The sequence below is a fragment of the Aulonocara sp. 'chitande type north' Nkhata Bay genome, linkage group LG18 (genome assembly GCF_057382095.1).
Source record: "Aulonocara sp. 'chitande type north' Nkhata Bay isolate Kocher_YH1m ecotype deep benthic linkage group LG18, A_spYH_male_GT1.1, whole genome shotgun sequence".
In the NCBI taxonomy this organism is placed as follows: Eukaryota; Metazoa; Chordata; class Actinopteri; order Cichliformes; family Cichlidae; genus Aulonocara; species Aulonocara sp. 'chitande type north' Nkhata Bay.
In genome coordinates, this window is record NC_141361.1 from 38,657,157 (window position 1) to 38,928,521 (window position 271,365).

A 271,365-nucleotide genomic window follows, 5' to 3' on the forward strand; every position below is an offset into this window, starting at 1 on the left:
AAAGGACTTTTCTTCATACACTTTTCTGAGAACATTCACACCACTGTTTCACAGGATTCCCAGGACAGGATTAGTTGAACATCAGTGTGCTAGGACTACAATGTGGAATGAAAGATGTTAAACAATTAAATTACTAAGACAACATGGAATAATCTCACTGCAGTGTATGTGTGTGTGTGAGAGAGAGAAAGAAAGATAAATGCCGAAAGCAGTAAAATTGCTAAAATAACTATTTCACTGGGAGTGAAATAGTTATTTTAGCCTTTAGCTAGCTGGTGATCTTGAATTTACTTTAGCAGGCCAAAGTTTCCCTTTATCTGTCACTAAATACATGTTGCACTGTGTTTCAGTGTTGCTGCACTGATTTCTACTTTGTGGAAAATAACTATATCTATATATACACTCAACAAAAATATAAACGCAACACCTTTGTTACTGCTCCCATTCCCCATGGGATGGACGTAGAGACCTAAAATTCATTCCAGATACACAATATAACCATCCCTCCCAAACAGTGGTCACAAATCAGTCCAAATGTGTGGTAGTGGGCACATCTGCTATATTGAGATAATCCATCCCACCTCACAGGTGTGCCACATCAGGATGCTGATCTGACATCATGAGTAGTGCACAGGTGTACCTCAGACTGCCCACAACAAAAGGCCACCCTGGAATGTGCAGTTTTGTCTCACAGCAAAATGCCACAGATGCCACAAGCAATGAGGGAGCGTGCAATTGGCATGCTGACAGCAGGAATGTCAACCAGATCTGTCGCCCGTGCATTGAATGTTCATTTCTCAAATGGTAAATGGCCTGCATTTGTATAGCGCTTTTCTAGTCCCTAAGGACCCCAAAGCGCTTCACACTACATTCAGTCATTCACCCATTCACACACACATTCACACACTGGCGATGGCAAGCTACATTGTAGCCACAGCTGCCCTGGGGCGCACTGACAGAGGCGAGGCTGCCGGACACTGGCGCCACCGGGCCCTCTGACCACCACCAGTAGGTAACATGGGGTTAGTATCTTGCCCAAGGATATTTGGCATGCAGCCAGGAGGCAGCCTGGGATCGAACCACCGACCTTCTGATTAGTGGCTGACCTGCTCTCAACCATAAGCCGTCTCCACAGGCGTTTCAGAGAATGTGGCAGCACATCCAACCGGCCTCACAACCGCAGACCTCGTGTAACCACACCAGCCCAGGACTTCCACATCCAGCAGGTTCACCTCCAAGATCGTCTGAGACCAGCCACCCAGACAGCTGCTGGAACAATTGGTTTGCACAACCAAACAATTTCTGCACAAACTGTCAGAAACCGTCTCAGGGACGCTCAACTGCATGCCCGTCGTCCTCATCGGGGTCTTGACCTGACTCCAGCTCGTTGCCGTAACAGACTTGTGTGGGCAAATGCTCACATTCCATGGCGTCTGGCACGTTGGAGAGGTGTGCGCTTCACGGATGAATCATGGTTCACATTGTTCAGGGCAGATGGCAGCTGAGAATGTCCCAGTTCTTGCATGGCCAGCATACTCACCGGACATGTCACCCATTGAGCAGGTTCGGGATGTGCTTGACCGGCGTATACGACAGCGTGCACCAGTTCCCACGAATATCCAACAACCTCGCACAGCCATTGAAGTGGAGTGGACCAACATTCCACAGGCCACAATTGACAATCTGATAGACTCCATGCGACGATGTGTTGCACTGCATGAGGCAAATGGTGGTCACACCAGATACTGACCGGTTCTGGGTCCCCAGACCCCCAATAGCGCAAAAAACTGCACATTCCAGGGTGGCCTTTTGTTGTGGGCAGTCTGAGGTACACTTGTGCACTACTCATGATGTCAGATCAGCATCCTGATGTGGCACACCTGTGAGGTGGGATGGATTATCTCAATATGGCAGATGTGCCCACTACCACACATTTGGACTGATTTGTGACCACTGTTTGGGAGGGATGGTTATATTGTGTATCTGGAATGAATTTTAGGTCTCTACGTCCATCCCATGGGGAATGGGAGCAGTAACAAAGGTGTTGCGTTTATATTTTTGTTGAGTGTATGTGTGTCTTATAAATGTATGAGCACATTTAATGTTAGTGGAGAACGCTTATTGCCACCTCTGTGTGAGTTTTGTGTCACACGAGGGTTACATTCATGAGTGCAAACTGCGCCCTGGAGATACAGGCAGTCAGTGTAATCTAAGTGAAACACCAGTTACTTAAGGTTTAGACCCACCCTACTAAGTCTGATATGGCTTCTGTAACTACACTCTTGACAGTGATAATGTTTGGATCAACATTCTGGCCCCCCAAACCATGCACAACCACTAAATGAAATGTATAGTCATACAAACGTGTGTACAATTATACTGTAAAAAACAGAGTAACGGGTAAACAGCCTGTTCTCTTTAATCAACAACAATGAAATTGTGTTGATTTCATGAGTCTATGAAGCTTAATACTTTCCTTTCACTTTCCTATTTGATGTGAAAATCTTTCAGCATTCTCAGCTGACAAAATGACTAAAAAGCATGTACACATTTGTGCACATGTACTAAAGTGTATATTTTCTTTGGACTAATACACTCACACTCTGACATTCTACCTAAACCCTTATAACACTGTCGCCAAGGGCTTGCTCGTTGAGGTTATATTATTGTTGGGATTTTCTTGGTATTATTGTAGGGTTATTGTAGGGTCTTACAATATAAAGAACCTTGGGTGACTGTTGTTGTGATATAGTGCTATATAAATAAAATTGAATTGAATCAAATAGTTATAACTACACATTGCCTATGTGTGTGAAAGGGATGGGGTTGGGGGCCAAGATAAGTACTTGTGCAGGGCTGACGCTGATTGGCTCCTTAAGTACAATCCAGGTGACACTCTCCAGGAGGGGAGGAGTCGTCAAAGAGCCCTCATAGGTCCAATAATCCGGGGAACCAGGAAGAAGAGTCCTTGGATCAAAGTTAGCAAAGGTTGTCTGCTTTCCCTGTAGGCATGAGGGAAGAGAAAATGGAAGAAAGGAAATACCAAAAGAAAAACCATGATAGTGGCATCATTAGTTTCCAACGCCTTTAAACTGCTCTGCACAAACAGTACGAGCACATTTGTTTTCAGCAAACCTGTATTTTACCAATTCTGAGACAGCTGATTTTACCTTGTTCTTGATGGCATCCAAAGCATCCAGAACTTTCTGAAGGCGGGGGTTGGCAGCACCAATCTGGAACACAATGTGAAGATAACAAACTTTTATATTTAACATTTTTTGTTTTTACATTATTCATTTTGAACTTTTTAGCCTCTGACGGTTCACCTTTAGAAATACCCCCACTACAGCAAGTCCATCAGGCTTTTCAGCTGCCTCTCCAAAACTGGGGTACTTAGTGTTCCAGTGCACCAAGTGAAGCTAACAGGAAAATCAAACAAAGTTGAAATATTAAAGCACAAAGCTGAAGAAAGTAAAGTAACAACTAAATAGTTGTTTACACAACAGACCCACAAGTTGCATATTGTGTGCAACTGTTTTTAATCCTATGCAGTGTCAAGATCTTTTTACCTCACAGGGGAACTTGATGCCATTGAGAGTGTGCTCAGAGCCTCTGTTGTCACTTCCTCCCCAGTGGAAATGAAACTGCCTCAGGCGGTAGACTCCAGAAATAGGACCCCCAGTCAAGGCTAGTAATAACAGAACATCATAATCATTGGGGCCACAGTCAGGAAAGGACAGATGTTGCATGTGTTGATCTTTGTATTCAGCATTGAAAAAGCAAAAGACCCAGGATTTTCAGAGTCTGACCTGTATGAGGATAACACAGGATTTTAAGTCTTTTCTGGTTCTCAATTTTTTTGAACTTTTTGAACTGAGTAGAATGACTTAATTCTGTGTTTACTTTTACTTTTGTAATGACATGCAGTACACTGGATAAAAGGTGAACAGTAAAAGTACTAGTATAGTATAGTATAACAGGGTGGGGTACTGTAGATGTCTGTTGACCTGCAGATAATGAAATAGAGCTGATTATGATTAACTGCATGCTGACATCATCATGCTTATCTACTACAGTACATACAGCAGGGGTGGCTGCATAAACAAGACAGATAAAGCTAACTAATGCTAGGATCAACTGTAAATGTACACAATGTAGTGATGGGTCGTTCGCGAACGAAATGGCTCTTAGAGCCGACTCTTTGACGTGAACGACGCGAGCCGGCTCCTTATCGCGAGCCGTCACGTGGGTTTTTTTTTTTTTTCTTTCTCTCAGCCTCTCTCTCGCACTTTTTTTCCGCTTCACTCTGCACGCGAGCCTTGTGCTTTACGCTGGGCAGAGGGGGGAGGGGCGGTAGTTACACTCAGTAGCACAGGAACAGAGCCAGAGAGAGAGAAAGAGAGGCAGGGACAACAACATTAGAAAGGTATAGTAATCATCCACAACTATTTTCAGTTGCAGATGATAAAGGATTGAGAAAGTTTATTCATGCAGGTCCATATGACAGAGAATATGCATGTTCTTTTAGTTTTCATATTATAATTTATATTTAATTGTGTTGTGGTTTGCAGTGTTTTGTGTTCTTTTCACTTTAAATTTGTGAAAGGAAAAAGCTGAAAATTTAAATAGTTAAAACTTGAAATGTGAATAGTTGATTTTTGTATTAGATGATTTATTTATTACATTTTATGTGGAGTGAATAAATAAAAGTATATTTACGGTGGCCCCTAGAGACAAAGCACATACAAACTTCAAATCACGTACGAACTCTGAAGCATGTACAAACTCCAAAACACGTAAAAACACGTACAAACTCCAAAACACGTAAAAACACGTACAAACTCCGAAGCACATAAAAACTCAGAAGCATATAAAAACTCAAAACACGTACAAAAGACAACAGAAGTGCTCCAGGATGCTGGGCGCAGTGTTGAGCCTTTGTTATCTTGTGGCTACACAAGCCAGCAAGTACCAACGACCGGATTTGGTGTGTGGTAATAACAGGTAAATGAACTTTTTTTTAAATTATTTGAATATATATATGAGTGCCTGTGTATAAATACACAAACAATACACACATGCTTTCAATTGTGTAATTTAAGTGATCTAGTAGCTCTGCTTTGGAAGTTCAGTTAATGCTAGAAATGTGTTTTGGAGTTTGTACGTGTTTTGTCTCTAGGGGCCACCGCATATATTTATATATAAACATATATAAATAAAACCACTTGTTTTTATGTTAGTAATTCCTTTTGTGCATAATTTTATATTATTGTTAATAATAAATTAATTAAAGCAACAAAACAACCTGAAGAGCCGGTTCGGAGCCGAAAGAGCCGGCTCTTTTTAGTGAGCCGAACCGAAAGAGCCGGATCTCTAAAAAGAGCCGGAAATCCCATCACTAACACAATGACATACACTTTAGAATTTTTTAATCAAAGAGTCACATTTTCTGACCCTCTTCTACACAACTGCAATATAATGAATATTATATACTCATTACACTTTTGTCCATAAGGCTTTATAACTGTACAAAACATTAAGAAGATTGCATTGGACATCTAGACATTTATTTGATGATTTAGCCACACCTTACAAGACATAAATAACTAGATGAATATCTTTTTTGTGGCTCTGTACTTACTGGAGCTGTCTGTGTCATCCACAAAGTCCACCTGGAAGGAGTGCCCATTGTTCAGAATGCCCTTGGTGTTTGAGGGGTCGTAGCTGATTTTCAGAGCCTTCAGAGATGGGTCATAATGAGCTTCTTTAGGGATTATGTTAATGGGAGACTGCCTGTTCCCATCAGCTATGGGGAAATCTGCAGCCCATGTGTCAGGTCCTGCAAATACATGCATGTGTTAACATCACACATACGTTCCACATATGACTCTCCATGCTATACATAAGTATACTGAGAATTTTAAAATGCACCATTTCTATTGGTTTTTCTAACTGAAGTTAAATGTAAATATACGATGTTTACGACTAAGAAATGTAGAACTTATATTTAATTTCTCATTTCTGTTTATCAAGTACAAGGTCTCAAGGTTAAGGTGCTCACATCCTTTATGAGAGAGTTGAAAAATTAACACGTTTAAACGATCATACTGCTACTGACCTAAATGAGAACCTTGATGTTGAAGTTGTTTAGTTAATAAAAGCAGCAGTACCACAATACATACGATACAAATGACTTTCAAAGTATCTGAGTTCTTTCCAAGGTAAATGCTAACAGTATGAACACAGTAAGTACTGGAAATCTATTACACTTGGCACATAAATTGCTAGATAATACCTCACATGTAGGTTAGATACAGAAACTTTCATACAATTTCTAATGAAAGGTTGTAATAGTCAAGTCTATTTATAATCCATAAATTGTAGTTTTAAAAGCCATTCTATCGAAATAAGTCTCTTCCAAAATGTCCTCAGCTCTAAATCTCAACTGTACAAAATATGTATATATACATATATATATATACATATGTGTATATATATATATATATACACACACATACACAACATTTTCCCATTTTATTCCTGTCTATAACATCCAGGTATTATAGGCAGTGAAAATATATTCTATAAATATATAATTAAATAAATATATTACTAAATAAAACATAACAGCCCGTTTTTATTTGAACATAAAATTACAGAAAATGTGTCCCAGAGAAACAGTTATCTTAACTAATAAAACTAACAACTAACTTATCAAAACAAACCAAATTACATATTTATTTTTATTTAAAAAAACTGTAATAAAATCCATTCATTAAAATACAATTATGGTTTTAATGTTTAATCATAAAGGAATAAATAAATAAGAACGCTTAGCTTCTGTAAACGATCAGGGTCTCTGTAGGTCTGCTCCTACCCCAGGCTTAGCCGCAGTGGTGTATTGTTTAAGCAATGAAATTATTATAGAAAATGGACAAATTGTTGTTTGTAATATATGCCACTGTCTACACAACTATATAGAAAACGGAGTTGAGTGGGGCAACATCCTCTCCTACAGCAAACCCGGTAGGATGCTCTAAGATCCTCACCGTTGGTCGGTTCGTATCCCCATCCATGAGACATGGCTGCTCCAACTGTAAGCTACCCTGGTACTGATTAATCCACGTCAGTCTGCCGGACGACAAAAAGGCGAAGGGTGATCTGTAATTACCACTCGCTGCGTTGCTTTATATACGCCGTGTCAGTCCTCACCCCGGTGGGTTTGGCTTGCCGCTTCTTAAGAGAGAACAGGGCAGCCATTCAGAGATGTGATGGTGGCGTCCTTTACTAGCCCAGTCCTCCTGCTCGCCTCTCCTCCCCCCTGCTTTCCTCACGATATGCGGGGTCTCACTTTTGAAACGACGTGATGGCGATTTTTCAGCCCGCTCTCTCTTCCCCTGGCAGAGAAGGATTAGTACCTGATGCGCGCACATCCTCCACACATGTATCTCTTCTAGCACCCGGCAGCGTGCCGATGCTGTCTTTCGGTGCTTCCAGCGGATCTGATATTGTGAAGCCTCTTGCCAGCTCTTGTTGGTGTAGCTTTGTGCACGGGATGTTCATGCCTTTGCACGCTCAGAGGAGCTTAGTTGTGGAGTGGAGGCTTCAGCCCCGCAGTTAAACCGTTAAACACAAGCACACTTTCCTACCAAAATAGCCCTAGTTTTCAATATCCTAAGCGAAACAGGTCAAAACGCAAATAAATAATATAATACACTTTAAACCCTAATACTCAAAGTAGTTAAATACATTGTGTAAACGTAATTTCCCCTAAAAATCTATAACTTCAATATTTTGAGTTTCTCTTTTTTCAGTGTGAGTTAATTGAAGCAATTGAAGTTATTTTGCTGAATAAGTACCAGTTAAAAATATTTCTGGTTTAGATATCTGACAGCAAACATAAAATATTTTTTAATTTTTAACATAAAGATCGAGTTCATTTTGATTTTGACATTGGACAATACAACAGAACTGCTTTGATTGGTAACTTGAAGGGTCTTAGATTTTTATTATTCTTTATATATTATAGATAGTGCTTGCCTTGCTTTCTTGTTGCCTGTATGGTGGGTGAAACTGACCCAATTTCAAATGGCAGCACACCTGAGCAGGCAGGGCTCTGGTGTATAAAACGCCCATAAACTAGCTCTGCCAGAACCTCTTGGGTTTCTTCTCTGCTTATTTTTCATGGACGCTGCTTAGCTGATAAAGCATTTCAGTTTTGTTTTTAGCACATGCTCTCTCAAATACCCTCTGTGAATTCAGACATCATGTGTTGATATGCTGACAGTCGTTCAAGCTAGGTGTCTTTATTTTATTTAACTGAAATATTGTAAAATATCAGGGGTGGCTGGAGCTCAGGTGGTAGAGCAGGTCGCCTACTAACCGGAAGGTTGGTGGTTCGATTCTAGTCTGCTCCAGTGTGCATGCCAAGTATCCTTGGACAAGATACTAATCCCAGGTTGCCCTTTGATGCATCCATTGGAGTGTGAAAGAATGTATGGTTGTTAGTTAGCACTAAATGGGTGTGATTGGGTGAATGAACAAATTGTGTAGAGTGCTCAGGTAGAGTAGAAAAGTGCTATAAGAACCAGTCCAATGGCCTCCAAACTCTATATGTGTTCTTGTTCTTTTTTTATCACATACTTTGAGCCTGGTTGTGACAAATGGAGACTCGTCTGCACAATTATCTTGTTCTCAAGTTTTTTTATGCTTAATTAAAAGCTTGGTGTGCTATTTTGTAAGACTTCAGTGTTACATTTGTGTACACTAAATTGGCTAGTCGTATCTTTGGGTTTGCCTTTAGAGAAAGTCCGAGTTATTAGTCACAGTTTGGTCATTTGTGGTTGACTGATATTCTGGGGACTATATCTGCTGAGTATTAGCTTCAGGAGGCCTTTGGAGAAAAGCAAACTTTGCCACATTAACTTGTTAAAACCAAATCAATGAACTTCAGAATTTTGAGTTGTTTCTTGGGTTATTTGCCTATTGACAAACATATTGAGCTGATCTATAGAAGTTTTCCATCTTGCTTTGGGGACACACCTTCTAAAATGACTTGGATTGAACATATTTTGATGCGAGTAATGCAAAACTGATCCGGCAAAGATTTTAGTCTCTGAGGAAAAGAAAAAAATTAATCTTAAAGTTCAGTATATGGTAGGAAAATAACATTGCAGTGATGTCTTCATCAAGCTGGACTTCCCCTTGTCTATTGATCAAAAAATCAAAGTTGCCACAGTGTTTTACAGATTGGAGAAAGCACAGTGACTATATGGAACTAACTATATGTGGGGTAAAGGATACTAATCCTTTACCCCACATTGGAGACTGTATTGGCCAAGCTGGTGCAGTGTGAGCAAGTTTAAATGAATCTTTCACCTCAAAATATTACACACAATAGCCTACCCTATGGTAACAACAGTTTAAAATGAATCCAATTGAATTAAAAATGAAAAACAAAAGTATAACGTGTATATACATATTCACAGTTTTTGCTTAATACTTTGTTGAAGCACCTTTGACACTAATTACTACGGTGGCCCCTAGAGACAAAGCACGTACAAACTCCAAAACACTTGCAAACTCCAAAACACATGCAAACTAAAAAACACATGCAAATTCCAAAACACGTACAAACTCAAAAACACTTGCAAACTCAAAAACACATGCAAATTCCAAAACACAACGGAAGTCCTAGGGGCTAGGGGCAGTGTTGAGCCTTTGTTACCTAGTAACTACACAAGCCAGGAAGTACCAATGACCGGATTAGGAGTTTGCAGCCTTTTTTTTTTTTTTTTTTTTTTTTTTAACTTCATTTATCACATTTTAGACATACAGTCAAGTAAGGGGGTTTGCAGCCTTAAAGGCCGCATTTTAAGGCTGATTACGTCACAGCGACAAGAGAAGGCTTTCCCAATTCAAAGGCTGCTCTACATGCGGCCCTCAAATACGTCCTTAATTTCCCTGAATTTTAAGGATGGGTCGGTGTAGCCTTCATGGCCCAACATATCCCAGACTTCATAGTGCGGTGGTGGTGTGGATAATTTTGCCGAAAAAAAACGGTGGAAGCGGAGCGGAGGAAGAGTAAACTTTCAGAAGTAAGTACTGAATATTATGTCACTTATTTATGCGCAAATATTTTTTAATGAAGAACATTAAACCATTATTGTTGGCCACATGTCAGGAAAGTTATGTGACATTAGCGATGTCTATACTTTCAGAATTAACTTGGTTTTAAAGCCTTTACTTTAAAAATATATATATATAGTAGGGGTGCAACGATATTCGTATCGATATTGAACCGTTCGATACAGTGCTTTCGGTTCGGTACGCATATGTATCGAACAATACATTTGTAATTTATTTTATCAACTTTCCTTCTGACGATGCTGTCTGTGTTGAGCGCTCAGTGAATCTGCGTTCGACTACTCCGCCTAGGCTGCACTGTCGAGCGCAGATCCACTGAGCGCTCAACACAGACAGCATAGTCAGAAGGAAGAGCGCAGGGCAAGCTAGCAAGACAGAAGTTAAGCTCTCCTTGCAACATGGACCTCCCCCACTCTCATTCAGATCTGGCGTTTGGAATTATTTTGGTTTTCATGTGACGTATGACCCTGAAGGTAAGCGAGTCATGGACTAAAGTAAAACAGTATGTTGGATGTGCCACGCAATGCTCAATTACATGGGTGGGAGCTAGTGTGTTAGCGCAGTTAGCTCGTTAACGTGTTGGCCGTCTAGCCCCATGCACGGGGCGATCGGCGGTAGCTCGTTAACGGAGATTTGCCGTGTTGTGGCGTTAAGGTCATTTCAACGAGATTAACCTGAAAGCACTAGTGGGAACACAACGAATATGACTGCACATTTACACCGACATCATCCTAGTGCAAAGACAAAAACAACAAGCATGCTACTAACTTTAGCCGAGTCATTTAGACAGCTGTTAGCACATGATTCTCCTTATATGTTTAATATGCTGCTGAGAATATAGCCCAGAAGAAGCGGATAGTATAGCTTTTATTTTGGAAAGAGACATTTCTCTGTAATAAACTCTCTTTTCCAAATATGAGTGATTCCTCAATCAGATACAGGGCTCGCAAAATCGCTAGCCCGACGTCCTGGGGCTAGCGATTTTTTTCAGACGGGCTACCAAAATCTATCTCTGCCCTGCCCGTCGGCCTATCGTAGGAAGGAAAAATATATGTCAATGCTTTTTTTCAGAATCAGAATCAGAAAGGGTTTTATTGCCAAATGTTGAGCAGGTTTACAACATTAGGAAATTGCTGCGGTGCTTCAGTGCAAACATGCTGTCATAAATTGCGCTTAAATAGACATGAAAAAATAAAACTAAGAATAAGAATTAAAAGTGCTACGTAGAAAGATATATGCATGAGATATACATGAGATATATACATGAGAATAAGAATTAAAAGTGCTACGTAGAAAGATATATACATGAGTGCAGGTGGTGATCAGTGCCAAAACATGGAATCATGCAGTGAACACAGCGTAGGGTCATGAGTTAGTGGCGGGGACAATCATGTGGTTATTGTTCATGTGTCCAACAGCAGAGGGGAAGAAACTGTTCTTATGGAGAGAGGTTCTGGTGCGAATGGACCGGAGCCTCCTGCCTGAGGGGAGCAGGTCAAACAGACTGTATCCAGGGTGAGAAGGGTCAGCTGAGATCCGAGCTGCACGCCGCAGTGTCCTGGAGGTGTACAGGTCCTGCAGAGATGGGAGTCTGCAGCCAATCACCTTCTCAGCAGAGCGCACAACACGCTGCAGTCTCTGTTTGTCCCTGATAGTGGCTCCAGCGTACCACACGGTGATGGAGGAGGTGAGGATGGACTCGATGATTGCAGTGTAGAATTGCATCATCGTCCGTGTTGGCAGGTTGAATTTCTTCAGCTGCCTCAGGAAGTACATCCTCTGCTGGGCTTTCTTGATGACGGAGGTGATGGTGGGCTCCCACTTCAGGTCTTGGGTGATGGTGGTACCCAGGAAGCGGAATGAGTCCACAGAGGTGATGGGGGTGTCAGTCAGGATGATGGGGGGGAGTGGGGCTGTGTGCTTCCTGAAGTCCACAATAATCTCCACTGTCTTCTGGGCATTCAGCACCAGGTTGTTGTGGCTGCACCAAGACACCAGACGTTCAACCTCCCTCCTGTAGGCAGACTCATCCCCGTCCGAGATGAGCCCAATAACGGTGGTGTCATCTGCAAACTTGATTAGCTTGACAGACTGGTGGGTGGAGGTGCAGCAGTTGGTGTACAGGGAGAAGAGCAGAGGAGAAAGAACACAGCCCTGAGGGGAGCCGGTGCTGATGGTCCGAGAGTCCGAGACATTCTTTCCCAGCCTCACGTGCTGCTTCCTGTCCGTCAGGAAGTCAGTGATCCACCGGCAGATGGGATCAGGCACATTCATCTGGGAAAGCTTGCCTCGGAGATGGTCTGGAAGGATGGTGTTGAAGGCAGAGCTGAAGTCCACAAACAGGATCCTGGCGTAGGTTCCTGGGGAGTCCAGATGCATTCTTTCAGAAATGTAGCTGGGTAATTATGTCATTGGCATCGGTGAGCCACTGTCAATATGTGACATATTGAAATCGCGTTTGAATTTGCGCTTGTTTTTTGCTTTCACTTTGCAAATGTCCAGGTGCCTTCTTTTGGCGCACCGGCCGGTCACGACCGGCGGGGGAAAAGTCACTTGGGTCAGAACATGGGGTGCCACCATCATCCCACTTCTGACACCAATGTGGCGAGCTCAGACAACGAGGAGACGGAGGTATCGTTTGGTCTTGCTTCCCGTGAGCTAGCCAGGGAGCACAGCCATTTATTGACATCTGCAGAAGAACACTGCCGCTAGCTACCTGCTCAGCGCGGCAACCGCACAGCAACAACAACAACACACAGGGCGCCCTCTGACCCCGGAAGGACACACCGTCGCAGCGAGAGGGCATCACTCGTCACTATGGCAACATAAACAAAACATAACTGTACAAACAGAACCCCGAACAGCCCTGACCCGCTACAATATGCTGCTGAGAATATAGCCCAGAAGAAGCGTATAGTATAGCTTTTATTTTGGAAAGAGCCATTTCTCTGTAATAAACTCTCTTTTCCAAAGATGAGTGATTCCTCAATCAGATTTATTTTTTTAATTACTTTCAGCAACATTAAATTTAAAAACTGTACTTTTGAGTTAAAATATATATTTATAATTTTAATAAATGACAAATTAAAAAGGCATGAACATTTTTTTTGTATCGAAAAAAATATCGAACCGTGACACCAAAGTATTGAACCGAACCGAACCGTGAATTTTGTGTATCGTTGCACCCCTAATATATAGGCGACCTTAATCTTACAGAGATTGTGATGATTTTGTGGATAATTCAATTCAATTCAATTTTATTTATATAGCGCCAAATCACAACAAAAGTCGCCTCAAGGCGCTTCATAGATACAGAGAAAAACCCAACAATCATATGACCCCCTATGAGCAAGCACTTTGGCGACAGTGGGAAGGAAAAACTCCCTTTTAACAGGAAGAAACCTCCGGCAGAACCAGGCTCAGGGAGGGGCGGGGCCATCTGCTGCGACCGGTTGGGGTGAGAGAAGGAAGACAGGCTAAAGACATGCTGTGGAATTAAAGTCAGTCATATATCCACAAACACAACAAGCTGAAAGTCAGTGATGCTGCTCGGTTTGCAGTCCTGAATATCACGGCACAAGCAGGATTCACTGCACTGTTAATGTGAGCTATGTTATATTGCTGCCTCTGTTCGGTGGTGTCGAGCCAAACGGACTTTAACGTGTGTTTGAACGAGCTGACGGTTCACTCGTTAAGCTGAAAGAAAGATGCTTTAATCACAGCAGTCACACATGTGTCCACTGTACCATCTGGGACTCTTCTTGTTTCGTAATAACACAAACACTAAATCCTGCTTCTTTTGTGCTGTTTTGTAGCAGTGTGTACACCTGAGACTGTCACCTGTCTGTCTGTCCTGCACTCTCTCTCTGTTTCTTTCTCTCTGATTGTGGAATAAAAGTATGAACATGTGTTTATAAGTTACACTTGTGTTTGAGTCCTGCAGCTTATCACACATTTGATTTCCATGTGTGACGACTGCAAGTGTCCAGAGTGAGGACAGACTGAGGGAGCCACTGCTGCACATCATCTGTGAGGCTTTGCAGCCCTGATGATCCACCAGGACAAACTCAGCAGTGTGTGAGGAAGAGGAGGAGGAAGAGCCAGCAGCAGCTGACAGATGGAGAGAATAGACAGACTGTTCCCTGTTTGTGAAGGACTGCTAGGAAAGTTTAACATAACTGTCTGTGCTGAATCAGTCTTATTAGGTAATGTTCAAATAATGTGATCATCCCAGTGTTTCCATTGTGGGAGAAAGTACTCAGGGCCTTCAAGTTACACACTATGAAAGGCAGCAACAAGGTTAATGTTGAGAAACCTAAAGTATGTATCAGCAGCAGAATGGAGCTAAAAATAAATGTTTGTTTCAGTTCTATGAAGCTTTGAGTATTTTGGATCAGTAGCACTGCTGTGTTTGTTGCATCATATTGCTGTAATTGTTTATATGCTTTATATATTCTGAGGTAAGTTGATCTATAGTGTTACATCATATTCTATAAGGATGTTATGTGTTTGTATACTTTCTGCCCAGTTTGACCCATTTAGCAGAAGCCAGCCTGTTTAAGGCTCTGATATCTATTCTGTAGAGCTGGGCGATAGAACGATAACGATATGTATCGCGATATAACTTTTACTCGATAGAGAAATTAAGCTATCGCGATAGACCTCGCCGCTCTTGTCCTCAAAAAAAAAGAAAAAAAAAAAAAGGTCAGCCAATCCAAATTAAGTAGCGCAGAGCCGAACCAATCACAGCCGCAGCGTCACGTCGCGTGACTTGTTACGTACAGCACAAGTGCCAAGCTGCACGTGTGTTTGTTTGGGAAGCAGCCAGCGGGTAATGGAGGAAATGAGTGTGCCGACTAGAAAAATCAACCGAGCGTGACCGAAGAGAAAACAGATGATGGTTCCAACGCCGGAGAGATTGTCGAACGGAAGAGCCATAGAAGTTCCGTAGTGTGAAGGTATTTCGGCTATTTCAAGTCTGACAAAAACAGAGTAGCGTGCACTGTAAATTGTGCCGAAAGCAAGTCTGGAAATACAATAAAGCGGTGCATGCGTCACACTGTGCGCCACGTTATTGTTTCGGTGAATGAATTTCTACAATACTGTTAATTCTACTCTCTGCAGTGTTTAAATACTTACATATACACACAGTTACTGTCCGTCCACACATACGACTCGGTTCTGCTTCTATGCCCCAGCTTTGTTTACTTTTTCCCACCGAGGCTTCTAGACTTCTGATTGGCCAACATTTCTGCACGGTTAGGAATCTAGCGCCACCTGCTGCTTTGGCATGTTCATAGCAGCGTTTTCCTTCATTTCTGCCTTTATGTGTGGACGGGATTATTTTTTAAAACGAAAACGGAAAATCTCCGTTTTCAAAAATACCCGTGTACGTGTGGACGTAGCCTCAGTCTCTGACTGGAAGCGCTAATTCGTCATTCGGCTTTTGTCAGACTAAAGTAACTGTTAAAACTGTTTGAAAAGCTAAGCTATACAACAAGGAGAGATTGAGAATTTCCTTTTAGTTCTCAGTTTATTTGATATTGACAAAAGTTAGTCAGTTTTGTCTGTTCTTCTGTAAAACAAACTAAGATTTATTTTTAGAATTAATATTTTGTTTCTAAGTGGAATTGACAATTTAGTCTGTTTTGTTTGTTCTATTTTGAAACTTAAACGCTTTAGTGGCTGCCTTTTGTGTAGTTTGCAATATTTGCCTTTATTTATCTGAAAAAGTCTCATGTTCCTTAAGTACATCTACCCTGTTGAACTTAATATGGGAAATAAATATTTAAATAAAAACAAGCTGCTGATTATTTCACATTTTACTTGTGAGCAACGGCACATTTAAATCTTACAAATATAGTTATTTGGCTTATATCATGATAGATATCGTTATCGCCTGAAATGAAAAAAACATATCGTGATATGAAAAAATCTCATATCACCCAGCTCTACTATTCTGTATGACTTAAAGCAGTTATGACATGGTCTGATTTTCTCACCCAATAAAGGAATATTTCATATATCAGTCTACTCTTCATTTTATCAGAAACAGTTATCACAGCTTGTACATTTTCTTTTAATAAATATATGTAAGCAATGAGCCAAATTTAGTAATGCCAACATACTGAAGGAACAACATTTGTCTCTTATATATGATACACCTATATATGCACTGTCAAAGATACTTGTCTTTGAGTGAAGATTTAAGGTGATAAGACATGTAAATAACTGCAACTTGAATCTGTACTGAAGCTCAGTATTTGACACAGAGTTCATGTTCACTGCTGTAATAGCTAACAATGACTAATATAATAACCATAATATTGGCCATATTATATTTACATTACCAAAGTGATATGACTTTAGTCTCATAAACAACATCAGCTAATTCTTCTTTACTAACTAATCTTGAAATAACTGTTCAGTACAGAAATGAAGCCCAAAAATCATGTTTTACTGTCCTGTGGTCTCAGCCTCAGATACTTATCAAGTCACACAAAGCTCTTGTAGAAACAAATAAACAAATGAACAAAATATGTTCTCCTTCATTTCTGTCAAACAAAGTTGTATGACACGTTTCCAGCGGTTAGTATCATGGTTGCTAGGCAACCTGGGAAGCGCGACGGAGACTAGACCGTCCCATACAGACAAACTTGCCGTTTATTTTGCAAATCGAGCTCAACACTGCCCCTAGCGTCCTGGAGCACTTCCGTTGTGTTTTGGAATTTGCATGTGTTTTTTAGTTTGCAAGTGTTTTGGAGTTTGTACGTGTTTTGGAGTTTGCATGTGTTTTGGAGTTTGCAAGTGTTTTGGAGTTTGTACGTGTTTTGGAGTTTGCAAGTGTTTTGGAGTTTGTACGTGTTTTGGAGTTTGCAAGTGTTTTGGAGTTTGTACGTGCTTTGTCTCTAGGGGCCACCGTAAATTACAGCCTTAAGTCTTTAAGTATAATGAAACAAAGCTTGGCACTCCTATTTTTGCACAGTTTCTCACATTGATGATCTTAGCTGTAGCATGGCCTCTGACTTTATATCTATTACACGCTCTTTTAATTTTATTCAGCATGTCTCTGAACCCACTCACTTTAAAAGCCACACCTTGGCCCTTGTGTTTTCTCTTGGCTCATGGATCTCATGATCCATGAGCAGTTCATAAATCAGGATTTTGCTCAGAGGTTTTTTGATTTGCTTGAGCCAAATTTGATGAGGGGTTACAATGATGCTGATGTTGCTACACAGTGTTTTAACAATCACTGTTTGGAGTTAATAAAAAAAAAAAAAAAAAGCTCATCCATGGATAAATGATGCCATACGGAAAGTTCGGTAGGAAAGTAGAACACCTTTGGCAATTCAATTCAATTGAGTTTTATTTGTACCAAATAAATAGCCGCCAATATATAAAATAGCCTCAATTTAGTTTATATTTTCTCCATTTTGGTAATGAAGCTGAGTTTGAGGTTTTTTTGCCTCCATGAGTCTGCGTTTTGGTCCTATCCTGCCTGCTTCACACAGCCATCCTCGACAGAAGATCACAAACATGATGGACCCAGCAGACATCCCAGAGGAGTTAAGTGAGGAGCTTGAGAGGCTCCCGAGAGTCGTCTCTTCGCATCATTGGGTCTATAGACTCAAAGACTGTGTCCGTTGGCTTGGCGGCTATGGACGCTATAATCTGGAGGGAACCTCCTGCAGTTTCTGCGACTCGTGAAGGCGTTGGACCTCCTTGTTCCCCTGAAACAGGGGCTCCATGCCCAGGGATTAGCTCAGGCCATAAGGACCTCCTCAGCCACGCAGTCTCCGATGCAGCAGCCACGTCAGCAGCAACCCGGTAAGCCAGCATCACATCCTCAGCGTTGGGGTCCAGAGCAGATTAAGATCGGCACCCTGAGGCTCCTCCCAGTGCGAGATTCACCAGCCTCACTTTTGCCTTCCAGCTCTCCAGTCATCATTGTGCCACAGCAGCGGGCCTGCTCTTCCTTGCCATGTTGAGATTATTATTCCCCATTGGGGAACGAATTATAGCTATGTCCAGTAGAGGTGGTTAACAATAGGAACGGGACTCCATGTAGTATGGCCAAATCTGCCGTATTTAAAGATTCTCTGGGGTCTGAGACAATTAAAAATAACATATTAATTTCTGTTAATGGGCGTAATAAGAAAATGTTAAATGTTTCTGAGCCAGTCACCGTTTCCTGTACCCTAAGATCAGCCATTTATAACACAGGGCTACAGTTGGCAGCAATAAGCAGTATTTAGTTTCTGACCAGTTATTGGAAAGATTCATGTACCTTGTTCATGAGCCAGCTTTTGAACCAACCGTCCTTTGTTTATTCTAGCTTCCCCAGTTTAGGTGTTCCACAGTCTGTTTTTCATTATTTTAGATTAGGTGTTTCAGTTCATGTTCCTGTTATCTGCCTTAATAATCAACATGCCCTCAGTTAAAGTGCAGTTTTGTCTCCTGTGGTCTGTGTTTGGGTCCTCTTAAAAGTGACAGCCAATTCGCAGCAATAGTGCCTCAAGGAGCAAATTGTTCTGTGCATATCACTCTGCAACACTGGGTAATGTTTGGATGCATAAACAAAGTATTCAGAACAGTTTGCCAGCAACAGGTTTCTAAATGAATGGACAATAAACCTAAAATAAATGTGTGGTGTTATGTATGGGCAGAACTTTGTGCCATCAGAAACTGAATTTGAATAAGTTAAATTCAAATTTGAATTGCTCAGATTGAATAAAAGCTTCTAAAGCTGAATTTGAATAGGCCTAATTTGCAATCAAATGTATTGGTTTGAAATTGATCATCACTAAATTTAAACTGAATTTTATATTTTGAAAATTAATTAATTCAATTTCAAATTGTATTCCATCATTATTTATATTTAGCTCTTGAATGCCTACAGTTTCATTTCACACCATTCAACTTCAGTTCTGACTTCAGTTTTTGGGGTTATACATCCGGGTCCATCTTGAAAGCCGCAGAGTAATCGAGTGCCGGTTAATAGTGCTATGTTGTACCTGCGCACCCAGTGTTAGTGAGCGGACCTACAGCATCTTGAAGTGCACAGATTAAGTATTCAGAAGTAGGGATGGGTATCGTTTAGGTTTTATCTGGTACCGGTGCCAAATCGGTACTTTTGAAACGGTGCCGGTGCTCAAACCGGTGCTTAAAGAATGGAGAACACAAAATTGGTCCAAAAACCTCTCATGTTCAGCTGGTTTTTGTAAAAAGATAACAATGTTAGCCTTTTCTGCAGCTATGGGGCATATATGGTATCACTCTTGGCTGGAAGCAGTGCTTAATCAATGGAAAAAACACAAACTTTATCCAAAAACCTCTCATGTTCAGCTGTTTCCCTCTTTTTCTTTGGTCATTTTAGCCTTTTTGGCCAGGGTGAAGGGAGTATCTGCCATCAAACAAGACAGCCGCATGTAGCTATGATGGTGTTTGCTAGTTCACCTTACATGCATTAATGTAATAACGTGGTTAGCCTACTCAACGTAAATTACACACGAACAACATTAAGCTACTCACGCAGAGAAGAACGGCTGCTGCTGCATCATCATCCGTCATCATTTCTGCTACACTGGCAGGGCTAGGGGCCAGGACTCTATTCTTCCTGTTTTTGGGGGATGTTCTAACTCCAGGTCCGATAACTGGCACCACACCCGCAGTAGATGTGCTCGGTGTGAGGTCTCGCAGCAAGATCTCAAATACAGCGCATTTCTTGGCTTTTAAAAAAAAACGGTATGCGTCACCAGGTGTTTCATCGGATTTAAGGTGTTACCTCCTTTGACAGTATCACAGTATCAGCTTAAAGCACTTGTTGCTGCTGAGTTTGCATTTTTGCTGTGAAGTACAGCCAGACTTTTGACCGCTTCGCCTTGGGCATTTTTAATCTGTAGCTCTGCTCTAAAAGAACGTACGTACCTGGGCCCGCCTACTATCCTCGGAAACGTAAAATGATTGGCTAGAAGTGTATCACAGCTCAGGAAAAAAAAGTACCGAAATAAAGCACCGAAATGTGCGCTGCTTTTCGGTCTGGTTACTACTGTTTATGTCAGAACCGGTGCCATGATGGCACCGGACACCGGTACCCATCCCTATTCAGAAGTCATTCGTCATGTCAAATGACCAGCAGATAAAGTCTTAGGTTGGTAAGGCAAGGCAAGTTTATTTATACAGGGAGTGCAGAATTATTAGGCAAGTTGTATTTTTGAGGAATAATTTTATTATTGAACAACAACCATGTTCTCAATGAACCCAAAAAACTCATTAATATCAAAGCTGAATGTTTTTGGAAGTAGTTTTTAGTTTGTTTTTAGTTTTAGCTATTTTAGGGGGATATCTGTGTGTGCAGGTGACTATTACTGTGCATAATTATTAGGCAACTTAACAAAAACAAATATATACCCATTTCAATTATTTATTTTTACCAGTGAAACCAATATAACATCTCCACATTCACAAATATACGTTTCTGACATTCAAAAACAAAACAAAAACAAATCAGCGACCAATATAGCCACCTTTCTTTGCAAGGACACTCAAAAGCCTGCCATCCATGGATCCTGTCAGTGTTTTGATCTGTTCACCATCAACATTGCGTGCAGCAGCAACCACAGCCTCCCAGACACTGTTCAGAGAGGTGTACTGTTTTCCCTCCTTGTAAATCTCACATTTGATGATGGACCACAGGTTCTCAATGGGGTTCAGATCAGGTGAACAAGGAGGCCATGTCATTAGTTTTTCTTCTTTTATACCCTTTCTTGCCAGCAACGCTGTGGAGTACTTGGATGCGTGTGATGGAGCATTGTCCTGCATGAAAATCATGTTTTTCTTGAAGGATGCAGACTTCTTCCTGTACCACTGCTTGAAGAAGGTGTCTTCCAGAAACTGGCAGTAGGACTGGGAGTTGAGCTTGACTCCATCCTCAACCCGAAAAGGCCCCACAAGCTCATCTTTGATGATACCAGCCCAAACCAGTACTCCACCTCCACCTTGCTGGCGTCTGAGTCGGACTGGAGCTCTCGGCCCTTTACCAATCCAGCCACGGGCCCATCCATCTGGCCCATCAAGACTCACTCTCATTTCATCAGTCCATAAAACCTTAGAAAAACCAGTCTTGACGTTTCAGCTTGTGTGTCTTGTTCAGTGGTGGTCGTCTTTCAGCCTTTCTTACCTTGGCCATGTCTCTGAGTATTGCACACCTTGTGCTTTTGGGCACTCCAGTGATGTTGCAGCTCTGAAATATGGCCAAACTGGTGGCAAGTGGCATCTTGGCAGCTGCACGCTTGACTTTTCTCAGTTCATGGGCAGTTATTTTGCGCCTTGGTTTTTCCACACGCTTCTTGCGACCCTGTTGACTATTTTGAATGAAACGCTTGATTGTTCGATGATCACGCTTCAGAAGCTTTGCAGTTTTGAGACTGCTGCATCCCTCTGCAAGATATCTCACTATTTTTGACTTTTCTGAGCCTGTCAAGTCCTTCTTTTGACCCATTTTGCCAAAGGAAAGGACGTTGCCTAATAATTATGCACACCTGATATAGGGTGTTGATGTCATTAGACCACACCCCTTCTCATTACAGAGATGCACATCACCTAATATGCTTAATTGGTAGTAGGCTTTTGGGCCTATACAGCTTGGAGTAAGACAACATGCATGAAGAGGATGATGTGGACAAAATACTCATTTGCCTAATAATTCTGCACTCCCTGTATAGCACAATTCAACAACAAGGTGATTCAAAGTGCTTTACAGAGACATTAAAAAACAAAAACAATAAAAAGCAAGATTTAAAATTGATTAAAAAAAACAGTAGATAAAATCAGTAGTTAAAATATAAGTTTTGAAATTTAAGCTTAAAAGTGTGGATTTGGTGCTTTATTCAAATGCAGCTGAGAACAGGTGAGTCTTCAACCTGGATGTAAATAAACTGAGTGTTTCAGCTGATCTGAGGCTTTCTGGGAGTTTGTTCCAGATATAAGGAGCATAAAAGCTGAATGCAGCTTCTCCGTGTCTGGTTCTGACTCTGGGAACTGATAAAAAACCGGGTTCAGATGACCTGAGGGATCTGGAAGGTTCATACTGGGTCAGGAGGTACATTTAGTATCATTATTACATCCATACAATATTGATTGTAAATAAGGTTAGCACGTTGTTAAAGCAGGCCATACAAAAGGCGTCATACGTTTTGGCTCGATGGCGAACCTTTGGCTGCTCTGGTGGGGGGTTTATGGGGGACAAAAAGGGACTGGGCCGGGGAGTAGATCTGAGGGAGAAAGGGAGGGGGAGGAGGGTGATGACCTGTCAGGGGTTTGGGGGACTGGGGAAGGTCGTGGTCCCTGGTCCTGGTCGTTGTTGTTGTTGAGAGAGGTGGAGACAAATAGGGACCCCTCTTCTTGCCTCAGATGTCTCACCTTTCTGAAGCTCATCCCAGGTGGGGGCAGATGAGGCTCCTCCTCAAGGTTTCTGCTGGGCTTTGTCTGTTCTTGGAGTACTGTTTGTTCCTCTTTATGAGATAACTCCTCATTTATCTCAGCCTTGGCACCAAGCACAGATGGATGACGTATGGAATAAAACAAGTTGGAGGAAAACAGTTTCACCCCTGACTTGTTAAAATTAAATCCATTTGCTTTAAACAGATGCCTGCATTCCCAAAAAATATTAAAATTGTTGATAAAATGCACTGAGTGGTCAGTACATGCTGATATAAGCCATTTATTCAGTGCAAACAACCTCGTCTCCTCCTCTGACGGGCGGTACAGGTCCACTGATGAATACAGCTGCATTCAGAGAGTTTACAGTATTTAATAATCCAGTAAAGTCCCGTTTCAGAACCTCCGTCTAATAAATGTATTATCTGTATAAGAAAAAGCATCATGTAAACAAATAACCTAACAGTAACTGCTATGCTTATTGTAGCTGTTAGCTAAAAATATGATCGATTGTTTCCAGTAGAATTCCAAAATTGTCATCCTGTACCCTCTCAGAGCCCCGTATGCTTGCAGAGACCCCTACAGTAGGGAAATATGCAAAAGAATGTCCAAAACCATTGTATTTCAGGTTTATTTATGTCTTACGCAGCATCCCAACTCTTTAGCTAACTTAATAACTTTAGCTAGCTAAGTGAATAGTTGGTGACTAGTTAGTCTTATTCATTAGTGCAGCATTACTGGCCAAATCTGGCAGGACCAGGCAGACCCAGGGTTCTCGGGGCTGGCGGAGTACTTCCGCCTGTTGGTGCCTGGGTTTGCAGACCTGACCAACCCCAAGGGCCGTCTCACTTCCTTTTTGGTCTTGGGGCGCAGGCAGGATGCGATCGCTGCTGTTTTCTCTGCCCACCCCACAAGTGGTACCCCAGATACTGTACCTCCCTCCATCCAACTGCACACTCACTGTGCATCATTGCTAACTAGCTAGCAACAAGCCTCTAATACAGTATAGTAACGACTAATAGCAAACAAATTAACAACAGAGTGATGTTAGATGTTGTAGAACTATAAGATGATTAGCAGTGTTTCTTTTTCATAATAGCATAATTTAACGAGTCGTCAGATGAAGTAAACCCATCTGCAGATAAAATGGAGTGTAAATAAAAGTGTAGGGGGGCATGTTCGTGGACATGTCCAGCAGGTTTGTGGGCAGGAGCGTGACACAGCCAGTCCACCTCAAGTCACTACTGCAGAAACTGCCTCTAAAATTATAACATGGCAGCTCCCACAAGCAAGAAATTTTAGGCTTCCTTTTTTGTACAATAGGAGCCAGGTGCAGCCAGGTCGTCCGTCTTTTCTACAGTCATTGGTCCTTGCTAAGAGCGAAAATTATGCATAATGCAGCTGTTTTCATCCAGGATGCAGTTTCCACTATACCACTGTGCTTTTGTCCTCTTGTGCAAAGAAGTAAAAAATAAAGCTATGTCCATATCCATGCTGTAGACTGTGCCACTATTATCCACACAAACTGAATTCAGCTAACTGTAGAGCAAGTGCGACTGGAAGCGATAAGCGGGTTCCAGACAAGCAGAGTAACAATTCCAAGGAATTTGATTATTGGGAACTGGTTCTCTACAAGAACGATTCCCATCCCTAACGATGTTAGAATTAACACGTTTTAGGAGAACCTGCCCTATTTAGCTTACCTCTTTCAGGTATATTTATTAATTGTTTTATTCTTTTGGTTTGTTTTTAGAAAAATAAATATGTTTTGTAAAATTCAGTCTATGACTCTTGTGATTTTTGTTCTATCCTTTATATGATGCAGGAAAGACACACAGATACTTTTCTGAGACAAGGCTTATGGAGCAAATACTGCAAATACCTCAGAAAGCCCCATCTGATTCTGCATAAGGACAGCAGACTCCAGAGCATGAAGTATAACTCTTTCACAAACATTAAACATCTCGAACAAATGAGTATCTGCATAGAAACCATTTACAAATCATAATCAAACATTCACATGTACACTGTTGTACACAAGCAGATGGAACAATTGAATTTAAGATGAGTTAGGAAATATAATATTGGACATTTTTATCCCATCTTACATATATAACATGACTGAACACAGACAACAGTGCTGCTGTAGGTAAATTAAACCGTTCTATTGCATGCCATAACATGTGATAAACTTGGTTAATAGTAAAAATTAATTAGATGTTGATTATGCAGTTACGCAATATTTCTTTAAAGTTTATTGACTATGAGTTTAATTCAAAACGCTTAAGGTTACTTGGCAAAGGTGTCTTTGTGTCATTAGCATTCATCACATAAGTTAGCACTGGTGGTGTTGATTTACATGTTAATATGTGTTTACTGTGCTAGTGTTACTTTTTTTCCTGTGTTTTTCCATTGCCAGTATAACCTGATGTTTTATATGGAAATGATGAAATAATTTGTGCCCACATCCATTTAAGGGCTAAAAATGAAGCCAAAACCAAGCTTGTCTGCGTTTAAGATTTCACCAACATGTGAATATCGCCAGCAGACTATAAACAATTATAGCTCACCATTAGCGGTTTTGGCAAAGAAAGACAGACAACCATTTAGTTTATCACTTAAAAGAGCAGGTGAACAACTTCATTTAAATTGGTTATATGTCTGTGTGTTTACAGTAATGAACAAGAGCTCCATTGCATTATACTCAATACATGAAAATGATATACCTCACGCATAATTTTTGTGTACCTCCAAATTTATACATAAAGACATTTCTATGATAAACTGATACAGCAAAATGAGAAATTGCTGCATATAGTTTAGTAGAAGGCTGGAAATGGAGTCTCTGCTCAAAATTACATTGAATAAAAACCTTATCAACACACTAAGATTCCTGTTTTCCTTTATCTTAACCCTCAATTCTCCAAGTCCCTTTTCCCCCGGAGTTAAGTTTGTTGCAGTAACAAAATTGCACTTCCTTTCTGTTTCAAAATAAAATACACTTGATTGTATTTACATAAATGTATGCTGTATCAGTATCAGAAAAAGACTCAAATATTTTGGACTGATTTTGAATTATTGATTGCAGTAGTCACTGTTGGTGTCACATGGTTGCCAAAGGCTAGATATGCTGTTTAGGGCATTTACACGTTAAAAAAAAAGCAGATCTGCATTAGGTATATATGAAACAGTTCGAACACATGTCTGCCTGGAGGCTCGTATATAACGACACCTCTGTCAAAGGATGACCTGAGGATAGTACAAATTCCAGAAAGACCCCAGTCTAATTTTGGTAGGTAAGCCATATTAATTCATTAAAACTTGCTGTAACCCGCCGGTCTTCCGGTGTTATTCTGGCTGCCTGTTGGTAATTTATCGTTTGCGGACGGCTGTCTTGCGCCACCCGTGCCCCCACATCCACGCTCACGCAAAAACGCACATCCAAGCGAGTCACACACATACACACACACACATTCCACCGGTGACTCTGTAGTCATCGCTTTGCTTCCAGATACCGACGTGCTTTTGGATTTAGCAGCCGGTGCGTCCTTTCAGCGATGGTGTAAGGAGCTGCCAGAGGTAAGATGTGCTTTAATTGATAGATTCAGGTTGGAGCGCGTGACAGGATACAACAGTTTATCAATACATCCGCTACCTGTTTTGGAATGAGTCACACCGGTAACAGAACGATACCCGGTGATACCTTTAGACGCGCTTCGTAATGTGACAGCTGTCATTAACAGCCGTATGCTTCACATTTATTTTGCCCTGAGCTGCAGCGGCGTTAATGGAAGATCCAGCGGCAGCCCTGAGAACGTGCCAGGCTCGCGCGTGGGAATGTATGCTGCTGTCGCCTTTCAAATTGTCGGCTGATTTGAGGTGGTATTGCTCTGTTCTTAAGCTGTCAAATCCTTAACATATTTTGACGAAAATCTTCGATGTGTTCAGCAGAAATCGGTTAAATGTCTCCACGCAACGCGTCATCAATATCAGTGCAAGTCAAAGTTTGTGGATGTGATCGGCGCCGAGCCGCTAGCAAAGAAAATAGTGCTGACAAGAAGCCAGTGGAGCTAAAGAGAAGGTGTGTCGAAATTTGAAGGATTTCCCCAAAGAGATTGTGAATAATAAGCTAGGGTATTGCGGGGGGGCTGTGGGCTTCAAAAGACACATAACGAATGACTGGACATGTAATGTGGCTTTCGCTCCGTGCCAGTCAGACATAACTGATGAAGGAATACCTCGATGCTGTTGGACTGGATGTGCCTGTGCAGACCGCACTGGCACAGCTGGATGGAGGTTTTTGTGGAGAAAAGCAGTCAAGGTTACGTTGGCCGAAAATGAGCTTATCTCGACATTAAATGCAAAGGTTGATGAGATGTCAGACGTGCTGTATGTTGCAGTCTCATGCGGGGATGTACGCACTGTATCTTCCGCTCCAGTGAGGAGTTGTGAGCTCAGAGGAGCTATGTCAGTTGTCGCCTGTGGCTGAGGATGAGAGGACATGCAGATCCAGCATGTTTCTAATTCAAGAAGACCAACTGGTAGGCTAATGATAACAGTGTGGGCAGTGTGAGTGTCAGCTCTGAAAGGATTATTTTATCGTGATTATTCTCCCACACAATGTGGAAATCTCAGTTATGCAGTACAGTCATTTCTTACAGAAGTGACTTAGACAAAACATCAGACACAAAATTTAGTTTACCCTCTCTCTATTTATACATTCAGCATAAGAAGAAAGCGTTGATATTCCACACAATAACACATTGTAAATGCATAATTATCTGATAGGGAGGGTGGAAGCAGCATTTGCTATTCATTGGCATTATTAACAAGAATCCTGTGACAGTGTTTGTAATTGTGTAATGATTTCAGTTCAAGGCGTTTTTGCAAAACTCAACACAGTATGAGGATGTGCTCCAGCTTTATGCCATTGTACATTAAACGTTAGGGTTTTATAGCGTCCAAGTCCATTAGAAAGGTTGATTTTGCACCAGAATAAAAAGCATTTCTTTTAAACATAGAGTAGCTGCAGTGGTTAGCAGTGTTGCCTCACAGGAAGATGGTTCCTGGTTCAAATCTCCTGGGGGGGGGGGGGTTGCTTTTCAGGTATTCCAGCTTCCTCCCACAGTTAAAAGATGTGTGTGCTTGGACAATATTTTCTTTATCAACTTCATTAGTTTAATCACATCTTGAGCCTTTAAAAATAATAATATACAAAGTGAAGACTGCTCTTTTTTAAGTTAAAACACATGTAAATGCATATTTATTGGCTGTCCCCGATCTTGTTCTCTTGACCGGTTGTCAACATATTGAAGCTAAAGAAACTGAACTTTAACACTAAAAGATGCCCTCTGCTACCCTTCGTGATTAACTATTACTCTGAGAGCCAGATGTCACCAGCACCAAGACAAATACAAGCAAGTCCTGTTACTAAGCAGCCATGTTGAAATACATCTTTGCTCATATTTGGAAGCAACATCTGAATTAACTTTTATTTCAGTGGTCAAGGAGACATAAAAACTGCATATACAGAACATCCAGCAAAATATGATCGATGCTTTCGTTTTAGAATTCTAATCTCAATTCAGATTTCTTTGAGTGACATGCCACTCTGATAACATCTCTGCTGCTACCCAGGACCTGCTCCTCTAGCAGTGGCTTGGATACACTTGGCCCTGTAACAGACATAACAGTCCACAGCATTCAATGGACACACATGCAGAAGTTGCAGTAAGCTGCAGGACCTGCAGAGAGATATTTTATTTCAAGTAAACATGAAAATAATCAGGCAGACATTACGAACACATTTACATATAAATACATATTAGCCACCTAGCTTAATCATTTCTGGCATAGAAGGACCCTGAAATGTACGTCATACCTTCCTTGCACAATAGTAACTTCTTAGCTTTAAATAAATGATCTCCCCTGTTGGTACTGCAACTTCTGTGTGTGAGTACATTTCACGCTTTGGAGAGGCAAAGTGTGAAATGGACACAGTGGACTGGCGCGTCTGACATGACATGCTTTGCTGTGATATTGTGTTGAAACTGTACCAATGTTGAATAACGTGGAATGTCATGCAGGCCATCTACTAATCAGAAGTTTAGTGTTTGGATCCCAGTCTGCATGCCGACATGCAAACCCCCCCACATAGTAAGGAGGTCTGGCCCGGATGTGGTATCAAGCCGGCACTGCTGGCTGACTTCTGACATGATAAGACGTATGCCATCCAGATATGGGCTAGGCCTGGCATAGATGGCACTGTTTATGTGATGGCATGCCACATCTGGCTTGATTGTGCTTTGGTTTATGTGGCCCAGGCTCATAGAAAACAGGTCTGGCCCGGATCCAGCATCAAGCTGGCACTTCTGATTGGCTGGTGTCATGGCAGGGTGTATGTCAACCAGATGTGGGCCAGGTCTGGCAATGATATTTATGTTCCTATTTTCCTATTTTAGGTAGAAGACCAAAATGCCATGTTGCAATACTATACTGCTATGGTAGCCAACGTTTCTAATGCAGGTTTGACAGGTTTGTGAGTGTACACTTTATCCAAAACCTAGTGAGGGTTTACTCATGTGTACCACTGGTTGGCTGTAGCTCAGGAGGTAGAGCAGGTCACCCACTGATCGAAAGGTTAGTGGTTTGATCCCTGGGTCCTCTAGTCTGCGTGAATGTGTGTGAATGTAGTTAGGAAGCACTCAGTTTAGAGAAAGTGTGTGAATGTGGCATGTTGAATAGAGCACTTGGAGTAATCTGGGAGACTAGAAAAGCGCTATATAAGAGTCAGTCAATTCACTGTCTGAACAGAGTTTTTTCACGTTACTTTTGCACTGTTTTGCATGTTCTGGCGCATGTTGTTATTACATGGCTTGATTAAGGTACACATTAGACTGACATCTGATGCCAGAGCTGAAACTGTTCTGGGCCAGCACAGGGCCAGCAGTGTGTCTGCAACTGGCCCGTGGGTGCACAAAACTTACATAGGCCCACATACCGCAAAGAATGACGGCCCTTTGGTGGCCCACATTTGGTTTGCCAGATGTGGCCCACACATGGACCAGCACAGGACCACCAGTGTGCCTGCAACTGGCCTTGTGCTGGCCCATGTGTGGGCCACATCTGGCAAACCAAATGTGGGCCACCAAAGGGCCGTCATTCTTTGCGATATGTGGGCCATGTGTAAGCACATTGTGTGGGCCAGATCCAGGCCATACCAATTTTGCTATGTGGGCCAGGTTTATCTCTGACGTGTCTGCTAGAGTATGAATTTGTATGAATGTGTTTAAATTGGTGAATGAGGCATACGAAGCATGTGTGCTCAGGTAGAGTAGAAAAGTGCTTTACAAGAACCAGTCCATTTACCATTTAATTTGATATTAAAGATATTTCTCTATATAAAATGGCAAGATAACTTGAGCAACCTATCATGTAGATTTACTGTCAAAATCTAACATACTTCACACAAATTCACATTTAAGCTTTACATTTCCAGTTTATCGGCAGGTCTTGCTTTAAAAATAACCTCTCATCTTCCTCTCCTGTCTTCTCTTACTCATTTTTTTCTCCATCTCTAAGAGTGAAGTTATCACACATGGCAAAACCCCCCTCAAAAAACAGAAAACCAAAAAACAAATGACTCAAATGATTCTTTTAAGTGCCATGATCACAGTTGAAATCTGCATGCATGACTGCATGACAGTCATGCAAGCCAACGGGGCCTTGTGCTGACTTAAGTGCCTCCATGATCGAAACTCAGGCTACATCTATGGGGTGGCTGTAACTCAGGAGGTAGAGCAGGTCATCTACTGATTGGAAGGTTGGGTGGTTCCCAGTATTCAAGTAGCCAAGTGTCCTTGGGCAAGATACTAACTCCATTGGAGTATGAATGTGTGTGAATATTAGCTTAAGAGAACAAAGTGCTTGGGTGAATGCAGCATGTATAGAGTGCTCCAGGAGAGTAGAAAAGCGCTATAAGAATCAGTCCATTGGCAGCTAGAGCTCGAACAATAAAGGAATTCTAAGACTGTTATCTATGCACAATATTTTGTGATTAAAAATTATATAAATTGGTCTAAATCTTTTCAGACAAATGGAAAACAAGCAAAGTGTGTTTTCAGGTAGTATGATTTAAACATTGTTTACTGTTAAAGGTCAAGGAATACCTGTTGCCAACAGGGCTGTTGAAGAATGCCTTCTGGTGCACATCATTAATCTCAAAACATCACACAGAAACAAAATTGTGTGATGAGTAGTTTGAAAGAAAAACCCCATATTCATTTGTGTTTTGGAGATGAACTAAAACTTTTGTTTTTGGACAGGGATGGTGACAGAAAATCTTTTTCCAGTTCCCGCTAACCTAACTCACTCAGCTGTGTTTGTGGATGCAGTCAACAAATCACAGTGACACATTACATTGCAGTGTCCTTAAGCTCTTACTGCTGCGTATTAAGAGCTTAAAAATAGCTAAAATTAACAGTCTTTCTTGTGTTGATCACCTGCGAGCATTGTGCATTGACCAGTCACACAAATGCAAGACAAGTTGCTGTGGGGAGAAATCAAATACATACTGCTGTCATAAACTATAATATGCTAGCTGAGATTGACGCTGTATTCTCTTAATCTATCCTTGCTCTGGACACATGATCTGTTTTGTAAAGAATGATTTACAGTGTGGATTCTTACTAATGCAGGTTTGATTTGGGTCTGGTGAACTCAAAGCTCACGGTCAGAATCTGTCACACAGGGTAAAGTGGAAGAAGCACAGCCTTGAAATTCTTTTTCTTATATAGTCATCATCCTTTTTTCCCCTCTTGCACTCTCTGCGCCTCTCTCTTTCCCACTAATGCACAAATGGACGTAAATGTCAGAATCATTTGGTCTAACCATGTTTTTGGTCATCATTTCAAAGTCCTAGCCTGTTCCCATGTTATTTGGTATGTCTCTCATATTTATCCTTGCAGTCAATGCAGCACTCATTCGACACAATGTGTTAGAGGCAGTAAAGTGTGTAGTAATGCAGAACTTTTTCTGAGCATTATAAAGCTTCTCTGTTTTTTCCAAGTACTTCCTGTGACTCACGTTCAGATTCATTTCTCTTTTCTGTGACTGTTAAAGAAACCTCAGATGAAGTTTGGATGTTCAGTGGCCAGTTTAATAAGTAAAAGAAAAGAAATGTGATACAACACTGTAGCAAAGCTGACAAAGAGTTAGAGATCAGTTGAGACTGCTCAAAGAAGTTTCACACTCAAAAATGACCCCATGTTATTTGACTGTTATTTAAAGCCTATAGTGTATATAGTTCTGTGTTACATCTTTAGTCTTAGTTCAGTTCATTACCACAAAATCTTCTCTTCATTTTGGAATTCAATTCAATTCAATTCAATTCAATTTTATTTATATAGCGCCAAATCACAACAAAAGTCGCCTCAAGGTGCTTCATAGATACAGAGAAAAACCCAACAATCATATGACCCCCTATGAGCAAGCACTTTGGCGACAGTGGGAAGGAAAAACTCCCTTTTAACAGGAAGAAACCTCCGGCAGAACCAGGCTCAGGGAGGGGCGGGTCCATCTGCTGCGACCGGTTGGGGTGAGAGAAGGAAGACAGGCTAAACACATGCTGTGGAAGAGAGACAGAGGTTAATAACAGATATGATTCAATGTAGAGAGGTCTATTAACACATAGTAAGTGAGAAAGGTGACTGGAAAGGAAAAACTCAATGCATCATGGGAATCCCCCGGCAGCCTACGTCTATTGCAGCATAACTAAGGGAGGATTCAGGGTCACCTGGTCCAGCCCTAACTATATGCTTTAGCAAAAAGGAAAGTTTGAAGCCTAATCTTGAAAGTAGAGATAGTGTCTGTCTCCCGAATCCAAACTGGAAGCTGGTTCCACAGAAGAGGGGCCTGAAAACTGAAGGCTCTGCCTCCCATTCTACTTTTAAATACTCTAGGAACAACAAGTAGGCCTGCAGAGCGAGAGCGAAGTGCTCTAATGGGGTGATATGGTACTACAAGGTCATTAAGATAAGATGGGGCCTGATTATTTAAGACTTTGTATGTGAGGAGCAGGATTTTGAATTCAATTCTGGATTTAACAGGAAGCCAATGAAGGGAAGACAAAACAGGAGAAATCTGCTCTCTCTTTCTAGTCCCTGTCAGGACTCTTGCTGCAGCATTTTGGATTAGCTGAAGGCTTTTCAGGGAGTTTTTTGGACATCCTGATAATAATGAATTACAGTAGTCCAGCCTGGAAGTAATAAATGCATGAACTAGTTTTTCAGCGTCACTCTGAGACAGGATATTTCTAACTTTAGAGATGTTGCGCAAATGGAAGAAAGCAGTCTTACATATTTGTTTAATATGTGCGTTGAAGGACATGTCCTGGTCAAAAATGACTCCAAGGTTCCTCACAGTGTTACTGGAGGCCAAGGTAATGCCATCCAGAGTAAGAATCTGCTTAGATACCATATTTCTAAGATTTTCAGGGCCGAGTACAATAACCTCAGTTTGATCTGAATTAAGAAGCAGAAAGTTAGCGGCCATCCAGGTCTTTATGTCTTTAAGACATTCCTGCAGTTTAACTCATTGGTGTGTGTTATCTGGCTTCATGGACAGATAGAGCTGGGTGTCATCTGCATAGCAGTGAAAATGTATGCTATGTCTTCTAATGATGCTGCCTAAGGGAAGCATGTATAATGTAAACAGAATCGGTCCTAGCACTGAACCCTGTGGAACTCCATAATTAACCTCAGTGTGTGAAGAGGACTCTCCATTTACATGCACAAACTGGAGTCTATTAGATAGATATGATACAAACCACTGCAGCACAGTACCTGTAATACCTACAGCATGTTCTAATCGCTCTAATAGGATATTATGGTCGACAGTATCGAACGCTGCACTGAGGTCTAGCAGGACAAGCACAGAGATGAGTCCACTGTCAGAGGCCATAAGAAGATCATTTGTAACCTTCACTAAAGCTGTTTCTGTGCTGTGATGAGCTCTGAAACCTGACTGAAACTCTTCAAATAAACCATTCCTCTGCAGATGATCTCTTAGCTGTTTGACAACTACTCTTTCAAGGATGTTTGATATAAAGGAAGGTTGGAGATTGGCCTATAATTAGCTAAGACTGCTGGGTCTAGAGATGCTTTTTGAGTAAAGGTTTAACTACAGCCAGCTTGAAGGCCTGTGGTACATAGCCGATCATTAGAGATAGGTTGATCATATTTAAGATCGAAGCATTAATTAATGGCAGGACTTCTTTGAGCAGTTTTGTAGGAATGGGGTCTAAAAGACACATTGATGGTTTGGAGGAAGTAATTATTGAAGTTAACTCAGAAAGATCAATTAGAGAAAAAGAGTCTAACTTAACATCAATGGTACTAAGAGTAGCTGTAGATAATATTACATCTGTGGGATGATTATTGGTAATTTATTCTCTAATGATAAAAATTTTATTTGTGAAGAAGTTCATGAAGTCATTACTAGTTAATGTTAAAGGGATGGTTGGCTCAAAAGAGCTCTGACTTTTTGTCAGCCTGGCTACAGTGCTGAAGAGAAACCTGGGGTTGTTCTTATTTTCTTCAATCAGTGAATTTAGGGCCAATAGAACTCGTTTCCATTAAAGTATATCACACCTCGTCCTCTAGGGTCAAAATTGGCCCCATGTGGTTTAATTGTTATTTAGAGAATAGAAAGGTGATACTTCACCCAATTCTGTTACACTTCCAATTACAGCTTGTTCAGACACATTAACACAATTTCTTTATGCCATCTGAAATTTGCCAATAAGACCTCATTCACATGACCTTTTTTGAGTAAAAATAAATAAAATCATCAAGTATTCTTATTATAGTTAACAATCAGAGTGACTTGTTTTGATAGATCATCACAGACTGATATAAGTAGATGTTGAGATAGGATGCTGGTTTTAAACCACTTCAATTTTTTTTAACGGCTGCACATTATCACACCTGTTGTCCTCCTGGGTTAAAAATGACCCCGTCTGGTTTCGCTTTGTATAAGGCATAAAGTATTATCACCCACCTCTGTGTTTCAATTTTTTGTTCAACTTTATTCCAGCTTGTTACCTGACTTATGAGATGTATGCATTGCATTTTTGGCACATTTTTGATGTTTTGAGATCACTCTGGCGAGGGCAGAATTTGCACCCTCTGCTTTTGGGTGATGAGCCAGGAGGGGCAGCTAGGCAAGGAAGGACTGGTTCTATATAACCAGTCTGGCTGCTGCTGGTGTGCGGGGAATAGCCTGTCAAGTCAAACTTTATTATAACAAATCACAGTGCAAATACAGTAGTTCAAATTCTGAGATCACTATAGAAGGAAGAGCAAAAGAAATGTAGCTTAATTGCTAACCTCCGTCGCTTGATGTGAGGTATCACCAGTTGTTGCCCAAGCTCCTCCATGAACAGTCTCCTTTGTATACCTGAATGTTATACAGAGGATTGTTGCAAATTATGCAACAATCCTCAGAACGGTGAAGAGCCAGTCCATTGTTCTGCGACCGGAACAAAAATTTTTTTTTTCTCCTGTACATCCCAAAAGGTTGATTCTGTTCATCTGGACGAAGCGTTTTCAGTGGGAAAAACCTTTCGTCAATCATCCAGGTGACTTCTTCAGTCTCAGCTGACTGCAGGTTTCCCCAATCTTATAAACAGTACATTTGCATAATGACTGAAACCAGCCCACTGAATGAACAATGGGCTGGGAGGTCAGTTCCTGGATCATTAATATGCAAACTGTCATGGCCACTGATCAATGGCCATGAGTAGGGATGGGTATTGATAAGATTTTAACGATTCGATTCCTTATCGATTCTTTTTTAAAAAAAAAGGAGAACACTAAAGTCGATTAGCTTAGAACTGTGTTTTATATCTTCTCTTTGAACAAGATAGAAATTTAGGAGTAACATGGCCTTACAAACCCAACAGTGAGATCTTAAGAGATCCAGCCTACGGCTCTTCAATGGGGTGTCACAGGGTCCCCAGGAAAAAAAAATGTATATGTAAAATAATAAAATAAATATTCTCCTGTAGCAATAATAAAGTTTAACATAAATTATTCTGTAGCAATTACACAAGAATATCCAGTAATGTCCTGCCTACAATTAAACACATTCACTTACCAAAGTGAAATCGGGGGCATCTGCTGTGGCAAATGGGTGCAAGCCTTTGACCACAAACTTAGACACTGCTGGGTGACATTCGTCTATCCTGGCCTGAAAGGAGACGCTACCGGTAGACTGCAGCGAGAACTGCCAGCATCTGAGCCAGACTCTGTCTCTCTCATCATGGTTATCTAAATGCAACGCACAGTAATAGCAGGTTTTGTAATAAGGTAAATCGCGCTAACATAATATGCAATGCTAATTGATTAGTTACCTGCAGTATTAACGGGAGAGGACGTGGAAACGCTACCGCTGCTGCTGGGTTGAGCTTCGCTAGTCCGGAGCGGATCAAAAACACGACATTCGTTGAAAGCAATCGCGTGTTTTTTGAGCAAATGCTTTTGCATATTCGTAGTGTTTCCTCCCTTTGATGAAATCTCTACTTTGAAAGTATTGCACGTTGCCCTGTTGTCATCCTTTCTCATAAAGTGTAACCAAACTTTTGAGCGTTTGTGCCGCTCAGGCGCCGTGTTTCCTACTGGGTAAAAGACGCTACTCAACGTGATGACGTCATTCGGGGCGACTGGAATTGATAAGGGAATCGTTTTTAAAAGTGGCAAACGATTCCAAGGAATTGAAACAGTGGGAACCGGTTCTCAACAAGAACCGGTTTTCGATACCCATCCCTACCCATGAGTACCATTTACAGAGAGTTGGGGAATGGCTGCAATCACAGCATTGTAAGATGGCGAAAGATGTACCCTTAGGCCCCCTCCTCGATTCAGAGATGGTCTTTCCCTTTTCACATAAATGGCCTCCTTGACTCCACCCTCAAACCAGCGTTCCTCCCTGTCTATCATTGAAAGAGTGTCCACTGGCCTGTAGGTGTGAATAGACTGTAGAGTCCTGGCCTGACGAGGTGGCTCTTCTGTGTTATGCCATCCTCTTCGCCAGAGGTTGTTTGGTTTCCACGATGTATAAATCATGGCAGTCCTCCTGGCACGTAACAGCGTACAGTATATTACTCTGTTTGTGTCGGGGGACCTGATCCTTGGGTGGACCAGTTTTTTGGCGCAGCGTGTTTTGGGGTTTGAAAGCCACAGAGATGCGATGTTTAGAAAAAATGTGTCTCAACTGTTCGGATACTCCTGACATTTATTGTAACCATCGAGTATAGGTTGCCATGGAAATATTAAGCTATCTGCATGTAATTCACTGTGAGTTTTTTTTTTTTCTCACACGGTGCGAATTCATAATAAATCCTCCCCCGCACCCGAAAAACTTTCTACCCGGCACACTGCGGCGAGCATGCTTGTTTAAATGCGACCAAATATGGCAACAGCCTGAAATTCCTGCTGTGAAATTATTCCACCAGATGAAAAGTCATCCATTGCAAAATGAAGAATGTTTTAAACTCTGCATGTCGGTGTCTCCCCACACACTAAAGAAAACGTTAAATAAACCAGCTGTGATACCTGTGACTGTTCTTGGTCAGTCGTATTTTTTGTCACTGTCTAGGCTTTTGTTTCTGCAATTTGAGTTCATCACATTTTTTATTTTATAATTTTATAAACAAGAAAATGTTGAATAGTTGATTTGAATGAGTATACCAGTGCTATTTTAGCCACTATATGTTTGAAAATAACATTTGTTTTTGGACATGATTTAACATCTGAAGCACCACTGGGCTTTCTGAGCTTCCTGCTCCAAAATGAATAAAGTATTCCTCTGCAATTACAAACTCTGTGTAAACAATATTGGTATCAAAATAAAGCTAACACTTTCATCAGAGTGTAAATATTACAGCAGATGTTAAGTGACTGAGGCTGGAACATAGAAATGCTTTAACATTTTTTTCTTTGCCTAATTTAATTTAGGATTTTATTGCATATACCCACTTTGAAAATATGCATCAGAAGACAATAAACTCCAGAAAACCAGGAATGAACATGGATATTATTTGTGCAAAGACTGATGCTGCTGAAATGAAACAGTGAAAAATGAGGTTTTAAAAACAGAGCTTTAAAATGTTCTGCCAATGAACAGTGATAATAAAAACCGAGAGAGGCCGACAGTGATCACTGACTTTTCTTTTTAGGGGCTTATTCAGATTAAGTAGAACAAGATACAAAGCATTAAAACATGTTAAAAACACAACAGCATTAATAAACGCAGAGTAGGTTGGAGCCACAAGCAGGGTTCATATGTCATCACTTAACAACTAGATTGTGTCCAGTAAAGGAGCTACAGCGGCTATTGGCGAGAGAAACAGAGAAAAATAGCATGTGCAAGTTTCCATGTTATTGTTTTTCGAATTTGAAATATATTTGTAGTCTTCTTTTGCAGCTGGAATTTTGGTCGGGTATGACGAAACTTGCAGTCTTGTAATCGGTGCGATCTCTGCTTTTAGACAATGTGGCGTTTGCTTGGTTAAATGAAGCTGAGTGAGTTCATGGCTTGGTTGTTTGTGTTTAGGCATATTTTGTGAAATTATGCAACTGCTCTTTTAATTGTTTGTTGTTTTCACTGTGTTTGGTTGGTTGTTTTGTAGAAAAGGTTTATATGAGCTTTTAGTGGAGATTCAGAGGTTTCTGTGGATAACACGCATGCCAAAAGACTTGACTTCACGGAGTCGATCCGTGAAGTCAAGCTCAATCAAAAGTTCAATCTAAACTACAGCTCACCCCCTGATATGTCGGGGAATACATACATTACCAGTCAAAAGTTTTAGAACACCTTCATTTTTCCAATTATTTATTGCAGTTCAAGTCGTTCAAGTCCAATGAATAGCTTGAAATGGTACAAAGGTAAGGTGTGAACTGCCAGAGGTTAAAAAAGAAAGGTAAGGTTACCCAAAACTGAAAGATAATGTAGATTTCAGAATAACTATACCAGAAAGCCTTTGGCCACAAAAAGGAAGGAAAGGCAAGTACAAGGTGTAAAAGTTTCTGATCCGGGAACCTGTGCAAAGATCGTTAACAGCTGCAGCTGATAGTTGCTGACAGCAAATCAACACACGGGTAGCGAGAGCTGTCGGCCTCACATCGCTGTGGCTGCTGTAGAGGTCTCCTGAGTCACGTGACTCCACTACAGCCTGAGCTTCTCATTGTGCCTTTCTGCCATCACAGACATCCTATGATGGAGACTGCAGGCTGATAGAGACCAATTTGTGCCTTGTGACATGGGCTTTACTTTCAAAAACACCTGTCAGTCTGGGCTTAACTCCACGACTCCACAGGACCCTGGGTCTCCTAACGTGCCCCCCGACAAATAGTCTTTTTATTGGGCTATTTAAAATTGATGAAAATCCTTGTGAAATATGATGTCGATAAGTTAATTTTACAATATTTCCCCAAAAGAGTCCATTTAAGTACTTGTCATATAGACTATAATTTAAGCCAGTTCAGTGAAAAAAGGGCCTCACACTACAGCAGCGTTCTCAAATAGTGGGGCGGTGCGATGTCAGGCGGGGTGCGCATAACCCGGTGGAACATGCTTTTTTGCCATACTAGAATAAAGTGTAATTGCACATCCACCACAGTAGGTGGCAGTGTTTTTTGCACCAAGAATAGAAGAATAGTAAACAAACCATCAAGCAAAAAGGAAAGATATTTAACAGTGAAGAAAAGAAAGGCAGAGATAATGAGACAAATGAGAAAAGGAACTATGACGAAGCATATGTAGAGCTTGGCTTCACTGTGACTACAGTGCGAGACGAGGAAAGACCGCGGTGTCAAAAAATGTTTAAAGTTTGAATAAGGATTTAGGTTTTTTCTTTGTTATTTCAGGCAAATTGATGCAAATTGGAGCATATCTCAGTTGGGGCAGGGATAGCTCAGTAGTTAAAGTTGTTGCCCCATGATCACAAAGTCAGGGGTTCGAATCCACTGAACGGCTACCCTTAAGTACCCCTGAGCAAGATACCATCCCCACATACTGCACCCCGGGCGCTGCACTGGTGGCTGCCCACTGCTTCACTGGGTGAATGGGTTAAATGCAGAGGAATACCCATATGGAAAAGAAATAGTAAAAACTTATAAAAGACTTGCATAAGATGTGGCTTACTTCATATAGTGAATCATATAAGGCTTATATGATTTACTCATGAAAGTGGCCACTTTCATATATTGTTTTAGTAAGTATCCAAAACGTACAAGTTTCACACAAGACAGATACAAACTTTATAAGATTTATATATCTTTTCCATATGAGTAATTTCCCTACGGGGACTAACACATATACATTATTAAATGTAGTAGCAGTTTAGAGAGTTGCAGTACTACATGCACTTCAAATCTTTACTGTTACAGACTAAAAAACAATGTTAATAAAGTTATTCTTTGTTTTAAGCTGATCCAAATTTCTTTCTCTCTCTTTTTTTTATGTTTATAAGGATACAATGTTATACGGAGATGTAGTTATAATAACAATTTTATAAACAAATGATACTATTTGTAGTCACGGGGGAGAGTGGTGGGCGTTTTCCTCTTCCTAAGAGGGGGCATAACAGAAAATAATTGAGAAGCACTGCACTACAGTGAGCTGGAAGGCAGAATTTGTCCTGGGTCACTGTGTCGCATTACTGGTGCCTAGGCATGGAACTAAGCACTTTCAGCCACCAATTAGTCTGTGTTGCATTATTTGACAGAAACCTATACATACATACATCTTTGGAGAAGGTTAAAAAAAGCACAAGTGTTGTACAATAGTAAAACAGAAACAGTTAAACAGTTGCATTTAAAATCTAAAAAGTTGTAGAGTCACCCTTTTGAACTAAAATAATTAGTACATGTACAAACTAGTACATTTTTGTCAAGGTTAGGCAAGAAGGACCCAAACGGAGGACTCACAGGTGCTGTGGAAATTCAAAACAGGAGCATAAAACACACAAGGGAACAAACATGGGTATTACAAACAGACAACCTGACAAAGTCTGAAGAGAGATAAAGGTTACATATATAAACAAATACAAATAGTTAGCAAATAAAACAGGAAGTAACAAATCACAGAAACATTTAACACAGAGAGGACATACATGAATGTATGACAAGGGGAACACGGAATGAAACACAAGGAGGGGAACATGGGAACAGAAAAGGGAGATGAAATATAACGACACAACTAAGGCTACGGTCCACATGTACACACAGCTGTTTCTGTGGCTTTGGGCCTTCCGTCCACTTGTAAATGAGAATTTTAAAAAGATGATTTTCGAAAACTGTGTTTTTGTGTTTATGTGTGGACGAGGAAAACCGAGATTTCAAAGCCTTTTTTGACATCATGCTGTGCGCCACCTTATTGTTTACATGAGATGAATTTCTACAATGGCAGATAGAAACAAAATACTGTTACTGTCAATCTACTGTCTGCACTTTTTCACGTTTTCTTGTGTTTTATATTCCAGTGTGATATTGAGGAATAATTCCACTGTCTGTCCATATTAGGACTCATTTCTGCTTCCATGCACCATCTTTGTTTACCTTTTCCCTCCCAGGCTTCTAGATTTCTGATTGGTCAACATTCCTACACAGTATGGATTATATCGCCACCTGTTGCTTTGGCATGTTCTTAATAGCGTTTCACTTTGTTTTTTGCGTTTACATGTGAATGGTTTTTTTTTTTTTAAACAAAAACGGAAAATTTCAGAAAAATACCCGTGCACACGTGGACGTAGTCTAAGACACACCGAGGGCGAGGGAGTGATATGCACAGAAACGTAAACACGGACGAACAGACATGGAGACAAAGACAAAGGCACAAAAGGGACCTAATAGACAAGAGAACATGAACCAGAATTTACCAATAAAATCAGTTACAGTAAAAGGGCTAAATTCAATAATAAATTATAGAAACTAAATCATTACTGCTCAAGGAACCAGAAAAACGCAGTTAACTCAAGGAGCTGGGTCCAATGACAAGTTCTATTTAAGAAACCGAACCATTGAATTTTGTTTCTGGTGTCCTTGTTTAAAAGTGTTTGTTTGTAGGTTTCTCCTTTTCTTGTAAAACTGAAAAACAACAAACATATTTGGGCAAAAGTGATTCATGGTGTCAGAGAGAATTCCTGTGGGTAGTTTAGAGCGCTTGGTTTTGGTGTGCTGCCTAGACGACACATGTCATGTGAACACAATGAGTGGCTTGACACTTAAAATGTGATGCAACATGTTCTATCTGAATGGCTTGTTACTCATCCTCTGTTATTTCTACTCAATGTGCAATGTTCATTGTCCTCAGTAGATTTAATAATGTTTCTTTTTGTTCTTCCAATGTGTCACGTTTGGCTGATTTTATGCATGGCTGCCATCTATTGTGGAAATTTGGAATACTGAAAATGCATTTTCAGAGTTTAACAGTTAATGAGCCACAGACCTAAATTTACTTTCAGTGAGTTATTCACTGGGATTTTATTTAAAAGAAATTCCTGTTGTTGCTGGTTTCTGCTTCCACATTCAGCAAAAACCAAAACCATTTTGTTCTGCTGTTTAAGAAATAATAAAGGTTCACCTATACCAGCGGTGTCCAAGTCCAGGCCTCAAGGGCCGGTGTCCTGCAGGTTTAACCACTTAAGCCCCACGCCCTGGGTACCGGGGGCAAAAAGACGTAGCATCGTTACTGTGATCCTATTGGCTCAAACGATTAAAATGAGGTGTCAATCATGCAAATTGACCAAAAGAAACCAAAGTTACGGCCCCTCAGAGTTTAAAGGGCCAGAGGCCAATTAAACACATGGCAGAAAAGGGCCATTGCCATGTAAATATGTGGTTAATTCTTCAATTCTCTTTGAGGCCTGGAATTGGACAACCCGACCTATACAGTTGCTTATTCTTGAGCACTCGGACTAATATGTTGGGTAATGTTCTTTAGTGTTTCCAATCTGTACATCGGTCATTTGTTGACTTTATACACCTTTAAGGAGGAAAGAAAATTACATGCATTGACACCATGGGGAAAAAGAACACATGCTTAATCATATTTTCTTCTTTTGGCTGCTCCCTTTAAGGATCACCAAAGTGGATCATCTTCCATCTTCCTCCATATCACCTTATCTCTAGCATCCTTTGACTACATACATTCCTCAGAGGAAGCTGCCTGCTTAAGCATAAACATATATCTTCTTTTGTTTTTTTGTTTCTACATCAGTACATCAAATCTGCTTGTTTACTGACCAGCTCGTACTACATGATCAGGAGATGACCAACCAAAATTGGCACGCAGGTACATTTTGTGGTTTCTTATCTTCATTGGGTATTATGACATTCAAAAAGAAACCATTTGTAGTGTCTTATAAAAGGAATACTTCATTTTAATTTTAGTGCAGGACATGTATGAGGACAGAGAGACAGTGGTGAGATGTGTGGTAGGAGTGGGGATGGATTTTCCCTGCTCTGAGCCCCTTGTTGTTTGCAGTGCTGATGGACAGGCTGACAGGTGATGTCAGGCTGGAGTCTCTGTAGACTACGATGTTCGCATATGACACTGTGATCTATTGTGAGTAGGGAGGAGCTGAAGGAGAGTCTGGAGAGGCGGAGGCATGCTCTGGAGGGAACAGGAATGTAAGAAGCAAGTGTATGAATGAGAGGGAGACAGGTGTGACAGTGCTGGGAGTGAGGGTGGACGAGTTTAAACACCTCAGGTCAGCCACCCAAAACAACAAACAGTGGACAAGCAAGGTGAAGAAGAGAGTGCATGGAAGGGTGGAGGTGTTGAAGATGAGTTATTTGGGGTTATTGTGACAGAAGGATAGCAGCAAAAGTGAAAGGGGGGACTTATAAGATTATAGTGAGACCATCTATAATGTATGGTTTGAAGATGGTGGCACTGACAAAAAAGACAGGAGGCAGCTGAAGCTGTTGATTGGGAGGGAGCTGAATAAACAGGATTAGAGTACATCAGAGGGACAGGTTAGGTTTGACAAAATGTTAGAGAGGCACGGCTGAGATGGTTTGAACATGTGCAGGGAGGGAGAGTGGAGGATGAAGCTCGAGCTGCCAGGGAGGAGGGTAGGAGGAAGACCTCAGAGAGGATGGATGAAGTGAAGGAGGACACATGCCGAGGGTTAGTGTGACAGAAGAGGGTGCTAGGGTTAGGGTGAGATGGACACAGATGATGTAGTATAACTACAATGACTACTTGGCCATCGATTTTCCAGCTGTCTGTGCCTATGTCTGCAACGGAGTATAATCCAGGCTTAACAATAGGATTTGTAGAGCTTAACGTTTTGCTCTAGTTTCAGCTGAATGAGTGCATACAGCTTTTTAAATAAAGCTGAGTTGAGTTAAAAGTAGTAAAAAGTTGCAACAGCGATAATAATGGTCACAATGATATTCATAAAAATTACAGAAGACTAGATAGTTTCCAGCATTGTTCTTTGTGGGTTTTTCTCATTTTTCAAGCCATTCTCCTACTATCCTATTTTATTCAGTAATCTTTACTGCGTAATTGGCTGTGGTGGCTGCTGCAGGACAAACAGGTCTGGGTGCTCTTTATCTGTAGTGAGTTTAGTCTGTCTGCTGTTGACCTCTGCTGGTATCCACGTCTGTTTACTGGAGAAGGCTGTTAAAAATTTGGGATATCTCAGGCCCTCCAAGGTATGGAGGCCTATCTCCCCCCACCACCACTCCCCTGCCGGTGGCAGATGCCCTCAGACATCGGTGCATTGGTGGTTCTTTGTGTCCGGGGATGGGCGTCCAGGTACACACCGGCTCACTCCTGGTGGCTGCTTGTCGGGGCCTGGAGCCTGGGGCTCGCTCGGGCCACTTCGGAGGTGGGGTGCCCCCGGCCTCTCGGCCTGGGGCTCGGTCACTCAGGCACAGCTGGCTGCCGGCGGAGCTCACGGGCACGTCACTGCAACCCCCCCTGGCTTCTGCTCCGCGGCTGCTGAGCGACCCCTCATCTGGGACTCTCCTCAGCTCTTTCTGGGATAGTGTCACGGCTGCCCCTCTGTTGGTCTTCCTTGGTCTACTTTGCTCTTGGGGCCTCTGGATGTCTGGAGTTTTGATCTCCTCCATACCTGCTTCATGCCCTGGAGGACGGGGCTGTGGCCCCCCCACACCCTCTAGCAGATCATTACATGAAGGAACCTTTTAAAAACAAGCGCGTCCATGCTCACAGGTGTACACACGGGTGATCACACCCACAAACTACACCCTTTTTGGCTCCTACCTCAAAGCACACTGTGCGCTGTCGATCCTACACAATAATGTTTAATATTTAGTATTTACAGTTATTCCCATAGATCATCGTAATGATGTTGTTTATTATATTACTCTCTTTTTCTTTGCTTGTCTTCTCTTTTTTCTTTCTCAACAGGTGATCCAGGTGATTGATAGATGTATTTTTTGTCTGTTTGTTTTGTTGGTTTTTGCCCTTTATCACCGTCCCTCTTCCCCGCTCTTTTTCTTTCCCTCTTTCTTTCTCCCTTTTCTTTTCCCCAGTCAAGTCTATCCCGTGTTCAGCAAATGAAAATAAAATAAATAATAAAAGCAAAGGTGAATCAAATAGACCATTACGGCGAGGCTGGGATGGTCCATTTGGTAAAGTAAATCTGTTGGGCATCTTTCTTTGCCCTTAGACAACAATTCTGATGGCTAAAGATCCAAACGGGACAGGCAAAAAAACCCAAAAAACGTTGTGGAGCTGTATTTTGTCTTGCATTTTTTGTCAGTTATATCATTATCGCAAATGTTCATATATCGTATTCCTATATATCGTGATAAATATTTTTGCCCATATCGCCCTGCTCTATTGTGGATGGATTATCTCAGTTGTTCTCCTGACTGAAGTTTGGTCCGTTTACAGCATCCTGCAATGCGATTGCATTTCTCCCTAACCATCAGGAACCCTCACGTTAACTTTTATCGAGTGAAAAAAAGTTAGCGTTCATCCTCCAGCTTCACTGTGTTTATGTTATGCTAAAAAAGTCACTACTGTTTAGTTTTCTGTCTTCATTTATGTTGGAAGTGATAGCAGAGCTGTACGTTTTAATTTGTTTCAGAAATCTCTCAGACAGAACATGGTATATCATGTGTAGGTGGAAACTAGCGAGCTAACTTCCTGCTAACTTCTAACTCCGTTAAATTGAATAAATTTTGTTTTCATGGATGTCTGGACGCTGATCATTTTATTAAAGATGAAAGAATTTAGACAGTTTTTAACTCTCAGTGATGCCACAGTGTTCGTGTTAGTGTTTATATCAGTCTGTGTTTGTTCATCTCCTGTGTCTCACCAGTCAGCCTCCTTTTCAAGTCCTTGCCTGTCTCCTGTTTCCTGTTTTATTTTGATAGTCCCTGGCTGTGTCCAAATTCAGGGGCAGCATGTTTCGGAGGCCGCATTTGTAGGCAATTACATCACAGCGACGCGACAAAGGCTGTCCAAATATCTGCTCTTTTATCAAGACATCACATATTTGCAAAAGAGTTCTGATGTTTTCGGAGTTGCCTGTTGCCCTACTAGGTCGATAGCTGACCGGGAGGTCGAGGCTCACTAGAACTGTTTAACTGAGTTTTCAGTGATGAGTGTGTTACCAGTTGAAGTCAGCAACACCCCACCCCCATTATAAACAGTGTGTCTAGGGCACTAATTTCTCATCCACAGTTACCTGAGAATTTAACAGAATCTCACTGAGGTAAACTTTTCCATGGCCTCACATAAATCATCCCATGAGGTTTTGCTAGAGCTACTGCCTGGGCAACATTCCACTTGGCCTGCCAGCACTCATCAGCTGCTTCTGAAGACCCACAGGTTAACCATCTCTCATAGGACTCCTTCTTCAGCTTTGGCTCGTTTTACCTCCAGTGTCCACTCTCTAGTATTTGGATTATCACCAAACAGGCACCAACCACCCTGTAGCCGCAGCTCCTTGCAGCAGCCTTGGCAATTGAGATGCAGAACATAGTCCATTTGGACTCACTGTACCCAGCCTACTTTGGAATGTCGTTGAAGTTTTGCCAGTGATGGGAGTTGAAAATCTCATGGACCCGGGCTTCTCCACAGCATTCCCAACACACCCTCACAATACATTTAGGTGTGCCAGGTCTGTCTGGCATCCTCCCCTATCATCTGATACATCTCACCACTATGTGGTGATCAGTTGACAGCTTAGTTCCTGTCTTCACCTGAGTGTTCAGAAGATACATCCAGAACTCACCATATATCCGATGATACGATTACAAAATCAATCATCAACCTGCAACCTAGGTTGTCCTTGTGCCACATGCACTTTTGGACATCCTTATGTTCGAGTCTGTCGTTCGTTGTGGGAAAACTGCTATTTGCCCAGAAGTCCAATAACAGAACACCAGATAAGGCAGGACGTTCCTCCCAAGTATGCCCCCTTCACAAAAAACAATAAGGACCCCAACCCCAAGGCGCATGGAAACAACCCTCTCGTCCACTGGCCTAAACCTCAAAACACAGCCATGTGCAGCCTGAAACTGAGGAGATATAAAAATACCCAACAGGGCCCGCAATCTCTCACCAAGGACAACTCCAAACTGAAACAAAGTACAGCCCCTCTCCAAGACACTGGTTCAAGAACCCAAGCTGTGCATTGAGGTGAGCCCGGCTATCTCTAGCTGGTATTTCTCAACCTCACAAATTAGTTCAGACTCCTTTCCCACCAGAGAGGTGACGTTCCATGTCCCAACAGCCAGCCTTGATAACTGGGGATCAGTCTGCCAGGGCCTCCACACTAGACTGCTACCTGACACACAATGGACCTGACCCCTTTAGTGCCTCCTGCGAGTTGTGGGCCTGCAGACATTTTTTCCCTAAAAGTAGTGGCTTTGAGATGTCTGTGAGAGTAGTTTGCACAGGGTGGCAAACTGGTAGTGTTGGTAGTGTTCTGTAAAGTCTTAGTCGAACGCAATTACTTAATTAACTAATGTGTGCGTGTGTGTGTGTATTGTATGTGTAGTGTAAACAATGAGCTAATCCTACTTCAAATCCTATAATGGGAAGGTGACTGCTAGAGCAATTTTACTCATGTTGTGCAGACCTTTTTATCTTTACCTGGTTACTTAGTGGAACATCTCTTACTTGTACCATATCTAAGTCAATAAACGTTTGAGATGAAAGCTTGTATTGGAAGTTTGCGTAAGGGTTAGCGCTAGGCAAGTAGAGTTACTGTGTAGAAAATGAATGCAAGTCAGTGTTATGTTCTTTGAAATCATAGATACGCTCATGTTGTGAGAGACAGAGGATTCCCTACTAGTCAGATAATATCTGTGCTGCACAAAGACCATGTAGTAGAGAGGAATATTCCATCTGAAGAGCAGTCTATAACAGGCGCTCACATTGTGTGTGCACAGTAATCTCATTGAATATTTACAAACACTTCCACCACCTTCATGAACTAATGGAAATAGCATACATGTTCCTCTAACCGATATACATGTATGTGAATAAACAAGAAAATTATTTTTACGAAAGTGAAGTATCACACTATTTGTGTGGAAATGAGCTCCACTGCACCAGAGAGAAGTGACTGTCCCACAGGGAGGGCTGAGCCAGCAGGAGACAGAAGATGGAGTGAGGTTCAAGTTTTTCCTCAGGGATACATTCTGAGGGCTTTGTGTGTGGGTATGTGTGTGCGCAGCATTCAGTTAAAACAGCTTTAGTAGTTCCTGATTATTATTTTGAAGTGCAGTAGCTCACTTCTCTAAAACAATGAATCCCATACTGGGTGGGATGATTAGTGACCAAAATGATCAGGGTTATCTCTGAAAATGTCAAGTGTTCATGCACCAATTCAAATAATTTTTATTGAATGAAAGAAAATTGACATCTAAATTGTACTCACACAGATATGTATGATAGGGTTTTGCATTCTGTTTAATAACTAGTGTGTATGATACTAGGTTTTGTACGTAAAACAACACACACGTTTATCAGTGTTGCAGTAACTTACAGTATATTCAATAGCATCATGCACAATTTCATGAATAAGTTTTTAGAATACATAATAAGGAGTCTTCCATGTAGTCTACGGTTTTTCTCTGGCTGAACACTTAAAACCAAATCAACAACAGCTATTTCTTTTAATGACTCACGTATTTTGATTGGATGGCAAGCAGTATTTACAATACATTGACACCATGAGATCCCTACATGATGTACTGAGGAAAAAATAAATAAAGTAGTGGGTGATGGTTGGAAAGTGATGTTCTTTCTTTATATTCTGCAGACAGGGTGACCATGTTTGATCAAGACTCCCTCAGTACTCTTATATAATCCACACTTCAGACTTTGTCCTCTGACAGGGAGGCTGAAAATAAAACTCCAGTGTGCAACAGTAATGGAGTAAACTATCAGAACTAAAATGGCCAAACAAAACCAGGAAAAGGTTATGCTAATTTCTTAGTTGATGAGAAGTTGTTGGGAACATTTATTGGGCCTCCTTTCCAAGCGCTGCATTAAAAAAAAACAATCTGTGCATAAATTATGCATACAAACAATCTGGGATTTATCAATATTTGCTTACTCAAACCTAATGATGAAGGCCTGGCTTTTTTAGAAAATGTACTCAGTGCTCCTACCTCTACTAATGTTGTTGATGTTATTATTATTTTTTATTTCTTTTTGGTCACTATTTAGTTTTCCAAAAGCCTGAAAGTCGAATATACACAGAATTGCAGTTAAATACATGACAATAATATTTCATTACCTGTCATCACTTACAATCTAATTTCTTGGCACTATCCCACAGATAATGGAAAAGCTGGATGCTTTTAATAACTGCTGTGAGATTTGTGAGATCATGTGCTCCCTGTGTACCTGTGTTCTTATGACCCTATGGGTTTTCCTCTTCCAATGTCATTAGCACTTTCTCCATGTATGTAGGTACTTAGAAAAATGAGGGCATAACTGTATGCAGATTGCAGATAGGAATCTGAGATGGTGCACGGCTTTGCTAAACTAGAAAGACCATCATGAGAAAATTTTGTCACTGCTCAGTGACAAAAATACTTATGAGCCCCTGAAAAGAGACCCAGGAAGTGGTTTTCTGTGTGTTATTGTAGGTTCTTTACCTTACAGTACAGTGTTTTGAGGCAACTTTTGTTGTAATTTGGTGCTATAGAAAGAAAATTAAATTGAGTTGGGCTCTGCCTCTTAGTTCCAGTGAAAGGAATTCTCAATGCTTCAGCATACCAGCATATTTTGGACAATTACATGCTCCCAACTTTGTGGGAACAGTTTGGGGATGCCCCCTTCCTGTTTCAACAAGACTGACCCATGCACAAAACAAGGTCCATGGAGTGAACAACTTGACTGGCCTGCACAGAATCATGACCTCAACATGATAGGACACCTTTGGGGTCAATTAGAGCCATGTCTCCTTGTCCAACACAAGTACATTTCTGGAAGAATGTTAAAAGATTTTCGTAAACACCAGTTTTTGGCAAGTTACTTTGAAAAATTAATTAATTATAGTTACTATTTACTTCTTCAAAAAAGTAACTGAGTTACAAGATTCTAAAAGTAATTAATTACTTTAAAAATAACTATTGCGTTACTTTTAAAAAATGTTTAACCATGTGGTCCAGGGTATAATTGGCCTTTTGATGTTTCCTCTACATTTTACCTTTAAAAACGATTTACTTTGCCTTGTTTGGTATCATCCTTTTCAGCACAACCTCACGTGTCTGAATTTACAGTTATGTTTTCATTTTGACATACTGTATTAACACAATTGATTTAAAATCAGACAAAAACCATACAATCCGAGTACATAAAGTTACATTTTTTACTGTAACAACCACAAACATGTTAACAAAATAGAGCAGGGCGATATGGCCAAAAATATTTATCATGATATATATTTGAAAATTTGCAACATTAAACTGCAGTGTGCCAAATAAAAAAGCCAAATACGTATTTTTCGGACCATAAGGTGCTCGGGATTATAAGGCACATTAAACAAAACAAAGCAGTCAGATAAATCAAACTTTATTCAACTCATACGTCTTGCTTCCTCCATTTCTGTATCATTGATTCATTAATGCTGTATTCTATTACAGCTGCTCTATTCCCATGTTGTTGCAGTATATTAATGACTAACCTCATATTGTGGATGGATTATCTCAGATTCTCCAGACTGAAGTTTGGTCTGTTTACAACATCCTGCCATGTGATTGTATTTGTCCCTAACCATCAGGAACCCTCACGTTAACTTTTATCGAGTGGAAAAGTGTTAGCGTTCACCCTGCAGCTTCACTGTTTATGTTATGCTAACATAACTGTGTCGCTAGCAATCTCGTAGCACATCATTATATGCCAGCTAGCCCAACTTCAGTAACCCTACAAATGTCACTGCTGTTTAGTTTTCTGTCTTCATTTACCTTGGAAGTGCTAGCGGAGCTGTACGTTTGAATTTTTTCAGAAATTTCTCAGTCAGAACATGCTATGTTATGCTTAGGTAGCTAGCGAAACTAGCGAGCTAACTTCTGCTAACTTCCTGCTAACTTCTAACTCCGTTAAATGCAACAAATTCTGTTTTCATGGATGCCTGGATGTTAAACTTAATTGTTACACCTGGTAAAGCAGCAATGCTGATCATTTTTATTAAAGGTGAAAGAATTTAGACAGTTTTTAACTCTCAATGTGCCGCAGTGTTTGTTTGACTTTGGGACCTGAAATGGATGGAGTTTTGGACCCAGATTACTCCCAGATATACGAGCAACTTAGTCCGACAAATATGGTAATAACGACGGCCCGCTTGCATGTTCTACAAAAAAATGTCTTTTGGTGGGTATTTGACGGACAAACACCAAACCAGTTCCACATCACTGAAGTTGCACCATTTTTACAAACCAATTCTGGTTCATCCGTTTCACTCATCGATGTGCTTTCCCCCTTCTCATTCTTCGTTGCCGCCATACTTTTTCGGCCATGTGCGTATGAAAACAAAGGCACTGCGCATGCGTGTTTTACCCATATTCTATCGTGATATATAATTTTCTTATTGTTGCCTAACATTATCCTGGTATTACCGTGAACGGTATAATATGGCCCAGCCCTACAACAAAGTTATTTGCAGCCATTTACCTTTTACTCTTTTTTTATAACCATTTCAAACTGTTTACTTAACATTCAGGTGTTTTGCGTTTAATAAGATGTCACACAAGGGCGTAGATTTGGCATGGACGGAGGGGACATGTCCCCACCAATATCCAGCGATTATTGAATTGTCCCCACCAATAATTTGATCTCTTCAAGTAAAGAAAAACAACCCGATAGAAAGAAAAAAACGATCTGTCAGCGTCTCATTCAACGAGCGGTGCAGAAAGAGTTAAATTTGTTCTCTACTGGAGTCCAATGTCATGTGACAAATATGACCAATGTGATTGGCTGTGCCTTTCAGGGAGCTCTGTTTAGTTTCAGCAGCGGCAAACCTGCGCTGAGAGGAGGATGGCAGCGCAAAGGAAGAACCTGGATATAAGAAAGTATTTTTCAAAGAAACCTGTAAGTCACTTAAAGTCAAGTGTGTCCGTCACAATAACGTTACAGGCTATGCTAGGACATACATGCCAACACTCCCGATTTTCCCGGGGAATCCCGAATTTCAGCGCCCCTCCCGAAAATCTCCCGTGGCGACCATTCTCCCCAATTTTTCCCGATTTTCCACCCGGACAACAAAACTGAAAACCATATCCCAGACTGGCCCAGCCAATTCCAGTTTCCAACGATGGCTACCATTACTGCAGCTACTTAGTTTTAATATTACTCTTATTACTCTTTCTGGGTTGCAAAATAAACTTTTAACACATTTTCAGGCGAGAATGTAGCTGTGTAAACGTCAAATAACTTAAACATGTTATTGTTTGGCCTTTTTCTGTATTTTATTTGTTGGTGAGTAAATCGTTTTGGCTGAGATTAAAGTTATTCGATTAAATTAGATTAAATAAAACTTTATTAATCCCTCGGGAGGATTCCTCTGGGGTTCTCACACAGCTGAATAAACTGCTGTGTGAAAACAGCACTTTATTCGACCATCTACGCCAGCGTCCGGTTATATTTTAGACAGCAAGGAGCAGACGGCAGGTGACGTAATTCTGAAGGCTAGACTAGTCCGATTTCACCGTTTTTTCACAGTCATTTCCGGTCTACCCGGCTTTTGGAGTACCGGCCCACTTAGACCACAAAGGGCGGATCCTCAGGTGGACGCAGCTTCTGAATTTGGACACCCGCGGCCTGTTTCCGGTCGGACAATAATAACGGTGACATTTAACTTATTTTATCCGATAAATAAACACTGTAAGATTCAAGTTTTTTGTATATATATGTACATGTCATTTCAGCTAACGAGAGGAGCAGGCATGTGTTTGTCGTGTGGGGCATGTAGTCCATGTCTGTTGCTGTAGTTCATGTTTAGAATAAAACATCCCAGCTCACTGATCTGATAGAGGGCAGTAGTGCCTAAAATGTTGCATAATGTTGCTGAGAGATCTTTTACTTTGTGGTAATCTTAGATGAGTAGTTTTATGGACAAAAACCACCAGGTCATTCAGTGTTGCCTTAGTGCTAATGTGTCAGAGATGTTGGTGTAACTGAAGTAATGATGTTAAGTCCTTAAAGTCATATTCTTTTATTGTCATGACTGTATTTGAAGCTATTTTTATTTTTGTATGATACCTGATTTATATGGAATATGGCTGAAGTCTAAAATACTTAGTCAGTCATTGGTTTAATAGTAATTTAACATTATATAATTCACATATAAAACTATGAATTGTAATTTTAAATGGTTTAAAAGCAGGTAGAATAGCATATGTAGGCAAGTATAGTTCTACTTTTATCAAGAAGCAAAAACAAAAAGGAAAAAATAAGAAACGGGACCGGGTTCGATGGTTGAATCATCCATACCCACCAATGCCACAACCAAATCTACACCCTTGATGTCACACAAATTATTTGTCCCACTCCAAAAAAACATTTTCTGTCCACTATAAAGGAGAACATCACAGCCTGATACCTGCAGGTCTGACAGCAGGTGTATCACTGCTCCTGTTTTCATTCAGCATTTTTTTGACACACAACACAAAACTATCCACAACACTACACACTAACTACACAAGACACCACATTAACTACACACTCTAAACATGCTAAACATCTCAAAACTCGATGTCGCTGTCTTTTTCTGCAGTCTTTCTCTCTCTCTCTCTCGCCGTCACTCCTAAAACTTCCCCCTTTCCCTAAACAACCAAATGTCATGTTGCGATATCATTTTTTCATTGGTCAACATGGTACATTTTTCCACCAACACAAAAGGCCTGTTTTTTGTTTTGTTTTTTGGTCATAAGCAGAGAGTGCTTGCTAGCGCTGTACTTAGACAGTAAATGTGACAAAACTATTCAGGAAAAAACACTGCGTATATATTGTTTATCATGACTCTGGTTTTACGTGGCCTATCAGCACAATTTAAAAGCTGGTATATCTCACCAGTTGCTTTGTTTTTTTTGTTGCTTTGTCATCTTGAAGTGGTCATGTGATTGGCGTACCACGACTACTTTAGTGTTCCTCAGTCAAACAGCAGCACTCATGCAATGTTTTGCCCCCGAGCTCCAGGGGTTGTGCCAAAAACAGTGTTGCCAACTCCTCAGTAAGGAAAATCGCTACTGGATGTCCTAAAAGTCGCTAGAAGTCGCTAAATGAAGTCATCACCTAATTTGCATAATTGGTAATGCTTATGTTATTGTAACCGACGCTGTAGGAGAGAGAAATAACATCGTGGAAGAGACACAAAGTGAGTAAAAAACACCCTAAATGCATTTAGAATATATTTATAACTACAAATTAAATTTCTTCTAGCAATTATGTTTTTTTAATGTCACAATTCCAACCCCTCGCCTTTATTCGGGCTTGCGATCAACAAAATTGACCCAAAATAGGCACTCTGGCATAGTGGCATAGTATGTGTGTGCGTGCTTTTAAGTAGTTTTAAGCCTTGTCATCCACAAAAAGTAACAGTAAAAGAAAAACTGACTGCATTACAGTCAGTGCAGGAGCAACGGCTTCGCTCATGCGCGATTTATTTGCAGTTTGGATGCATAGGTGGAAACATCTCCTGTTCTGACAGCAGCTGGAGGCGACTGCTACGTGAGGACTATCCGCAGCCTGTGAGCGCTTTGCACGGGTGAGGTGCCCACGGCAGAACCCGCTGCTTGTTGAAAGTGAAAGCAATACATGCTTTCACGTCAAAAAGCCGTCATAAGTCTTCAATAAATGGTAAATGGCCTGCATTTGTATAGCGCTTTACTTAGTCCCTAAGGACCCCAAAGCGCTTTTCACTACATTCAGTCATTCACCCATTCACACACAATAACACCAACAAAAGTCACCAGATTTGTCGCTAGTCACTTTTTTCTAAAAAGTGACTTTTTTCTAAAAAGTGACTTTTTAGAAAAAAGTCACTTTTTAGAAAAAAAGTCGCTAAGGGGATCTGAAAACTCACTAAATATAGTGACTTTGTTGCTAAGTTGGCAACACTGGCCAAAAAGTGATCGTCTGCCAGAAACTGATATAAGATGCGGTAAGCTGAACACAGCTTCAATTGTCTGTTTGTTGAAAAATAGTAACGCGACCACATTTTCTTGTCAGTAACGTTGTAATGATAGAAATAGTAATTAGTTAGATTACTCGTAACTGAAAAAAGTAATGCCGTTACTTGTAACGCTGTTATTCCCATCACTGGTAAACACACACCTCAACCTTCACAGAAGAGTTAAAGCTGTCAGAGCTGCAAACAGTGGTTGACATCATATTAAACCCTGTGGACTAAGAATGGGATGTCACTCAAGTTCACATGCCTGTGATGGCAGATATTGAACACTATGTTGAAAATATAGAGTACATTATGACTGTAATATAGCAACTGCAAAAATAAATCCACACTCAAAATATCCCTGGGATTCAAGAAATGTGCACACAGGAATATTTTGTTAACAAAGGTTGCATATGTTACTGAATCAGGCTCTCAGGCCCCTATTTGCAATCTACATACAGTTATGCCCCAATTTTTCTATGTAAGTAACTACATACATGCAAACAGAGAAAATGCTGATGATTGTTGGAACATGTTGGAGGGAAGCCCATAGGGCTATAAGAATAACACTGGTAGACAAGGAGCATATGGTCTCACTAATCTCACAGCAGTTTGGGATTGGAAATGTAGATCCCAATCACTTTCACTTTGTTATAATACCACTAACAGCTGATATGTAATAATTTAACGACTGGACTGGACAGGACCTATCACTGTACTATGCTGGAAATTACTGAGCTCCTGAGAGCAACCCATTCTTTCACAAATGTTTGTAGAAACTGTCTACATGCCTAGGTGCTTGATTTTATACACCTGTGGCCATGGAAGTGATTAGAACACCTGAATTCAACGAACTGGATGGGTGAGTGAAAGCAAATAGTGTACAATCCATATTATTTCACAATGATAAGTTCAATAAGTTTAAGCATCAACATCACGACTAGCTCTTTCGGTACACTGCTCAGCATGTCAGGTTTAATTTCGGCAGTAATCTGTGAAACAGGTTTTCCAACTATGGTGATGAGATTTAACTATGGCGAAAGAAAGAGTACTGGTAACATAGGAAGACAGACCCCTGCTTGGTCTTTGTCAGGATGCTGAAGAAATGTTAATTTCTTGAGCAGGAGTCAGAACGCTGACAGCATGGGAAGATTTTGCCCTCTCAGCACACAGCATACAAACACCTCCCAGAGGACATGTTGGATTGACGGTAAACTCTCTGGAACACTGAGAAACACATCGGAATGTCACAGTTTCTTACATTATGTAACAATACAAAATCGGTTGCATTCAGAAACCTTCTAGCATTTTTTGTGATAGGAAATTGAAGAAGACCTGAACATTTATCCCTGGAAAGAATAGTTTTCACAGTTTACCACGTGTACGTCCTGAAGATTGTCTGTCTGCTTGCATTGTAACACATTTGGCTCTGCATGACTGCTGTGTGGTCAGATAATGAGAGCAAGGAGTTTCAAAAGGAATGGCTACAACACAGACTGTTAGCTTTGTTCCCTCTAATTTTTTATGTGTCTGAGCAAACACACAAACTCCCTGAGCGGTCCCTCGGTGACCGCTGTGAGCAACATCAGACGTGAGCACCATGGTCACGCCAGCATCGCATCCATCCAAGTTACACGGTTAATTAAAAGAACCAAATTACAGCATTTACATTACTGTTAGAATACTTTTAATTAAGTGCTTTGTCCCACTTACAGTAAAAATGACAACAATCTTGTTCATAACCTCTGTAAAATGTTAACACTATTGGAAGTATAAATATTTAATTTTAACTATGGCAAAACATGAACTGCCAACCAAACAAAGCCAACTATAAACTCCAATTTTGAAAACACACTTGACATTTTATTATAAAGCTCTGACTTGTATTATGAGTATTAGCCAGTGTGCGAAGCTCCTGGTACTGGGTGAGACTGTCATACTGTGGTCTGGGAAAGAGTCTTGTAACTCTTTGTCTGCAATGTACAGTAGTAGAAATGTATTTAATGACAGTATTTAATGATCAATTTAATGAAAATTATAAATACGCTAGATGAGCACAAATCTGATTGAGAACCTATATTTAGTGTGAATGCTTGAAAAGCATTCACAGTATTGTTATTCTAATCTTTATTATTATTATTATTATTATTATATTTTATCTATTCCGTACGTTTTTTGTAATCCTATAACTTCAAAACCGTTCAACTTAGAAAAACCATTCAAACACCGTTAGATTCCTATTCTTTTGGACAACACTGCTTCTATTTTTCATATTTTTAACATTTATATTTTTAATTTTATTCAACTTTATTCAACAAAAATTTATAATGTATTTCAATGGGGAGACCCTTCAAATCCTCATTCAACTTACTCATTTTTAAACTCTTACTACTTCCACATACATTGACATAGAGCCACCATTCAAACTTTAAAACGAAGACAAGACATTCAACTATTCAACTTGTATTTATCTTTTCAATATCTATTATACTTTTTCTTCAGTTCCAGTTTAAGTTTCATGATGTTTTTTCACCCGTTTCAGAGTTTATAATGGGTGTGTATGGGACGGAATGTTGGGGCTAGAGTGAGGCAGCTCAACTGCTAGAGTGAGAGGAGCAAAAAAATTAATCTTAAAATCTTTTTTAAAACTGCTGCTGTGTCCGCAGCGTTTGCTCTACAGGTATGATTTTACCCTCAAAACGTAGCCATGGCTGTCCTCTTTCATCCAATGTGTTTACTATTGTATTAGGTGTTATGGTTCTTTCATAAATGTCACCAATGCACAGCCTCCTCCCTCCAACTCTTCCATAGACTCTAATGTTAAAATGGCTCAGAAGGTTCGTTTGAAAATCAGAAGAGCATGGTGTCTTTCCACTGTCACCACGTCCATATAATAAGCTCCACAGGCATGAAAACTGAGAATTAGGTAGACTAGACATTGCTGTCGCTCACGGTGAAAGAATTTTGTCAATACGACTTTTACTTTTCATTTGGGAGCGATTTGTTTCGGCCTGACTTTTCTGTTCATTTTAAGCAGCAAAAGTGAGGCGCATGTCTGTGTACGTGTGTATGGAGCCATTGGGTGCGGTCACTATAGCAACCAGGCTCACACCTGCCTGCTTAACGAGCTCTCTCTCTCACTCTGCCAAGATTCATCTTAAACACTTCTCTTTCAACTGCTGCTGTGTCCACAGTGTTAAAGCCATCATTTTACCCTCAAAACGTCGCCATCGTTGTTCTTTTTCCAACATCTTGTCTTTCAAAGCTCAGAGATGTAAACTTTTTAAACTGTGTGGGTCCAAGTGGAGGGATCACATTTTAGTCATTCAGTGATTCAAAGAATATGACCTTTTAATATTTTTTCAGATGTTTTCTGACTCTAAATGTTCTTTTCTCATTTCTTAGGTTTTTCTAATTTACAATTAAAACATTTTCAGCTTTTTTCCAACTTCTTCTTCTGTGTAACCTTCAGCTTTTAGCAGTTCAGCACTTTTGTTTTCAGGTTAAATTCGGGTTTTTTTTTTTTTATCTCATTCAAGATTTTTAACTTAAATTCAGTAATTAATTCATTTCAGTGCATACATTCAGATTCAAGCATTCACACTGCAGTTTCTTCAGAAAATGCACTTTCTAGTTCAACTTATTTTTCCTGTGTGTCCTTTTCCCATCTCTAATGCTTGTTCACTCCTCATCTGCCACACCGTTTTGCTAGCTAAAATACGGATGGCGGCGAATAAGGATGATGACTAGCATAAGGACGTTGATTAGCTGCATAAAAGCGTTTGTGAATCGCATCATTGGCTGGAACAGCCAGTCACTGGTCACTCACTGGCTCACATTGCAAAATAGCACAGAACGTGTTTATTTTATTTTCAATTCATGTTGGACTTTTTTTTTTGTGCGCAGCGCAGATTGTCTGTGTGCGGAGACCCCGTCAGCAGTCTGCACACGTGCAGCTTAGAGGGAACAGTGCTGTTAGCTGCATGAGCGCAGGTTGGATAATTTGAGCAAGTGAGCTTTTGATCCTATTTAAAACATATGTCTACAAATAAAGGTGTGAAACTCAGACAAAACTACATAAGTCACTACCTCATTTCTACACAAGAATATAATCTGATATAAAAGTCTTTTGTTAAAAAAGCAAACCTTTGTCTGACACTGTAGCAATCTGAACTATTGTCTGCAATCAAAACGCACAGGATGGGAAAGAGAAGGATGAAGTAAAGAGAAGTTGGGAAGAGACTCAACAGAAGGAAAGGGAAGGAAAAACGGAGGAGAAGAGAGAAAAGACAATAAAAATCTGTTTGATCACCTGCTGAAAAAAAACAAGCAAAAAGAGAACAACACAGTAGGGAAACCACAGCAACGACCAGCATAAGCATTAGTAAAAGTAATATAATAAATATTGAATTTTACTAAGCCTAACCCTAACCCTAAACAGGCACACAGACACAAACATTACTTCCCAACCTCATGCACACATATACAAGTAATGAAATGAACGCATTACACATCCCCGTGCATGCACCCACCCACAACCACAGGGATACACCAGCCTGAACCCCAAGCCCACCCTGGACCCACCCAAGAGCAGTGCAGCTACCAAGGTAATGTATGTCAACCGGCACATACCCTCCCCCACCCCTGCTCTATGCAGCCACCAAAAGAACACCACCCAAGTGCCACCAGAGTCCCGTCCAGGTCATGACCACAGCCCTCAGATTGAGACCCCCAAGAAACCCGTCCCTAGGGAATCCCCAATACCCCGAGCCTGTACCCACCCCCACATGAACTACAATAACAAAGGCGAGACAAAACCATGACCACCAAGCCCCCACTAGGTGATGGAGCCGATCAATGAAAGTGTGAGCAGTTGTTAGAAGATGTAAAACCCATCCTGACATCTGTTGACCTGTATAGTGCACTCTGTGTAGTATTTTATGTTGTGTTAATTGTAGACTGGGGTTTCTAATCCATTTAAAGGTTTTTAAGCATATCTGAGACCAGAATTGTTGGTCTAAGCCAGTGGTTCCCAAACTTTCTTTGCTGGCCCCCCCTTTGTTTTACAAGAAAAATGTTCGCGCCCCCCGCGTGCACGCACACATCCTCCAACCGCACACGCCCATATTTTGCTCCACTGCGGTTTATTTCACACCTCAAACATTTAGTAAACAATTAAGCAAATAGAAGTAATCTGCAATAAATTACAGGTAGTAAGAAAATAAACTACTAACTCTGTTACGCTGGGTCCTCACCTACAGGGGTATTTGTGAAAACGCAGCTGTTTCGTCCACACGTAAACGGTGTTTTGAATCACCGAAAACTGAGATTTTTTTAAAACTCCTTTTTTGCCTTTACGTGTGGACGAGGAATACAGAGTTCGTCACGCACCGTCAAAGGTATGTGCCTTTTTTCATGTCACGCTGTGCGCCACATTATTGTTTACATGAGATGAATAGCAGAATGGCAGATAGAGACAAAATACTGTTAATCTGACTGTCTGCAGGTTTTACACACTTACATACATACAGTTACTGTCCCTCCATTTACAAAGGCAGAGGCGTCACGGTGTCATTATTTTACTGTAGTTGTTTTTTTCTGTGTAATAATATTCAACATTGATCTCAATACATTTTTCAAAAAATGCCTCTCTGTGCAAAATGGGTTCAAAAACATAAACAGCTGTAGGATCCTGTTAGTCCGTGATTTGAACCGGGGGAACAAATCGTGGCAGGATCAGCCTGATGTTATTTGTATCTCGCTGTAACTTTACTGTATAAAGAGCTAACATCTCCAAAATGTCAGGAGTAGTTAGTCATTATGAGATGTGTTTGTGAACTAAAAATCAAGAATGTGGGATACTGTTTGTCCGTGATTTGAACAGCCCAGCGCTGCTCCCGACGAAGGGAAAACCAATCCTGCAGGGAGACCTACCTCGGCACCTGTGCAGGTGAAGCCAAAGGGCAGATTTGCTTCACCATATTTTCTAGTCTTTGGCTTAGAATGAAGTTGGTTTGGAAACATATTCAGCGATGCTTCATCTCCTGCTTTGCGTTTCTGTAGGCGCCCCGTGCTGGCAGTGTCCAAGTGTTTTGTTTTTTTCCCCCCTTTTCATCCCGCGCCCCACCTGCCATGGGCCCCACACTTTGGGAAGGTCTGATCTAAGCTGACTGATAGAGCCGCCTCCTGTTTTGCAGTAAGAAGAGACATTGATTCATCTATTTTGTCCTGTATATTTTAGACAGTAATTTGGGGTTTTGAGATTAAGGAATTGCACCACACTCAATGGAGTTCGTAATTCTACTTGATTAGGTTTAAATTTCTTTTTAATTATAGATTTAATTTGTTGATACTCTAAAAATCGATTCTTGTTAATACCATACTGTACAGCTAGTCTGTTAAACGTAATAAAGTCTGTTCCTTTGAATACATGTTCCAAGTATTTAATTCCTCTACAACTCCAATCTTGGAAGTTAATCATATTATTATTCTGTAGTATATCAGGGTTGTTCCAATTGGGTGTGAAGACTCTGTCATTTTTAGAAAATCCCAACATGCTGCCAGAGCGTAGCTGATGTTGATGCTTTTGAAGCATACATGTCATTTAATGTTTGAGCTAATGAATGGTAAGTCTGAAATCTCTATATTACTGCATAGTGCCTGATCGCTGTCTATCCAGGGCTCATCTAAAAGGGTGTTTTAACCACCTTGAAATGAATTGTAGCCTGTTGGCTAAGAAGTTGAAAGTTATGCAGAGCTAGTCATCCTTTATCCTTAGTCCTTTGTAGCATTTCGAAGCTAATACATGGGGGTTTATCTTTCCAAAGGAATAAAGAAATAGACAATTCCAGAAATCTAAACCAGCCTGGTGATGGTTAACTTGGGATCATTGAAAATAAATTACTGATTCTTGGCAAGAAGCTAGGGCTGAGTATTCAATTCTGATTCAGTTTTAACTCAGACAGTCAGAAATATTATAATTCTGATCATTTATCAGTACTTATCCATATATATGTATAAAAACAAAGCTGTCACTTGTGAGACTTCATCAGAGGTGTGAGCATCACAGCAGCTGCCTTTGTGTCAAAGTAACTGAGGATAAAACACAGAAAAACATGAAGGAGTAATGAAACCTGCAGCTTCAGAATCTGTGAGATGTCTGCTTTCAGCACCCGACGGCATGTCTGCAGACGTGCTGTCAGGTGAACGAACCGCGCTCTGTGTTTTCATGGTTTTTGTGGAATTCGTTTACCTGCTCTTTAATCATTTACTGTTTTAGCTGTTTGGTGGTTATTGAAATAGTTTTGTGAGCTTTAACCTGAGATGCTGGCGTTTCTGGCAAAATAAATTTATATTTAAAAACCGATTCAGGATTTAATGAATCGATATCACATTATTCAAACTAAAATCAGTTTGAATTGGGAAACTGATTTTTTTTTAAACCCACCCCTAGTGGAAGCGACCCTTCCAATGAGTGATATGAGTAGAGATTTCCATCTAGAAAGATCGTCTTCTATTTTCTTTTAAAGTCGGATGTGGTTTAATCTGCAAGCTTACGAGAGACATTAACACCTAAATATTTGATATTTCCATATTGCAGTGGGGTAGAAGAAGAATAATGGAAAGGAGCAATTAATCGCAATAACTGTAGATTTCAACCAGTTTATTGAATAATGGGGAAGAGTTTATTAATATAATTACCTCAGAGAGAGTGGTTTGTGAGTACTGGAGAATAGTAACACATCATTTGCATAAAGACTGATGTTATGTTCTACATTCTTGCATTTCATATCCTTCATCACTTTAGCCTGTTTAATTGCTGCTCCTGGTGGTTCAATAAAAATTGCAAACAGTAAAGGGGAGCGTGGGCGTCCCTGCCTGGTGCCCCTCTGGAGACAGACGCTGGAGGATGTTTGGTCATTTGTTCTAACACATGCTTTTGGGGAATTATAATATTAATATAAGATTTTAACCAGTTTGTGAAAGAGTTTCCAAAACCAAATTTATGGAAAGTTGCAAATAAAAATTTCCAGTTAACCCTGTCAAACACTTTTTCGGCATCTAGAGAATAGTGTGGTTTCAATTTTTTTACTACATGAATAGTCTATTAAATTAAGTAATCTACATATATTTGTTGATGACTGATTGCCTTTTATGAAACCGGTTTGGTCAGGATGTTTTATGAGGGGGTTTCTCTTCTCTAATCTGTTTTTAGAGAGCTTTCAGATAATTTTATGGTCAACATTAATGAGGGATGTTGGACAATAGCTGGTGGGAAATACAGGGTCTTTGCCTGGTCGTAGCAGGAGACTAATGTAAATATGAATTCATACTTGGTGGTAGCCAGATTTGTCCAGAATTCTTTGTAGAATTCTGATGGAAAGCCGTCTGGACCTGGAGCCTTATTATTGGGTATAGTTTTTAGGGCCTCCTGGGGTTCACCTGATGTCAGTGGTGAATCCAGTGCCTTTGCTTGACTGTCTGGTAATTTCTAAAGGGTTACGTTGTCAAGAAACTTATCATGGTAGTTTTTAGTTGGGTTTATCTGTAGTGAATATAAAGTTTTATATAAGTCCCTAAAAGTGGTGTTTATTCTTTCAGGGTCATATACCGTGTTCCCAGATAAGTCTTTAATGTCACATATAGGCATTTTTTCTTTCATCCATCCATTCGCGTCCACTTATCCTTTTCAGGGTCGCGGGGGGTGCTGGAGCCTATCCCAGCTGTCATAGGGCGAGAGGCAGGGTACACCCTGGACAGGTCGCCAGTCTGTCGCAGGGCCAACACACAGAGACAGACAGCCATTCACACTCACATTCACTCGCACATTCACACCTAGTGGCAATTTGGATTATCCAATTAACCTATCCCCACAAGCTGCATGTCTTTGGACGGTGGGAGGAAGCCGGAGTACCCGGAGGGAACCCACGCAAACACGGGGAGAACATGCAAACACAGAAAGACCCCGGCCTGATGGTGGAATTGAACTCAGGACCTTCTTGCTGTGCGGCAACAGTGCTAACCACCGTGCCGCCGTGCCGCCCCATTTTTTCTTTCTTTCTTTTTAAATAGCTAGCTAGAAATTGACCGGATTTGTTACCATGTTCAAAGTTTTTCAAGCAAAGTCTTTGTACTAAGAATTGCATCTTTTAAATTAATAATTTCATTTAATTTAGTTTTACATATTTCGTTCAGTATTTCCTGTTCCTGGCAGGACACATAGGCTTCTTCTAAGGATTTGATGGTTATGCTTACAGTTGGAGTGACGGGAGCGCCATGTGTTGCAAAGTCCGAAATCACTCATGCACTGTTTAAGTATATTTGTGGACTGCTGAGTTCCTGCTGTGTTGAGCCTATCCATTTCTTCATTTAGTCCAAAGTTGAGGTCGCCCCCAAGAACAAGTGAGCAACCTAGGTGTTCAGAGGTGCACCAAAAAAACATGGAGGGGTCATCAACATTTGGGCCATATATACTTTAAATACATAACTTTTTGTTAAGTATTAACAATTTAATAATTACAAATCTACCCTCTGGATCTATAAGTGCGTTGAATACTGCGAAATTAATGTATTAATTAATGTAATGGATTATGTATTAAAGTTGCTACTCCCCTTTGCCTAGTTTTAGAAGACTGAGAACACATTAGGTCTATGAGTCTACTGTAATAAAACAAACATCAGTTTTTTAAACTGGTTGAATACATTTAACCTCTTCTCTCATATTCCATGTGGCAAACCTTAGCATGCCCATAGCTGTGTGTGTACAGCTAATGTTGCACGATGCGTGTGATGCACAAACGAGTGAGGAAAAAGGAAATACATCACTCATTTTTAAGTCTGATTAAGTGTGTGTATATTAATTTATACAAGCGAGCGCGTACACACTTCTGTGTGTGTGTGTTCTATATGTCTGTGTGCACTGGGAGGCTGCAATAGATGCGCTAAAGCTGAGCGTGTGTGTCTGATTGTGCCGTGCAGATGTGTAAAAATAGTTTGTTGTTCATGACTGCGTCGGGAAACAGGTGATCGATGCAGTGAAAGAAAGGGGAAGGAAGAAAAGCGAGGACTTGCAGCACACCTACAGCATTCTCTGTCTCTTACCTTTTCGTCTTGTTTAGTGTTGGTACTAGAGAGTTTTTTTTAGCTAATATGCATAACTGTGAAATCTCCCTGGAAACAGACTTTGATTATTTCACGTGAACTGGTGCTTCAGACACAGTGTTTCCTACGAAGGAGTCTTTCCTTTCATCCCACCATGTAGCTGCAGTCTTAATACCATTAATACACGTTTGATATTCCACGTGCTTCGTGTGTTTCCTTCTTTAAGATCTTTCCCAGTTTGCACGTTGCTCCAGTTGCCCGTGAGTTTAATCTACAAATAGTGTGTGAAAGTCAGTTCAGTTTTCAGAATCACCTGACACACTCCAGAGGCACTATCAGACTACAGAGCTCTACACAATATTGAATTCCTTTGAAAACCTTATAGGGCCTTTCAAGTAATAACTAGCAGCCAGGAGACATGGCAACAACTACACCCATAAAAACAAGAGGGTGGCTGTCATCACTAGAGCTGTGGTTTTGTTGTGTGTGGTATTGTTAAAGAAGTATAGATGTAAGAGTTTGTTCTGGGTGGGTGGCTGTAGCTCAGGAGGTAAAGCTGGTCATCTACTAATTGGAAGGTTTGTGGTTTGATTCCTGGTTGCTCTAGTCTTGCAGAACTGGTTCTTATATAATGCTTTTCTACTCTAACTGAGCACTCAAAGCGCTTTACACAACTTCACACAGGTACTTTTTAAAAGCTCTTTCTATGTAATGCTTCACACACACATTTTTCGTAGATGCACCTATGGTATGAATTTTAAAATTTCCGTTTGTGTTATCCCATTTTCTGTAGAAGAAAAGAAAATCAGGCTCGATCTTTGAGAAAGAGTGTATTTATTTATTTTATTTAACCTTTATTTACACACATTGTCCCATTGAGACCCAATATCTCATTTACAAGACAGACCTGTTCCAGACAAACGTGTTAAACTTACAACATTAAAAAACCTGGTAAAACTGCTAAATATGTCTATTGTACACAGTCATACTACACAGTAGGCTAAACACAGCTCTGACTCTTTGTCAGGCTGGCTACAGTGCTGAAGAGAAACCCGGAGTTTCTTGTTCCTGATCACTGATGTGTAGTAAGAAGGCCCTGCTCTATGCAGGGATTTTTTTTAAAACTAGGTTTTTCTAGAGTTGTCAGAGCTCTCATTTCAATTGGACTTTTGATTTTTTAAAAGGATTGCATTATCATTTAGACTTGTAAGTTATTTTCAGTGTGTTTTTGCTGAACAGGTGCTCTATATGAAGTATGCAATCAATTTTTTTTATGATAATGTGCAGCTATGTGCTATACAAATACCTACGGATAAATTAAACTGCTTTGAAATTAATTAGTGTGTGCAGAAAAAACACACACAACAAACTGTTACATATTTCCAGAAATCTCACACTGATACTCATCGGGGAATGCCAAACACTCATGCAGGCAATAAAAAACACAGGAAGTGTGATGATAATTGCCAGCAGGCGTTTGCTGGTTTATTATATGGTGGTCATTACGTTTATCATAACTTGCACTGTAGGTTGTATTTGTACATACAATACAACCAGGCAGGTTTTATATATAAATAAGTTGTGCATGATGTATCTTTTTTGCAGTTAGCTGAGTGAAGAGTAGTAGCACTTTGATATTTCCGTCTCACAACATGTAGCATTTAGCACATACAGGCTGAACAGGACTTCAATTCAAACTCTTGGTTCAGCAAGCGCCATTTTTTGAGGAGCCTGTTTCTAGGCAACATCTTAATCAAGTTTCCACCAGAGGGGGAAAAAAAAAGCTTAATAGGCCCTCAGGGTGCGATTTTCTATCATCAGCTGTGAGACAAATCTGAGCTGTTAACAAATTAATCAGTCAAACGGGGGAAAAAGACATTTCTTATTTGTAGACAATTAGGCAACTGCTGCTCATGTGTGTTATAAGCACACAAGCAGCTACGTTTAAGGCTGATGTCTAATGGAGAAAAACCCAAAGACAAAATGCCTTGTGAAAAATTGTGATTAATTAGAATTTATGCTTTCAAACGTCTTTACTAGAGATGGCACGATACCACTTTTTTATGTCCGATACCGATACCGATATCATAAATTTGGATATCTGCCGATACCGATATGAATCCGATATAGTGTTTTTTAATCAACAAAACTGTTTTTTAAAATATCTTGCTGCATTTTGCAAGTCTGCAAGTTCATACTCAAGTTTAAAACAACAACTACACTAAAGCTATTCTGTTATACCTGTATACAAAAAAAATATTTCATAGTTCAGCAATACTGATCAATCTAATAAACTTAGACCTACACCATCCTCCCTATTCTGGTATTTTAAAGAGTACTTAGCGTAAATATTAAGCAACCTAACTAATAGGGTTCCAACTCCCAGCAACAACAAAAATAAATAAATAAAAAATAAGGAACCACCCCTCACGCGCCACCTCATGATGCTTAATCGACGTAATCAACCTTAATTTGATGCAGTGTGAAAAAAAATGAACAGAAATCAATTATTTTTCAAGAAATATTAAATAGATTCAACATCTTTCTTCAACAAAATTGCAGACTGCACAGATGGTACCTTCCCAAAGGAAAAAGTACTATAGCTTACTAGGGTATATATATTAGACTTAATAGTCACTATATACAGTAATTGACTTCTATTCATTTTACATCAAATTAAAACTTTGTGTGTCAGATAATTATTTATTAAAAGCTAGACATTTTAAATGAGAATAAGAAAGAAAAGTATGTCTTTGTGCCCCCTTTTCCCAGTTAATGCCCTATCGGCCCCCCTGGCTAAACTTTGCTAGATCCGCCCCTGCACAGTTACCAGCGTCAGCTACGTAGAAAAAGATCCTGGTGTAGAAAGTAATATTAAATAAATTCTAACAACAGCTTATCAAGCTTAAACGTGCTGCTGTTGTTCAGCCGCTGGTTTCCTCTTTCTGGTGCAAAGTGGGCCAAAAACAAACAAGAGAGACGGACTCGCGACAGAAAAGCCGATCAGCTGATCATTTAAGCAGTTTCATGATTGAAGTAGCAGCCGGAGAGCGAGAGGCAGTCGCTCGTTAAGCTTAACGCAGGAATGCTTTACAAACATTCAGAAATGGACTTACACACTTGCTTTACTTCTCTCGGGGATAACTTTGTCGGAGATGAAATGCCAGGTTGCTAGCGAAGCTCCAAATGCTATCCAGACCACCGACAGGTCCCGCATGCCACAGCTGCTCTATCACGTGATGCATACTGCTCCGACATGCTAACGTTCTGAGGTGAGTTACGGCGTGTTGCAAGTTTTGTGAGGTGCTTTCGTGATATTTAATGGATCGGATTACATTTTTTATTTTTCTCCGATATCCGATCCAGTCATTTAGGTCAGTATCGGACCGATACCGATACGTAATATCGGATCGGTCCATCTCTAGTCTTTACTGCCTCAGTGTCATGTGTAATGAGAAATACACTCATGGAGCTGATCACTCAGACACACACGAATCACAGTGAAAAAGTTTATTGTCACACATCTATTTACACAAATCCAACCAAGGGAGCAAGCAGACAGAGAGGGAGACGAGGGTCAGTGAACGGCTGATGCGTAAACACAGTAAGTGAAACGAAAAGGGAGGATTAGTGAAACTAAGAGCTTACTTGTTACATGGGTGGGAGTTTGGGTACAGGTGGCTGAGGCCAGGCGAAGGAGAGAAGAGAATGGATAGATGGACTGGATACTTGTACTGAACTTCAGTGCTCTAAATTATAGAGAATAAAGTCCTAAATACTACGTAACATTTCCCACATTAGTTGTTATTACAGCCTCAGAATGAAAATACACATGCAAATATTAATCCAGACATCATTCTGTTTTAGAACGGAGTCTTGTTCATGAGTGAGGGGCAATGGCAGCAGGAAATTGACAGATGGACTGGGGCTGGAGCTTCAGTCGTGCACATGCTGTGGTCATTGTGGACTTCCTTTCAACATCAAACTTAGACTCATTTTATACATCATTTTTATACTGCTGTGGTCTCATGTTTTCAAAGGGAGACATGGGAAACAGTTATGTGTGAAAGGATGCAGAGTGATCAGTGGACATCTCCAAGATGGCGTGGGGGGTCTTGACGCTAAAACAAAAGTAAGCAGCTGCACAGTGGTTTTCAAGTAGAAATGTCCCCAGCTTGCCACAGGCAGTTTGCAGCAGATAGCAGATAGTCAGTTCATACAAGCACATTTGCACAAACTTCTTGTAATTTCAACAACTTCTCTTCTCAGGTCAATAAAAACAAAGATTACCCAGTCTAAAGGTCAAATGTTGAACAACATATTGATCCAATCCAAGCTGGGTCATGGCTGGACGTCCAATCTGCAGGCCTAGTTTGGACATCATATAGATGTCCAGAATTGGTCACCAACAACCAAACATAGACATGATGTGCATGTCTATCCGAAATCCAGTGTTTAGTGGGAATATCTTCAATATCTAATAACTTGGTCTAACAATAAATGTTTATTCCAGAAGTAGTAACAAAATGTGCTGCTGACCTGTTCCACTTCACTGTCCATTCCCTGTTGTAAAGCTTGTCTTTTTCTTAAGACCTGAACTCATCTATTTTATACATATAATGCACACTTGTGCTTTCATTTATTACTAATTCTCAAACTGTTATGAGAACAAGTTAATAAAGTTCAAAACTTGATTCAAAATTGGCTGATAATTAATTGTTGTGTACCTCTAGAACATTTCCAGCATGGCTGCTATTTCTGATCTCTTACTAGAAGTCCTGCCATGTCCTCTTCTATTTGGGCCTCTACAATGGGAGGTGAACTAAGCTGAATGGAGGCGAATCTAACTTTAAATCATGTGGAAGATAGTACATTGATGAAGAGCACAGGTTGTTTCTATATTTGTTCCTCTTAATGTTCCCACTCAGACCCCTGAGGCTATCACAGCACAACTCCACTTTAATAGTCTGGCCCTTGGAAATGAATTTTCTGAGCAGAATCCAATGAATGTTGGGAGAGAAAAAAATATGCATTGTCCAGGTCAGACTGCTCACCTCACACTGCTCTAAACACAGCCTCTGAAAACTGACTAATCACATGGAAGATCATGGTAACACAGAGAATATAGAGACATTAAAATTCAATGATGATTCCCAACAGTTCTTAGAAGTTTTCTGTTGCCTATTAATTCCTATATTCCTATAGTCAATGACGTGCACTGTAAGCGACAATGATTACTAAAAAAAACAAAACAAATTACTTTCATGAAATGAATACTACTGTAAACTGCTCATATTTTTCTACAGAAATGTTCGGTCAGCAAATAACTTTCCATTTATGCTGGAGTTCTAAAGCACTTTATGCTGATGTCAGTGTCAGAAGTGTTGTCACCACTGTTGCAGATGGTGTTGAAGCCAAAGCCATGAAGGCCTAGTGGAAATGTTGTGACTTGTGCTACGGCTGTGTTGAGAGCACTTGCATACACAGTGATGATATGAGAATGTTACATCATGTAAAAATATATACCATTATTATTGTGAACAATGGAACAGTCCTACTATCAACTGAAATATTTGAAAATGCACTTTTGTAGTTCCTTGTAAAATACATTGTAACAGTTTTCTCAGTATTCAGGCATGAAGATTTAGCCCAATTATTGTTATTGTTCATGATGGTCCATGCAAGGCATAAACTCTAGTCAAATTGTAATAATTATTACATTTTTAAAGAAGACTTATGCGAATACTGCTAAATACTTGTAAAAATGAGCAGTTTGTTGATGTTTGTGAAACATCCACAGCACTCAAGCACCTCATCATTTTGCGCATGTGTACACTTGACAGTTACTTAAGCATGTTAGAAAATATTGGGTGGTCTCAGAATCTCATCTCTGCTTTTCGCGGATGATGGGTTTCTGTTGGCTTCATCAGGTGATGGCCTCCAGCTCGCACTGGAACGGTTAGAAGTGAGTGTAAAGCGGTGGGAACAAGAATCATCACCTCCAAATCTGAGGCCATGGTCCTCAACCTGAAAAGGGTGGAGTGCCCACTCCGGGTCAGGGACGACTTCCTGCCCCAAGTGGAGGACTTTAATTACCTCGGGGTCTTGTTCATGAGTGACGGGAGAAGGGAGAGGGAGATCGACAGACAGGCTGATGCTGCGGCTGCAGTGATGCGGATGCTGTACCTGTCTGTCGTGGTGAAGGGAGAGCTGAGAGTAAAAGGGAAGCTTTCGATTTACTGGTCAATCTACGTCCCTACTCTCACCTATGGCCACGAGCTGTGGGTAGTGACCGAAAGGATGAGATCGCGGATACAAGCAGCAGAAATGAGCTTCCTTTGAAGGGTGGCTAGCCTCTCCCTTAGAGATAGGGTGAGAAGTTCAGCCATCCGGGAGGGGCTCAGAGTAGAGCCGCTGTTCCTCCACATTGGAAGGAGCCAGTTGAGGTGGTTCAGGCATCTGACAAGGATGCCCCCTGGGTGAGGTGTTCCGGCATTTCCCACCGGGAGGAGGCCCCAGGCTAGACCCAGGACACACTGGAGAGATTATATCTCTCGGCCTTGGTGTTCCCCCAGACAAGCTGAAGGACGTGGCTGGGGAGGGGGAGGCCGGGGATTTTCTGGTTAGACTGCTGCCCCCAGATAAGCGGAAGAAGATGAATGGATGGAAAATACTGAATGTTGAATAAACAATTTTGTTGTTTCAAAAAGGGCACATACAGGTAGATACAAAGCTGAAAATGACTCGTAGGACTTCTGAGGAATTTATCTATTATATGTCTCTTAGGTATTTTTTGCACACATGTAACATGTAAGTATAGTGATGGTGTGTTTATGTTGGTGTGTTTTTGTGGTATTTGTCTGTTGTTTCCATCGTCCTAGGCAACTGGAGTTAATGTGAGACCACTTATACAGAGATGTTAGCATCAACTCTACAATGATGGGGATTTAAAGGAGGTGAGTAGGCATGAACCAAAACTCAATGTCTAATACTAACTATTAATAACATTTAATTATACACAACGACAGTATATGGAAGATCAAACAGTGAAGCCAAAACGTCTCTATCACCCTCTGGTGTTATAAACCCCACCTTCTGTCAAATTAAGACCAAAAAGGTCTAATCAGATCACATTTCCTGAAAGATTCATTCTGCCATTATTAGTAGTTCTCATCTTGCTGATTTGGGTTCAAGGGGTCTAAGTTCTCATCAGTTAAATTTTAATTATCAACTGTAAAATTGGGATGCAACGTCATCATGACAGCTTTGATTGTCAGCTGCAGTCACGACAAACTTCCACGTCTCTGCTCCGGGACTGCAGCTAGAACCATATCCACAGCTATCTGTTTCAAACTGACAGTGTTAGGTGTTCTACAATAAACGGGAGTAACTGACAGAAGAACCTAAGGCATCCTGACTTTATTTTGGTAAGTTAAATTTGTGTTTTGAGCTAATCAATAAATTCATGCCTTTAGCAGTCAGCAAGGGAAAACAACAGTGTTTGGTAGCTTTGTACACGAACGAATTTACACTGAGTAGAGAAATCACTTTGTTGAGCTAAGTGATTTAATGCTAATTAAAAGTCAGTGCTCTAGTTCAGACATTAGCTCTGCTGCTCTGACTGCAGCAGGCAGCTGCTCAGTCACTACCTAATGCTATTGTTATTGTACTTTTATTATGAATAGTATACTGTAAGAGCAATAGGCTGGACTCTTATGCAGAGTCGAGAAGAGTAATAAGTGACGAGTAACACTATTCTTTTTGAAAGGACATAAAAAATACCTAATAGAACATAATATTTATATTCTGAGACCAAATCATGATATTACATGTGTTAGGTTAAAATTGTTGTTTTGATTGAAGAACAGGATGTTTTTCTGTTTTTTCCTGCAGGTGACCATAATTCAGAATCAGGACAAGAAACCTGTTCCTGGTTCATGTCATCTTTGCAACTTTCCTTTTAAAAAGCACCAATAGCTCCAATGTAAAAACATTATACTGTTGGTTAGGGCTGCCACAAACGATTATTTTGATAGTCGACTAGTCACCGATTATTTTTGCGATTAGTCGACTAATCAGATCATCATCCACTGGATGTAAAACGTACAGCTTATTGCACCAGCAGCATCTGCTCTTATATAACTATCATTAGCTTACAGCTTTAAGTGTTTAAGATATGTGCTAACTAACAATAAAGACAAGATGATAGTTTATTAAATTTTAATGAAATTTGCAGATTGTTTCGGTGGAGTTTAATAAACTCAGCCGTCTGCTCCTTGCTGTCTAAAATATAACAGGATACTGAAGTATATTCTCGAGCATCTCACACTTCTGATGATCAGCTGTCTGCTTGATGTTTATTCAGCTGTGTAAAAACTATAACTTTAATCTCAGCCAAACCGATTTACTGAGGAACAAATAAAATACTGAAAAAAGCCAAACAATAACATTTTTAAGTTATCTAAGTGACTCATATCATGTTTAATTTGCCTGGAGTTCTCACCGGCTCTAGTGAGCCTAGCCCCCGGCTCGCTATCGAGCTGGTGGGTAACAGACGTCTCCGAAAATGTCGGAGCGCTTTTGAAAATATGTGGTGTCTTGATAAACTGAGCAGATATTTGAGGTTTACACAGCTACATTCTCACCTGAAAATATGTTAAAAGTTTATTTTGTGACCCAGAAAGAATAATAAGAGTAATATTAAAACTAACCAGCTGCCGCCATCAGTGGCGGTCCTAGCCTGTTTGGCGCCCTGGGCGAACACACCCTCTGGTGCCCCCCCCTCCCCCCCCCCCCCACACACACACACACACACACACACACATTAAGGATTGTCCATTGACATAAAACTGTTGTCGGAACCATACTGAATTTCACCAGAAAAACACACATATGAAATTCAAATTCAAATTTTATGAAGAGAGAGAGAGTATGCATAGTATGCAAACGGCTACCAAACAGCCATCATAATTTGTCATACAATGAGAACGGGACAAATCAACAATTGACAATGACTAATTAATATTAAAACCGCCCCGCCCTCTCCTCCCTGTGCCGCAAGCAGCAGGCGTACCTCGCAAACGGAGGGCGCCCTTACTCCCAGCAAATGGGCGATAGAAAACCGATCGGTGCCTGTACCATTCCCAGTATGCGCTGGCATGACGTCGGGGCAGCATGAATACGAGCAATTTTTATTATTTTTTATTAATTTTTTTGCCGATGCCCGTGATGCCGCCCCCCCACCACGATGCCGCCCCCGGCAACCGCCCGTGTCGCCCGTATCAAAAACCGCTACTGCCCGCCATTGTTGGAAACTGAGGATGGCCGCGCTATGAATTCTGGGATAGAATGGGCCACGAAGTATACACCCGACCCATCCTTCAAATCTGGGGAAATGAAGGACGCATTTGTCGGCCGCATTTGTCGGAGTCTTCGAATTTGGACAGTCATCGTCGTGTCGCTGTAACGTAATCGGCCTACAAATGCGGGCACAGGAGGATGCGGTTCCTGAATTTGGACACAGTTACTGCTTCTTCTTCTTCTTCGAGATTTGACGGCAGCTGGCATCTTTATACATGCAGTGCTGCCATCTTCTGTTTCAGTCCGTTATTACACTCTTAAATCCTACTACTTATTCCTGCGTCTTTTGGGATCTTATAAAGTTTTAAACTACGCGTCGTCTATTAAAATAGTCGTCGACGATTTTAATAGTCGACGTAATCGTGGCAGCCCTACTGTTGGTATATAAAGTTTTTTCTTCACTTAACAAACAGGCCACATCTTAGCTATAGACTGGAAAAAGTTAAGAAAACTTCCAAACCTGAATTCTGTCAGCTTTGAGGAGTACGTGTTTGACAGTTTGTGATGATTCTTTTCTCTTTGTGATCACAGGAGCTGATTCAAATTCAGACTTCAGCATGAGCTAGTGACAGCATCATCTTATATGTCCACACTTTATGCTGAATACACTTATTTGTTTTAATACTGGAGTAAATAAAGTACACAGGCTAAACTACCATATGATGTACTGTCAGCAAAACCTGCAGCTGTTCTGTTGAGAAAGACAAATTATGGGTTCAGGTCAAATTGTTATTACATTATAATTATGTAATTGGTTTCATTATACATATATGTGTATGTATATATATCTATATCTATCTATATCTATATATATATATATATGTATGTGTATATATATATATATATATATATATATATATATATATATATATATATATATATATATAAAATAATAATTATTATTATTATCATTCCCTGCTCGCCCCTGTGGACGGTCTATCCTCCAAGCTTGGGTCCTCTACCAGAGGAGCTTGAGGGTCCTGTGTAACCAGTATGTAACAAAATATATAAACAATGGGCAAATCAGAAGACTTCAGGAACGACAGGAGCCCAGAGGATGGGTAACCACAATGAAAACACAACTGCAAATGATGAAGCAATGGTTCAACTGTATTTGAAATTTTTGCACTGTATTGCATTTACAATAATAACCAAAATTGTGTGTGCGCGCACAGATACCCAAAATAAAAAAGAAACGAATGTTAGACCCGGGTCTTTTAAAGTGTCAATAGGATCCAGATCAGGCCTGTTTGGTGATCTGGTGAGTTATTGGTGTGAGTTCAGTCCACGATCGATGTATGGTTTGCACTGTTTTGTCCTACCACAGTTCAGGCAACCACACTTCAAGATTAAATTCCAAATGGGCTGTGGCTCGCCATCCATTACAATGGAAATTTATTCCTCTTCTGCGGATTTCCACAAAGTCTGTAATCCAATGTTCTCCGGGGAGTCTCAGCTCATTCTCCAACTGAAAAAAACCTGACCTAAGAGTGAGGTCAGAATTACTTCAAATGAACATTGTTCACACTTAACTAACAACACTTCTGTTTAAAGTATAAAGCATGAACAAAATATGTTTCAATTTCTAATGTTGTACAACTAATCAAATTCTAAACATTTTCATTACATGGCAATGTAGCTATCAACAATCATTAAAGCAATTCACACTGCTCATTAAAAGCAGCAAACTCAATATACTCTGCTCACTGTCAAGTAAGATAAGATAAGATAACTCTTTATTGTCATTGCACAGTCATACATAGTACAGTAGTACAATGAAATTGGAAAACTGTCCTACGTCGGCACTACATATAACACAACACGACACGATATGACACATCACAACGCAACAAACAACACAACACAGTATATTAACTTAGTATAAAAAAGAAGAATAAGTGTATTTGTATTGCACACTGTTATTATTGCACATTAATTGTGTGACAAACCAGTGTGTGAATGTGTGTGTGAATGGGTGGATGACTGGATATGTAAAGCGCTTTGGGGTCCTTAGGGACGAGTAAAGCGCTATATAAATACAGGCCATTTACCATTAATTATTATTGCACCTTGTTATAAATATAAATATTATTATTGTTATTGTTTTAAACATTGTTACCTCCCCCCTAAAAAAGTCCAGGGAGGTATCCAGTCAGGTCAGCTATTTACATTGATCAGGGCTGTTGCCCTGTTGTAACAGCTGTCCTTGAGTCTATTTGTTCGGGACCTCAGCAGCCTGAACCTCCTGCCAGACGGCAGCAGCTTAAACACCCAGTGTCCTGGGTGTGTGCAGTCCCGTACGATGCTGTGTGCCCTCTTGAGACAGCGAGTGCTGTAAAGGTCCTTCAGGGAGGGAAGAGGATGTCCAATGATTTTTTGGGCCATATTGATGACCCTCTGGAGTGCCTTTCTGTGTGCTGTGGTGCAGCTGGAGAACCACACACCGATGCAATATGTCAGCACACTTTCAATGGAGCAGCGGTAGAAGACGGTCAGCAGCTCCTTCTTCAGGTCCATTTTTCTGAGGATTCTCAGAAAGTGGAGACGCTGTTGGGCCTTCTTTAAGACCGCAGAGGTGTTAGAGCTCCATTGGAGGTCTGTGTCTATGTGCACACCCAGAAACTTGAAACTGGAGACCCTTTCCACGCACTCCCCGTTGATGCTGACAGGCTGCAGCACGGACTTCCTCCTTCTGAAGTTAACTACCAGTTCTTTTGTCTTGGTGGTATTGAGGTCCAGGTTGTTATCTACACACCAATCTGACAGCCTCTGAACTTCAGCTCTGTACGCAGTCTCCTCTCCCCCTGAGATGAGCCCCACCACGGTGGTATCATCTGCAAACTTGATGACTGTGTTGTCTGGGTGGGAACTAACACAGTCATGTGTGTATAGAGTGTACAGTAGGGGACTCAGTACACAGCCTTGTGGAGAGCCGGTGTTGAGGTTGAGGGCTGAGGAAAGATGAGGCCCCACTCTAACTCTCTATACACGGTCTGAGAGGAAGTCTCTGATCCAGCGGCAGGTGGTGGAAGGAAGTCCAATTTCCAGCAGTTTAACTATTAGTCTGTCCGGGAGTATCGTATTGAAAGCAGAGCTAAAGTCAACAAAGAGCAGCCTGGCGTAACGGCCCTGCACTTCCAGGTGAGAGATGGTGGTGTGGAGCGTTGTAGCAATGGCATCTTCAGTTGATCTGTTAGCTCTGTATGTGAACTGGAGCAGGTCGAGTGTGGGTGGCAAGCAGGACATGATGTGACGTTGGACCAGTTTCTCGAAGCACTTCATTATAACAGGTGTTAGAGCAACTGGTCGGTAGTTGTTGAGGCTGCTAATGTTAGTACGCTTTGGCAGTGGGACAATTGTGGCTGACTTTAGGCACGGCGGGATGCAGGACTGGGACAGTGAAGTGTTGAAGATCTTGGTGAAGACCCCAGCCAGCTGGTCTGCACACTCTTTTAGGACCTTTGCGGTTACCCCATCTGGTCCGGCGGCCTTCCTGGGGTTCACTGCCCTCTGTGTGTGCCTCACCTCATATTCCTGCACTATGAGGCTTGGGCTGCTGCTGCTGCCTCTGGTCCCTTCACCTCAAAGCGTGGTTCAGCTCCTCCGCAAGCTCCGCGTTACCCTCAGTCAATGTGGTATTGCCAGGTTTGTAGTTGGTTAAATGCTGAACTCCCTGCCATACCTGTCGTGAGTTGTTGGTGGTGAAGTGGTCTTCGATCCTTCTCTTGTACGCTGCCTTGGCCTCTCTGATGCCTCTTTTCAACTCAGATCTGGCTGTACTGTACTGCATACCATCACCGGATCTAAAAGCGGCGTCACGTTGCTTCAGCAGGACCTGGACCTCTTTAGTCATCCAGGGTTTCTGGTTGGAATACACCCGGAGACGTTTGTCCACAGTGACACTGTTGACACAGAAGTTAAAATATGAGAGCACTGATGTTGTGTGCTCTTCAAGGTCCTGATGTTCGAACACGCTCCGGTCCGTGTTTTCAAAACAGTCCTGCAGCTGATGTGATGCACCTTCTGGCCAGGTTTTCACAGTTTTTGTGACTGGGGGGGGCTCTTCTCCTAATGGGAGTGTATGCAGGGATCAGCAGCATGGACATGTGGTCTGACAAACCTAGATGTGGTAGAGGGGTTGCTCTGTAGCCTTTTTGGATGTTGCTGTAGGCTTTATCCAATGTGTTTTTCCCTCTCGTTGCACATTTAATATGCTGTTCAAATCTGGGGAATACTGACCTTAAATCAGCATGGTTGAAGTCCCCAGCTATAATGTGCACTGCGTTTGGATGGGAGTTCTGCTGATTGCTTATTGTCTTGTGCAGCTCCTCCATGGGCGAGTTAGCATTAGCATCTGGTGGTACATACACAGCCGTTACCATGACAACAGTAAACTCGCGAGGTATGTAGACGGGTCTGCACTTCACAGTCAAATATTCCAAATCTGGGGAACAATGGCTGTCTACAGTCTTTGTGTTTTTGCACCAGCTGTCATTGGTGTAGATGCATAAACCCCCTCCTTTGATCTTACCGGAGTGGCCATTCCTGTTGTGACGGTGGACCGTGCGGCCTGCTAGCTCAATAGTCGAGTCCAGAATTGATGGCTGCAGCCAAGTCTCTGTGAGTTATAATATTATGCTGCTGTTCCGTACACATTTGTTGACTGCAATTTGTAATCTCAGTTCGTCGATTTTGTTGGTTATAGAAACTATGGAAACAAACTCAGAAGGTCCTGACGACTGTAGGTGGACTCTACTTGATGTATAATAATAAAAAACACACACATCCACACAGATACACTTAGAAAAAGTAAAAAACAAAACACTGAACATGAGGAGCAGTGAGCCGCTGCGTCTGTGCGCGCTGCCATCTTGAAAGTAACAACAGTGATGAATAAAAGTAACACAATAAAACATTTCAATGCAACAGAGAGACATACTTTTTTCCCCTAACAACAGCTAATAAGTTCTCAACTAACACTTAACAACGGGAGTGTGCGTTTAGCTAGTACCCGCTAGCTACTTGCATAGTACCGTCACCATTAGCGTTTGTTTTTTGAAGCGAACAACGTCAACATTTCAGGATGCCGATCAGCGGCTATAACAGTTTGGTTACTCACCAGTGCAAAGCACTTCGTATTCATAAAACTAGCTTCGGCTATCCAAATCTGGCGGCTAATCAAGCAGACACCAACAGCTTCGCTGTTTCAACAGCTACCACGTTTTCCCCACAGGTACAGCTATGGCGCGTGTGGTCTAGGCAGCCTTAGCAGCGCAACCAAACATGAAAGCACAAGGCGGGACAAACAATCCCATTGGTTGGACCGCATTTGTATCCAGGTCAAAAAATAACCTTTGAGAAACAAAAATAAATAAATAACACAAATAATGCAATTCCGTACAAAATAATTTGGATTTTTTTTCTTTAGAGTCTCTCTCCAATTATGAGTGTTTTCAACTGAACAGAATAAAACACCTTTAATAATAATTACAATAAACAGTCTCTAATTGCATCTGTTTGCCACTGGGCTACACCTGCGCAGTATCTTAGCTGTTCCTAGGACTGCGCTCTTCTGGACAGAGATCTCCGATGTTGTTCCTGGAATTTGCCGGAGCCACTCGCCTAGTTTGGGAGTCACCACACCTAGTGCTCAGATTACCACTGGGACCACCGTTACCTTCACCCTCCACATTTTCTCAAGCTCTTCTCTGAGCCCTTGGTATTTCTCGAGCTTCTCGTGTTCCTTTTTCCTGATGTTGCTGTCATTCGGAACTGCTTCATCGATCACTACAGCCGTTTTCCTTTGTTTGTCTACCACCACTATGTCCGGTTGGTTAGCCATCAACATTTTGTCCTTCTGTATCTGGAAGTCCCACAGGATCTTAGCTCGGTCATTCTCCATCACCCTTGGGGGCGTCTCCAGTTTTGACCTCGGGACTTCCAGGTTATACTCGGCACAGATGTTCCTGTACACTATGCCGGCTACTTGGTTATGATGTTTCATGTATGCCCTGCCTGCTAGCATCTTGCACTCTGCTGTTATGTGCTGGATTGTCTCAGGGGCATCTTTACACAGCCTGTACCTGGGGTCTTGCCTGGTGTGATAGACCCAGGCCTCTATGGATCTTGTGCTCAGAGCTTGCTCCTGTGCTACCATGCATTAGTGCCTCTGTGCTGTCTTTCAGTCCAGCCACTGGTAGGATTTATGAATATCAGCCACCTGCCGGTGGTACATACCGTGCAGGGGCCTGTCCTTCCATGATAGTGCCTCCTCTTCCTCCTCATTCTTGGGTTTCTGCTGCCTGAGGTATTCACTGAGCACTTTATAATATATAAAAAGAACATTTTATATTAAATGTTAGATTTAAAAACAAGCAAACAAAATATTGTGTAGAAATATAATTTGCTTTTTTCTTTTAACAACAGGACCCAGATTCCATATTATTATTGACAGCTACATCCACCCTGGGGGAAAGTGAGTGAGACCATCAGGATAAAGCTGGGTCTGGATTCTTCGGTCCAGTGATTTTTAGAAACTTCTCCCTTTCTTACATCAAAGCTGTCCTGTGTTAGATGTTTTGTTGCAAACGCTGTCAAACCTAAAATGAGGATGTGGGCCCAGCTAGTGAATATGCCAATTGTCATGACCATTGATCAACAACCACTGATCACAGATCATTTGCCATGAGTACCATTCACAGCGAGAGAGAGAATGGCTGCAATCACAGTATGGTGGTGACAGATGTATCCTTAGGCCCCCTCCTTGATTCAGAGATGGTCTTTCCCTTTTCATGTAAATGGCCTCCTTTTCACTTAGGCAGCGGTTGTTCTTCTCTTCTGGATCAGCTGGAGCTTTCTTTAGGCGCCTTCGCAGCTTTGACAAATGTCCAGCTGGGATAAACACATTTACTCCGGGCCTTCTTGGTGTGATGTTCTTCTGCTTCTCTGGCCGCTGTGTCTGTGGGGATGGTGTTCACTCTATGTTGTAATGTCCTGATGACACCCAGTTTATATGGATCCATATGCGTAGGTAGGTTTATGGTACACATCAGCTTTTAGATGTCCCCCATTACTGATGGAAATCTCTCAGTCTAAGATAGCTAACCTGCCACTTTTCATATCCTTCCTGGTGAATTTGATGTGTTGGTTCACTGAGTTAATGGGATCTATGAATTGTGGTACGTCCTGAGATGTGATTTTCAACCAGGTGTCATCCACATACCTGAGTCAATGACTTGGTGGTGTTTCAGGGTAGGATAGCAAAGCTCTCTTTTCCACTTCTTCCATGTACAAGTTGGCCACGATGGGTGAAACTGGGGAGCCCATGGCACACCCATGTTTCTGCCTGTAGTACTGACCCTTGTATGTGAAATAGGTGGAAATAAGACACAGTTCCAAAAGCAAACACTTGGTCGATGCTGAGAGTGGTCCTGTCACTTCAGTGACTGGAATACAAGTGAAGAACAAACCGTGCACCTACCCTTGTGTGCCGGAAGGATGATATTGTAGTTGTCATTACTTAGTGATGTGAGTGAAATTACTAAGTGTGAAATTGAACAATGACCCCGAAAAAATTCAAAGAGTAATTCTTACAGTATAAAACCAAAGAAACTGTATAGATGATGCTATATGCACACTTAATAGCATCTTCCACATTATCAGTGAATCTTTTCAATGTATGTACACTCCTTTAGGGTGTGAATAAAATGTAATCCTTGATAAACCCTTTGCACAATTAATACTTGCTCTAGTGTGAAGTGACCTTGTTAAGTGCATCTATTTACCTTTCTCTATCTAATCACCCAATCACACGGTAACAACTCAATGTATGTAGGCATGTAGAGGTGTTCAGGAAAACCTGCAGAAGTTCAAAGCTACATCAAAATTGAAAGTTTATGAGGAAAATGACAGAAGATAGGTGTTGAAGATATGATTCATGCTTCTTTTACAGTCAGCTGGTTGTTTCCGTCCCCACCTCTTTCACACATCCCACTGCTGAGCTGTTCCTTTCTGTCTGTCTATTGTAGGTTTCATAGGCAGGCACTAACCCAGGATTTAATTTCAGAAGAAAAAAGGGTAGCTTTACAGCTCTGTGCAGAAGGAAAGCAGGTAGTGAGATAAAGAGAGAAATTCAGGGAGAAACAGGGTAGGCCCACGCTCTTCTCTTCTCAACCTTGCTCTAAAGGGTGAATTGAATCATAACAGTAAGTGGGCGAAAAGAAAGAGAAAAAAATCCTTTCCACGCAGATTCTGACGTACATCTCTAGCTGACTGGGGGTCATCTGATGATGTGATGAAGTAGGATAATGGGAGTATAGGAAAGAGAGAAAGTGATGGAGAGGGAGTTGTTGATAGCTTCCAACAGCTCTGGGTGTCTCCCTCTCTCTCTCTCTATTGGATTTTAATGGCTGTCTCTTTGTAAAATCTGTCCAGCTGGGGGAAATTGTCGTGACTTTCTTCCAGAAGCTGACTTAAACATACATCATATGTCATACATATTAGACATACGTATGACTTAGAAATTAACTGTTTAAAGCAAATGTCTACACTGAGTGTTGGCAATAAAGACTCTACTCTGGTAAAGAACTGTGGAACATATTCAGGGCAATAACAGTAGTTCTTATAGATTAAACCCCCCCAAAACAAAAACAGAGAGTAAATGAACACTGATGTGTTAGCTGACATTTTATTTTAGCTGTGCAAAGCAGCAACTGCATTTTCATAGTAAACCAACAGAATGGTTTTTTTTATTAATAATGCTGTTATTGCTACGTGAAGGCTTTGTGTTATGTGTTTTTGCCTTTTATACCACTTAGCTACCACAATTAGTCAACTATTTTGACCAATTTTTTTTTTAAATAAAGATTGTAAAGTATTTCATTTGGACTTTAATAACACAATAATCAGCACATTATGTCAAACAAAGATGCACAGATGGATTAAACAGTGTAATATATATGGTGTTGCATTGACAATGCACAATGATTTGGTCCTCAGAACATCAACTTGGGGCAACCGGGCATACTGTTGTGATTCTGTGTACATTATTAGAGGAGGAGGAAGGCTATAGAGTGAGCATGTGTGTGAGCTCCTCACATTTCTTTTGAATACAGCAACAAGAGAAATAAACAAGAATAACAAGAGAAAACTGGTTATTTAGATCCCCACACTCAAAAAAAATAACAATTTGAATGAACATAAACAAAAATCATGGAAAGGATTTCCACGTGATTAAATTGCATTTCTGAATTTCATGCAGCTCTAACATGATATAATTACGTTCACCTTAGAAACAAGAAATTTTTCTGTTCCAATTACAAGTTAGACTCTTGTAAATGTAACAACCACCCAATTTACTTATTTTTTTAATGCATAAGCTATACTGTGACAGTACGGTTACTTCTTTGGTGGTTTCATATATAGCCAGGGGTTTCAGACTTTGGATGAATTGGCATGAAGTTTTTGTCCACTTCAGTACTTCAGAAGCAACAGCATTTCTTTTATTTATCCTTACTTCCTACTACAGATGTGGCTTGTGCAGGTATAAGTAACCAAACAGTGAATAGCTAGAGGTGGGACAGCAAACCTTACTGGCCTTAAAAGGCCTGGCGCTGATTTGAGATGTGGTGCTTCCATTTAGATGGTTTTGCTGTGAACAGACATCATGAAGTCAAAGAAGCTCTCCATGTAGGTGAAACAAGCCGTCCTTAAGCCATCTGAGAAACTGCAATACCGCTCCAATATTAGGAGTGACAAAATCTATAGTTTGGTACATCCTGAGAAAGAAAGCAAGCAATGTTAAACTCAGCAATGCAAAAAGACCTGAATGTCCACGGAAGATAACAGTGCCATTGAGAGCATCCTCACTGGATGCATCACCACCTGGTATGGCAACAGCACCGCCTACAACTGCAAAGCTCTCCAGCGAGTAGTGCGGTGCTCTGAACGGATAATTGGAGGTGAGCTTCCCTCCCTCCAAGACATCTACAGGAAGCGCTGCCTGAGGAAAGCGGGGAGGATCATCAAGGACTCCAGTCACCCCAGCCATAAACTGTTCAGACTGCTTCCATCAGGAAGGAGGTTCTGCAGCATCCGGTCCCGAACCAGCAGACTGAGAGACAGCTTCTTCCACCAGGCCATCAGACTGCTGAACACGTCATAGACACCTCAGCTTCACTACTGGAACTTCAACATTATGCACTACATACTGTACAGTAATGCCACTGTTTTGCACATGTCTCACTCTGTATATTTTATTTTATTTATTTTATATATTCTATTTATTGTTTACTCTATTTAATTTGTAAAATATGTGTACACACACACACACACACACACACACACACACACACACGTAGAAAAATATTTAGTATACACATCCAGAAATGCATACACTATTATATATTGTACATATATTTATTAGTTTCAGATGTAGCCATTCTTGTATTTTGCTTGTTTACATTATTGTATTTTGCACAACTCTGTTGCTTGTGAAGCTCGCACACAAGAATTTCACTCACATGTGCTGTACCAGTGTACCTGCACATGTGATGTGACAATAAAAGTGATTTGATTTGATTTGATTTGGTGGATGATCAAAACAGAATCGAAGAATAAAATAGAATAGCCCTTTATTTTTATTTTTTAGCCAGAATTCAGTTACACTCCTAGACAAAGAGGTTGTAGTAAAGCTCTGATTGTCGCTCCTTTGTTTTGTTTGCAAGGGATATGGTGTTGATGATAGATGGAAGCGGGTTCTTGTTTTCGCAGCTGGAAGCGATAGTCAGTCCTGCATTTTATTTTTTCTCTCTGCACCGTCTGCGTCACTTGCTGTTCCAGACAATTACCCATGGTGCACCCAGTGGTCTCGCAATCTTGGGTGGGATACTGTTGATCCAACTTGAAGTAAAGTCCGGGTTCAGGCTAAGGCTGATGTTTATCAGTTTCTGATGATCAGTGCACTTCAGGAAGATACAACAAAAAGGAAACAAAAACACAAAAAGTGCACAGTAATTAGAAGCGCTGTGGTGCATCCGTACATCCGTATGCAGCGTCATCTCATCTTCATATCCATTGTGATTAGAGCAGAGCGATATGACCAAAAATATTTATGCATTAAAGTTATATAAACTTTAACAGTGCAAATGCAAATTTCTCGCTGACAGTTCAACCAAAAGGCATTTCCAGTGGAAACTGGCCGACATATCCTCAGCATAACCATGTAAAATATCCACAACACTTAAAAAGAGGTTATACACACACAATACGGTAATATTATGTTGAAGCACAGTACGTATCACTCTGCGAGGCTCCTGCCTGCGATAGCCGTAAAGCTCCGACAATCCATCAAGCGGTGCGGGTTCGTAGCTTAGAAAAAGTCGTACTAAAACATTTGACAGATTTTCGAGCGCCGTGTACATAAAATCGTTTCGAGGTCAGTAAACACAACCAGAGTTCATACATAAGTCACACGGGATTATAAGGGGATCTGTCGACTTTCAGAAAAATCAAAGGATTGATTTTAAGTGCCGTATTTTCCAAAAAACATGGTAATAACGACGGCCTGCTAGCATGCGCTACCAAAAATAGTGCTTTGTTGTGTATCTGATGGACAAAAGCCAAACCAGTTCCACACCACTGAAGTTGCAGCATTTTTACAAACCAGTTCTGGTTCATCTGTTTCATTCAACGATCCGCTTTCGCCCTTCTTATTCTCCGTCGCCGCCATGCATTTTCCGCCATGTGCGTATGAAAACAAAGGCACTGCGCATGTGCATTTTACCCAAATTCTATTGCGATATTTCATTTTCTTATTATTGCCCAACATTATACCGGTATTACTGTGAACGGTATGATATAGCCCAGCCCTAATGGTGATGAGAAACTGCTTCACAACATCCAACAAAGTGAATATAGTGGATATCCAAGTCTACCATAAAAAGAAGACTGCAGGAAAGGAAATACAAAAGGTTCACTGAAAGTTGCAAGCCACTCATAAGCCTAAAACATAGATAGAATAGACTGCACTTCCAAAAAAAGCTGAAACAATGAAACAGCTCTTCAGTGTCATTTTTATTCATTGTGGCAATGTACAGAACTAAATCCCTCCAGCCCATGGAGGAATACATTAGCTACATATTAAGACTTTGTCAAATATTTTCTCTGCTGGTCACATATTGCATACCTCAGCCCTGACGTGGGTCATGAAGAGTTAGAAGTCCCTGGGCTTTTTGCGTGAGAACCTGTATTCAGGGACAAATACTAAGGTCAGAGAGCCATCGGATCTCATTTTAGGGTGAGTATAGGGTCATTTGATCCTCACAACCATTGCAAGAGCTTGGTCCATGGCAATAAGTTGGACTTATTCCCGGTGGGTGTTGGACTCCACCAGAGATGGACTTTGTCACCGATTGTGTTCATGATTGTGTTCATGGGGCAGGGATAGCTCAGTAGGTAAAGTGGTCGCCCCATGATCGGAAGGTCGGCGGTTCGAATCCACTTAACGGCTACCCTGAGGTACCCCTGAGCAAGGTACCGTCCCTACACACTGCTCCCCGGGCGCCTGCTTAGTGGGCTGCCCACTGCTTCACTGAGTGAATGGGTCAAATGCAGAGAAAAAACAAGTAATTTCCCCATGGGGATCAATAAACTATCCATTATTATTATTATTATTATTATGGACAGAATTTCTAGGCATAGCCAAGTGGCAGAAAGTGTCTATTTGATCTCAGAAACTTGTCACAACTCAAAGCACCTCCAAGTTCAAGGCCATGGTCCTCAGCTGGAAAAGGGTGGAGTGCTTGCTCCTGGGAGAGGTGTTCCTGGCAGGTCCCACAAGGAGGAGACCCCTGGGGCAGACTCAGGACACACTGAAAGGTTATATCTTTTGACTTGCCTGGGAACACCTTGGTGTTCCCCTGGAAAAGCCGGAGGAGGTAGCTGGGGAGAGGGAGGCCTGGGTGTCCTTGTTTCTCTATCCAAATTTGAACTTCCTACAATTATTCAGCTATCTTCCATAATTACTAAGTTAAAGTCATCATCATGTCTTTTGGATAAAAGAACAAGCTGATGCTATGGTGCTCTGAAATTTATTCCACTGCTTCATCCAAAGCAACAAGACAGACAAAGTTTTTATATGATTTAGCATTATAGAAATGAATTCTAAAATGCTAAACGCCTATATACATTTGAATTATTATTGCAAAGTTTGCATTGCATGACTAAGTGTAATTGATTCATACTTTATGCATATTGTGGTCCCTGTATATTGCGTCTTGTATAAGGATTGTACACCAGCCCATTGTCAAAGGGAAAACTACAGAATCCTGATTATAGTTAGCTGGTTTTATCTTTATCTATATTAAAGGAAATTGAAACCTGAACAGTCCAAGCTATATCTAACAGTGAAAGCACCAAGCAACCGTGGGTTCTCCCTGGAAATGCCTCATATTAGACTGCATTCCTTATGTGAAGCATTTGTAATGCAGTCATAAAGTTATGCACAGATCATGGTCAGACCTTCTGAGAGATGGAGTAATATAAATATCTGAGATCAGCTGAAGTGGACTCACTGCTCTACATCTAGTTACAGCTTGCCACTTCCACTGGAGAGTAGTCATGGAGGCAGGTTAAATGAATAAAGGCAAACCTGTAATCACTGATAAAAAATAAAGATAAAAAAAGAGTAGAAGAAACACACAACCTCCTAAGTAAAACAAAACAGGAAGACAGACCAGAAGTAGAAAGACCAATAGAAGAACAATATGGCCAAATTTACTAACAACATCAAACCCTATTTTGGTGTTTAAAAGGCCAATTTTGCCCACAGTAAACAGTGTCTGAAATGAATGGACAATGGAGTTGCGGTGGAGGTGTGTTCTGAGGGGAGGTGCAGCGGGCTTGAGGGACAGTGCCAGGGAGGCTGTTAGGGCAGCTGACAGCACTTAAGTAATTGCGGTCATGCTACTTCAGTGACGCCGAAGAGGAGAGGGAAGTGTAGGATGTGACAGCTCGAAAGCTGCGGCAAAGCACAACACACAATAAAAGAGTTCTCACAGCTGCTGTGTGTGTTCTGGGTCCTAACTGTTCACAGTGGTGCCGCAAGATGTCTGATCCACAGACTGTGCAGCCAGTGCATGCCCTGGCTCAGTTGTTGGCAGAGCTGGGGGCTATGCACCGGGAGCAGGGAGCGGCCCAGTGCAAGCAGCTAGAGGTGCTGCATGACTAGGCTGAGCGGCAGACACAAGTGTTCGAAAACCTGGTCGCTCTGGTGCCTCTTCTCCGCTGTTTTCGCACAGGATGACCAAAGGGGGGTGATCCACAATCCTTTCTGGAGGTTCTCAAGGTCACAACTGCAATCACCCTGTCGTCGATGTTGAGGTGTGACTTAAATGGTGTTTGCAAGGCTATCCCAGACCAGGCGGGTCTGTTCCTGGAGGTCCAGCAGCGCCGGGGGGGTTATATGGTGGTGCAAAACCGACCCTTTGCTTATCCCCAATTGCTGTGGGATGGAGTGATTGCAGCCTGGCCTTTCACCGGGAGAAGCACAGCTGCTCGACCTGATCATGCTGGAGCACTTTATAGATGGGGGTGGGGTGGGAGGCAACGCCAAATTCTGGCCCAGAGGAAAAGGCTTCCCAGCAGTCTCCCAACACCTCCGGCCACTGAGGAGTGCCTGCGATGTAATACTAATCCATTCCTCTCTGCTGCCTCTCCCCAGGTCCCGGCGGCTTCGGGCATTGCACCTGACTCACTGATGGTTGTACAGATGTCAGGGCATGAGTGTTGATGGTACGGGACACCTCCTCCATGAGTGTCTGTTACTGGAGGTGGGTCAGGTGTTCTGCGTCGCCGGGCCCCCAATACCTTCCCTCAGTCCAAAAGGGATGGCTTTGTTCTGTTCAGGTGCCTGGGGGGGTACACGTCAGGCTATGGTGGACTTGGGCTGTATGCAGACCCTGGTCCACCAAACTAGTGCAGAGTTACTCACCAACTAACAAGGACCCTTTGTGGTCACACGGCGAGTGGGTAATGTTGAGTATGAAGTGGCGCAGTCAGACAGGGGAGGAGCCACAAAGGGGGTATCAGCTTAACCTCCTAAAAAGCGTGGAGAGATGGTGATGCCAAATTCCACCATTCCCACCTCTACCACCATCTTACATAGGCCCAGAGAGCAGATTTTCTATGGTTTGTGACATGCCATTATTTCTTGTAGTTTGTCAGGATTTTTAATATATTTGGAATGAAAGGGGGAAGGTTTATCACAACAAGTGGTAGATGTCTCAAAGTTGTGAGCACAGTGTTAGGCTCACTCCTGTAATACTACACTGAGTCTTCAATCTGCAGAACTGAACTGAACTGAACCTGGAGTGTCAGAGTGAAGGAGGAAAATCCTGACATAGGCATCCAGACACAAGTATGTGTCTTGCTTTAGAAGCAGCCAAATTAGTTTTTACAATGCGCGATGGGTTTGCAGTGTCACACAACTATTAATGGGATTGTGTTAGAGTAATGTCTAAATTACACAATTTGTATTACTGATATTAACTAGTACCTATAGGCTCTCATATGCACCTGTATATCCGTGAAATCCTCAGGTAGAGGTTTTTTGTCTGTTCCAGGGGTCCACCTGAAAACTAAAAGGGACAGAGCCCCGAGGCTCTGGAACGACCTGCCCAAGGAAATCAGGTCGGTGGAGTCAGTGACTTTCTCCAAGTCATATCTTAAAGCACACTTTTATGATAACAAAGATTTTGATTTGCTTTGAATTGTCTTTTTATTTCCTGTATTTGATACTTTTGCTTTTTTAAGCAGTTTGTACTGTGCTTTCTATATAGAAAGAAACACGTAAACATACAGAAAAGAAAAAACTGATTTAGTGACTTGGTAGGCAGAGATTAGGATCTCTATTCAGTTCAGTTCAATTAATTTTTATTTATATATTTTACCAAATAGTCACCTTGAGACACTTTACATTGTGAGGTAAAGAGCTTACAATAATACAGTCTGACACGTCACACAAAAAGAATAAGTGTATAAGTGTACATAGTGTGCATAATTTGTTTGTCATAATCAAGTTACACTGAGCAAAGATGGAAAGAGAAAGTAAAGGGGATTCGCTCTCTTGGCACCAAGAGTTAGTGCTGTGTCATAAAAACTTTGGCTTGGATACTTAGCTGTAGAAGATTTTATCAGTGTTATTGTAGGGTCTTTACCTTATAATATGAAGCGCATTGAGGGCACTTTTGTTGTGATTAATAAATATTAATATAGATCAAATGAAATGCCTTGAATATCCCATTCTTTTGAAAGCTTTCACTCATGAACCTCTTCACCCATTAAAATATAAAACCTTAAATTGAAAAATAGATGGATACATTTTATACTGTAATCACCATAAATGAAGAACAGTGAACAGTTCTTCATTCATCCATTTCAATCTAATCTAATAAATAGATACAATATACAGAAAAAAATATTCTTGTGTATTAATTTCCACATGTGGATGTTATTTCTGAGACTGGTGGAAAATGGAAAATGTTCAGACTTCTATTTGAATTGTGAGAATGACTTACAGTTTTTGAGTACTTACACAAGTGGAGGAGTTCAAGTATCTCGGGGTGTTGTTCACTAGTGACGTTAGAAGGGGGCAGGAGATCAGACAGATTGGTGCTGTGGCTGCAGTGATGTAGACACTGCACCGGCCTGTTGTAAAAGCGAAACATCTCAACTTACCGGTCGAGCTACATCCCTACCCTCACCTATGGTCACGAGCTATGGGTAGTGACCGAAAAAACTATGAATTATTATATAATTGTAACCCACATAATAGCAACTATAATCCACATAATTCCCTTAGGGTTTAATAAAGTATGATGATTCTGATTCTGAAGAAAGAGATTGCGGCTACAAGCGGCATTTTTAAGTTACTTTGTTATAAATTCAACATCACCTCACAAAGTTGGCAGATGCCTTAACACCAATTTTAATAACATACTCTGAAATGCATACTTTAAAAAAAACTGGATTGTAACAGTAATTTAAGAATCAGACAAATCTTTTGTGGCATTCAATAAGAACGTTTTAGAGACAGGTAGAGATGAGGGGGGCTGCTTGTCAACAGATGTGTAAAAATCACAGGCATATTGAGGATATTTGGGCCAGGATTTGGAAGTCACTGTCCTTTTGTGGGGATCGGAGAGCTGTTTGAATGGTCACCTAATGTGTGACAAAAGAATCTCCTGTGATGCTAATAACAGTCTGTGCACTCTTACCTTTGGTCTTAAAATTACTGCAGCGATTTACCAGAGATGTCCAGAGGGCAGAGTAAAAAAAAAAAAAAAAAATACAGGTGTGTAAACATACACGGCAGACCCAGTGGCATTTTAATGCTTTTTATTAAAGCTTTGACGGTTGCTGTCCACAATACTCACAGAGCTGCAGCTCTCCCGCTGCCCGCTCAACACTATCACAACAACACAACCACAGGACCCAGTACAATATTTAATTCGGTGGGGCGTGATTGCGGATGCCGTGCAGGTGCGTCCACCTCCTCTGCACGGCACCGCAGGCCACGCCCCGCTACATACCCCCATCGCCCGACTGAGGCCGGGGAACCATCCGGCCGAACGTACTCCCCCCACCGCGAGCGGGAGAGGGGATCCGCTCGAACCATCGGCGCCCCCGGGCCCTGGCCAAGCGACGGGGAGTTGTGAGTTCAAGTGGCTGCCCGCGAACCCAGCAGCTTCGGCGAAGCTGGTCCAGAGGTCAGCCACGTGGCAGGTGGACGCGGCGCGGTCGGTACGGTCGTGCGCCCCGGCTCACAGGCAGCTGGGCAGATGTCCGGCAGGCACCGGCCTCTGGTGGAGGTGAGGCCGCTCTGCTCACCCTGCTAACCTCGGGCTTCGGTGGCGCGGACTCCCTTAGCACGGGCACCACCGACTTATCCCGCGGCTTCTCCGCCCCTCCCGGTGGGAGCAGCTCACGTTCCCCTCGCTGCGCCTCCGCCGCTGCCCCTACCGGCTGGAGCGGCTCCTCGGGCGCCGCCATCGCCGCTGTCTCTCCCGGCTGGAGCGGCTCCTCGGGCGCCGCCATCGCCGCTGTCTCTCCCGGCTGGAGCGGCTCCTCGGGCGCCGCCATCGCCGCTGTCTCTCCCGGCTGGAGCGGCTCCTCGGGCGCCGCCTCCACCGCTGCCGGCTCCGCCGCCTTCTTCCGGGGCGCAGGAACGGGCACCGGGCCCTGCAGAGCCCCAGCGGCTCCTACGCGAGGTGTGGGGACAGGCGCTGTGGCAGGCTGCGTGCTAGCTGGTCGCAACCTGGGGGCCGGCACTGGCGCCTGCACGGACTGGATCTCCTCCACTCCAGCGCCATTGGGGAGCGCCGGTGGGGGTGGTGGTGGTGTCGGGCAGGACCGGATCAGCGCCGCCAGATTCTCCATTCTCTGCAGATGGCGTTCAGTCTGGTCCTGCAGCTCTTCCCGCCTGCGGCGCCACACCGCCGCCTGCTCCTGCTGCGTGGCCGCCAGCTCGGCCACCATTCTCGCCAGCTCCTCCCTCTGCTGGCCCACTCCTGGATCTGCCGTGCCTCCCGTCCTGGGTTTCGGCACCACTGTAAACATACACGGCAGACCCAGTGGAATTTTGATGCTTTTTATTAAAGCTTTGACGGTTGCTGTCCACAATACTCACAGAGCTGCAGCTCTCCCGCTGCCCGCTCAACACTATCACAACAACACAACCACAGGACCCAGTACAATATTTAATTCGGCGGGGCGTGATTGCGGATGCCGTGCAGGTGCGTCCGCCTCCTCTGCACGGCACCGCAGGCCACGCCCCGCCACAAGGTGATTCACAGCAGGCAATTTACTGCATTTTAAAATTATGCAATATATAAATTACTGGTAAAACTACTGTTAAGACATTTAATTTTAAGATAGCTACATAATATATTTAATAAATTGTGTTATTAAAGAGTTTACTGTTTGCAGAGTCATTTATTAATAACTATTAATTCTCTTTCCTGTCAGCACATAGAGTTGTTGTACTTACACCTATCTAAATAACTAAATAGATACTGTAGATTGGACATTTGTGGGACATGTACGAGTTGGAATGTCCATATATGTCCCTTTTTAAAGCGCAGAATTTTTTCCAGAGTGCTGAAACAAATCACAAAAGTGATATTCTAAGATTAGCAGCAGACAACCTAAATAAGCAGACATAACTGATGTTGCCAATAATGGTGAGGGTTACCAATAGGGTCACTGACCTTGTTAATCACCTGAAATGTTTAAAATAAAGTTTCACATATTTCTGTAAAAAATACACACACATTGTTGCATAATTGGAGAGCATTTCAATTTCAGTTTTTGCATTTTGTATAAGAATACTGGCAGTGCAGTTATAATAACCACATTCTGTAGGTGAGAGTAACTTCCAGTGTTTTTGCTTTCTTTTCTGTTTGTCCATTTGTACACCATAGACGAGTTTTATTAAGCAGTGAAATTGATGCTACAAAATGAGTGTAAAGTTGATCTACTAATAATAATGTTTTTATGCTTTCATGTTCAGGAACACAAGTCAGCAATAATCACAGTGTGCAAGCATCACTTTCTGTCTTCTGTCTTGCTTATTAAATGTGCACAACATCCAGTTTATTTGCTGCAGGCAAATATCTAAATCACTATTATATAGAAAGGCACAACACTATGATTCTGTTATAATTATAGAATCCCTGAACAAAGGTCTGCCTGTAAATGAATGCGCATTCACACCGTTCCCAATGGTGAATACACAAGACATCCATCCATCCATCTTAATCCGCTTATCCAGGGCAGGGTTGTGGAGGCAGCAGCCTAAACAGAGAATCCCAGACCTCCCTCTCCCCAGCCACCTCCTCCAGCTTGTCTGGGGGAACACCAAGGCGTTCCCAGGCCAGAGAGATATAATCTTTCCAGCATGTCCTGGTTCTGCCCCGGGGCCTCCCCCCGGTGGGACATACTCAGAACACCTCACCCAGGAGGCGCCCAGGAGGCATCCTTGTCAAGGCAAGGCAAGGCAAGGCAAGTTTATTTGTATAGCACAATTCAACAACAAGGTGATTCAAAGTGCTTTACAGAGACATTAGAAACAAGAACAAATAAAAAGCATGATTTAAAATTGAATAAAACAAGCAAATAAACTAACTAAGTAATTAACAAACAAACAAACAAACAACAGTATATAAAATCAAAACAGATAAAATCAGAACAGTAGATAAAATCAGTAGTTAAATGTAAGTTTTGAAATTTAAGCTTAAAGTGTGGATTTGGTGCTTTATTCAAATGCAGCTGAGAACAGGTGAGTCTTCAACCTGGATTTAAATAAACTGAGTGTTTCAGCTGATCTGAGGCTTTCTGGGAGTTTGTTCCAGATATAAGGAGCATAAAAGCTGAATGCAGCTTCTCCGTGTCTGGTTCTGACTCTGGGAACTGATAAAAGACCGGATCCAGATGACCTGAGGGATCTGGAAGGTTCATACTGGGTCAGGAGGTCATTGATGTATTTTGGTCCTAAACCATTCAGAGCTTTATAGGCCAGCATCAGAACTTTAAAGTCTATCCTCTGACGGACAGGCAGCCAGTGTAAGGACCTCAGAGCTGGACTGATGTGGTCCACTTTTTTGGTCTTAGTGAGGACTCGAGCAGCAGAGTTCTGAATGAGCTGTAGTTGTCTGACTGATTTTTTAGGTAGACCTGTAAAGATGCTGTTACAGTAATCAAGCCTACTAAAGATGAAAGCATGGACTAGTTTTTCCAGGTCCTGTTGAGACATCAGATCTTTTATCCTTGAAATATTCTTGAGGTGATAGTAAGCTGACTTTGTTATTGTCTTAATGTGTTTTTCTAAGTTTAGGTCTGCATCCATCACTACACCCAAATTTCTCGCCTGGTTTGTGGTTTTTAGATGTATAGATTGAAGTTCTCTGGTGACCTGTAATCGTTTTTCTTTGGCGCCAAAGACTATTACCTCAGTTTTGTTTTTGTTTAGCTGGAGAAAATTGTGGCACAACCAGTCATTGATTTCCTCAATGCATTTACCAAGAGCCTGTACAGGGCCTCGGGCTCCTGGTGACATTGTGATATATATTTGTGTGTCATCTGCATAGCTGTGATAGTTTATTTTGTTGTTGTTTATAATCTGTGCCAGTGGGAGCATGTAGATGTTAAACAGAAGGGGTCCCAAGATGGAACCTTGGGGAACTCCACATGTGATACTTGTCTGCTCAGATGTGAAGTTACCTATTGATACAAAGTATTTCCTGTTTTCTACGTATGTTTTGAACCAGTTTAGTACAGTTCCTGAAAGACCTGCCCAGTTCTCCAGTCGTTTGAGTAATATGTTGTGGTCAACTGTATCAAATGCTGCACTGAGATCCAGTAAAACTAGGACTGACATTTTTCCACTGTCTGTATTCAGACATATGTCATTAAACACTTTGGTCAGAGCGGTTTCAGTGCTGTGGTTCTGTCTAAAACCTGACTGGAAGGCATCGTAGCAATTATTCTGTTTTAAGAAGTAACTGAGCTGTTGAGAAACTGCTTTTTCAATGATCTTACTTAAAAACGGGAGATTTGAGATCGGCCTGTAGTTGTTCATTTGTGTCTTGTCAAGATTGTCCTTTTTCAGTATAGGTTTGATTACAGCAGTTTTTAGTGATTCTGGAAACACACCTGATAATAAAGAAAAGTTGACGATCTGTAACAGGTCTGACTCTAAAGTCTTTGAGACCTTTTTGAAAAAACTTGTTGGCAGGACATCTAAACAGCAGGAGGAGGAGTTCAGTTGACCTAAGATGTCCTCCAGGTCTTTGCTGTTAATAGGTTGAAACTGTTTCATGGTGTTTAAACAGTTTTTTGGTGGACACAGTACATATCCTGGATCTGCTGTTGATGTACCAATTGCTTGTCTAATTTTTTGGATTTTTTCAGTGAAGAATTTGGCAAAGTCATTGCAGGCCATGGTCGAATGAAGTTCAGCTGCCACTGACACAGGAGGGTTTGTTAGCCTGTCAACTGTAGAAAATAAGACCCGAGCATTATGGCTGTTTTTAGTGATGATGTCAGAGAAGTAGGACCTCCTTGCATTCCTCAGTTGTAAATTATAATTGTGAAGTTTCTCTTTATAAATGTCATAATGAACCTGGAGGTTTGTTTTTCTCCATCTGCGCTCAGCTTTCCTACACTCTCTTTTTTCATTTTTCACCAGTGTGGAGTTTCTCCATGGAGACTTTTTCCTTCCAGAGATAACCTTCACCTTAATGGGAGCAATAGTGTCCATTACATTTAACATGTTAGCATTGAAGCTATTGACGAGCTCATTGACTGACCCTCTGGGCAGGTCAGGTGTTAATGGGAAGACCTGGTTAAAGATCTCACTACTGTGTTCAGTTATACACCGTTTTGTGATCACTGTTGTTGATATATTTGTGTGGGCTGAGATTTTACTTTCAAAGAAAACACAGTAATGATCAGACAGGCCCACATCAGACACAGTAACCTTTGAAATGCTCAGGCTCTTGGAGATCAGTAGGTCAAGAGTGTGTCCTCTATTATGTGTGGCCTCTGTTACATGCTGAGTCAGCCCAAAGTTGCCCAGAGTGTTACTCAGGTCTTTAGTCCCTTTGTCCTGAGGGTTGTCCACATGAATGTTAAAATCCCCAGCAATAATTACACAGTCAAAATCAACACAGATCACAGACAGCAGTTCACTGAGGTCATTAAAAAAGTCTGTGCAGTATTTGGGAGGCCTGTAAACATTAAGAAACACAACTTTGGATGGGGCCTTCAGCTGTAAAGCCACATATTCAAAAGACTGAAAACTTCCAGGAGATAGCTGCTTACATTGAAATGATTCATTAAATAAGACAGCAACCCCTCCTCCTCTCCTGCTCACCCTGGCCTCACTGATAAAACTGTAGTTAGGAGGGGTCGTCTCGATGAGAACAGCTCCACTGTTACTTTGGTCCAACCAAGTTTCAGTTAAAAACATAAAATCAAGGCTGTGCTCAGTGATTAAATCATTAATTAAAAATGTTTTCCCAGCTAGAGATCTAATGTTTAATAAAGCCAACTTAAGTGTTTTAGAGGTATTACTTGTCCCCTCGTGTTTGGGAGCAGTCTGTGGCACACAAGGTATGTTTACTATGTTTAAAGATCTTTTAGAGTGCAGCTCTCTGTGTTTTGACCAGGCCACATGTCTCCTGTCACCTAAAAGTACAGAAATTTTAAAACCTTCTAGTAAACAGGGTCCCAGCTTCTCCTGGGAAAAGTCACCACTGCCATAATCCTCACAGCCCGGACCCTTCACACATCACGCATCAGACTGCGGAGACAGGGCATGAAGAGGAACTAAGGGGGGCGAGGCTGGGCAATGTGACTTCAATTGCTCTGTTGAGGGTGGGGCTCGATGGCGAACCTTTGGCCGCTCTGGTGGGGGGTTTATGGGGGACAAAAAGGGATTGGGACGGGGGGTAGATCTGAGCCCAGCATTGACCCGCTCCATCATCTCCTCAGTGAATTTCAGGTGTGGGGAGGAGGGAGAAAGGGAGGGGGAGGAGGGTGATGGCCTGTCAGGGGTTTGGGGGACTGGGGAAGGTCGTGGTCCCTTGTCCTGGTCGTTGGTGTTGTTGAGAGAGTTGGAGGCAAATAGGGACCCCTCTTCTTGCCTTAGATGTCTCTCCTTTCTGAGGCTCTTCCTCAGATGCCATGGATGTCTCTCCTTTCTGAGGCTCTTCCCAGGTGGGGGCAGATGGAGCTCCTCCTCAAGGTTTCTGCTGGGCTTTGTCTGTTCTTGGAGTACTGTTTGTTCCTCTTTATGAGATAACTCCTCGTTTATCTCAGCCTTGGCACCAAGCACAGATGGATGACGTATGGAATAAAACAAGTTGGAGGTGAACAGTTTCACCCCTGACTTGTTAAAATTAAATCCATTTGCTTTGAACAGATGCCTGCGTTCCCAAAAAATATTAAAGTTGTTGATAAAATGCACTGAGTGGTCAGCACATGCTGATATAAGCCATTTATTCAGTGTAAACAACCTGCTGAATCTCTCGTCTCCTCCTCTGACCGGCGGTACAGGTCCACTGATGAATACAGCTGCATTCAGAGAGTTTACAGTATTTAATAATCCAGTAAAGTCCCGTTTCAGAACCTCCGACTGTTGTTTGGACACATCGTTTGACCCTGTATGCAGAACAATGTTTGTCACAGTTGGATATTCATCTGCAATTTGAAGAATTCTCTCCTTCAGGTTGTTGACCATATCGTTAGGAAAGCAGAGGACTTTAGTGTTCTTACCGCACATCCTTTGTACATCCTTTACGGCAGAGTCACCCACAATCAGAGTTTCAGGCCTAGCCTTTAGCTTTCCCTGTGGCCTTTCACTTTTCAACAGATTTTCAGACCTTATTTCGCTGCTTTTAGATGGATGGTTGTCCGATATAGATCCAGGGTCCTTTGATAGTGGAGCAAATCTGTTCTGCAGTTTCACATTCAGTTGTTTTGGAGGTTTGTTGTTAACCTTCCTATTCACGGTTGTCCAGTCCTGTTTCCTCCCGTATACAGGGGTAGAAGAGCTTCTCTGTCTCGTAGGAAGTGAAGGCCAGTCGGTTTCAGAGATTTCAGCTCGCTGTGCCCTGCCTGTGATACGTCCTCCCCCTTCCAGGAGACATGATTTATGTCTTGGTTTTGCACCAAGACAGTCTAAGGGGGGATTATCACTTGAGGATTTATAATAATGCACAGAGTCAGAGTCAGATGCCCAAACCATCTCAACTAGCTCCTTTTGATATGAAGGAGCAGCGACTCTACTCTGAGCCCCTCCCGGATGGCTAAACTTCACACCCTATCTCTAAAGGAAAGGCCAGCCACCCTTTGGAGGAAGCCCAGTTCTGCCACTTGTATCCGAGATCTCGTTCTTTCAGTCACTACCCACAACTCGTGACCATAGGCGAGGGTAGGGAATAGAGATCTTTCTCTTTTACACTCAGCTCTTTCTTTACCACAACAGACCGGTGCAGCATCCACATCACTGCAGCCGCAGTACCAATCTGTCTGTTGATCTCCCTCTCCCTTCTCCCGTCACTCGTGAACAAGACCCCGAGATACTTAAACTCCCCTACTTGGGGCAGGAACTCGCTCAAAAACCAGAGTGGGCACTCCACCCTTTTCCGGCGGAGGACCATGTCGTCAGATTTGGAGGTGCTGATTCTCATTCCCTCTGCTTCACACTCGGTTGCAAAACTGTTCCAGTGCGAGCTGGATACCATCACCTGATGAAGCCAACAGAACCACATCATCTGTGAAAAGCAGAGATGAGATTCAAAGACCACCCAAGTGAAAGCCTTCCGCCACTTGGCTATGCCTAGAAATTGTGTCCATAAAAATTATGAACAGAATTGGTGACAATGGGCATCCCTGGCGGAGCCCATCACCCACCAGGAACAAGTCCGACTTATTGCCGGCTCTGCGGACCAAGTTTTTGCGATGGTTGTATAAGGATTGAATGGCCCGTAGCATTGGGCCAAACACCCCATACTCCCGGAGCACCCCCCACAGGACACTCCGAGGGACATGGTCGAATGCCAAGTCCACAAACTCATGTAGACTGGCTGGGCAAACTCCCATGCACCCTCAAGTATTCTTGAGATGATAAGAAACTGGTCCAGTGTTCCATGACCAGGACGAAAACCGCATTGTTCCTCCTGTATCTGAGGCTAGCGGACGGACTCTCCTTTCAAGCATCCTGACATAGACTTTCCCAGGGAGGCTGAGGAGTGTGATCCCCCTATAGTGGGATCACACCCTTTGGTCCCCTTTCTTAAAGCTGGGAACCACCACCCGGGTTTACCAATCCAGAGGTACCTCCCGTGATCTCCACACAACATTGTAGAGGCGTGTCAACCAGGACAGCCCTACAACATCCAGAGCCTTCAGGAACTCAGGGCGGACCTCATCCACCCCAGGGGCTCTGCCACCAAGGAGTTGTTAAACTGCCTCAGTGACGTCATCCCCGGAGATTCATCTCCTTCATCCCCAGACTCTGCTTCCACCACGGAAGATGTGACAGTGGGATTAACGAGGTCCTTGAAGTATTCCTTCCACCGTATGGCAATTTTCTCAGTCGAAGTCAGCAGCACTCCACCGGCACCCACTTTCCCCCTCCTGAGTCACCTGATGGTTTGGCAGAATCTCTTCGAGGCGGTTTTTGCTTCAGCCGCTGCCCGTGCCATGTTCCACTTGGCCTGTCAGTACCTAACAGCTGCCTCCGAAGTCCCACAGGCTAACCAAGCCCAATAGGACTCCTTCATCAGCTTAGTGCCTCCCTTGACCTCTGGTGTTCATTGTTTGGTTCATGGGTTACGACCACGACAGGCACCAACCACCTTGCGGCCGCAACTCAGTGCAGCGGCTTCGGCAATGGAGGTGCTGAGCTTGGTCCATTCGAACTCAATGCCCCCAATCTCCCTCCGAATGATGCTGAAGGACCAACACAAAGTGGTGTACACATGAGAAGTGGAACAAAAATCATACATGATTCCAAACATTTTTTACAAATAAATAACTGAAAAGTGGGGTGTGCGTAATTATTCAGCCCCCTGAGTACTTTGTAGAACCACCTTTTCCTGCAAGGACTTCATGGTGTTGTTGCTCCCAATATTCTCTTAGACAACCTCTGAGGCCGTCACAGAGCAGCTGTATTTGTACTGACATTAGATTACACACAGGTGCACTCTATTTAGTCATTAGCACTCATCAGGCAACGTCTATGGGCAACTGACTGCACTCAGACCAAAGGGGGCTGAATAATTACGCACACCCCACTTTGCAGTTATTTATTTGTAAAAAATGTTTGGAATCATGTATGATTTTTGTTCCACTTCTCACGTGTGCACCACTTTGTGTTGGTCTTTCATGTGGAATTCCAATAACATTGATTCATGTTTGTGGCTGTAATGTGACAAAATGTGGGACAGTTCACTTTTGCAAGCCACTGTAGCATGACACAGTAGCTGCAGTTCTTTCAGCTGCGCATCCATAATGTGAATCTCCCAATCTACAATATCAGAGAGGTGCTCTGTTGGAATAAGATCAGGCGACTGTGGCGGCCACTTGAGTACAGTGAACTCATTGATATGTTAAAGAAACCACTTTCAGATCATTTGACCTTTGTCAAAATTACACTGTAGTCATAAAGAAATGGGCGTGGTCAGCAAAATACTAAGGTAGGCTCTGGTGTGTAAACAATGCTCAGTTGATACTAAGCCCTGTTTTGCTGGTACTAAGCGGCTTCTGGACCAACAAACTTACCGTGCTCAATGTCACATATATCACTTTTCTTTCCATTCTGATGCTCAGTTTCAACTTCAGCAGGTTGTCTAGAGTCTTTACGAACCTTTTTTTGTTTGTTTTGTTTTGTTTTAGATAAAAGGTTGTAGTGTTTGTATGTAAATTTAATTTGGTACATTACACAACTTCATGTGTCTCATATCTATGACAAAATATCTGTGCCCGGGTATCGACTAGAGATGGACCAATCCGATATTAGGTATCGGTATTGGTCCGATACTGACCTAAATTACTGGATCGGATATCGGAAAGATATAAAAAATGTAATCCGATCCATGAAATATCACGAAAGCACCTCACAAAACTTGCGACACGCGGTAACTCGCCTCATAACCTTAGCACAACCTTATCATCTCTGAGAAAGTTATCCCAGAGAGAAGTAAAGCAAGTGTGTAAGTTCATCTCTGAATGTTTGTAAAGCATTCAAGTGATTTATGGGGCGACTGCCTCTCTCTCTCTCTCTCTCTCCTGCTGCTACTTCAATCATGAAACTTCTTAATGATCAGCTGATCGGCTTTTCTGTGGCGAGTTCGTCTCTCTTCTTTGTTTTTGGCCCACTTTGCACCAGAAAGAGAAAACCAGCGGCTGAACAACAGCAGCACGTTTAAGCTTGATAATCTGTTGTTAGAATTTATTTAATATTACTTTTTACACCAGGATCTTTTTCTACGTAGCTGACGGCTGGTAACTGTGCAGGGGCGGATCTAGCAAAGTTTAGCCAGGGGGGACGATAGGGCATGAACAGGGAAAAGGGGGCACAAAGACATACTTTTCTTTCTTATTCTCATTTAAAATGTCTAGCTTTTAATAAATAATTATCTGACACCCAAAGTTTTAATTTGATGTAAAATGAATAGAAGTCCATTACTGTATATAGTAACTGTTAAGTCTAATATATATACCCTAGTAAGCTATAGTACTTTTTCCTTTGGGAAGGTACCATCTGTGCAGTCTGCAGTTCTGTTGAAGAAAGATGTTGAATCTATTTAATATTTCTTGAAAAATAATTGATTTCTGTGCAATAATTGATTCTCACACTGCATCAAATTAAGGTTGATTACGTCGATTAAGCATCATGAGGTGGAGCGTGAGGGGTGGTTCCCTATTTTTTTTTTTTTTGTTGTTGCTGTTACCAACCTAACCCTATTAGTTAGGTTGCTTAATATTTACACTAAGTACTCTTTAAAATACCAGAATAGGGAGGATGGTGTAGGTTTAAGTTTATTAGATTGATCAGTATTGCTGAACTATGAAATATTTTTTTGCATACAGGTATAACAGAATAGCTTTAGTGTTGTTGTTTTTTTTTAAACTTGATTATGAACTTCAGCAAAATGCAGCAAGATATTAAAAAAAACAGTTTTATTGATTAAAAAAAACTATATCGGATTCATATTGGTATCGGCAGATATCCAAATTTATGATATCGGTATCGGACATAAAAAGTGGTATTGTGCCATCTCTGGTATCGACATATATGCCCATCAGACTACATTATCCTGTCATCCTCCACTTCTGGTATCCACCCTCAGAGGGTGACTCAAAGGCTTTTTATTTGCCAGCTTCCATTTAGCCTAAAATAACTTGATCTCAGCCCTATTTTCATTTCTCCTTCTGCCTACACACACAGCAAGAACCCAGCCTGGCTGGCACATATGGCTCTTTGAAAAATGCAGCAGGAGGTGACTGCTGGTGGGGGGATTCAACTGTCAGTCTATCATATTTTATATCTAAATATGATAGATTGACGGCTGAATCCACAGTTACCAGTTTTAATACAGCTATCTATCTATCTATCTATCTATCTATCTATCTATCTATCTATCTATCTATCTATCTATCTATCTATCTATCAAAACACACATTATTATTAGAGTTCATATTTATTGTTTATTGTGGGTGTTTGGCTATCTGTTGGTTTTGATTATCGCGTTCCCACACTGGCAGTCTCAATATTAACATCATTACTCTATTCCAATCATCTTCTCGCCCTCCTTCTTTGGTCATTAGTTTAAATTTGTGCTCTCCGTTACTGTCCCTTTCAGACTTTCTTTTGTGCTATCGTGCTCCAGTCAGTTGTCATTTTGTGTGCTAGCAGATGCAATGGTTAGTCACTATTTTAGCCAATTTAATTAAATAGCGCTGATCAACTTAAATATGGCTGGTATATTGTTATGTCAAACTCTCTTCACTAAACCTGGGCTCTACATGAGCTCAATACTTGCATCCACTAGGCTTGAGCAGACGACAGCAACCCAACCGAAAACAAGAGCCAGTCAACATCACAATAGAAGACAACCAACAGTGAGTCTCCAGAATAAAGAACTGAACAGCAACAGGATCTGATGCTATCCACACCTACTGGTTGAAGAACTTAACGGCACTCGATGACAGGCTGGCAGCAAAAATAAGGGGGCTCCTAATAATAAAACAATAAATTGTGATCATGAAGGATTTCCATGAAGTTATGACACCATGGTTTAGTTACACAACATGGAAAGTCCTCTTAAGCATCATAGCAACCAAGTAGAGCAGGTATACGAGTCAATAGGTGAATGCAGCTCAGAAGGGCATTGGAAATAACACCAGAGGGCCAAAGAACCTGCTACTGGTTGATAGACCAGTACACCAGGATTCTAAAACCAGACAGCCTATGACTCAATGTCCCACACATGGAAGACTTGCTTGACACATTACAAGGCTAATAGTAAAGATTGCAAGTTATTTTCTTGTGGCCTCTGACAGTGGACTCATCTCTGTGCTTGTCCTGCTACACCTCAGTGCAGCGTTCGAGGCTGTTGACCATAATATTCGATTAGAGCCATTAGAGCATGCTGTAGGTATTAGAGGTACTGCACTGTATCTGGTTTGTATCATATCTATCTAATAGACTCTAATAGATTCCAATTTATTCATTCACCAATTAGTTAAACTGCAGGAGTGTCTTAAAGACATAAAGACCTGGATGACCTCTAATTTTCTGCTTCTAAATTCAGATAAAACTGAGGTTATTGCACTTGGCCCTAACAAGCATAGAATTATGGTATCTAACCAGATGCTTACTCTGGATGGCATTACCTTGGCCTCCAGTAACGCTGTGAGGAACCTTGGAGTCATTTTTGACCAGGACATGGTCAAATTATCTCAGAGGGCATTTCACTTCATGCTGAATAGCTGGTTCATGCATTTATTACTTGTAGGCTTCACTACTGTAATTCATTATTATCAGGATGTCCTAAACAGTCCCTGTAAAGCCTTCAGTTGATCCGACAGGGATGAGAAAGAAAGAGCATATTTCTCTGATATTTCATTGGCTAATGGTTAAATCCAGAATCAAATGTAAAATCCTTTTCCTCACCTACAAGATCTTGAATAATCAGGTCCCATCTTATCCTAAAGACCTCATGGTGCTCTACTCATATCACCCCAATAGAGCGCTTAACTCTCAGACTGCAGGTTTACTTGTGGTTCCAAGGATATTTAAAAATAGAATGGGTGGGCAGATCCTTCAGCTTCTAGGCCCCTCTTCTGTGATACCAGCTTTCAGTTTGGATTTGGGAGACAGACACCCTCTCTCGTATTAAGGTTTGGCTTAAAACTTTCCTTTTTGCATAGCATATACTTACTAAGCATATAGTTATAGGGTTGAACTGTCATTTGGTTGTCATTGTGCAATAAGTCAAAGTTGCTGAGGGTTTCTCACAAGTTTCTTCATCACTCACCTTTTTCACAAATTATTTACCACTTTTTATTTAATGATTAACTATTATTAATGTCTGGCTCTCTTCCACAATGTGACTTTGTCTCGTCTTCCTCCCCTCACCCCCAATCGGTTCCAGAGCCTGGTTTCTTCCTGTTAAAATGGAGTTTTTCATTCCCACTGTCTCCAAAGCCCATAGGGTGTCATCTGATTCTTGGGGTTTTTCTGTTTGCTCTGTATTATTGCAGGGTCTTTACTTTACAATATAAAACACCTTGAAGCAACTGTTATTTTGATTTGGTGCTATATAAATAAAACGCAGTTGAATTGAACTTATTTTATCCACATAGTGCTTTATCTGTCATACACTCACACATCAATGCATGCGTCCAATTGACAGTTAACCACTGACCTTCCTAATAGTGGATGACGTGTTCGACCTTGTGAGTTACAGCTGTTCCGTGATGGGTTTAAAATTTGTTTTGAATCCAAAACGCTGCTGAAAAAGTCTCACAGAGGCAGTGGAGATGCTTGACTATCTAGTCCAACTCCACTACAAAAAGGGTAATAACCATGTTGCATTGTGTTGTATGTATATGTTTATATGTGAACATACAGAGTCCTACAATGTGTGGATCTGGTGGCTCTGTTGTGAAGTGGGGCATGGTTTGGATCTTTTTGCTCCTTTAAAGGAAAAGGTCACAGCAAATCAGTGTTGTTCTGATGAAACACTTCTTTTCTGATGGGAGTGGTCCTTTTCAGGATTAATCTACTCCATCCATACTTGCTGAATAGTTTGGTGAATATGAAAAATGTTATTAATATGCTATAAACAATCAACACAAAAATTAAGGGATTATGTTTTTGGCAAATGGCATTCATCACTCCATTTAAGCTCCAGAGAATCTATTCAAAGAAACACTTTCAACTGGTGCATTACACAGACCAACTCAGTTTTATTGAACATAATTACTAAGACCATTATTTGGTTTAGAAAACCAAGATTTATTTTCATTGAACTGCAGATTTAGAGCAGGGGCTTCTACTTGAGTAGTCAGTGTGACAAGTCACAGGTCAGTGGGAGTTGTGGGAGCTTGTTAGCAGTCATTCCACCAGTGGAGCTGTCAAATTGTGTTAAGCAGTGATGTCACTGGCCAAGTAGGAGAGAGCAAACACACGCATAAACACACATTAATGCACCTCAACATCTCCACTACAAGTACAAATACACCCAGCTATGCATGCTGCCACCACTGTGTCTCTCTATTGTTCAGTATTAGCACTGCTTGGTTAGCAGTCTTAGAATTTTCCACTGTTATATAAGATCATAGTGGGGACATTTTAATTACTGTTATCTGAAGTGATAAATGAGGGATGTGTTAGTGTAGTACTAATATAGTGTAGCACTAAATAGAAATGCAAACTATGCTTCCTTTGACATTTGTGTGGCTGATATTACCCCAGATAACTGCTTCTTCTTAATTACCCACTGAGCCTTACAGAGTGTTTATGTGATGAGCTAAAGTTTATACTATATGTATGGTAACTTTATACATTTGATCTATGATTTATGCTCCATTTGACTCAAACAACAAAAAACCCAAGCTATGCATTTTCTAATTGATTCTGCAAGAAATCGCTTATAATTATTTAGCTTTGGTTGCAGTACTACTCTTCTTGAAACGCAACGTGTGTACAGTTTATTACTTTTCTGTAACCAGTCACCTTTTAATCCAGTGTAAGTGACTGAATCAGCAACATTGTCACAAAAGGAAAATATTTTTTCACTATTGGTCTGTCAGTTAAACAATTTAGATATGTTACTGTTAAGATGAGAGAACAACTTAAGATTTTCACATTACAAATGTTATGAGTGAAGAAATAAATTAAATTTTGAGAATTAATTTACTAATATGTTGTTAACTTCAATTGTGACAGACTGTGGTTTGCAAAAACAAATATCTGGAATATAAGCTGACCTTCATATACAGTAGCTACATTGTGTGCCTGCCCAAAAAAATAAAACACACACTCACAAAAACCCAATTAGCCTGGTAGCGTTTTCCTTTGAATAACATGTCACACTACAAATACAGTACCATGCAAAAGTATCAAACCACCTCTTATTTCTTTATATTTTATTTTCAATGAGCCAGACTTTCTTGCATATTTTTAATGGCCTTGAGCCATAGTTCTCCAGTTTTCTGAAAGTCTCTCAAAATTCTTCTTTGGACATTGGCTGCTTTTTCTCTTATTTGTAGTCCAGTCCTTGTATCACATTGTTTTCAGAGTCTTGTTTTTTTGATTGTTGACAAGATGCCAAAATGCCTGGAAACAGGAAGAAAAGCCTGTGCATCTTATATTACACAAGAACTGAACTGGAGTGGTAAATGGACTGATTCTTATACAGCGCTTTTCTACTCCCCCAGACTACTCAAAGCACACAGTATACAACATGCCACATTCAAACAAGCACTGTTTCTATGCTGTGAAGTGCTTTCTAACTACCATTCAGACACATTCATACTCTGATGGATACATCGGAGAGCAACTTGGTTAATATCTTGCCCAAGGATATTTGGCACGCAGACTAGGGGAACCCAGGGATCGAACCACCAACCTTCCAATCAGTAGATAATCTGCTCTACCTCCTGACCTATAGCAGAGAGCAAATATCAAACTATGCATCAGGCTCTGTCATCCTCTGGGCTGCATATTAGTCAACTTTGTTGGGGATCTTAGCAAAATCGATGGAATTAGGAAAGCAAAAAACTTCCAACAGATTTTGATCCACCATACAATACTATCTGCTTCCAAGCAAAAATACTGTCAAATCCAAAGAACCGTCCAAAGAACCAATGAGCATATGCTGTGGTATCCATCTCTTCATGGTAGGTGTGCAAAATTATTTCATTTACCGTTTATTTTTTTCAGATCACAAGGCGCACTGGATTATAAGGTGCATTAAGCAAAACAAAACAGTCAGATGAGTCAAACTATACTCAACTCATTCTTCTTGCTTCCTCCACTTCCCTACCATTGATTCATTAATGTTCTTGCAGCTGCTCTATTCCCATGTTGTTACAGTATATTAATGACTAACCTCATATTGTGGATGGATTATCTCAGTTGTTCTCCTGACTGAGGTCTTGTCTGTTTACAGCATCCTGCCACGCGATTGCATTTGTCCCTAACCATCAGGAACCCTCACGTTAACTTTTATCGAGTGAAAAAAAGTTCATCCTCCAGCTTCACTGTGTTTATGTTATGCTAACATAGCTGTGTCGCTAGCGATCACGTAGCACATCCTTATATACCAGCTAGCCCAACTTCAGTAACCCTACAAACGTCACTGCTGTTTAGTTTTGTGTCTTCATTCATGTTGGGAAGTGATAGGAGAGCTGTACGTTTTAATTTGTTTCAGAACATGCTATATCAGGTTCAGGTGGAAACTAGCGAGCTAACTTCCTGTTAACTTCTAACTCCTTTAAACTTAATAAATTTTGTTTTCATGGATGCCTGGATGTTACACCTGGTAAAGCAGCAACACTGACCATTTTATTAAAGATGAAAGAATTTAGACAGTTTTTAACTCTCAGTGATGCCGCAGTGTTCGTTAGACTTTGGGACCTGAAGCGGAGTTTGGACCCAGATTACTCCGCGAGGCTCCTGACTACGGTAGCCACAAGGCTCCGATAATCCATCAAGCAGTGCAGTGCGGCGTCATAGCTTACCAAAGTCGTACTAAAACATTTTTTGACTGATTTTTGAGTTCTGTGTACCACATAAAATCTGTTCAAGGTCAGTAAGCACAACCAGAATTAATACATAAGGTGCACCAGATTATGGTAAATGGCCTGTATTTGTATAGCACTTTACTTAGTCCCTATAGACCCCAAAGCGCTTTACACTACATTCAGTCATCCACCCATTCACACACACATTCACACACTGGTGATGAAGCTACATTTAGCCACAGCCACCCTGGGGCGCACTGACAGAGGCGAGGCTGCCGGACACTGGCGCCACCGGGCCCTCTGACCACCACCAGTAGGCAACGGGTGAAGTGTCTCGCCCAAGGACACAACGACCGAAACTGTCGGAGCCGGGGCTCGAACCGGCAACCTTCCGATTACAAGACAAACTGCCAACTCTTGAGCCACGATTTGCACTATCAATTTTTGAGAAAATTAAAGGATTTTAAGTTCACCTTGTATTGCAGAAAATGCAGTATATAGAATGAGAGGTGGAGATGTTATCAGAACAAGAGTGACATGTGGTGGATGTCTAAAAGCTGTTTGTAAAGTGCCAGTACTTGAACAGATCCAGACATATTTATGCTCTGAAATAATACTGGGATGTTATTGAAACAAGGCAGAACTGAACTTAACATAGTTCGTCAGCAGTAGGGAGCAGGAGAATCCCAACGTAAGATGCACAAACGGATACATCTTGATTTCCTTTTTCCAGTGAACAGAACAGGTTCCAGTATTTCACGCTTTTAGTCACATTTCTGCACAGAGGTTAGTAAACAATAAACACATCTCACAATAACAGTATCTTCATTAACACATGCACTGCTTGGGATATGATGGCAAATAATATTTTTTGTTCTATTACGTATTGCACAGGTCAGCTGTTACACACATATCATTTTTATATGGAGGAATAGTTTTTAAACAATGCATTTCTCCTCTAATAAGGAGAGATGCATAAATAAGCCTCACTTCTCAGAACCACACACAGTTCTAGCAGTTTCTGTCTAACCCTTACATCATGAACATAGCTTCTTCAGCCTCCTCTCGTGTATGCAGTATGAACAAGCACTTGGCTTTCAGAGAGAAATACTAGTGTAAGTGCAGGTTTTACACACACATTACTCATTCCCCTTTTCAGCTGCAAATTTTGCGACGCTCTTGGTAGAATGCTGGTCATTGCTGAAATGTATGAACTGCATCTTTGTTTGGTTATCAATTATAAATTTCCCCGTTTGATGTGGGCATTCAGTGTGGGTCATAAACTGTTTCCTAATCAAGTTGACTGTTCACGGAAAGCAAGTTACCCTCAGGTCATTGGGAAATATTCAAGTTATCTCAAGTGGCCAGTCTGCCCCCAGCTCTGGCACTACCCCTCTAATTTATAAGGCAAAGGATGTTCAAAAGACCCAATCAATTTGCTGTATTATTACAAACATTTCAGATGTAATTTTTACCTTGTCCTCTTTCAGTCACAGCGTGATAGCGGACGGACTCAGTCTTATCGCGTTTTTTAATCCCTGTTGTAGAGCCATGTTCATGCTCTACAGACAGAAGCTATGTCAAGCTCTACGTACAGGTGCGCTCAAAGTTAGAGAACAGTGCATGTATTTACAGTGAGTAAACAATAATTTCCAAATGACCAAACAGCTGAGACAGTTGACACTGCTTTTCTTCTTAGCTTCAAATTAACCAGACTTTGTTAATTTCTTAGCACATTTTTAGTTATGAACCAAAGCATACACAAATCCATATGCATTCATTGCCTTTCACACAGTGGTCTGCTACAGCTACAGTATATCGCTTTCAATTCGCTTCAGTTGTATTTATATAGCACCAAATCACAACAACAGTTGCCTCGAGCTGCTTTATATTATGAGGTAAAGACCCTACAGTAGAAAACCCCTATGAGCAAGCGCTTTGGCAATAGTGGGAAGGAAAAACTCCCTTTTAAATGGAAGAAACCTCTGGCAGAACTGGGCTCAGGGAGAAGCAGCAATTAGCCTCGACCAGCCTGGTGTGAGGGAAAGAAGACAGGACTAAAGATACACTGTGAAAGAGAGCCAGATAATAATGATAATAACTAATGTTTAAATGCAGAGTGGTGTATAAACGTAAGTGAAAGAAGGTGAGTAAAGAAGAAATGCTCAGAATCATATGAAACCCTCAGAAGCCTAGACTTAATGCAACATACACAAGGGAAGATTTAGGGTCACCTGATCCAGCCATGACTAATGCTGTGTCAGAAAAGAAAGTTTTAAGACCAATCTTAAAAGAACAGAGGGGTTTGTCTAAAAGACACATTGATGATTCAGTGCGTCTTGGCTTGTATTATGTGTGCATGTCTTAGTATTATTGTAAGGTTTTTGAATTATTGTAGGATCTTTACCTTATAACAAAAAGGAGCTTAAGGTAACTGTTGTTGTAATTTTGTGCTATATAAATAAAATAAATATGAATCGAATTCATATGACAGTTTGGCAGTCAGAAATCATGCTCCTCTTCTACTAGTAGAGCTGTGCATGTTTTTAATTGGTCATACACTGTCAATGACACCCTTATCATGAGAACATACTTGTAGCTCAGTTTGGAAATCCTCGGCTGACTTATCACGGGGATAGCTATGTTTATGTGACTGCTTAGTAGGATTACTGATGCTATGGTAAGAGAAGTTAGATAAGGAAAAGCCTGATCTAAATTTACTTTGGACTACAGTTCCCAGGGCTAAATAAAACAAATAAACAAACAAATTCAAAAACCCTATGAAGTGCAGCTACTCCAGCAAAACAAAGTGAAATACTGAAAAAATACTGAAAACAACAGAAAAACAAATTAAGATCCCAACAGAGAAAGCTAATAATGCAGGAGATGAGTAAATCTCTGATCTCAGATGAGCGAAATAAAGTAAACAGAAAGCTATGAAGCATGAGCCTATGCAGGAAATTAAACAGCTAAAGAACCCTTTAAAAAAGATTATTCTGCTAGATATGATAACCTTATGTGATATGATGCATGCTTAACACCAAACTTATGCAACTACTAAAGCTAGAGACTGAGAGGATCTGTGACCTAGAAGCTACAAATACTAGAATAGCAAATGGTAAAAGGACTGGTTCCTATATAGTGCTTTTCTCTGACCACTCAAAACACTTTACACAACTTGCCTCATTCATCCATTCACACCAGCACTTTTTTCTATGCTCTTTCTATGTAAGTGCTTTCTATCTAAGATTCACACACATTTATACTCCAATGGATGCATCGCAGAGGCTTAGTATCTTGCCCTGTTTGGCATGCAGACTGGATCAGACGGGGACAGAACCACCAAACCTCCAATTAATAGATGACTTGGCTGTTTGTCTTAACATCTTGGAATACTTTCATCAAAAAGGAATACTTTCATCTGAAAATGTGGATCTATGTGGATTGTATAGACAGGAAAAAAACAAAAAACAAACAAATCTTGTCTGGTCTGGTGTCTATTGATTTCTGCAACATTTGGATCATGCAGTGAGAATCTAGTGTAAACAACTTGGAAACATGGATGTACCTTGCTTTGTATCAATGGTTTGAGATGCTGGTGGTATAATTCCGATTATTCAGAAACGGAAGAAATATAAAATGACATCAATCACCCTCATTTTGAAGCTCCAGGGAGATTTTGCCTCATGGGGTGAGGATGAAGGTGGCACATCAACCCAAAACTACACAGGATGGCAGTTGGGATCACAGTCACCAAGAACACCATTGGTAACATCTCTGAACATCAAAATGATTCAAAGAAGGCTTGGGAGAAAATGGGGCTTTTCAGCATCAACTCAACCTGTTTGGAGGAAGAGAAATGCTGAGCATGGCCCAAGGAACATCATCCTCACAGTCAAGATTAACATAAATCAGTTTACAGCTTTTATGTAATGTGGTGTTTTTGTGTTGTTGATATTTTGTCTCTGTCCATAAAAAAATATAATTCCTTTGAAAGTGAGCAACCTTACAAATTCAGCAGATGATCAAATAATTATTACCCCAGCGTATCTGTAAAGTCATATGACACAGAACACCAGAAACCATCACTGCCCATAAGACAGATCTAATGAAATAAACCTGTAACCTGTTTATATTAATGATGAGCCTATGGGGCTTTGTTGTCCTCATTAACAATGTCTCAAGATTAAAAAAAAAAAAAAGAGGAAAAAATCTGTCCAGTAAGAAAACTCAGAAGGAAACAGTCATGTGTGGAAAAGTCATGGATCACAATTGAAAAGAGGATATATGTAAAAAGAAAAATGTACTTTATAAGGTTCTAAAACAGAACTAAAGTAACAGTGGCAGGATCAGGTAACCCTGCATTCTCCTTTATTTGCGCTGCAATAGGCACAGGCTGCTAGGGATTTCCCATGATGCACGTAGTGTTTCTTCCTCCAAACACCAAGGATTTTGGACCCTAAACTGTATATTGCTCTGGAAAAGGTTCAAATGGTTTCTAAATGCAGTGGAACGGGAATTGAATGGTTTGATGTAAATCAAATATCACTACATTACAGCAAAATAAAGTAACAGGGAAATAAAAAAATAAAGTCAAAATTATGATGAATGATATTCAGAGTATGAAACCAAATTTCTGTGTGTTAATTGAATATATATTATGTTGGAAGGCTCAATGTAAACAGGTGTAAAAGCAAAAATGTCCAAAACCATATCATATAAAACTAAAGAGATGTTTGATCTAAATAGTTATTTATATATACAATGTTGGTCCCTAGTCCCATATATAACCTACTCTGTGGCATTATAGAGAAACAGAATTACAAAATTAACAAGAAACTAACAAACATAAAACCCCCACAAATACAGCTTAAATGGTACAGAGGACATTTACAACAATTATAAATGGACTGGATTATTATGAGCCCACCGTCTTGCTACAAAACTTAAACTTACTTGTCTTCAACATTGCACTGGTAATGTACAAAGAAAAACAATCTTCTTTCAAACTTAAAGTATAATTATCATTGTTCATGAAAAATTAGTTTTGTCTTTTTTTTCTTTTTTTTGGTCATGTCTGCTGGTAAAGTTTAGAACTGTCTGAAACTGTTGACATTTGCAATATGTTGTATATAAAAAGGGTAGGTTTAATAAGCTATAGTAAGGTGTATTAAGGTGAACTCAGCCCTTACCTTTTCTATCAGTAATTCTATATATGCAAACTCTGTACATATAAAGCTTTGAGAGTTTGCTATAAAAATTAGACTCACTTTAAACGTGATCAATTTTAGCTCAGAGTATCTTTTTGAAAACCCTTAAAATGTGTTCTTCCAACAGGGACTTATGAGTTCTGGTGGCTTAAACAGCAATAATTTATGTTGGATTTCTTCTTGAGCCCCAAGGCCACCGGGGAGCAAAGGGGATGAACTGCAGTTTAACCCTCCGTCAGGTCTTTTATGCAGATATCGACCTGTGTGGTATCCACAGAAACCTCAGAATCTCAGCTAAAAGCTCATATAAACCATTTCTACAACGACCAAACGCTAAAGAGCAGTTACATAATTTCGCAAAAGTTCACTAAACACAAACAATGGAGGTAAGAACTCACTCAACTTCGTGTAACCGGATAGACATTGCCTAGTTAGCAACCAGAGATCTCACAGATTCGAAATCTGCAAGTTTCACCACGCTCCGACCAAAGTTCATTGAACCAGTGGCAAAGAAGACCACAAATATGCATAACTTTCCATATGTGCTAAAGCAGAAAGCCGTTTAGCTGAGCGTTTTCCTGCGCTGTTCCCCACCAATAGCCGATAGCTGTAGAAACTGATAATGGCGGTGCTAACACAATGCATCAGAGCCACATCAACAATCCCCATTTTCAGCCAAGTTACAGTCACATTACTGGATTGTGTCTTACTTTTAGGGTCATGTGGAGTTTTCGACTTGCAACTTCTGATTGGAACTGATGTGAACATGGCATAATTACAGTGATTCTATTGGCTCAAACTATTAAAAAGAGGTGTCAATCATGCAAATCAGCCAATAGAAGCTGAAGTTACAGCCCCTCAGAATTTAAGGCACCAAAACCTATTTAAACTGTCTATGGCGCACGGCAGAATAGGCCGTTGGATGTGAGTGTGTGGGTAATTCTTCAAAAATATTCAAAAAACAAGCATTTTTAGACATGCAATTGAGTTTAAATAGTGTCTGCTGTTCAATACCTCAAAATTTTCAATTCACACGTGGTGTCAGAGTGTGCCAAAATTGGACAAACTAGACAACGTCTGAACATTTATTTATTTATTAAAAGCGCAAAAATTTTTCACTGTTTCACTTCAGAAGCATAAATCTTTGCACTTTTCATATGTTGATTACTGGTTTTATGAATTTAAATGTGAACCAAAGTATATTTTCAAAGTGGTTATATGCTAAAAAAAATAACAAATAACTTGAGGAAAAAAATCTACTTACTTTTTCTGTGTTCCAGCCTCAGTAACTTTGACACAGTAACATCCGTTGTAGTATTTACACCTCTGATGAAATCTCACAAATGTTAACTTTGTTTTGATACCAAGATTGTTTACACAGAGTTTGTAATTGCAGAGAAACACTCCACTCATTTTGGGCATGTCTTTTTTGAGCAGGAAGCTCAGAAAGCCCCTGGTGGCTTAACTGGTTATTAACTGATCTTTTGTTGCTTCTTCTCTCCCTTTCTTTCAGAGTCTGTAGCTCTCTGCTCAGGGACAGTCTTCTGCAGCCCTTCTGTGATCACAGGCCTACCTGGCATTTCTCATCCATATCCTTCTTCTTTCCATTCACCCATCTTTCCCCGTTATGAAAGGCCTGTCCAGTAGCCGGGGTCACCATCATGTGGTCTCCTATGAACCATCATATGATCCACTGGGTCACCATGTTGACCGCAAGCCATATTTGATCAGTCAGATGGACATGCCTGTGCCCATTCCCATGCCACATCCAGCTGAGCTGCCCTACTACAATGCTCAGCGTACCTCATACCCCTCTGACAGCAACAGCATCGTCCCATATGGAACCTTCCCCAGGAGGTGCCACTCTACCTCCTCATCTCACCATCCTGAGGTAAAGGATGAGTGTATGGCCATGGTACCATATGTAGGAGGAGGAGGAGGAGGTGGTGGTGGAGGAGGAGGAGGTGGAGGAGGCTATGGGGGTAAAACACCCACTCGGGTACCAGCAAACTTTGTGGACCCGTTTGAACGTCAGCCATCATTTTCCAGAGATGGCTACCATACATTGCAATACAAACGAGGGGTGCAGGCCCACAGTGGGGGGATGGGGGCCAACAACAACAATGACAGTCCAGGGAGAATTCGCCATCTTGTCCACTCAGTCCAGAAACTCTTCACCAAGTCACATTCATTGGAAGGGCCACACCACACACAGTCCTCCAAGGGGGCCAATAATGGGAGTGTTAATGGTGGTGGTGGTGGCGGTGGAGGAGGTGGTGGTGGTGGCTCGAGGGCCAGCCCAGAAGGTGAAACTCCACCAGTGGGAGTGCGCCATCGGAAACGCAGTAAGAGCCGTGAGCGCTGTAGATCAGCAGAGCCCAAGCATCGAAGCCACCACCACCACCACCACCAGCTCCACGGCTCAGCATCTGCTCCAGGCTCTGGATACTGGAGCTCAGATGACAACCTGGAACGGGAGCTGTGTCTCTACCACCCTCACCACCACCAACCTCCACCCTCACCCTCCCCCTCCATTTCCCCCTCGCCTATTGCCATGACAATAAGCCGGTATCCCGGCAACAACCCAGACAAGTTCCCCCAGACTCCCCTCCCCAGTCTCTCCTCCTCGCAGTCCCAGCAGTACTTCATGATGGACCCTTATGGCACACTAAACGAGCACACACACACCCACGCACACCATGGCCACACACACCACCATTCTGCACTCAAAGCCTCCTGGAGCAACAACGATGTGAAGTATGCAGCGTCGACAGCATGTGTGCCAATTAGTGGTAGCAGCAATAACAGCGGTGGCGGTATCGGTGGAGGAAGTGGCTCCTTGCTTCCAGTGGGTCTTGTGGACGGGCCCCTTGTGAAGAAAGGGCCATGGTCATCAAGCCTAACGGTGAGCAGGGCCCGAGAGGTCTACACCAACAACAGCAGCCACAACCAGCCACGAGCCAGCGCAGGATCCGGTAACCTAAACCTAGATAGAGCTCTAGTCAAATCTAAGGGCAGTCAGCAGCAGGAGCGCGCTTGCCATTTCTTACAGGTAAATAATTCCTCCCCAACCCCCATTCAAATCCAGTCAATTCACCTTCTCCCCCCTCTGTTGATTCCCTTTTCTCCACAACTTACTTTTTTCCATCAATGCTTCCTCTAAGTCAGTGGTGTCCAGTCCTACAGTTCCAGGTAGACGAGGGCAAACCAAGTGGACTCCATAAGTTTGTTTTTAGTTTAGCAGATATGTGACAGGTTTTTGCTCTATCAATGCCAAAACAACTGGGCACTTGACAGCCCTTTTGAGAAAAATCACTACAAAGACTTCATGAACTCTTAAAAGATTAACACACAAGTCATAAACACTTCTCTTAGATATTAGAATTAATTATCATAATATGTGCTCTGTCAATCAGGCACTGTATGACTGATTATTTGTATTCAAAAGTGGGAGAGCAGTAGAGTGATCAAAGACTGAAACTAACTTAAATAAACTGGAAAATAGATTTAATGACAGATATTTCTGGACAGTTTAAGAATGCTCCTACCATGGGAAACCCAGTCATCACAAAATGATGAATAAACGGCAGTGATGGAGGACTTCAGCAAGGGCCTTTCATGCAGGTTAGCTGAAAGAAACATGACCCAGGATGAAATATGTTTCAGTTTAGGAGACAGGGTTTAGTAAGCGATTGCTTAGGTGCTTTGAGAGTTTGTATGTTCCTATGTTGTTTGGTGTTCTGTTGGAGTGAAAACTGCAGATTTACATGACTGGAAAGTACTACTGAATATCACTGACTATAACTGATGGCACACTAGAATAATGAAGGCTTCGCCACATTCATCAGCTTACAACTCTGAGAACCTTTTGACAATGTAAAAAAATATCATATTTATACCACTTATACTATTATATTTAGATAACCCTGGTATTTTCTTCTTTTAAATCAATGACTTAAATACAAATAATTAAATCATTTTATTGAATGAAAACTGATTTCTTACAAATACGATTAGGTGTTTTAGAACATATTATTTGTAAATTGAGAAATCTGACTTCATGAGTGTTTGCACAGAAATGCAAGTAGTGGTGATAACTGCATCGTCATACTGATAAGTTCAGGACACATAAGAGCTATAGTTACTTGCTTCTTTCACATTGAAAGCAATAACAAGTGGAAGCTAGAAACCCCCCCTAAAAGCTACACCAAACACCACCCATTTACATGCTGGGCTTTAAAAGTAAATAAACAAGCAAACCAATGAAAAAGCAACAAGGATTTCAAAATCAGACTGAAAACTGTGAAGATCTACTGCTAAAAAGACAAAAAGTACTCTGGCATTGATGTTTATTTTTTGTCCCAACCAATATTCTATCAAACATGTGTTGCAGACCGGGACAGCAATATACAACATAACACGATTCTTTAGAAAGTTTACTTCAGGAAAATGTTCATTAAAAGAAAATCAAAAGAGCACACATGCGTATGTGAGTATTGGGAAGATAGGGAACACCACCAAAGACAAATCAATCGCAGGTCACTGCTTTAGTACTTCATTAGCAGTCTTAATTTGGGTTTGGGCCTGGTTATCTTTGCACATAATAGGAGCACTTAAAAACAATCTGTTAAACAACATTAAGAAAAACCCCACACTCACTAGTAACAGTGCAGTATGTACTCAGAGTCAGGTGATATGGATTTGTTCTAGTGTGTCCAGACCCTTAGAGGGAACATTACTCCCTACCACCAGTCTACTACTCTTGTCTCCCAAGAACCCCACTGCCACCTACTCCTCTTCTCTACCACTTCCCTCTCTGCCTTTCCTCCACTCACCCAACCCACTCCCACGCTTCCACCTACCTTCTTGCCACCCACCAACCCACCTCTACTTCCTTTACTTCCTCTTGGTTTGGAGAGCCTCCCTCTTCCTTCTCCTCTTCCTCCTCTATCCTCCTTTTGCGTTGAAGAGAGAAGTAAGTGCAGAGCCAATAGCAGCCTTACTCTCTGAATGCTAGGTAATGACATGAACTCATGAAGAACAACATCCTTTCCTGTTTGTAGAGTTCATTTTTAATTTAGTAGTGTTTCCCTTCCTGCCTCGCTACCAGTTACCCTGACTTTCTCAATATTTTTTGTTGGATGAATAAATTAATTTTGCTGTTATTTGAAGTGTCGTGTTAAACTAAGTGTTGGGGAGGTATTTAACGCCACACAGGGAGTAGAAGTGTCTGGCAGTTACCTAATGGTGCTGCAAGAAAATGTTTTAATGTAATTACTTGATATATACAGTACATTCTAAAAAAAAAACATATGTAGCAGGATTTGTGCTGCTGGAAAATCTGACACCATCCAAGAAGCACTTGGTTTGGTGCAATTTTCACTTTCTATTATTTGCATCGAATATACGATCATATTTCCGATCATTTTTACTATACTAGTTGTGTACTCAGATTTCTTGGTGGCAGTCATTCTCCAAAGTGTATGAACTGGGATATTTAAGTGATAAACAAACATAGCATTCAGTGTACCTGTCTACAGACACGTCTACATCAAAGACCCACAATGGCCAGAGAACAATGTTGCAGATGACTTTTCTATATGCTGTTCAGTGTCAAGTTGGATATCATTAGCTATTTGCGCCTTCATTTCATTTCATGTTGAAGAGCAGAACAAATGACATCTTATGGCAGGATGAAGACATCAGAAACAGACAAAAGATGATCTAACCACAACACAAGCCTAGTCATTAATTAATCGTGTTGCTGCATGACTGGGACCTCCAAAGTTGTGATCGTAAGCATAACGTGCACATCAAAATCTTAGTTAACCAGACAGCAATCTTTTTTGAAGCATTCAAATACTCACAGCCCACAGCTTATAGTGTACGCCACGAGTTTTTAAAAATTTGGCTTAAGGACATGTTACATATGAATATTGCTAACAAAAAGCTTGAGAAGCAAACTATGATAACTGAATAGTCTTGATGCATGCTCAATCATCCAGGTAAGTAAATCTCCAAAAGTTGATTCTGTTCATCTGGACGTAGCGTTTTGTGGGAGAGACGTACAAGCTTTAGGCAGTCCTTGCCAAAGTGGGTTAAAACATCTAAAACGTCTTTGGCCAACCCACTTTTAGTCATTGTGCAAATGTACAGTTTATAAGGTTGGAAACCTGCAGTCAGCTGAGACTGAAGAAGTCACCTGGATGAGTGACGAAATGTTTCTCCCAGTGAAAACGCTACGTCCAGATGAACAGAATCAACTTTTTGGGATTTCCTTACTTGGATGGTTGAGCATGCAAGGCATTTCATACCTGGCATTAAAACACTGGACACAGTGTCCACCAGTGTTAACAGAAATATGTCTATTACAATTTCCATCTGCACAGACTAAATGTCAGAGTGCAACATGAGTTGAATTTAGCTACCCGGCATATGGCTAAGTAAATTTAGGGTTAGGCTAACCCTAACCATAGACATTGTTTGACAACGAAAAATCTAAAATGTTGATGTGATTGGCACTGGGCTGCTTTTTGTAATTCAAAGGGACAGAGATGAGTGACCTGTAAAACCTCAGGTGACTGTGTTATGCCTGTCTCAGTAATTCCCTCTCAACATCAGTAAAAGGTCTGACTGCCACTGCTTAATATGAAAAATAAGGTATGCAGAAGTAGACCCACTTCAAAGTTCCACTGTGTAACTGATAGTTAGTTAAATAACCTCCCCAGTACCTGCTTGTGTTTATGTGTTATTCTGTTTTGCAATGTGGTATAATCTGCAAGTGTGTTTGTGTGTGTGTGTTGATGCAAGCTCTTTGTGAGCATTCACGCTGCTAAATACAATACTAAACCCCACAATCACAAACTTTATTTTTAGAGCTTTCTAGATTTGTAATCCTTTGTGAGGTTGCCCATTACCTTTTCAAGAAACCAGTGAATAATTCCTGGCAACACAATGTATCTTAGTTCTCTAGAGGAACAATCGTGACCCAAGCTGAGGAGACAAATGTGGAGACAAATCACCGTTTTAAAACCATTATGCAAAGATAGAGGTCAGCTCATAGCCAAACCCACTGTGGACACATGCCATTCATTTCTGGTTAATCAACTTGAAGATTAGTAGTAAAGAAAATACTGAAACATCAGTAGGCTAAACAGGTGCATTTTGAAGTATTGCAGCATTATTACATTAGATGCAATTTTCTAGATGTAGATATTCCACATAGCTTTGTGTGCTGGCTCACTTTTATCAACAGGAACAGACCTTAAATAAGGACTGGCCAATCAGCTCCGTAGTCAGGATGGTCCTATCATCCCCCGGCAGGACTATAGATAACCAGTATTGTTGGGTGGCAGAGGAGGCTGTAGCAAGAAGGACCTGATGCTTAGCAGTTTGATGACAGTCATTTTTATTTGCAATGCTTTCTGCTCTTTAATCTACATGCAACTTTTAAGCTGTCCCCTACAGCTCACTCACACCACACAGCTCTCTCCTCCAGGCCCGGCGGCTACTGAAATAGGTAAGGTGTAGTTAGTGTGATGAATAACAGGTGAACCCACTGCTCAGAGGGTGAAAGGGCAGACCAGGAGGTAATAACGAACGGAGTCAGCCATCCACTGGATTTTCTCCAACTGGTGCCCCAGATGCTGTACCTCCCTCCATCCAACTGCACTTGTCTTCAGGTTGACTGTAAGCCCCATCTGCCTGAGGGACTCCAGGACCACAGCCACCCACTGCATATGCTCCACTCAGGTGTCACAGTGGATGAATAGAATAGAATAGCTTTATTGTCATTATATGACATAATGAAATCACAATTGCATGTCCCTTTAAAAATCCATATGAACCCTCACCCTCCCCCCTCCCAAAAAAAATGTAAAAGTAAGATGGCTGATGATGATCAAATCACCCAGATAGGCACCAGCATATGCACTGTGTGGATGCTGCACCCAGTCCATGAAGTGCTGGAAAGTGGCTGGGGCTCCAAACAAGCCGAACAAGTGTGATGAATTGATACAAATCATACAGAGTAGAGAAGGTCATCTTTTCCTTGGGCTGTGGAGGCAAGGAAATCTGTCATTATCCCACAGTTAAATCTAGTGTTGCGAAAAGGCGAGCAGTGCTAACTGGTCCAGGAGCTCATCGACCTGGGGCATTGGGTAGGCGTCAAACTTTAATAGGGTGCTCTACGAGATTGGTACTTGTAGGGGCTAGAACACATCTGCAAAATGCTGTTGCAATTGTTTAATAATAATAATAATGGATTGGATTTATATAGCGCTTTTCAAGGCACCCAAAGCGCTTTACAATACCACTATTCATTCACTCTCACATTCACACACTGCTACGGTTGTAGCCACAGCTGCCCTGGGGCAGACTGACAGAAGCGAGGCTGCCATATCGCGCCATCGGCCCCTCTGGCCAACACCAGTAGGCGGTAGGTGAAGTGTCTTGCCCAAGGACACAACGACCAGGACAGAGAGCACGAGGATCAAACTGGCGACCTTCCGGTTACAGATACGCTTCCCAACCCCCTGAGCCACGGTCGCCCATGGCATGGTTTGACATGGTCATCGCAATAGCGTCACAAGACCGCTCCATTGGAAAATCCTCCAGGGAATTATCAGAACTGGTGGGTTCTCCCATGAAGGCCCCGCTGTTTCCTCCTCCCCAGAGTCAGCGTTAGATGACCTCACATCACTGCTGAGCACAGCAACAGACCCTGCATGTCCCTACTGGCCACATTCGCACTGCCCCATTAACCTACTGAACTCGATCCAATCTGTTCCAAAATTCAAAGGGTGCATCAGGCTTGAGCTAACTACAGCCTTCAGTCTATGTGTTGTGCCTGACATAATTAATTTCAACCGGTCCCATGGGATATTTATGAATGTCCACATGCACACACCTAACCACCACCCACTCTGCCTCCAGTAATGCCCCTGGACTAACTAGGGTTTGGTGGACCACAAGGCCACCAAGGCCTGGCATATACTCCCTTGGCACCTTACCAGTATGCAGTCTGTCTCTCTTGGGACCGGAGGACGGTGTCAGAAGGAACATCTGTCCCACCTCCATTACTGGGCAATCCTGGCAAATGTGTCCTGTCATGAAATCTTTTCCTCAGGGGCGGGACTGGTCGACTTCCACTGGCCACAGCTACTCTCGGGACTGCCCCAGCTGCACCACCAAGTGATCTTCAGCTAGGGTCACGGCAGTTTCAAGGCTCGCTGGCCAGTGATAGCCGACCCACTCCGCTCTGCTGAGAGCCCCTTCACGAACTGTTCATGCACTACCACATCCAGCAGTCACACCTCTTTCAGCATGGGGTTGGGCTGCAGCCTGCAGTGTGTGGCATCGTGCAGCCACCCGGCGTAGGTGAGGGGCCTGTCTCCCAACCCCAGATGTTCTCAAACGAGGCCCTTGCCTGGGTGGAGAGGCTGAGGGTGGCCACCTGGGCCTCGCCTGACAGCAGCTGCATCTAATGTCTGTCACTCGGCCTGGACCCGCAGTTTATTCAGCACCACCTCCAGCTCCTGGTGCATCACTGCCAACTCTCCCACCATCTGTGCCAATGCCTCCACTGCCCGGACTGGCTGCTGATCCATCATACTGAGCTGGGTTTCGGCACAACTGTAGCAAGAAGGACCCGATGCTTGGGAGTTTGATGTCAGTGATTTTTATTTACAATGAAGCACACGCAGCTTTGCAGCTGCCCTCTCCAGCTTACACACACCATACAGCTCCCTTCTCTGAGCCCTGGCGACTACCGAAATAGAGAAGGCATAGTTAGTGTAATGGATAAAGCTGTGCCAGCCAGCCTTCCCTGGCACTGTCCCCAGAGCCCGCTGTTCCACCCCTCCCCTGCAGCTGAACCACAAACCACACCCTGCTGTAGAGGTTAACGTGTAGCCATTAGTGTAGCACTATCCACACTCCATAAAGCCACATTGTGCTTTATGGAGTGTGGAGAAAAGAAATAAATAAAATACGAGCACATGTATGTGAGAGAGGAACACAAACAGTGGGAGTTTATTTCTCATTTCCAGCATGAAGTTTACTCATCGACATGCAACAATGAAAGACTTAGCTGACCATAATTAGGTAGCATACCTGGATAAATAACAGCTAAAACTGTACTCAATTATAAGATGTTTATGGTGCTTTATTTTTTTGTACCTTAAGTTCTAACAACTTGTCCAGATGCCTCACTGGTTTGTTCTGCACTCTTCACTGTGCCCTCCCCACACCCTCACATTTGAACTAAAGAGCATGTTCCTAGCATGATCACATTATGGTCTAATAAAAAAACAACAAAAAACCCCAAAACAACAATTAGAAAGATTCTCCTATTTTCCAAATTGATAATGACGATGGATGCCCACAAATGGATCCAACACAAAAGTGCAAGCTTGTACACGGCTAGACACGTGTTTGTTGCAAGTGTCAATATTTGTGGAAATACAACATGAAATTCTAGAGAGGCAGATTTAATTCATTATGAATCCGAATGAAATGATGCTACTAATTTAACCTGTGGAAATGGGCTAAACATCACCTTGATTGTTGAGCTACTGCTGATCACTTGGCTATTGTCAGCCTCCCTGAGCTCATTGTCCATCTCTTCTATTCATAAAAAGGGCCACTATCCAGTGCTGTGTGCTATGCACTTTAAACAGTATATGACCTCAGTGCACCATCTTCCTATAGGTTTGTTAGAAAGGGGAGCAGTTTTCATGAAAGTTCTGCTTGTGTCTTTTTAAAAAATATAATTTTGTGTAGTGCAATACCCAGACCTAGTCCACACGGGTGACATTTCCTGCTGAGCTAGATTTCACAGATAATAAGTGGGATTTTACAGGAACTCCTGTTTGAACTTTGGACTAAGTCAGCTTGAATTTAATATTCGTGCATAGCTACAATACTTTCACATAAGGAAGATTACAAATGTGCTTCATGAGCGTAGACAAGCCGAATCAAGTCAAAACCAAACTAGAAACAAGGGCAAAAGATTAGCATGACTGGGAAACTGAGGAAAAGCTACGTTTGTCTTACATGCAAAGTCTTGCTGTTAAGTATCAGCTACAAACAGCTTATCAGAGCTGCTCAGTTAGCTGTGTCAAAAGAGCACATTAAAGCTGTCTCCATTCCTCTTGGCTGTATGTTCTGTTCAGCTTGGGTGCTGCTTGCACTGTTACAGTACCTGTTATTTCTAATACTGCTGTCTTAATCTATCAAAACAGTGTTGCCAAGGAAACAGTCTACATTTCGCAGTAAAAAAAAAAACCCCACAGTCGATGCTTAGGACACGCAGTACATATTGAGTCACGGAATCACATGAACAGGGACTTCTTTATTCATTTATTATGTTAGTGATTTCATTGTAAATGCTTAGAGACGCATCACATTTCTGACAAGCAGCATCTGCATTAAGCGCAGTCTAAACTATCAACTGCAGCAATTCACTATTCCTCAGCCATTACAGCAGAATGAGTGTTGAGCTGCACTGGAAGTGAAGTCTGTGCGTGGGTGAGAAGCACTGCTGCTGCTGACTGCAGCTGGTTCTTTCCTCGCATTCTCTTTTTTTAGCCAAACTGCTCATTTGTGTGTCTTTGACGTCACACACATACAGAGAGAGAGAGAGATATTTAGCTCAGCAGATCTGTTCAGCCTCTTTCCCTGTGTGATTCATATATAATTAGTCAGAGTAGCAGTACATTTCTCCTGCTGTCTGTCTCTGTTATTGTCTTTCAAATTCTCACACTCTGGTCTTAAATGTGAAGGTGGTAAACACAAGTTTCATGCAGCGCCACACTACATCTACACTGGCCAGCCATAATATTAAAACCACCTACCTAATATTGTGTAGCTCCCGCTTGCGCCACCAAAAGATTTGTTGACAACATTTGGGGCACACATTCTGGATGTCCTCTGACCTCTGGCACAGGGACATTGGTGGGTGTCACCAGGTCAGTGCTTTGAACTCTAAGTCATGTGCACATTTCCTTGATACAGCAGGCGCTTGTGCAATGCAGAGGTATGCTGGGTCTGCACACCCCTACTTCAGATGTCATCGCATTTTAATGCAACAATCAATGTTATTCACTTTGCCTGAGACATTTTGGTGCTATATCTTTCCTTAACATAGTGTTATTATCAGTTCAGGCCCAGGTTAATAATGACCACCTCCGGTGCTGTTGGCCAACAATGTGCTGGTGGAAACTGTCCTACTGTTGGCTAAAGACTAAGGTTGAATGAATGAAGTGGTAGAGAGTAGTAGAGAGAGTCCCAAGGGCAGAGAGAGTGGTAATTGGAGCAGATTCCAATGAACTTGTTAAAATGAAGTAGTTAAAATGTAACCCAGTTAATGTAGTTGAAATGAATAGAGGTCTGAGGAGGTGTTTGGAAGGTATAGTGTTAATAAGAGAGATGCTAGGGACAGATGGTATTGGATTTTGTAAATGTTGTGGAGATGACTGTGGTGAACACTTACAGAAGAGCGATGAACAGAGGGTGGTGCACGAAGGTAAATTACAGCTGCAAGAGTTAGGAGACCGCAAGGTCGTGTCAGGGGAGAATGTAGGTGTGCAACATCAGATGGTAGACTTTAGGATGACTTTGGACATCACGAAGAGGAAGAAAGTAAAGGTAGAATCAAGGATGAAATGGTGGAAGTCAAAGAAAGAAGAATGTTTCACAGAGTTCAGGGAGGAGTTGAGACCGACTCTGGGTGGTAGGGAAGAGTTATCAGAAACTAAACAGGTCGGGGAAGTCTGTTTCGTACATCCTCTGGACAGAAGAATGAGGACAAGGAGATTTAGTGGAGGAATGAGGAAGTACAAGAAAGTATTCAAAGGAAGAGGTTAGCAAAGAAAACGTGGGATATTAAGGAAGCTGAAGAAAGTACAAAGGAGTACTGAAAGGCTAGGTGTACGGCAAAGAAAGAGGTAACAAAGGCAAAGAAAATGGTTTATGTTGAGTTGTATGTGAGACTGAGTATTAAATAAGGACAAAAGGACTTGTTTCGACTGGCTAGGCCAGGAGTGTCAAACTCCAGTCCCCAAGGGCCGGTGTCCTGAAACTTTTACGTGTGTCCCAGCTGAATAAAATTAGTAGATCATGAGCAAGACCTACTCATGTTACAGCAGCTCGTGAGTGATGAACATGGTGCTAGAGAGGTACATTTTTCCAAACACTTACATTTATTTAAATTTACTTGAACAGGGTTAGGGGTTGCCACCTCAGCATGCAGTCAAGTTCTACTGCATCCTCAGCACTTTTAAAACAATATTACAAACCATTGTTAATATTTTGATTTCAGAAAGATTCTTTCTTTTTTGTAAATTTGCATATTTTGCCCAGTTATTTTTTTGTGTTACAGTTTCTTCTCAGTGAGCAAGCAGGCCCTCAGGTCAGGCACATACAAACACACATGCACTTAAAGGCACATATACACTCTGTTATGTTATGCATTAGCACACTTCTGTGTTGACAGATGCGTGGTTTGGCCAAAGAGAAATGCCAGACCAGTCTCTACACATATTGTCCCATGTTGATTACCCAACAGACTGTACTACTGCAGTGAGAGAAATCTGTATGGATGATGTGTGTTAGAGAGAGATATAAAAAGGAAATGCTATCCATCAGTGTAGTACAACTGTGTTTTTGGTCAATATGTTTTGTTCTTTATTGTATTAAATGTTGTTCTGCATGCTAGCTTGGTTTCATGTACCATCAGGACAGTTTAGTTAGTCAGTGTAGTGGCTGGGACTTGAACAGCAGTGGAGCAGATCCTCCTAACACTGTTCTTTGTCCTCTTGGTGTGGTCATCAGGTACCTCAGGATGAATGGAGCAGCTTCTCTCCTCTAGGGAAGGAAGATGACATCCCCTGTCGGAGGATGAGAAGCGGCAGCTATGTGAAAGCCATGGCTGAGGATGACAGCGGAGATTCTGATGGAAGTCCCAAGCCCTCTCCCAAGATCCAAGCTCGGCGGGCCAGCTACCTGAAAGCCACACAGCCATCACTGACTGAGATGACCACTCTACAGTAAGCCCCTCCATTCCTCATTGGTTTATGGGTGACATACTATAAGAAACAGAAGGACCTGTAAGAGTTGCACATAGTGAGAACAAGAAATCGTCGAATTTCACCTGAAAATTAAGAACAAATTGTGGTAATGATAAAGCATCTTGCTTCGAAAGCACGGGTGTCAAACTCCAGCCCTCGAGGGCCGGTGTGCTAAAACTTTTAACTGTGTCCCGGCTGCGACACACCTGAATAAAATTAGTAGGTCATTAGCAAAACTCTATAGAACTTGACTGCATGCTGAGGTGGCAATTCAGCCATTCACTTACAATTACTTAAATTCGCTTGAGTAGAGTTAGGGGTTGCCCTCGAGGACTGGAGTTTGACACCCCTGGAAAAAGGTAAAACAAACAAAGAGACAAAAAATGTTAGGAGTGGGGAAGAGTATTTTTAAGCAGCTTAGGAGTTTCTTAAGTAGAGTTCAGGTTGCACCCCTCAAGGACAGCAGCTTATACCCCAGATGTGTCTATAGTTTGTGATGGTGATTTCCTAGACAATTGTTTCTCTACAAGGGCACACCTGTTCCAATCATTTAATTCAATAAAATGTTTACAAAACTCCAAATACGAAGTGTCTTGATGCATGCTCAACCATCCAAGTAAGGAAATCCACAAAAGTTGGTTCTGTTTATCTGGATGTAGCGTTTTCAGTGGGAGAAACGTCTTGTCACTCATCCAAGTGACTTCTTCTGTCTCAGCTGACTGCAGGTTTCCCCAACCTTTTAAACAACATATTTGCATAATGACTGAAACTCGCACTACTGGCAAACAGCTGTGAAGTGAACGTGGCATGTCTGTTATTGCCAGATGGGCTGGCCTGAGTATTTCAGAAACTACTGGGATAGAGTTTACAAAGAATGATCCAAAATTGAAACTATCCAGTGAGCACCATGGTTTGCTCATGGCCTGTTGAAAACTGTTTCTGCATCAGTAATATGTCTTCTTTGTCTGTTAATCATGTGAAACTGCACATGATTATTTGCAGCTAGCGGCTTGTTAATGCTCTCCATCAAATCCAAAAACAGCATGTTGATATATGAAGATCATAAAGGCTCCAAAATTGATCAGATTATATTTTAAATATTAGTTCAGTTCTCTTGTAAACCCCAGCTGTCGATTGTAAGTTTAGAGTGTTTATTAAGATAAAAATAAAAGCGTTCCAACATCTCACCTGTTTGTTTTTATTCAGGCATACATGTAAACTATTTTTATTAAGAGAGAGATGAAGCTTGTGTTTCTGTCATGTAGTGATTATGCTCAACTGTATGAAGCTTATTAGACATTATGAAACAGGTGATAACAGTGCTTAAGATACTTTTTGAAATTTCTTTCTTAAAGAAATCTACTACATCATGTGTAATTTTTCTTATATCATCTGTCATTTTGTATTGCAAATAAATTGCATAATATTAGCTTAGGGTGACTGGCTTGGAGGGAAAGTTAGGCTGTGATGGTTTGAAAGTATGCTGAGAAGGGATAGTTGATAAAAATGCTGAAAATGGAGCTGCTAGGCAGGAGTCAAAGACAGAGACTACACAGATAGATGGATGCAGTGAAGGAGGACATGCAGAGCGTTGGTTTGACAGAAGAGGATGCTGGGGATGGGTGAGATGGAGGCAGATCATCTGCCAAAGCCACGTCTAAAGGGAGTGGCATGATGGTGGTTTAGACAATGAAGATTATTCCAAGGTGGTTTGAGATATTTATTCACGCATACGTCTTCTCTTTCCCATGCTACAGAGTCAGACAAAGACACAGCTTCTCTACCTTTACATTTATACCTGTTGGTTCTCCGCATCTGATGCCACATATGGTTATATTTAAGAGAGCCTCCTCTTGCTGGGGGTCTCCTGACCTCGACTCCCCTCAGACCTGCTGTCTCCTTTCCAAAAATATTCCAAGTCGCAGGGTCCACATATGTCTCACATGCTCCCCTATCCTAACCTTGACATGTGTACGTTAGGCTCAGTTCTATTTACAGAAAACAGAAAGATTTCTTAAGCCTCTAAACGTGTCCAAAGACAGAAGTTTGTTATGTGTCCATTGGTATGTGCTTGTCTCTCGTGTGCGTCTCCCTAAGGCCTGTGTCTATATTGTGTGTTTGCATGCTTACACCTATATGAGGTTATCTGTGTACATAGGTGTGTGTATCTAGTGTAGTTGGTGAAAGGAAACAAGTCAACCTATAACAGTCAGACATTGTATATAACACCTGTGTTTGCAGGATTTCAGCTGAGCACTCCCCCAAACTGCAGATCAGGAGCCACAGTTACCTGCGTGCGGTGAGTGAGGTTTCAATCAATAGAAGCCTGGACACCCTGGACCCCAAAACCCTCCTCGACCCCAAATCACTGCTGTCCTCACCCCAATACCGCTCACGCAATGAAAGCTACATGAGAGCCATGAGCACCATCAGTCAGGTTGGTTGGCATCACTGCTGTCTTTATATTTACTGTATACCCTATTCAGTCATTTCACATCAAACAGTTTTGATGTCAAACCATCAAAGACTCATCTTTGAAGGTTGACACATCCTAATTCCATTACTGTATACCATTGCGGTTTCCTAGGATCTCACTGTTGCTGTTACAAAAACATCACGGACACGTGGACATATTTTTCCACTGGCTGACTTTTCATAGGTTCAAAAGTTGTCTTGAGCAATAGTTCTTCAGGCTTTCTGGAGATCTTTTAATGTTTATCATTGGACATTGTCTGCTTTTTCACTCGTTTATACTCAAATAGTTCAAACAAAACAAGGCACCTAACCCAAGAGATGAACTGATGTTTTGTCTAAACTTAGCAAAGAATCTGTGTTTTTGTATCATTAGGCACTTGGTGTCAAGACTGGCTACATGGCCGACAGGAGTAGGACCCAAATGCAGTACTCGAAATGAGAGTGTGAAAAAGTACCCGACAGCTCTAGGGATTCTGCAGATGATCCATGTTTTATTTCCCCTTGCAGTTGATGCACACATGCTTGCACACACACATGTGCGCACACATACATGTCTTTCATGTTGCTTCCATTGTTTCCTTTTCAGCATACTTCAGCCTGCTGTTTCTGCAACTCTCCTCTGCTTCTGGTTCACATCTTCACGAAAGTTAGCAAACTGCCATTTCCCACCAAGAGTCATGCTCATAGTTCACAAACTGTATATCATGTTAAGGATCTAATACCCTAAATTTTCTTTAGAGCCCCATCGTTAAACCTTGAAGGAGTATCTTTTGCCATGGATGTCAAATGCACCATATGGTGGGAAGATTCCCTACCCAGTGGTAGCATGTGGTAAAAGACCCATTGCTCCACAAGCAATGGTGATCACAGTCATCATTAGGTCCTAAACCCACACCTAACCTCCCAGAGGTTAGATGTTTCCTTTAGAGGAAAGGAAAACAGATTTTTTTTATTGCTATAGTTTTGATGTAAATCGGTTAACATGGTTATTTTGGTTTTTGTGATTAACTAGTTTAAGACTTTAGACTAGGTTATGGTTGGGTTCATCACAAGTGATGACTTAGATCTCACATGGTTAAACAGTAATGGTGTTAAACATCCAATCAATCGCTGCACCCATGGCAACTGTTCTACTGATTGCACTGCCATTTAAAAGTGGCAGCAAATAAACTTTTCTGCAGGATCAACAATACTACCCTGAACCATGCGATACTTTAATAATTTCAGTGATTTGAAATTGATTTGTATAGAGGTTTCCTCATTGTCCTCTAAATCTAAACTCTAAATTATCCCCTCTGTTTGTCCTTTTCTTCATTTGATTTCCATCAGCTGAGTGAGGTGGAAGTAAATGGGCAGATTGAGCAGGTGTGTGAGCAGGTGTACAGTGAGATGCAGTCTCAGGCCATGGAGGCTGCCATGGACAGCATGGACACCATGGACACACTGCCTATGCCGGGATGCTTCCGGATGCGGAGCCACAGCTATGTAAGAGCGATTGACCAGGGCTGTGGGGAGGAGGAAGGAGAAGGAGGGAGACCACTGCTTCTGTTACCGTCCTCCCCACCACGTACATCTGCAACCACCGTCAGGACCATCCAGAGCAGCACGGGTAGGGAATTTTTTACCTTTTTTTTTTCCATACAAGGGACCACTGGGAGAAAACCCTACAGTCCTTGGCTTTGAGCCTTTATGTTAATGAAAAAGTGTGAATCTCTTTGTACTGTTTGTTGAAATCTGTTGTGATATGATTCAATCACTTCAAATGCTGCTGAAGAGTAAATATCACTCATAAAGGGAAAATGGATGCTGAAGAATTGCTTTAAGGTCAGTGGTGTCTTGTGGTGAAGCTTTGAAGTGCATCACTGAGGTGACCTTTGTTTGACCAAGGTAATATATTTTCCCATTTTCACAAAAATCCTGGCTTGGAGGAAGCTAGAGGGAATTTTGTGCAGCGTTGAAAATTGTTCTGCATTGCTGTGGAAGTGTCACACAATTTACTTATTGTTATTTTTTTTTGCTATCACAAAAATATAAAAGATTTTGATTTCAAGACTGGTAGAAAAAATAGCTAATAGGATTTATTTTGTAATCAGTCTGTTGTGGTTAGTTATGTGGGGTGACATGCTGGCAAGGCAGACAACTTAATAGCTTTATTGTGGTCTTTTATTTGTCAACCTCACTGTAGCTTCTAGTACAAGGGTGTTACTTTAAAAAAGTAATTAATTACTATTTACTTAATCAATATTGTATTTAAAATACTTATCTAATTACTGTGTCTGAAAAGTAACTTAATTACTCAATAAGTAATTTAACTAAATGTAGGGGGTCATATGATTGTTGGGTTTTTCTCTGTATCTATGAAGCGCCTTGAGGCGACTTTTGTTGTGATTTGGTGCTATATAAATAAAATTGAATTGAACTGAATTAACTGCAATGTTCAAATAAGTTCTTTTAAAAGCAAAACATGATTTAATATGAAGGTAACATGAGCAGAGAGTACAAACATGCTGAGGGATTGTCTGTGTTAGTTGAGTGAGACGGTCCAAAACTAATGTGTACACTTATGTCTGCATTTTGATTTTGTTACATACGAACAAAATGATAGCAGAAGTGCTGCCACGTGTGTGGGCAGAAAGAGAGGACCGATGTGTTTTCAGTTTGGTAGTTCAATGAAAGACTTCAGTTAGTTAAGAGTAAGGCAAAAACAATACGTTCACGTTTGCAGTTTTGTCTTGTTATACAATATTTGAAATAAAAACAAACAAACAAAGAAAACACTACATTTTTGGAAATGTTTGTGATTGTTTTCTTGTTTGTTTGGGTTTTTTGTACTACTTGAACACTGAAGTAGCCCTCACATGAGATGACAGTGCCAGCAGTGGCCCACAGTTCATTTAAGTTTGAGACCCCTGGTCTAGGAGGTCCTAACAGTTTACACACTGTGTGTTTGTTGTGTTTGTTTGGACATGAAAAAGTCCAAAGCAGACAGAGATTGGAGAGTTTAGTTTCACTTCCAGCATTAGCGCCCTTTCCCCTACTGTCACTAAATTTCATTAAATAATTATTAGGCATTGTTCCATGTAACTCTTAAGTGTTTTGCAAAAACACAAATAAACAAACAAATTAATAGTCCTCTCATTTCAAAGAGGGGATGTTCATAACATTGATCAATGACAAAGCATTTATGTGGGGCTGCTGCTGATCAATATTAAAAAGCTGGTGGGGGGGGCGATGATACTCCCTTGTAACAGACCTTCAGCCTGATTTTCAGCATACAGGGTTTATGGAGACATCTTTGGGCCTGAAACACGGCTTCAGTTGGGGAAAATGTGGGCATCTGAAAACCCCACGTATAGACCGCTGAACCCACAGAAGCAACTGCAGACTTCTGGGAATGTTAATGCTTGAGAAGAGGCAGGTAGTCTACTCCCAACCATGATTTTAGAGCTTATCGAACTGACAGATAAATATGTTATTAATGCAATAATTCAAAAAAATTTAACTAAATAATTCAAAATCTGCGAAGACTGTGAGGTTGCCCATCCCAAACAAAAATGCCATTCTTATTTTTTTTCTTTGGAAAAATAAAGTTTTGTCCACTATTATGGTCATTTATGTAAAAGATTCTGGTAAGTACATTTTATAACAGCTTTCCTAGAAATTCTGGGATTGGAGGGATTTTTCCCAGATCCATGAGCAGCCAAAGTTCATATATTTAGGTTTAGAGAAGCCAAAGACTTAGTGCCAGCCCTTTTTGATTTTGAGCCTAACATTATAGATGTGAGCAAATGTGTTTAATGTTTTGGAGAAGTACAACAATTTTTACACAAACCTTTACTAGAAGTTTGTTTTAGTTTAGGTTAATAAACATTTAAAAGTTTTTTTTAAATAAAAACCTTCTTAGTTTGCTGAGGTTTTCATTGTTTCTCATTGTTTTGTTTTTTTATAAACAAGTGTTTTTAAATTGGGTTTTTCTACCGGTGTGCTGTTCAGTAAAATTAAAAAGTAAAGTAACATTTTAACAAGCATTCATTTTCTTGAATAAACTGATGGTTTGATAATGATTTGTTTACATAGTTAGAGCAACTTTTCTTGAAAAAGCTTATTATGATCATCTTGGTAGTTATGAAGGGGCACAGAAGCTTCTTAGGGGTGTACAGAATGATACATGTAATAAGTTAAACGTGGAAATGGTTAAAGACATTTGAATCAATTTCAAGTAAACCTTTGTGTTTTGCAACCCTTAGTAGAAGATAATGGTGGTTTTAAGTAACTGTTTTTGATTTGTTTTCCAAGGAAAAGTGAAAAACACGTGTGGCTTCTCCTCAGCCAGTTGTAATCTGGAAAAGCTCACCTTATATTTGCTGTCCCGAAAATTTTTTCAGCGCTGTTAATTCAATCTTGCAGGCCTGCTTACAAAAAATGAGAAAAAAGAGAGCTGATTATTAGCTCATCAAGTGCACTGTTACAATTTCAAAGGGCCCAATTCTAGACATGTCCATGTTTAAACTCCCTCTATTAAAATAAGAAAACAACCCAAACCGCACTGACACAATCACCCCGTCACTCAAACAACAACCCCAAAGATCTTAAACACAGAACAACTTTGCTTATTAATGTATAAATATGTTGTTGGGATTAGAACTTCAGGGCCACAAAGCTTTGCCCTACTCTTGGTTTAATTAATACTCACATAGTCTGAGATCAGACTTAAAATCACTCCCTCTGTTCATTTTTCTCCACATCATATCTCAGCGGCCTCAGACTCCACAGCGTCCTGAGAGTCCGAGGTCACTGACATAATTTCACCGGCTAAATACACAAAAAAATCTTGTTAAAAGCCACAGTTTGCACACAGTAATGTTCCCCTTTAAGCGCTTTAACATACTTAGATTTAGCATAACATGTAAACCCGTTATAACAATGTGTCCTCACTAAATTATACATTTCTTGTCCAAATCTGCCCTTCTGAACAGACCTGACCACCTTATTTAGTTATCCTGTTACTTTACCATTATATCTTTCACCAAATAATCCTCCTCAGTCACTGCTCTGTTTCCTCCATTCAAAGCCTCAGTCACACAGACACACAGGAAGCTTCTTTCTCACCACTCATTTCAGCTAATTTGCATACTGAGTCATATCTCAAGGAGTTACCATGACAAGAGAAAGACAGATTTAAATCTTACCACATTATTAAATTATTTTATTTCCTTCCTAGAGTAATCACTTGTTTTGTTCACTCGACACAAGAGCACTTCCAATTCACTGTTTTAAAACTACTTTAAGCTTGTAATCACTTTTCATTTTCATCAATGTCACTCTCTTGTCATGAAACTTTCCTGAGTTATTCCTCAACTTCAGGGTTTAAGTGTGTTCACACTATTTTAACACTGATAAACAGACTCACAGGCTTAACATGCCGTCTAATCCTCATGAGCTCTCTCGTAGTTGTAAGGTTAATGCATCTTCTGTGTGTGTGTGATTTTGTATGTTTCTTTTTGCAGTGTTTCAGACTCCTTCATAATTTTCCCACTTAACCAGTCAGTTTTCTCTTCCCCAAGTTTGCAAACCCAAATTTTGATTTCCCACCTTAAATAACAGCATTCCTTGTCTTCAGCCAATTCAACCAGAAACTTGGCCTGAAGGTTTCCAGTGATGTTAACCTATAACTTTCTTCTGACCACTGCATGTGGAAAATTGATCCAGGTCTGCTTTACACCTAAAAATGACAAACTGAGACATTTTCATTATTATCATGAGTGCTTAAACGACTCACTTCTCTCTCTCCTGCAAAAAAACCAATTTATTTCATGTATTCACCTTGATAAATGTAAGCGTGTTCTTCCTTGCGTTCATGTTATGTGGTCATGTTAATGGAGTGTAAGCTGCTTCTTCATTGCATACGTATTTTATCATCAGGTTTAACTCATGCCTCTTTGCACTGAGCTGTGGATTCAAACTATCTCAATTCTGCTTCTCCCCAAAAATAATCTCAAATGTAACCATTTGTATATGTGTTTTTTTTTACCTTTTTAACCCTTTACAGCCGGTCAGAGCGGGCACGCTCCGTTTTGCGTAACTATTTTTAAATCCCAGTAGCTCTGCAACCACGTAAGCTAGCGCAATAATTTTTTTTGCATATGAAACTGGAGGAGTTGTACTTACATCTTATGCCATCAGCTTGTCCTAGGTCACAGTTTCCTTCCACATAAAGCTTTGCAAAAACTGCATAAAAATCACTTGCAGCAACAAAAACATGATATTCCAGAAACACGCTTCGCCGATCTGATCAGCTGTTCATAACACTTCCTACGTCCATCAGCGCGAACTATCACATGACCGCATGACCTGCCCGAAACCGGAAGCGACGTCATTTTGCGGAAATGTAGTTTTTTATGATCGGGGCCTTATGAGCTTGTGTTTTACTTGTTATGTGTTTTAAAAAGTTATGTTTGACTTTATGACTTTATGTGTCGTTTCTGGGATGCTTAGGACTCATATTGCACTGCTGGAAATAGTTTATTTTGATGCATATGCTGTTATTTTGCAAATTTGCACTATAATATTTATTTTCGTTTTTCCTGCAGTATATAAAAATTGGTGTATTTCAAAAATAAAACTATGAAGACACTCAAATTAAATTTCCTGTGGTGGGAAACTAGTTTGTGCAACTTTTTTGTATTTACAGTTTTGAGGGATAAGCCTCTTAAATTTCTCTAACTAGAAATATATGTTAAAAAACAAAAACGATTTTCAATTTTTTTGTAGTTTATTGCAATTTTTTGCAATTTATGTAATTACTATGCACCTAATGCAGACATATTATTAAAGTTTGGGCTATAATGGTTGTATTGATGTATAGCAACTTGAAATGCTCCCAAAAATGGCTCCACAGCATGTAAAAATATAATATAAGCTCTGGCGAACTTGGTTCTATGGTAGGTCTTAAAGGGTTAACCTCATTGTTGTGATGTGGTGAACATTTCTAAACCTTCATAAGTTCAGCCTTCAATCCAATTTTCCCATATACATTCACTATATCACGTCCAGGTTCACCTCTCACTGTTCTCACAGTTTCCTGTGGGGCCTCGCAGATCAACACAGGCCCAAATCAGCTGTTTCTTCTCTCCATTCCTTCTCTCTTGATCTTTTCAGTCTTTCCTTTGAGGATTACTCCCAGCATGGCAAATCTTAAAATCAGTGTCTAGTGCTTCCACACAGTTGTTTAGAGTTCAGAGTGCATGTTCCATCAAATGTTTTCTTACATGCCTCTGCTGGAGTCGTCAGTGTTATAGTTCAGTTGCACTGTCTTTTTGCCTGCTGTTAACTCTTCAAGTACACGATGTTCTTCTCAGGATAAGGAGACAATGAGAGGTGAAGCTGTCAAATGTTAAGCCAAAGTCTGGCCTGTTTTCCTCCCAATTCTGTTAATCTATCATTTTGCCGCTGTACTCATGTTTTCAGGTTGAGTAGAGTCCACCTGTATTGACACACTAAAACCTTCAATTAATATCCTTTTCATTTCTTTTCTTAAAACATCCATTAGCTTCCTCGTCTGTTTCTCTCTGGGTGCACACTTCACACACCAGCCAGTTTCCTTTTATGGGCATGCAAAGTTCCTGTCACACACACAGCTTCCTGTCACACACACAGCCGCGCAGACTCATATTTTCCTGTTTGTATTTACAGTCTACACACCCTCTAAGTCTTGATCTAAAAACAATGCACCCTTATTACACGCACACACACTTAAATATACTAAACTCTTTGGTTTTGCAAGCATTCACATCACAGTCTTCAACGTGCTCAGCAGAGCTCTTTCAGACATCAGGACCATTCTTTCAGCTCAGTTTGTAGCATCATCCACACAATACTTTCATCAGCATGTTACACTCCTCCCTGAACTTCCTTAAAAAATAAAATAAAATAAAATAAATTGTCTCACACACACACACACCATGCCCTTTTTCTCTCAACACAATGTGCACCTTTAATCTTTCATCCAAATAACAATTTTACACTTCACTTATACATTCACACATTTATATAGAACAAAAATTGCCACTGCCTGCCAAGATAAATTATTTCCATTACCATATCACAACTTCGCTTCATCTTCCTCTAGTACTAGTCATCCTACCATTTCGACTAATTTAAAAGCATCTAAGCAGAGGTTCGCCCACCTTGCTGGTCAATTGTAGCCGTTATCTGTCCGGGACAGCGGCCCGATTACTAAGTCCTATCTTAATCTATAAGCGCTTCCCGCAGCTCGACATGTACCTCATGAACGCCCAGCGTCCTGCTGGTGCCTGAAGCTTTACGTAAAGCTTACATGTGAGCCACGTTTAAAATGGTCATGCCCGGGGGCCCCGCCCCTGTCGGTCAAACAGTGCAAGAAAAGTGGTGCTTGACCACTGATTAACCCTACCTGTCGCGGGTATCACCTGAATTAAACCTGTCACCTGCAGGAAATTGCAGCGCGTCCGCCGCAAGATGGAGTCATAACACTTAGAACATTTTGCACCCCTAGGAAGTCCAACTTCCCGTCCTAAGTACTTTAAATAATTCTGGAAGCATCACTGTGGACTCTAACTGCCAGTTTATTATCTGATGCTCGGGTCGCACCCTATAATCAATGTGGGAATAAAATTCCCTGACCAAATGTCCTAATCTAATCTCTTTTCTTGGCTGACGTAACACACACATAACACACCAATTTAGAATTCATCCAATGTGCACAATTTTCTACAGGCTTGCGCTTACATATACTCCTTTAGACCGGTCTGTTGTCCGCCTCATATCAGATTGTACCTTACGGTCGATATTAGTCCCCTCAGCCGCACAAGAATCCGGGTCACTGGCACCAAGTATTAAATTTGGTTCTTTTGGATTCTTTAGGGCCAAGAAAGACACGGCTCAAAAGTGGTCTTTTTACTTTAAAAAAATGATCCTTATTATACATATCTGGGATATGGAGACCTGAACACAAAACACACAACCCCAGGTCTGAAGCACAAACGGAAGCCTAGTCATTTATATACTTGCTCTCTACGTCACACTTCAAGTTTCAATCAAACAGCCGAGTTGGTTTCACTTTCTAGCTGCAAAAGCACGCTCTGCAAAAGCATGTAATTTCCTGTCAGCCTGCAACCTAGTTTTACACTGAAGTCTGGGCCTCTCTTATATAAATCAGCATATAAGCATTTAAGATCATATATTTATTACCTAACAAGCCCCTTGGCCTGCGCACTCACAACAATGACTGATCGTAAATCGAGTCATGTGTGGACGTATTTTACCTCCACAAACAGCCGAGACATGGTTTGCGATACATGTGGCAAGACAGTGAGGTGTTGTGGCAACACCACTAACCTCATCAAACACCTCACAGTAAATCATATCACAGAATATGACGAGCGTATGTTGAGGTGAACTGAAGAGGAGGAGACGGACAGGTGCTGCTAGGGCGAGACAGACGTCTCTCACGGAGTCCTTTAGTGCTGCAGGCAGGCAAGGTGTTCAAATAGCACAACTTCAGGTTCTTATTTCTATATGATAATTCTGCATTGTCAAGCGATAAGAACAAGTAATCTGATGTCCTGTAATCGTTATGAAGCTATAATTTGAGATACAAGAAACGATACAATAAATAAAATACGTTTTGTACAAAGTATCGGTATTGGATCAGTATCGTCGATACAACCCTGAATTTTACTTGGAAAATCAGTGGTATCGCACATCACTAGTGATCTTGCCTTCCAGTCCAGTCTAGAACTATGGGAGGTGGCTTTAACCATCTCAGCTGGTAGGTGACACTTGTGCCCCTCTCCCATGTACAGTTAAATCTGAAGGAACTTACGGTGAAATATCACACAAAGCTTTAAGAAGCCCAATTATGATATCTATAAAATATTCATATTAAAGTCAAAATGGATCAGAACAAGACCAAATTTTGCCTACAATAAAGCTATAGTGAAGCTACATTTGTGACCACTAAAGGCTCTGTCATAAAACTATAAAGATGTTAGACAATGCCATATCTTTCATAACCAAACAGGAATTTTCAGGATCACTTGAATCTTTGGTCATGGGTTAGCATCTGTTTCTCACTTTTCAGATTTGTCACACCTTTTGTAAAAAGAGGCATATTATTGCAAAACCACACCTGAAGAGTGCTGTGATGAACATAGCCTTTCAATATTCTGACCAAGGTTGTCAGTAAGTTTAACCAACCTGACACTGAGAGACAGAAAGGGTCCACGAGAACCATAGTTTCTCGTTGGCATTTAAAAGGTCCCCCTGGACAAAGATTGCCATAGCATAAAATCCCCAGAAACAGAAAGACATCACTATTCATCGACAGAGATGATTTCATGAAGGATATATATTGTTTCTTTTTAATTTTCCCCCCAGAAGTTATTCACGCTTTGTCACAAGTCACAAATGAGAATTTTAGGAAGATTAGAAATAGTGGAACCCCAATTTACAAAATAAATTCGTTCCAGAGGGTCTTTCGTAAGTCAAAGTGTTCATGAGTCGAGGCACCTTTTTCCATCGCCTTTTGAGTGAGAATCAGAATCAGAATCAGAATCAGAATACTTTATTGATCCCTGGGGGAAATTATTTTTTGTTACAGTGCTCCATTTTAAACCAACATTAAGACAAGACAGACAATACGCTAACTAAGAATAGTACAATATATACATATATATACATACATACATACATAAGTCACTTATAAATAAATATTTGGAAAAGAAACATGTGTAGTTGTAGCAGCAAACAGTGTGTTAAGTGGATGCGTTGTACAGGGAGATGGCCACAGGCAGGAATGATTTCCTGTGTCGTTCAGTGGTGCTTTTCGGTAATCTCAGTCTCTCACTGAACGAGCTCCTGTGACTGACCAACATGTCATGGAGTGGGTGGGAGGTGTTATCCAACATTGTCTTTATCTTGGACAGCATCCGCCTCTCCGACACCACCTTGAGGGAGTCCAGCTCCATCCCCACAACATTGCTGGCCTTACGGATCAGTTTATTAAGTCTGTTGGCATCTGCGACCCTCAGCCTGCTCCCCCAGCATGCAACAGCATAGAGGATCGCACTGGCCACCACAGACTCATAGAAAATCCTCAGCATTTTCTGGCAGATGTTGAAGGACCTCAGTCGCCTCAAAAAATAGAGACGACTCTGGCCCTTCCTGTAAAGTGCTGTGGTGTTTTTAGCCCAGTCCAGTTTATTGTCAATGTGTACTCCAAGGTATTTATAGTCCTCCACAATGTCAACACTGACCCCCTGGATTGAAACAGGGGTCAAGTGTTTCCTGGTCTTCCTGAAGTCCACGATCAGTTCCTTGGTCTTTGCCACGTTGAGCTGCAGATGGTTCTGCTCACACCACGTGACAAAGGAGTCGACCACAGCCCGGTACTCTGTCTCATCATCCCTGCTGATGCATCCAACCACCGCAGAGTCATCAGAAAACTTCTGAAGATGGCAGGTCTCTGTGCAGTGGCTGAAGTCTGTGGTGTAGAGGGTGAAGAGGAAGGGGGAGAGGACAGTCCCCTGTGGTGCCCCTGTGTTGCTAATCACCTTGTCAGACACACACTGTGGGAGACGTACATATTGTGGTCTTCCTGTCAGGTAATCAACAATCCAGGACACCAGAGAAGCATCCACCTGCATCGCTGCTAACTTATCACCCAGGAGGGTCGGCCTGATGGTGTTGAAAGCACTGGAAAAGTCAAAAAACATGACCCTCACAGTGCTCGCCGGCTGGTCCAGATGGGTGTAGACACGATTGAGCAGGTAGATGATGGCGTCCTCTGTTCCGAGACGAGGCTGATAAGCGAACTGAAGGGGATCCAGATGTGGTCTTACTATGGGTCGCAGCTGGTCCAGGATGAGCCTTTCCAGGGTCTTCATGATGTGGGAGGTCAGTGCCACGGGCCTGTAATCCTGGGGGCCACTGGGACGAGGCGTCTTTGGTACAGGGACGAGGCATGATGTCTTCCACATCACCGGGACCCTCTGCAGACTCAGACTCAGCATAAACAGTTTATGAAAGACTCCACACAGCTGGGGGGCACAGGCCTTGAGGACAAGGGGACTCACTCCGTCTGGTCCAGCAGACTTGCCTGAGTGAAGTCTCCTCATTTGCATCTCAACCTGGTATTGAGTGAAGGTGATGGGTGGGGGTGTCAGGAATCTCACAGGAGGCAACATGTGAAGAGAGAGGCTGGCACAGTGGTGTGGCTCTGGATTCCAGGCTGACTGCAGGTGAGGTTGTGGGGGTGGGAGCAGACACTGTGGTGTCGAATCTATTGAAAAACAGATTCAACTCGTCGGCTCTATTCTCACCTCCCTCAGCTCCCCTGCTGTTGGTTGGCCTGAATCCAGTGATGGTCTTCATGCCCCTCCACACCTCTCTCATGCTGTTCTGCTGGAGTTTCCACTCCAGCTTCCTCCTGTAATTGTCCTTAGCCTCTCTGATCTTGTCCTTTAGTAACACCTGGACCTTCCTCACCTCCTCTTTGTTGCCCCCTCTGAAAGCCCTCTTCTTGTTGTTGAGGAGGGCTTTGATGTCCTTAGTCACCCACGGCTTGTTATTTGGGTAACAATGAGGCGATGCTGGCTGAAGATGAAGTTCTTGGTGGAGGACCTCGCTCATATTTATCTATAATTTCTCTCTTTGTTTCCATCGAGAGCACTTTACGCTTCTTCTTTTCACTCGAATCACTTGCATGAAGTTTTTTTGGCCCCATTATGAATGAACGATAGGCTAATTGCAAACGAAAAGCACACAAAATAGCACTGCAACAACAATACGTCTTTCACGTGGAGCAGCGAAACGCAAGTACGAAAGCCAAGGAGTTATCACATGATTCAGAAGGCATTCTGGGCATTCTGGGCTCAGCCAGCGGATTTCGTTACACGGACATTTGGCCGAACCACGGGCAGAAATATTGCCGTTAAGTGGGGTCTTCGTAAGCCGGGGTTCCACTGTACATTTCTACAGATGCAGTGCACCTAACAATCATTGTCTACACTTGTTATGACTATCCTGGAAATAAAGTCCAATCGTCAACTTTTGGTTGATTACTTAGGTTTTTGTTTCATATTGTGTTTGGTTCCATAAAATAAACACTCATCGGTTGAAAAGCCTTATGAAGGGGAGATACCTTTTGTGGAGTATGGGCTTTAGATGAGCTACCTCTACTGGGCCGATCATGTTTTTCTTTTGTTTAAACTGTCCTGCCCGGCAGTTTCATCAAGCAGAATCATGATCTGAATGCTCTGTTGTGCCAAGCACATTCACTTTGTCAAGAGGAGCATTATGGGACTCTGTAGGTTCCTCTTGTTAATCTTTGTTTTGTTTATTTATTTTATTTTATTATCGACCTTATTATCAGAGTGGGTATTATGCTGGAGCAGACAAGGTGAAGGCCAGGTTGGTTCCCCAGGTGTATGAGCATTTGTCATAAAACATGGTTCAAAATGAGGGTGAGAGACTGCAACAACAACAATTGCCAGGGATGAGTTGTTCAGTTGTTCAGAACTTAGTGTGCACTAAATACCACAAATGTGCATCTGATTGGGCACACATGAATATGGTATGATATATGAAAGTAAAATAACATTTCATGGACTTACACCCTGTTATTTTAGACCTTCTCACTTTTCTTTTTTCTCCATTCTTTAATCATCGCGTGTTTCTTTTTGTTTACGTGTTAATTACTTGGCTGGTACATTATGAGAAATAGCCACACTGCTTTCATATGGGAATACTGTTCAGATGTATGATAAAATTCTGAGCAAAATGAATCAGCTCCTCTGTCTTCTCTGCAGACATGACAGTTATCTGACCTCCATTTTCACATAACTTTCTGTGGAGTTGTAGGACAAGCTTCCATTTACCACAGCCATGTTATTCTGAACATGACAATTCCATCTTAAATTAAGTTTCAGAGGCACTTCCACATTAATCAGTCCAAAAGCTGTTGTAGATAATGCTTGTGTAGAGGGGGTATAGTTAATAAACTAAGACACAAACACACACACACACACAGTTCCTCTAGAAACAATGTAGGCTATTGGTTTAACAGGGATCAGTCAGGGAAAAGAACTTTTTATTACCACTGTTATTAAACAACGTTGTGTATAATTTAACAAATAAAAAGATAAATGCTTTATCATGAAAATGAGAAAATGAAAAACTCCAAATTGTGTCATGGAATAAATTGTTAAAATTGCTCAGTTAAGGAGCTGTTTCCATCATGTGCTCTGGTTTAGTCGCTGTCCTGGTCTGTTTTCAGAGGCAGTCCACTGAAAACAAGAACCCACAGTCTAATAAACCGTAGTGCAATCTAACACACACACACACACACACACACACACACACACACACGCACACACACACACACACACACACACACACACGAAAATGCTTTGAGATATAGTTATGTGCACAACTGCAGTTTTTTATGAACTGCAGCAATGAAACAATGAACCAGAAATCCCACAAGGATAACACTGTAAAAGGCTGTGTTCATGTGTGTTTTATTTTTATGTTTAACTGGAGTTAACCTACATTTGAATCTGCTCTGGGATTTCCCATAGTTAACAGAGAGGATGCATGGACACAAACACAGACATGCAAAAGTGTGTATGTAAATATTTTCCCTAAAGTACATTTTAATGCATTTCTCTAAATTCAGTACAGTGGATGATCAGCATCACTTCCACATGGCTGGGGTGGTTATGATAAAAGTTACTCTAGCATTTGAACTCATAAACTCTAGGGGCTTTCTTGTTGTAATATTGAATTCTCATGCATGCATTCTTACATGGGCTCTTTTCCATTCAATTTTATTTATACACCGCCAGATCACAACAACAGTCGCCTCAAGGCATTTTATATTGTAAGGTAGTGTCATGATATGCAATGGCAGATCGTGTGGAAAAAAGAGGAGGACCCAAAAGTCATAGTCTCTCTGTTTGTCTCCCTTGGGAGAAATTTGCTTTGGAGAGAGGGGTTTAGACCACACAGACCCATTGCACTCCTCCTCACCACCACAAAATAATAAATACATACATGGATTAATAAAAACATTATTTAGAATGAGTAAAAAACAAAAAAACACAATAGAACCTAACACATACATCTGTAACCACAAGATAAAAAAAACACCAAGATAACTAATTAGACAGTTTAGTTCTTTAATGATTTTATTTTTCTGGACCTTTTCATCTCGTGCTCTGTGTTCATTGATAATCTTAACCGGGAGTATACTTCACTTAGAAGGAAAAACTACGACTAACTAAACTACATAATCTTTTTGATTTTGAATTCTGGATTTAACAGGAAGCCAAAACAGGAGAAATCTGCTCTCTCTTTCTAGTCCCTGTCAGGACTCTTGCTGCAGCATTTTAGATTAACTGAAGGCTTTTCAGGGAGCTTTTAGGACTTCCTGATAATAATGAATTACAGTCGTCCAGCCTGGAAGTAATAAATGCATGAACTAGTTTTTTAGCGTCACTGAGACGGTACATTTCAAATTTTAGAGACTGTTTAAATGGAAGAGCCTCTACTGAATAATGTCTAGACAAGTTTAGGACTGCAGCACATGTATGATGTGTTATATCACTAATATATTACTAGTCAGCATGGCTTAGATAATTAGGCAGAAAGCTCAAGCAAAGCGAAAATGTCGGGATACAATGACCAGGTCAGGTGTTTTTTTAAAAAAATTCCTGAAACCTAATGTTAAGCAAATAGCATTTTAAAATCGGATGATATCACTTCAGTGCTGACAGTTCAGATGATTAGAGTTGTCACTAGTCTACATTTTAAAGGTTTTGTGCTGTAGTTCCCTGATGCTGTCTTTTAAGCAAGAGAGCAATATGACAGCTGAAGCACGATAATGTTTGTAGTAAATAAGACAGTGAAATAAGACAAAGAAGAAGTTCAAGTAAGTATCATTGTGGTTGAATGAATGAGAACAGAAGACTGAGAGGCCTGATTGAAAAAAATTAAATGAGGTCAGTTTGAGTTAAGCAGAGGAGGCTGATGTGCTGTGTAAGCCCAGCTAATCACCTCCTCTCTTTGTACTTCCTCCCATAGCCAAACTTTCCCATTAGCCTTCTCTGTGTTCTCTTTTGAGCTACTGAGGTTACACATGACATCAATGATATGATTCAGATTCAGAAAGAAAAAAGCCCATTGTTCCTTCAGTGGGCTGGTTTCAGTCATTATAAGAGTGGGGAAACCTGCAGTCAGCTGAGACTGAAGAAGTCACTTGGATGAGTGACGAAACGTTTCTCCCACTGAAAACGCTACGTCCAGATAAACAGAATCAACTTTTGGAAATGAACATGGATGTCCATGAACTAACTATGGAGCTGACTGCTTTTGCTCTTCAACACATTTATAGCTGACAAAGTAATTCATAGACAACAATTGCAAAGATTAGGAACTTCAGGCATTTGCATTCTTAACATCAAACTATTCACTTTAAGGAACAGTCCTAAAAAGTTAAGAAAAAAGTGCATTTGCATTCAAGTGTGATAATTGGATGACAAGTTCTTTTAAAACAATGCAAACACCTTCATGAAGGATGGAAGGTTGAGTTTGTAAAGATACAGTGGTGTAAAAAAGTGTTTGCCCCCTTCCTTGTATGTTTCTCACACTTAAATTTGTTTGATGATCTGAAACATTTACGTATTAGACTAAGATGACACAAGTACATGGACACCAGCCACTCCCACCCGAGGAGTTGGTAAGGGTGCAAGGAAAAGCTGGGTCATGGCTGCCCTTATCCTGGAAGCTGGGACTGGCACAGGTGACGACTGGGTGCCCGTTGTCCCCACCTGAGGAACAGGTACAAGTGCGAGTCCCTGTTCCCGATCCCAGACCAGTTGAGTCCCAGCCACCCTCACTCGAGACACTGGTACGGTTGCAGGGTAGATTATATCTCCGAGAGATATAATCTCTCCAGCGTGTCCTGGGTCTGCCCGGGGCCTCCTCCTGGTGGGACATGCCCAGAACACCTCACCCAGGAGGTGCCCAGGAGGCATCCTTGTCAGATGCCCAAACCACCTCAATTCAATTTCAATTCAATTTTATTTATATAGCGCCAAATCACAACAACAGTCACCTCAAGGCGCTTTATATTGTACAGTAGATCGTACAATAATAGATACAGAGAAAAACCCAACAATCATATGACCCGCTATGAGCAAGCACTTTGGCGACAGTGGGAAGGAAAAATCTCAGCTGTCTCCTTTCGATGTGAAGGAGAATTGGCTCTACTCTGAGCCGTTCCCAGATGGCTGAACTTCTCACTCTATCTCTAAGGGAGACCCAGCCACCCTTAAGAGGAAGCCCATTTCTGCTGCTTGTATCTGCAATCTGATTCTTTTGGTCACTAGTGTGAGTGGAGTAACATACACAAACCCCCACACAAAAACTGAGTAAAATAACAGGTTTTATTACAAACTTTAAATGGAAAACCAACAGGGCTGTTTAACAGACCACTGGGCAAAATACATAAAGAAAAAAACAGTCAAGAGTAAAAGCTAAGGGTTAACAAAGGCAAGCCAGCATCACAAAATTCTAATGAAACTAAGTTCAGCTATTTACCAGGGAATGTTCCCTCTAATTTTTCATGTGTCTGAGTGAACGTAGACGTATGCACTGTGGTCACACCAGCATCGAATCCATCCAAGTTACATGGTTTAATAAAATAATCAAATTGGAGCATTTACATTTATGTTAAACTACTTTTAATTAACTGCTTTAGCCCACGTACAGTGAAAATTAAAAAGAAGACCTCAAATCATGACCTGTGTAGTATGTTAACACTATTGGAAGTAAAAATAACTTGAACTCCAATTTTGAAAATACAACTTTCTTTTTTTTTTTTTTTTTTTTTTTTTTTTTTTTTATAAAGCTCTGACTGGTATAATGAGTATGAGTCTGTGGTCTGGGAGAGAGTCCTGTAACTCAGTAAATAAATAGTAAATAATGACCAATGTTGGGCAGTTAATTATATAGTCACTTCTTCAAAAAAGTAACTGAGTTATGCAAACAACAAAGTTTTTTGCAGCTGTTTACCTAAAAATGCAGCCAAGGCATTTTTTAAATAAACATTTCAAACTATTTACTGAACAATCAGCTGTTCTGCATCAAATTTGATGCCACACAAATTATTTGTGCCACTCCAAAAAAAAAAATTCTGTCCACTATGAGATGAAGGAGAACAACAGCCTGATACCTGCAGGCCTGACAGCAGCAGATGTATCACTGCTGTAACACCTGTAACATTCAGCAGTCGCCTCATTATTCTGACACAAAACAAAACTATTGACTACACTACACACTAACTACACAAGATTTGCGCTAAACGTCGCAAATCTCCCACATCTCAAAACACCGCCGTCACTCCTAAAACTTCCCCCCTTCCTAAACAACTACATGCCATGTTGCCATATCATTTTTTGATTGGTCGACATTGTACATTTTTCGACCAATAGGAAAGGCTGGGGTTTTTTTGGTTTTGTTTTTGCTCACAGGCGGAGCTTTTGAGCATTTTCCTCATAAAACAGTTTTTACCACTTCTTCCCGCAGTAAATATAAACAACTATAGTATTCAGGAAAAAAACAAACATTTTTATCATAACTCTGGTTTTACGTGGTCTATCAACACAATTTAAAAACTGGTATAAAGTCCACAGTTTTTCCGTCAATTGTTCCGTCTGTCCTGCTCACATCTCCAATGGTTGTACACGTTGTCATTAACGTGGCTTCACTCCACATCAGCCGCTTTGCTAGCTAAAACAGTGTCGACACATAAGGACGTTGTCATAGCCTGTCAACGACGTTGATTAGCAGCATTTATACGAGTGTGAATCGCATCATTGGCTGGACTATGGGATAAGGTGACATCATTCTAATCCCATACAGGAGCAGCCAGTCACTTACTGACTAACACTGCAAAACAGAATTGTTAAAGTATTAATTTTCATTTCAATTCGGGTGAGGTTTTTGGGTTTTTTTGTGCGCAACGCAGATTTTCTCTGCGCAGAGACCGTGCCAGCAGTGCACAATTGGTATCAGCTTAGAGGGAACATTGATACCAGGTTTAACAGACAAAGTGCAACACAGCGAACAGGTTTGACAAACAAAGTTGAAACGCGAGGCAGACGAGGACACTGCATGTTCACTTCTGAGCAGCAGTCCCCGTAGTGTGAAGGATCTTCAGCCTTTTATACCCACAGGTGCACACAAACAGCCAGTCATTTTCTCTTGGAGTGTCATGGGATCTCCAGGCAGCCAATCGTCCGCGTGGTCTGGCACACTTCATTCTGCATAAAAGAGGGCTGGCATGGGTCTCCCAGAAACCAATCACCCACGAGTCATAGCACACTTGGATTTGCATGAAAAAAAAAAAGGCAGTCTCACTCCCTCCAAGGCCCAGGGCCATAACACTAGCCACAGCTTGTGACCATAGGTGAGGGTAGGGACGTAGATCAACCAAGATACTTAAACTCTTCCACTTGGAGCAGGAACTTGTCCCTGACCCCGAGTGGGCAATCCCCCTTATTCCGAGAGCCATGGCTTCATTCCCTCCGCTTCACAATCGGTTACAAAACTGTTCCAGTGCGAGCTTGAGGCCATCACCCGATGAAGCCAACAGAACCACATCATCTGTGAAAAGCAGAGAAAAGATTCTAAGGTCGCCCAAGTGAAAGCCTTTCACCACTTGGCTATGCCTACAAATTCTGTCCATAAAAATTACGAACAGAATCGGGGACAAAGGGCACCCCTGGCAGAGCCCATCACCCACCAGGAACAAGTCCGACTTATTGCCGGCTATGCGGATCAAGCTCTTGCAACGGTTGTATAACAAGTGAATGGCCCGTAGCAATGGGCCAAACACTCCATACTCCTGGAGCACCCCCACAGGACACTCCAAGGGACACAGTCAAAGTCCACAAACACATGTAGACTAACACACTAGGCAAACTCCCATGCACCCTCAAGTATCCCTGAGATGATAAAGAGCTGGTCCAGTGTTCCATGATCAGGACGAAAACCGCATTGTTCCTCCTGTACCTGAGGCCAACGGACGGACTCTCCTTTCCAGGATCCTGGCATTGACTTTCCCAGGGAGGCTCAGGAGTGTGATTTCCCTATAGTTGGAACACACCCTCCGGTCCCCTTTCTTAAAGATGGGAATCACCAAGAGGTACCTCCCGTGATCTCCACGCAACATTGTAGAGGCGTGTCAACCAGAACAGCCCTACAACATTCAGAGCCTTCAGGGCGGACCTCATCCACCGTAGGGGTCTGCCATCAAGGAGTTGTTTAACTCCCTCAGTGACCTCAAGGAGTTGTTTAACTCCCTCAGTGACCTCGCCCCAGCGGGTCATCTTCTTCGTTCCCAGACTCTGCTTCCTCCACGGATGACTTGCCAGTGGAATTAAGGAGGTCCTCAAAGTATTCCTTCCACTGCCCAACAATTTTCTCAGTCGAAGTCAGCAGTCCACCACCTCCACTATACACTATGCAGGTAGCGCACTTTCCCCTCCTGAGTCGCCTGACGGTTTGCCAGAATCTCTTCGAGGCGGTCCGAAATTCTTTTTCCATGGCCTCTCCAAACATCTCCACCACCCAAGTTTTTGCTTCAGCCACTGGCCGCACCTGTCGGTACCTAGCAGCTGCCTCCAAAGTCCCACAGGCTAACCAAGCCCGATAGGACTCCTTCTTCAGCTCACTTCTGGTGTTCACCATTTGGTTCGGGGGTTGCCACCATGACAGGCACCAACCATCTTGTGGCAATGCAGATGCTGAACATGGTCCATTCAGACTCAATGTCCCTAGCCTCCCTCGAAATGCTGTTGAAGCTCTGCTGCAGGTGTGCGCTGAAGATCTTGCGGACCTGCGGCCCCTGCTAGGCGTTCCCTGCACACCCTCACTGTACTTTTAGGCGCGCCAGGTGTGTCCAGCATCCTCCCCCGCCACCTGATCCAACTCACCACCAGGTCATGATCAATTGACAGCTCAGCCCCTCTCTTTACCCAAGTGTCCAAATCATATGGTCTCAGGTCTGGTGATACGATTACAATATCAATCATCGACCTGTGGCCTAGAGTGTCCTAGTGCCACATGCACTTATATTCAAACATGGTGTTCGTTATGGTCAAACTGTGGTTTGCACAGAAGTCCAATAACAAAACACAGCTCAGGTTCAGATCCCGGATGCCGTTCCTCCCAATCACGCCCCTCCAGGTCTCGCTGTTGTTGCCCACATGAGCACTGAAGTCTCCCAGTAGGACAACAGAGTCCTCAGGCGGAGCACCCTCCAGTACCCCACCCAGGGACTCGAAGAAGGCTGGGTACTCTGAACTGCCACTAAGCGCAGACGACAGTCAGGATCCGTTCCCCAACCCGGAGGTGTGCTGCCTCAGGCTCCTTCCTCACCAGAGAGGTGACATTCCATGTCCCAATTGCCAGTCTCTGTGGCTGGGGATCAGTCCGCCAGGACCACAATGCACCTGACCCCTACGTTGCCTCCTGTGGGTGGTGGGCCTGCAGAAAGATGGGCCCATGTCCCTTTTTCGGGCTGTGCCTGGCCGGGCCCCATGGACTAAGGCCCCCCCACCAGATGCTCACCCTCGGGCACCCTCCCCGGGCTGGCTCCAGAGCGGGCTCTGGTAACCCTTTCCCGGGCAGGGTAAACTTTTCCCTCAATCGTCTTCTCATAGGGGTCTTCTGAATCGCTCTTTGTCTGGTCCCTCACCCGGGATCAATTTGCCATGGGAGACCCTACCAGGGGGCAAAAAGGCCCAAGATAACATAACAATAAGAACCTGGGATCCTTGGGACGATCCTTGGGACAATCTTTGGGACGATCCTTGGGATGATAAGGTACCGATTAGCTACCTCATCGTGGGGGATAAGGTCCCATTGTCTCTTGTCTCTAAGGGGACTAAGAACCAGAGGTGGGACCAAGTCATTGTTTTGCAAGTCTCAAGTAAGTCTCAAGTCTTTATCCTCAAGTCTCAAGTCAAGTCTCAAGTAATGTCAGGCAAGTCAGAGTCGAGTCTCAAGTCACTGGTGTAAAAGTCCGAGTCAAGTCACAAGTCTGAAACTTTGAATTTCAAGTCCTTTCGAGTCTTTAAAAAAAAAAACGAAAAAATAATGTTGCAGTTATGCTAAATGTAAATATTAGACCATGTAATTTTAAAATCTGTGTTTTTCTCAACACATGACAAAATAGTGAACTTAGAAAATATACACAAATTGTGAAATTGCACCTCTTTAAAATGCAGCTCAATTAAACCTAGCTCCAAGAATAATTTTCACCGACAGTTCTGAGATAAGCTGCATGTTATTCTTGGATGCGGTTGTAGGACCGGCTTTAAAATCGCATGACAAAAATATCATACACATTAAAAAGAACTGCATCACCAACGTAGCCTGGACAACATTTGCTAGTTAGATGAAGTCAGCTATCTCACTGTAGCATATTTATATGCATATTTATAATCATACGGTTCTTGGAGTGAGTGCACACACTCATGAAGTTTAGTAACTTCAGGTCACTGCAACAAGTCCAGGTACAGTTTACCGACGGATGGGTACAGGACCTTGAAATGCACCGTGTAGAACGAAAGACCATCGTACGTATCATAAGTTTACCAGTCTCACAAATTGTCGTCATAAATACACATTCGTTAACCGTTTATTAATAGGACCTTTGAGCTCAAGGGTAATTAATTAGTAGTGGAAATAATTTCTGGTAGCATCACAGAAATGTAGCAGTGACAACAATATTGTATGCTGTAATCGTACTGGGCAATTAGTGATACAAAAAACCTGTTTTATCCTGTGAATAAAAGTATATGTTTTTGTTAATGTACCATAATAACAGAAGCGAAACACAATATTGTGTCAGGACAATTCACTATTTATGCACAATAAATAAAGGAGCATAGCGCGACAATTTCTGTTCAGCGCCAGACTTGCTTGTAACCTATATCACTAATTATGTTATGAAAATGACGTATTAACTACTAAAAAATACTGACCTTCGTGTAAATGCTTGGAGCAGACTAACCTGTGAGCTGGAGTGTTCTGGGACGTTATATTTGATCTTTGAATGGCTGCAATCCAGTCCATCCGTCGCCTCTTTGTTACTTCGGAAACATGGCTTGAACAATTTCTCTTCAACGACGTAATCCGATAACAACCGATCTCTTTACCCGTCGGCTTCCCGTGGCTGTCATGCGACCGGCTATTGCAGTTAATAATACAACGGCTTCTTGACATTTTTGTGTTTCTTTTTATCGCTGTGTGACTGATTTCAATTGAAAGCCTGCGTGCGCTACTACCGCTTGCCACGAGTTCCCAGAATCCTTTGCGGTTCTACCCGTGAATGACGTCACATTTTCAATCTCTATATAATATGCATGTTAAATTTTATATTTGGGGTAAAATATCAAGTCTTTTCAAGTAAACCGGTTCAAGTCCAATTCAAGTCCCAAGTCATTGGTGTAAAAGTCCAAGTCAAGTCACAAGTCTTAGAACATTTTTTCAAGTCAAGTCTAAAGTCATAAAATTAATGACTCGAGTCTGACTCGAGTCCAAGTCATGTGACTCGAGTCCACACCTCTGCTAAGAACTCCGTCTCTGTTTTTATAGACTTGTTACTCAATCTCATGCCTAACAAGGTCATAACAATCACCTTGAAAATTATCTAGTCCTGAGATGCAATAACCTCACTGGTTTCATTATCAGACTCAAAAATAAACTTAGAAAGTTGTAAAAACAAAAATTCATTGAATTATAATCACACTCAGAAACACAGTCACAATAAACATCCTGTTCAAAAACAAAAAAATCTGTCCAACACTGTCCAGCTCAGAAGTTAAACATTTCTGAGAAATTCTGTTTGACGTGAACATACAAGAGTCACACGCTGTACAGGTTGAATAGCAGTGGTGTTCACCTTAGAGTGTCCGTCAGAACCACAGGAATAAGGTTATTTCTTCTTTACTGTAATTTTTTAACACAACAGATAATGTTGTGTTAATGCAAGTAATGCAACCACAGGCTTACAGGTGTGTCATACAAAAACTTGTAGGTGTGGGAGTGGGTGTGTGTGTGGGCTGTAAACAAAACATATACAGAGTGCTGATTATAATAAACATTCAAGTCATGAATTATGCTTCATTAACTCTCTTCCAGTATAATCAGAAATATAAATGAAAATTCCTGTACAGTGGAGCCCCAAGTTATGAAATTTATTTGTTCCAAAGCGTCTTTCGTAAGTCAAAATTTTCGTAAGTCGACTGAGGCGATGCTGGCTGAAGACGAAGTTCTTGGTGGAGGAGGAGGTGGCGGAGGTGGTGGAGGCTGAAGAAAGTATACATACGTACGTGTACATGTACATATTATTAAGGAATTTAATTCTAAACATTAAAACTAAAACTTACAAAAAAAAAAAGACAAAAAAAAAAGAAAAACTAAAACTTACATTTACGTTAATTAATGTACGGGCATTTTCGTTACGCGGGCATTTTGCAGGGCAGAAATATTGCCGTTAAGTGCCTTCGTAACTTGAATTTTTCGTTAAATGGGGTCTTCGTATCATTTTTTTGTTATTTTATTTTATCATTTTTGTGCACAACTTTCCTAGTCTACTCACCAAACCAAACGGTGCCTTATATATTTTGTAAATACACCCAATACATCGCAGAACACCAAACTCATTTTAGCTTACAGCTTAGGAGTGTGTAACATAACAGCTAGCCTTAGCAGCATGAACTAGCCACATAGTGAACAGATTAATAAACACTCCACTTCTACACAAGCTGATTCCCTAAATGACAAAAGGTTCAAGACTGTCCTTTCCAGGCAGGAATTAATGTGTACTCATAGTAAGTGACGCATACAACTTAAACCATGCCTAGACGTCCACTGTCGAGTCAGTTTGCAAGGTGCCTCTTGCTACGTGTTAGCTTACCCTCCATGCTGTGGATCATGTGCCCAATAGCTAGTGATGGCACATTTGAAGCTGCTTCAGAAACACTGTGTTGTGGCTTGGTTTGTCTGAACAGAGTCACGTGACCAGTGACGTCCAAATTTTCATTCGGCATGTCACTGCTTCAGTACCTGATTTAATGGTTTATAAGGAAGTAAATGTATAAGGAAGTTTATAAGGAAGTGAATCATTGGCAGGATTTGTGCAACACACACACACACACACACATAATACATGTTAAAAGCACCATATCAGCCTGATATCAGACAGAACTGTGACATGATATCAAACATGAGTTGTAAATAATTCAGCTCTATAAAGTGGGCAATTATAATGAAGCAGTTTATTTTAAGTTGTAGATTTAAGCTGCTCTTCATATTTTTGGCCATCAGATGTCCCCAAAAAGTACTGTGTTGAAAGCTTTATGTAATGAACCGTTTTTCAATACAAGCTTCAATGCTTCAGAAAGCTTCATTTGGCCATCACTACCAATACTGCAACTGCGCTCTCTTGAAAAACCTGAAGTAGGAAAACTACTGTATAACAACTGAAACGTGGAAGAACCATGGAAACAGAGCTACGTTAACAGATGTTAACAGACAAGCTGACGAAGAACAAATGACAGCTCACACCATAAATACACACAAGGGTGACAAGGAAAGAGGGAACACACGGAGAACAGAGCTGGGGTGAATAAACATAATGACCCAGGAGGAAGCAAAACTGAACACACTGAACACAGGACAAAATACTGTCAAAGTAAAACAGGAAACCCTGAGACATAGACCTAAGACACGTGGGTTTGACAGGGATGAGTGAGCAAGAGAGAGGGACACAGAGAGATACAAACGTGGATACAAGACACAGAGGGGCGAGAGACACACGTGTGACATGACAGACTATTACACTCAACCCATGGGCGAGAGAGAGAGAGACATGACGAGCTGGGGAGAACATACATGAACGCACAACACAGAAAGGGGAGACATGGAATGAAACATGGGAATGGGAGGTTTTAGGACTTCTTGATAACAATGAATTTCAAGCCCAGTCCAGCCTAGAAGAAATAAATGCATGAACTAGTTTTTCAGCGTCACTCTGAGACAGGATGTTTCATATTTTAGAGATATTGTGCAAATGGAAGAAAGCGGTCCTACATATTTGTTTAATATGCACATTGAAGGACATATGTAACTCCGAAATGACAACACAGGCACAGCTTCTTCAAGACGGGTGCTTCGCTGCATTTATTGAACGCCGTGAAAACTACAAACATAAAACACAAAGGCTTTAAGCGCTTCAGTCTATCAAAAGTAACTCTTGTGTTTTAACAACAAAAAAAATTACCTCGTGGCCGCCTGCCACTTCAGAGGTCCTGGAACAATAACTTTACAGTCCTGTGCATTCTAATTGAAAACATTTTTATGTTTTCAATTAGAATGTACAGGATAATTAGAACACCATACATTACAAATTTTCACAGTATTACAATACAATTATATCAACTACCTTGAACAGCTGGTAGACTAACCAGGCTTTTGCAGATAGCTCGCTGAACTCCTTAGCATGATTATTAAACGTGGGCTCACAGCCTATATTATCACACCCCAAACCTCGCGATAATAGCGGTGTAACAAAAACTTGTTCTTTGTGACAAGATAAACATGTCGCTTGTACAAGAAGACGCACCTTTACAATATTGTCCACAGAAATGTACAAGCAAGAACATTTTAACTGCTGGAACTATCTATTAAACTTCTTTATACATAAGCCATCTCTGTGACACTTACAACATATCCTGGTCAAAAATTAAGATTCCTCACAGTGTTACTGGAGGGCAAAATAACACTATCCAAAGTAAACATCTGGTTAAATAACATATTTCTAAGATTATATTAGAAGTGGTTAATAAAAAGGATGGCTAAATTGATGTTTTGTACTAGTAAAAGAAAATTTTGTTACAAATGTTTTTGCTTTGTTTTGCTCTTAGCTATAAAAGAGCTTTTACAGTATTACCCATTTCCAGTACCAGAGATAGGATTTTGTTTAGGGTATCCTTTAATTTGATTGCATTGCATTGTATTGATTGCATTGTATACTACTGTAGATTTTAATACCTCGCAAAACACCAGATCTGTCAATACAACATTCACTATGTATATTTTGAAGTGCAGAGGAGAAATAAATATCCACGTATTTTATCCCCTACTAGCCCTAATCTACATTTTCTTTTTTATATGCAACGTTGTTTGTTGTATCCCTAAACATGTAGAAGAAAGAAATCCAGATTATCCGAAGTCATGGATCAACCAAAAGAACTGGCTTCTAACAGCAAGAGGCTAAAGATAAGAAATAAGAGAGATAACTCTTTATTGTCATTGCACAGTCACACCTAGTACAATAGTGCAACGAAATTGGAAAACTGTCCTACGTTGGCACTACGTACAACACAAGTAACTTAATAAATAAAAAGAAATAAAATGAATGAGTGTATGAATAGAAAGAATGAGAGTATGCTTCTAAAAACAAACATCAGTGAACGTTTAGCATTCTGCTGATACATTGAAAACCATCTGATGAAGTGCCCTGACCCCATCTAAAAGCAACCCGAAAAATCTGTGCTGAAATACGCTATATCCAAACAGAAGTGGAAGAGCGGAGACAGGCTCATTGCTCTGAAAAGCTGACCCAACAAAGTCAGGGAAGAGGAGGGAGGCTTTTCTTTCTGTAAATTTACATGTTCCATTTTTGTAGTGATCAAACAAATAAGACTACACATACAAGTAGCAGAAACTAATTTCTTCTGCTTCTTGTGTCTGGATTCAACCTTAGAAAGAGAATCAGGAGCTTGGTCATTTGGGAGGGGCTCAATCTTCAATGAAACCTGCAGCTTCAGAATCTGTGAGGTGTTGGCTTTCAGCACCCAATGGTGTGTCCATGTACATGCCATCAGGTAAATGGGGGGATCCGTGCTTTGTGTGTACTTCTTTGTGTGGAATCCGTTTATCTGCCCTCATTTACTGTTTTAGCTGTTTGGCGACTAAAATCCAGAAATCGATTTTTTAAACCCAGCCCTACTAGAGACTGTGCTGGCCATTCTATGTTTTCAAGCTTACCATCTTGTTCTTTTTTCCTGAGGTTGTTCTGGCATAGCTTGGACTTGTGTTTTGGGTCATTATCTTGGTGTAAGTTGAACCCCTGACCAACTGGTGCACACCAGAGGATACTGTATGGTGTTGCAGAATGCTGTGGTAGCTGTTTTGGTTCAGGGTGCCTCTCACTCTGTACAAGTCACCAACACTGGATCCAGTAAAACAGCCCCACACCATAACACTTCTTCCTCCATGTTTGACAGTTGATGCCATACAGTGTGAAACCTTCCTTTCGCCTACTCGACGGTGTACAAAGATCCTGCATGATGAACCAAAGATTTTAAACTTTGATTCATCAGTCCATAATACCTTCTTCCACTCTTCAGTAGTCCAATAGCAGTGTTTCATGGCCCTGCCAAGCCTCTTTGTCTTATTCTGACATCTTACCAATGGCTTTCTTGCTGGAACTTGTTTTGTCAAACCTGCAGCTCGAAATTCCAAGTCAAGCTTTAACATGCAACAAGAAGAAAGAGGAGTGAGACAAAACATTTTGTCAAAACAGCCTGTTTCAGTTTAAGCGTTGTTTTCAATAAATTGCATGCTCAAAAAATCTTTTGTCTCACTCCCATTTCTTCTTGTTGCATGTTGAAGCTCTACGTGGAACCTTTTTAAGATCCAACCATGCAAAATATGATTTTTTGCCATTTTTCTAGTGGTCTTAAACTTTTGATCGGGACTGTATGATGGTCTGTCTTTCTTCCATTGTTAATTACCTTTTTTATGCCATTTTTGCAGTGTAATACTGCTTTACTGATGCTTACGGGGGTATGGTATCTATGTTTTTTCCAACACTGTTTTTATGCAGAAAGAGGAGGTTGTAAGTAATCTGGAAAAGTCGCTTTGTCTATCACTACGGCTGTCTTTCTCTTTGGCCTTTCCAAGCTTTGCCATGATCCTATCTTTCAGGTCAGTTCCTCTCGCACTCAACGATCATTCTTCCATTGCACTTGGGGCTTGGTACCCAATCTTGGGTGGGGACGATGGTGACGAGTCCCCCCTGACCTGCAGTCCTGGCTCACCATAGCATATGTGCTGTACCTCGTCAATCTCTAGTGAGAGCAGTTCTTTTTTCTGAATGTTGGAACACTGAGCTACTACTTCAATCTGGATGCTGGGTATCAAAGATTCCATTGGTCCCTTATCCTAGTCATGTAACCCCTTCCACTGGGATTACTTGCGTAGTAGCATTCCATCAGCACCCTATATTCATCTCTTGCCCACGTATGCCTTCCTGTTCTAGTAGCCCACTTCTCAGCCCATTTCGAGGTTAGCCAGGCGGCTAATTCTAATGACTGCCTGACAACTGAGGTCAGTGATGTCATCAGAGAGGGACCGGCGATCAGCATTGCAGAGCATGACGTTCAAGCAGCGCTCATGAGAGTGAGCACAAGGAAAGCAGCTGGGCCAGACGGCATCACTGTCTGCTGCGGTGCTGTGCTAACCAGCTAGCAGGTGTGTTCACTTCGATTGTCAACGAGTACCTGGCTAAGTCTGTGGTCCCCACATGCTTCAAGAGATCTACTATCATCCCTGTCCCCAAGAACAACAAGCCCTCATGCCTGAATGACTACCGGCCAGTTGCACTGACCTCGGTGGTTATGAAGGTGTTCGAGAGGCTGTTGAAGAAAACCATCTCCTCTTTCATCCCAGACACCACAGATCCCTTCCAGTTCGCCTACTGACCCAACAGATCCATGGAGGACGCCATCGCCCACGTCCTGCACACTACCCTCAGCCACGTGGACAAGAAACAGGGTAACTATGTGAGAATGCTGTTTGTTGATTACAGCTCAACACAATAGTGCCCGGTAGACTGTTCACAAAGCTGAGGGATCTAGGACTCAACAGCTGTCTGTGTGCATGGGTGTTGGACTTTCTCACTGGCAGAACTCAGGTGGTGAGGGTGGGTAGGTGCATCTCCAACAGCATCACCATCAGCACGGGAGCGCCACAGGGGTGTGTCCTCTCGCCAATGCTCTATTCCTTCTACACTTCAGACTGTGTGGCCACCCACGACTCCAAAACCATTGTGAAATTTGCTGACGACACATTGGTGTTGGGCGCCATCTCCAACAACAATGAGGTGGCCTACATGGATGAAGTGAAGAATCCGGCATCGTGGTGCCGGGACAACTACCTCCAGCTGAACGTCGGGAAGACCAAGGAGCTGGTGGTGGACTTCAGAAGTAGTCAGCACAGAGACTACAAGCCCATTGTAATTAATGGAGCTCCAGTGGAGAGTGTGCAGTCCTTCAAGTATCTCAGTGTCCACATCTCAGATCTGACATGGTCTGCCCACATTCAGGTCCAGACAAAAAAGGCTAGGCAGCGCCTGTACCACCTACGACAACTGAGGAAGTTCAGAGTCTCTCCAGTGATCCTCAGGACTTTCTATACAGGCGCTGTGGAGAGCATCCTCACACAGAACATCACATCCTGGTATGGAAATAGCTGTGTCAAGGATACAGATTTTGAAGGACCCGTCCCATCCCAGCAACGAACTGTTCCAGCTTCTGAAATCAGGCAGAAGGTTCGACACCATCCGAACAAGAACAGAGAGGCTCAAGAGGAGTTTTTATCCTCAGGCCATTCGTGTGTTCAATCAGCCCCCCCATCATCCTTAAGTGACTGAGACAGGACTCATTACCACATTCTCATATCATCCTGAATCCTTCTGGCCTCGCTATAGCACAAGACACTTTAACACCCTCCTCACGCAATGTACACAAGCTGTAAATTTCCAGATTGTTTTATTTTGTTCTATTTCTATTTATATAATGTACATAACTTGCCCACTTGCAGCACATAATGTCCTCCTTATATATACTCGTGTTGGTTCCTCAACACGTGACGTGGACCTTGTTAATCTGGGCAACGTCCAAGCGAGTATGGTTTCATTTTTCTGTCTCTCACTCATGTCCAAGGTAGGTTTGGTGAGCATGGAAGATCTGGCCTAGGGACCCTTACTGGATGCAGACGCTAGCTGGGAGTTGAACCCACGACCCACCCAAAAGGCTTGTAGTCTTACCACTGCGCTATCTATCAGTATTTGTTTGTTTGTTTTTTGTTCTTTTTTGTTTTTACACCTAAGTAACATGGATAAAAGGAAGATAGGTACGAATTATACTGGACCAAATAGCTGTGAACCGGTCCATCTTTTACAGTAAAAAAGTTCCAGGGTCTTTTTGGCTTCAGGCTTGGAACATTGGTTTGTACTTATGTTTACAAGTCACCGAAATTGTGGCTTTCCTGTTGTGTTTAGAGTATTGCTGCTGATAATCATGTGGCTACCGGCGAAAATAATGCAGAAAATCGGTACGGTAAGCCAATTTCTGTCTTAGCGCATTTGCGCAGCTATGTGTTTTTGTGGTTGTGGCTCATTCACTGAACTTTGGTCAGAGCATGATGAAACTTGGTGTTTGGAGTCAGTAATAGCTCTGCATGATAACTAGCCTTTCTTTAGCCGGTTACATGAAGTTTGAAGAATTTCTTGTTTGGTTTTGTTTGTTTAGCGGACTTGTGCGCATTTACGCAACTGCTCGTTTAATCATGGCTTGTTTTCGCTGTGTTTGGTGGTTGTAGAAATAGTTTATATGAGATTTTGGCTGAGATTCAGAGGTCTCTGTGGATACCACACGTGGGACTTAAATTTCTCACCCCACATTATAACCGATTAAACTTGATCTCCTCCTTTTTGCCCCTGGTACCGGGGTGTGGGGCTTAAGTGGCTAACAGAGCCAACTGGATCCCCTAAATTGAGGTCAAAAGTTCAAATTTTCTTATTTTTTTCCCTGAATGCTTGCAGCAAAGTTATAAGTCTTAAGGCAGAGAATTAAGTACACAAATAGTAGGCTAGTGTTGTTTTCTGAGCCCAAGACCAATATATCCAGACCCACAGGTCATCATCTATGTGTATTATGTCCTTCATTAGCCAGTTCTTTGACTTAGTGTTGCAGAATTCCCTCCTTTTGATCCAAGGATCAAATATTATTGTTAAATATTATTTTTGCACAATTTCTATGTGCTTTATATATCCAGGTTAAATTCTTACTGAGATAAAAGATGTATTTTTCAAGATCGACCACAGATTTCTAAGAGCAAATATTGTCGACTGTAGTGAAGTGCAGAAGATAGTGATAAGGGTTTCATTTCAATTCAGTGACCATGAGAACTTTTACCATGTGAACATGTAGTTGAAGATTTGACATTTTGGAGGATTTTAAATTTTTTTAAATTATAAATAAAATGTCTTCACAGTTAAACTTGTTCCTTTAAATTGGCTGCATTTTCCATCCAATCTACCAGTCTCCAACGGGAAATGTTAAGGTTATTTTGTCAGTAACATACAAGGATGTATAAAAGGACTACATTCCTTATACTACCTATAAACTACAAGGCATAATCTCAAGATTTTGCCTTCAGTTAATGACTGATCAACATGAAAAACTAACCAGAGAAAGGCAACAACTTAACTTGGTCATACTTTAAGCTTTTCCAATAATTTCAAAGAGAACACAGACTGAGGACAGTCGTATTGCTATAATCCTGACCACTGTTATTAAAGTTGCTATTTTAAGGTTGTTGCTCATGCTCACAGCACTCCAGCTGAGACCAGTATATTGGTGCTGTTAAAATTTATTCTGACATAAACCTGATTAGCATGCTGTGGACTAACAGTATGAAGCATCTGAGACTATCTGAAAAAAATATGTCAATAGAGTTGCCAATTTAACCAAGGCAAATTTCTGACATTTTGAAACTATTCCAAATTAAATGAAATCAAAAACAGATTAAATCAATGAATGAACCACACAAAATGAAATGAAGGCGTTTTTAACTCTATTCTTGGCAGTGATTGTTTCCATGCTTGACACTATTGCAACGCAACAAAGCAGCTGTTACAAATAGTTGAAATGACAAAAGGTTTTGATGAGTGACAGGGTGGGAGTCATAGAAAATTTCAAGGTTTTACGAGGCTTCATCTGGTCATCAAAAAACCCAAAGGGCACACAGCAAGAGGGAGAACACAACAAAAAGCAATAAAAAACGAAGAAAATTTATACACACACAGGATAATCAGGGAATAGGCAACAGGCACGAACACAGCTGAAACTATCACAGATAATGAAACTGGGGAAAATGGAACTAAACCCAAAGCACACAGGACAAGAGATATAAGACAGGAAATAACTAACATTGAAATCGAGATTAAGACACACATGCTTGACACAAACAGACGTCAAGACTCAGTGAGAAGACAAATTAGAAGGAACCGAATGAAAATACAAAAGAAATAAACAAACCTATCAACTAAACCAAGAACAGAACAAATGGCACAGAATAAATGGATCACAAGCAGAACAGAAGCCTACGATCTGAGCAAGAGCAAATGCCAACAACTGAGCAACATGTTATTGTGTGTGTATATGGATAATAGCAAACAGTGAAATACATTTCTTGCACACCTCAATGAATTTTTTTCACTCAAATTAAACTTTTTGCTCAAAATAATTCTCCAGTCCGAATGATATTCCGATGTCAGGGATATGCTGGTAGTGTGGATCAGTGAATCAATGTCTCAATCACTCTTGGCATACAGCTTGATGTCATCCATGTACAGGAGGTGGCTGAAAACTGCTCCATTGCGTAGTCAGTATCCATAGTCAGTCTTATTAATGATGTCACTGAGAGGGTTCAGGCTTATGCAGAACAGCAGTGGAGACAGAGCATCTCCTTGGTCGATCCCGCACTTAATGGTGACTTGTGCTATGGACTTGACGTTGGTTTCAAGTGTTGTACGCCACATCCCCATTGTATTCCTGATGAAGGCTCTTAGGGTCCTGTTGATCTTGTACAGTTCTAGGCATTCCAGGATCCAGGTGTGGGGCATTGAGTCATAGGCCTTCCTGTAGTCAATCCAGGCAGTGGCAGTGGTTGGCCGCTATGATGCCTGACAGGAGCTTCCATGCAGTCCTGAGGCAGGTTATTGGGCAGTTGTTGGATTGGACCAGTCCCTTCTGGGGATCCTTGGGGAACAGGACTGTCTGGCCTTCAGTCAGACATTCTGGGTGTCTCTTGTTGATTAAAAGCTGGTTCTTTTGTGCTGTCAGATGCTCATGGAGTGCAGTCAGCTTCTTTTACCAGCAGGTGTGAATCAGGGCCTGGTGCTGTCCAACTCTTCAAACTGGAGACCCTTTCTTGGATGTCTGCCACTGTGATAATTTCTGTTTAGGGAGGTTGCTGTGGTGTACTCTAGTCTCCTTCTCCATGGAGGGTACTGCTCCTTGTGGCGGTTTATCTTGTAGCCAAGCATCTCACTGATCACTGCTGCCGTGGTATAGATCAGCTGATTGGTTTTGGTGATGGTCACAGTAGGGATTGTCCATAGTGCTGCATTCACACATTCTAGTAGACCTTCAGAGGGTACTTCACATAGTCTTGGTAACCTGCTCCATATTGCCATCTTTGCAATCATCCTCTCTTTCAGGTCAGTTTCTCTCACACTCAATTCTCCTTCTTCCATCGTACTTGTCGCTTTGGTACCCAATCTCGGGTGGGGGTGATGATATCCCCCCCCCATCCTACCTCCCCCTTGCCATAGTATTTGTTTTGTACCTTGTCGATCTCCAGCTGTGATAGCAGTCCCTTCTTCTGAATTTTGGAACACTGAGCTAATAGTTGTTTCGTCGTCAGACATGATACTGTGTATCAAAGATTCCACAGGTCCCCTGTCCTCTTCATGTAACCCCTTCCGCTGGTGTTACTTGTGTAGTGACATTCCGACAGTGCCCTGATTTTATCTCTTGCCCACCTATGCCTTCTTGTTCCAGTAGTCACAGTTAGAGCAGGGCGATATGACCAAAAATATTTGTCACGATATACATTTGAAAATTTGCGATAATGATATAACTGATGATATAATTGACACTAGACAAAATACTTTACAACTCCACAACTTTATTAGTGCAAAAAAAAAACCAACATCAATGTATTTTCACTTAAGGGAAGAGCAGCTTATTTCTTCTGCGCAACACTTTTGTACCAGGTCATCCTTTCTCCTCTCTCTCTGGATGTAACATCTTCTGAGATGACATCAGAAGATATCACGACTTATCATCCTCTTTCTTTCTGACTTTTCTACATACACAATTTAAAACAAACTTTAAAATGACTGTATAACATCTTCTTTTCCATGTTATTCTTAGCATGACTTTTCAGTAATTCCATCACATTTGAACTTTCAGTCACATGTGTATATCCTTCTGTTTTATTCAGTTTATGCAATCTTACTTCAGTTGCATGTATCATTACCTTATTTTCACATGAACATGAGAAAACACTCAGGTAACACACCAAAAGGTCTCTAAAGATGGGCACCGCCCTGAACTCTTAAATACGACCTGACCAAACTCAGACAAAGGAAATTCCACAGCACATCACGTAGCTCTATACCTCCCAGTTCAGCTCATCCTCAAACCCTTCCTCCAAAAGGGAAATTTACAACCACCCGTCACCTCCCTTACATGTGGCACCTGGATGTCTCTAACCTACATACAATGGCCCCACTGTGAAAGTGTAATCAGCACAAGGCCCACTTGTGATAACATCCTACATATCTATAACTTTGAGACAAAGTGATTTTACTATTACTAAAGTGATATTGTTCAAACATGTGATCAGTGCATAGAGTATGGAAATCTGCCACTACAACACACACCCACACACATACAGACACACATACCTAGCCTCCATGGTCAGACTATCAGTAAGAGTAAGAATCATTTTATACATGATATTTTCTTATTTGTTCTATTGGTTAAACTTACAGCTGATTGTATTTTATCATTATATTTTTATTTCCAAGACCTATTCCACCAACTTACAAGTGTGAGATCTTATTGGGGTGGCTGTAGCTCAGGTGGTAGAGCAAGTCACCTACTAACCGGAAGTTGATTTGATCGTCTTCTACAGACAATCCAGTATGCATGCCAAATAGCCTTGGGCATGATACTAACCCCAAGTTGCTCACTGATGTATCCATTGGAGTATGAATCCATGCAAATGTTAGATAGAAAGCACTTGCATAGAAAAAAAGAGGCAAGTTGTGTAAAGCCCTTCGATTGCTCAAATAGAGTAGAAAATTCCTATATAAGAACCAGTCCATTTACCATCTACTGTGATGGAAGAGTCTGATAATTCTGGCTAAAATATACTAAGGCAATATTTTCTCAGTTATAACTAGAATAGGTATAACACAGTATGAAATGGTGTTCTATGTTCTAAAACCTAGTTTCAGTAGCTGGGGATTAGACTGTTGTGCCCCCACCCTAACTGCTCCCCTAGTGTGTGTCAAGCATAAATATCTACCACTGCATGTTTTTAAGGAAACGTTGTTCTTACATAAACTAACTTAAGATGACTGGTCATTTAATTATCCCTTGTGATTACATAATTATTGGTCAATTACATATTTTGGAGGCCTATTCACAATGCATATCTCCCTGCACACTATTTATATTTAATTAAAAACTAAACTGATAGCTCTAGATCAGTACCCTTGCGAAACTGTCTACCTGTCTGTTGTTTTGTCACCCAGCATTGAACCTGTGACATTAAATCCATTGTGTGGAACGTGTAATAAAGCAGAGGCTTATTTATACATCACTTAAACAAATCTGTTTCACGCAGTTATAAGGACACATGTTCCTGTCCACAAGTCCACAACATGTCCTTAGGTTTTATATTCATCTACCCCAGCCACTTTCAGTTGGCTACACCGGCTTTGTTCTTTCATTTTTCTTTTAATTTTTACTTCCGAGTATATAGGATTATAGTTTTTCGTTGCATTATTGAACTTGCACCTTTCAGCATCATAAAAAATAGCTTTCACTTTTGTGAAAATGTGGCTTAATATTGTGTCATAGTTCTGATATATCCACATCCATTTTTAGAATTAAATAAATAAAAGATGTCCTTAAAGATGATGTAGGTTTTCTGGTATTGAAAATGTGATCAGTTATCTTCTGTGGGTATTGTATCTGGGTACAAATGTAAAAATACAACTTTGGTTGTAGGCATAGTTACCTCAAATCTTGTCATTCTGGTGCAGTATTTGTATATCAAACTAATTTATAACATATCCTGTCTCCTCATCTTCCCGTTTTCTTTTCTTCTTTCTTGTTCCTTTAGTTTCATCTTGCATCACCACTTACAAGAAAACTCCTCCTCCAGTGCCACCCAGAACTTCAACCTGCTCCACAGCCTCCAAGCCATACATCTCCATTACAGCCCAGAGCAGCACAGAGTCTGCACAGGTACTGCACAAAGAATTTGTCCATCATATTAATCTGCTCTTTGTGTGGTTACATCCTTATGTGTACCATGGAGGTGTCATTCATAGCAACATAAAGGAAGCATACGTACTTTCATTGTTTCCTGAGTAATAGTGCTTGCATTCACACTAGGTCTTGTGCAGTTTCGTCCATAATTTGGAATTTAGTAAAAAAAAAGAAAAAACCTGCATTAACTGTTTTTATACGCAGTCCATCATTTTCAACACAATTTAAAACATAGGAATTAATTTTAATATTTGGATGAAAGTCCTTTCAGGTCACTGACTCCCTGAAGTCTAGATCCCATGGATATCATCATGTGCTGTATTTTTTTCCTTGAGATGCTCTGCCAGACCTTTGTGCAGTGACCTTCAGTTGTTGCTTGTTGTGGGTCTCGTCTGCCTTCAGTTTTGTCCTCTTTGGTTGAGATCAGATGACTGATTTGTCACTGAAGAATATTCTATTTCTTTGCTTTGAGGGTCATTATTAATTTCCACTGTGAAAAATCATCCAATCCGTTTTGTACCATTAGTCTAAATCTGACTATACCCCTGCTCAGCAGTCACATAATTCATCAATATACACTATTTATTCAGTTCCACTGGCAGACATACATCTTCATGTCATAACATTGCCTGGTTGACAGATGATGTTATCTTCTTTAGCTTATGACTTGAGGCGACTGTTGCTGTGAATTGACCCAGTAGAAATAGAACTGAATCAATGAGTTGTTCATGAGTTTCATCTGTCTAAAGATTTTATTTTTACAGAACTGCACTTTTAGATGTTTTCTGGATAATCTGGTCATCCTGGTTACAGAGTTGGGCAGTGCATTACTTGTTCCAGCAGACCATCTGACACCCCTGATTTATACATTCCTAAACTTTGTGGTATCTCTCTGATAGGTTTATTTTGTTTTTTCAGCCTAGTGATGGCCTCCTTTATGTGCATGAACCTCATGTTGAGAGTTCCTGCACATAAATGATTGCTATTGAGTGCAATCATTTCCAGATCTCTTATCTTCTGAATTGGTTATAAACTAATGAGGGAGTAGGTCTCACTTGAACATGCTTGTCCAATTATTTTCGGGTATCTGAAAATAGGGGAATGTAGTTTCTAATCTGTTAATACAATACTTTTGGTAAATCCCCTGAGTTAAAGCTAAGGGTTTTGTTTAAAATTCACTGTGGTGATGCACAGAGACACAAATACTAAGAACCTGTTCCCAATAACAGATAAATAATTTGATGATCGATGAACGAAGGAGGCCCTGCAGTCCAATCCCCAACAATCAAGGCTGGCTATTGGTACATGGAATGTCACCTCACTGGTGGGAAAGGAGCATGTGCTAGTGCATGAGGTTGAGCGATACCAGCTAGATATAGTCAGGTTTAGCTTAACACATGGCTTGGGCTCTGAAACTAGTTTCCTGGACAAGGGCTGGACTCTGTTCCAGACTGGACTTGGCCTTTGTGGGTACATTGGGATGCTCTTGGGAGTATCCCCTCTGATGGTGACTCCCTTGTGCTACTGGGAGACTTCAACGCTCACATGGGCAACAACAGCGAGATGTGGAGTGGTGTGATTGAGAGAACTAATCTGAATCTTGGTGGTGTTTTATTACTGGTCTTTTGTGCAGTTTGTCCATAACGAAGACCATGTTCGAACATAAGGATGTCCATAAGTGCATGGGGTACCAGGATTGGGGATGGGTATAAAAAATGGATTTTCCTGGTTCAAATCGATTTTAGTTTGAATAAAGCGATTTCAATTCATTAAATCCTGAATAATTTTTTAAATATAAATGTATTTTGCCAGAAACGCCAGAATCTCAGGCTAAAGCTTACAAAACTATTTCAACAACTGCCAAACAGCTAAAACAGCAAATGCGAGCAGGTAACGGATTCCACTAAAAAGATGTAAACACAGAGCACGGTCACCCCGTTCACCCAACGGCGTGTACACGGGCACGTCGGGTGCTAAAGGGCGACATCTCACAGATTTTGCAGGTTTTGTCACTCTCTGACCAAAATTCACTGGACCAGCACAAAAGAATATAAAAACTGCGCTTTTAAAAACTTTTGCCGTTTCGCTTCCACCACCAGCTTCTTGTACTTCAAGAACAGTTGACCATCTCAAATCTCTGTTTTCTGCATTATTCGCCTGCTTATTAAGCACCAGTCTACTGTTGTGTATGGTGCTGTTGGCTGCTGTTTTTTTCCCCCAAAATGACCTCCAACAAGAATGCCTAATTTCTGCTGTTCAATACCGAAGAAATTTAAACTTTTACAAATTCTACCAAATTGCAAAATGCTTAACTGTGTCTCTAATAAGACCTCTGTAACTTTACTCTGCTTCACTTCAGCAGCATCAGGTAATGTTCATCAGCTCATTCATGGTTTTATTCATGGATGGATGGATGAAGGTGTGTGATATAACTTGTCTTAAAATGACTGTGTATTCTAAAACTAACCAGGATGCCTACATGGAAGAAGAGGGACCTAGAGGTGACATGACCATCCAATCAGGGCTCAGTAACTCCACAGAAAGCATTGACAGCATGAAGGCCTTGACAGCTGCCATAGAGGCTGCTAATGCTCAGGTCAGTGCTTTAGTGCTTTAGTTTTTACTGTAAGCATCGTCGTAATAAACACCCACAAATATTTTCCAATTTCAGCTAGAATACACTGTATTTTTATTGTCTTACTGAATATTGTATTTACAGTGTTCTCAATATTCTTGCATAGGTCCACGGACCAGCCAGTCAGCATGTCAACAATAGCACCATGACAGTCAACACCACCATCCCCTCAATCCTGAGCAGGGGGCAAGTAGTTGAAGACCACCGGGATGATTATAGGAAAGATGCGTTCAGGAAGGGAAAATGTCTCTCCATAGGCATCCAGGTATACGTGAGATCACGGTCAACGAAATATTGAGCTTCAGTTACTTATAAATTATGTGGAGCTTGTTTATCTGTGTTTTCATTTCTGCTAAGAACCACATGTTACCCTGCTGGATAGAGAATATTTAACAAGCTTCACACAAAGTAGGGGTCTGTTTCACCTCTTTGTTACGATGACTATTACTATTTTTCTAAAAATTCTAGATCTGCTATTAATCTGTAATCTGTCTTGGGTCTCCTTTACATAAAGAAATGCATATTCATTTTTATGAAGCTTATTGTTGTGATTATTTTTAGTTTTGCTCTTTTTGCCTCCTCTAGGTTGACGGACCAGAGGATGTTCCGGATCCAGAGGACCCCTCCAAGTTCACCTCTGTAGGTGTGCAAGTGGAAGATGACAGAGGGTGAGACTTTTTTTGTTGGATTTAGCCTAATGTATCTAAACACAATAACACAATAGCCCTCTTTTCTACTTCTTTTGTCATTTATACATTTCTTTGAAGCTATTACTGGGAAGCACATTTCAAACAGTTGACTGTTTTAAATGTTCTCTTTTGTTTTCTCCAGCATGTTTTTTTCTGTGTGCTTTTCCTCTGAGAGTGCAAGCAAGGGAAGCAGTACTTACACAAGTTATTTCATTCATTCATCCTCTGTCTTTTGAGTCTGGAAGAATCCTTCATAATCCAGGTTTTCAGCATCCTAACATCCCATCTACTAGTGGACATGGGTTGTGTATTTGTAGCCATTTAATGTGCTAGTTTGATACCCCTTAAGACCATTTAAGCATGTGTTATCTGCTTCAGGGTCTCCAGGTTGGATGTGACCAAGATACAAACATTCAGCTGTATCTAAACAGTTTGGAAAAGCATAACTTTTTCTGTCATGATGGTGGAGAAAGACTGTTGATTTAGCAAAACTGACCGTGTCAAACTGTAAGCCAGCCCAGATTATGATGCATCTAATTTACAAGCAGCTACTTCATCCTTATTTTGCGCTACTTGCAACTTTTTTATTTCTTTTATTGGAGCACTGAACAGTTAAGCTCAGATGGCACTAATGCATTTAGAAAATCTTTTATAACCTCTGGTAGCATTCATTTTACACCTCTTCTCACAACTGACATCCTAGAGTCACAGGGAACCTCAAATCTCCAAACAAAAAAGTAGTAATTGTTAGATGGAAAAAGAATAGACTAGTGCAAATGTAAACTTACAACATTTTAAAGATGTGTATGTGAAGACGTATGTTCTCTGAAAGCAGAGGGCAGAAATTTTATTCTAGTATTTATTCTTTTTTCCCCCTCTGATGCTCAGGTATCGTCGGTTCCAGCGCTCCAATAGTGTGACAGCAGCTGTGCAGGTAAGTTTTGGTACCGACTGCACCCATACAAAATAATGCTTGCAGCTTCCTTGAGACACACTGGTCGCTTTGAGTTTAAAGCAGTGCTAAAGAAAAACCTGCACCAGAGCTGCAAGGTAAAAGAAATGCACTGGCTATATTTTAACAAAACACCCATATTTTAAAAACATGAGAAATACTATACTGAACCAGAACATGGTCCAAGAGTTGGCAGTTTGCTTGAGATCAATGATGCCTCTTAGCTTATGAGATATTTACATTTAAAAAGGCACATATGTCTTTTGTTTGTTTGTCACTATTTCTGTTATAATCAGAAAATATATATATTTACAGTTTAATTCACATAGTATTCACTTGCAGCCAATTATGGAGCTTTATGAATGCTACATTTTTTGTGCTGGATTACCTACTCTGAGAGCCTTTTTTTATCTATTAGTATTCAAAGGATAACAGTCTTTTACTGAAGTCCTTGTAGTCGAGGAATACCCAAACAAAACCCTTTCTTTCGTTTCTTACTTTCTGGATACTCGCAGGATGGCGTTACCTTGCCCTCCAGAAACACTGTGAGGAATTTCGGAGTAATTTTTGACCAGTACATTCCCTTCAGTGCATATAATAAACACATATGTAGGACTGCTTTCTTGTATTTGTGCAATATTTGAAGGCGCTCAACCTTCAAACAATCAATCAATCACAGCTTGAAGATGAGCCTGGCAACAAAATGTAAAACAAGAATATAGGCACCGAACTCAAATGGTGATATCGTTCTTTAAAAGTTTATCCAAAATGCAGTTTTGGGTTTTTTTAAGATGAAATGTCATAAAATAATTCATTATTGAGGGCATCAGTGCTTTTTTCTGTTAGTTGACATGACAGACATTCGGTTGGTGCAGTTTTGGTATTGAAACTATGACATAGCACATGATGCTACACTGATTATTGATGCTCAAAGCTACTTAAGAACAAATGTTGAGCTTTAAAAAGATCAATTTTGGCTTGAGATTGCGGTGGTATTTGGTTGCAGTTTTAATCGAGTAGAAATCGTCTTTTCATTTGAAAATTTCCTTAAAAGTAAAGTAAAAAAAGCCAAAAAACTAATAAAAACATATTACACTTGTAAAAAACATCATCTGTTTCTGAGGAAGTCAGTTGATTTTTTTTTTATGGCCCCTTCACTTCATCTCTAAATGAGGGTGAACATCATTTAGCAACAAATGCAAACAGGTATAACAGACCTGCACTGCTCACAAATCCACTGATTTCTGTACTCATTATTCCATCCAGGCAGATCTGGACATGCCAGACCTACTAGACACACCTATAAACTCCCCGGACACTGACATGGAAATACTGTCATCTCGTGCCATCCCTCGGCAATATTCCCGCGATGCCACCACTTCCACCGTCAGCATCCAGGGCTCAGGGAACCACTACCATGCCTGTGCCTCTGATGACTATGAGGATGTGGGCTTTGACCCATCCATCCTTCCCCCTCCAGACCCATGGATAGACAGTGTAACAGATGACCAACTTGATGTCAGTTTCAACAGTTCTGCTATACTGGAGGTATGTGGGAGAATATTCAGTGATACTATTTGGTTAACTTTAGTTTTACATTACATTTACAGTTGCGCTCATAAGTTTTGCCTATTTTCTAGATCAGGGGTCGGCAACCTTTCTGATGATGAGTGCCATCTAAAATTCCCTCAGAAGTCAATGTGCCATATGATTGCATTAGCAATAGATGTAATAACGCTGTATATTAACAGTTACACAATATATAGAAAAACTTAGAATAGAATTATATTTGTTGGCAGATGTTGGCAGCTATCAGCGAATAGTTATCAGCTATTTTGAAAAAAAAAAGACTTTTTATGTTTTTTTATGTTTATGGCCTCCTCACAACAATGATAAGAAAAATAAACTGGGCCAATATGGCATGTTTGTTAATACAGAGACACACATGTTAATGTGATCTCTGGTCTCCCACTCAGAGACACAGGTCTCCGAGTGTCCAGCATTCAGACGGCGACCTGAGGACTCATGTGAGAGAAAATCTGCTCACACAGATATGTAGAGCCAAATACTGTCAATAAAGCCTCTGCAATGTTCTGAAGACAGTTAACCTTGTCAGGTAGTGATGAACATGCAGCTCCATGAACACGCACAGCTGTGGATTCCAGCTGCTTTCGTAGTTCTGCAAACTTTGGCCCCCACAGAGTCGAGCTTTTCAGTTCAATCAGCTGCATTTCGATGTCCTCTGTGTCCAACCAGTTAATGCGAGACAAACCCAGCTGCTCATTAAAGCTTTTTGATTTGATTAGAAAAGAAAACATTGGTCCATACACCTAATACACCTGTTGTGCCGAGGGCTGGACTGGGACAAAACATCGGCCCGGGGATTTTGACTAGAGACCGGCCCACCAGGTATTACAGGAAAAGCCACGAACCCTTTGAATGAAAACAAACGCTGTTGTGACAGTAATGCACACAGTCTTGTTGGTCTATGTATGATTTCTATACATTTTACATCTAATAAAAACTTTGGTTGTAAGCTTCAGATAATTATTTAATAAAAGCGAGACATTTTAAATGAAAATAAGAAAGTATTTCTTTGTGCCCCCCTTTCCCTGTTAATGCCCTACCTGCCCCCCTGGCAACACTTTCCTAGACCCGCCCCTGCACAGTTACCAGCTGTCAGCTGCTTAGAAAAGGATCCTGGTGTTATTTGTCTCTCAGAAACAGATCATAACTTCAACTCATCCATGTCAGCTAAAAGGTAAACCTGTTTCTCCATCACCTGTTCAGCTCTGATGATTCAGTAAGGACATCTCCTGGTTTCATCTTCATGTTTCCCTCTCACCACATATCCAAACCGACATCATGACCAGCAGCTTTACAGCTGTGGCTCCAGCAAACATCAGCTGATACTAGAAAGTAATATTAAATAAATTCTAACAACAGCTGATCAAGCTTAAACGTGCTGCTGTTGTTTAGCGCGACATCCGCTGGTTTCCTCTTTCTGGAGCAAAGTGGGCGATAAATAAACAAGAGAGAAAAGCCGATCAGCTGATCATTGATCAGTTTCATGATTAAAGTAGCAACAGGAGAGAGAGGGAGAGAGAATGAGAGAAGAAGAGGCAGCTGTGCAGCGTAAACACAGAGTAACTCCAGCTTTGTGTCTTTTTCATTGTAGCTGAAGTTCGGGACAAACTGTTCTTTTTCAGCTCAACATGAAACGCGTAATATTTTCTCTGAATACCAGACGATTCCATTTTTTACGGAACATTTGACAACTCTACTAACTAACCTTATGAATAAAATAAAGTTCACTATCAGTAACATTATCGCACCCACCCAGCTGTATAAAAACTCCGTCATGCTAGCTAGCACGCAGTACGAGTTATTGTAACTGACTGTAAAAAGTCAGCACAACGAAAACAAACTCCACCTAAACTTGGTTTATATCTGACCCAGATAGACTGCAGGTCATAACTTCTTACCTGAAGTTCAGTTCACCTGACACTCGGACCGGTGGCCGCCTCGGGTCTCTCCTCCTCCTGCCTCCCCTTTCCCTCATCCACCTGCTGCCTCTGTGGAAGCCATAGTCACCACCAAACAACTGAACAATGGACTGGCCACCGGTATGCCCGATGGCCAATCCAGCTATTGTCGTGCCATCAGTTAACCCTTAGCTGGCACACGTGCCCAGGGTTGCCGACCCCTCCTCTAGAGAATATGGATGCTAATACAAAAGCTTTTCTTTCACTAATGGTTAGTGGTTGGATGACACCATTGTCAAAAAAACTACCCAACTACCCCAATGACCCTGATCAAAAGTTTACATACCCTAGTTCTTAATAGTGTGTATTGCCTCCTTTAACTTCAATGACTGCTTGAAGTATTTTGTGGTTGTTGTGGATGATGCATTTTATTTTCGCAGATGGTAAAGCTGTCCATTCTTCTTGGCAAAATGCCTCCAGGTCCTGTAAATCCTTGGGCTGTCTTACATGACCTACATGTTTGAGATATCCCAAAAGTGGCTCAATGACATTGTAATCAGGAGACTGGGATGGCGACTCTAGAATATTTACTTTTTATCCTGTAAGAATTTAAGGTGGATTTAGTCTTGTGTTTTGGATTATTGTCATGTTGGAATGTACATGTGCATCCCATTGACAGCTTGCGGGCTGAGGAGTGCAAATTTTCCTCCAGTATTTTCTGATAACATGCTGGATTAATCTTGAAATCAATTTTGGACAGGTTCCCTGTGCCTGTGTAGCTCATACATCCCCAAATCCCCAATGTAAGTAATCCATCCCGGTAATGAGGCTTGCTTCCGAGTTATTTAGCATATTGTAAATAGGCTGCTTTGGGGCATTAGTGCAGTTGTGGTTTTCATCTGGGGACCATGTAGCCCATTGTTCTTCAAGTGCCCCTCTTTTTTTTTTTTCAGCGAGTCCTGTATGTCCGCTGTGGTTATTTGTGGGTTTTTCTTTGCAATTTTCTGGCAGTTTTGGCTGAAGCTTTTGTTGGTGTACCTGTCCGTGGCTTGGTTTCACCATAATTCTACTTCTTAATTAGAGTTTGAACACTACAATTGTCTGGATACCTTTTTACGTCCTTTTCCTGTTTTATAAAGTTCAAGTTATCTTCTCCCACAGCTCCTTTGATAAATCTTTTTCTTTCTCTATGGCATCAGGGGAGGAAGACAGGACAAAGACATGCTGTGGAAGAGAGCAAGAGATTAATAATAACTAATGATTAAACACAGAATTGTGTGCAAACACATAGTGAGTGAAAAAAGTTGAGCAAATAAGAAATACTCAGTGCATCATGGGAAACCCTGAGCAGACTACACCTATTGCACCATAACTCTATGCTTTATCAAAAAGGAACGTTTTAAGCCTAATTTGAGTCTTTTAGATTGAATAGAATGAATAATTTATTCATGTTTAATCTGTTGATTTAACACACAGATCGATAAAAGTATTATTTTTATTAAACTTCAGTATTTTCTGGCTCAGACTGACTCACAGTGGTGCTGTTTCAATCTAAGGAGACTGCTGCAAATTAGAGTTTTGAAACTTTAAACTTGATTAGCAGATGGCCCCGCCCCTCCCTGTGCCTGGTTCTGCTGGATGTTTCTTGTTGTTAATAAAATGTTTCCTCCCCACTGTCGCCAAAGTGCGTGATCATAGGGGGTCATATGATTGTTGGGTTTTTCTCTGTATGTATTATTGTAGGGTCTACCTTACAATGTAAAGCGCATTGAGGCGACTGTTGTTGTGATTTGGCACTTTATAAATAAAATTGAATTGAATTAAGATAACCTTTATTAAGATAAGAATCCATCAATGGGTCCCTGCATGGCATGTACCACCAGCAGGTAGAAGTGGTTGATATAAAATATCCTACTAATTCCTGGACAAAGCTGGACTAAAAGACAGCAGACACCCTGGTAAAACAGCAACAACCTATAAGTGTAGAGGCTGGGGTCTGCCACACCAGGCAAGACCCTAGGTGCTAGCTGTGCAAAGACCCTGACACAATCCAGCACATAACGGCAAGATTCTAGCAGGCAAGGCATACATGTAACACCATAACCACGTGGCTTGGATATTATACAGAAACATCTGTGTCGAGTATGACCTGGAAGTCCTGAGGCAAAAATGGGAGACGTCCCCCAGGGTGGTTGAGAATGACCGAGTCCTGTGGGACTTCTAGATACGGATGGACAAACTGGTGATGGATTAGCCATCTGACATAGTGGTAGTGGACAAGCAGAGGAAGATGGCCATAGTGATAGTTGTATCTATACTAAGTGATAGCATTAGGAAGAAAGATCCTGAGAAGCTCGCTACCAAATACTAAGGGCAGAGAGAAACGCTAGAGAAGATGTGGCGGGTCAAGGCAACTGGAGTCCCCGTGGTAATCTTAGCACTTGAGGGAGTGACCCCCAAACTGGGCAAGTGGGAAATTATTATTGTTTGCGTATTTATTTGTGTATGTATGTAGATGCACTTTCTCTGATTTTATATGTTATATATTTATTTAACATAGCACAATAAAACAGCACTTTCTCTATCGTGCACATACAGATGGGGGCAGCTTGGGTTTCAGGAGTGTCCTCATGGCCAAGGCTAAATTCTTGTGACGTGAATTACAACTAACTTATCAACCCTGTAGAAAGTACAGTATACAGTTTTCTGTAGTGAGTTTCATTATTTAAATGGCAGGTGGTGCAGAGATCAGTTTGCCAGAGAGACGGACGGTGGTTTCTGAAGCTGCTGCAGGCTGAAACCGACCGCATGGAAGGCTGGTGTCGACAGATGGAACTCGACCAGCGGGAGAATGACCTGCCTGAGGACAGTACGTCTTTGTGTGTGTGTGTTGTTGTTGTTCTTCATGTCAAAAAATCTCTCTCAGACCCCATCCTTCGTGTGTGTGTGCTTTCCTAATGCTTGAATCCTCTTCCAGAGGTTTAGGAGGCAACATATAAATTTGATTGTTTCCTAGAATCTCATTCAATAAGTTGCGTTTGAGTCAACTGCTACTGAAATACTATAAATACAGTGTATTACCTCCATTGTGATGATATATCAGTTCAATTAAATCTTATTTATATAGCGCACAGAGTGTGAAACAGTTTGATAAGATTAGGCTTTCTGGAAAAGTACTTTTGCCCTCAGTGCTCGATAAATGGTAACATGACCAATATAGCGAGTATATTGGGTCCTAAAGCTGCAGAAGGTCACTGCTGAAAAGATTGGTTGTTAACAAAGTGCTGTATGGAAGCATACTAATGGAAGGGAAAAGTCTGCTAGCAAATGGTGCACAAGTAATAGAGACATCTGCAGCCTTAGGAAGATTGCCAAGAAAAGTGTCAATTACTTGAGAGAGATTCACAAGAGGTGGACTGAGGTTGCTTAATAACAGCTTAATAGTGTTCGTAATAAGCAAGTCTCAGTTTCAACTGTGAAGAGAAGGATCCGAGCTGCAGGTTTAACAGGACGAGTTGCAGCAAGAAAACCATCGCTAAGACATCAGAATAAGACAAAGAGACGTGCCTGGGCCATGAAACACCGCCATTACACTACTGAAGACTGGATTACGGAGTGATGAAGCAAAATTTGAAATCTTCGGTTCACCACGCAGGATTTTTGTACGCCAACAAGGAGGTGAAAGGATGGTTCAACAGCGTGTGGCATCAACTGTCAAACATGGAGGGGGAAGTGGGATGGTCTGGGGCTGTTTGCTGGATCCAGGGTCAGCAGCTTGTACAGAGTGAGAGGCTCCCTGAACCAAAACAGCTACCACAGCATTCTGCAGGCCCATGCTGGACCCTCTGGTATGCACCTATAGTTGGTCAGGGGTTCATCCTACAACAAGATAAGGACCAAAACATAAGTCCAAGCTATGCCAGAGCTACCTCAGGAAAAAAGAAGATGATAAGCTTGAAAACACGGAGTGTCTCAGTCTCCGGACTTAAACCCCATCGAGCTGATTTGGGATGAACAGAAGTGTGAAAGCAAAGCAACCTACAAGGTCCACATTTATGGGAACTTCTGCAGCAGATATGGGAAGAACTTTCTGAAGAATATCTGATTTCTGTTGTAGAAAGAATGCCACGGGTGTGTACAGCTGTTATATCTACTAAAGGAGGCTACTTTGATGAGTCAAAAGTTTAGAATACACTTTGATCTATAAATTGATTCCATGATTATTTTTAACTCCAATTGCTTATTTGTGATTTGCTTTCATTTCAGAGTGCAATTAGACGCTAAACTGCATAATTTACAAGAAAAAAATTGGAAAAGTATTCCAAAACTTTTGACTGGTAGTGTAAATATATTGTATATATATTATATTTATTATAGTTATTGTTAGCCATTGATGCAATGACTATATTGTACTTTGTGTGTAATGAATGTAGTTTATGTGACAGTTTACTTTTCTGCGTTAAAATCAGAAAAATAAGAATGGTTCCAAGATATTCTAATTTTACACTACTGTAAATAATAATATAGTCCTCAGGATTGTGTGTGACCAGGTAGTCAGCTCTGGTATGTAAAACAAATTCAAACAGTCATAAAATTGAGCATCAAGAGCAATGGCATTTAATGGGACAGGGTTACACCCACAATCAGAGTAGGTTCAAATGTCAAGCTCTCAGAAAAGCTCCTGAGGCTTAAACAAATTTGTTAGTTGCCAATCAGTGATGTTGTAGTATGTGCATGTTAAGAACAGATCAATATGTAGAAGAGTCTCTTTCTAAGCTCTGTGTCTGTGCTTATAGTCCTAGAGAAGATGAGAAGTGCTATGGGAAGTGCTCAGCTTCTGATGTCCCAGAAGTTTGAGCAGTTCAGGGAGCTGTGTGAGGAGAACCTGGTGAGTCTGAAGCAGTGGAAAGCGTTTTGTTTCTGTGTAGCAGACTTAAGCCTAACTAAAAAAAATTTTTTTTTAAATTTCATTTCTTCCTTTTCCTTTTAATGAGCTTTTTAATTTCAAATTTTCCAATATTTTTCTTGTGTTTTCTAATGTTTAACCTTTTAAATTGTTTCATTTACTGAAGAAAAAACCTTTACTTTGATTATACAGTGAATATTTGATTGACTGATCAACTGAATGTAATAAAATATTAGTAATGGCAAATGGTAATTAATGCCAAGCTTATCATACAAAATGTCATCATATATTTCTATAACTGCATACCAGTATCTTTTACTATTTCAAGTCAAGTCAAGTAGTGTTTTATTGTCAGCCCAACAATATATACGCTCAAGTATGCGGTGGGACGAAATATTGTCCTCCTGGATCAAATGTGTGTAAAAATAATAAAATGAAAATGAAAAAATTCAACTATACATTTAAACAACCATACAGAAATAAGACAAACTAAGAATAAGTACGGGAGTGTTGTACTTGAATAGAAATAGAGTAAGAATAGAAAAGAATGAGAATATTTACAATACACAGACAGAATTCACAGACAAGTTTTTTGAGATACTATATATACAAAGTTTAACATGAGAGTGTGTATAACAACTTTTTATTCATTTTCTTGTTTTTTTTCTATTCTTCCTGCTTATCTACTGTCATAGAACCCCAAAGCCCACCCTCGTCCAGTAGCCTCAGATCTGGCCGGTTTTTGGGATATGCTTCAGTTGTCAATCGAGAACATAAGCCTCAAATTTGATGAGCTTCACCAGCTCAGAGCCAACAACTGGCGGCCCTTGGATCCCCCAGACAGAAAGGTACATTCACAACTTCCATCATCCATTGGCTACATGATTGCTGATCCAGCTCTTTCACTGCATTACTTGCCAAAAGATGACCTCTGTCGGTTCCTTCAAACCTTTTTAAGCATTCACTGCTGACACATTAGAGGTCAAAGATTCCTGCTCAAAACATTCCTAAAACTAATATGTGTGGCTACACATCATGATTTTGACTTATAATATTAATAATAATAATAATAATAATAATAATAATAATGCATTTATTATATTTATTTATATATTTAAATACTATTTAAGTCAGTTTTACACAAGTTCAGTTGATATATACACAATACACTAGACTTGACATGGTACCTGCATTTAATTAAAATAATTAACCTTAAGCTAAGTGTAAATATTGAAAATAAAGGTTTGAGTCATGACAGCACAGAATCTTAGAGCAAGCAGTTTTCCATAACTCTCAAATGACTGAAAGCTACAGATAACCTTCTAGTGACGTGCCTCTGTTACAGCCTAAAGCAAACCTCATGTGACTCTGTCAGACTTCATGTCCGACTTAATGATTTAAAAAAATAAAAATAATATAAAAACTTGGTTCACTGTGTTGACATCAGAGAAAAGTAAGCAACACTAAAACAACTGTCTCCCCCAGGACTGTAATCAGAAAAAACCATCTGGCTCTATGATAGTACAGTCCTTGTTATTGTCATGTTCTGTAAAAAAGTCATGATGATTGTTGAAGATCCAAAAAGTTAAATGTTGCTGGATCTGTTTGTTTTAAGCATCTAACTGTTGAACTCACAGGGGTCTGAGTGTGATGATGTCAGACTGCTTAGTGACATAAATGTGCCTGCAAAGTTGTTGGAAGGCTTAAATACTGAACATGAGCAAACACAGTCAGATAAAAATGAAAAAATATTCAGTGTGACAACCAGGATCTGTTTCTTATACTTGATTTAATCTGTCCAGGGTTTACAAGATTGCAAACTGAAAGCACTTTGCCTTTTTTAACAGTTACTATTACACAAACTGTTCATTTTAAGGTCCTTATTCATGTGTGTTCTTAAGCCCCTCTCAGACGTGCATCCACTGATGTTAATTGTATGACATATTAATATGTTTGATCGTGAGTAACAAAAGAAACCAGTCCATTTATTTCATATATGTTTACCAACCAATTTATTAGGTATACTTGTTCAACTCCTTGCAAATATCTAACCGGATAATCACATAGGAGCAGCTCAGTTCATGTAGACATGTCAACATGGTCAAGATGTCCTGCTGAGCATCGGAATGTGGACGAAAGGTGATTTGAATGTATTCTCAAATGGCCTTCTCAGTCACCAGATCTCAATCTAATATAGGATGTGGTAGAATGGGACCCACATATCGTGAGGAATGTTTCCGGCAACTTGTTGAATCTATGCCATGAAGAATTGAGGCAATTCTGAAGGCAACAGAGAGTCCAACCTGGAACCTACACATTAAACAGCCAGTGTACAAATTGCAAATTGCATTCATACCAGTCATGAAGTTATAAGTTATGCTGACACTCTCACACCTTTAACTCAGATGTAAGGTGAGCCTACACTAATGTTTCACTGTTAGCAGAATAAAATGAACACAGTCTTTGAGTGTCAGACTCAGTGAAGGCAGCAGTAGGGGAAATAGGAGCGTCTACTCATTACTTTGGATGGTGACCTACTTTGGAACATCCCTTAAGGTTCACAGGTTGTGTAAGGGTTTTTCTGTGTAGAGATTATCTAAATAACAATAACAGCATAATTACTGTACTTTCACCAAAGAGTGTAGGTGTGGAATTATTTTTGCAATCACTCTGGTATCATGTTTTGATTTTCCTTGTTTACAAAAACTGAGAAAATGTCAGGAAAAAAAATCATGTTTTGGCTTAAAATCTCTATCCATGTAAAGTTGGCAGGGTGTCCTAACAAAAGTCACAAAAAACAAAAGCATCTGACAATTTTGCCCCCTTCCCCACTTGAAAAAAAAGAACAAGAAAAAAACTTTTATCATTAATGTGAATGACAGCTGAGGTTTCTGTGGTTATACAGATACTGTTGCCTGTGCATACGTGTGAGTGGATCTGTAAATGTTGCAGATGTTCAGCATCATTGTGAATATTAACTGGCTTTTTAATTTGCTCTCATTGTTGTCTTTTTCTTTCTTGTGTGTGTTTTTTTGTGTGTGTATTGACAGTGAAGGTGCTTGCAAACATCAGTCAACATAAGAGCAATGCCAACAGCACAAGGCCTTGACCCCTGTGGGCCTCCTAGGATTCATCATGTCTGTCTTTCCATCCATCTATCCATGCTGCTCTCTGCTCTTGCTTCCTTCTTTCACTTACAGCCACCTTCCTGTCTGTGGCTTTTTGCTTTGTTTGTTGTGTGGCTAAAACATTTTACAGGACATCAAACTGCTACACACCAGTTCACAGTAGGTGCATTTATAAGGAAATGAAGCTCAGGCTAACCCTTTATGATTGAAGTATAATTCAAATATTTTATTTCCAATGTACACAGCAAGTCTTCTCATTCTTCTGTTACTTCAATCAATAGCAGATTTTTATTTGCATATCTTTCCATTTAGTTAGTACAGTCCTGATCAAAAGTTTAAGACCACTTAAGAAATGGCCAAAAATCATATTTTGCATGGTTGGATCTTAACAAGGTTCCAAGTAGAGCTTCAACATGCAACAAGAAGAAATGGGAGCAAAACATTTTTTGAGCCTGCAATTTATTGAAAACAACACTAAAACTGGAACAGGCTGTTTTACAGCTGATCAAAAGGTTAGGCCCACACCTCCAAAAAACCTGTAAGCCCCCCCCCCCCCCCCAAACAGAAATCAAAGTTCCAAACATGAACTCTGTAATGAGTAGCTCCACCGTTATTGTTGAGCACTTGGAAATTTGTTGCGGCATGCTTGATGCAAGCTTTTCCATGAAGTGAGTGGTGAAGACGGCCGCACGAAGGGCATCTACTGTTCTCAATTGGATTTAGATCAGGGGAACATGCAGGGTGATATTATTCTCCTGGAAGAAGTCCCTTGTCCAGCGGGGATTGTGCACTGTAGCACTGTCCTTTTGAAAAACCCAGTTGTTACCACACAGACGAGGGCCCTCAGTCATGAGGGATGCTCTGCAACATCTGGACATAGCCAGTGGCCGTTTGACGCCCCTGCACCCCTGAACTCCATTGCTCCACTGAAGGAAAAGCACCCCAGACCATTATGGCACCCCCGTCCACTGTGGCGTGTAGAAAACATCTCAGGTGGGATCTGCTTGTCGTCCCAGTAACGTTGGAAACCATCAGGACCATCAAGGTTACGTTTTTTCTCATCAGAGAATAAAACTTTCCTCCACCTTTCAGTGTCCCATGTTTGGTGCAAAGGGTCAGTTGTGTGGCGTTCAGGGAGACGAGGCCTTGTTTTGTTTTTGAAGCCCTTCAGTCTCAAATGCAGTCTGATGGTTATGGGGCTGCACCAGTAACGGCCTTAATTTGGGTCGAGGATCGTCCAATGCCTTGATGGACAGCCAATTATATTGTCTGGCTCAGTGCTGAGACATTTTTTGGGGTCTTCCACTTGACTTTTTAGCCACCAGGATCATTTAAAAAAGTCCAAATGACTGTCTTACTGCGTCCCACCTCACTGCTTATGCAGTTCAACAACCCGACCACGTTCAAAAAGGGAACGTTTTTTGCCTTTGCCATCATTAACTGTATCATTTCAATTATATGATTTTTGTAATTTAGCTAGCTTAAAGAGCAGCAATAATTTTAGCAAAATTGTCGAAAGTTTTGTTTTCAAGCCCGCCTTCAGTTCATATTTTTAGCAATTAAAATGAGACGGTACTCGCATTTTAATAGCTGGGATCAGCAGGAAGTGTAAAAATGAAGAGAAAAGACTGAAGCACAGAGCTATAAAATAATTATTTCAGGACATTTATGGTGCCATAGAGTGGAATCTAAATATTGAATAAATTGGAGCTATATCAGTCCTGCAAGGAAATAAAGAAAATGTCATATGTGCAGGAGCAGTCCTTGCCACATGATAGATAGGAAAGATGCATGCACACAGACAAAAGGACCCTTTCTCACTTGAACATATCTAGCTTACAATCATGCCAAAGCCTTGTTTGTTCAGACAAATACATGTCTCTGTCAGAGGTATGACTTCAGCTGTCTTCAAGCATATAGATTGTTACACAGCAACCAAAAAACCTTATTTGAAAGAGAAAATGGAAAGATTCTGATAATCAGTGGGTGACTCATGCAGAATTCTACAGAATGGAAGTCATCTTAACTCATTCTCATTCCTAGGCATACATTAGCACGCACGCACACACACACACGCACGCACGCACGCACGCACGCACGCACGCACGCACGCACACACACACGCACGCACGCACGCACACACACACACACACACACACACACACACAAATAAGTATGTCTTTTTCCTGAAATGTTCTGCCCTTCCCTCCTACCATCCCCCTCCCAGGAGAGGCGGCTCCCACCTCCAGTGCCAAAAAAGCCACCCAAGGGGCCCCATCATCACCCCCCTCTGGCCAGAGACCGCTCACTGGAAAGCTCAGAGAAACAGCGGCAGGAGGCCAGGAAGCGCCTGATGGCCGCCAAGAGAGCAGCATCTGTACGACAAAACTCAGCTACAGAGAGCGCTGACAGCATCGAGATCTACATCCCTGAGGCTCAGACAAGGCTATGAGGACACTGCCAGAGCCACACAGGGTTGACACGCAGTACACACCATTCACACAGAACACAACAAATGTATGGTTGTCCACACAAAGGAAAAGGGTTTAGACGCATCTGGATATATTATTTCATTATGCACAATGCACTCTGAGGATAAATAGAGCTGGAACATTGATGGAACATGTGCCCTTTCCCAATGCTCACCTGTCTCCTGACTGATTTAGTTACCTGTAAATGTAACCATGCTTCCTCTGGATCCAAACTCATGGTCCACATGGTCCAAACTCGGTCATGTTTAAACATTCTTTACAGCAGCTACATGGCAGACACCCCAAAATTGGTTTTAAAATTTCAGTTTATATTCATCAGTTTTCACAGAGTGAGTGTATAGTAGGGAACACTCTCCTGACTGGAGTTTCACAGGTGGGATCTATCTCATAATCAGGTGTTGAACCATAACACGAGTTTGACTTAACAAGTTTACATATCTACAGAGGAAGCAGGTCTTCTTCCACGGGGTATAGCACGTTCATGCACTGTCTATAAATGAGTGGCTGTGCTTTCCAGGTCACAAAAATGAAATCAGCCAACCTAATCTTTAGCTCCACTAGACTCGTGTTCAAAATGTGTCAACTCCTCTCATTAAATCCCTTAAATAAATTTCTCCAAAAGTTATCATGGTATATTAGCTAATTTTATCACTTTTGAAAGGACTTGCTGAATCAGGTAGTTCATATTAGGCCTCACACAGACACTTGCTCAAATACGATCACTCCTGACTCCAAAGTAACAAAGGTGGTGATTGGTTTCATAAGGGTAGCCCAAAATCCAGTGGGTGAAGTAACTGTGGTTATGCTGTTTGTTGCCATGTTGCATTGCAATAGTAACCAGGGACAGAAAAACTCATTCTAGCACCTTTTATGTTTTTTACTTGTGTTTTTGTAGCCTCTGTAGATCCCACACAGGAGACGGGAAGGCATGGGGTCAGATCCCTGAAATCTGCACCGCTGAATGGTGACGCTATGAAATCCAAACGTTCATTCTTTTAATTGTTTGGGGTTATCAGCTGAACAGATTTGGTCAGATCATACAGGTGTCTTTTAAATGCCTTTTTAACTTGTACAAATGAGTACTGCACAGAAGTGATGGACAATCTTACATAAACACACAGAAGTAATAATAATCTTGTGTGACATGAAAATACTTCACATGCCACTCATACATAATGAACACATGAGTGCTCACAGGCAATTTCTTTGGTCTTGTGGCTGAATGAACACTGCAGACTGGTGTCGTATAAAACAGCGTATCACTCCCCCCTCTGGAGAATGCCGTGATCACGATTGTTCATCTTCCTCTCCATCTCCACATAATTATCAACTAGTATTTCCTTCCTCTAGATGAACCCTCTTAAAAATGACTGAAATGGTTTAAGAAGATCTCTGTTATTTTGCAAATTTCAATACAATTTTATAGTTTGGACATCCTTCAGTGGACAAACAGAGACAGAGACACTGCTAACACAAGCCTTCAGACAACTTCACTGGAGCTTTTCCATATTTGAGTAGTTTCAAGCCTGTCTGACATGGTTGCTCTGTCTCTGCAGTTCAATGCTGTGCTGACCAAAACAACAACAAAAAAACCAACTTATAAATAAACAGAATTTTATTTTAATGCTTCTTGTGTAAGCAGAAAGCCTTCACATGAATTATTAAGTGCTCATACTGTCAGAAAGGCAGCAGTGTGTCATAAAAGTGTTTGTATCACCACCTGTGCACAGGTTTGCAAATCCTCCCTTTCTTTGGTTTGACTTTAGTTTGTTTCTCCTTGTTGGCTTTCAAGGTGATTTGTCTTTTACCAGGTACTGAAACAGTGTTGGGCAGAGTGCATTGATGGTGCTGAGAGAGATACAGTACATACAGTTGTGGTCAGACGTTTACTGACACTCATCATGGGCATGAATATCACAGTAATTTGGGGCTTTTACTCATTTCTTTTAACTGTTCTTTTTCCAGGGTGGCCCGTGCCACATGCATCTTTAATGGACTTAAAAAACAAGTTTGAGTTTATTTTGGATTTTCTTTCATCCACACAGGGTCAAAATTATACATGCAACCTCAAACGCGTACTCCTACGTGTTATTTGGTTAAATGTCCCCTTAGCAAGCTGCACCTCGACCAGACGCTTTTGGTACTCATAAACAATGTTTGATGATGTTTGAGTACTGCTCTTGGCAGAATTGGAAAAGTTCATTTAAATGAGTTAATCAGTTAGTCCACACATTTACAGTAGGGTTCGAGTCCAGGGATTTGGGAAGACCATTCCAGAATCTTAATGTTTTCCTGCTTTATCTATTCCAAAAAGTTTTGATTTGTGTTTGGGATCATTGTCTTTTTTTCACCCATCTAGCTGTTGGTTCGAGTTGAAGTTGAGGTTTGGAGGTTGTCCTCCATTATTCCATCCACTTTGTGCAATGTACCACTGGCAGCATGATGCTGCCACCACCATGCTTAACAGCTGGTACAGTGTTATTAACGCTGCAAGCATCACCTTTACTCCTCCAAGCATAGCTCTCGTTATTGTGGCCAGATTGCTCAGCTAATGTCTCCCTGGCCACGTTCACCAGAAGGTTTTCCATTTGGGCAACTGCAAATTTCAGTCAAGCTTGAAGGTTTCAATTTTGGAGAGTAGACTTTTTGCTTGGTCAGTAGCCTTTGATCCCCAGCTATTTAAAACACACTTTACCATGGACAGTGACGCTGGTGTTCCAGCAGTTTACAGCTCATGCCAGGCTTGAGCCTGAGTGGTTCCTGGGTTGTTCCTGAACATCCTGAGTAATTTCCTCTCATTTGAGGGTGAAGGTGGTAACACATCTGAATAACTTGTACTCGTGTACAGTTGTTTGAACTGATGATTTGGAAACTGTAGTGGTTTAGAAATAGTTTTAACAGATTTTCCAACTTGTATAAATTTATAATTCTCCTTAGATCTTCACTGAGTTCCTTAGACTTTACCATTGCTCTAACTATTCATCAATCCAGTAGGTGCTGGAAAATAATGTTTATGCTTCAAAGAACAACTACCACTGTCAGACATGATCACTAATGAGAAGTTGATATGTAAGTGGACGGGTTCTTAGCACTTTTCTACTCTACTTGAACACTTAAAGCACTTTATACAACTTACCACATCATCTACGTCTACATACAAGTGATTTCTATGTTACATTCATACACACATTAGACAGCATCAGACAGCATCCTGCCCAAGGATGCTTAGACATGAGACTGGAGTAGCCAGGGATTGAACCACCAACCTTCCAATCAGTACCATGACCCTGTCTGGATTAGAGAAAACAAAAAAATCAAAATAAATTCAAACTTGTGCACTCAATTCTTTTTTTAGTTTTCTAAAATAATTCCGGAAAAGAAAGAACAGTAGAAAAAAGAAAGAATTGTGATCATGAAAAGCTCAAAATTTCCATTACATTTATGCCCATGAGGAGTTTATGCAAACTTCTAACCTCAACTGTAACAGATGACCTTGCCATGATTTGAAGCTGAAGTAAAGCCACAGTAGTTATGCACTAAAAGTGTTCAGCTGATCACCCTTTACATTTGTTTACATTCACTGAGGTAAAATACTGAAATTTATTTGGGTTAAAACCAATAATGACATTGATATAAGCTTACCTGAGCTGTTCAAAAATGTATCATACGTTTTTGGACAGAAGGGGCTCAAAATTTAGTTTTCAGTAGCCATCCAGTGATAGCCATATATATTTTATTTTAACCACAACTATTATCTTTTCCTAAAATAGCCAAGTAGCTAAGTAGGTTTAGTGCCTGGTCAAACAGTGAGTGAAAACAAAGTTCAAGTGTATGACTAATAGAAAAATTTGACAGCCAGTGATCTTGTGTGGGATGTTAACGCTCTAGCTTGTGTTACCAGGCCATAAAGTAAACTTTATTGCATGTGATTCTGACTACAAAACACAACAAATTCATGCCAGAAGCAGAAATTATGATTCGGTTGGTTAATAATCTACAATGTAAAATATTCTTGTTGGATTATAGTTGCAAAACTAAAATAGAAGTTTGTAATTTGAGGGTTGAAGAGAGGTGGTAAGCCATTTGATTCTGTCATGAAACTCTCAGAAGCAGCTAGCAGCTACTTCATTCATGAAAAGCTGTTTGCTCACCTTTTGGTGCCCCAAGTTGAGTTCAATGGGGCATTTGCACCATATGCAAAGTGAAAGTACTTGTGAATTCAGCTGCATTAGCAACTCAAATATTAGCCCTTGTTAGCCAACAGGATGAGGAAAAGTACAGACAATAGTTGGAATCAAGAGAAAGAAACATATTTTCACACCTTATCATGAAGCCCTCTATGCCCTTTTTTAAATTTGCTATCTTTACATCAGATATTTGAAACAGATGGTTCCAGCTGCGCTCAATAAATTTGTCTTCTACGTCTGGAAGCTTCGGGAGAGAATTCACAGTCAGCGGTTGAATTCCATCTAATGGGTTTTGCCAAATGCATTTCAGTTTGCCTGATTACAGAGACTTTGTGTGTAATTGCACCTTATGAATACTTTTCTTAAAGTTTGGTGAAATGCATCATAACCCTGATGATGTCATCAGGTTTATCGTAGTTTGGGCTCGTTAAAAACACATCGTTTGGTGGTGTTAACAAAGAGACACTGTCTGATACTAATGGGTAAAGGTTTGAATCCACGTTGCTTTGATTCTGATTTTGTCTCTTTGGAATTAAAATATGTCAGTGTGCCAAAGTCTTGGAGTACCCAGAAAAACCAGATTGAAGCTTATTAAGTTCAGTATGTTTGGGCTGATCACATTTTTGCAGACTTCTCCTTCAACAGAAATAACTCAGTACTGACGTGAAGTTGCTGCCTGTTACTGCTTACACATAATGAGACATTTTGACCTGGGTACTAAAATGAGAAGACATTCCAATTTCATCTGGGTCTTAGATTTGACTTCTTGGCTAAGAAGCTGCTTCATCAGTGACAAAGGAAAATGTTTAGGGCCAAGCTGATTCTCTCTGAGCCACTTCATGTTGTTAAACTGTGATAATGACATTTATACTACTACAACTGCTATGTATACCAACATGTATCTATTAACAAACTGCCATTCATTTCTTCAACAATCTGGAAATCATCAGTAGGATTCAGAGAATTCTGCAGATGATTCTAAGATAATAATGATGAAGTGTTGTTAATGAAAGTATTCTGTATTATTTTCTTCTTTTGTAATGATGAGGTGTGTGTGTTAGCGTGTGTGGTGAAGGAACGTAATTTTGTACAGGATTTGATTACCTCTGTGTTTTAATGATAATGACAGTGAGCCATATTCAGCGTAAAACACCTTTCTTATCAAGATGAAAGGGCCATACCACTGCAGATTGAATATGCTTTGGATTTTTGGTTTTTGCATTTACAGAATCATTTCTTTTGTATTCCAGTAGCAAGCTTACTGTCTGTGAGTTTGGGGAGACGTGTTGAGTGCGGACAACATGACACAAATGTGAGCAGGAAGCAGGGAGACATACATTTTTAATGTCCTGTATTAAAATTTGCACGTTTCTCAAATTAAAGTGTTGGTTGGACATGCAGAAATGACTGCTAAATAAAAGCTAAACTAAGATTATTAAAAGTGATAAAAACAAAAATGTTAAAGAGCTGTGGAAGATCAGGGCTGCCAGAGAAAATGTAAAGAAAATATCTCTGTTTTGTTGTATCTGTGACAAACAGACATGACAAACAAGAGGAGAATGTTCTGTGACTGATTTGCTAACATTGCACTAACTCACTGGCAGTACAAGTTAATTTCAATAATGACAACCACTCGAGAGCAGTGCAAATTAGCAGGTCAAAGCTATATATTAAAATTCACAAGAAGATCCAATGATTTTAATGATTCTCTAACAGGAAAGAAAGCGTGCTGGAGTTGCTCAGGCAGGTCATTCTACAACTGAGGAGTGCAGCAAATTGTCTTTAAGCGTGAAGTGGGAGCAGCTCCCTGGTTGCTGGTGAGGAGCGCTCGCTGCACTCTGGTTTGTATGCACAGCAGTTCCAAAATGCATTGTGGAGCCAGACATTCTGAACAGTTTAGAATCTATTTATTGATTTGTGGTTGATATCTGGTAAAGGGTTTTATATTTAACGTACTAAAAACTGAAAATAGATCTGCAAAAAAATGAATGAACTAAAATGGAATAAATAATACAGAAGAAGTATTAATATTTGTTAGTTTGGTCAAATGATATCACAGCTTGCCTGATGAGACTTTGATGGATGTGTTTGCTAAGACTCTATAAGAGTGAGTCACCACTTTAAAAATTCTCTGTGTTTTTATTGTAACACCTATTTTGATTTTCTAAAATCTTGTTTCTGATATGTGCCTGGCATACAATAATAATTAGGAAGACTAAAATTAAGACCCAGACAAATAGAAACAATAAACCCAAATATTTTCAAGCAATTAAGACAAACTGGGAACTAAGTTAGAATGAAATAAACGTTAATTAGAAAAAACCCTCAGATATAATAATTCTGGTTTGTTAAAAGAATGAAATAAACCCATGAATCATAAATGTAAAGAAAGTGATATTCCTCAGGTGGTAGGAGCAGGACCGAGTGACCTGAAAAGTCAGATTAGAATCAAATAGGACTGATGACTCCTATTCTGTAAATATTTAGTTGAATTTTACTAAAGAAATTGAAAATACCTTTATTTTTAAAAGAGTTTAAAGAGTTGATTGTCATTGAATTTTTTTCTCTATACAGTGTGGCCAAGTAGCAGAATATAGAATTAAATGGGAAAAGAAATAAAGATTTAGCAATTTCTGTTTTATGTATCTTTTTAGTTTTTTAATAGTTCTGGACATTCATTCAACTTTAGATATACTGATGCTGAACATCTCTGCAACTCCAACCAGTGGCGGATTTGAGCTCCCTGATTCTCTGCGTTTTTCCTCAGGAAGGAACGGGAAAGAACAGGTCATTTTTAAAATCAGGGTCTCCCAGACATGTTGATCTGTTAATCACAGTCTGTGTGTGTGTGTGTGTGTGTGTGTGTGTGTGTGTGTGTGTGTGTGTGTGTGTGTGTGTGTGTGTGTGTGTGTGCATTCGAAATTTGGATGTGTATCATTTGTATATATATAAAACCATGTCAAAGATACATTGGATGCAAGGTCTCTATAAAGTGCTTCCTGAGTCTCTTGTTTTCTATGTTGGGCCTTCCCTCTGTACGGTCTGGTAGCCTCATTGGGTCATTCTGTAAATTAACTCTCTACTTATCCCTGCAACCGATTTCTGGTGTTTGTACAGAAAATGATAAGGGTGTTTCATAACGCATGCAGACACAATATTAGTACTTACGAATCTATATCTAAGTTGAAAACATGTATTTGGTTTATTTATGATCTTATTTATTGATTTTCTAAAATATGAAATTCTGTTGAAGTGGTCTGTCATGCTCTTATGATCTTATGTTGTATTGTAGAGAGATGATTATATGTCCATAACTATTGATCAGCCCATAATAAAATAACTATTGACTCTTCCATGACTGATCTCTATTTACAACAAATCATCATCATGGTTGTGTTGATATCTTTCGTAGACATCAGAGGACTGGAAAATCAAGCCCAGTGAGCTTTATTAGTAAAGTATCTCCACAGGTGATCCAGCCTGCTTTATTAGCGAAGACATAAGACATAATTCACACACACACAGTGAATACAACTTAATTTTGTTCAGTTCAATTGAATTTTATTCATACAGCGCCAAATCACAACAACAGAGTTGCCTCAAGGCACTTTATATTCTAAGGAAAAGACCCCACACAATAGACAAAGCACCACCAGTCACATGACCCCTTTTGAGCAAGCACATTGGCAACGGTAGGAAGGAAAAACTCGCTTTTAACAGGAAGATGCCTCCGGCAGAACCAGGCTCAGGTAGGGGCGGGGCCATCTGCCATAACTGGGTGAGGTGAAGACGGGAAAAAGACATTCTGTAGAAGAGATCCAGAGATTAATAATAAATAATGACTGTATGCAGTGTGGTATAGTGTCTTTTTCTTGTCAGTACTCCAGGAGGATTTCTCAAAGCTTTAGTGACAGCAGAGATACTCAGAGGCTGTGGCAAGGAATACGAACCATCACAGACTACAAGCGCACACTGCAGACCGCTGTCAGTTCCACCTCTTTACCGGATGAGCTAAACAAATTCTTCACTCGCTTTGAAGACTCCCCATAATGACCGGGTGGTGACACTATCCCCAGACAGTGTGTGGAGATCCCTTGCCAAGATCAATACATACAAAGCCCCAGGTCCTGATAACATCCCTGGATGAGCACCAAGGGACTGTGCTGCAGAACTCACAGATGTCTTCACGGACATCTTTAATACATCACTGAGCCAGACTGTTGTCCCCACATGCCTCAGAGCCTCCACCATCATTCCTGTACCGAAGAAGTCATCTCCCCCCTGCTTTCTTGACTAACGTCCGGTCACACTCACCCCCATCATTATGAAGGGCTTTGAACGGTTAGCCATGCATCAAATCAAAACATCTCTTGCCCCCAACCTGGATCCACTTCAGTTTGCATACCGGTCAAACCGCTCGACCAATGATGACATTTCAACTGCCCTTCACTCAGCCTCATCTGGACACTAGAGGCTCATACCTTAGAATGCTGTTCATAGACTTCAGCTCAGCATTCAACATGATCATTCCCCAGCAACTCAGACATAAACTGGATCTGCTGGGGATCAGCACCTCGCTGGCTGCTGGTTTTCCTGACAGGAAGACAGCAGGCAGTACGGGTCAGCAGCAACACCTCCAGCACAAGAGCACTGAATACAGGGGCTCCCCAAGGATGTGTGTTGAGGTCACCTCTCTTCACCCTGCTAACCCACGACTGCACACCATCACACAGCTCCAACCTCTTCATCTAATTTGCAGACAACACAACTGTGGTAGGTCACATCAGCAACAACGATGAGACCTACTACAGGAGCGAAGTCAGGCGGAGTGGTGCAGCAACAACAACCTGTATGTGGAGAAGACTAAGGAGATCATCATAGACTTCAGGAGAGCTCACACCATGTATGCTCCACTAACCATCAATGGTGCTGCTGTGGAGAGGGCAAGCCGCACCAACTCCCTGTGTGTGCACATCTCAGAAGATCTCTCCTGATCTCCTGATTTATTTTATTTTTATCTGTTTATCTTTATATTGTCTTAGTGTACACTGAGGGCCATGGGAGCATTGCAGTTTCCAGTTCCTGTGTATGACTGCACATATGGTCTTTGACAATAAAGCTGACTTAGATTTTGATAATGAATAAAAAGGGTGAGTGAAGAAGAGACACTGAATGCATCATCAGCAGTCTACACCTTTTGCAGCATAACTAAGGGACAATTCAAGGTCATCCAATCCAGCCCCAACTATACGCTCTGTCAAAAAGGAACATTTTCAGCCTAACGGATGTCTGTCTCCTGAACTGAAACTGGGAGCTGAGTTTTCATCACCTCATCGACACTCTTTGTTATGATGTTTGAACTCTGCTGATTCGAGTGATTTTGATGGGGGTGGAAAATAGGATTCTGGATTTAACAGGGAGCCAATGAAGAGAAGCCGCTAGGTTAGTCATTAATATGCTACTGCATGGCTTGTATGAAAAATTCCTGATCCTCAGCTTCATCTACCCACTGAAGTCGTTGCTAGCCCGATAGTGAGTTTTTCCTGAACCATTCATGTATTTGGTGTCTGGTGAACCCTGAGCCAATGACCTGTAGTTATATTGTAAGGTCTGAAAAACTGAACTTAAAGATGCACTGCAGATGTGTCAATAAAAAGCCAGAGAGGCTGACAATGACCACTGTTTACTTTTAAGGCTTTGTTGTAATAAATGAAACAAGATCCAAAGCATTTGCCAAGAGAGGTGGAAAGATAAGAAATGTATCACCAACCCATCATTGTACATGATTCTGAATGAGAGAAACTGTGTTTTGTACTTGTTAGACACAGAATTATAATCAACATGTGATTTTGCTGATAGTTGGTCGTGCTTAATTTCTTAAATATAATCAGGTGGAGTTTAATCAACATAAGGAATAAGAAAATATATTAACGATTGTCTCACTGAGAGTCTGGCCTTTGTTCATGTGACACTTGACCTACTGATAAATCTAAAGGTGACAATGCATAAACTGAATGATGCACAAAGTGAAGTACCTTCATATGTGGTTGAATGATTAGGTCATAACAAAGTACAACATAAAAAAGAAGAAAATGTAATGAAGTGAAGTAGTGAAGTTTAACCTTCATTTTAAATCATGTTTGTGGAAAAGTTGAGTAGATAGAGAGAGGATGGTAAGGTGGCTGGACATCAGGTGACTAAATGTAAACAACATTGATTTGATATCACAGGAGTTATGAGGCCAGATGTTATCTCGGAAGCGGGGGAGGATGTCTTCTGTGAGATGAGCAGTTGAGAAGATCAACCACTGCCCAAACTGTGAATTTGCAAATATTTTCTTTGTAATTTAGTTTTTTCTCCTGGTTTTTGCCGTGTTACCTTATAGATTCAAGAGGATTTGGCTTTCCATTGTTTTCCTGGGGGACTGGATTTCCAAGGGATGCTGCTTTCCTGTTGGACTATTATTGTCAGCAAGGGACACAGGGATAAGTGCATCTTCAGATTAGGTTGTGCTCAATCCTTTGCGTCACAAAGATCAGAACAAAGTCAACATTAGCTCAGAGTAGGTTCAATAGATTTTTTAACCAGGGAGCCATTCCCAATTTCCTGCACTAAAAAAACATGTTGGATTTAATTCAATAGTGGACATTAGTTGCACACAGATGTTTTGCTTTTGCAGCAACTTAAACGATTTAATAAACCTGTGCATTTTTGTTGATAAAACATGACTAATGAAGTAATTTGAGCTCTTGGAATATTTTAGTCCTTCACAATTTCTTTTCATTTTATTCCAACACTATTCAGTAACTTTTACCCCAATACTACTTGGTCACTTAAACATTATATGTTATCTTCATATTGCATAACGTTCAACAAAGTCTAGAGTCTGGTCAGCATAAAAGGTTAATGGATTTACAGAAACTTCTGCTCCATCCATCTTCTTATCTTTATCGGGGTTGGGAGGCCTGTGCCAGATGTGATAAGAGACAGGGTACACCCTGGACAGGTTGCAGGTCTATCACAGAGAGACAAACAACCATTTAACTTGCATTCACACTTATGGGCAGTTTTGAATCACAGATGAACCTAACTCTAACAACTGTATGACTTTTAACTGTGGAAGGAAACCACAATACCCAGAGAGAACCTACTATAAACTAGCTGCATTGTGGATTTGAACCCAGACTCTTCTGAGTGTGAGGTAACAGTGCAAACCACCGCGCCACCGAGTTGTCGATCCCACCTGAACAAAATAGGATTATGATTTCAACCCATATGGAATAAAGTTTGTATCTGTCTTGTGTGAAACTTGTATGAAAAGCATATAAGAGTGAAAACAGATATAAGATCCCTTGAAAAATTATATAATGAAACTTGTATGTTTTGGATACTTACTAAAACAATGTATGAAAGTAATGAGAAAGTGGCCACTTTCATGATCACATATAAGTTTTTACTGTTTCTTTTCCATATGGTAAGCCTTGATGCAGAATTTTCTTTACGTGTTGTCCTTGACATGTTAAACCACAATTAATAGCAGTAGCAGACACGCGGTGTGTGTGTGGTTGTCTGCCTCTTAGAACTCCAATGATTTTCCTGTGGTTTGAAATCTCATGTGATCTTGTCAGTTTTGTCCAGGCCACTGTAACCACTGTTACTAGATTGTATCATGTCATCTTAACAAGAACAAATGAAGTTGTTGAATTTCATGCAGATCCCACATGAGTTCATTATGTTCACCATAGAAACATGAAAGTGTTTTGTTCAAATAACAAGTTAGACTTTTGTAAATGTAACAACCACCCAATTTCCTTTTTTTGAGTGTGTATTGGGGTGCTGGTACCACAGATCACGCATTACAACACATTAATGAATGCAGTAAGAGCTTGGACCTGGAAGCAGGGTCTGTACACCATCAGTGAAAATGATAAAACAAACTATAAGGTATTGTAAGTGCAAAGTACAAAGAGCTCATTTTAGGTGTTAGTAGGACGTTGCTAGGCAACATGTCCTAATGCCTGATATATATAAGAACGTTAAGGATACCTGTGAACCAGTTTTGGTTGTTCAACCCTTTATTGTTCAGGAGTAATTTGAAACCAGAGATGTCATGTGTTGGATTAATATTCATCTGTGATGCATATTCAGCTTCATCTGTCCATTTTCTCCTGGCATGCTCATTTTTGATTTTCCTGTTTGTGTTTTGATATTAATGTCTAAATTGAGAAAGTTCTATGTTCCAAAAAATAATCTGACTTGACTTAGTTCCTGTTGCTATGCGCCTCGCTGTACCACTGTCACAGTGCTGGTCAGTCCTCCGTGTGGCATGTACACCCAGGTGCCCTGAGATTCTAAGCAGAGCCATATTTCTAACAAATGAACACTGGCTGCAGGTTTCAATTGGAAACAAAACGTCATACCATTTGTAGCAGGTTAATAATCCTGATCATTTTTTAATTTTAAACTACTTCCTGCATTTATGCATGTTTCAAAATAATCTAACTTTCTGGTTGCAGATTTACATGAACATAGGAGATGTTATTGCCACACACTGTCACACTGTTGGGCATCAGTACATATTTGGTGAGACAAGGGAGAGAAAATGCAGCCATCAGCCTGCATACTGGAATTGCGTTTTCCCCAGTAACCACATGATGGCAGTAGACCACTGAGTGTTAAATAACTCTGCTCTGCTGCAGCGTTACCCTGACTGTCCTCCAGAGGGATTAGCACAACACAGCAAACACTACACCTCGTGTCCATTGGGAGTACATGGGTTACAGAAATGATAGAATACAAACGCATATGTTGAGCTCTGTATTTGTACAAAGTGCAGGCTGCACTAAATGTTGCAGATATCGAAATGTATCTATTTGTTTAGATATTAAAGAATATGACATCCATGTATTGTAACAATTAGTTATATCAAGTTAATCAGATATGCATCGTTTGCATTTCTCTGCATTTAAAGCATTGATTTAAAGAAAAATGATTAAGGTGTGCTTTTGCCTTCTGTATGCTATTTACATTAAATGCAATGTGTGCATTTAATGGTACAATTTTTAAACATGTGGCGTTACAGGGAAATTACCCTGGAAACCTGCAATTTTCTCAATAAATAAATAAATAAATAATGTCATTAATATATCTTTAATGTCTTCACGTGTGCATTTAGAAGTAGGACTGAGCCTGGAAGGCTGCTTTGACAGACAAACACACAAACCATTCAGCCCAGTTGTTTCTGAATAACACTCAGAAATCTTTTTTAATCTTCTCCAATCCTTCTTGTCGTCATCAACAGCCTCCAGGCAGACTTGTACTCTCTCTCCAGTCTCCTGACATATTAGTCTGCCTCTAACATCAGATTAATGCCCAAATCAATTAGAGCTACAGTAGATGAATACCCCACCCCACCCCCCGCAACCCCACCCTGAAGGACTTTTTTGGATTATAATAAAGTTCCCATGCACTTGATATTGTCTGGAAGCGAGACAGTGTATACTTAAACACAGACTTGAACTTTCATTACAAAAGCAATGTCATGTTTAGTCATTTGGTCAAGCAAAACAAACAGGGCCACCCCAGATTTGTTTGATGCTACTCAATTAAGTTCCAAAGTAAGTTTTACTTTGAATCATGATAAGTTGTTTAATCTAAGTGACCGTAAAGGAGGTATGTAGTGTTCTAGGAAGGTATTTGCAGCAGTGGAAATGGCACCGTTAATCACAGTTAAAAAGCAACTTGGTTAGGTTTAAGAAAAGGGATCTAATAATACTCACATAATAATAATCCCAATCATAATCATAATAACTTTTATTAGGTTTGACCATTAAAAGGATAAAGTCAAACATAAAGCCAAAAATTAAAGCCCAAACAATAAAGATACATTTGAGTTATGATTGAATCAAACAAAGCTGGAGATGTAATTCAAAACACTGACTGGTATCCACTCAGACAAATTGTTCCAAATATGGAGGTCACCTTTAGATTGCTGCCTTTGGTACAGCCAGTCCTACCTGAGCTTCAAACTGACTCTTATACTGTCACATTTCTCTCCAGAGCTCCACTTTTCAGCAACTAGCTGAAATAGAATTTATGTTAAAATCAGTCACATAAAGTATCGTAATCTGCCTACTCTTCCTTCTTTAAGTGCTATCGTTGTCTGTCCACCTCTTCCAGTCCCAGAAGAAATGAGCCTTAGGATTGTGAAGAACAACCAATGCAGCTTGGTCGGGCTCACCGCTCACCTACTGCGAGGAGGAGGTGGATGGTCTCTGATGAGTGTCTATCCTGTGGTAAGGACACTTTGTTTACTCCTGTACCTGGCAGGCGTGATCTTTTGCCCGCCAGTAACTGGAGGAATATTGGTAGGCAAGATAAGTAATATCTTCCTAGCACAACTTATGTGTTCAGCTAAACTCATTGTAAGCGCTCACACTCACTCTTGTCAAGAACCTATTGACTCAGAACAAAACATGATCGATCATTGGTTAAAGAGCTCAGCATTTCTCTTATCCCCCTCTCAGAATCCCTGCAAGTTTCCACCTTGAATGGCACCAGGCTCCCAGGAAAAATAGTCTGTTTTTGTTCGATGCACCCAACACTCCCCTGGTCCTTGGGTTCCTTTGGTTGAATACACACAATCCCAACATAGACTTGTTGAAGGGCAGGATATCTGGCTGGAGTTTGTGGCCAAAAGAATTGGCTATAACTCAGTCCTCCCCTGCTGAGCTGCCTAATCTAACCTCTGTCCCTGACCTTGCTGAAGTATTCAAGGATTTAGCCCTCTCTCTTCAGCCATACAGTTTTTATGACTGTGGCATTGACTTTCTGCCTGGGGCTCTATTACCCACGAGCCATCTGTACAGCCTGGTGATGCCTGCAAGGGCCTTGATGGAGAAGTACTTTATGAATTTTTTTGAATGTTTGGGTACCTTGATGATATCCTCTTCTTTAGGTCTGTTTTAGAGCATGAGGTCCACTTCCCCCCAGTCTTGAATTATGTAAGAGGCAAGAAATGAGTTCTATGTTCAGTCTCTTTCCTCTGATAGATCATGGATAAAGGTCAGTTGTGAGCAGATCCTGCCAAGATAAAGGCAGTGGTGTAATGGCTGGAGCTGGGAAAAATGACTTTCTAGGGTTTGCAAACTTTCACTGGCACTTTATCTGTGACTTCAGACGCATTGAAGTCTTGTTAATACTGTGACATCCAAATAGAAAACATCAAACCAGAGATGCTTGACTTCTTGGTGTAACTCATATACATATGCCTTAAAGCTCATAAACTGGAGATGAAACGGCTCTGCAATACCTCATCAGGTCCCCATTTAGCCTGGAAAAATACTTTCCCATGTGTTTATACCCCACTAATGTCATTCAATTTCTCCCATCGTTTGTCCTCCCTCCTCTCCTTTGTCTCTTTGTCTGCTTATTCCCCTCACCCCCAACCAGTTGCAGTAGATGGCTGGGAATGGTTGTATTGGAGGTTTCTTCCTGTTAAAAAGGAGATTTTCCTTCCCACTCTTGCCAAGTGCTGCTCACATGGCAATGTTAGGTTATTATTATTTTAGAGTTGTCTGTCCATGCACTACTTCCATTCTGATTACATGTGGCGAGACTCTCAGGCCTCCTTGGTGCTTATGCAGCAGCTCACATGCTGATACCCTGTGACCTGCTTTTATCACTGTGCACATATATGTATGCTTGAGCCTGTGGGATGGAAAGAGAGACAGAATGGCGGTAATAAGGATGCATCATAGACTGTAACATGTGTTTGGTTTGCAGATGTGTAAGAATGCTGCTGCTTCACATAGCTTTTCTTTTTCACTGTCCTCTCTGAAAGATGTTGTTTGGTCAAATGACTTAAAACTGATTTTACCATAAATGCCAATTAATACAGTATCTCATTGAGCACGAAGAAATCTGACTTTTCTATTCCAGCCATCCTCACTTCTTCTTGTCAGGGTTGGGGGGGGGGGGGGGGTGTATAGCCTATCCCACCTTTGACTGACTGTCCTATCATTTCAGTAAGTTACTCTCTGGATTCAATTACTTCTCATACTTTGTAATAGCTACAGGTTTCTTGCTGATTTCACCTGTGTGAGAAGGACTGCATGAACAAATAAGTACATCTCAACTGAAATTGAATTTATTTTTCAAAGACGAATGAAGCAAAGGTTCTTCTAGATCCACGCCACACAGTGCTCAGTGCTGAAAAAGTATTTGCCCTCTTCCTTACAATATTTTTTCTTTCTTTTCACATATTCGTCACACTTTTCTCTTTATGGCAATGACTTTTTCCACACACAATTAGATGTTTGGATAACTATTTTTTACCTCTTAAAAAACAAAATCATTTATAAAGTGCATACTTGGCTTATCTTTGACGAAGGCTAAAATTTGTTTGATGATCTCACATTCAGTAATAAATAAAAAAGCACTTAGATGTATATTACAGGTGCTTGTGTGGATGGGATGTGTTTATAAGGAGCAGTCCATTTCTCATTGCTTTGAAAGGTTAGAAGTCCAAATTCTTGCAGTAGAAAAACCTTCAATAATACAAAACAAATGTTATAAATTGGTGTATAGTTGTATTTGAAAAGTGGTGCACTGACAATGTTCACTTAAACTTTCTGTTTATTAGAACACACACATTGTGGTCTCTGCATTTCTTGATCAAATGCCAAGTCATGGGTTAATATTTTACTCAAACTTTAATCTTCTGTTAAACAGATATTTAGCCAAACAACTTACTGTCAGTATCAGCTTGTATAAATGCTTAACCGCTTTAAAAATACTAAAATCCTCTAACATGTTGCAGAGGACATCGCCCATGTCCCATGAATGATGTTTCAAAAACATCTAAATGTCACATTGAGATTAATATACTCTGAAAGCTAATTGAGTTTTATATTTGCAACAAATGATTTTGATGAGGTAATAACTCCAAACAAAATAGATTTCCAAATCGAGTAAGCCAGGGAGAGATGAAAGCAGTTGCCTTCAAGTGGGTACTAAAGCAAAGGTCACTGATGGTTGAAGATACTGATCAAGTTGTTAAATTACTGCTCAGTAAATCCCATTAATTTGCTTTAGTCATCCAGATGGATAATCCCCTGTAGGAAGAGATTACAAGGATTAAGCACTGAATCATTGTGCGGCAGGATTAGCTCCACACATTCATCTGCCACAGCTCACTTTCTGGATTTCTTTTTCACCTTCAGAACGCTGCTCATTGGCACTGCGGCACCAAGACTAGGGCAACACATGTACCGTCTGACAAGAGACTCAGAGGATGAGTTTGATTAGGCCTGATATAATTTAACTTGAAAAATTATTAAAATTATAATTACAATTTTTTTATTACTTAAAACAAAATTATTTTAAGATTGTCATTTTTTTAATGTAACAATGATTGAAATTATTTCCTGACAGCTGATACTCACAGAATGGATGAAATCATGTGATGTATGAATGGATCCAGCTGAAAGTGATTCCTCTTAATAACGAATGATTTCCTGTCATGTCCTAAATTGTGTCTGTCTTGGAAACTTAAAAGTGTTAGAAAATAAAATTAGAAAACAACAATACCCCCCCCCCCCCCCCCCAAATATAACAATAATAATGATGAATAAATAGAGAGTTAACCGTTTATTCATTTTTCATATTTTTAAGGCTAGAAATCCGTTTTTAATGCTGTTTTTATTTAAGCTGACTTAAAGGACGTTTAATAATAATAAAGAAGTTTGACTCATAATAATCAGATGTAAACGCTAGAAAAGCAGGCGAGTCATTTATTTAATTTGGTTTCTATTTTAGATTCTGTTAGGTTTACGTCACGAGCAGGTGCGCGTTTTTTTTTTTTTTTTTTTTTTTTTTTTTTTTGTTTTTTTTGTACACCCACTACTCCTCGCATGCACATCGTGATCGGTGTGGCCGGTTTTTAATGCACCGTCCAGTCTGCTGCATGCTGCAGACCGAGGGACCGCATGGGAACTTGAACACTTGCTGCGCTCGCGCAGGTCGGCCCGTTCAGAGCCACTCTGCGTTTATCAATGACGTTGCGTGGAGCGCGCGGTCACGGCGCGTTAAAAACCTGCACGGTTCATCATTTGGTTTTCAGCAATGGGAGGGGTGACACACACACACACACACACACAAACACACACGCACACACACGCTTTTGTAGTATGTCAGTGCAAACACACAGGCACTGTTGTCTTACTGACAAAGTGGTAATCGTGGGGTGTCCGAGAGGGAGGACTGTTTTTTCTTTGCTAGCGAGACACAAGCAAATTCCAGAAGCCGAAACTCGCCAACGTCAACAGCCTTAAAGCACAAAGTAGAAATTTCGTTTCGATTTCATATCTAACTGCAGTCAATCCACGCTCGTCACGTGGATTTCCACACAGGATCCAGCTAAATGAAGAAAGATGAAAGTTGTGCTTAGAGAACAGCCGGAATGCCTGGTTGCAGGTCTTCGTTTGTTCACACATTTTCACAAACAGACTTCGCGTAAAGGAGCTGTGCGGCTTTCGGCTCAGCAGGCCCACGTTCAGTCCAGAAGCGAGCGCGCGCGTCCTGCAGACGACTTTAGAGGATGCGCGTGCGGAAGTGTCGGGCCCACAGCTTCATCACGCAGACAGCAACACAGTCTCATTTACAACGCGACGTGTTGCATTGAAGGCGATGAGGACGCAAGTGGCCTTCTTCCCACGGCCGCGGCTTTCCATCTCTCCGCCGATGTCCACACACGCAGTGCGCGCGCACGTAGCCTGCCTGCAGAAGGTCCCTTCTGTCCGCAGAACAAAGTCAGTGTTTGCAGTGAATGGCGTGAATAGACGCGCATTTACAGACCGGCGGGCAGTCTTCTTCGGTACACCGGGGTGCGCTCATTTGTCGCGTGTGTCAATGAGGCGCGCGCTCCGGGGCCCACCACTGTGCTTTTATTTGTCAACCAGTCCTCCCAGTCAAACCCGCACTGGCTGGCACAAGTGGCGCATCGACCGCTCTGCTGGTGCACTTATTTACTGCGGCAGCGCTGCCCACTTACTGTTGGATAAATGACACAGCCGCACTCGCGCGCGCACGGTTTCCCCTCATTGTTAGAGCGGGAATAGAAAAGCGACTGAAACCTGCCAGAGTTCCATTTGTGAAAAAGCTCACCAAGTACAAGCCAAGCGTGTGTGACCGTCTCCCTGCAGCTCCGTCCAAAAAGGAAGACTAAAAGTGACTTTCAGCTGGGGCCATAAATGGAGCGTGACGGAAAAAAGATATTATTATGATTATCATCGCTGTCGCGTGCTGCCTGTGATACGCTGCCTGCCTGTCTGTTTTAATTGAAATTTAAGTGAAATTCATTCAATTGAAACTGACTGTTAAGAAAAGGAAATTGTGACTGTAACAACAACAACAACAACAACAACAATAGGTTGTTTGTTTCTCTGTGTTAGCCTTGCAATAGACTGGCCACCTGTACAGGGGTTACCCCCCACCCTCCCCACGACCCTGATAAGGTTAGTGGAAAAAAACTGATTGATGGATAATAATAATAATAATAATAATAATAATTTAGATATCTTTTTGTCATTCGTGGCGTTACCACAGCGCGCGCCTGTTGCACAGTAACCAGTCACGGAGCTCATGAATGTTGGATTGTACAGACTGTTGCTCATCATCTTCTAATACTTGTTTTTATTTATTTTATTTTTTATTTTTGCTAATTGTGATTCTTTAATTAGACAACGAACAAACAAATTAAGGAATGGAGACACCTCTCTCTGTAACTGCTTAATTGTGACGGGTTTAAGATGTCAATTTGCGCATTTTATGAAACATGTTGTAGCAAATGGAGTGTTCATGGAACATGTGCCAAAAAAAAGATTTCGTTGCACTGTATAAACGTTCTTTGTCGTGCACAGGTGACAGCGTGGGGCTGTTGAGCACGGTCCAGCTGGTGGAGCTCAGTTAAGACGTCAGAGCAAGCTCGGACAGCGGGGACAAGGGGCGTGGTTTGGGGGACTATCTCGAGGTGCGCCTCACGGACCGAGCTGTGATTGGTTGGCCCGCCTGGCAAACGGCACGCGACTATGGATGTCGCTATAAAGAACCCTCGCGTGCCTGTTCTTCAGCTAAAAGTTCAGCTAGTGCAGAGCGCGAGCACAGTGTCAAAGGAAAGACGGGTGTGATTGTTTCCGCAGTAACAGCAGGAAGAAAACAAACATGGATGGGGTGCTGGACCCTTTCTCTGGACTCGACTCTTTCTCCTCCCCTCCTTATTTCGACGATGACGAGTTTTTCACCGACCAGTCCTCTCGAGATGGACACTTGGAGACGGATGACTTTCTGGATGACGAAGTGGACTTCCTCTCGGGTAATTTTCAAGACTATTACAGCAAAGACGGCAGCGGCAGAGCACCGCCTCACGATGGAGACTACGACATCGGCAACCTGTCCTTCTCCTCTTCGTCCTCCGTCTTCTCCTACGGCTGCGCAGACAGCACGCCGGAGCTGTCTCCTCGGATGGGCCATCACGGCGGGCCGTTGCTGAAGCGCAGGAGGCGGATGAGGTCTGAGATGGAGATGCAGCAGCTGAGGCAGGCGGCCAACGTCAGGGAGCGGCGGAGGATGCAGTCCATCAATGACGCGTTCGAGGGCCTACGCTCCCACATCCCCACTCTGCCCTACGAGAAGAGACTCTCTAAAGTGGACACTCTGCGGCTGGCCATCGGCTACATCAACTTCCTGGCTGAGCTCGTGCAGTCTGACCTTCCTATTAGAAACTCCAGCAGCGACATGCACGCGCAGCCCAAGAAAGTAATCATCTGCCACAGAGGAACAAGTGAGTGCGCCTTTGTTTTTACAGTGGTCGTAATGGAACCAAGCCTGCCTTTATGCGTAATAAGAGACTCGTGGGCGCATCTAATTTGAATCAGACAATCGTCAGAGTCAGATTTATGGTGTCATGGTGCGAAAAAAGCAAAATAAAACAAAGCCAAAAAAGTGGTGCGGAAATTAAAATAAACAATTGTGAAAATTTTATTAATTTTTGCTTTTCCCCCTCCAGGGTCCCCCTCGCCAAGCGACCCCGACTACGGCCTGCCTCCGCTGGCCGGTCACTCGCTGTCTTGGTCGGATGAAAAGCAGCTCCGGGAGCAGAACATCATCCGTACAGCAAAAGTCTGGACACCGGAGGACCCCCGAAAACTGCACAGTAAACCGGGCCTCACAGACATCGAAAACGAGCCTCCCTTCAACCTGGTGGCCTGAACAGCAGCACAAGCCTTGCGCCATGGAAATGTGACGACTGTAAAGTGTATCACGCTATTGTCTGTTAATGTGAAAAGGAGCAGCATGTGAGCTGATTTTACAGTTTTACATACTGGCCTCAGTGCTGTACATAGTTTTATCATGTTGATAATTTTATTTTTGTAATTCAAGCAGCTGGCAATCATGTATTTATTTTGTTTCACAGGTGATAATATATGTTTTAATTTAAATGTACTGTAAGACAAAATGTATTTTTATATCGGTCCACAATGATTTCTATTTATATGCTCTCTTCAAATAAAAGAACCAACTGATAAGAAGACTATTATTATTATTATTATTATTATTGTTATTATTATTATTGTTATTATTATTATTATTATTATTGTTATTATTATTATTATTATTATTGTTATTATTATTATTATTATTATTATTATTATTATTGTTATTATTATTATTATTATTATTATTATTGTTATTATTATTATTGTTATTATTATTATTATTATTATTGTTATTATTATTGTTATTATTATTATTATTATTATTATTATTATTATTATTATTGTTATTATTATTATTGTTATTATTATTATTATTATTATTATTATTATTATTATTATTATTATTATTATTATTGCTGTGTGCGTTAAACATTTCTGTGTTCACAGAAGATGAAACTATTGAATGTAAATGTTTAGCGCCAGTCTTACTGAAAACGGCTTGCTGCGCATAAGTGTGAGCTCTGTGAGCTGTGCCTTTGGATTATCACACTAACGATGTGTTTTGTAGAGAGCAGCACAAATGTGTCCGTTCTTGAACCAGTTAACAATCCAACCAGTCGCAGTTTTATTGCTTGTTTGCCCAAACTTTTTATCGTCAGATTTTAAAAATCACCGTGAATTCGGAACTCTCAGATAACAATAACACATCTTTAAAATACACACATGCGTGTTAGTCGATGAATGGGTGAGGGGAGCATCCTCCTTGCCGTGGAATTGCGCAGTGGCCGCTGGAAGCTGACGCGCTTTGACCTGAAAGTGTGATTGAGTGAATGAAAGAAGAAAGCGCTCTAATGCTGTGACATAAATATGCAAATGAATGCTAATGAGGCGCACTGTACACCCACAGACAGCTGAAGGTGTTTAAAGCGCACGCGGGCGTGCAACAGTATGGTGGGAAAGCAGTCAATACTCTCTGTGCTGCCAGGTGCTGTCGGGACAGATTTTCCCGTGGTAGCGGCATCCCAGGAACATGTGTCCCCACGGCCTTCTCTGCGGCCGCCCCCTCTGCCGACACGCTGGCGTATATATGAAGCATGAGTGGCTAAAAGCTGCCGCACACAGGCTGAGGAGGACCCGCTGCACCTGCAGCAGAGCAGGTATGCTTGTTTCTTCTTCAGCTGCACAACTCGTCTTTCCTTCGTTTTTCCTCTTTTAATGACAGTTACGTTGTTTCTCTCAGCCTCTGTTTAGCCGATTTTCCACTTCCTCTGTGCCTCCGACAGCAGCATGTAATCCTGCTGCAGCCATTAGAAAGTCAAATGTTAGAGAGTTAATGCAACTTCACCTCCTTGGAAAGAGCTGCAGGTCCGTTCAGACGTTGTAGTGTCGCACTCGCGCTTTTTAGTGTCGCAACGCAAAGCGCGTCTCAGCGTCGTTTGGTGCGGTCGCGGCCAGGCTTAAATCCTCCCAGCTATCTTGTCATTCCGACTACAGGCTTGGCGCGGAAAGTTTGATTTCCTTTAGTTCTGCGCAGGCCTGAACCTTCTGAGCCACAGATAGCGATTTGGTTGAGAAAGGATCTGCAGACTGAGCGCAGGCACGCGGCGCGCTCTTACATCCTGCTGCAGTACAAACGAGTGCGAGTCGTCCGAGGTAGAAGCGAGCTGTCTGACAAACTGATTTCTAAGAATAGCACAGAATTCAGAAAATAACCAGATGCTTTCCAGAGTTCCAACATTTAAATCAGTCACAAAAATCTGATTTTCTGGGACGAAAGCCATAAAGCTGCAAAGACGGTTCACTAAAACTTTTGAACGTGTTCATCACTGCTGAGATAGGTCGCCATAAACAACAGATCCATATTTCTATTGTACGCTAACTCATACTTTTAGTTATGATTTGATAGCTCGTTTTCTTTGCATCTGTAAGTGGATTGTTGAAGGTTTGCAGGGTAATTCTAATGAACACAGTCTCTGCTGTAATAGATGGCACAATGCTACAGAGCACTGTTTTCGCCAGGACATTTATGAGTGAGCCGTTATCCTCCTGGCTTTGCGTCTGCTAAGATCATGCAATGGCTTCATGCATCGGACACTTGCACTGTTACGCACGGGTGACTTTGAATATTTATTTCATGGCACCGAAGGTTGAAAGTGAATTAACAATTAATAAAGAAGTCTGCTGCCAGTTTATGGCGCCGTTTTAAAAAGACACCGGTGCGGAGCTTTAGTTTACCAGCACCGACCGACACAGAGTAATGGGTCCAATACGCTGTATTTTTTTCACATCCGGTTTGAACCCGCATGTGAGCGCCAAAGAAGAACCACAGATCGGCTTGATCTGCAGATTATCTCGCTCGGGGAATGAAGCCCCAGGACTCATTCTAATACACCGGATTATGAGCTTTTGTGCTTTCAGCATGGCATCAGAGTGCCGGCCGTGGAGCTTTTCCACTGGTATAGATTCGCCAAGGTGGCCGATCAGCGCGCAAGGTAAGTCAAAGGTGCTCAGTGGATTTGTGCTGGCTCGGCTCTGAATGCGGAGATGAGGGGAGGTAGCTGAGATCGTTCTCCGGTGCTTCTTCTTTTCAGACGTGACCTTTCGGTCTAAATGGCATCTTTTATGAGGCTTTCTTTGTCACGCTGGCAGAGACTTGTCTGCGCCGTTTTCTCCGAGGATGCACCTGGTAGCTGAAACTTTGTCTCTTTTGATTTCCTCCTTGCTAGTCCCTGAACAGCAGCTGCTTTAAAACAAGCAAAAAGAGAGGCCCTTGCACTGTTCGAGACGGCGTTGGCACCGTTTTCCACGTCTTTAATGTTCCATCGCCCTTTGTCCACGATACAATATGGCCACTGTAAAGCATGACGTTTTGCAATAATAAAGCACAAGTTCAATGACGTGACACTGGGCTAAAAGCGCAGCGCGGGCCGGACGAGCCAAACACATCCCTGCGTTTGTTTTGTGCACCCGCAGTCAATTAACAGCGAGGCCTGGTCGCCGCGCCTTGATAAGCCAATTAAATTTATGTCTTCTATTTTTTCTATGGAGAGAAAAGAGCTGCGTTCTCTACTCGTCCGACGATTTTCTTACCATCACCTGGTGCTTTCCCCACAAGAGAGTAAACCAAGTGGGCCTGAATCATGCGGCTGTCATAGTCCCGCACCATTGTTTCTCGCTTCGATCACTCATTACCGGGATGTAACAAATCCTCGATTAGCTATGTTTTGTGTCATATTTTCATCCCCCGAGATTAAGCAGATGCTGCGATTGTAAAATCCAAACTGTAGGGCTACTCAAGACTGAAAGAGAGACGGACACTTGGTTGCAAGAGAGGGGAAGAAAAAAGCTTTGGGCACATCTTCAGAGGAATAAAACATCTAGGAGCCATAAACAGACTTCAACCTGCTCTATTTCAGCCTTTGTGTTGTTTGTGAATAATTAATGTTAATAGGGACAGGTTTGTATACTTTGAATGCAGGACCACAGGTGCGGAATGACAGGATGAATAACCGGCCCTGATTTTTGCCAGAGCTCGAGGGCTCTTGTCCAGGGTCTCCAAGCTGATGGAAAATATTGTCATGTCTTTGATTCGCAGCATTACTTTCACCGAGAACAAAGCCTGGTGATGAAAAGCTTATGTTGGAGTGAAACGGGCGATGACGGTGGCCGCTTCAGAGTCCTGAAAGAAAGAGAAAGGGGCCGAGTCAATGGCAATGCGCGCTTCTGGTTTTGTGCGCAAGTGCTCCATCTAACTCAAATAAAGGAGCCTTTCCAACTTTTAAAGGACCACTTTTTGCCTTTAATAAAGGCTAGACGGCTGTAGCCATTAAGCATATGGTGCTAAGGCGCTGGTCTTTTGTCCCCGTAAAGCCCTTGAGATACTAACTTGTGTTCCTTCCTGGATATTTAACTTCTCAAAAGCTCTAACTTTATGCGCTGGCAACAAGTGGCTCCGGGGCGCACGAACAGCTTTCCCAATTGAGAAAGCAGGGTGGCAAATACAGAAGACCGAGTGGATAAATTATTACCTCTGGACTGTATTTCTTTGTGGCGGCGCCTGGTGTACATTTAAGAAAAATTATTTTCCATTTTTGACCGCAGAGTGGAGAATTTAAAGGGGTCGAAGTGTTATTTTGGCGCATGAATATTACTAACAGTACACGCAGAGACTGGAGCTGAAACGAGCGGAGTAATTTCAACTGTCTTACAGCGCTAGAGTCAAATAAGACGAGTCACACAGAAATGGCACTTTAGCAGCCGCCTGTGATAAACTGTATTTGTCAGAGTAGTGCATTAGATGGCGCTGTACAATGAGCCGCCAATTCCAGTTAGAAGCTGTAACTAAATAAACTCGAATCCAAAAACCTCCTTGCGAACGTCCCGTTTAACTCACACTTTAGGTATTAACCCTGCAGTTGGTTTCGTCGGGTTCGTGCGTAAAAGGGTACCTTTGCTGTTTGGTTTTACTGCGCAATGGTGCGTTTACTGCTCAGCCGAAAAGGACAATGCTCATGTAAGTCCATGAAAATATTTACGAGAAGTATCTGAATAATAAACTGTAGCGATCCGCCTGGTGGAGGCAGCTGATATTGACCTCGGTGTGATTTCAGGTGTCTTTCGTAAGACGATGCATCACACAACGTACTTGGAATGCAGTCACCAACCGAAGAGACACAATGTACACATTTTAGGAAGAGTTTTTAAAGTGACCTTTTGCTTGAATTTTTATGTTCTACAAACTCACGTGTCTAATCTGAAGCAAAGCGCGTGTTAATTTTTTTTTTCAAAACCAGCGTAAAAGCGCATTTTGATGGGAGCTGTGGGTATCTCCATATGATACACGCATTTGTTGAAAACGAGACATTTATTCATTAATTTACTTATCACTATTTCACCTCCTGCTCGGGGGAAATATCACTCAAAATGTCAGCTGTCAATAAAACTCGATCTTGTTTGGTTTTATGGGCATTTGTCGTCCAGTCAATAAATAAATAAATAAATAAATGTGTGTGTGTGTGTGTGCGCGCGCGCGCGCGCGCGTGATGGAGCCAGCTGGCCGTCTCTGGCCTCTGAAAACCCCCCTGGTGGACGGAACACGGCGGCCTGACCTCCGCGCCGGAGGACGGGAGATGCGCCTTTGACTGAATTAGCCATAAAGACGTCTTGCTATGATCTTTGTTGCTCCTGAAAGCAAAGTGGATATGAGCGGCATTGTGCACAGCTTTTGCGTGCCCCATCATGAAATATTACAGTCTATTCACAAGGAAGCTCCTTTGAAAAGATATGGAAATGAAGCAGACTGGACTGACTTGGAAGAAAATGTCATGGCGACGATGAATCGAAACTTATAAACGGACAAGAAGGCACCAACTTCTTGCGTTTTCGGAGAAATCTAAAAGTCTTCGAATTCAGTTGGGATGCTGGAGGCTGTGTGATGTCCAGAGGAAAAGCTGTAATTGCTCAGCCTACATGAGCTGACAAATGATCGTAAATTATCTTTTTTTTTTTTCTTAAAAAATCCCCGAATAACTCAACAAAAAGTGATAAATTACAAATATGCTAATTTCAGTCATGGCCGTTTATACGTGTGCGTCTCCATCCATCTCCTACATTCTGAGCTGCTGATCCCCGTCGCGCGCTAGAGGACACTCAACCCGTTTAGTCCGAGATTCTTTGTTCACTTTCAGCCTCCAGGGAAGGTTTTTTTCTTTTAGTTTTTATACCCCGGACCCTCCACCCCATCCCTTACTCTGTCAGTTGCCAGGATTCAGAGGTGCAAAAGCATGCATCATTTTTCACCAGCTCTCCGTTTTGATATCGACAAAAGCTGCTGCTATGGAACAGCCTCTCCGCTTGTTCGCTGGCTTGAACTTCACTGATGTCCGACTGCTCTCTTTTCCTCGCCTGAACGCGACGCAGCGGGGATGGATTTGCAAGACAAATGCAGCTGTGTGTGAGAGAGAAAGTCAAGTGGCACAAAAAGGCCGTTTCAGTCAGCCGATGGGATGGAGAAAGTCAGCATTATGCGAACGTCAAATCAATCAAAAACAAAAGCCTGCATGCAGAAAATAATGAGTTTATGGTGCTGAAATGGCAGCTTATTTTTGGTCGGATTGGAAAGACTGGAGGTAAAGTATTGGTAGTGGTGATAAAAAAAAAATCAGTTTCATCCACAGCTTGTCAAGTGGCATTGCTCTGGCGTCGACGGACACATTCAGATATTCTTTCCGCATTTCTTTCTGTATGAAAAGGGGAAGCAGTGGGGGTGAAAGTGTAGTACCGGTGATTTTTGAATACTTGGATAAGCTGAAGAGGTGAAATAAAAGCACCAACACTGTAAATACCCATAACTGAGAGTGTGAGGTAACTAAGTTTTTTAGTCTCTAAATGATCTGCAGAGTTATCAGCGAAAAAGAGAAAATTATATCAAAACAGCTAGGTTACAGTTTGGTTGTTTTTTGTAAAAACAACAACAACAACAACAACAACCCCAAAATCCCCCAGTCTTGTGCTGTGCTGCGCTGTGCCGTTCACGGAGTACAGAAACCAGACTCATATCTCAAAGTGTACATTGATGTAATCAGAGGCTGCACAAAACCTATGGAAATATATATATGTATTCACCGCGCGTAATCCTGTGTTTTATTGTCTCGTAATCAATTCCAAGAATCACTGACTCAAACTGCAAAGAGTAATGTGAAAGAAGTTTCTCCGGTTATAAAGGAAAATGAACTTCTGCGCTGTGCAAGTTAAAAAGTAGAAATATTAAAGTAAAAGTGCACCAAGAATATGTTTCCCGAACCCTATGTGAGGCAATAAAAAACTTTGTCATCATCAATGGGTTTAAATGTAGTCATCAGACATTTTCTTTTTCGTTTGCCTGCAGCTGAACCCAGCTATGATGTAAGTCAGATCTTCGGTGGCTGGTGGCCAGTGCCGACTGGGACAGCTTCCAGCCTCAGAGGACTGCGATTAACCCAGGAGCGGTCAAACTCGGCAGGACGCCCTCCACAACCAGCCACAGCTATTTATCCACTTTCCAATGAAACCAATTACTTTTACAGAAAGCCCCAGCGCCAACATTATATGTGTTGTTCTTGCAGACCAAAAGAGTATGGCTTTGAAAAGAGAGCCAGCCATGAAGTAGGAAACCCTCCTGAGCTGCTCCAGCAGGCTGTAAAATATACCTAAAGTCAGTATCCATGGAGACTACTTGGTGTGTGAGAGCCGCCTGGACGATACACGTGGATATTATTACTACTGCTATTTACTGTTCTTTGTCTTTTACTTGTTATTGTACAGAGTTCGTTTTTACACTGTTCCCCTGGGATTAATACACGATTCAGATTCTGATATCAGAACAGTAAAAGTGTTGGAGTTGCCACGAATTTCCTTCACGGAGCTACCAGAAGAAATGTTCTTAATGTAAATCTGCTTACACCTTGTTTTTATTTATTTATTTATTTTACAATGTGCTTGTTGCAGGACATCACAGCTTTTAACAAATTCAGGCATTTTAGCTTCTTTTTAAAAAAAATCAATTGAAGTATTTAAACAGTTGTAAAAGTCACAGCACGTTAACTTCACAGAACCTTCTCAGTCATTTTCATCTTCATTTCACTATGAAGGTGATCTTGCAGAAACAGGGAAATGCAAGCGCAAGCGCTTTTCCACACAAACTGTGTAAGAAAAATCTAGAAAACACATCCAGTTATTGTTTGACACATTAAGGACGCACTACTTCTTCCATTAACACTGAGCTGTGTAAGTGTAAATGTTCTTTTTTTTTACTGCTACTCGAGTAAGTTTCAGTCTGATTTTCACAGATGCAAGACCTCGAGCCAATTAACTTTAATTTATCATTATTATAATTTAATATTAATAAAAATATAATTTTATCATTTTCTAATGGTTATTTGTTGTGTTAAAATTTCAAGTGATTATATGACTCATAAACGCACAGAAAATGCTGCAACCAACACTGCAAAGTGCTGACAAACACAGGAAACCAAATAGCTTAAATAACACAAACCAACCACAGTGGTTGCCCCGGGTAACATGTTCAAATTGCTTTTGGCAACTGACTTGCTCTGAAAAACACCCAAAGACGTTGAGTGCACTGAAGTCTTACAAATGTTAACTTCTCAGACTGTGTGACTAAAGATCATTTCTACTTTGTTTGGTGCTGATTAGCATTTTCCTTTACTGCTGAACTAAACTCTATGACACTCCATTTAAGGCTTTTCTTGACATTAGAATCCACAGGTAGCAGTAAAATGAGGGGGCATATTTTTTAAATTATGTTGACAAGGTGGTTTTTTTCTGCATCTGTCCAATCAATGTCATGTTAAAGTGTTGTTATTAGGTTACTAGTCGTAAGTAAGGAAAGGATGAGGACAGCAGACTCGGCTAATAAAGCAGTCATATCACTGATCTCTGGCCGGGCTAATTGACAGACACATGAAGAGAAAACTACTAATTGATTATAGGCTTGTCCTATTCTAGCGCAGGAGGTGACTGATGGAAAATGTGAACTGGCCTGAAAGGCGTTTTGTGCGTAGGTCTAGGTTTGGATTTCTGTTTTGATGAAATATTTTCCGCACAGTGAGTTCCTGCTTGAAATTTCTACGTACTTTAAGGCACAATAACAAAAGTGGTGTTTTTTATAGTTATTTGTGTGTCTTGACAGTTGCGCTGTCACTTAGCAGAGGGTCTCCAGGCCCATTGAGCTTATATCCAATTATAGAAGTATTTACTTTTAACCAAGTGAAGCCTGAACCATGAAATGTTTCTTTGAAACTGGGATGTTTACTGAACCTTCTGACCGATAAAAAATAAATAAATAAATGAAATATCAGTTTGCATGTATGAGCATTGATTTGCATAAATTCTGCTACATCTGACTGTATACGTCAGGCTTTTCAGGAACAATTATACTAAGTAGGGGTCCCACAAACCCATGTATTAAACACAATACTCTCGGCTTTACTGGATCAGCTTTTCTATTCTAATCTGGTTCGAATGTACAGATGAGTGTAACTGCACAGTGTGCCCATCACTGCCTGTTGTTGTCTGCCTCTGAGCTGAACCAGTTTAGTTGCACTTGATAGACTTTAAACAACAATAAAGCTCAAATACTGTTAGGACAATCCCTAAGAAAATGTTAAGGATTGTGACATTTAACTTGTGCTTTTGTTTTCTTATAGCCTAAATTATTGTTAACAAGCTGATCTTTGCTAGATAGCTCAGGCAGTGTCCAGCCCAGTGTCACAGACATCGAACTGATGGCCAAGAAACATTACAGACATTAACACAATTTTCCATTTAGCAATATTTTGCTCACTGTGACGCAATGTTTTGGAAGGATGTTCAAACAATAGTCATTCAATCACACAAACGACTATGATTTACATTTCAGGAACGTCTCGCACATTTAAAACACTTTAATTCTTTTTTTCTATTAAATTATTGCAATTCATAAAGATTTCAGGTACATATTTGCTTTGTTTACACTGGTTATCTCTCTTGAAGAATTTAGCATGCTATGACCCACAGGCCACCACACCGAGCATATATGCAATGGTCTTAGTTAGCATGAAACAATGCACCATGTAGAGTTGTATTTGCAGTTCTGGGGACCTTCACTACTTATTTAGAAATGAGAAACGTGTGTTTTACTAGGCTTGTTTCCAAATCGTTCAATCAGTCAGCTAGTGCAGGGCTGTGAGCGAACATGGAATTTTCCTTTTGATGTCACTCCTTATCTTAAACCTCATGCTGGAAACTTTTCAAACTAGGGAGAACTCTTTCTCATTATCCTCACTGCACTTTGTTCATGATATGATACGTAACAGAAAAAAACAAATATTCACTTTAGGGGTTTCCAAAAATCAGAGTTCATCCTTTCCAAAATTCTTTGGATGCCAAAAAAAATGATGGCCTGCTAATGGACAACATTCTGAAGCAAAAGGCAACTCATCATCACCACGTCACCATCATCTTCTCTCAGCTTTACCAAGCAAAGCAAATTGATTTCACCATCATCTAGAGTAACAAGCACTGTGCTGTTCAGCAGTCCCAAGGCTCCCACTGTGTCCTTAAACTATTCATTGAGCTTTCATTGACTTCCGGGTTGATTAACATTGTTTTTCCACTCCAGTTGAGCTGAAAACATCTATTGCAATGAATGAGTAAAAGTGCCTTCTGCTGTACTCGTAGCAAACAGCAAACAGCCAGTTCTTTGATGTCTGACTGAAAGAACTGGTCTAACTTCCCAACTTGTGCAACATAAAATATCTCTTCTTCACATAATTTGCATTCTTGTGTTTCTCCATTTTACTTCTTAAATGTCACATCATCTATTTTGCTGTTTGTATTGCAAAGTTAATCTCTATAGATCCACTTTTAACTCCACCACATTTGTGATTTTTGAAACGTAGGTCAAATAGTTTTTTGCTGTTCTAAGAAAACAATGTTAATATATAGAAAATGGCCTTGTTTTTGCAGCACAGGGTAGCTTCTAGTGAACGCCCTGTAGATTTATTGTGCAGTGTTATTCTTAATACAAAACTTTTTAGTGAATGCCCCATCAGTGCTCATCTTACAACTCCAAGACCATGCTGTTCCACTTAACCACAATTCGTTTTACTTAAAAAAAAAAAAAACCCATTGGTTCAACCCCATCACAAGTGATTTTTTTGTTACCTATCAAAGCGAATGTTGGGTTCAACCCATGGGAGGGGCAACATGACATTTCCACGGAGGCGTCTAAACAGGTCAGCCTAGGAAACCATATAGTCCAAAGCAGTGGGAGGAGGACACTTTGAACCAACACCGTGTAACTGAATCTAAACCATTGGTTAAACCCTTTCAGCAGTGCAGGAACAGGGAGAGATTTAACAATGCAATACCATTCATGGGCTAACACAGCCCCAGCAGAATGACCAGGGAGGGGTTTTAATCAGGCAGAAAGGCTCTTAGTGAGCCGGCCAGTTCGTCAGTCAGTCAGTCAGTGAGTCAGACTACACAGGCTCTTGCTCCCAGATCTACACACCTACATCTATCCCTCTGTGTTTGTTTTGGATTGTGTGATGCTTGAATCTGTCATTCTTTCAGAGAGCTTGAAGAATAAAAAAAATGTATAGGCGCTTCAGAGATGTGATAAAGTGAAAGGAGATGGAGAAAGGGGAACTGAGAGCCAGTCTGCCCTCAGCTTGACCTGCAGCTTTCAGGGGGCTTGAACACATCAGAAATCCTATTGTGGGTGGTGATTAATTGAGAGTGATAACTTACCATGAACAGAGATTGTTATGGGCTTTAATGCGGTAGGCCTGGCTTTTTAAACGCTGCTTTCACATAGCTTTGTAGTCCAGCATATGGGCCCAGACGTATTCACTGACAAAAGACGAATGGAAATTTATCACGCTTGTACGTCCTGCTAACAACGTGTTCTCTCTTTTTATTTAAATCCTGATTCTCTTTAAGACTTACTTGCTTTTAAACTGAAACTCCTGATGGGAAAACACATTCATATGGCAGTGATAACATATATTGGTTACAACTATGGTAAAATCTAGGATACTTTGTTCAAGATGTATTAATATGTTACAAAGTTTTCCTTTAACTGATCTGCTAATAAAATGTCATACATGAAAAAAACATCTCAGGTTCGAAGTGCGCTCAAGCTGCCTCTGTGGTCGAATCACTAGTTAAACAAAGAAATTGCAGATTTTTGGTGTTTCCACTTATAGTTTGAGTTACTTGAGCTTGAACTAGACAAAAAACATTTTTCAATTCAATTTCATTTATATAGCACCAAACCACAACAGCAGTCATCACAAGGTGCTTCATATTGTAAGGTGGAGAGAAAACCCTAACAATCAAATGAGCCCTTTTGAGCAAGCATTTGGCAACACTGGGAATGAAAAACTACTTTTTAACAGGAAGAAACTGCAGAACCAGGCTCAAAGAGATAAGCTAAAGGCTTTTCAGGGAGTTTTTGGGACAAGCTGATAGCAATGAATTGCAATAGTCGAGCCTAGTAATACATTTATTAGTAATAAATCCATGTTAGTTTTTCAGCACTACTCTGAGACAGGATGTGTCTAATTTTTTTGAAAATGCACAAATGGAATATATGAGAACTTCTTATTCTTTGCTCAATCGAGCATGAACATTGTCACAAATTATTTTTTGTGACTAAGAATTAGATTTTTATAGTCTTTTATAGTATTGTGAAATTCAACTAGAAACCATTGAGAAGTTGTCACAAGTTATCTTTAGCAATGTTAAGTTTTTATTAGTGTGTGCTCAAATATCTGACTTTAGGTGACAGTTTTCAAATTCTTTTCATACATTTCCTCCCCAGTACTAACTTTTTTATTAATGTATATGTCCCAAGTTACAGATCCTGAATAATTGTGATGTTAACAAAGGCTCAAGCTTTTAATTTTAGTAGTTTAGTTTCTGAGACATTCATATTCAAACATTGCTACAGATTTTAATGTGTGGGTCCTGAAGGTGAGTGGACAGATCAGTTTTCAGAAAACGATATATTTGAAAAGTCTTTGATATATCAAACTAAAGTTTCACAGCAATCATAACAAGGTGGTCGAGAGGAAGAAGGCCTGTGCAGATTTGAAAATGAATGACCTTTACCTCTTTTGAGTGTTACTAAGTTAACCTTACCATTTTCAGCACTTGGTCCCGTTTTTATTCATTTTACATCTTAATTGTTTGCCACATATAAATCAAAACTTTTAAACATAATTTAGTGAGTGGTTTGAACAACCTGTTCTCAAACAACTTGTTCAAAGATGCATTTCTTAAGCAGTCTGAGTCTTTCATTTAACAATTTGGCATAAAAGGCACTTTTTCTGCTGTGCCCCTCTGTCCAAACTGATGACTACATGCAAAAATAGAAATCAATTTTGGCTTAAACAAGATTGTCATAAGTTTAAAAAAAGAGCCTCAAAATAAAGTTGTAATCACACAGCAGTGAAGTGCTGTGTCTTAGCTGTTTCACTGGAGTACCACCACTGTAGATATGATTACATTTAATTTAATTTGATTTATATAGCGCCTATTCACAACACCTGTTGCCTCAAGGTGCTTTATTATTGTAAGTTAAAGACATTACAATAATAGAGAGGAACCCTAACATTAAAAAAAGCACCTATGGTGACAGTGGGAAGGAAAAACTCCCTTTTAACAGGAAGAAACCTCCTGCAGAACCAGGCTCAGGGAGGGGCGGGGCCATCTGCTGTGATTGGTTGGGAATGAGGGGAAAAGAAGAGAGAAGAGAGACAGGACAGAAAACACAATGGAAAAAAGACGGAGTTTAATAACTGATTGACTGATTAATTAAATACAGTATGCGGTGTATAAATGCTCTTGGAATGAAAAGTGGAAGCCCCCCCCCCCCCCCCCCCCCCCCCCGAGCAGTTTAGGGTCACTCATGCTCCTGGGTCAGCTGGTAGATTTTTAGGGAGTGTTTGGAGCAATCTGATAATAATGCAATAAATGTTTGAAATCATCACTCTGAGACAGCAACGTTGCTCAAAGTCTTGCTGGAGGCCAAGGTGATGCCAACTAAAGCAAACATGAGTTTAGATTACAACAACATCAGCTTTACCTGAATTTAGAAGTAGGAAACATCCAGGCCTATATGTCTTTTACACATGCCTGTACTTGTACTACAGTGATATCAGCCGTGGCTCAGACCAAAGTCCTGTCAGGGATTAAACAGACTGAATGATAGAAGAACAGGAAGACAAGCAGCAGCAGAGTAAAGTGGACCTTTTTCTGGAAACATACATACAATGTTTGAATGTTTGTTCTTGGCTTTTCAGCTTTTCAGCAGTGTCAGGACCTTGGAGTCTTGTCTGCTGGCTCTTATCTATTCCAGCTCAATTACTGATGTGTCAGCAGTGATCTATGACCTGAGAAGGGAGGGGGAAGGAAAGATTGAGACCTGGCTGGAGCTGGCCTAGGACCACATGGTTGGGTCATTGTGGGTGAGCGTGTGACTCCCTGCGTATATGGACTGGGGTAATGAGAGGTGACCTGAAACTGGTGGTGGAGGTGGTGTGTATGTGGAGGGGGTGGGTAAAGTTGTGGGCAGCAAGCCCAATGGGTCACATCTTTTAGGTCATTAAAAGCTGGAGGCCAGTTGCTTTCTCAATGGTGATTGCCCTCTAGCATGCTCCTCTTGACTTCGACTTGACTGCAGCCCTGGGTAAAAAGTAGAGCAAACATGCAGAGTCACACAGCTTTGTTCACAGGCAGAACAAATACAGTGATAGATGGCTTGCTATATGCTGAGCAGTTTGTTTTTTCAATGTCTGTGCTTGTGCCTAGAATCAAGGGTTAGTGCAAAACATTTTCACACTTACACTAAAAACACAGAAAGAGGTAGCAAGTGAAGGTAGAGGCAAGGATGGAAACTAAAGCAGGAAGATTGTTGCACAGAGTTCAGGGAGTCAAGTCATCTTTATTTATACAGCACATTTAAAAGACATCAAGTGTCGGCCAAAGTGCTGAACAGAGGGATAATATAATAAAAAGAATTAAAATAGATAAGATGAAAACATTATAGAAAACATTGTAAGACATCCATATGTTTGTAAAAAAATCTGTGTACATGCAAACATGCACATACATATACAAAAGTGTACACATTCACACACAAGCACACATACGTGAACATAAAATACGTGTATAAGTATACACATGCAAACATCATCCAATGAGACCAGAATAGCTAAAACAGAATAAAAGAGGTGTCAGAGAGCTCCGAAAGCCTTGGAAAATTTGAAAGGCCTTCAGATTCGATTTGAAGAGTTCCAAGGTTGAGGAGGATTTTATAAAAAGGGGAAGACTGTTCCAGAGTCTCGGGGCGGCAATGGAGAAAGCCCTGTCACCTTTAGATTTGAACTGGGAGCGTGGAACTAAAAGCATCTGACTGGAGGAGCGCAGAGTTCGAGTGGGTAAGTGCAGGCTAAGGAGATCTGAAATGTAATCTAGAGAGCTTTAAAAACAAATAATAAAACCTCAAAATCAATTCTATATTTAACTGGTAGCCAATGTGTATCGGAGTAATACTCTCTCTCTTTCTGGTACCCGTCAACAGTCTTGCAGCTGCATTTTGAACAAGTTGCAGGCGGGACAGGCTTGAGTGACAGATGCCTAAATAGAGAGAGTTCCAACGTCAAGGACAAAAGGTTTCAAACTTGTTCAGGTTATAAACCTCGTGTTTATTCTCCCTAGCAGTAGCAAATGCTTAAAAAAACACTTTTATGAAAACACTGAATAAAGAATTATTTTCTTGAAAAAGGCTAAATTGTACATCAGTATTGAATATTACATAAAATAAACTATATATAATGACAGTGATGCAGAAATGTCTGCATGTGTCACAGAGCCACGGCTCAGTGTCTAAATGAGCCTCACAGGCCTGAATGTGTGTTTGAAGCCATTTATAATTGTTAACGTGTTTGATCTGCTGCTCACCACAAATAAGCACAAGCAGAAACTTTGGACTTTTAACGGTATTTTCATAAGTTTTACAGCTTTTCCTAATGATAAAAACCTCCTTATGGCCGTTCATAAAACACTAGGTAACTAAGCCATAAACAATGAAATGGCAGAAAAGTTTCTGTTTTTCAGTTTCTGCTACAGAAATCATGTATAAAAACAGTTAAAATGTAACTTCTTTACACTGACAGAAAGAGGAGTTTCAGTGGCTACTCAAGATCACAGTGGGCTGTATGTGGCCCATAATGTAAAATAAGTTTGACACCCCTACTCTAGACAGAGGAAGGATGACAAGGGTGGTGGCGGAACGAGGAAGTAGAGAATATTCCAGTGATGACAAGAAAAAGTGGGATCGCTGAATAAAGGAGACAGGAGTACTGAAAGGCTAGGTGTGAAAATGAGTGACCAAACAAAAAGGCTTATAATGAGTTGTAGGTAAGGCTGGACACTGAGCAAGGAGAGACTGGTTTTTATTGACTTGTATATGAGTAGGCAGAGAAAATGAGCTGGAAAAGATGCACCGCAGAGCTGCTGAGAAGATGAGAGGTGCACTTTGAGGACAGGATGAATGTAGAACATTAGAGTGCTGCCAGGCAGGAGGAGAAGAGGAAGACCTTAGTGAAGATTAAGTGAAGGAGGACATGCTGAGGGTTGGTGTGAGGTTCAGGCATAAGATGTGCTGTGGCAACCCCTAATGGGAGCAGCCGAGGGGGAAAAAAAGCCTGTTGACCCACTTCCAGCACGCTTTTTCAGACATTGATATCTGAGAAATACTTCAACATGAATATCCCCAAAACAGTTCAATTTGATTCAGTTTTATTTAAATAGCACCAAATGACAACAACAGTTGCCTCGAGGTACTTTTTATTGTAAGTTAAGACCCTACAATCACTGGATCAGGATCCGTAATGTGGGACAGATAAATCAAAAACATTTTTCACAAATTGGTTCAATAAATACATTTAAAAAATCAACTTGTCTTGTGTGTCTGAGTACACACTTTTTGGGCTGGCGTTTTCTCTGACAGCTTCAATCAAAATTAGAAACGATGCTCAGAGACTGAGAGAACTAATAGTGCTGCCTGTTGAGCAGTTAGTTTCCAAAACACGTTATTCATGGTTGCATACAATTTTAGACTGACGTGGGTCAAAGCCTGGCATAGCCTGTAATGACGGACACATTTTATGAGTGAGCTTGGCTTTAAGTGACTTACAGGCTTCTTTGAAAAATACCTTCTTATATCCAGGTTCTTCCTTTTTGCTGCCATCCTCCTCTCTTCCCTGCAGGTCCTCACAGCGCAGGCTTGTTGCTGCTAAAACTAAACAGGGCTCCCTGAAAGGCTCAGCCAATCACATTGGCCATATTTGTCACATGAGGTAGGACTCCAGTAGAGAACGTAATTGAACTTGGGTTGGTTTTTCTTTACTCAAAGAGATCAAATTATTGGTGGGGACAATTCAATAATCGCTGGATATTGGTGGGGACATGTCCCTTCTGTCCATGCCAAATCTACGCCCTTGGGATAAACCTATATATGGTGTGTTGTAATGAATTGCTCCACAACACTGCACAGGAAAAATGATTCCCCAGGCTTCCTCTGGGGCTGTCTCTTCACACAGGATCTTCTTGTAGACATTTTTAAGAGTCTTGATAACAGATAATAATCTAATCTGCTCCAATTAATCAGCTGGCTTCTGTGCATCGGATAGCTAGGTTTAAGGTGTTAACTTCCATATTGACCGGTGGGGGGTGGGCTTAAACATTTATCTGCCTGAGTCATGTAAGCTAACTCATTAAGCCCACAAACCAATTATCACTAAGTCAATATCAGGCGTGCAGATTATTGCAGTTAACTAAGTTAACAAGTCAGTGTGAGTATCAGGAGGATATAGTGATGAACTTTGCTTGTTTCTCAGTTCACAAGCCCAAGAAAAGCAGAAACAAACAGAAACAAACAGAAAATAAACACTGCTCAAAAATTATAGCAAAATGTTTAAAATTCTGGGATAGTGATCTGGTCATGAGGACTGCAGTTTGACACCCTTGGGCTAGGGTCACTGTCACTAATCGTAGCATAAGGTGATTCTTGGACCATACAGAGGTTGCACAGGCAGGTCAACCCCCCAGGGATGCCACAGCAATACCTGCCATTGCCACAAGGTTTGATGTGTCTCAAGAACATGGAAGAGATTCCAGGAGAAAACCAGTAATACTAGGAGAGCCGGACAAGGCCGTAGAAAGTCCTCATTTTGCAAAGTAGGAACAGGATCAGCACTGCCAGAGCAACAGAATGACCTCCAGGAGGCCTTATTACAACAGTCTAATCAAACCTCCAACTCAGAAAATAACAGCAACTATATCAAATTTGGCACAGCAAACATAGCAGCAATGACTCATCCAATGTGCTATGCTTAGTGTTAAAAACTGTCTGTGGCCGGAGCAGTCTGAAATCTGAGCTCATAGTAACTGTATGAACATTCCTTTAGAAATAAAATACAACAACTTTGGAATATTTCACACCAGTATACAGGAAATAAGGAACTGTTTAATGTTGTGGTTGGAGAACCTTGCACTGGGACCAGAGTAGAAAGTGTCCACAAAAAGAGAACATGATTCCAGTGTTTCTCTTTCTGAATGACTGCAGAGAAATCCAGGCAGAAGAAATAATCTCAATGCATACATGTTTTGTGTGGCTGCATGCAGTCAGTGTGAATGCATTTTTCTGTGTGGCCAAGAAGACAAATGAAAGCTTAAGTGAATCAGTGTGGTGCCGGTAGTATGAATATTCATTGGCTGAGTGAAAAGCTGGATGAGATGAGTAGGGCTTAATGGAACCTGCACCTGGCAAATCTGTTTATATCAAAATGTCCTGCAGTGAAAAGAAAGTGGAAGAAACCTGTTTGCATAGAAGTGTGGACATGCGTGTGGTACAGTACAGCCACTGCTGGAGATTTGAATGTCTATCAGAATCAGAATCAGAATCGCATTTCTTGGCCATGTATGTGCGCAAACACATACAAGGAATTTAGTTCCGGTAGATGGTGACTCTCAAGCACAGCAATGTAAATCACAACAATATGTAAACAAACACAATGCACACACACACACACACACACACACACACACACACACACACACACACACACACACACACACACGTCTATCTCTCTATCTCTCTCTCTCTCTCTCTCTCTCTCTCTCCCTACATATATATATATCTGGACTGGGCTAAAAACACCACAGCACTTTACAGGAAGGGCCAGAGTCGTCTCTATTTTTTGAGGCGACTGAGGTCCTTCAACATCTGCCAGAAAATGCTGAGGATTTTCTATGAGTCTGTGGTGGCCAGTGCGATCCTCTATGCTGTTGCATGCTGGGGGAGCAGGCTGAGGGTCGCAGATGCCAACAGACTTAATAAACTGATCCGTAAGGCCAGCAATGTTGTGGGGATGGAGCTGGACTCCCTCAAGGTGGTGTCGGAGAGGCGGATGCTGTCCAAGATAAAGACAATGTTGGATAACACCTCCCACCCACTCCATGACATGTTGGTCAGTCACAGGAGCACGTTCAGTGAGAGACTGAGATTACCGAAAAGCACCACTGAACGACACAGGAAATCATTCCTGCCTGTGGCCATCTCCCTGTACAACGCATCCACTTAACACACTGTTTGCTGCTACAGCTACACATGTTTCTTTTCCAACTATTTATTTATGAGTGACTTATGTATGTATGTATGTATATATATGTATATATTGTACTATTCTTAGTTAGCGTATTGTCTGTCTTGTCTTAATGTTGGTTTAAAATGGAGCACTGTAACAAAAAATAATTTCCCCCAGGGATCAATAAAGTATTCTGATTCTGATTCTGATATGTGTGTGTGTGTGTGTAATGTATATATATATATATATATACACGTACACATGCACACGTATAAACCAACTGAAATAATCTAAATCTTATACACATAAAATACATGATGACATAAGTGAATGAATACTACAGAATGTACATAAGGTGCAGTTGCAGTCTGGCAGTGGGAGCAGTGTGATAGTTCAACCGTTTAGGAGGGAGCTGGCGAGGGGAAAGAAACTGTTCCTATGTCGGGTGGTCCTGGTCTGCAGCCTTCTATACTGTCTGCCAGAGGGCAGCAGGTCAAAAAGTCTGTGTCCAGGGTGTGAGGGGTCTGTGATGGTTTTTGGGAGGTACAGGTCCTGGATGGAGGGCAGGGGAGCGCTGATGATCCTTTCTGCTGCCCGTACAGTCCGCTGCAGTCTGCTCCTGTCCTGTTTAGTGGCTGCACCACACCAGACTGTGATGGAGGAGCACAGGACAGACTCAATGACTGCAGGTTAGAACTGGATCAGCAGCTCCTGTGGAAGACTGTACTTCCACAGTTGTCTCAGGAAGTACATCCTCTGCTGGGTCTTTTTGAGGATGGAGGAGATGTTGGTCTCCCACTTCAGGTCCTGGGAGATGGTGGTACCCAGGAACTTGAAGATCTCCACAGTTAATACCAGGCTGTCTGATATGGTGAGGGGGAGCAGTGTTGAGGGATGTCTCCTGAAGTCCACTGTCATCTCTACAGTCTTAAGCATGTTCAGCTCCAGATTGTGCTGACTGCACCAGAGTACCAGCCGCTCAACTTCCTGCCGGTATGCAGACTCATCACCATCCTGAATGAGGCCAATGACAGTGGTGTCATCTGCAAACTTTAGGAGTTTAAAAGGCGAGTTCTTGGAGGTGCAGTCGTTAGTGTAGAGGGAGAACAGTAGTGGTGAGAGGACACATCCTTGAGGGGCACCAATACTGAGGGACCGGGTTTCAGAGGTGATCTCCCCCAGCCTCACTTGCTGCTTCCTGTCTGTCAGGAAGCTGGTGATCCACTGGCAGGTAGCTGGTGACACACTGACCTGGGAGAGTTTGGAGGAGAGAAGTTCAGGCACGATGGTGTTAAAAGCTGAAGTCCACAAACAGGACCCTGGTATAAGTTCCCGGGTGGTCGAGGTGTTGCAGGATGTAATGCAGCCCCATGTTCACTGCATCATCCACCGACCCGTTTGCCCGTTTATTAATTATTGGTCATGATTAAGCTTACCCAACACTATCCTTCAGTGTGGCATGTGACAGCTTCATTCCACATAGTCCATTCTCTATCCAATATGAGGCGGCTACATTAGGATACGACCACCGGGGGTCTGGGTGTCCACGCTGTCAATCTCAATACTGTCTAGTCCAATCACCTCCCCACCCCCCTCTTGTTTAAATCTGTGCTCTTCATCATTCTCCCTTTCAGACTCCCACAGACAGACACCTCAGTCCAAGCTCAATCTAAGTCTCGGTCTTCATCTTCACCCACACCACTGTCTACACTTCTGGAGGGGCCAAACCTAAATCCTATCAATAATGCCATTGTGTTCTGCCACAATGGGTCATCGAGGTCTAATTGCCAAATAAATAAATTTCTCTATCTCGAATAAATCATGTTAAAATTCTTCCAAATGATCTTATTGAGCTGATGGCAGCAGTTTCTAACGAGATGGAAGCATTTGATGCACGCACCGCTAAAAGCAGACATAAAAAAACAAAAGCTCCCGTTTACTTTTTAAGGCAATTACAAACTAAAGGATGAGATTTTTAATGAAGTATTTGTTTTGGTGAATACCAACACTACTATTTTGGCTTACTTTGCTGCAGCTACTGCACTGATTACAATGACCGATTTGTTTGTTTGTTTGAAGAGAATCTGAAGCAACATGGAAATATACAGTGAGCGTCACTGTAGAGAATAAATGTGGTGATGTTGATCCTAAGGTCCAATCCCATGTCACTTTCAGCATAGCTTGTAGCACACTGCAGAAATAAACTTTTTCAGACAACCCACTGGAGTGGAAACATCTAACAAGTCCATTTGTAGAAATGTGCCTATGTGCAGCGGATTGACAAATAGGCAGGACACAGCTTTGTCCGTGTCTGTCAACACTGATATTGGCCTGCACCTCATAAGAGAATTTTCAAAACCTTTGTGGGGAAAAACCCTCCAAATGGCATGCCTTCCATTGAAGTGTAAATTTATTTATCATAACCTTTAAGTATTTAGTCATTCAAAAGTCAAACAGTGCAAACATGATTTTGAATAAAGCCTAATGATCCCTGAGTATTTAACTTAAGTGAATACATCACATCTGACCATGTAAAGATGTCATTCACAACATGTTCAGTCTACTTCCTGATTAAGGAGGCGTTACCCTGTATGTTCTTTAAATCTATTGTGTTTTCTGCCTTTCTTAGCCTCCACCCATAGAATAGCAGCATTTGTGTTTTAATGCTTGCTGTGCTTTTAGCTACAGCTTCTACAAAGAGCCAAGGTTGACCTGGCTAGTGCTGTCCTTTCTGATGCCCCATGGGCCTGTATTACCAATGGGCTTGCTGCCTATTCTTCTGAACCTTCAGCCAGTATTGTGAATGGGTTGTGGTGGCTGATTTAAAGCTTGTGGTCAGAAGAGCAGATGAAGGTCAGGGCAGCAGAGGTCAACCCCGGAACAGCCGATTTACCCAGCTTTCAATATGCCAGCAGTCACATCGATGGGGCTGTAATGACCATTAGGACTGAAGCTATCCACCAGCGTAGCTGGTGCACTGTCACACAGGCGCAGAGGATTATTATTATTTTGCATACTGACGAGTGAAGGCACCCATTATATTACAGTTTGCTTGTGACTCATGAGTCTGGTATCGTGGAGAACGGAGTCTCTGAGAAACTTCTTGCAGCTGGATCTAGCAGATGGGCACCTTTGGTAATGGTTTATGTGTTTATATGTGCTTCACAGGTGTGTAGCTGACAGCTGTGTTCTGAGAAGTCGCTTGTGGTAGAGTGAATGTGATTGTATGACAAATCAATAGTTTTGATTTTGACTGTTAAAAGACGAATACTCAAGGACAAAGGTGGAGTATTCTAGATAATCCAGTGATTTCACTGTGAAACAGATAAATATATACAAACGATTTCTTCCCCTACTTCAGGCCCGTATACGGACGTGAAGAAATGTAATGTAATTTGGCCCTTCAAGGTACTTTTTCTGTTAGGGAGGATTTGTTTGTTGTTGAGTGCAATGTTAAAATAAGTTCTTTAAAAAGCCGAAAGTATTTAATATGAAGGCAATATGAACAGAGAGCACAAACATGTCGAGGCTGTGTTAGTTCAGTGAGGGAGTCAAAAACTAATGTGTACACTTATGTCTGCACTTTGATTCGGGTTTATAAAATGATTTGCATTATTAGATGGAGTAATGAATGCTGACTCAGGACCAGAGCTCCTCAGAGCTTGTTGTACTTTTATTTGCTTTATATACTAGAACAAACTGCTTTTACTGCACAGTACAATTTTTGTCTGCTCTTAATTATCTTTCTATAATGCAGTGTTACTAATCTTTGAATAACTATAGTTCTAGATTTGTTTTGATACCACCCTGAGCATGATCTCGTCTGATCTCAGACACTAAGCAGGGCTGGGCCTAGTTAATACTTGGATGACAGGCCCCCTGGGATTATAGTAGAAAAGAACCATTTACCATTTATGAACTGTAGCACTGTTAGCAGAATGAGAATATTATGGATGGCCACTGTACAAAGACTGTAACAAGATTCTTTTCCTGTGGTTTTTACACAGCAAAAGTATGAAAAGAAAAAAAGAGTTACTTCAAGAACAATGTTAAAAAAAATGATATAAAGGGAAGTTGGCAGTAATGACCCAATGAACATGACGTATCAATGCATACATAGTCACATCATGCTTTCGGGACTTGCATGAAAGCTTTATGTGAGAGTAAGGTTATTATTCATAGAATTGGAGTGAATACACAGAGCTAAGAACTGTCTCAACATGCTATCGACTAATCAAACATCCACTCATCAATGAGTAATGTCCCAGTAAAGAGTCAGGGTATGGGATGGATTCCCATAATCTTCCTCTTCCTTTTTCAATTATACTGAAAGCATGTGTTTAAAAGGCTTTGGCTGCCACTGGGGTCTTAACTGTGTGTGACTCCATTTGTATATACTTGTGCATCCACGGAAGTGTGATCGTGGGTGTGTGTATGTGTTTCTTAGTGAGTGAATGAATAGCAGCTTTGAGTGTCACATTAGCCACGGTCAGGAGTGTTAGTGGGCGTTTTTCTGTTGCTAAGTATTTGGTGTGGCTGAGAGAAGCTTATCAGAGTGAATGTCTCAGTTTGAGAGGCCAAAAAAGAGAAGTTGAAGTAAAGGAAAGATGAAGTGACAGACCTTCTCTGTCCCCGATGTGCTTAAAGAGGCAGTGCATGTGTAGGTGTTTGTCAATGACAATAGAACAGCATCATCTGCCCATTCAGTTACAAACCCACTGCTTAGCCCATGAAACACCATAAGGGGGCATTTCTGATCAAGTTATTTCTTTTCTGTAATGAAGAAGTGTGCAGAGCACCAAACATAAGCAGAAAAATTGGACTGCCTGCCCTCCCTTGGACAAAAGTGGTGGTGTGGGTGTGGGGGACAGGACGTTCAAGCATGAAACAAAAACTGAGAACACACTGACATTCGCACTCATCTGAGCACTCACAGCATTTTTTTTTTAATTTTTAATTTTAATTTTATTTTTTTTATGAATCACTCACACATTCATACAAGTGTTCTTTTTTTCTGTGCCTAAGCACTTTCTTCACACTTCAACTGATGCGACGTAGGATTCAACAGCCTTTCAATGGTAACTGACCAGTCTCCTACAATATCCTGGATGTCTTTGCCTACACAGCATCTGTGCTATGAATAGCTGTGGATTAGTCATGGAACTAGGACAAGATCTTCAAGTGGAGGCTGTTCATGGAGAGAAATGCTAATGGCACACCAACTGCTACAGCGGCAGAGCCTCCACTATACACTAGCTGCTGACTCTATAGTGAAGCATCTACAGCACTGTAGTGAAATTCAAGTGGAAAGCAGTGACTCAGGCATCGCCATTAATAAAAGAAAGAGAAAGAGAATTACTGTAGTATATCCATACTGATCCATGGACTGTTAAAATTCATGTAAGTAATAATTTAAAAGAACAGATCCTGATCTAGATGTTACAATTGTGTCAAACTGTTTTAAAGGCATTTCCCCTGACACAAACCAGATGTGCTCCAAAATCAGAGAAACCTGACTAATGAGAGTATGCAACAATACCATGAAGGTGTTTGTGTTCAACAACTTAAAATCCTTCTCCTTGCATGCAAGGTCCTGAATATTCAGGCCCCATCTTGTCTTAAAGATCTCATAATGTTACCCTAATGAGCACGCCGCTCTCAGACTATGGGCTTACTTGTGCACTATAAAATATAACTTGTTGTTTCAACATAAATATTTAGTTAAATTATAAAGGTTACTGGACTTCTCAAATCTTACATTTAAATTTGTGCATTCATTTCAATTGATTTTCAGTTATTCTTACTTCAGATTTTATTTAAAAAATAAATAAATGAATAAAACTGATTCAATTATATCTGATTATTTCAAGCATAAAGTTTGTTATAAGGAAGTGACAATTACCCATGGACCTCCAATATCAAAGATTTACTGCTCCATATTACTCTTGTGAGAAACATCAGTGACATTGCTTAGTGGGTTCACAATCTATCACAATTTCATATAATACTGCCTGTAAAATGATAAATGTGAACTCGGCATTGAGCGCATTTTGAGTGAAGAACGATAAGGTGATCATTCTGACCTTGCCCAGTGATTGATCACCGGGCAAGAAGAAAGTCACCTAGGTCTTTGAAATTGATACCATAAGTACATCTTGTCACGGTCCTGGGTCTCCTGACCCAGCGTTTTTAGTTCTTTGTGATTTTTGTATTATTGTACTTGTGTGTGATTTATTCTATGGCTTCTAGTTTTGATCCCTTGCCCTTCATGTCTCTCTGTGTCCCCTCTGTTCTGTGTAATTGTGTGTCTTTGCATGTTTGAGTTTCTTGTTTTCTGTCACTCTGCATTGTGCATTATGTTCTCATGGTTGGTTTTTTGTTACTCTCTCTAGTCTAGTCTCTTGTGTTCCCAGCTGAGTATTTCCCTGTGTATTTTGGTTCTTAGACCTCTGCCTTGTGGTTTATGTCTCTGTATTTCTTAGTTGCTGTCTCCACTGTGTCAAGTTCGCGTCTCTGTGTGATACTTCCTGTTTTACTTTGATGGTCCGTGTCTCGTGTGAATGCGTCCTGCTTTGCTTGTCTCGTCAGTCCTGATTTCTCCCAGCTGTGCCCTCCTTCTGTGTCTCATTCCCCTCGTTACTTCCCAGTGTATTTAAACCCTGTGTTTCTCTGAGTCAGTGTCGCGTCGTCCCTCTTGCTGTGTGGATCTCCCTGTGTGTCGCTCTGTGAGTTTTCCAAGTTCCCAGTTTAGATTAGTTTGTATGTTTTTTCCCTGCCAGCAAATAAAGCTGAGTTTTGAGTTCACCTCCCTGAGTCTGAGTCCTGCACTTTGGGTCCAACTCCTGCCTGCCGCACAGCGATTCATGACAGAACGACGCGACCACAAAAAGGATCCAGCGGACTCAATGAGGAGGCGCCGCTTGGCTTTTGATGGGACCCGGTTGGTTCTTGGGGGTCCTCCGTGTAGCCGGTCGTCTTCGTTTGCCACTAACCCGTCTACTCACTTTTCTGTTTCCTCTCCACTGTTGACGCCTGCGACCCGGACCCGAGGAAAGCACCCGAGGCGGCACCGCGAGAAATACTATGAGCCTGCGAGCAACCAGCTCACGCCAGCACAGGCATTTTATAAAATGCTGGGGATTATCATTGTTCCCCCCAGTGCACCCAACATTTCCACACCGCAGCAGGAGCAACTGCAGCCGAGTTTTCCCACATCACCTTCAGCCAGCCCTTCTCCCTCTTCAACAGGGAAGCGGCAGACACCCCGCCAGCATTCACAGCCCCAGCGAGGGCCTGGATTTCTTCCTGTACAGTCGGCTAGGGTGAGTGGTGGAGCTACTCTTTTGGCTCCTGCAGAAATAAAAACTGTTAATTCCGGGCCGGCTTGTTGTGTAAGCGGCACCGGAAATGAAAGAACTGCTTATTTTAAGGACAATTATTCTGGACCATTGAGCCATTCAAACTGTGTCACTCCTGTTCCTTTCGAGCCTATCCATGAAACTAGGAAGATTGGTGTCTCTGTGCTCAATAACTCCAAGGATCCAAAGACTGTTTTAGACTCAGATGGTTGTGAGCTACAAACTGAAATGAAGGGTCCTGAGGGTTCGGTTAAAAATGAACTGTGTGTTCCCCAGCCCTCAGCTCAGTTAGCCGCCCGGCCTAAAGCCCAGTCGCCGCCTCCACCACCACCATCACTACACCCAGCCATTCAGGCTGCTACTCAGTCAGACATTCAACCCATAGCCCTGCCGTTAATACACTCTGTAGCTGAGCCACTAGCTGCCCGACCCGCAGCCACTTCAGCCACTCCTCCACCCGTTACACCTCCACTACAACAGTCACTGCAGTCTCTAGTGCAGTCTCCAGTGTCCCCAGCGCAGTCTCCAGTGTCCCCAGTGCAGCATCCCTTAGCACAGTCATCCACTCAATCACCAGCTCCACTTTCCCCTCAACTATCACTACCACCTCTAGCTCAGTCTCCTGTGCACTCACCTCTGGTTCATTCTCCTGTGAAGTCATCATCTCCACTGCCTACTCCACTCTCACCACCTCCGTTACAACAGACATCAGTTCAGTCCCCTGTGCCAGTGCAGACGCCCTCAGTTCAGTCTCCCGTGCAGTTATCTACTTCACCACCATCAGTAGCTCAGCTCCCACTCTCATCCGCATCTCCAGTAGCTCAGCTCGCACCTGAACCATTGGCCCAGTCCCCGATAGCAATACGGTCTTCTGTTCGGCTTAACATTCAGCCAGGGGTCCCAAACCTCTCTGGCTCTACATCAGCTCCTGCTGGAAGCTCGGATGAGCTCATCCAGGACTCCGCGGCTCCCACGCCGCCATCTACCTCGTCCGCTGGGGGTTCCAGTGAGCCTGGCCAGCACCACCTCGTCTCCGCTGGAGGGCCCGAGGGGCCCGTTCAGCCACCTGTCTCCGCTGGAGGGCCCGAGGAGCCCGTTCAGCCACCTGTCTCCGCTGGAGGGGCCCGAGGAGCCCGTTCAGCCTTCAGCCTCTGCAACCCCGCCTGGTCCGGCCTCCGAGTCTTCGTCCTCGTCTGGTCCGGCCTCCGAGTCTTCGTCCTCGTCTGGTCCGGCCTCAGCCTGTGCTTCGCCTGGTCCGGCCCCCGCATCGCCACCGTCTGGTCCTGCCTCGTCTGGTCCTGTGCCCACCAGGCCATGGCCTGCACGCCTGAGACTGGAGGGCCGCCGCTGCCTTCCGCGCGGTCGGCCCCCTGAACTGCTCCGTTGTCTCCTTCGTCGCCGCCGTTGCCTTGCGCACGGCCGGCCTCCTGAACTGGTTCCACGTCTCCGCCGTTGCCTTCCGCATGGTCGGCCCCCTGAACTGCTCTGTGTTTGGGTTGTTTTCTTGGGCTCCGGTGTTTGCTGTGCTCTTCTTTTGTTTTCTGTTCCGAGCCCTCCGTCCTGGGCCCCCGCCGCCCGCCCTGGGTTGTTTTCTGTTTGGTTTTGTTTTTCTGTGTTTGGGCTGTCTGGAGCCAGCCCTTGAGGGGGGGGTACTGTCACGGTCCTGGGTCTCCTGACCCAGCGTTTTTAGTTCTTTGTGATTTTTGTATTATTGTACTTGTGTGTGATTTATTCTATGGCTTCTAGTTTTGATCCCTTGCCCTTCATGTCTCTCTGTGTCCCCTCTGTTCTGTGTAATTGTGTGTCTTTGCATGTTTGAGTTTCTTGTTTTCTGTCACTCTGCATTGTGCATTATGTTCTCATGGTTGGTTTTTTGTTACTCTCTCTAGTCTAGTCTCTTGTGTTCCCAGCTGAGTATTTCCCTGTGTATTTTGGTTCTTAGACCTCTGCCTTATGGTTTATGTCTCTGTATTTCTTAGTTGCTGTCTCCACTGTGTCAAGTTCGCGTCTCTGTGTGATACTTCCTGTTTTACTTTGATGGTCCGTGTCTCGTGTGAATGCGTCCTGCTTTGCTTGTCTCGTCAGTCCTGATTTCTCCCAGCTGTGCCCTCCTTCTGTGTCTCATTCCCCTCGTTACTTCCCAGTGTATTTAAACCCTGTGTTTCTCTGAGTCAGTGTCGCGTCGTCCCTCTTGCTGTGTGGATCTCCCTGTGTGTCGCTCTGTGAGTTTTCCAAGTTCCCAGTTTAGATTAGTTTGTATGTTTTTTCCCTGCCAGCAAATAAAGCTGAGTTTTGAGTTCACCTCCCTGAGTCTGTGAGTCCTGCACTTTGGGTCCAACTCCTGCCTGCCGCACAGCGATTCATGACACATCTATTAAAAGTCTCAGATTACTTCAAATCCTAGTGATCTTGACCAGTTGTTGTAGTCTCAAACTGCAACAACAGTCTGTGAGCAGAGACAATGAGCAGCAGTGTATTATGTAAGAAGCTGGGATAAATAATATGGGGCCTGGGCATTTGTTAAAACAAGAATTTTTAAACAAATTCTAAATTCTATTGGGAGCCAATGTAAAGAATATAAAATAGGAGTAATGTGAGCTCGTTAGCTAGACCATGTTAGTAGTCTGGCTGTTGCATTTTGTATAGCTTGAAGGCAAGAAAGTGATGATTCGTCCAAGCTGGTTGACAGGGCATTGCAATAATCTAAATGTGATGACACACATGCATAGGAAAATTTTTCCAGTTCAGCTAAGTAGACCATATGTCAGTTTAGAAAAGTTCCTCAAATGAAAGAAACAGGAACGAGACAAAGATTTGACATGTGAGTCAAGGCCTAGAGAAGAATCAGATATTAGGTCTGAACATTTTCGTTTCGGAGCCTGCTGTGGACACTTTAATTCATTCAGAGTGGGACTATAAAAACTCACAATTTGATCATACTGTCCACAAGAGTTAAAAAATAAGTCAAAGTGGAGCTGTTCTTCATCAACTGTTTCAAGTGACGTTGAAACCAAGCACACCATCGTTTTTCTTGTGACATTACCAATAAGTTTGATGTGTCACATGGCCCTCTTCCTATTGAAAAAACAAAAGTTGTATCCAAGATGGCCGACTTGTAAATGGCCACCATGGTCACCACCCATCTTGAGGAGTTTGCCCCCTCACATATACTAATGTGCCACAAACAGGACTTTAATATCACCAACCATTCCCATGTTATTACGGTGTATCCATATAAATGGCTCACCCTGTAGATCAGAGCACCTTTAAAAGCACCATTTATTTAAAAATAATAATGCACACAAACATTTCAAATGTGTTCTGTAGAAAATGAAACTGTAGTCTTGTTATATGTGTGAGAGCAGCATGTTGACAGACTGCAGTAGACAAGAAACTGGTAATGCAAAGTGCATCTGCGGATATGCATGGTCTCTAGGGTAGAGCAAAAAAAACAAACGTTTCATTCACAAGGTCAAGTTCACAGTTGGCTTCACATGTTTCCTCTTGAAAACACCACAAGTTTTTGCAGATATTACAAATGTCTATTATGATCAGAAATTGTGTTTGCTGAAAGGTTTTGAAATGGAAGTTGAAGGTTCACCCAAAACATCTGCTGATAATAACTCACGACTTTTCTTTCTAAGCTCCTTAGACTAACATGATCCGGACTGAGAGGACGCTGGCGTGAACGCTACTTTTTACATAACAGCTGGATTATGCTACTAATGCCGCTGCGGCTCATTGAACGGACAGCATGCTAATGCTAAGCTAGCCAAGAAGCCAGAGTGAAAGCTGAGTAATGCTGACCCCATGCCCAGCAGCCAGACCCCGAACTTCAACAGGTCACAAACTGATGAGCAATCAGGCTGCAGCCTCCGTTCCTGCCTGTTAATGTTTCTGTTAACGATCTCAACAAACAAAAGGTGACATACCTTCTCATGTCATGTACATTTCCTTACTTCTTCTTACATGGCAGCTTCTGTGTTGCTTCCTTTGAATTATAAAAACACTTTTTATGCATATCAGCACTGACTGTAATAGTGAATAATGTGTGTACAAAACTGTGTATGCACCACCACAGGTGCTTAAACGTTGTGCTGAGGCTCTAAGATATTCAGGCATACATCTACATTGCTGATATTTTAAATGAATGTTACTTTGGAAACACTGATGAATGCACTTTATTGTTAACTCTGTGCTGAGCCTGCAGTTGCATATTAACTAAAATCAATCATGGCAGGAGCTGCATGTGTGTAATCCCTGTCTGTTTCCTCTCCTTCTGATAGCAGTCATGCTGTGGTCAGAAGCTGCAAGGTGTTGTTGATCCAGCATTTAAGGACTGATAGACGTTCCTGTCATGGGCCCCAGTGGTAACATGATAATACTTGACTCAACATATTTCTCTGCTTTATCCTGAACTTGGCACCCTTTAGTGATAAAAGAAAGTCCAGGTGAAATACTCCTAATAGAAACTATATGAAATGGACATATTTCTGTCCCAGTTCATATCAAAATTACGAGGAGACAGCTGGTCTTTGCAGATGAAATAATGTAGGCAATATGCTTGTTTGCACACAGTGCAAACCCCCCACGAGCAGCACTTTGGCAACAGTGGGAAGGAAAAACTCCCTTTTAACAGGAAGAAACCTCCAGCAGAACCAGCTTAGCCTAGCCAAGACTTGGCTAGGCTAAGCTGAATATATTCAGCATACTATTCTAACATAACTCCTAAATGTAATTCTTCTCAACATCCATATTATCATAAATGTCATACCATAAAAATAACTACACAGTGGGCAAAAACTCTCAGAATTATTTATGAATGCAGAATTTTTCCATTGTTAATATCACCAAAATGTGTTTAGGATAGGTTTACAAAGTGGGAAAAGAAAATAAGAGGGGTCTCATAACACTTGTGAGCCAAATTTTGTTTGTTTCTGAGTGAAGTATTATAGGCCTTTTTTGTGGGACACAAAACTTCCCACACAAAATCATCCCAACCCATCTACTTTGTCTGTTGATCATTGTACCTAGATTATACACCAGGGGAAATATGCTTCCTCCACCATATCATCTTAGCATGTGCAAGTAGCAAAATATGAAGTGAGCACAGCTGATAACTGTCCAGAGACCAACAAGAGGTTTGGTTTTCAGTCATTTTCTTGCACCAAAGTAAGAGTAAAATTGTATCAGCTAACTGTATGTGTGTTATAACACGACATATATTTCTAAATAAAGCGTCACTTTATTTGTTGTGACACACTGACAGCCTATCCAGGGTCTTCCCCTACCTCTCACCCACTGACAGGTCCACACCAGAAATGTTTGTCCTTTGAAACCCACATGACAAGCAGTTACATTGTTAAAATGAACATTCTTAAAGATGCGTAAGCTTTTACTTGCTACTGTTTCTGTTTCTCATGGTCTCTCAGTATTGTACAATTAAAACAGCACATTTAAAGCTCAGCTTATCATATTTTACTTGAAGCTCACTTAAGTCATTGTAATCTTGTATTTTATTTCTGAATTATTTTATTTTAACATCCACATTTAAATGATCTGCCTTTATCACTAGATGCAACACATAATGCCAATCTTGTACCCGATCTTCTTTTAGCATTGGCCAGAAAACAGTATTCACATCCAGCTGTGTGCTGCAGTTCTCACAAAGCTGTGTTTTGAGGCTTGCACAGATTGACCACTTCTTAGCACCCAAGCCTGTATTGTTCTTCAGAAGGTCATTACAGAGATCTTTAAGACTGTGCATTAGGAAAGAGCTACTTGAGATTCAAAAAGGAGGTTTCTATTTGAACTCAAGGAAAGGTTAGGGTTCATTCTTGTAAAAGTTTTAGTGGCTAGCCTGAAGATGTATCTGTTCATGCAAAGGGTCTGAGAGGCCCATCATTAAGAGTGGACACAAAAGTGTAACAGAATACTCTGTGGAAATACAGCTCTGAGATTAGACCAGAACTAGCAGACTGCACCTGCTCAGGTTCCTGCACCTAGTGAAAGGTGGAACTTTGCTATGTGTGATGTTTTCATTTTCATAATTAATAATTAATTAAAATAATTTCATTAGGTCTAGGGTTAAGCCAAGGCTTTTATTTTGTAGCCTACGTGTTGAACACTACCCTCTTTTGTTCTGTGTATCGAATATACTGGTGGTGGTGGGGGGGGGGGGGGGGGGGGTTCTTTTTTATGGTGGCAAACAAGTGACAAGTGAAAAACAGGAAGTGGCTTTCTTTGATCATTTTATTTTACAAGCTACTCTATACCTGTTACATTTCTATAACCTTTCTTCCTGTTGTTGTATCGTTATCTCAGCAATGTATTTTTTGTTGCTCTTCTTTATGATTATTAGTTTTAACAAATTGCATTTCATTCCTAATAAATGACCTAATACAGGTAACTCTAGCACTCTGTGTACCTGCTATGGTCAGCTCTACTTTGGGAACACCACATTAACACATTACATCTAACAAATGCTCAGTAGCTATACCTGTAGGTAGGTGCAGAGCGCATGTCATATTAGGCATGCTACAGTAATCCAGCTCATCTAAGAATTTGAATACATACACAGAAAGGTCATTGTGTTTTCACAATTCCATGCTGAGGAAAAATTCTAATTGTCCAAAAAATAATGTGGAAATAACAGAATTCCTTTATAATCCTGAGTAACAATTTTTTTCTTGCTTTAGAGATGCCAGCTGATCCTGCTAAGCAGGAACCTGCATGGTTGGTAAATTACCTGTTAATGTGCATACACGGGGTGGCTGTAGCTCAGGTGGCAGAGCAGGTCAGCCACTAACCAGAAGGTTGGTGGTTAGATCGCAGGCTGCTCCAGTCTGCATGCCAAATACCCTTGGGCAAGATACTAACCCCATGTTGCTCTCCGATGCATCCGTCGGAGTGTGGATGGATGCTTAGAAGAAGTGATTGGGTGAATGAATTAGTTGTTTATAGCGCTTTGAGTGCTCAGACAGAGTTATATAAGAACCAGTCCATTTACCCACTGGAAGTGATTCATGGTGACTAGAGATCATATTTAGTGACTTCAAGAGAATACAAGTGACATTATTGCTGGTTACATGAAGAGGGGAGGACCCAAGATAAGCTGTTATCAATTTCCAGGCAAGTGACTGAAGCGACTGACATATGACCTGTTAATACAGTTAGATCTATATATTAGGACACTGACACAAGTTTAGTTTCTTAACCTGTTTGCTGAAACATATTCCAATTATAGTTCTATAATGGACGTGGACATAATGTGTAGACTCTCAGCTTTTATTTGAGGGAATCCACATTTAAATTGGATGAAGAGTTTGGCAGTTTGAGCTCCTTAACATTTGCCACCCTCTTTTTAAAGGGACCAAAAGTAATTGGACAGTTGACTCAAAGGCTGTTTCATGGGCAGGTGTGGGCAGTTCCTCTGTTATCACATAAGAGATAAAGCAGATAAAAGGTCTGGAGTGGATTTGAAATGTGGTGCTTGCATTTGGAGGATTTTGCTGTGACCAGACAACATGCAGTCAAAGGAGCTCTCTGTGCAGGTGAAACAAGCTGCAAAAACAGAAACAAACATCCAAGAAATTGTTAAGATATTAGCAAAATCTACAGTTTGTTTGAATGTTAGATAGAAAGCATAGAAACAAGTGCTTGTGTAAAGTCTCAGAGTAGAAAAGCGCTATATAAGAACCAGTCCATTTACCATTTTACCGTAAAGAGAAGACTGCAAGAAAGAGTGTTAACTGCAAGGTACGAGCCACTCATAAGGTTCAAGAATAGAAAAGCTAGATTGGACTTTGCTAAAAAAAAAAAAAAGAAAAGAAAAAACACACACATCAATAAAAGCCAGCTCAGTTCTGGAAAAACATTCTTTGGACAGATGAAACCAAGATCAACCTCTACCAGAAGGCTGGCATGAAAAAAGTATGAGAAGGCGTGGAACAGCTCATGATCCAAAACAGACCACATCATCTGTAAAACACAGTGGAGGCAATGTAATGGCCTGGATGTGCATGGCTGCCAGTGGCACTGAGACACAGGACAGAAGCAGCCCCGTGAATTCTGACGTGTTCAGAAACAAACTGTCTGCTCAGATCAAGCTACATGCAGTCAAACTGATTGGGCAAAGTTTCATAATACAGATGGACAATGACCCAAAACATACAGCCAAAGCAACCCAGGAGTTTATTAAAGCAAAGAAGTGGAATATTCTTGAATGACAAGTCAGTCACCTGATCTTAACCCAACTGAGCATTTCACATGTAGAAGACAGACAGGCCTACAAACAAACAGCAACTGAAAGCTGCTGCAGTAAAGGCCTGGGAGAGTCAGGAGGAAACTCAGCATCTGCTGATGTCCATGAGTTCATGACTTCAGGCTGTCATTGTCAGCAAAGGGTTTTCATCCCAGTATTAGAAATGAACATTTTATTTTTAGTTATTTAATTTGTCCAATTACTTTTGAGCCCCTGAAATGGAGAGATAAATGCTTTAGTTCCTGACAATTTAATGCAAGCTTTGTGTTAAACCCACTGAATTAAAGCAGAGGTCTGCACTTATAAGCACGTGAGCTGTTTCATTTAAAATGATGTACAGAACCAAAATGAGAAAAAAGTTATCTCTGTTCAAATATTTATTGACCTAACTGTATGTCAGAAGGTCATCTCGGCAACCAAAGCCTGGCATGTCCACAAGCTACTCAGCATCAGGCCTCAAATCATGTGTCACTTCCAATGTGGACCCAGCTTTAGTATTGTGCTGGTTCAATACCAACTACCAAATTCAACTTAGATTAACTGAGGTTTAGACTATAAAGTGTTCTCGCTCTTATATATTCACTTATGTTTCACAATCACGCTAAGACTCCTGAAATAGGTTGCTTTTGTTCAGGTTTTCTTAAAGGTGCCTCTGAGGAGGTGCTATGAATCAGCAGTTCAGCAAACACGGTCACTCATAGAATTAACAACAGTTAGATGAACATTTCTCACAGGGAAAATCTCATAGGAACTAATTAATGCCTGTTTACACTTAACAGGAGGCAATTTGAGTAACTGCAGAAACCATGAAAAGTTTTGCTTTATTAAAGATTAAATCAGCACACTGGTACCAGATTATTCCACATCAGTCAAAATAGGATCATAAAGCTTCCAGGTGTTAAGCTTTGGGAATATTTATATTTATCATATAAATAAATAATTATACAAATTCTCATACTGGAGAAGTGATATTAGAAAATCCAAGGAAAATCCCAACAATCATATTATCCTCTATGAGGACCTATTAGCAACACTGACTATAGGAAAACATGCCTTTTTCTTGTTTCTCTGCAGAAATTAAATAAATGTACACGTGTCCTACAAGGTAAGTGATAAAAATGACCCCAAAGGTACTTGAAGCCGCAGCCTGTGGTAATGTTTTAAAATCAACTCCCCAAGTCACCTTACATGTACACATGGCCACATGTTGCCTTACTCCTCACCAGTCTGTAAATCGGTCTATTTTAGACTTTTACAATTATTGGTTATCAGTAAACATCAATCAGCAAGTTGTTTGGGGGTTTCTTTTATTCTTTTGCAGCTTTGCAATTCAACACCATTCTTACTGAGATGGTGTTGAAGATATTTCAGTTACCAAATGTCTCTGACTAATGCCAACATAACAATTAACAACTTTTGCTCAACAGAAATGGGAAAAAAGTGATTGATGCAACTGAATTATTTTAAAAAAACATTTTTTTGAATTGCATTAACCATCCATCCATTCTCTTCTGTTTATCCTCATCTAGATGAGCTGTAATTACTGGGTTTTCTCAAGCGCAGCGGTTTTTAGTAGATAAAGGCGAATGGCTTAAACGTGAATTGAGCTGCGGTTTGGGGAAGGCCTCGGAGGGGGCTGGTGGCGGCTCCTGGGCCAGGCAGATCCCCATGCACTAATGAGAAGTGACGGAGTGAAAGAACTGAAAAAGGGCAGGGAGGGTGGAGCACAAAAACGAGAACGAACATCTTGTAGAAATGGGAGGGTCATATATAGATGAGCACCGGAGGAGGCGTGTTTGGAGGCGTGGTCCCGCTCCTGAAGTTCAGATAACACAGGTCTGCAGCCAAAAAGCTGCATCGGATTTTTTCCCTTTTTTTGGTTTCCTGGTATTCTAAACTTGAGTCAAAAAAACACATCCAGTCATGATTTCTTAAATTAATTTAATATTTCTAAGAGTGAGACTCAAGAGAAATACAAATAGAAAATGCGAGGAATTGAGGGGGGCCAGTAGTAGAGGGAGGGTATGGTGGGTTTGGCAGTGCACAGAGCTCAGATGATCGTGTCCCGGCAGGTTTATTTTGTTCACAGCGAAAGGTAAGGGATTTCAGAAAAATTTTGCATAGTTGTAATAAAATATTGTTTTTTTTTCATCACTGTTTTAATCTAAAACTCTTCATGTTTTGAAAAAAAAAAACTATACGTGATGGAGGGAAATGGAGATCATTTTTTTCAGCACACTAAAAACCATAACATTTACCAAAAATATCCCACGCAGCTTTTTTGCAGACCTGTGTTATTTATCTCCAGTTTGAAGTGGCAAAATCTGGTGCACAGGATGGGTAAAATAATAATAATGGATTGGATTTATATAGCGCTTTTCAAGGCACCCAAAGCGCTTTACAATACCACTATTCATTCACTCTCACATTCACACACTGGGGGAGGCAGCTACAGTTGTAGCCACAGCTGCCCTGGGGCAGACTGACAGAAGCGAGGCTGCCATATCGCGCCATCGGCCCCTCTGGCCAACACCAGTAGGCAAGTAGGGTAAAGTGTCTTGCCCAGGGACACAACGACCAGGACAAAGAGCCCGGGGATCGAACCGGCGACCTTCCGGTTACAGATGCGATTCCCAACCCCCTGAGCCACGGTCACCCACAAATATACATGGATCAGGAATATGTGAAACAATTTAAAACCTAATTACTAGTGTTCCTTAAATTTAGTTCATATTTAACACCTTAATACCTCAAAGAAGACGATTTTCAAGTTGTTATTAATTAAACTTCGGACAATGTTCTTCATGTAACAGAGTCAGAGGCCTTAGAAATCAGAATAAAATGTCCAGGATGAATTAACTGGCAGGGCAGAAAACTTGTGGTTTACACAAACCAATAAAGATATCAAAAACACCAACTTCAAAAATCTGCACTTACTATGTAGCACTTACTATGTAGCCACAGTGTTTTTGCCAGAAACGCATTCCTGGGTTTGACCATACTCAACATGTCCCCAACAAGTCACTCTCTCATCTAATGTAAATGTAATCTGACCTTTACCATTTAGTTGTCTAAACTTTAAACTCTAGACTGCAGCACATATTTAGTTATAAATATGCAAATACGGCAGTTGCAGAGAATTTAGTCAAAGCAATTGGCAATTGACTTGGTGCACGTCCTCAGAGTGGACACCATACCAAAGAGTGCTCTATGAAGGACGCCACCTGGAAAACAAAACAAGGCAGACCTAACACCTGGCATGCATCTGTGCAGACACACATACATAGTTGTAAATAAATATACATATACCTGATTTGTCATAATTCTTATAACATCATTCTTATTCTTAAAAGAAAATGAAATAAAAATAAACAGATAAATTGCATGTCAGTTCTGGCAGAATCATCATCATCTTACTTTTAACTCATTATCATTATTTCATGTTGGCTTGCTGGGGACTCATAAAACTACCGCTCACCATGTGTTTCAACCATTCCTAGTTTGCAAGTGTGTTAATGATTAACTGGATTTGTATTGCCTTAGGAAAAGCTGATAACATCCAATAAAGCCATTTAGTATGTCTCCATAACTCACCTGTTGGTTTACAGTAACACACCACCTCAGATCTATTGGCATCTATTGTCTTTGGTGAAAGGTTGTACAAATATAAGTGAATGAGACAAGTTTACCCCATCCAATCTAAAGTATGGCCACTGTAAAATGTTGCCATATGCTCTTGAAGTCTTTGTTTCCCATTATTTGTCAGCCAAGGTACAGTATAGCAAAAACTGAGGACAACCTGCAATATCAATAAAATGTTAATGATTCAAAATTGTAACCTCTTAAAACTGCAGTAATTGTATGCTAAACTGGCACTAGTTACCACAGCGATTGTACTGCTGTGACTGCAGTTTCCCACATGGAAAAGAAATAGAAAAAACTTATAAAAGACTTGCATCAGATGTGGTCTACTTCATATAGTGAATCATATCAGGCTTATATGATTTACTCATGAAAGTGGCCACTTTCTCATTACTTTCATATATTGTTTTAGGAAGTATCCAAAACATACAAGTTTCATTTATATAATTTTTCACTCTTGTATGCTTTTCATACAAGTTTCAAGACAGAAAACTTTATAAGATTTATATGAGTTATCACAGTGTGGAGACTATATATCCTCCTGTCAATCATGTTAGTCTGTTCCTGTTAATCTGAGAGAGGGAGGGGGACTTCGTTTTTTGATGTTCCACTTTCGAACTGTGAAGTCTGTTCATATTTCTGACGGCTCTTCAGGTTCTGACTTTTAGACCACTCAGTTCAAAGTTCAAATGCGTATTTGCATCCAGCACTTCTAAGTTAGGCTAACAGAGTCTGCACTGAAGCTGGGAATTTAATGCCTTTGATGACAACTATAATGAAATGCTAACAAAGTTTAGCCCAGTCAAATCTGCTAGCAGGTTTTACATTACATGAAATTAACACACTGACCACAGTATTTCATTTCACAGTGAACCTGCTAACTTCCCAAATCACTGCTGCTAGCTGAGAGAGAACACCATCAGAACACTGGAAAACATTTCCGGAAAATTTAATTTTTTTGATTAAAGCACGACAGCCAAAATATCTTCAATGCATTTCAAGGTTGAATGACTGAACAGCAATGTTGGCACATTCCACGTTTTTATTCTAGAAGGTAATTACACTTTAGCTGCATTACCCACAGCAACAATGCGCAATACAAAAGAAGTAATAATAATAATAATAATCTTGCCTGTACATCCTTAGCGAGAGTGTCATGCACCAGAACTTACTGCTAAACCATAGATTTGGCTAGATCCCATGGTGAACGTGATGCTCCAAACGGTTTAAATTAGGCCAAAAAGCCATATGTGTCATTGTCTTCTCTCTCTGTTACTTTTCTATAATTTCACGTTAGGTTTGGTTCCTTTTCCTTGATCAGGCAAAACCTACAGACCCCATGGTCCCTACAGCGTGTCTCTTTTTCTTGTTAAGTCATCTTATGATTCCCATATATTGTGTTTTAACAGCATGCAACAGGGCTGCATTTGCTTCACTCTGAGAAATTATTTTACAAACGTGGAAACATCAGTTTTAACTTGATCACACTTGCTAACAAATCCCCCAACATTTGGATGAATAACGACATGAATTCATACATGTCACACAGTCATCAACTTTTATCCTAACACGTCCTTGGTCAGTCTGGGAAAAAAAACATTAAAGGGGATAATGTATTATTGTATTTACCTTACAATATAAAGCACACTGTTGCGGTGATATGGCACTATATAAATACAATTTAATTGAACTGAAATTAAATTAATCCCTGTCGCTGAAGTGAACAACACATCAATCACCGACAGTATATTATGTATATTAGCATTTTGCCTGGAGCCCTTGAGGTGGCTATCCAAGTTACATAAGCATGGTGAATGGTAGCAAACATTTGTGCTAGATAAAGAAGCCCTTGAAAGCTGTGAATCCACCTGTATACTGTTTGTCTTCTCTCAGAGAGCTCCCACTCGCTGTCTGACAGTGTTCAAATATACAAGTGTTGCCAAATACTGCTGGGTGTTTGAAGTCTACCCCAAGTACTTTGCTTCCCTCAATATGTATTTGTACATGAACATACAAATACAAGCAGGCAGTCACTACATGAAGCTAGAGAAAAAACAGTTAAATAATTAAATAGCATTGGAATCCCTTGAAAAAACATTTGCACCCATTTCATGTTCTGATCTGTCACTGCAGAAAGTACACAGTCCTGGGACTTTTAATCTTTTTTAAATATGATTAATAAAGGTGTAGTCCTTCCTGTAATGTTCTGCTCTCTGCACATAAGTATTTGGAGAGTTCATTTAATAAAGACGTCAAGTTGTGATTGAAATATAGACTTTTGACTGCCATTGTTCAGAGTAACTCAAATTATGCCATGACTGCATAATATAAAGTAGTATACTATTTCCCTCCTATATCAGCATTCATGTCTGATATTTAATAATGGAAAATGTAATACTTGAAAATTACAGGTGACGTGCACATGTATTCATCCATATTGTCATTTTCTTGGAACTGCAACCGTTGGAAACGTTATGCTAAAACGTTACTATATTACTGTTTTTGAAACTTATTAGAAATCTTCCATTTGTCTCAGCAGTGACATTGCTGCCATTGTCCCCGATGGCCGTCCCTCCCTGAGCCTGGTTCTGCCTGCTGTTCAAAATGAAATTTGTCTTCCTGCTATCCTATCATGTCCTTGCTCATAGGTCATGTGATTGTAGGATCTTTACCTTACAATATAAACCACCTTGAGGTGACTGTTATTGTGATTTGGTATAGAAATGCAACTGAACTGTGTCCTGCATTTACAGGCAGCTGTATGGTGTAGAGACACTCTGGTTTGATCTGCTCTCTCAATTAGGATTTGACACAGCTCAGTGCTAGGACCAATTCTGTTTACATTATGCATGTTTTTAGTTAAACTGCAGGAATGTCTTAAAGACATAAAGACCTGGATGGCCGCTAACTTTCTGCTTCTTAATTCAGATCAAACTGAGGTTATTGTACTCAGCCCTGAAAATCTTAGAAATATGGTATCTAAGCAGATTCTTCCTCTGGATGGCATTACCTTGGCCTCCAGTAACGCTGTGAGGAACCTTGGAGTCATTTTTGACCAGGACATGTCCTTCAACGCACATATTAAACAAATATGTAAGACTGCTTTCTTCCATTTGTGCAACATCTCTAAAGTTAGAAACATGCTGTATCAGAGTGAAACTAGTTCATTATTACTTCTTTCATTATTATCAGGAAGTCCTAAAAACTCCCTGAAAAGCCTTCAGTTAATCCAAAATGCTGCAGCAAGAGTCCTGACAGGGACTAGAAAGAGAGAGCATATTTCTCCTGTTTTGGCTTCCCTTCATTGGCTTCCTGTTAAATCCAGAATTGAATTCAAAATCCTGCTCCTCACATACAAGGTCTTAAATAATCAGGCCCCATCTTATCTTAATGACCTTGTAGTACCATATCACCCTATTAGAGCACTTCGCTCTCGCTCTGCAGGCCTACTTGTTGTTCCTAGAGTATTTAAAAGAAGGGTGGGAGGCAGAGCCTTCAGTTTTCAGGCCCCTGTTCTTGGAACCAGCACCCAGTTTGGATTTGGAAGACAGACACTATCTCTAATTTTAAAATTAGACTTTAAACTTTCCTTTTTGATTAAGTTTATAGTTAGGGCTGGACCTGATCCAACCCTGATTCTAAGCTCCTGGGGTTCATGATGCACTGTGTTTCTTCTTCAGCTACCTTTTTCACTCACTATGTGTTTATACACCTCTGACTCACTGCAGCTGACAGGTTCTCTTTTCCAGCGTAAAAAGGAGAGCGCATCACTGAATTGTCCAATACTCAGCAACATGAGAAAGTACAAGGAACTCAGTGAAGAAGGAATTAAAAATGTAAAAGTAAAATGATGGATTTAATTACAGCAGATATCGTTCTAAAGTGCTGTAACTAAATTTAAGGATATAATTCATTCACTCTCTTCAATACTATGTGCCAACACAGTACAGAGCAGGAACCTAAACTCTACTCCCAAAGAGGTCAATCATCTCCTTAATAATGTACCACCATCAGTGTATACGACTCTCTTGGTGAATGAGGCATTTTGAAAGTGCTATCTAAGAAAAAGTCTATTTACTAGAAGCTTGTTGATGGCTTCCTACAGTGATTCTTATGTGGACTATTGTTATGAAGGTCTCACACACATTCGGTTGGACCGCTGTTGCCTTAATTCTTCATGAAACAGATTCAATAAAGTTTTGGAAACATTCCTCAGAGACCTTGGTCCATATTGATGTGATAGCATCACACAGCCGCAGTAGAATATTTTTGGCTGCACATCCATGTGAATCTATTTCCTCTTTCTTAAAAACTCAGACCAGCCTGTCTGGGATCATTGACCGTGCGCTTTGAGTCACTTAAATGACCGGAACCATTACAATGCTTTGAATTTTAATTTAATGTCCTTGCTGTTGTTCACACATACGGCTGGCAAAGTCTGTGTGGGCTGTTATTTTCTGAGGGGTCTGACTTTACTTTTGTGTAAGTAGTAATTTCAACTTACTCGTTCATCTCCTTCACCAAGGAACTTTTTTTTTTTTGCAGCAAATGCTTCTGGTCCTTCCAAAAAGTTAAAAAGTTTACCGCTGATGCTGTAAGTGGCACACTGGCATTTGCTTCAAGCACACACAAAGACCTATACCCAAATGCACCCCATCTATTCTTTTAATATAGCCCACAAAAGGCATGACTCTCCAGCTGTGTAGCAAATATGAGCTCCATTGTGGGAGAAAGAAAAGAACAACTTTTTGCCTTCAGCTCCACCTAATATGAATAATAAAAAGCTCAGGGCAGTACATTAGAATGAGTATAATTCAGAGGGCCTGTTTGTTGGGGTGGATAATGTGCCTCATACTGGTGCCTGCTGTCAAGGCCAGTATTGGCAGTTGAGAATACACACGCATGTGCACACACACACAGGGTTATGAATTTCTCTTTATTTCCACTTTAGACTCGTGATCTAGAGGCCATTAACTTATTACACTCCTGCTGCTTGTTATTCTTTTGCTGTTCATATTTATATCCTTGTTTATGACCACTGGACTTTTATACATGGCACTGCTTTTGCTTGATCCTCATGTAGATTGTTTGCTACACTGTTTCATTTCCATGTACAATCTGCCTGTCATTCCGATCAAAGATTTGGATTTTGGACTTTTATTCTTCCTACTGCTGTCCTGCATTTGGCTCCTCTTCCTATTAAATTTGTTACAGTCACATTTGTCCAATAATCTCTGGAGTGATGAAAATGTGCTTATGTTTGGCTTGCTTATATTCAATCTGAAAGACACTGAGTAGAAGACGTTTCCACTTTTCTTGAAAACTGAAAAAGAGCTTTTCTTCCCCTACTGGAATGAGTCCAGGAGCTTTTCATTAAAGCAGACTCAACACAGGCCTTCATAACACTTTCTTTCATTCAGGGTGGCAAAATGACACAGTGAAACTCAAAGAAAAGGAAATACAGGCAGGGGAGCAAAATTCAGTTCAGCCAGTGTCAGAAGTCACACTTCACGAAGCTATGTGTGTAAATGGTAACTGCACACAGTCAGAGACAAGACAGGGCATCATAAACAGCCTCAACAAAAGATATAAAACAATCACTCGGGAATTAGTGCTTAGCATCTGGACTTCGGTGCATATGGGTCTATGTGGTTGTGTTGTCCGCTATGCTTGGTTAGCCAGTTATAGTAGTTGCCTTATGTATTAGCATCTTGCTGGCTCAGTGGCCCTGGCTAATTGCCAGCCTGCTTAATCCATGTGGGCACAGAGCCTTGGTTTCAGCAGATAACAACTGCTGCATATACTAGGACCACTGATGTAGCTTGGGGGTCACTGCACCAAACGCTCCGATTAACACTGGGACCACTGTGGTAATCTGTGCGCATCTATATATATAGATCTATAGATATATATATAAGCTTTTATCCTGGCAGCAGTGTAAGGGGAGGGATTCCCGACACGATACAGAGTGATGTAGATATCACTGAACCGGAGCTCTGGGATTGATGTCACCACTTTCAGTGAAGTTAAGTAGAATGGGAGACAGACACCATCTTTTAAGATTAGACTTCAAACTTTGCTATTTCAGTTCAATTCAGTTTTATTCGTTTAGCGCCAAATCACAACAACAGTTGGCTTAATGTCTTTGACCAAGCATATAGTTAGAGATGCTTCATTTACTTATGGTGCAATAGGTCAAGGCTGCTGGGGGTTTCCCATGATGTCTTTTCTTCATGTGTTTATACACCACTGATTAGCAATAAGCATTAGTAAATGCCCCGCAGTAATAAATGCAATTGATATTAAATGTAAAGGTTTTCATTTATGAGGAAGAATATGCCAGGTAAATTAAACGGGACTCAGTGAATTCCTCTACTAAAGAATAGGAAAATACAAAACTATACTTCCAGGTTCCAGAAACCCAGCCGACTCCTACTTTCCAACATCCACTATAGACTGCGAATACGTTTGGAGATTTGAGGCTGTGCTGTGTTTTGTAACAACTATTGGTGTGTATGTTTGAAGACTAAACTAATGCCCCATTATGATTTCTCTGAGTCCGCCTCAAGCCTAGCCTTTCACCCTGTTCTCTGCAGCATTTTCTGAGCTCTGTGTTGAATGAATGAGGAATGAATGAGGACCACAGTGTCTGGAACTGGCTGCCATTAGCCTGCCAATCAATTTGTTTAACTCCCCAGGCGAGGGCAGTGATTGGTGGACCCTGCACACACACTCCCTTCCTGCCAACAAAGCAACCCATATGCCCTCCCAGCAGGGGCCAGCCCTGATATGGGGCCCATGCATTTACAGAGCCAGTTATTGGAATCTGAAGCTAACAGGATGAAAGGACAACCATCAGTGAATTGAATCTCTGAGCAAATCAAGTGGAATGCACATTCAGGGTGTCACTCATGCTCCAAGTCTGAACCTCTATTCCACAACTCACAGCCACACCAGTCTGCTGACAAGAAACACTCATAAACACTCTCAGCAGCATGGTGGGTCACATAATGACTCAAAACATATACACAACTGTCAGTAATCAAAAACTAGTTTTTTGATGACAGTTTAAAAGGAAATGACAAAAAGGGATGTATATTTTCAAATGAAAACTTAAACTGACCCCATGCATTTCTACAAGTTATTCCTCACATAGCTTAGATTGTAATATTTGGCCTTTTGTTGTCTCAGATTTGGTAATCTTGAAAAGTCTGTATCTGAATCAGAGTAATCCAATCCAATGGACCTTTGAAAAAAAAGCCAGTTTTTCTGGACAGCAAAAACTCTAATTCGCAAATCTATTATTATGATTATTACATTTTTTTAAGCTGGGCCCAGACTAATAATTTTTTAAGTTTTCCACATAGAAAAGGTCAAGGTAAGTACATTTTTATCAAACCTTGTTAACTACAAGTTCATATTACTTGTTTTCTGAATTTTCTCATTTGTCATATTATTCTGTCTGGTTTTTGAGTTAATTGAGAGCAACGGCTATATGTGGATTTCTATGTTAGACGTGCTGTTGTTTCATTAAAATGGTGTTCCTTAAATCTGTGTAACCTCTTTCCATTTGTTTTAAATTCGAACCTCAATTTACTTTTATATAGTAGGAACATTGGGCTCTTGAGATTCTGACTTTTTTCTGGAGTCCTGACTGAAACAAATATTAGTTCAAATCAGTATAGACTGGATAACAATTTACAATTCATACACACCAAAAATACAAAATAAATACACACATATACATAAGGATGACAGACGATTAAAGAAATAGAGTAAGTAATTTCCACAGTCCCTTTAAAACAGACCATAATATTTCTGTAACCACACCAAACATAAACATAAAAGTTAAGTTTCTACATGTCGGTATTTTGGCAGAAAACAAACAGTAAAGTGTGAACTGACTAAAAAGAAACTTAACCCTTAGCTGGTGCATGACACCACCTTATCTAAGATCCTTTGAGGGGACAATTCTATATAAGTTAACACTATAAAAGTCCTGGGTTGAACTTCCTTGTCATTTGGGACTTTTCTGTGTGTAGTCTGCACGTTCTCCCTATCTCTGTCTTGGCCACCTCCCCAGTCTATGCTTTGGGAAGAGTGTGAATTTGAGCAGAAATGACTGTCTATAAATCTTTCTAGTACACAACTAGAGGTTAACAAATGAGCTAAAAAAAAGACAAGGAGAAATAGACATAAGTGAGGAACAGAGACAGCTGAAACTATTCAAGACAATGAGACAACATAAGCAACACTAAATGCAATAAAACAAGAAACAAATGACTACCAAAATAAAACAGTAAGTGAGAAACAATCATTTGCAACAGGCAAGAACTTTCCAACACTAAAGGGCCCCACAGGTGGAACGCTGAGGGAATAACCTAAACTCTATAATTACAACTACATTAACTTTAACCAAATTTTCACCTGGATCCTTAAAGTACTGAATCAACTTCTTTACTCAAGTAAAACATAAAAAGTACCTGCTCTAAAATGTACTCAAAGTGAGAAAGTAAAATAAGTCCTTAAAGAAGGTTTCTACCAGATATTTTTGTGTAAGACGAAGTGAACATTGTGCTATATTCAAGTAATAACAAAATGATATTAGTAGATAGGAATACAAACTTTATTGTAGTCTAATATTTAATTCTAATTATACTCAGCTTGAACCAGTTAACTAGAACATGACCGGAGACAAAAGAAGGAAAGATAGCTCTATTTTCTGTTGCCTACATTTTAAAGACAAAAATGAGTAAAGTCAGGGGTTTAAGTGGGACTCAGCAGGTGGAGGAACCCTGAAATCAGTTGTAGTGGCTCAGCGAGGGAAAAAGAATCACAACTAAAGATAATAACTATTGAGTGGCCTAGTAGATTTTCTTAATTCAGTCTGTGATCAGCTGACCTGTGCTACTGAGGTTTACTGCTCTTTGTGGGTTTACACAACTGAATTCAATAAGATATGATGATTTATGAATTGTCCTGGCTGATTTCCGTCCTCTACACTGACAGTAGATTTTTCATGCTGTCTTTGTACTAGACTGAATAAAGTTGGTATGAAGGTGGAATTCAGTGAATGAAGTTTCATCAGTTTCATTTCAAACTTATCTCATCTTGATGTAACCATGAAGCCACAGCCACTGTGCACCACACACTGTTCTTTACTTTAGATCCATCACAGTACAGCAAGCTAACCTGTTTATCCTGCACTAACTTGCTGTATTTTTATGCAACCTAGAATAACATAGTCTGCCTCTGTTTGTTTTGCTGAATGTTTCACAATATGAAAAAAACATAGTGTCACATGTTCAAAGCCAAAATTTGATTCAAAAGGGCTTTGAACATGTAAGCTTTTATCAGTTGTCACTGAACAGTCCTTACCTTTGAATTTAACTCTGTTCTTCCTCTCCTGGCCTGTCTTTCTTATCTTTCTCCATCTCTGAGTGAAGTTATCTTGCATTTTTCTCTCCCTGTAAAATACAGCAGCTTGACCTTTAGCTAGCAACACACTGTGCGACAAACTGCACACAGTTTGTGTGTTTGCTGATGTTTGCTGAGCTGATAAACAACGTTCCCTCTAATGTTTCATGTGTCTGAGCGAACACACAAACTCCCTGAGCGTCCCTTGGACCACTGTGAGCAACAGCAGACGTGTGCACTGTGGTCACGCCAGCATCCAAGTTACATGTTTATTAAAATAATCAAATTACAGCATTTACATTTCTGTTAGACTACTTTTAATTACCTGCTTTAGCCCACGTACAGTGAAAATTAAAAAGAATCTTGACCTCAAATCATGACCTGTGTGGCATGTTAACACTATTGGAAGTAAAAATAACTTGAACTCCAATTTTGAAAACACAACTTTCTTGTTTTTTTGTTGTTGTTTTTTTAAATAAAGCTCTGACTTATATTATGAGTCTGTGGTCTGTTAGAGAGTCTGTAACTCTCTGTCTGCAAAATACAGGATATACTGACCAATGTTGGGCAATTAATTATATAGTCACTTCTTCAAAAAAAAGTAAACGAGTTATGCAAACAACAAAGTTTTGCAGCTGTTTACCTAAAAATGCAGCCAAGGCGTTTTTAAATAAACATTTCAAACTATTTGCAGAACAATCAGCTGTTCTGCATCAAATCTGATGCCACACAAATTATTTGTGCCGCTCCAAAAAATAATTTCTGTCCACTATGAGATAAAGGAGAACAACAGCCTGATACCTGCAGGCCTGACAGCAGCAGATGTGTCACTGCTGTAACACCTGTAACACTCAGCAGTCGCCTCATTGTTCTGACACACAACAAAACTATTGACTACACTACACACTAACTACACACTAACTACACACTAACTACACACTAACTACACACTAACTACACGAGATTTGCGCTAAACCTCACAAATCTCTCACATCTCAAAACACGCCGTCACTCCTAAAACTTCCCCCCTTCCTAAACAACTACATGCCATGTTGCCATATCATTTTCTGATTGGTCGACATTGTACATTTTTTGACCAATAGGAAAGGCTGGGGATTTTTTCGAGCGCTTTCCTTATAAAACGCTGTTTTTACCGTTTCTTCCCGCAGTAAATATAAACAACGACAGTATTCAGGAAGAAAACCAAACATTGCAGATATTTTATCATAACTCTGGTTTTACGTGGCCGATCAACACAATTTAAAAACTGGTATAAAGTCCACACTTTTTCTGTCAGTTGCTCCGTCTGTCCTGCTCACATCTCCAATGGTTGTCCACGTTGTCATTAACGTGGCTTCACTCCACATCACAGCAAAAAAAAATTTCTGGCACAACTTCACCTGCTTCCAAGGTGCATGGAGAGGATGAAAGAATTCACAAAGCAGGAACTCCTCCACATCAGCCACGCAGCTTTGCTCGCTAAAACACCGGTGTGGGCACATAAGGACGCTGTGTAGCCTGTCAACGACGTTGATTAGCTGCGTATATGCGAATGTGAATCGCATCATTGGCTGGACTACAGGATAAGGTGGCATCGTTCTAACCCCAAAGTATTAATTTTAATTTCAATGCAGGTGAGGTTGTTTTTTTTTTGCATGCAACGCAGATTTTCTGTGAGCAGAGACCATGCAAGCAGTGCGCAATTGTGCACGCGCGCAGTTTAGAGGAAACACTGCACTACTAAACACTACTAAGAACACTGAATTTAAAATTACCTGCCGCAAAATGTTACTCCCTTCATGTTCGCTCTTCTTCTGTATCACTGGCTAGATGCCGAAGTATGAAGACCGCAACTTATCGACACCACATCTCTTATTATGCGACATCACCTGGTGATTAATACAGCAAACAGGCCGGGCTTTCATGTGTTACTATTTAGGCTCAAATGGGTTTGGTCATGTTATGTCTATGTGTTCTCTTTACCTGAGTCAAACTATTTCTCCCCACATTTTTAGCTTCTTGCTGACTTGTTGATAAGTCTTTTCCAAAAGATCTAAAACTCTAACCCCAACCCGTGGAAGTGTCCCATAATCCACAATGGTTTTTCTGTGTAAAGTCGGTTTCCTTTCCACATCTTTGTTGATTTCAGAGTTAAACTTTGTTTCTTTTTAAAAAAGGAAACATGCAAAATTTTAGAGGTTGAAGAATGGTTCCTGATTTGACTCTTTCACTTCTTATTGATCTTTTCATATTATAAAACCTAATAAAATAATAAGGACTTAAGGTGTTACAAGGTGTTACAAGCTTCATTTACAAAGGATTTATATTTAAACGATTTTGAATGATAAGGATTGTATTTGATTGAAAATACTATAATTATAGAGATATTTAACATTTGTTTTTCAGACTTATTAAATAACTTGTGGATATGTATATAATGTGCATTTTTTTAAATTTATTTTTACATTTTTGTAATTTTACCAATTTTGGTCAATAATTTTAAAAGAAATGTAATAAACATATGAAACACCATTGTCCTTATACCTTTTAACAGTTTACTAATACTTGTTATATAATAAGTATAATGTTATATACAAAAATTAATATTTATTTATTTATATATACACCATTTTTCACCATTTTAGTAGGGAACACTTTCATAACAAATCCCCTTAAAATTGCAGTCTATTTTTTCCTGTCATTTTTGTGTCTTTTTTTACTCAGTGCATCAAGTTTTATCTTTTAAATGAACATTGTATTTTTTATGTTAATTTTGATTTTTACAAGCTTTTTAAGTCCAAAAACATTTTCCTAATACAAAATTTTAAATTCATATTTTTCTGTCAGTTACATGCTTTACTAGTCATTAATTAGTTAATGGTAATTCACCGGCTATTTTTGGATTATTTTCTTGATAGCTCATTCATTTCAAAATTTAAAAAAAAATCAGTTAAAAATTTTTTCTTTTCTTCATATAATGAACTTCACAGCTGATACTGTCAAAGTGGCAACAATACAGTATTGTTATTAATTCAGCAATTATTTTATTAATGCCATACAATGTTTTTTTTAATCTATGCATTAGGAATAATCTCATCATTTGGTCAGTTCAGCTTGGATTAAGGTTCATGATAGTGTTAGGACTTCTAATTATACCCCACAGACATATTTTCAGCCATTCTAATTGGGTGCTGAAAGCTTTCTGTTAATATTTTTTGGATTAGTAAAGTCAAGCCAATTACAATCTAACCTCCAAAACATATTGAAACCAATGGATCTAAGGGGATTTACAGGGCAGATTTATCTTCCAGTACCGTCGCTTTTACATCTGTGTGCCATTTAATGCCTGTACCTCATCACAAAGCTGATTGTTTTCACCCAACAAAACTATTTGGAAATAGTTATTAATCTCCCTCCACAGTGGAGTCTGTTTTGCTGAGACATAATCTGCCAGAGTCTGATTGAGCTACATAATCCCAGCCCCTCGAGTCTCTATTGGATGTCTCTGTTGGTGGCTGGAGATGTGACCCCACCCCCGCGTCCTCTGGCGTAGCTTCTCTACTGTATGAGTCTGCCCTGGGGGCTAAACAATATGCTCCTATTTTTTTTTTTCATTTTTTAATTAATCAGAACCTAAATCTGTGTGTCTGAGAACAGAGCTGCACCGTCTGACGGATGATGATTCTCACACATTCTGTTAGCTTTTCTACATTGATTTCTTACCTTCTTCTTTCTCCCTTCTTCCTCTGGTTCTTTCCTTCTTTATCATTAACCACCTCACCCCGTGTTTGTTTCTTTTTCTATCTCGCTTTTTAATCCTGCAAATCCACACTGCTATCTTTTTCCCCCTTTGGCCCCGACCCTCACCACCACTTCATTGCTCCTTCCTCAACTCACACCCGTACCTTCTTTCACCCTTGTTGTCCTGTCTACCTCCTTTTCTGCAACCAAGTGTCCCAACAGGAGCAGATTCAGGGTCAGTAGTTTTTATCCTGGATCATTTGTATCAGTGAGTGTGCAAAGTGCATAACTGAGCTTAAATCATCACTTGCTGTGACACTGCGCAGCCGTTGGAGATGCACTGACGTGGAAGTGAGTGACAGCTGGGCTGGTCTAGGAATGAATGGAGGATCAATGACACATATCAACAGACAACTCTGAGCTGCGGGAGGGGAGGAGGTCTGTGTGTGTGTGTGTGTGTGTGTGTGTGTGTGTGTGTGTGTGTGTGTGTGTGTGTGTGTGTGTGTGTCTGGGAGGGGAGGAGGTGTCTGTGTGTGAGAGGGAGACAGAGAGAAACATTTGTACACACTTCCATTACACAGTTAAAATGTTACTAACGACAAAACTTCCTAATATGACGTTTTTATGATCTAAGAAGGGCAAGTTAAAAGTTAGAGTGAACATAAAATGCTGGACCTATACTGCTATATGTAATAAACTATTAAATGCAAAGAAGATGTTAATTAATAAAGTATGTATTTGTGTTGTCTCAAACTTAAAATCAAAATTCAAATTTACCTTTAATGTACCTTGTTTCATAATGAGGATATACATTATATATTGTTAATATTTATTCTCCAACCAGCGGTCAAAAACAAATACTGTTTAAATTGCAAAACGACCAAAAACTAAATATGTAATGAAAATAAAGCTAACAACTTTCTTTGTTTTGTTTTTGATGGAGGTTTCTTTTTCTGTTACTGATTACTATACAGCTTCTATATTTAAAGACTTCGTTTTTTTCATTAAAAAAAAAACCCTGCATACTGCACAGTAGTATATTGAAAAAGCTCACTCTAGCATGAACTTTGTATCCTTTTACAAATGTTTACCTAGTAACAGCAGTTCTTCATTCTGTGAGTCTATTATAGCCAATCGATGAGCTCCCTCTGCTGGTAAGAGTGGAGCAGCACTCCTTGGTCATATGACCAAGGAGCCCACAAAAAGTGAGTGGTATGTATGTATATTTATCTTTTGGTTTATATTTTTGAACCAGTGGTGAGGTATCTTTTGAAGATCAACTGGTTTTTGAGAAGTTCATGTTGCATTATGATTTAAAAAGCAAACACAATTGTTTGATAATAATTCTGAACCTCGTCAACTGAAAACTCAAACAGTTTGTTTGTTCTTCATCCATCTGGGCCTTACTCTTTCTGTCTAAATTTCTCAGACTTTTTATCTGATTTAATGCCCACCTCAGATAAAATAATTATTCTGGATAATTGTGACATCCATGTAGATAATGAAAATGGCAGCTTCAATGTTAATCTATTATCAGACTCAACTGGCTTCTATCAAAATGTGAAAAAGCCACCCACCACTTTAATATCGCTGGAGATCTTGGTTTGACACATAGCATAGAAACTGAACGTTTGACAATATTCCCTGAAATCCCCTCTCATTTCCTAACAACATTTAAAATCACAATAATGGATTACACAACAGTGGGGAATAGATTTCATTACAGTACGTGTCTTTCTGAAAGTGCTGTCACTAAATTTAAGAATATAGTTCATCCACTGTTGTCTTTTTCACTGCCATATGCCATCATAGTGCAGAGCAGCTACCTGAAGGCACCTCGATTATTGAGACCAATTATCTTGTTAATAATCTTCACTGTGTATGACGCTGGAGACTGTAGCTCCTCTAAAGAAATTCTGTGTAATCCTCAAATTCAGACTTAAAGCAGATGATGCATAAGCTGGATTGGAAATGGCATCTTGATGATTTCAAAGATCATCATTTAGCCTGGAAAAATAATTTGTTGTTCTCTTAAAAGCCCTCTTACAGCTAGAACATTTTATTATTATCACTGATTCTTCAGCACTGTAGCCAGACTTCCAACAGCTCATAGCACTGTTGAGTGAAGCATTACTTTAAATTTAACTAGTAAAGACTTCCTGAATTTCCTCACAAATAAAATTTTAACCATTACAGAAAAAATTGCTCATATCCATCTCACAGACATAACATTATGTACAACTACTTTCAATACCATTTATTATTCTACAGAGTCCTTCTCCGATTGATTTTTCCAAGTTTGTCCCATGGTTCAGTTTGTTTTCACACAGAGAAAAATCCAAGTAAACTCCCAGCAAACCAAACTGCTTCACTACAAAGCACGTGAGACTGTTTAGTCCACTCATTAGGCAAATGTGTCCGAGGCAGGAGCAACAAAAGGAAATACAGGAAGAAGGTGCTGTCTGAGAAAACTGAGACTTTACAGTTTGTGACAAAGTGTTCACATCTTCCTGATTTCTTTTTCTTTTTTTTTGTATGACTTAAAGGTTTCAGATCATCAAACAAATTTAAATAATATAAAAAGATAACATGAGTAAACACAAAATGCAGTTTCTACATGAAACTCTAAGACAACACTAAACCACCTGCAGGTTTAGTGTTGATCCAGTCTGATAAATGAACCAAATACAAATTAATGTTGAACTGCTTATGAAGACTTTCAATTTACTTGGTCAAATGCCCGCATCTAAAGAGACAACTGTGGTTTCTAATTTGCTGATAGAGCAAAAGTCTGTTATATTTATTCGTCTATATTATTAGCTGAGTATCTAAAACCTGTCTTATCAGGATGTGTTATAAATGGAGTGATTTTTATTTTTGTTGTCTTATGACAAGGACTTTGATTACATTTTTTGTTCTATTTCCAATAGATTTTCTAAACCATTTTTTCCTTTTTTCTCTTACGTGAAGAGCAAGATTTTATTTTGCCTTTCCTGTTTCCTATAGAACACATGGTCATTGTTATCTAAATACAGTGCCCATTCATTTTTTTTAACTCTTGTTCTTTAATTCTTGTTCTAATTGTTGGTGTGACTCTTTTTCTGTTAATTAATATGGCTACGCCTCTTTGTTTTGAGTTGTAACCAGCTGAGAACGTGAGACTTGTGTGTACAGATGTTTTGGACATTTGAGTGTACTGCAGAAAAGCAACATCTGCCTGTAAGTTATTAAATCGATTAGTAATTTTAAGATTCTATTCCCTGCAACCATCCACACATATATTCCATGTGACAAACCTCAGTATGTTCATGTTTAAACTGACTGGTGAAGTGTTGAATGTTCACTAAAGTTTTGTGTGTGTGTATCTTGTATGGCTGTATATTGGTGTGTGTATGTGTGTTTGGGATGGATGTATGTTTATGTGGTAAAATGCAGCACTGAAGGCAGAGCACACATAACGCTGAGTGCAGAAGGAGAACAGAAAAGATGTGAAAGGTGAATAAGGCAGTGCAACCACCCAAGAGCCACTCTGAGTGACCTAACAGTGTTTCCCAACCGTGGAAGATTATCTGGTTCCACCAGGGAGAACAATTACATTCTCCTCCACTAGGGGACGACGACTACTTGCTCTAATTAAATGGGTTGCCAACTGCCAGTAAAAGAGAAGAAGACAAAGAAGCAATTACATAATAGTCATGCTGCGAGATGACGCAGTGCGTAATAGCAATAGATAAGTAAGTAGTCAGTCTGGCCCTGCCCTGGAGAAAATCCAACCCAGATGAAGACCCTAGCATGAGTAGTGGTCAGAAGAAAGCAAAAAAGGTATACTGGGATCAAACCGAGCCAATTCCTCTACACCTGGTGTGCGGGGGAAAATGATCAATGTCCTTTTTGTGACGTTTTTGTTTGGTGGAGTGTGCTGTGCCTCCAAAATGTTGGGAAACAGTAATAACAACAACAAAAACATGGAGAAAAACCCTAACAGGGTATGGCAGATAGACAGAGACGTCTGTCAGTGGGAAATGTAAGGTGGGAAGAAAAAAACAGAAGGAGGTGTTTGTGTGTAGAGCTTCAACCAACTGAGTTGATTCCAGAGTATCTAAAGAGGGCAGCTAAGCTTTGGAAGGTTGATCCGGGCGGGAGGCCAGATATTTCAGGACTTGCAGGAAACCCTAGAAGGAGGTGTGGGATTGGACAACTTGTGGATGATCACCTCCAGCATCGTGTGCATCGAAACAGGAAAAAGGAAGATCAAGAGAAAGAAGAAATTAAAAAAAAAAACGAATAAAAATGTCTGAACTACCACATGGTAGAGACGGAAAAGAAAATGAACAAAACAAAGGAAAAGGCCAAGCAGATTCAATTTTATTAATACAGCGCTCGATCACAACAACAGTTGCCTCAAGGTGCTCGGTTGGGACCAAGCAGATGGTGGCAACACCTACAGATTTGAAGCCTGAGATATGTTAAAGAGAAATATTTTCATATATGGTTAAGATGTCTTTTATATATAAGCTGGCTCCCGTGCATGTCCAGGGCGGGTTTACTTCGGGGATGGCGTTCCTTTGCTGCTGGAGGGAGTTGCCAGAACTTCACCGCTCTGGTCCTCCAGGCTGAAGTTGGTTGGAATGTAAGCATAATTCCTGCTGTAACCGTAAAAGCTGTCATAGAATAAACTGGCAGATAAATTTAGTGGCTGAAATGTTTTCAGTGGTGCGCAATGTTAACTGTTAATGAGATTTTGCTTTGTCTCACATTACTCCAGCAAAGCTCTCCTCACTTACCTGAAACTTCCTCTGCAGCCTGCTCATTCGGCCCGGTTCTCCCGGATCCATTTCTGTCTGCTTTTGGCTCCTGGGGGGTTATTTCGACTTCCACCTTCATTTTCAAAGAGAAAGACACTCACACCCGACATTCCCTCTCTTTCTCTTTCTCACGCTCACACACTCCACAAGAAGATTGTTGATTTATGTGTCTGTGCATTTTTGCATGTTTGCTTTTCTTACAGGTGCGGCAGTTGGTGATTTCAGACCATAATTCTGATCACAAAAGCTGACAGATAGGGCAGGATTTTAAAAAATAAATAAATAAAAATGATGATGACGATGAAGCTGTGACGGATTATTAGAGATCCTTCTGGACTGTGTGACCTCTGTGTGTCTGATTCAGCAGTTGTGCTAGTCTCATCTGTCACACACCCCGTCTTCTAAGGTAAGGTTAACTTACATAGAGGAGAACGGGGGTCTAGACAGGGGAAGGTGAGACTGGGACACCGAGGAACACACAATGGGACAAATCGGGATTATCAAGACGCGCAAATTAAACTCAATACCATCAAAATAAATTGGTAACTAAGACAAACAGACACACAATATAACATCAACTATCAAGGATTATTTTTACTGAGTTTATACTTTTGCTGCATTCAATTTGAGAAAAATTGTCCATCATTTTCTGTGGAATAAAGGACAATTTTGCTCATTTGATTTTAAACTATGGTAAATGGCCTGTATTTGTATAGCGCTTTACTAGTCCCTAAGGACCCCAAAGCGCTTTACATATCCAGTCATTCACCCATTCACACACAGGTGATGGCAAGCTACCAGAGGCGAGGCTGCCGGACACTGGCGCCACCGGGCCCTCTGACCACCACCAGTAGGCAACAGGTGAAGTGTCTTGCCCAAGGACACAACGACCGAGACTGTCCAAGCCAGGGCTCGAACCGGCAACCTTCCGATTACAAGGCGAACTCCTAACTCTTGAGCCACGATCGCCCCACACAACTATGCACAACTGTGGTGTAGGTGAGCCAGAGGAAGAAAAATGTATCAGAAAATTTAATGTCAGCTTTAAAATAAATTTTGCTAGATTCAATTCAATTTTATTTACACAGCGCCACATCACAACAACAGTCACCTCAAGGTGCTTTACATTGTAAGGTAGACCCTACAATAATACACACAGAGAAAAACCCAACAATCATATGACCCCCTATGAGCAAGCACTTTGGCAACAGTGGGAAGGAAAAACTCCCTTTTAACAGGAAGAAACCCCACCAGACTCGGGGAGGGGCGGGGCGGTTGGTTGCGGCAGATGGCAGATGGGTGAGGAGAGGAAGACAGCACAAAAGACACATTGTGGAAGAGAGCCAGAGATTGATAATAACTAATGATTAAATGCAGAGAGGTCTATAAACACAGGTGAGTGAAGAAGAAATACTCAGTGCATCATGGGAATCCTCCAGCAGCCTACACCTATTGCAACTACAGGAGGATTCGGGGTCACCTGATCCACCCCTAACTATATGCTTTATGGAAAGGAATAGTTTTAAGCCTAAAAAGCGAAGAGTGTGTCCGTCTGCTGAATCCAAACTGGAAGCTGGTTCCACAGAAGAGGGGTCTGAAAGCTGAAGGCTCTGCCTCCCATTCTACTTTTAAATACTCTAGGAACAACAAGTAGGCCTGCAGTGTGAGAGCGATGGAAATGACAGTTCGCTTGACATCATTGTTGATCCTGTGTCAGTGAGACACAAAAGTTGCTCTTAAACCCAGAGGCAACCCATAATTATGCAATTTCTCATCTCTTGGATAATTAAGATTAAGGAACTGACCTCCCGCCCATTCTTCCTTCAGTGGGCTGCTTTCAGTCATTATGCAAATGTACTGTTTATGAGATTGAAACCTGCAGTCAGCTGAGACTGAAGACGTCACTGGATGAGTGACGAAATGTTTCTCCCACAAAACGCTGCGTCCAGATGAACAGAATCAACTTTTGGAGAATCATTCTCATCTCTCTCCCTCTTTGTGCTGACAATCAAGCCAAACACCAACATCATCAAATATACAGTTGAAACCAGATATTTACAAACTCTTCAGATAAAAACACAAACACTTTTTTAATTGTAACATCAAATCAGACTAAATGTTTATTTTTTTAGATTGATAAATATAAAAAACACATTTGTTAACTTTAAGAGTAAAGAGAGAAACTATCTGTATTTCTTAATTGTAAACGGCACCAAATTGTATTCAAACTGAGCCACACTTATGGAGCTCCACAGTTCTCTTCCTGGTGTTTTGTTGACATCTCTTGATGTTCCCATGTCACAGAAACAGGCTCTGTGTTTTGCCTTATATGCATCCACAGCTGTGCCACCAATTTACTCACATGGACTCTACTAACCAATCAGAAGCTTCTTCAGCTCAGAATGGAATCGTCTGGAGTTTTCTTATTAATTAACAATAAACTTAGTGTACATGTGCTCCTACATTTGATGATTAAAATAGAAGCTCTGTCTCTCTTTATTCTGACATTTAACTAATTCAAAAGATATTTCAATATTTATTTATCTAAAACAAAACAAGTTTACTCTAAATTGATGTTGTACAGTAAAAAAATGTTCTTGTGTTTTCCATAAAGTGTATGTAAATATCTGGTTTCAACTGTGAATGTACTGCTGTGGGTTGAAATTCCTCTTGTTTTGCGTAGAAATATACTGAACAACATGCGCTTCGAATATTGTGTGTAGTTTTTGTTTTATACAGCTGTCAACCAGGCATCTAACTGAAAAAATGACACTCCAAAAGACTGAAAAAACAACCTGGGCTTGAGCCCAGTAAGCCACCCCGCTCCGCCACTGCTTAAACCACCGTGGAGACTTCTGTGGACCCAACAAGACTAAAGAAAAATTCTCATATGAGAGACGTTTCTCTCCACAGCTGTGGGTCAGGGTCAGAAAGCATGAACTGGACTCAGTACAACAGGTGGGCCGCTTGGGAGGACAGTCATAACAGCCAAACGCCAACTTTACACTTCAGTGCTGTTTTATCGAGTCCAAAATCCAGCGCAGGTTTGTCACGGCCTGGTCTTATTTTGAAAGGTCGGACAGGAAATCCTGTTTATTTCCTTGTCAGTGTCTGCTGCTGACGCAGGAGTGACCGCTCAGTCAAGGAGTGAGGAGGCTGGGCTGACGCTCGGCCAGTAACACTGCTGCTGCAGCAATGATGCGGTTTATTGTGGAGTGTCGGAGGACGCTGCGAGCGAGCACCCCCAAGGATGGAGGGTAAAACAGCAACACTTACTCTCTGCGCTCAGTGCTCATTTCTGTCTTAATGTAGACTCCAGAAGACTGACACATGTTTCTCCAGTCCTTAGGCAAGTAGTTTGTAGTAGGCTTTTATAATATCATATAGATAACTGTAACTATGTATGTGGCATGTCCTGACATACTTACCCAGATGTACAGAATGTGAAAATGCTGACACGTGATGAGAAATGCTCTTTGTTTTTGCACATGTAAAAGCGGAGCGGGATGTGGAGACGACTTTGGCAGATCAAAGTGAAATTAATTGTACTAATTTAATGTTCCTGGTGATAAATAACCCACTAATGCAACGCATCAGTTTTCTAGTAGCTGGTAGTCGCTACAACAACAGCATTGTAATAGTTTTAGCAGCAGAATAAGATTGAGAATAAAAAGATATCTAATTTTGACATACTCATAATTGTGTGTTTGAATCCACATAAAACAAAACAACTGTAACACTTACAAGTAGGGCTGGGTTTGGATGATCTATTTATCGATTAAAATCGATTCTAGCTTGGATAACGTGTAGGGCTGGGTATCGTCACTGATTTCTAGAATCGATTCAATTCCGATTCACAAGGTCCCAAATCGATTCGATCCACGATTTAATTCGATTCGATTTGATTCAATTCGATTTGAATCTGGGAAATTTTGACAGTCAGAAATATTATAATTCAGATCAGCACATTTACATATTTTTGTATCTATGAAAAGGAAGCTGACACACGCAAGACTTTATCAAAGGTGTGAGCGTCACAGCAGAGGCCTTTGTGTCAAAGTAGCTGAAGATAAAACACATTTAAACATGAAGGTGATTTTCCTGTTCTGGGATTTTATAAAAATGTTCTGCAGTACATCAAAAACGAAAGAAAACCATTAATCAACATATGAACATTACCTCTGACGTTACAGCGGTTTTATTAGAGACACGGCGTTTTGCATTTTGCATAATTTTAAAAAGTTTAAATTTGTTCAATATTGAACGGCAGAAATGAGGTTTTCTTTTCGCAAGTATGTAAAACGAAAAAACAAACAAACCCCACAGCGCTGTAAACAACAGTAGACTTGTGCGTAACAAGCAAGCGAATAATGAAGAAAACAGATTTTTAGACGGGAAACTGTTGTTGAAGTACAGAGAGAGAGAGAGCTGTGCATCGTGGTGGAAGCAAAACAGTAAAAGTCTGAGTGAATTCATGACGATGTTTATGTGAAGCGTAGTTTGGATCTTCTTTTGCTGCTGGTTCGTCAATATTGTTTGGAGAGAGAACAAACTAACAGCTTTAGAATCAGCGCAAAAAGGACGTAAACACAAAGCGCGGAGCCGCCGACGGATCAGAATCAGCGAGCTGTCGGCTTTCAGCCCCGACCGTGTCCGTGCCGTCGGGTGAGAAAGGCGACATCTCACTGATTCTGATCCGCGGGTCGCGCTTTGTGTTTTCGTCTTTGTGCAGAAGCCGTGTACCTGCTCTCATTTACTGTCTTAGCTGTTTGGTGGTTGTTGAAATTTTGTGAGGTTTCACCAGAGATTCTGGCATTTCGGGCAAAAGAAATTTATATAAAAAAATCGATTCAGGATTTTAATGAATCGATTTTACGTTATCCAGGCCAGAATCGATTTTAATCGATAAATCGATTATAAAAACCCGCCCCTAATAACCTGATATCGATTCATTAAAATCCTGAATCAATTTTTTAATATAAATTTATTTTGTCCTCAGGTTAAACCTCAGAAAATTTCAACAACCACCAAACAGTTAAAACAGTGAAGGAGAGCAGGAACACGGATTCTGCACTGAGACGTAAACACAAAGCGCGAGCTGATTCTGATCCGTCGGCGGCTCCGCGCTTTGTGTTTACGTCCTCTTTGCGCTGATTCTGAAGCTGCAGGTTTTATCTCTCTCCAATATTGACTGAACCAGCAGCAAAAGAAGATCCAAACTACGCTTCACGCAAACATCGTCATGAATTCGCTCTGACTTTTCCTGTTTTGCTTCCACCAGGATAAAATCACACTTCATACAGAGCTCTCTCTCTCTCTGTACTTCAAGAACAGTTTCCCGTCTACAAATCTGTTTTCTGCATTATTCGCTTGCTTGTTACGCACAAGTCTACCGTTGTTTACAGCGCTGTGGGCCGCTGTGTTTTCCTTTTACTTACTTCCAACAAGAAAGCCTCATTTCTGCCGCTCAATAGGCTTCTGAACAAATGTATCGAATCGGGACCTTGTGAATCGGAATCAAATCGATTCTAGAAATCAGTGACGATACCCAGCCCTACTTACAAGTATTTATCAAATGGGTATATAAAACCCCCTTTTTAAAAATATGGTTATGTTTAAATTGTTAACATCTCAGATAAAACACAAAAGTATTCACTCATCTGCCTTCACACACATATGAACTTGAGTGACATCCCATTCTTAATCCATAGGGTTTAATATGATGGCGGGCCACTATAACAGTTTCTACTCTTCTGGGAAAGCTTTCCACAAGGTTTAGGAGTGTGTGGGAATTTTTGTCCATTCTTTTAGAAGTGTTTCTAACTGAGATCAGACAAGAAGGCCAGGCCCACATTCATACCAAAAGTGGTCTGTCGGGTTGAGATGAGCGCTCATTCTTCTCACTGTGCAAGTTCTTCCACACCGAACTCGCTCATCTTTACGCAACCTGCTATGCCCACATTACTCTCCAATGCATCTATCAGAATATGAATGTGTGTGAATATTAGATAGACCACTGTAGTTGCAGTCATGGACAGCAGCACAAAGATAGACGTGTGTGTGTAGATAGAGGATAGCTGTACATTAGAAATTGATCACACAGTGAAACTTCTTCTCAAACAAATCTGATGAA

At 41.0% G+C, this 271,365-nt stretch overlaps 5 protein-coding genes and 1 pseudogene across 8 annotated transcripts in view; 3 read left to right on the top strand and 3 right to left on the bottom strand.

Annotated features, from left to right (window-relative positions):
* LOC147309150 (carbonic anhydrase-like) overlaps positions 1-7,470 on the bottom strand; it is a 9,565-nt gene extending 2,095 nt beyond the window's left edge. The window contains exons 1-6 of the mRNA XM_086271348.1: positions 7,050-7,470; positions 5,642-5,839; positions 3,570-3,688; positions 3,327-3,419; positions 3,171-3,233; positions 2,847-3,002 (exon numbers count right to left, since the gene is read on the bottom strand). Coding sequence (XP_086127474.1) covers positions 2,847-3,002; positions 3,171-3,233; positions 3,327-3,419; positions 3,570-3,688; positions 5,642-5,839; positions 7,050-7,083 — 663 coding nt within the window. The 5' untranslated portion in view covers positions 7,084-7,470. The remainder of the gene's footprint in view (positions 1-2,846; positions 3,003-3,170; positions 3,234-3,326; positions 3,420-3,569; positions 3,689-5,641; positions 5,840-7,049) is intronic.
* Positions 7,471-17,712: 10,242 nt separating this feature from the next.
* LOC147309151 (uncharacterized) lies at positions 17,713-23,948 on the bottom strand (annotated as a pseudogene).
* A 2,079-nt stretch (positions 23,949-26,027) lies between these two features.
* LOC147309152 (disks large-associated protein 1-like) lies at positions 26,028-194,664 on the top strand. Of its 4 annotated transcripts, XM_086270641.1 has the most exons (16): positions 26,028-26,163; positions 72,247-72,321; positions 116,270-117,808; positions 128,590-128,804; positions 131,067-131,262; positions 132,630-132,909; positions 168,690-168,814; positions 171,309-171,434; positions 171,580-171,738; positions 172,059-172,141; positions 173,051-173,096; positions 174,381-174,662; positions 179,336-179,468; positions 181,396-181,487; positions 182,201-182,353; positions 186,861-194,664. In XM_086270641.1, exons 3-16 carry the CDS (start codon positions 116,384-116,386, stop codon positions 187,083-187,085), a joined length of 3,540 nt encoding a protein of 1,179 aa, XP_086126767.1. In that variant the 5' UTR covers positions 26,028-26,163; positions 72,247-72,321; positions 116,270-116,383; the 3' UTR covers positions 187,086-194,664. The 4 variants fall into 4 exon arrangements, with proteins under 4 accessions (XP_086126767.1, XP_086126766.1, XP_086126768.1 ...); XM_086270640.1 differs by lacking the exon at positions 72,247-72,321 and having other exon boundaries at positions 26,070-26,163; XM_086270642.1 differs by lacking the exon at positions 72,247-72,321 and having other exon boundaries at positions 26,070-26,163; positions 116,270-117,661.
* On the bottom strand, positions 91,781-93,440 carry LOC147309153 (uncharacterized). The gene has a single exon (XM_086272632.1). It carries the CDS (start codon positions 93,338-93,340, stop codon positions 92,492-92,494), a length of 849 nt encoding a protein of 282 aa, XP_086128758.1. The 5' UTR covers positions 93,341-93,440; the 3' UTR covers positions 91,781-92,491.
* A 12,867-nt stretch (positions 194,665-207,531) lies between the features above and the next one.
* Positions 207,532-208,857, top strand: ptf1a (pancreas associated transcription factor 1a). The gene is made up of 2 exons (XM_086272584.1): positions 207,532-208,152; positions 208,378-208,857. The coding sequence occupies exons 1-2, from the start codon at positions 207,534-207,536 to the stop codon at positions 208,578-208,580; spliced, it is 822 nt and encodes a 273-aa protein (XP_086128710.1). The 5' UTR covers positions 207,532-207,533; the 3' UTR covers positions 208,581-208,857.
* A 25,906-nt stretch (positions 208,858-234,763) lies between these two features.
* Positions 234,764-239,707, top strand: LOC147309155 (uncharacterized). The gene is made up of 2 exons (XM_086271519.1): positions 234,764-236,543; positions 239,651-239,707. The coding sequence occupies exons 1-2, from the start codon at positions 234,768-234,770 to the stop codon at positions 239,705-239,707; spliced, it is 1,833 nt and encodes a 610-aa protein (XP_086127645.1). The 5' UTR covers positions 234,764-234,767.
* The last annotated feature ends 31,658 nt before the right edge of the window (positions 239,708-271,365 follow it).

Excerpts from the sequence above, each read along its gene's own strand:
- LOC147309153 (XM_086272632.1), bottom strand. The coding sequence starts at position 93,340 with ATGTTTACAGTGGTGCCGAAACCCAGGACGGGAGGCACGGCAGATCCA.
- LOC147309152 (XM_086270641.1), top strand. The coding sequence starts at position 116,384 with ATGAAAGGCCTGTCCAGTAGCCGGGGTCACCATCATGTGGTCTCCTAT. Across the intron at positions 173,097-174,380 it reads GTGTGACAGCAGCTGTGCAG|GCAGATCTGGACATGCCAGA; the intron begins GTAAGTTTTGGT and ends TATTCCATCCAG. Across the intron at positions 179,469-181,395 it reads GAATGACCTGCCTGAGGACA|TCCTAGAGAAGATGAGAAGT; the intron begins GTACGTCTTTGT and ends CTGTGCTTATAG.
- ptf1a (XM_086272584.1), top strand. The coding sequence starts at position 207,534 with ATGGATGGGGTGCTGGACCCTTTCTCTGGACTCGACTCTTTCTCCTCC. Across the intron at positions 208,153-208,377 it reads CATCTGCCACAGAGGAACAA|GGTCCCCCTCGCCAAGCGAC; the intron begins GTGAGTGCGCCT and ends TTCCCCCTCCAG.
- LOC147309155 (XM_086271519.1), top strand. The coding sequence starts at position 234,768 with ATGTTTTTTCCCTGCCAGCAAATAAAGCTGAGTTTTGAGTTCACCTCC. Across the intron at positions 236,544-239,650 it reads CCGCCTGGTCCGGCCTCCGA|CAGTCATGCTGTGGTCAGAA; the intron begins GTCTTCGTCCTC and ends TCCTTCTGATAG.